The sequence below is a fragment of the Choloepus didactylus genome, chromosome 10 (genome assembly GCF_015220235.1).
Source record: "Choloepus didactylus isolate mChoDid1 chromosome 10, mChoDid1.pri, whole genome shotgun sequence".
Taxonomy (NCBI): Eukaryota; Metazoa; Chordata; class Mammalia; order Pilosa; family Megalonychidae; genus Choloepus; species Choloepus didactylus.
The window spans coordinates 76,191,668-76,423,340 of NC_051316.1; the positions used below are offsets into that span (position 1 = coordinate 76,191,668).

The window sequence follows — 231,673 nt, forward strand, 5'->3', positions numbered from 1 at the left end:
ACAGACAGCCTTACGTGGGCCAAATGTCCCTGTTGTGCCATCATGTGGGTATAATTTGAGATTAAGACAAACCATAAGTGAAATTAATTCGCTAAACGGTGCCGCCTCTTGTGGGTATCAGTCAATACCAAATACCGAAATCAAGCATTGTAGAGAGAGATATAGATGCACGGTAATACAGAATAAGTACTTATCCATCGTGATGTTTCTGAGTTAATAAGATTATGTTGATACCCATTTTCCTCTATGTTCTAAATACTTCTTGAAAATGCTTAGATTATTATCCTTTACTGATTTGATAATATGTAAGGTTAAGTCTCAATCACATGATATGATTTTCTCTGGAGCAGTTATTCAGCTTAATCTAGTATGCAGTAATAGTTCTAAATCCAAATTTAATTAGATTGAGTAGGACTTCCTCATTTAGTTTTTAATTCAAGTACTGTGAACTTTTCCTTGTTTTTTGTCTTCGTAAAGACTCAATTGGAAGAGTGCTGCACTGAAACAATGAGATGTTTCAGTGAAAATAACTCTCAATCTATTTAACAAATGAAAAAGAAGAAAAACCAAATAAAACATATAATTGTTATGAATAACTGCCACTGCTTTGCAAAGACATTTCTTTATAATTTTGGTCAATATAGCGAATAAGTTTACTTGGAAGCAAGAGTTGGAGTTTAAGGATAATTGAAAGATTGGATCAATTTAATGATCAGCTTAACTTCTACAGGAGTAAGAATTTTATGAGAGTATCCATTTTTGTTATTGTTGGGTGGGGGGATTGAAAGCCATCTGATTTGAATTCCTTGTCTTCTAAGACTGTTTCCCACTTGTTATAATTAATACAATATCCCTTACTAGAAAGTCTATAATAATGTAGCAGATATTTCATGCACGTGGGATAAATTTGAAAGTTAATGCAGTGATTCCTTGAGTGGCCTCTCTAGACATGGCTTAACAGGGGGTGCAACCTGGATGCCTTTTGGGGAGAGGTGAGAAATGTAAATGAGGAAAGCAGCCCAGTGTAAGAGGACAAGTGGCAACTGACAATCAGCCATGTAGCTGGGAGGCAAAAAGGAGTGGTGGGGACAGTCGTAAACTGGAAAGAACATTCCCCAACTAAATGGGCCAGCCACTTCTCAGCTAACTCTTGCCACATGAAAACAAGCCGGGTACTGCCAGAGCTTCTGATTTTGTAAAAGAAACCTAAATCCTGATTTTTAATGTGTCAAATTTCCCAATATTTTAAATGCTGATGGCTAGTTTTCTTTTTTTAAATAAGTCTTTCTAGGACAACACTGGGAGGGTCAAACAAAATATGCTGATAGACCAGATTCAGGCCACAGGCTGCCACTTTGCCACATCTTGGTATAGATTTCAGACAGTGGAACTAAGAAGTAAAGAAACACTTTATATTTCTGGGGTTTGGATTCCAGAAGTCTTACTTCCCGCTGACACATGTCTAGAAATCACCTCATCACAAACAGCTTTTGTCAGATACAGTATTTCATTATTGGTATCAGCAGCAGTGGCTGTTACTGGAATTGTAATTATATAATAACTGTAAATATATTATTAATATATTAACATACAGAATGTATATACTCGTTTTTTAAAAAATGTTAACATTTTTACCTTATTTTATTCTCCTAAAATAATTATAAGTTACATAGAAACAAACTTATAAAGCCAGCTTAGTTTAGAAATCAGAGGCCAAGAACAACTAAGTAAACTATCCAAGGTGCTTTTTCTGTGGTCTTGACTTATCTTTACATTTATATCATTAAATTTAATATTGGATCCTATTACTAGAAAAATATTTGTACATTTATCTGTTGAGAAGCTAAACGATATGCATGATACCCTCTTGAAATATTCTGCAATAGGATAAGAAACTTCTGTTAGAATGCAAATATGTGCATGTGTGCTTTCAAATGAATTTTGAATTATTTTAAGTAGAATTAATGGTTATCCTTTTATTTACCTGTTCTAGGACCACTGCAAGATGAACATATTTGTGAAAGAAATAAATTAAACACATAAAAAAAGACAGAAGAGATGATAGTTACATGTTGTTTATTTGTGACATTTGAATTCCTAAGCTCACAATAAAGCTGATTTCATAAATATCCTTTAATTTTTTCTTGCTTCCCTAATTGATTTAATTGTTAGTCTGTTTTTCTTTTAGTCAAACTCTTAATTTAATCACAAGATGGAACTAAAGATATAGTAAACATTTTTTTTCTGATACAATTAAAAAATACTGGAAAACTTTGAATTAAAAATACTAAAAGTTAGTCAAACAGCTTGTTTGATTAAAAAAGGACTCTTCCCTCTAAAAATTCTGAAAATCCTTATTTATTCCTAGAAAATCCTACCCAGAATGAAATCTGCCTAGAGGGAAATAGTCTGTTGTAAAGGTTTTTTGTTGATATATTTTTTTAAAGCAGGAGAAAAAAAATAACTGTTTCAAAAATACACTTTGTTTGGCTAATTATAGAAGAGAATCACCTATTTTATCACGGACCAAAAAGATCAAAGCAAGAATGACAACACTGTTATCCAAACGATGTCTCTGGCTGCCTTTAGAGATTGCAGCTTTGTACACATTTCTTGAAGACATAGCCATTCTTTTCCTGATTTCTTTTTTTCTCTCACAGTGTGATACCCATGGGGTGAGGAAGACATGAGCTAAAGACCATAGGAAGTGATGTGCTTCCATCAGTGACCAGGATGACAGATTGGCATAAATTACCAAAGATGAGAGGAACTCTATCCTTAATGTCTTGCCAAATTAAAGAGGCGATTTTACAAACAAAACAAAACAACAGTCTAATCTGATGAAGTATATTAGGAAGGAAGGAAACCCAGGAAGGTAAACTAAAATGGCTGAATATAATATAAAGACTTGTACTGGCAAATAAAATAGAAAATCTGTAAAGGTATAAAAAGCAAGTCAGGATTTAGCAAAGACACAATACACTTTGGAGGAAGCATGAAATAATTTCTTATTGTGTTCACTGTTGCTCATGAGCATAAAGGAGAGTGGCATGGAGAGCTCTGGGAAGGTTCCAAGTTGAGCTACAGAAATGATTAACAACAGGCAACAAGACTTCAAAGATATTGCTATAGTTGCAAGAACTCTGGAAGGAAGAAGGCTGAAGGACAATTGGTAAGTCTTCAAATATTTAACGGATACGCAAATTAAGTTTTTTATTATATTTTTACTTATGATATATAGTCTCAGAATCTTTCTTAACGTGAAACACTAAAAAATATATGCTGAAATTCAAAGATAATAGTTTGACTTGAGTTGAATGGGAAGACTTCAGATGTTGTCCAGTGTTCAGTGGCTTATACAAAAGGATGCTATGGAATATCTATGCCTGCAGATCTGTGACGGGAGAATAAGTGTTTTCACTTGGAATGCTCCTGACATGATTTGGGAAAGTAGGAGGGATGTATTAAGAAATCTCTCTAAGTTACTTCCACCCCTCTTGGCTCAAAGACTGCACCCTTAGAAATGAGAAAACATCTCAGGAAGAGAAAATCAATAGCATGCATAGGAAGCAGAAACTGACTCTAAATCAGTATTTCTCCCCCTATTTTTTTTTATTATCTAAGGAAGCTTTTTAGACATTTTATTTCTAATCATACCCCCATCCCCGTGAAATTTTAAAACCACTTCTATGCTTTCTATCTGTTTATGTCCTGAGCAAAAAAAAAACAATTACATACAGTTGAAAACTGACTACATTTTCCTCATTAGCCAAGATACTAATGTATCACCTGCACGGAGAATCTTCCTGCTTCCCTCTCCCTCTGTTAATGGAAAGGTATGAGTCCTTTGTTACTGCTACGTCATCTAATGGCAATGGTTTTAATCTTTTGGGGATCCTGGACCTCTTTGAGAATATTAAGAAAGGAATGGATATATGCATAGCCTTACACTCGATAAAACGTTGGGTGTACTGAGCTTCATGACTTCATAGCCAAGAGGGAACTTTATAATGAATGATCAGGCAGACAACATCTGAACCCGCTGGTCAATCTTAACATCACAGAAGAGACAACTAGACATTAGATGCGATGCAATAAGAACGAAACAATATCGCTTATGGAGTATTCTTGCCAAAAACTGTTTAATCTGAATCTAATCATGAGGAAACAATCAGGAAAAAATTCCAGATTGTGGAACATTCTACATATAAACTGGCCTTATGGCAGGGGAACGCTAATAGATTAAAGGAAAATGAAAGAGAGGGACAACTAAATGCAATATGTGATTCTTGATTGGATACTGGATCAAAAAAAAAAAAAACAGCAGCAGCAGCAGCTATAAAGAACATTTCAGGGACAACTGGAAAAATCTGAATACGGGTCTTAGATACACACAGGATAGATGCTTAATCTTTTGCATATGATAAGGATATTGCAGATTGGTAGGAAAATGCTCAGATTCTTAGGAAAAACGTGAAGTATTTTAAAGTTTCATGATGTCTGAGACTTATTTTCAAATGGTTCAGCAATAAGAATGAATATACTCTGAGAGAGAAAAGAAAATGTGGAAAATATTAGCAACTGATGGATTTCAGTTAAAGGGATATGGGTGTTCATTGTGACCTTTCAATTTAGAAGTTTCAACTTTGAAATCTCTAAAAATAAAAAAAGTGGTGAAAAAAGGAGAGGGGCTTGGGGCTGCACCACCGATTGGCCAGGTTAGGAGGAAGAGACAGAGGCATCAGTCTGGGACCCAGAGGCTGGAGATACCGAGGAGGGTTCTGGGAACTTAGTTCCTCAATTTGCAATTCGAGATGCCCATATGATGCATTCATTCCTAAGATATAAAAATGGCCTGTAATGATTTTCTTTGGAATTTGCCAAACAAAGTTTGCAGGAATATGAACATACTGTAATTAAAAATAAGAGCAGTTTGCCAGAATTTACCTTAAGAGAATTGATTAGTGCAACTAACAATATAACCAGAAGGAATTTGTTCCATGACATTAAAAAATAAACTGGATTTTTAAGTTGAGTGGAAATTTCATATGCACAGTTAACAGAACATAATATTAAAAAGAATTAATAACAAATTTCTTTAGATTCTAGCCTGCTACTTGATTAGACATTATTGAAATGCAGGAACACATTCAACTTTCTAATGCAAAAATCCTGTGGTTTTCCAGGGTACAGCGCAGCAGAGTTCCCCCGAGGGCTGGGTGCCCTGTCGTCATTTCTCTGTCCCCTGCGTTTCCATGCGGTACTGCTGTATTGCACAGGTCATGAATAATGGGCTCCTGTTTCTCTGTTCTCTGCATCCTTGGGACAAATATTCTTTCAGCCGAAAGTGATGCTGAGAAAAATCTTTGCCTATCATGTACTTTCAAAGTTACTTAGGAAGCAAAAGAGAAAACATGTTTGTTGTTGATGAGGGCACAACATGGAGAGAGGTAGCAGCACTTGGATTCCATGAGGCAACTTTTACAGGATATGAAGCAAGGGTCAGTCTGCTCAGTTAGGACAAAATTGAATGCCACTGCACAATCAGCCCTTTCTTAGTGTGATAACAATCTCGTGCTCTCTAGGACTCCCGTGGAGGCACAAATGGCTTTAACACATTATATGTCATAAAACAAATCAGAGTTGTTTAGTTATCCTTTAATTGTTATTACATTAAAATGCACTAATACATTCTTATCTTACTCCCCACCCCCCACCAACTGATAATTTGTTAAATTCAAATGATCACTTGATGTATTATTACCCCCTAACAGCAGGCTCTCAGGACCGCCACAGTTTTGTGAATGAACCAGAAAAGACAACATTTCATCAACTAAAACTCACTCAGGTTTCAAAAGGCAGGGTGTAGCACAGAATGCATTATTCTGCCTACTGGAATAGAAGAAGTGAAAAGGATAAAAGGAAGTTAGCTCCAGCTCCACTGTTACCTTGGCAACTGTGGCACAGTCATAAGGACAGAAATTATTTTTGTGCCATAAAAAATATGGCAGAGGTGAGGAGTGTGGAAGAGGATGAAAACATGGGGTTAGAAGCTGAGAGGGTCAGTCGAGAAGGTTACAAGTCAATGGGCTGGCTGTTTGATCCACATGCACCAAACAACCAATTGTACTTTTGTTTTTTCACTGAAATTTTAGTATTATGTGGAGACAGCCACGGCTCCCTTCCCTTTGAAAAAAAAAGACAAACATGGCATTGATTTAGCTCGGGGCTCCTGCTGATCATTCTTGGTCATTTATAACTTCCTTTTATTTCTCTCTTCTGGGAAACAGGAAAAAATAACTTGAATGGGAGAGACAAGGAACGAGGAGGGTTATAAAAGACACATTCTGGTCAGGGTGAACTGGTAACCTGTTAGCCTCTTGCTAGGGACCAGTTTTGCCTGCAGTTAAAATCCGAAGACCCTGTTTGGGGCAGACCTAAGCCTCCCCGGGAAGTGGTCCCTGATAAAACCGTCTTTTAGGGAAATTGTGCTCTTGCTGCCAGTTGAGGTCTCCAAACTCCCAGAGCTCCAGAGCCCCGCGCAATGCTAAATCACAGGATCGGGGTGGAAGCTTTAGGTGACTCGAAGGGAAGGCTTGTTAGAGAAAAACTTGCTGCGCCTCCCGAGTTTTCCAAAATTCACAGAAACAAATGACAGGAAAGTCTGCCAGCTGACAAGACAGAGTGGAAAAAAATACCAATAAGCCTGTCGGTCTCAAAACTTGAAGTGCAGTAAAGCTTCGGCGGCAGGTCCCGGGCGGAGCTGTGATGTGCGTGTGCTTGCAGGGCTTCTCCCTGGGCCGCTCCCCAGCCGGAAGGAAACAGGAGGTGGCCCTGGTCTTTCTCATGGTGGGCTGCCCCGCCCAGGGGTGTCAGCTAGCAGCACTCAGGGGGTTAAGAGCACACGGAGTGAGAGATGTCCCTCTGGCGTGGCCGCGGGTCTCCACCCCTCCTGCTGCGGGCAGAGGCCGTGGTTTCAACCAGCAAGGACCCCTCCTGCCTGCTAGGGCCTCCACCAGGAAACGGCGTTTCTTTTTCTTCTGAAGGGTGAGAGGGAGCATTAGTGACACATCCTGCTAGTCATCTCTTTCTGGAAAACAAAGGGAGAAGGATGGTTAAGAGAAACTGGAAGCACGGCAAACAACTGAAGGATTCTGAAGCTACCCTAGGGGTCTCCAGAGCTGTATGAGAGGCTGCCAGCCCACCTGTTGGTAAGGCTCAGTGTGTAGGTGTGTTCTGTTGGGCCTGCAAAATTTTTGTTTGCTTGTTTTTATTTTAATCAAGGAAACATTTAAAACCTTGGCTCTTCTCTTAGGTTGCCAGGGTTGCTGCATCAAAATACCACAGACCAGTTGGCTTAAATGAGAATTTATAGTCTCATGGTTTTGGTGGCTAGAAGTCCCAAAATCAGGGTGTTGGCGGGATCATCCTTTCTCTGAAGTCTGTAGGGGTCTTGTGTTGGCCTGCTGGCAATCCAAAACTCAGCCTCTCCCTCTGTCACATGGCCATCCGTCTACTCTGTCTCCTAGTCCTGTGTACTTATGAGACTCCAGTCACACTGGATTAAGGCTCATACTGGCCTCACCTTAACTCATAACATCTTCAAAGGTCCTATTTACAAACAGATTCATAGCCACAAGGACCAGGGCTTAGGACTTTAACATGTCTTTGTGAGGGACATGATTTAATCCATAAGAGTTATTTTGCCAGAAATTCATATTGCTGGCTTTTTCTGAAAAACTTCAAGATCTGGGGCCATTGGGCAGCTGGCGTTGAAGAATGGTTGGCCCCTTCATCTGGAGAATATGCTTTCCTATTTGTAGCAGTTCCCACCACTGCCTGTTATCATTGGATTGGGCTGCTATTTTCCTTAGCACAGAGGACAATTTCTCTTTACCTAAGTTTCAATCAAAAGTGGGAAAGTGAAGAATAACTTAAGTGAGTACAAGTCAAGAAAAGTGGGGGAGAGGCTAATTCTTAATGGCAATGAAGGAGATACCAATGTGTCTGACATGCAGTCACCTGGCCTTTTACCCATCTACATCACCTGCCTGGCTCTTGTGGGCATTTGCAAATCCCAAGTGCACCATCCTCCCTCTTACTTCTGGGCTTCTGCACTGGCTGAGACCCTGCCTGCGCCCTGCTCCTACCAATTCTACCACTTTTTACTTGACTAATTCTTATTCCTTTTCTCAACTCAGGCAAGATAACTTCCACCTGCCTGGGATACCTTTCTGACACCCCTTCCCCGTGGGGTTAGCCACTCTCCTTCCACTTGTGCACAGCTCTAGTCTTGCAGGTAATGCACTGGTGTGTACCTGTGTGTGTTCATGGGCTGTGGGTATGTCTGTTGGCCCAACTAGACTGTGAGCTACTAAGCGGCAGGAAAAAACACTCATTGAATCACTCCACGTGTCTTTCATCTTTGTATACCCCACCCTGAGCCTGGCCTGGGGAGGAGCAGACTTGTCATGAGCCTGGTGTCATTCAGCAACTTGGGGTGACAAGTTTAATAATATCATTTTAATTAGATGAATGAGCTGCTTCCAAGTTCCACCTGTTGCAGAGCTGGTGCCAGCTGCTATATCTCTTGCATGCTGACCTGGATTACTCAGTCTATAACACAGGAAACATCTGAGTAAAAAGAGCTTGAGAACCTGAGAGCCCAGGTGCTTGTAGAATCTTGCTATCAGAAAACCATTCAAGTTTGTTAAAGAATAAACAGAATATATGTGGGCAGAATCTAGGTACTTTTGCATCCATATAATATTAAATATAGGCAATTACATGTAAATATCTATATTAAAAATTAAATAAACATTATTATACTTATTACTAGTACTATGTAACTAGATATGAGGTTGCTATTCTTAAGGTACTTACAATTTACTAGGGAGAAAGAGATGGAGACCACGAGCTCAAATACAAGGACATAAATGCAAACCTTTACAGGAGGGGAAGCCATGAGGCAAAGTGGAAGCAGACTCACCCACATTTAGAGGCCACTTCTGTCTCTTACTACCTGTGTGACCACCCTGAACCTTCAGGTTTTAACTATAACCTCTGCGCCCTCCAAGATGAGGACATAACTCCCCTCTTCTACCCTTTCCTAGAAACCTCTTTGCAGTTGGAGTAGTCTCTTGCTTCATTCCTTCCCACTAGATTGATCCATGTTAACATCCTTCAGGATCCACAGGGAACGGGCTGTGCTGCTCCACTCACTGCTGTATTCCCAGTGCCCATGACTTGGTGTTCTATAAATGTTTGTTTAATCAAGCAGTCTCCTCAACTGTGAAAGGGAGACAGATACTTACCAAGAAGGTTATTGGGAAGGTTAGAAGTGTTAATGTATGAATGGACCAGCGACTCAATACACATTAATTCTTTTGTCTAATTCTTCTTAAAGAATGGTGTGCTTTAGAAGCACAAAGATGGAGGAGGCTTGGGAGGAAGCTCTGCTAATGTACCCTCTGAGATGGACTCCTAAATTAGAAAAAGGATTCTGAGAGGAGGGGCAGGGAGAGCTGGGGAGCTGGAGAATAGGGGTGACAGCTGAAGAGAAGAGTGACCAATGTGCAGCCTAGGCAGGGATCTGATGTTGCTGTGGCTGAAGCAGAGGGACCGTAGCAGGACAGGGGGGGGGTGAGGGGCGGAAGGGCTGCGTGAATAAGTGTATAAATAAGGACCTGTGGGAACTGAAATAAATTATGGCAAGCCTAAAATAAATTTGCTGCTCTTTCTTAAAGCTTCTTTTGTTTTGGGTTAACTTTTTATGATAGTGAAGGGAAAAATAAAGTAGAGATGCTACAAGTGTGTGTGTATGTGTGTAATGGTGGGGGGTGGGATTGAGAGGGAGAGAAAGAGAGGGAAGGAGGGAGAGAAACTCAGAAACTTCATGGGACGAACACAATTTTGGCTTTATAATAGAGTCTATGATTATTTGCAGTGGGTCAGTAATTATAGAAAAAAAAAAGAACTTGCATTTGTTAAGCACCTATCATGAGGAAACAGGCTCCAAAAATGATAGGGACTTATTGCAGTCACATAACTAGAAAGTGGCAGGGGTGGGATTTAAACTCAGGTCTATCTGACTGTAAAGGCCAGGCTCTTTCAGATGTACCACAGACTGTGGCTTAAAGCCTATGGCTTTAAGAATCTGAGATATTCTTATGAATGTGCATCAGGATGAGCTTGACATATATTAATTATAGATAGTTGCAACCATTCCTGAATTTTCAAAATGCCAAAGATAATTTTTTCTTCATCCAGATGGATGCCAATTTGAATATATTATGACAAGCACAAGGGGTAAGTACTAGAACAATTATGCCACCAGATTACTATGGATAGCAGAAATATAGAAGAGATTTTTTTGAAAGCAGAGGAAGTTTCAAAGAGGATATGGGACTTATCCAAGGCAGCTGGGTTAGCCTGTGAAGAGCCAGGACCAGTGCTTTCTCACCACATGACACTACCTCAAAATACAGGAGAAAAACTATTGACTGACATGTTTCTTAAAATTCTCTTAGGGAAAGAATGGTTGAAACAGCAGGTCAGAAACTTGAGGAAGGAAATTTCAATTGGAGTCTCCCTCTGCAGGCCTTCAAAGCTGTATTCTGGCACTTGCCCACTCGGTGGCACCAATGAGCCAGTTAAAGATAAAACCTGGTTCTGGGAAAATGGGAATATTGGGTTCCATAGCCTTCCTCCTAACCGGAGCCCTCCCACAAGCCCTTGGCATCTGGCAGGAACAAACACATTCCTTCCAATAAGGGAGAGCGGCCTAAACAACTTCTACCCAGGGCGCTCTTAAGGTTGAATTTGCCACTGGACACGTTATCTGAATGCCATATGCACAAAGGCAGGCCACTACGGAAGTCCAAGAGGTACTTAAACAGGCTTCTGCAAAGATAATGAGAATTTCCTGAGAAATGTTCAAAAAGACTGTACTTGGTTTATAAATGAAAATGCTTTCAAACACTAGCAGTTTTTTAAATGAATTCTTAAAATAGGGGGTAAAGCGGGGTTTTGGCTGTGGTTGCTCAGTATCATTTGCATTAATATAAGGCTGGAATCGAACCTGTAAAGCCACTGGTTCCTCACTGACTACAGAACAAATTCCACATTCCGCAGCCTGACAAACAGGGGTTGGCATCAGCTCACCTACTGCTGAAGCCCCACCTCTGGGGCTAGACGTCTTCCTGGTCTCCCATCGGCCAAGTTCTATCATGGTTTCTAGTAGTTCCTCATAAACTGTTTCTTTTGTCTAGTATGTGCTTTCCGCTTTTCTATACATGGCAAACTTTGACATTCTTCTCGATCAAACTTTCAGCTTCCAGAAAGTGTTAATAGCTCCCTTCTTGGGTTCCCCCTCACTTTGCACAGCACTTGCAGGACAACATATTCTACCAGCATTGGAATTCACCATTTCATTTTTTGCTGACTCTGAGAGGACCTTTAAAAGTTCGTTGCATAAATTAATGTAAGATGAGGTATATTTTGTTCAAGTTACATAATAGTATATGTGGTTTGATCCAATTATTTTGGAAAAAAATAAAAGTAAAAGATAGGCCCAGCATGGTGAGTTTATCTCTAGGTGCGTGAAATTATGTGTTTTCTATTTCTGATTTTTTTTGCCCCTTTGCATATTTTCTTCATTTGTTAATATTTTTAATAAGCATATAATTTTTTCTGATAAGAAAAAAACACAAGTAATTTTAAAAACAAAAGGGGATGTACAGGAAGACTTCAAATTGAAATTATATTTAACTTTAGAAGTAAACTTAAAATGACTTTTACCTCATTTTTGTGGGGGGTGGTTGGTGGTAGTGGATGAAATCAACATATCGTTTGCATAAGATACCTAACCTCTGCTATTCTGATCTAAACACTTTAAAATGAAAATATTTTCTATTTGCTAACCATTGCAAAAAGGTTTTTAATATGTATAAAACAAATGTCCATGAACTCTGAGTCAATTTCATCTTCTCTCTCAGTTTACAGACTTTAGAACTGGTAGAGAATGGAGGAGGGTGGGGGAGTAAGAGATCCAAAGAAGTAAAATGACATATTCAAGGTCACACAAATAATTTCTGGCTCATAGCTTACTACAGTGCATTGTCACACGTTTTAGTAATCAAATTTTTACATGGAATATATAAAGAAAAACTAATTTTGATGCCTACTGGGTGTCAGTCATTGTGCTATGAACTCAGATTTGGTTGACTCAAAAACGAAACAAGCAAGCGAACAAAGTTAATAAGTTAACTCTAGAAATTATAAATTATATAATTTAGAAATTATAAAACAAGTCCCAAGAGAACACCGTGACATAATTACAGAATCATAGACTACTGCTAACTCTGGGAGGAGCTCTGGATATTATCAAGCCCAACACTTCCATGCTTTCACTTTCATGAAAACTCAGACCCTGAGAGATGAAGGCTGCCAAACTTCACCAGGTGGCCAAACTAGGACTCCTGGCCTGTGGACTTTGAACTTCACGTTGATTAGAAAGAGGCATTTTGTGTAAACAAGGATTTCTTAGAGTTAGCCTGGTGCACTTCAGGTAAATTCCCTTCTGCATCACGGTCCTGCCTAAACTCCTTTAGTGGTTCCCATAGTTTCCGAGCCAAGTCCCAAGCCTGGCATGCGGTGTTCTTCATGATCCTTCTCTAACTCCTTCTCATGCCCTGTCCCTCCCCAACACTCCTGCTCTCCTGTGGAACCTGGAGCAATCCCCAGGCGTGCTGTGATTTTCTCCCTGTGCCCTGACCGCCCTCCCTCCAGCTCCCATGCTTGCAGGGAAGGCTCTGGATCAGGGCCGCGGCCTCCTGCCCTCCCCTCCTGTCCCGGGAGGCCTTAGGTGCTGCCTTTCTGGCTCCCCTGCACCCGCAGCACCATCCACATCGTTCTCTGGTGGCTTACTGCTTTCCTGGTTCCAGAATGAGACTGTTCTCGAGGCGATGAACTGTATGTTGTTTTATTTGGATGCCAGTGCACAAGATCTGGTGCATACTAGGTGCTTAAAAACATTTGTTAATTAGAATGAAATCCAATGAAGAAACAGTGATTAGGTCTGAGACCCAAGTAAAGTGAGACGTGGAGGGGAACGCACTGAGTGCCTGCTATGGCGAAGGCACTTAAGTTTATTTTGTGTACTTCTTTCTCATAATTCTGGGAAGTAGGCGTTACTTTTCCTAATTTACACGTGAGGAGCATACACTCAGAGCATTGAAGTAACTTGTCCAAGTTCACATAGCTAGTAAGTGAAAGAATAATTTAGGATATGAACTCAGGTTTGGTTGATTCAAAAATGAAACAAGCAAGCAAACAAAAACATGCTATTTCCACTATAGTACTGGGGGAGGAATTAAAAAAGAAGGAGTGAGGGCTTTTGTTTTTCTAACTTTTAAAATATATCAGAAATAGAAACGCTACAATAGCTTTGAAAAGCCCATCACTTCATTTAATTCCCAAAAGGGAGGAAAGAGGAAGAAGTATTGGAAGTACAGAAATGATTGAGGAAGAAATGGCACACAAAGAGATAAAAAGAAGGTGGGTGTAGAAAGCTCAGCAATATGGTAAGGAGAACGAGAACATTTTGTGCACAAAACTTTGTGAATATGACCTTTATGTAAATGGGCTCCTCCCCTCATAAACTACTATTAAGAATCCAATGGCTTAAGATGGATAGTGAGAAATACACAATATAATGTTAGGTTTGGCCCCAAGAAATAAACTGCCTCTGAGCTAACATAGTATAGGCACATACACACTCATTCACACACATGCACACACACACTTGACAAGGCAATGGAAATGAAACAGAAAGCAGGAGAAACTCATCTCACAGAGCATTTTCTCTAATAAGGGAACTCTGTCAACACATTTTAAAGTCAATATTTAAGATGACAGTTGCCAAAAGACATGCAAGAAAAACTTGAGTCCCTCAGAGAAGGCAAGTCAAAGGGTGTTTCTCTTTTATAAAGTGCTTCATTTCCCACCACTCAGCAGCATGGTTCGGCCCCTCAGTTACCTGCCCCCCACCCATGGGCACCCCCCCATGCTGAGGCTTGGCCTGGCCCCTCAGCCCCATCTTCAGTCAGCTAGAGACACTGGCAAAACAGGTTTGAACTGCAGCAGGAGGTACAGGGACACCTTTCAGGCTGGCGTGGGAGTAACTCCCAAACTCGGTAATTGGGAAGAATTTCATTTCTGATAGCCAGGTTAGGCTGCGGGGGCAGCAGGCCCGGTCATAGATGTGGCTTCATGCAGTGCCCTGCATCCCACAAATTCTTAGAGACTTAAAGACCTCCAGATTGTATCCATATTTTCCATTTGTTTCCTTTGTTATTGGCTATTTCTTTCTTCCCCCACAGTGTGTTGGATTGAAAGGGTTGATCATCTTGAAAATTCTGTTTCTCTCCTGGATCTCCCACACTTCCTTCCTCCACTCCAAACAGCTGTGCTGGTGAGGCCTGTGCCAAGATTTCACCAGAACTAACCCCCCACCTCGTCCCCCCACCCCTTCCATCCCCCTACTTACCCCATCTCCCCACCTCCCCCCATCCCTACCGCTTCCACCCCCCCACCTCCCAACACCCCTGCCAACACCCATTTCCCTCAGCCTCAAATGTTTCTACACTTAAGATCAAGCAGATTCTTTGCTATTTCATCATCTTGTGATCTAACTCACTGGTATCAAAAGCAAGTCCCTTTGGAACAGGCAGTTTTCCTGGAGGAGCTGTGAGGATAAGAACCAAACGACACGTGCACTGGCATCAGCAAAGGAGGCTGTGAAGCTCACCTAAACCATGTTGGTTTGAAATAATTACTGACTGGAGATAGGGACAAAGACCCAATGAGGTTTCTTCTTGTGCCATGACACTGTGAAAAGCATGGTGTGCTGGTTTGGATGTATCATGTGCCCCAAGACGCCATTATCTTTGATGCAGTCTTGTGTGGGCAGGAAACATATTGGTGTTGATCGGGTGGAGACTTTTGATTGGATGTTTCTGTGGAGATGTGATTACTCAATTGAGGGTGAGATCTTTCATTGGATAATTTCCATGGAGGTGTGGCCCCGCCCATTCAGCATGGGCCTTATTAGTTTACTGGCACACTATATAAGCTCAGACAGAAGGAGCGAGCTTGCTACAGCCAAGAGGGACACTCTGAAGAATGCCCAGGAGCTGAGAGAGGAGCTGCAGATGAGAGACAGTTTGAAGATGGCTGTTGAAAGCAAACTCTTGCTCCGGAGAAGCTAAGAGAGGACAAACACCCCAAGAGCAACTGAGAGTGACATTCTGAAGAGGAGCTACGGCCTAGAGAGGAACGTCCTGGGAGAAAGCCATTCTGAAACCAGAACTCTGGAGCAGATGCCAGCCACGTGCTTTCCCAGCTAGCAGAGGTTTTCTGGATGCCATTGGCCATCCTCCAGTGAAGATACCCAACTGTTGATGCTTTACCTTGGATATTTTATGGCCATAAGACTAACTGTGTAACCAAATAAACCCCCTTTATAAAAGCCAGTCCATTTCTCGTGTTTTGTATTCTGGCAGCATTAGCAAACTAGAACACATGGCAACATTGGGGTCCTCGGAAGAATTCCAGCTATGATTTTAGGGGCTGTACAATCAGAAGATGAAGAACAATTGTGCTAAAGCATTTGATTACAGGAATCAAAAGAAAATGTTCTGTCTGAAGCATGCAGTTTAAAGGACTCAGAATTTCTTCTGATACCACTGTGTCTTGTGGTGATAGCGGCCATAGCCACAGAATTCCAACCACTGCTCTAATCCCTTCTGAAGCTCCAGAGTGGCATAAGACACCTTCTCACCCACCTACATCTCCTACCACATAAAATCCTAGTGACTTAATGTGACCTGCAAGATTTTCAGTATATGCCTTTCTCCACTCTCCCAAGCCTTGCACACGCCATGTTTCTGTATGTTCCTGTATCATGATGCACCTGCTCTTCTGCATAGAAATCTCCCTTCCCTTTGTCTCCCGTTCATCTTTTCATGCCCTGCTTGGATGTCTGTGAAGCTTACAAGGTGGGAGACAGAGCAATTCAGGGGAAGAAAACAGGAGGATGCAGTGTGTGAGGAACGAGCGAAAATGGCATAGATAGAGAAAGGATCCTAGCAAGGCCCAGAGCTGGTTGCTAAGAATTTAGCCCGGCAGCTAGCTCTCCCTCAGACAGGGGTGCATGCAATTCTCCTTTAAACAGGGGTGTTGCACTTCAAGGGAGGGCTAGGAAAAACCTTAGAAAAATGGAAGAAATTGTAGGGAAATCCACAGAAAAAGGAAGAAGAAAAAAATAAAAAAAGGAAAGAAAAACAAAAACACACACAAAACATCCCAAACAACTCTTCAGCCAATTCCCTGTGGAAAAGCTGGAGCTGTTGAAGGAGAAACAACTGTGGGTGGCTCCGGCCTGGCCTCGGGTTGTGGGGAGGCTCTGTTTTCAAGGACCACAAGCTGTTCAAGTGAGGGGGCCCTCCCGTTCCTGTGGTGAGGTTTCTCCTCTCACTTTCTAGAATCCAAATAGCAGAATGTATTGGAGGAAATAACACTGGCCTTTTTCCAAAAGCCTTGACAATGCCAGGGGAAGAGCCCCTCCCACCCGACTACCCTGGGCAGGCCAGTAACACCTCGGGGGGCCTCCCAGCGCATGACTTCCAAAGGAGCTCTGAGTTTGGCCTGGTTCAGGGTCAAACAGAGCCGCCTCTGAGGGCAAGTTCGCCTTCATCCCTAACGTGGCTCCTTGGCATTTTCTCCTCCAGGAGCACTGAGCTCTCCCTCGGGGAACTGGCCTATTCTGAGCTGGTAGCCAGAAGGAATCCCAGGTAGGGAGTGCTGAGGGTCAGGAAACAGGGTGAGTCCTTCTGGAAGGGTCTTAATGCCTCATCATCCCCTTGGGCTCAGAGTAGTTCGTTCTCTCTCTCAGGGCCTGGGCGGATTTGGCTCCTCCATCATAATCAGGCAGGTGGGCTTCAGGGCAGGAAGCTTCTGTTCAGACAGGGGCCAGCTGACTAGGAAGTAAAAAGCAGGTTCCTTAGGTGAGGATCAGGCCTAGGAATGAACTGTGTGCCCCAGTGTGGACACGTTCTTCGTCCTCGTCCGTGTTCTGGGGGGTGTGGACCCAGTGTAAATAAACTCTCTTCAAGAGGTTACTTCAGTTAAGGGTTGGCCCAACTGAAACAGACTGAGCTTTAATCCGGATTACTGGAGTCCTTCATAAGCAGAGTGAGAGTCAGAGAGAGAAGCCAAGGGGAGCAGCTAGAAGCTGGAAGTCAAGGGAACTAGGAAGAGAAAGGAGAAGACACCGCCACGTGCATGGCCCCATGATGGAAAAGCCAAGGAACTCCAAGATTGCTGGCCAGCCAGAAGATACCAATCCCAGGAGGAAGCAAGACTTCCAGCCTCTGAAACTGTGAGCCAATAAATTCCTGTTGGCAAGCCAACCCATTGTATGGTATTTGTTTTAGCAGATGAGAAACTAAAGCAAGGCCTAAATATTTTTTTAACTTTAAAAAAAAAGTAGTTGTGTCTGTTTAACAGGAACTGGGAGAAAGAATGTCATTAGGAAACTGACACCCGCCACCTTAAATTATTTTGGGAACAAGGCTTTATATGTATAAATAACTTGAATGAATAAAAGAATGAATGAATGAATGAAGTAGCCAATCACGAAAGACAGAGTGAGTGAGATGGGGCAGTGGTAAGAGAGCCCTGATTAATCAACAAAAGTATACTAAGTTCCTATTACAGTAATATCTACTGCTTCCTGAGTATTTTCTGTGTGCTAGACACTGACAGCATTCAATGCTTTACATTAGCTATTTCATTCAGTCCTTAAAACTGTCTTATGAGATAAGTGGTATTGCCTTCATTTTATACATGAGGGAACTAAAGCTGGAAAGGCTAAGTACCTTGGCCAAGTTACCCAGCTTGTAAGTAAGATAGCCAAGGTCTACACTTGGAAACCTGCCCTCCTAACAGTGCAGTATCCCAAGGCATGTGCCGAATATATCTTCATTCATATCTGCATGTGATTTCAGATGAGTCTCTTTGCAGTAACTGTGCAAGGCCAGCACTGACCAGAGGAGATGGGAGGCCTGAGCAGGATCAGGGGCCTTGGACCATGGAACCGTTCACAGGACCTGCATGAGGCCCCAGCCTGGGCTGCTGTCTTTCCTGCTAGCATCTCAAAGTCAGAGTTCTTGGACGACAGGCAGGGCAGGCAGACTACAATTTAAAAAAAAAAATTCTCCTGACTGTAAGTACTCAGAATCCAACCAGCACAACGGCATTAAAAATGTTCTTTCTGTTTCCTTTTAGGAATGTGGGTGGCAAATAAGCCAAAAGAAATAAAAACAGAAACATGGCAGGCCAGACCTCCCGTACCCAGAAAGAACAATATTTATTTGATTAACTTTATTCCTAAGCAGCAGCACACATTACTGACACGAGGCATTCTGCAACAGAGGGGTGTGTGTGTGAGCACGTGCGCATATATGGATGCCCTCACGTACATTTATATGTATGTATGGATGGATAAACATACAGCCTGCCACCTACAAAGAATATTTATTCATACTGATACAGGAGTCAAGCTGCTTTTCTTTTTCCAGACCCTACAAGCATTAAAAACAAGTTGCTTTATGTCAATGTACTTCAACCTCCTGATTTACATTGGTTCACATTCTTGAAGTTCTCTCATTTAACCACAGGGGATGGGTTACGGACCCTTGGTGGGCTGCATCGCAATGCATCATGAGGAGCATGAATCAAGATTGCCACACCAGAGCCCCAAAGGCCTCCCTTTGTGCAACTCCATCTTTGTAGCATCCTGACTGGCTCCGCAGATCCACCCAACATGTCCTCCCACCCTCATCCGTTTACTGGTGCACTGTTATCACCTGGCCATGGCAGTGCAGTGGGTCTATCTGATTTCTGCTCACAGAGATGTTCCCTATTAACCAATGTGGCAGCGGTCTTTGGGGGTCAGCCACCCCTCTTTCCTGCTTCCTTTCTCTGTCCACCCACCTCCTTCATGGCCTGACTTAGATCTTGCACATCTGTAAGGGATCTAGCTCCCTCCCTCCCACACCCTGCATTTGTCAGCATAGCTGGATAGGCTTCTGACAGATGCTGCTCATGCCCCTTGTTTCAGGATTTACAAAGGCTTGACTGAATGTACCCTCCTCCCCAGCCCCCTTAAAGGGAAGAAACAGATTTAAACCTGGCCCAGTGCCCACTTGTCAGGTTGCCCATGGCCTTGAAGGCTGGAGGTGGGAGGGTGCTAAGGAATTCTCTCATTTGATTCTGTCATTTCGCCTTTTTATCAGATGTGGGAGGGAAAGACACTGGCCTGTGAAGCCAAGAAGTTCACTCTAGGTTAGGTTGCAGGCCCAGAGTTTTATTTATTCTGAGAGCAGCTTATTGGGTTCAACTTTAATGGCATTCAAGTAAGCCTGAAGAAATATAATTTGTCATTTTGGGTGTGCCCTGAATTTTCAGGGCACTGGTGCCTTAAGGAAGAATTTACCTCTCCTGGGCAAACAAAGAATTGCATAGAAGCCGTTCAGCCTAGCTGAGTTCCCACAGGACAGAGCTTGCCATCATCTAATAACACCTCTATTGTGTGTCCAATGAAAACATATGGAGATTTTTCTTCTTCAGTGAGTCTGGGATTTAGGAAGTTTGTAATTTCTCAGCAGTCTCATTCCTTTTGTCGGAATGGAGTAAATAGACAAGATACACGCTAAAATTCTCATTTTAATAAGATAAAATCTATTTCTAGAAGTTTGGCTGAAACCTATTCTCAAGCTCACCTACAGGGAAATTTAGCTTCCTCAGAGTCAGAACACTGGGAGGGACCAACATTTGCCGACAATCACTCTGAGCCCCACTTTGTCACCAACTCTAATCCTGTGGGATGGCTACTATGCTTCCCCTACAGAGAAACTGAAACTCGGAGAGGTTAGTGATTTGCCCAAGATCACGCACTTAGTACTTGGTAAAGTGGGAATTTGAACACAGATCTGTCATTCAGCCTTGGAATCTCAATTTTTCTCTACCCCAGGGACCAGCAAACTACAGCCTGCAGGCCAAATCGAGCCTGCCTCCTGTTTTATATGGCCCATAAGCTAACAACATTTTAAACACTTTTAATGGTTGGAAAAAATCAAAAGACGAATAACACTTCTTGAGACATGAACACTGCATGAAATTCAAAGTTCAGCGTCCATGAAGTTTTATTGGGCCACAGTCATGTCCACTCATTTCATAAGGCCTAGAGCTGCTTTCCCACTACAGAGGCAGACTTGTGTCCTTGAGACAGAGACCCTGTGGCCCACAGCCAGAAACATTTACCGTCTGGCCTTTTACAGAAAACGTCTGCGGCCCTCACTCTACACCAAGCCTAGTCCCGTGACCAGGGCGACTGAAGTTCTCAAGGCCATGTTGGTAGACGTGTGTCCCCAGGCTGCTTTCCAGAATTGACCTGGCAATAAAATAGTCCACTATATCTTGGGATATTGATGATGTTACAATAGTAGGAAAAACACGTCTGAATCCAGAATGGAGTGAACTCGAGGGTCCCACAATCCCCCTAGGACTAATCTTCTATGGCTTTTAGAGTGTGGGGCAAGGAAAGCCCTTTTCTTTCCCATATTCTCAGATTCCCAATTAATGAACCATGAGAACAATATGGATTTTACATAAAAGGAATATGTATATGTACTTTTGCCTTATAGGGCAAAAGTAATTTTTACCTGTTAGGGATTTTCCCTCACTTGCCCTTCTGAGATTTTATTAGGAGGCTGGGATATTAGACTTTTCAGTACTAGGGGTCATTATGTGCTATTGCTTTTATACTGTGTTTTGCTCTCAATATAAAAGAGAAATTGTCCAATGCACTGCAAGTTGGTAGGGGCACTGCTTCAGTTCAAGAGAAAAAAAAGGAGCTATCCTTTTCCCTCACATACTAACATTTCCCCCTTACAACTTCAGTTGCATAGTTCCAAAGCCTGGCCCATATAAGAAAAAAACAAAAACTATAGATATCCATTTTGGAAAAACAATTTCAAAAACTTCAAATAAGATTTTTATATACAATTCTATTAACAAAAATGAAAAAAAAAAATCCTCAGAAAGGGGGTTTTGAAAGATTTGAATCTTTATCAGGAATAAATGAGCAACAGCATGTGTGTATGTGTGGGTTTCATGAAAACATCCATGTCTAATGAAGCAATTCCCTCTGTTTGCTGTCTATAAATTGGAAATAAATGTTTACCAGAATTCCTCCATTAAGAATAATTCCTAATAATACAAAACACCAAGCATTCTTGCACCAGCAACAGAAACCAAAATAAAGACTAAGCTCGAGAACCTCTTATAACTCTCTAACATCTTGCGCCAGCAATATCAAAGGGAAAAACCATACCTGGTGAGTACAGATTGAGATTCCTGGCCAGTGTCACACACAAAGGCTGTTGCAACTGTCAGGAGAAGAGTGCACTCCAAATAAAGACAAAACCACAATAGAAATCTTAAATTAAAAATGGAATTTAGATACAAGCAGGAGTACCAACCCTAACGAAAAGTCTTTCTCTTCAATCAATAAGCCGTAAAACTAAAACCAGTACATGTTGGATGTGGCCAAAATCGTATTTGACTCCTGACCATTTGCCAGTGTTTTTCAAAGATTAATTAAGATAAAATCCTTTGAGCATGTGCTGTGAGGACTCTGATACTCTCCTTATTTCCCAGAGCAGAGGTGGTGTGTGGTGTGGGTTTCTGAAGGCTCTACTGTTTGGGGTGAGTGTATACAATAGCAACAGCTGCTTATGGCTCGAGCCTGGCAGTGACAGGGTCAGCAATCTAAAGGCCAACTGGTGATGACATCAGTTGTGTCAAGTGAAGCCAGTGACAGAGAACAGATGTGCTCTGTGTCTCTTGGGGCCTGTAGCGACTCAGACACTGCAGACCAGCAATGGTGATGAAATATGGAGCAGCATGGTGTGAAGTTGGCATCGATGCCATCAAATGGCCACTGAATGTCTGCCTCCTACAAACCCTGTACCACCCCCCTCCACACACATGCTTCACTTTCTGCTCCACACGTATGCTTGGACATTCTGGGCTTCCAAGTTAAGGGAAAACTTTAAAAATAACACTCTATATATGGACACTGTAGATATGCTACCAGGTTGTAAGGGGCCAGAACCTGTCCTGTCCACCACAGATTCTATACAAAGCAGGGATGCCAACTAATGGCTTCCAAGCAAATTGAACTCCTAGAAAGAGTTTATTAGGCCTGTAGATTTAAAAATAAGTCAAAATTTAAAAATAAATAAAAATCAAAATGGCTCTAATTAGTTGTCACCATTTAAAATTTTGGAGAGCGCATCTAAAATGTTAGAGCTCCAATTTTTCTTGATTTAGAAACCCTGGGCCTCAATTCCCACACTGGAACAGTTGGCCAGAGTTGGTTGGTGGATGCTCCCACAGCTTCCTCACGACCTGCTAGCTAACTCATCGTTACTGCCTGCCTGCACTCAGGTGGCTTTGGGTTTGGGGCTTCTGATCTGCAGACATTAACATTTTTGAGGGTTTTAGTCACCCCAGCACTTAGCACTAGCACTTTACACAATGTAACCTCACTGGAGTCATTCAACAACATGCATTGCAAGGGCTCAAGGAACTGAAGTGACTCAACCAGGGTCTCCCAGCCTACTGCTGCTGAGACAGGTCTAGAACCCGATCTGGCTGGGGATCTTAGAGCCAGAGGCCCTTGCATATTATCTGGTTGCTGCAGATCATCAGAACCCATTTGAGTTAGTGTGCCCCTGAGCAAAAATCCACCAAAAATGAATTTCCTCATCAGAGGCTGTATCTGGATTTTGGAGTCAGACTGTGTGTGTTCAACTCCTGGCTCCTTAAAGCTGTGTGACATTGGGCAAGCAATTTCACTTGCTCGTTTGATTTTCCTAAAATGGAGACAAAACAATATTTATCTCATAGAATCTCATAGAATTCCATGTAGATTAGATGAGGTCATGCATAAACACATCTCTCTGGCAGCACCTGGCTATAGTTGTACTCAAAATTTTCCTCTACTAGATCCTCAGAAGCTGAACATATACAATGAAAAATTGCAGTTATTACAGGACATTTATAGTTCTTCCATGCTAAAATATTTTAATAAGACCTAAACAGAAATCTCCACCATAAATCTCTATTTTTAAATAATTATACTATTAGAAATATATGAAATAAAAGGAAAGGCCATGATAATCTATGTCATTCTGGGATCCACAATGTGCCAGAACTGGAAGGAAAACTAAACTTTCCCTAGTCCTCTGAATATAAAACTTATTTCAGCAGCAGAATCCATTTATTCTAACATAATCTTACGCAGAAACCATTAATGGTAGAAACGTAGCAGCTTTGGTTGAAGAGCTCCCCAGGTGTTCTTCTGCAGGAAAATCTTTGATAAACACCACACTCAATCTCACCAGTTCTCACCTGTGACATCAACCAGAATCACTTGGAAAACTTTCATTTAAAATGTTGTGCAGGCCCCACTTGCAAAGGTTCTGATATAATAGATCTGGGATGGGACCTAAGAGTTGGTAAGAACTGGTACACTTTCTAAATCTCCCAAGGTGATGCACAACCAGGGCTGTAAACCATAAATAACTGGTTTGCAGATGGAAGGGGGAGCCTCACCTGGAAACAACTGCTTGCACACCTGGAACAGCTGGGCTGTGTGAGGGCTTGGAATACAGGCTGAGGGCTTCTCATTCTCCTCCGTCACTGGGCTGGGCAGAGGCTTGAGAGAGGATCAGTGTCTACTGAGCCCTCAAAATGGCTTAGGACCCTCTGAACACCTCCTTATGCAGCCTTTCCATTCAGCTGCCACCACCTCTGCCATATGTCTGCTTATAGTACTTCTAAAATATATGTATACCTAAAAGACTGATTGACACTGAGCAACATGCGAAATTTCCCTTGCAGTGGAGTCCTCGTGTCTTTCTCTGTGACACAAATTATTTTTGCTATTATAAGCAACAGAAAATGCAGATATTCTATTCGGCCCTTAAAAATAAGTTGCTACTTTCCTTTTCAGTTTGTCTAGTTAACCACCTAGGCAACAAAGAAGATAAATGTTTTCAGCAAACACCTGTCAAAATATTGTTCTTTGAATACTGAAGTTGTTTTCAAAATATGTTTTAAAAAATCAGCTTTATTGAGGTATATTTTGCCTTCCATAAAATGAATCTATTTAAAGGCATAGTTTTGATGAGTTTGGACAGATATATGCATCTATGTCACCACCACCACACTTAAGATATGGAACATTTCTATCCAGAAAGTCCCCTCTTGTTCATTTGCAGCCAATCCCCTACTTCCATTCCTGGACCTAGGCAACTACTGATCTGCTTTCTGACACTGGTTAATTTAACCTGTTTGAGAATTTCATTTAAACGGAATCAAACAGTATATATTTTTGAGTCTGCTTTCTTTCTGCGTAGCACAATGTTTTTAAGATTCATCCATAAGCATGTATTGTTAATGGATAATGTTATCCATTGTTTCTTATCTGTAGCAAATGTAAGTGCACAAAGACTGAAGAGAAAGAACAGGTTTCCAGAGTGATTGAAAGCAGATTACTGTGAATTGAAAGAGAAGTGAGGATGTGGAACAACTGATTAGACTTCTTTCAAGGATCTTGACTGGGAAGGGGAAGAAGAAGAGACCACACTGAGGTAGTGGGAGTTTTCACCAGGCAGGTGATTTCTGGAGCGTGAGCACTTTGGGGAGGCGGTAGGCCTGGGCTGTAGGAATGGGAAACGGGAGAGAAAGGGAAATGCTAGGTGTTGGGGATTGAATCATGTCCTCCATAAAAGGCATGTTCAGGCCCCAACCCCTGGCCCTGAGGATATGAACCCATTGTAAATAGGATCTTTGAAGATGTTAGTAGTTCAGGTGTGCTCACACTGCAGGAGCATGGGCCTTAATCCAATATGGCTGAAGTCCTTACAAGCAAAGGAAATTGGACACACACAGAGAAGCCACAGGGAGCAGCCAGAAGCTGCAAGTTAATGGAACCCGGGAGAGAAAGGAGAAGACATCACCATGTTAGTTGTCATGTAACGGAAAAGTCAAGGAACCTCAAAGACTGCTGGCCAGCCAGAAGATACTGGCCTGACCTCCCGAGGAGCGAGCTGGCTAGCCTCTAAAACCATGTGCCAGTGAATTCCTATTGTTAAACCAACCCCTTGCATGGTATTTGCTTTAGCAGCCAAGAAACAAAAACACCAGGGACCAAAGACAACTCTAACCGGCTTGGAAATTTTGGTCTGTGTGGTGGTTTTAAAAATATGTACAAAAATTATATTCCTCCCCTTGAGTGGGGGCTGGACTTAGCAACCCACTTCTAATCAACAAAAAATGGTGGAGGAATGGTTCACGTCTGACCTTGGTCCATAAAAGAGTTTGTGGTTTCCATCTTGGTTGCCCTCTCTGGGATTAGGGAGCTCTGGAACAGTCAGCAGGGACCTAATATGGTGTAGGGTGAAGAGAAGTCATCCCTGAGGATGGGAAAGTTAACTTGACATTTGTAGGATGAGCAGGACTTAGGAGGACATGGAGGCTGAAGAATTTGTATGTCCTAAGTTCTGGAGGTGAGAGGACCTGGTCCATTCAAGGAACTCTAGAAAATTCCCTTTGGAGTAGTCTGCATTTCTCTTTTTTTAATCCAGAACTATGTGTTCATTTACTTTTATCTATTGGTCCAGTAACAATCAAATTCACAATGTTATAGGAAGCTATTAGCATTAACATCGTGGAACTAACTGTGATTAGTATTACGCTCTCGTGCTGCATTGAGTTAACTGACTTCACAGGTGGCTCACATATCTGACCTTTATGTACAAAATTTTATGTATAAATTTTATGTATAAATAAAAATTGTATGTATAAAATTGTTTCCTAAGATCATACAGATGTCCAAACAACTCCCTAGGTTAGAGACCGCCTGTTTTCTTACTCTCATGCTTTTATTGAGGTGGGACAGGTGGGTGGTGAGAGAAGACAGTGTTATGATTAATAAGCTAAACCTTCCTGCATTCAAATCCCAAGTTAATACTCATTTTTCATCTTTTAGAGCCCCCAAAATCTACTCTTACCTAGCCGGGAAATTTGAAGTAGTCTAGACCACACATAGCAGCCAAAATTTGGCAGGTTAATCTATGGGCATCGAGCCATACTGACTATTCATATTTTCATACGAATGTTCATGAAGGAGAATTAATCCCTGTTGAGACTGACATTCTGCAGCAATTTCCAACACTGTAAAAAAAAAAAAGTACAATTACAATTTGGTGCCTTAGAAACAGAAAGCACTCCTGAGGTACTGAGCAGCTCCCTGAGGTAGAGTCCTGCACCTGGGGAGAAATATCATGTAGAGGGTTCTGAGCTTTATCTATTCTTCATTTGTGAAGTGGGAGAGAAGTGCCTAGCAAAGAGAAGCAGATGTACTAGGGGCTTACACCGCTAAATGGCAATGCCTCCCTGAGCAGCATGGGGACCATTTTGAATGCAACTGGCTGCCACTGGTGATGGGAGGGGGTATTAAATGTGTATTGTAGGAAGTAACTGTTCAGTATAGAGCCTCTAATTCAACACCAATATGATGATGGAAATGTTCTGTACCTGTCCGTCCAATACAATAGTCATTAGGTACATGTGGCTACTGAGCACTTGAAATGTAGGTAGTAAGACTAAGAAACTAATTTTTAGTTTCATTCAATTTCAATTTAAATAGTGGCCAGTGACTACTGTATTAGACAGTGCAGCTCTATGTAATAGGTTAAAGAGCATGATACTTCAAAGCCGTCAGCTTTTTAAAGAAAGTGTGTACCTGATTTGACACATAGTAGGTGTTCAGGAAACGTTTATTATTTGACACTCAGCAGTCAGAAGAGGACAGACTTTATAATACAGGCAGCAGATCACACAAGACTGTGAGATCAGTATTTCCCAAAGGGTCTTTGAAAGAGCCTTAGACCTACAAAATGCTCTGTAGAAAAAATATTTCTTGATCAGATAAATACTGCACATTCTATGCCTTGTTTGGAGAGTTCAGATGAATGTTAGTGTATTAAAGAAACCTGAATAGCTTTATTAACTCACTGTTTCCCACAGTTATTTGTCTGTTAATTCACGAAGGCTTCTCTAAGCAAAGAGAGGTCATCTAGAATGAAAGATGACAAGGCTAGTGTCACATCAACTCACAGATCAATCTCAGAAAGCCAAGCTGGGGGACTCTAGAGATGACTCAGTCCCACTTTCTCTTCCACAGATGGGAAACAGGCCTGAGACATTACAGAGCGTGCCCAGGGTCAGATACCTAACATGGTGACATAATAGGGGAAATGACAAACTGTTAGGCTCACAGGCTGAGGCTCTTCTCCACCGGCTGTCTCCATGTCTGAGCCATTTGGCTGAAAGTCAAGGAACCCGCCAGACAAGAAGCAGCCCGAAGGCCTTTGCACAGGTGATGTTTCAGAAGAAAAGGTCCTTTAGGAAGCCCCAATGGCTCTTCACTGCTGGCTATTTTGAGGAGGAGCTCTGGCTCTTGCAAGAAGTTCTGCTTCTCATCACAGTCCTGACCTGATCTTGCGATTATAGTCCAACCTTGGCTACTGCATCCACCCAAGCAGCTCCGGTAGAAGTGCAGAGCCTACACGGCCAGCTCTCAGGACAAGGCTGGCTCAGCATATGCCTAAGCCTAGATGGACTTATGCCTGGGCCATTATGAAAAAGGCTTTCCACATCTTTGGTTCTCAAACTGTTTATCTTCAATTCTGTCCTATGGTACTGCTTTTAGAGAGATGGTTTTGGTGCTGAAGTGTGACCCTCAATCATTTGCCAAAAGGCACTGCCTACAAATCAGAGGGTGTGTGTGTGTGTGGGGGGGGGGTTATTTGCTGTGACAAAATGTAGTGATGGATGAGAGGGGTGGAAAGGAACACGGTTTGGATGCTGAGAAATTGCCTTCCATTCTGGTTTGAAGTGGAGATACCGAGTGTGAGGAGTAGGCAAAATAATAAATGTGGAGAGCTTAATGGAATGAATATCTGGCACCCAAGAAATAGAACTATTGTTTACTTCTTGAAAATGAGTGTGTACTTTGCATATCATAAGAACTCCAAGTGGGATGTCACAGCCCTGTGTTTGTGGGAGGATTGAGGAATGATGAATTGGATTAGGTTTCTTTTCCCCCCCATGAAAACCTGCTATATGAAGAATTTCAATTCCCTCCCATCTCCCTCTCTTAATCTACTCTTCTCTTCACACTATGCAGCAGAGGGGAGTGTGAGTTGGGAAGGGGTGGCGGCAGGGAGGGAAAACTCAAAACCTAGAGACATATCACAAAGATGAGCAAGGTTGCTCTAAACATGTCCCAAAGATCATGATCTCTATAGGATGTAGCCAAATACAGTTCAATTGGATGATTGGGTGACTACACAAAATCAAACCAGTTTCTTCACTGGATGACTTCTTAAGGACTTTAGTCTGATACTGCCCATTGTAAGTCTCCTAGGGTAGAGGTGATGTAATATTTTGTAAACTCACTTGACCAGAAAAGAAAGGAAGTCTATTTTCACTGAGCATCACTCAGTCCCAGCATTTTGAAGAATACTCTTGGGAAGTACAGAGCCTCAGGTTATTCTCTTTTGTTTTACCTTCCCACCTCACTCAGTTAATCCCTGTTCAGGTATGCTAATGCTGCCAGGATGCAAAATACCAGAAATGGATTGGCTTTTATAAAGGGGGGGGGGTTATTTGGTTACACAGTTACAGTCTTAAGGCCATAAAGTGTCCAAGGTAATGCATCAACAATCAGATACCTTCACTGGAGGATGGCCAATGGTGTCTGGAAAACCTCTGTTAGCTGGGAAGGCACCTGGCTGGCATCTGGTACGGAGTTCTGGTTTCAAAATGGCTTTCTCCCAGGACGTTCCTCTCTAGGCTTCAGTGTCTTTCCAGTGTCACTCTCAATTGCTCTTGGGGCATTTGTCCTTTCTTAGCTTCTCTGGAGCAAAAGTCTGCTTTCAAAGGCCGTTTCCAAAATGTCTCTGTAAATTGCTGCTCCTCTCTCAGCTTCTGTGCATTCTTCAAAGTGTCCCTCTTGACTGTAGCAAGCTTGCTCCTTCTGTCTGAGCTTATATAGTGCTCCAGTAATCAAGGCCCATGCTGAATGGGTGGGGCCACACCTCCATGGAAACTATCCAATCAGAGTTATCACCAACAGTTGGGTGGGGCACATCTCCATGGAAACATGCAAAGAATTATCATCTAATCAACACTAATATGTCTGCCCACACAAGATTGCATCAAAGATAACAGCATTTTGGGGGCCATAATACATCCAAACTGGCACAACCTCCAATCTCAGAGAAGGAGAAAATAGTAATTCTCAAATTTGAGGGTGTCATCTAGGGTCTTGCCACGCAGAGTGTGGTCCTGAAACCAGCAACACCGATATCACCTGGTTGCGAAATACAGTTCAAGCCCCACCCCAGACCAACCGAATAAGAATTTGCATTTAAACAAGATCCCAGGTGATTCATATGCACATTAAAGTTTGAGGGGTGCAGACTGAGGGCACTTGGTACTAGGCACTACCTCAGTAATTCTAATTTAGTGTATTTGTGGTGAGGCCCAGGTATGCACATTTTAAAAAGCACTCCAGGAGATTTGGATGCAGGTGGTCTGTGGCCCCCTACTGAAGAACACTGATTTAATTAAAGAATTCCTAGGATCCAAGCTCCCTGCTATAAGGTAACAGAGGAGCCCTGGGTTAACGTTTGGTTTCAAGGCAGCGCCTCTGCAAGGCAGGAGATGGGTATAACTACCTTCATCACTAGAAATAACGAGATGGAGCCCTGGAGAGAAAGTGAGCCCCCTGGACCAAGGTCACCCAGAAGTCAGCAGGTGCATTAGGGTGAACAAGCACCTCCTGCCTTTCCACCCCATCTCGCAAATCTTTCTCCTTCATCTGCCCAGAAGGCTTTTTTTTTTTTTTTTTTTTTTTTTCTTTACCAGATATTGCATTGCTAACAGCCCTCTTCAAGTATGATTTTGTTTTCAGTGAAAGGCCAATAAAACCCTGCTGGCTATACATGTTCGCTAATGATCATTCTCATTAGCTTGATTCTGTCCGCTGACTCCCAGGCTGCCAAGAGCCAAGAGCAGCCTGTTTGTTCAATCAGGGGCTGGCCTGTTTTCTAATTATTGGGATCATGTGGGATAGTTCCCTCCAACTGTGAACTTGCTGGAGTTTGGGTCATCCTCAGCTGTTGCATTTACATGAGAAATGGATGACTTGTCACGTCTGCATCTAGCCAGTGCTCCAGACTCCCCCTCCCTGCTAGAGACCAAATAAAACGGCATGTTTTTCTGGGTTCCCAGGCTGCGGGGAGGCGGCAGCTGAGAAGCAGGCCCCAGGGGGAGCCACGTGGCAAGCCCTGTGGGTGGGTGGACATGTTGACCTTCTTCACTGGGCTGTCCAGAGGGACCTCTTCCCAGCTTTGGAATTACAAATCAGATTCCCATTTAGAGGCCTGATAAGGTGACCAACTGTCCCAGTTTGCCCGGGACTGAGGGTTTTCCCAGGACCCCGAACTTTTAGGGCCAAAACTGAGAGGGTTGGTCTCGAGTCACCCTATGCCTGACTTGCCAGGAAACACAGGCAGTGTGAGAACATTCAACATTCCCTGTGCGACCCATCTGCATTTTGAAACAGAAAACCGACAGGGAGTTGGGGTCCCATCTTTCTCTATGAGGCCTAAAGTTTATGATGTATCCCTTCACTGCTCTGGGCCTTATTTTTCTTTTAATTTCTATTGCTCATCAATAGGATGAAGCATTATTTCCAACAAGGGAATGGATAAATGGAGGTCTGCAGGCATGTTCTAAGAAGCAGGTGGTACCAAGGAAGAAAAGATGGTGTGGGATTCCTTCGAATGGTGGTGGGGTGGGGTGGGGTGGGGATGGGGTACCTCATCCTTAGAGTAATCTCAACTCAAAAATGTATTAAGCATTTATTATGCACCAGGCACATGGGCAACATGCATACCCCAAGGCCTCAAAGAGTTGTCAGTCCCATGGGAGAGATGGTTATAATACAATCAACTATATCTGCTACAAGACTACCCAGGACAACACTAAGATGGCCAAGAGCCATGGGAGCCAGGAAAGAGAGAGTTGGGGTAAGATAAAATTGTATGAAGAAAGCCATGGGGGCCCCTCAGAGCCAAACAAAAACAAAAAACCCCATACTCTCTTGAGTTTCCTCTTTATCTTCTGAAATTTGAAATCCCCATTAAGGCAGCTGACCCAGTTCATCAAGCCCCTAGTTCATTACCTTTGACCCAATACCAAATAAAGCCAACCTGCCCTAAACCCACCCTTATAAGACAGCCAAACCCTGGGCCAATCAATAGGAGTCAAGCTAATTTCCTTTTTATGCCTATAAAAGTCATTTGCCATCCCTCAAACCCCGAAGCTACTTCTCTTCTGGCTTCTTTTGCTGTAGCAAAACTTTGGTGTCACAAATAAAAGGCCACACTGCAAGCTTGACTCTGATTTGTCTTTCACAGGCATTTCCACTTACTATGTGCCACTTAGTTTACATTCGTTATCATTTAACCGTTCATAAGCACTTACCACGTAACTAACCCATTTAATTTTTACAGTTCAATTATACCCATTCTATGAATGAAGAAATGAGGCTTTAAGAAGCCAAGTACCTTGCCCAAGGCTATAAGTTAGTAATTGAAGCGTTCAGGATTTGACCCTAGAGATTCTGAGCCTTGTGGTAAGTGCCGAATCTCCCTCCTTTCTGGGATGCTGGACCCTACACAACCAATATGTCAGAGAGTCAACACCAGACAAAAGCAACAGGGTGGGCCCTGGGAACGAGGAGTGTGGCTGCAAATGGAAGAAGCACAGCAGTGAGGAAAAGGAGGTGGGGTCTCAGTTCTATACTGTGGAATCTCAAGGCCCCACACCAGGAATGTCGCACTGGAGGTGTGGGAACTTTGGGAATGCTGGGATTCTAAAGGAAACTGGCTGCACAAATGCTGCCCTCTGGATTCTAGCTCCATTAGACTGTAAAGAATGTATAACTAGAATGTGAAGCCAAATGCTTGACCTTCATCATCCTTCAAGGACTAAGGATGGGTGGCATTCATAGTTTATATTCTTTAGACTATGTTATAAATTTGGGAGCATGTCTTTCTTATGCATCTAGAATATCTATACAACTTGCTTTGCATATATAAAGTACTCAAGATATGCAAATAAAAAACATGCTAATTTGACACGCTATAACTGATTGTAATATGTGCACTGCAACAATACACTTAAGTCAAGTATCCAACATCATCAATTATTTGAAATGACAGCTCTCATTTCAGCAATAAAAATCCACAAAAATAGCATTCCTAGTGGGCACCAGAATATGCTAAGTATCTAGAGTCTGACATTATTTAATTATTGTCCTCAGAAACATCCTCAATACCTTTTGCTGTCCATTTATAGGTCTTGATTTGTAAAATAAATACGTAATTTTGGGTAATTAAGTATTTTTAAAAAATAAAACTTAACATGTTAAAGCATTAAAAGCATTCATTTCCTTGTAATTTTATTGAAGAAAACAAATGTAGGACGGATACCATTTCAAGCACGATTTAAAGAAGTATAAGCTTCTGGGAAAAAAGAAACTGACACCAAACTTGTTCACTTCCACTGTTAATAATTCCTGGTTAATCTAATTTTGGCTTTTCTCCCAGTCCCCCAAAGTAGTTTTTTTCTAGAATATTGGCTGGTTTTGGAGTGTTGTATGAGCTTCTGGCACTGCTATGTGTTAGCATCTCTAGAGCCTATTTTCAATTATAGTAATTAACTGAGAGTCTTGATGGCACAGAGAGATCTCTACTTGCTGACTTAGATTCAACTTTATCCTACAGTGGCTTTTATGCCTCTGTATGTAAAGGAGAGACTGACTTTCAGCTCTACCTATCTGCGGTTTCTGCTCCTTTAGCTCATCAAAACCACCAGTGTGAGCATTTAGGAGACCATCTTTCTTCTGGTGGGCCTTTGGGGAGAGTATTTTCACTCAACCTGAACATGTCCACAGGTGAGAATTAAAAGGCCAAAGAAACAGAAGGACAGAAGATTCACAGTGGTTTCTCCATCCTCTTCACTTACATGTCCTCTAGCCACAATGACCTTTGTCCTTGACATGTTATGAAATTAGCCTTATCAACTCTCTCCAATCTTTTAAACTACCTTGAGTTGTTTGCAAAGCCTTTTCCCCTAAAGATCTTGCAGTGGCTATCTACCCACAATAGTCTTTGTAAAGGATACAGCAGCAAAACCTAACCATCAATGCCTTTTAGCTTCTTTCTACCATAGTTGCCCAACTGAGTTCAAAGACGACTCAGGACCTGCCCCAAAGAGCTTTCTAGAAAACTCATGTATGGAAAATGAAGAAAATCAGCTCTTCTTTAGATAACAAGAGACATCTCAATTGTATCCTGAAAGTCTTGATTTGTCCCAGAATTTCTTAGTGATGCAAAGAATAATAGTTTTACCGTGAACTCTCACAGCATGCTAAAAATTTCAAGTTGAGAAGCTCTGAAGGTGATATACAAAATTCACTGACATCTTTTTTTTGCAAGATGCAGGTACTGTACATAAAGAGAAAGGCTGACAGGGTGGCAAAAGAGAACAACCTGGCCCCGGCATTCTGGCCATTTTTCAGATGGACTGGGACAGAATTTATTTGCTCTGTCAGCTATATTTAGTAAAATTGCCACTTATTTAAACTGTTTCAAGAAAAAAGCAAGATTTTACAATAAAACAATAGATTATACTGGAGAAGTACTTAATAGAGCCAACTGGAGATAGCTGTGACAAGGCCATCCACATTAAGATACCACATAGTACAAGGGGTGTCGGGGTTCTTAGGGGTCTTTGGCTTCTCAAGGATAGATTAAGTCCAACTGTAAAATAGCTTATGAATAAAATAACCGTGGTTGCCATTCAACTAAACAATAATACTTAAGTTTTATATCAAAGGTTCTGGATTCTAATATATTCTGTTAAAACTGCATTGCAGGACAAAGGAGAGGCTAAACCTGCTTATAATTGTGCCTAAGAGTCTCCCCCTGAGTGCCTCTCGGTTGCTCAAATGTGGCCCTCTCTCTCTAACTAAGCCACCTTGGTGGGTGATCTCACTGCCCTCCCCGCTACATGGGATCTGACTTCCAGGGGTATAAATCTCCCTGGCAATGCAGGATATGACTCCTGGGGATGAATCTGGACATGGTGTCGTGGGATTGAGAACATTTTCTTGACCAAAAGGGGGATGCAAAATGAAATGAAATAAAGCTTCAGTGGCTTAGAGATTTCAAATGGAGTCGAGAGGTCACTCTGGTGGACATTCTTATACACTATATAGATAATGCTTTTTAGGTTTTAATGTACTGGAACAGCTAGTAAATACCTGAAACTATCAAATTCCAACCCAGTAGCCTTGACTCTTGAAGACGATTGTATAACAATGTAGATTACAAGGGGTGACAGTGTGATTGTGAAGACCTTGTGGATCGTACTCCCTTTATCCAGTGTATGGATGGATGAGTAGAAAAATGGGGACAAAAACTAAATGAAATATAGGGTGGAATGGGGGGGATGATTTGGGTGTTCTTTTTTACTTTTATTTTTTATTCTTATTCTGTTTCTTTCTGGTGTAAGGAAAATGTTCAAAAATAGATTGGGGTGATGAATGCACAACTATATGATGGCACTGTGAACAGTTGATTGTATACCATGGACGATTGTATGGTATGTGAACATATCAAAATAAAACCGAATTTAAAAAAAAACTGAATTGCAGGATATTCTGTATGAAAAGTAAAGTCCCTATGACACTATCTCTGGAGTAAAAGCTACTCAAAGGCAGTTTTATTCGACCTTGTATGTCTAGCAGCTCACACACAGTAGGCACTAAATATTTATTCACTAACTGATGAAATGTTTCTGATTCTCTTCAATGGTAAATAGATGACTGATATTAGAGATGGGAGGAAAAGCCACTCTCTCTGATTCAAACCATTATATTCCTACTACTTTCCACCACTTCTAAGAGTGGAATCTTAAGACACTTATTTGGGTGTCAGTGAATATCTTGGCATCTCCCAGCCTTCAGCTGACCTCTAAACTTACTCTAATTCTGCAGTCTCCCACTAACTGCTAATCTTCATTGAGCATTTTCCATGGGTCTGGCAGTGTACTGAGGCAAATGGCTGAGTGTCTCAGGGACCACTGGTGCATGCTGACACTTACCAAGGGCTCTAGCTCCTTGCGGTCTATGAGGTTCATCTCCGTGACGAAGTAATAGAAGTGTTTGTAGCAGGTGTTGACATGGGCTTCTGCACCCATCACAATGACCCGGTCGAAGTGGTGGATGTAGACGTGGACAAAGACCCGGAAAAGGCGGCACAGGATCTTCTTGCAGATCTGAAGGAAGTTCTTTGGGAAGGGAACCCCTAAAGGAAAAAAAGAAGAAATGAAATGGGGATTCTGGGAAGATGGCAGCATAGAAAGAAGTGGAAGACTTAGTCTCCCCCAGAACAATTCATAAATGAACAAAAAACCAGTAAATAACCTGGAATAACAGCGGGGAGACAAACGTGACTGTACACTCAACATCCACCAACCCGAATTGGGAGGAATGCCCGAGATCACAGCATAAAATCTGTAAGTAAAATTGCGGACCCGCACTGAGAGCCGAGAGCCGAGAGCCAAGAGCCCCTCCCTCATGGAAGCCACGCCGTGCACTTTCTCAGCCCAGCTCCAAGTGAGGTTTTAATATTAACTGCTCAATACAGACAGCGAATCCTCAACAAGCAGACAGAGGCTTTTGGTGACAACTGACCTTGGGAGAGTCGGGGGACATATCTGTCTCAGGACGGGGAGCCCAGAGGATCGGGTGCTATCTCTGGCTGAGGGTGAACCTGGGAGTTTTTCTGTCCCTCGCTCTCTCTTTCTGGAGAAAACCTCAGCTGTTCTCAGCCCACAAGGCATTGCAGTAAAGACAGCCTCAGACATTCTGCATTCTGAAACAAGCTGAGAGCCCCGCAGCACGGCACGGCAGCCTGAGGCTTCCCTTGCGGAACGGCGCTCACTGGTGACGTAGCACGGCATTCCCTCGGCTGAGCTCCTGGAGGATCGCGGCTGGGAGGGGGGACCTGCTCGGGGAACCCGGGGAGGCTGTGCCAGGTCCAGTGGTTTGTGCGGTGGTGGGGGATAGGGTCTGGGGCTGAACTGAAGTGAGGGCTTGGACTCTTGCGGCAGCCTTGAATCTCCGGGAACCTGGGAGATTTGAACAGTAGAACTGCCCTTCCTCCCTGGCCACCCGTACACACACCCCACATTCAGGGCGGACGGCTCCAGCAACACACCCAAACTGAGTTCTCCAACTGAACCCACAAGAATCATTTCCCCACGCACCGCAAGAAAAGGTTGAGAACTGACTTGAGGGATATAGGTGACTCACAGACGCCATTTCTGGTTAGTTAGAGAAAGTGTACGTCACCAAACTGTGTCTCTGAAAAATTAGATCGATATCCTTTTTTTTGTTACAACTTAAAAGAACCCTATCAAGCAAAACAAATGCCAAGACGCCAAAAGCAACAGAAAATCTTAATGCATATGATAAAACCAGAAGATATGGAGAATCCATCTCCAAACACACAAATCAAGATTTCGGAAGAAACATTGTACCTCGCACAATTAATCAAAGAACTACAATCAAAGAACAAAAACATGGCAAAGGATTTAAAGGACATCAAGAAGACCATGGCTCAGGATATAAGTGACATAAAGAAGACCCTAGAAGAGCATAAAGAAGACATTGCAAGAGTAAATAAAAAAACAGAAGATCTTATGGAAATAAAAGAAACTTGGCCAAATTAAAAAGTCTCTGGATATTCACAATACAAGACTAGAGGAAGCTGAACAACATCTCAGTGTCCTAGAAGTCCACAGAACAGAAAATGAAAGAACAAAAGAAAGAATGGAGAAAAAAGTTGAAAAAAATCGCAATGGATCTCAGGGATACGATAGATAAAATAAAACGTCCAAACTTAAGACTCATTGGTGTTCCAGAAGGGGAAGAGAAAGGGTAAAGGTCTAGTAAGAGTATTCAAAGAAATTGTTGGGGAAAACTTCCCCAACCTTCTACACAATATAGACACACAAAGCATAAATGCCCAGCGAACTCCAAATAGAGTAAATCCAAATAAACCCACCCCAAGACATATTCTGATCAGACTGTCAAATACCGAAGAGAGGGAGCAAGTTCTGAAAGCAGCAAGAGGAAAGCAATTCACCACATACAAAGGAAACAACATAAGACTAAGTAGTGACTACTCAGCGGCCACCTATGGAGGCGAGAAGGCAGTGGCATGACATATTGAAAGTTCTGAGAGAGAAAGATTTCCAGCCAAGAATACTTCATCCAGCAAAACTCTCCTTCAAATTTGAGGGAGAGCTTAAATTTTTCACAGACAAACAAATGCTGAGAGACTTTGCCAATAAAAGACCTGCCCTACTTCAGATTCTAAAGGAAGCCCTACCAACAGAGAGACAAAGAAAGGAGAAAGAGATATAGAGAATTTTAACAGACATATATAGTACCTTACATCTCAAATCACCAGGACACTCATTTTTCTCTAGTGATCACAGATCTTTCTCCAGAAGGGACCATAAGCTGGGACATAAAACAAGCCTCAAGAAATTAAAAAAAAAAAAAAAAAAATTGAATATACCCAAAGCACATTCTCCAAGCACAGTGGAATACAAATAGAAGTCAATAATTTTTGAACTGTAACTCCACTATTTACTTCCTACGTGATAAAAAATACACAAACTCTAAGGACAAATCAGTGGTTTTGAACTCAATGTAAAATATGTAATTTTAGACAACTATATAAAGGTGGGGGAATGAAGGAGTATAGGAACATAGTTTATGTGCCCTATTGAAGTGAAGGTGGTATCAAAGAAAAACAAGATTGATAGGGATTTAGGAGGTTAATTTTAAGCCCCACAGTAAACACAAAGAAATTATCAGAGACTATAACCATAGAGATGAAAAGTAGAGTTTGGGTTAAGAGAAATGGGGGAAGGGGCAATGGGAAGTTAAGTAATGAGTGTAGGGTTGCTGTTTCAGGTGAAGGGAAATTTCTAGTAATGGATGGTGGGAAAGAGCATTACATCATTCTAAATGTGATTAATCCCACTAATGGAAGGCTAGGGAGGGGGTGGAATGGGAAGATTTAGGCTGTATATATGTTTCCACAACTGAAAAAAGAAAAAAAAAAAAGACAGTCTAACTAGACAACAATTGAATGCTAAGGATGAACTTGGATGGGATTGGAGGGTGGAGGACAGGTGACTCAAAGGGACACAGTTGAGACATAAGGAAAAGGAAATATAGAATGTAAACATTGTATCATTGTTGAATCTTATACTTCTTAGCTGCGCTTCATGGAATTACATACAAGAATGTTCTTGTTCATGGGAAGTATATACGTGAATTATAGTGTATGTACAAGGATGTGTGCAGCTAACTCTCATATGCTCAGAAGACAGAGCAATAGATGATGGATGATAGGGAGGGTGGGAAAGAAATAGCGATGTGACAGCATGTTAAAGTTGGTGGATTGAGCTATAGGGGGAGGGGTGTCAGGGTATGTTGGAATTCTTTGTATGGGGCTAGTATTCTTATTGCAACTATTCACGTAACTTTGAATTTATTTCAAAAGAAAAAATAAAAAAGAAAAGAAAAGAAAAGAAAAGAAATGAAACCACGATGGGAAAGCTTTGGCAGGCCCTGGAGCTTGTGAGTGACTCTGGAGAACAGTTCTGAGCCTGAATTTTCAAGCTGGCCGGCTAAAGCCCAGCTCTACTTGGGCAGCTGTATAAGAAGCTGTCAGAAACAATGGCTAAAGGAGGGTTAAATTCAAAACCGAGAATGATCAGAGAGACAAAAATGAGTGAAGAGGGCCAGGCTTCTTTCCTTGGTTGTATTTTTTTGGTGCAGATGTACTTTGCCTATTAAACATGCATCATATTTTTTTCTTTCTAAAAATAAATACATGACCTTCTTTCTTGCTTTTTTTACTTTTCCTACTTTTTAGGGCACAAGAAAGTTCATCTTCCTCCTACCTGTAATAGAAGAAAACTTGTGAGAGGAGGGTGATGCTACAGGGAGACTGGTACTCCCTGTCACAGGAGCAATAGAGAGTGGTGGAGACTGGAGCAAATTAGAAAGCACCTTCTCCTCAGAGGGAGCAGCCACCGCTCAATTCCAGCCAATAGTGGCCATGTGGGAATGGAGGCCCAGGCTGCTAGAATTCCTGATTTTTTCCAAGGGAATTCTGAAATCTGGAGTTTTACATGAACTTGCTACATTTAAAAGTTGTTAGCAATTAATTTAAAGTTTTAAAAAACACCATGAAGCAAAACTAAACATCTCTTCAAGTCTGATTTTGTATGCAGACTACAAATTTACAAAATCTGATCCAAAACCTTTTTCTGAGATATACTGTTTTTGAGCTGGGAAAATTCAAGAAACTTCATAGATAATTTTCATCACAGTCATTCCCATTTCATCTCTTTGAGGATGGTTAGATTTGAAAGGTTATTTTTTTCATTCATAACACAAAAAGGGTGAGTGGTCAGATAGAATCACCCAGATTTTCTGCCTGATGGCCACCGCTTCCAGCTCTGTCAAGGCAACAAACAGCAGGATCACAAGCCCACTTCCTTTCCCCCTCTCAAACACTGCTTAAACTCTTGTTATTTACACTGTTCTTAAGTGGCGACATGTTGTAATGGATCCCTAAGTTAAACAGACTTTGAATTCCTATTTGCTCCTTTTGCAGCTGCATGACCATGAGCAAGTTATTTAACATCTCTGAGCTTCAATTTTTCCATAAGTAAAATGCAAATAAAAATTCCAACGGTTGTGAGGATTAGAAGTGTTGTCTGTGCAACTTTGGTTTCTGATCTGTAAAATACAAGTCTTTGTTGCTTTACTAGATGGGTGTTAATATCAATAAAATCCTCCTATATGCCTAGAATATAGGAAGAGCTAACTAAATTGGAATTCCCCTTCCCCACCGCCCTTCACTCTGCAAGGCAAGATCTGGAGCTAGATATGCTGTCATAAGGAGAAGAGTTACCACCAGCCTTTCAGCAGAATGCAGAGCTGTGCTCAGGGCATGCCCCTGGTCCCCAGGACCTGGGGGTCTGTGGCCCTTGCCTTAGCAGGGACCCAGCAGCAGCTGTCTGGTAAGAGACACTGAAACGGGATCACCTGGGACCCCCAGGGCAAGATAAGAGAAACAATACATCTGGTAGTTGGCAGTGACAGAATCTGCCTCCCCAGGGCCCTGACACTGATACTGGCTCTTCTGCAAAATCAAAGTGGCAACATAGCAAATGAACCCAGGGAGAGAAGGGGACACAGCTTGGCAGCTGACTGCCTGGGCAACTGAGGCTGGGTTTGGGGTGTGGGATGAGGTAAAGCTGGGGAGAAGGTGGAGAGCAGCCACTTGCAGAGCTTATGGGCTGTTCCCTCTGCGGCAGTGGGAGCAGCAAAACCGCTGCTAGGTTGGGAGAGGGTCTGGGGTCTTTGAGGAAGCTGAGTCCCAGAGGTAATGGAATCCTCTAAGGTGCACACAGGCCCCTGGGAAGGGGGATAGTGTCACCCATCCAGTGCCAGGAGGCTGACATGTAGGATCTTCACAGTCAGTGAAGTAGGTTTTCTTATTCCTACTTTACATTTGGGAAAACCTGAGGCTCAGAGGCATGAATTAACTTGCTTCAGGCCACTCATCTAGACGTGGCAGGGCTGGGATTTGGACCAAGTCTGTCTGACTCTAAAACCCAAAGTATCTGGTTATGTTTGCAGCATGATCCCCTCTCTTGCCCACATAGAGGCACTACTCAGTTGCTAAGGACAAGAGGCATCTAAAGGGGACTCCTCAGTGACACAGAAACCTAATTAAATAGAAGAAAGGAGGTAGGGAGAGAAGGGTTAAATAACAACAGTAGCACAACATTGTGAATGTAATTAACAGCATCAAAATATGTATCTGAATATGACTAAAAGTTAGATCATATATATGGTAACAGAATAAAAACAATTTTAAAAAATCCACAGGACTACATACACAAACAGTAAACCCTAAGTAAAACCATGGACTTTAATTAACGGTACAATTATAAAAATGTACTATCATCAATTGTAACAAATGTTCTACAACAATGCATGGTGTTGGTGGTGGGTGGTATATGGGAGTCCTGTGTTTTATGAATGATTATTCTGTAAACTTACAACTTCTCTAATAAAGGAGAAAAAGGAAAAAAAAAAAAAAACACAACAACCCACAGAATAGAGAGCCACAGACGTGGAGGTGGTAGAGATCAGGTGATACACTCCACTGCCTTCAAGGAGAAACATGCTTTCCCTACCCAGGGCTTGAGGCCATGGACCCGGGACTGATAGTAAAAATATTTACTGTGTTCTACAGACTGTGCCAGGCACTTTGCATAGATTAGCTGATTGAGTCCTCAGAACCACTCTTGAAGGAAGGCACTATTATTATTTTTATTTCCCGGATGAGGAAACAAACTTGGGAAAATTAAGTCACTGTCCAAGGTCACTCAGCTGGCAATAGTACAGAAGGATTTGGAGCAAGTTGTCCAACTCCAAAGCCAGTGGGCACCTACTACCCCGAGATCCTGACATGTTGCTCTGGGGTTCTGCACACACCGTCAGCCCTGTGGCCCTTCCATTCCAGAGGGCCTGAACTCCCTCAGCTGCACTCACCTTTCCCTTCCCCTGTCTCCATGGTGGAGGTTTACCAGCTGCAAGGGGATTCAGGGAATTTTAACTGCACCAATTCACCTGCCTGGCCTTAAGTCAGCCCCATACCCAAGACTACACATAAGGCAAAGTCATGGGCACATGTTTGTGGTAGTTGCTGGGACCTTCTAGATGGTCCACAAACTGCTTTTTCTCCCTCCATCCCTGCCTCTGCTTGGCTCTGAATGCTGGACTCTGCCCTCCATTCTACACCTGGTTTCTGGCCTTGCCTCTGACCTGGAGCTTGATTTGCCACTTGCCTCTTGCTTTTGAGTTATGACTGGGAATTTTCTTTCTATTCGTTGAAGGATGTTGGTTTTGGAGTCTGGAGGATCTAGTTTAAAATCCTAGCCTTACCATTTCTAGGTATACAGGCAAGTTACATGGAGCACATGAAGAATGTGCTACATTTGTAACATGGTTTGTAAAAACCATTTACTATGTAGGGTTCTTGCTGTACGGTGCCCAGCACTTTTTAGAAACTTTGGGACTAAGTTCCACTTCTGTTATTTCCCACCTGGTCTCCTTAGGCAGGTAGGATCCCACCCTCAGAATTCTGTTCTCCTAGAATCTCTTAGTTTTTGTCTGCTAAATTGGGCCTGACTCTTCCACCATTCCCTTCTTTAATGTGATTCATTCTGCAAAAGTGAAAGTTGCAAATGGATCAGGTCAGGACATGCTCAGCATGCACCACACTTACCCAGCTGAAAAGAAGCTGGGAGGCAGTGGCAGGGGGCCTAGGAACGCCAGTGGGTTCTCTGCTAAGCCAGATATAAAATTCTAGCTCAGAGAGTGTGGGGTTAAGAATAAGAAGATTACATAGCACCTGGGAAATTCATTCAATTATTGATGGCTTGGGGCCAATTCTATAGTTTGTGTCCTGTCTTAGCCCCTTTCTTCCTTTCTCTTTTGCCTTTCAGGTGTTCAGATTTTTATGTGTCTGTGCATGTGTGTTTTAAATAAACTTTCTTCCAAAGGTGGGAAATGAAAGAGATCACCCCAACAAATGTAGGGAACCTGGATGTCAACCCTTTGGCAGACTCTGGAACGTTCCCACTCTGTGTAATTGGCCTCATGGCAGCAAGATGGGTTGAGACCCACTCTCTTCCCTGCTAGGTCCTGAGGGGACAGTTTTTGAAAATTGATTGATCCAATCCCCATTAAGTAGCCAAAGAAAAGGGCAACTTGAGTGAGGCCTCATATATGCATGTGTGATGTGTAATCTCAGTGACACCATGAGCAGCTGTATTGTTTTTTGTTTTTTTAAATAAAAGATAACTGAGGCTTAGCTCAGTTAAAGCCTCTGCCCCAGGCCACACAGCTAAAAGGAGGTAGAGTGGAGATTTGGCTCCAAAACTCAGGATCTTTCTTCCGCATCCTGTTACTACAGCTCCATGGAGTCAGGGCATGTGATGGGTTGAGACCACCATTTTATTGCCTGCACTTAGCTCAGAGAACCTGCATGTAGAAGGAACTTAGTAAATGTTTGTTTTAAAGGAATACAGACTAGCAAAAGGAATAATGAAAGGCTAATGAAACATATCAACTGAAGACTTGGCTAATTACAATGGCAACCTGCACACAAGATGGCTGGCTGGGCAGTGGCTGGTCTGGGCAAGAGCTAGTCTATGTGGTCCACATGGCACTACTGACTCAGCATCAGGACATAACCAACCTTTAGCTCCTCTCCTTTTCTATGGACTCTCTACTTTAGTATTTCCCAAAGTGTGTTTTAAAAATCATTAATCCTGGGAGATACTCTGCTACATAAAGATTATGAGGGCAAACATAGTTGCAAAAATGCTGCTTTCATAGAGATTTATAAAATACTTACTATAGTAAAGGATCTGAGATTCATGCAGCAAAAAATCCTATTTAATTTGGAACCCTCTTTCCCCAAAATATCTATTGTTTTAAAACACAGGCGCTGTAATTAGACTTCCAAGGTTTCATTGCTGGACCTACCACTTCGTAACAATGTAGCAATTGTTAATGGCATAGGACTGAGTCTTTCTAAGCCTCAATTTCCCCATTTCCGAAAGTGGATATTAATAGTATCCATAGTTTGTGAGGTTTTTTGAAGATTAAATACTTACACATATAAAAGGCTTCGCTTAACGTTTAGCAGAAAGTAAGCACTCTTTGGTAAAGTGTTAGTTCCAGTATCTCATTGGCAAAATGTTCTTTATAATACACCTTGGGAGTATATTCATCTCACATATTTATTTTCAGGAGGGCAGTCTTTGTATTAATACAGCAATTCTGAACTTATAAAGAATTTAGAGTGGCAGGTACTCAGTGAAGCACTGGGTTATAGTCTGCCTTGAATTATTTTCTACGTTTCTCATAATTAGGTCTTGTGTTGCTATAAGTTCCCTGAGCAAAAGGATTGTTTTATACTTCAATTCTACCTTTAAAAGCACCTGGCACAGGGCTAGGTAGAGAATACGTCAATCAAAACTGAATTGGAAAAGAGCAGTGGTCTTGTTTAGACAAGATGTAAATCCATCATCTTCTTTCTAGGGGAGGAAAAACCCGCAGCCGAAATTACAGCTCTTTTCTAGCACCTTGATATAGTTCCTGGCATGGAAGGATGCATGCTGCTTCTGGGAGAAGGGAGGAGAACTCTGAGTTGAAGAACATTTTGATCCAGCCTAAGGGAGCGGGAAGAAAGGAATCTGAAACTCATCTCATTTTATCATTAAAACCTCCCTTCTTCTTTCATTCTAGTTTTTTCAGGTAGTGATAGTTAATTTTCAGTCACTGTACTCAATTAGGTAGTTAATGGCAGACAATATTAACCAGCAGTCTTAACTGAAATAGATTGCATGTCTTAGAGGTTTGGAGTTAAACTTTGACTAGTCTTATAATAACCCAGACAAACCATCCAGCAATAATCCCAGGCAGTTAGATATGCACTGATGATATAGGAAACAAACCTTGATCAGAAGGTCTCTAAGTGATTTGCAGTCACCAATTTAGCCCCAGAGCATGCCTTTCCTCTGCCCCACCCTGAGACACAGCCCATGACTCAGGGTAGAGCTTATTAAAATATCTCCAAGAAGTTGGCCTGAAATGAGAAAAGGTGTTCAGATGAGTACTCCACAGGGAGGTGATGGACATCTAGGTGTCTAAAGATGACCTTGGACCTGGATGACCTTGGGCCATATGGTGTGGCTTGGTCTCTGCAAATTGTCACTACTGAAATGAGGTTAGTGAATCTAAAACAGGGCCCGGCTGAGCTTAGATTCCAGAGTGATCCAAGGTATGATGCCTGGGTGGAAGTCAGAATCCCACACCAATCTACTTGGTTCCATTAGCTTCAGAAGGCAAGTCTAGGGTTTGCTGGGTGATCAGGCCAAGGAGGAGGCAGCCCAGGCAGCTTAGGAGAAGGCAGAGGGTGAGGCCAGTCTGTGGGCCTGGAGACTCTTGAAGGCGTCGCGTGGCGGCCCCTGAGCTCTGTCTCCCCTGCTCACGAAAACCTGGTCCTCAGCAGTGAAGCAAGGTCTGAGAGCCCTGCTGAGTTTATGAATGTGTCTAACCACAACCTTCTGATCTCCATGCCATATTCAGTGTGAGAGCTAAATCGAGCATGGAATATAATAATTTCCCTGGGGCCCCAGCTGATTTGCTTTTCATCTCTGACTTAGTAAATCTCCCTTTCTCCAAACAATATTTAATAGAAATTCCAGTATTCCTGAGCTTCAATATGCTTTTTTCTTCCTTTTTCTCTCCTCTCCCATCCCTTCTACTAAGCCCTCAGATGTCCCATTTAATCCTTCCTTTTCTGGCACCTTTGAACGAAAATAAGTTATCTAAACAGCTTGTATTGCTTCTTTTATTCTGTCACAGAGTCCAGCATTGGAAAGAGCCCCTCAGAGAATGCAGAAATGCACTGGATGACTGTTCCATGGAATGGTGGCCAAGACCCCCAAATTAAACATGAGGCAGGGGGAGTTTCTGAGCTAGCTCCTGCTCATTCCTGTTTTCACCCTTTTCTCTTTTTGGAATGGGACTCTGGCTTGAGGTCAAGGCTGGGGTCTGGAGCCATGGAGGGTTAGGACTAAAAAGATTGTCTCCAGGAGCACCAGAGAACCGCTCGCAAAACATCCCAAGTTGCATACACAGCTTACAGATGTTCCACCCAGTCATTCACCTAGTTAAGGCCTCTTCAAGCTCAGCTCAAGCCTTCCCTTATCCTCAGACTTGGGTCCTTGGCATCTGCTACCCTGCTCCTGAAATTTTCCTGATTGCAGGTCACAGATGGTGATTGCACACTTATCTGAGTAAACCCTGACTCAGGTCTCTGAGTCACTCTATTCTGTACACTCCCTGAGGGCGGGAACCTGTCCATTTTCCCCTCAAATGTGTCCTTCGTGCCCAGCATGGGGTCTGAAGCAGGGCAGTGTGTAATAAATATTTGGTGACTGTTGGAATGGGAGTCAAGCTCCTCTGCCCTCTGCTTACCCCACAATCAAAGCCTCAAAAAGGCGAAGGAACAGGGTCAGGATTCACAGAGCTAGTTTGTGGTGAAAAGGGATCTGAATTCAAGTTTGATTCCAAAGCCTGGGCCCTTTTCTGCTCTGTCACGATACCTCGCAGGGTTCTTGCCTGTCCTTTCATTTCACTCCAATCCCAGTGGCAGAATTGGGGAAGCAAAACTTGTTAAGAGACGATTGTGGAAAAGGGTGGTTTGGCTCTTAGTTCCCAAACATCTGTGTCGTCAGCGGTTTCATACACTAAGTATCTGGCTCTGGCTTCAATCATACTTAGGTTCAGATTCCAGAGGTGGACTTCCTTCTGTTTGCCCTTGAGCAAGTTTGCTAACTTTGAAAAGGGGTCATTTCCTTATCTGAGGAACAGGGATAATAATACCTAGTTCTTCGTGAGATTGTGAGGATTAAACAGAGTGCTAGCAGTAGGCAGGCAGAAGACACTGAGCAATGACGGTTGCCGTTTCTAGTATTACATGATGGCTCTTCCTCATCAAAGCTGCCAGGGGCAGGACAAATGAAATGGGGCAGGTGACGCTGCCTTCTCTCCAAAGGACAAACTCTTTCCTGGAAAGTGGATTTGGAAGAAATGTGATGTACGGGAACATCGTGCGAGCCATCTCGAGGAGCTTCCACGTGACACATGATGAAACCTACTGCCCTGGCCAATCTTTGGGGACTTCTGATAACATGTCAGTAACAACCAGAAAGGCCCCCCATTTCTCCTTAAAATCACTATTTATGTCAGAACGTTTATGTGGCTCTTTGTAGTGGAATAGGAGTGCACATGAGAAAACCCCTCTACAAGTCATAAAAATCACTCATTCACAATAGCTCATGAATAAAAACAACATCCCACACACGTGGGAAAAGCAAACAGGCCTCCTCTGGCAGCGTGGCTGAGAACATACCATTTCCAAAATACTTTCAAAACAAAATGTAATTGGATCACAAGGAAAAAAAGTTAACAACAAAGATCTGCTTCTTAAAAATACACACACCCTCCTCTTACTTTACCCTCCTGCCCCTTCATGTCTATCCACATTCTCCTGCCTTCTGCAAAATATATATAACATGTTTATATATATAAAGTCTTGAGCTCTTGCTTATGAAAATTCAGCTGTGGAGGACTGATTCCTCTAAGCAGATGTTTTGTGTTATCTCAGTACATTCCTCAAGAAAGTGTCTGTTCATCATGCCAAGGAAAACAATCCCGTGTAGCAGGACTTTGTTCCTCTGCCTAAAAAAAAAAAAAAAAAAAAAAAATTCCCCAAACAAGCTGACAGCTGCAAATGGTTAGAAATAAATGGCTACTACTCTATTCTCCATCTCCCTCCCTCTGTCCGTCTTCAGCACTGCTTTGTGTTACCCTCCTGTGTGTTATCACAGTGGTTGAAGCAAAAGAAAGGAATATTGACTAATCTGTGATTATATGCCCTAAACCGATTGTTAATTCTTTCAGACGCGCCATTTGTGGGGCATGGGAAGCGCTGTCTGAGCCATCCAAAGGAGTGACTGTAAATCCTGTCTCCCGCTTGTCACCCTTCCTTCTCCTCTCCCAGTGCCCCTTCTTTGTCACGGAGGCTGCTCCTTATCCACATACCCACCACTGGAATGGCTGCTTCACCATCTGCTGTCATGGTAAGGAGGTAGAAAAAATTAAGAAAGACCCAAGACAACCTGAGAAAGCTATTCACTATGGATTGACAATAAATGCCATAAAAAACAAACTCCAGCTAGTTCAACCCTGCTCGGATTGCTGAAAATCAAATGGGCCGTATGAGATGGAGTGGAGAATGGGATGTTAATGAGCTTCATTAGTACAGGGAAGTTAGGCAGAAATGCAGGCAGTTTGATTATGAGCTCCAGTCAGAAATGGAAAATGATTCAGACTCCTCGTCATTAATGTGATATTGTATCCTCACAACAAAACTTTTCCTTCCTCCCTTCCTTCTTTCCTTCTTCCTTCCTTCCTCCCTCCTTTTTTTATCAGCAGAATCTTGCTTCCATTATGTGGAGTACATAAGCTTTCTAACTGATAAACTTCTCTCCAACACCCCTGCCACTTCACTTGCTCAAGCCACCATGACCTCCTGCCTGGTTTACTGTAGCTGCCCTTTCACTGAGCTCCCTTCCCCTACTCCTGCATTTCTCCAATTTCCACTGGTAGGTGGGGGATCCTCATAATATACAAATCTAACTAAGGTTTCCTCCTGCATAAAACTCTAAAGCAGCTTCTTATGCCTTCAAGATAAAACTCAGATCTACTCATTGTAGGCAAGACCTTTCATGATTCAATATGTGTGCATCTCTCCATTACTACCTCTGGATCCTCCCAACTTGCATATAACACTCCAGCCAACCTGAGCTAAGTTCCTCTTGCTCACTTCAGGGTGTTGCCACACACTGAGGGGCTGGCAGCTGGAAACTCTCTTCCTTAGTTTTCCTTTCTTGACTGGCTAACTCCCATTCATTATTCAAACCTCAACTAAGTTATCCCTTTCTCTATAATGCTCCCCTCCCCCATCTAGTTAGGCATACTTAATACATCTTGTAATTGTCCATTTGTGTGTGTGTGTGTATTTTTTATTTTGAAATAACTTCAAATTTAAAGGAAGGACAGTTGCAAAAATAATACAAGACCCATACAGAGAATTCCAACATACCCCCACCCAGATACCCAGAGCCACCAATTTTAACATTTTGCCACATTTGCCGTATCATTCTATCCATCAGTCTATCCATCATCCATCTATCCATCTATCTAATCTATCTACCTACCTATCATCTATTTCCTAAACATTTCCTAGTAGATTGCATACATTATGCCCCTTGCACACTTACTACTTCCATATATTATTCCAAGAACAAGGATACTCATTTATGTAGCCACCTTAAATACAGTTATCAAGTTCAGGAAATTTAACATTGATATGAAGCTTACAGTCTATATTCCATTTTTTTTCCTTTGTCCCAATAATGTTCTTTTGGGCATTTTCTCCTCCATTATTAGATCCAGTCCAGGATCATTTCTTGCCTTTAGTTGTTATTATCTCTTAAGTCTCTCTCTGTCTTTCTCTCTCTGTGTGTAATTGTTGAAATGTATATCTAACATGAACTTTCCCATCCCAACCACTCCCAAGCATACAATTCAGTGGGATCAATCACATTCACAATATGCTACTGTCCCCACCTTCCATTACCAGAACTTTTCCATCACCGTATACCCTATGCATTACCTCCCTATTCTCACCCCGCCCCCACCTCCAACCTGTAGTCTTGTCCATTTGTCTCACATTAGACAGAAAGTTTCATAATGTCAGGGAATACACCTTTGTTGTTCAGAGTTATATCCCTGGCTTCTAATGTAGTTCTAGCATAGTAGTTCTCATTAAGTATTTGTTGAGTGAATACATGAAAAGTTGGCTGTATAAACAAGAGTAATGTGGGGATAATAAAGAACTCTGTCTGCTTAGGTGCCCCCTGCTTCCCCCAGCTCCACACAGTCTGAAACACACTGCTCTGTGGAAAGATCCCCAGGGAACAGCATTATGCCCACAGTTAACCTTGTCATGTCTAAGGGTGAAGTGAAATTAACACACGTCCATCTCTTCACCCTTGACATATCAGGGAGATATGCATCTTTCTTTCAGGTTTTCATTGATACCCAGGAAATTAGTATCTCCCTCTCAAATTGTATTGTTTATTAATACTGAAGATTGTCTATTTTTATCTACAAAAAAGTTGTCAAATAGGTTGTTTTCCAGAGTAACCAAAACTGGAAAAATACCTGGATTGACCCGTAAACAAAGAATCCTGAGATATATTATGGGGAGAGATAGCAGTGTGGGAAAGATAGCAAAAGTGATTGATCCTCTTTAGAAAGGGTGAGGGTATCCGGAAAGGATGACAACTGGAACCTGGAACCCAATTTGATTGATGCTTTGTGGAGTCAAAAGAGAACAGTGACAGGAAGAAATTAATCTGAGGCAGGGGTGTAGTTGTTGGGAGGGAGGGTTAAGGGTGGGTAGGGATCTTTTCCAAAATGAAAGGGAAATTTTCCAAAGCAGTACAGAGCAGACTATGCATGCAAGACTTCCTCGTGCATGGGGTTGAGGGGAAAGTGAATGCAAACCTTACCACCTGAGATGGAGGAGTTAAGGCAGGAACTAAGAAAGGAATGACGAGCCATTGCATTTGCATGTAAGATCCAGGGAAAGTAAGTTGGTGGGATAGGAATGAAACCAGGAATATAGCTTTAAAGTCTGATCATTGGGTTAAAGTCAAGCTAAACTCATGGACTATGCTGTGTATCTGTAAATTACCTAGTAGAGTATGGTTTCAACCAGGAATAACATATTCACATGCCTTACGGGTCAGAAAGGAACATAAATGAGTAAAGAAGTTGGTGTAATACAAGACAGTGGTGTGGACTGAGTCTACCTGGAAAGTGTGTGTTGCTAGAAAGGAAAAGTGCCTATTAGCTGATTGTTGCTGAGCAGGATTATGGGCCCAGATGGCCGGACCTTCTAGTCTCTCAAGAGAATCCAGAAATCTAGATTTTAATGTGAAATCTCCTCATAATTAAATACTGGCAGTTGTGATGGTTAAGTTCATGTGTCACCTCAGCTAGGTTATGGTGTCCAGTAGTTTGGTTGAGCAAGCCCTGGCCTGATTGTTACTGTGAGGTATTACATGGTTTAAAATCATTAGTTAGTTGATTGCATCTAAGGCTGATGACGTCTACGATCAGTAGGAGAGATTGCCTTCAGCAGTGAGAGAAGTCTCATCCAATCAGTTGAAACCCTTAAAGGGAGAACTGATGATTTCAGCAGCGAAAAAGAAGAATTTCTGTCTCTACTTCATCCAGCCAGCCTCTCCTGGAGAATTCACTGAAACCTTCATCAGAGTTCCCAACTCTCGGCATATCCTATGGAATCTGGACTTGCCAATCCCCCCAGTAACATGAGTCAATTCCTATAATACATCTTATAATATTTACAAATTTATTTCTCTGGAGAACTCTGACTAATGCAGTAGTTATTCAAAAACATTTTTAAAAATTTTCAAACATTTATTTGTTTTTACATAGTTAACTCAGCCTGGAAAAGTTTACTCTCCCATGAGCTAATTGCTGAATAAAAAAAAAAAAAAAATTAAAACACTCTGCTTAGCAACAAGCTGCCAGTATCCAGCGCTTGGTTTCTAACACCATTCTTGAGTAAGAGAAAACCAGGGCTCTTTGGAGAAATAGCTGATTCCAGGACTGGGGCAAGGAATATACAACATGCCAGAAAGTAGGAGTGTTCGAACACACAAACAAGCAAAAACAAACAATAAAATCTAAAACAATGGGGTGTATCAAGGGCTACAGACACCAACCGGAAAGAGCTCCTCATGACCAAAGCTGGAACAACTTGAGCAACAAAATAAATGGTGTAATATTGGATTATAAACAAAAGTATAAAATAAATTTCCATGATTCCATACTGATATAAATGATTGAATACATAAATGGGGCAGAACTGACAAATCTTCCATGGAGCAGAAATAATTGATGTAGAAACTCCCCCTCAAGGAGTATTTCCCAAATACTACAGGCTCTATCCCTCAAAAATGAAGAGAGTTCCTTTAAAAAATAGTTTCTTAGTTAACCCCATCATCAAGAAAGTGCCTTTCAGTGGTTAGTGACTGTTTTTAATCCATAACTGAAATAAATTACTGTGAGGTTGTTAGCCAACTTTAAGGGCCCTCATGAAACATGGCTCTTTAGAAGAGCCTGAGAGCTTAAGAAATTTGGCTTTTGGAATTTTTTGGTGGGGGATGGGAAGAAGAGTGAGAAGGTACAGTGTGGACTAAAGCAACGCCACTCTAGAACCTGAAGTTCTAAAGTACAGGTGAGAGACTGACAGCTGCAGGCAAAGTCAGCCAGCAAGAGTGTTTTCTTTGGACTTTGTAGTATTTTTAAAATGCTGCCAACATTTAGAAACTGGGAGCTATAACACAAAGTTCAAGAATTCTGGCTTCTTTTAAAGACCTAGCATAAGTGAATTGAAATTCCCCCATGGCAACAGCTAAGTAATGTTTGCTCCCTTAATGGAGGGGGGGGTGGGGAGGGGGGTGGCGGTAGGGGGGAGGAGGGGGTGGTGAGGGGTAGATGCCATACCCACTTGTGCAGACCTAATCATTTCATTCATTTATTTTACTAGCCTGGGTCCTTAAAAGAAGAAAACACTGCCCGTGGTTGCAAATTCAGTTGCAGCACATGGTGGGCACTCAGGGCTGGGTGCCCCTCCTTGGGACAGGTCTTCTGTCCTCTAGGGAGGAAGGGCCTCATCCACTGTGGGGACACCTATGGCTCTAGATTGGACCATCAGTCTTGGATGTTGTGGAAGCAGGCAGTCAAAATATAACAAAACTTTTTCCTCTGTTGTGTTTTGTTTTGGTAAGGCTAGGTGGGACTTGGTTGCATATAAAATGCCTACTGGCCACATTGAAAAATCATACCGTAGTAACACTGTCTCTGTGGTCCTCAGTGGTTTGGGGATAGGAGGGAGAGTTTGGCTTTGACCCCACCCAGTTCCTTGCTCACTACCCCCAAGGATGTGGCCAGGATGGCTATAAACATCTTGGTTCCAGCTCCAAGGGACACAGCCAGGGCTTAGTCCCAGAACCATGGGAATAAACCAGGTTCAGCTTAGCTGAATGACGTTGGGGGTGGGGGCTGGGGGTTTGGTGTGTCTAAGTCTGTTCTGTCTCAATCTCTGGCTCGCCCTTTGGCTTTCTGGTCTACTTTCCCAGCCATGCCAGCTCTGATTCAATTTCTGACTCAGAATTGCAACTGGGGAACCATATGCATCTGTGGATATTACTTGATTGGGTAGGTGCAGAGCCTGGGCATGTGACTAAAATAAAGAAAACTGAGGCCTTACCACATAGGGAAACTGGGAGAAAGAAGATTGAGAGGGTGGGGTTTTAATATCTGAAAGACTGTCATTTGGAGGATGAAAGGGAAGAGAAAATAGGGAGCCACCTAGCCAGGGCCACAAAGCTAACAAGGACTGTCATGGAATTCAAGCCCAGTTCTTTCTGACTTCAAAGCCTATTCTCTTTCCACTATGTTCTGCCTTATCATGACTGGAGGCAGCCCCTTGTTTCTTTAGATCAATGTGAGAGCAAATTTTCTAATAGTCAGAGGTATCCAAAGTGGGATGCATTCATTGCCTTGGGTGATACTGAGCTCTCCACACCAGGAGCTATCCAAGCAGAGGCCTGGAAGTCCACCTGCTAGGGTGGTGGTAGGGGGGGTTCAGGTTAGAGAGCATAGTTTCTATCACTGGCTGCACTTCACAATGGCCTGCACTGCTTGTCAACAGGACAGATCCCCAGGCCCCTTTCCTTTCCTTGGATGGAGCTCTGGAACAGATGATTGTTAAAAGCACCCTCAAGATTCTACTGCAGCCTATAGGAACTGCTGGGGTTTCCCTCAACTCTGAGATCCCATGACTTTAGGAACTCTGGTGTAAGAGAGGGCTAGCTGTGAGGTGTCAGTGGCAGCAATAACAGTAACAATACTAGCTAACGATTGAGTACTTCTCCAGACCAGGACCCACTCAAGTGCTTCACGTGCATTGCCTCACTAAGTCTTCCCAGCCAGTGACAAAGCAGGTGCTACTATCATCTCCCTTTCACAGATGAGGAAGATGAAGTTCCCTGTCCCAAGTCATACCTCAAGGAAATGGAGATGCTGGGCTGTGAGCCCAAGCAGTCTGGCTCCGGATCTTTACTCTCAGCCAGAGAAGGAGGGGACACCAAACGTAACCTGACCCAAAGCCATTCTGTGCAGGTAGGTTCTGGATAAAACCCGCCAATGGTTAACCTTCCGAACAACAACTGCACTCTAGAGGAAGCATCAAAAGCAGGAAATCGACTCTTAGAGAGTCAATGACAATAAGAACTGAGAAAAGAGTTGCAAAGCTCATAAGGCATAAAATCTAGACCTTTCTTTGGTCTAAAGGCACTATATTTGGTTTTCAAAATTTATATTTTTCAATACAGTTCAAAGTTCACCCACTTCAAAGTTCACCCAGGTAATTCCTACTGCCATTCCTTCATTTTTAAAAACAATTGCTCATTGAAAGCGCTTTTATTCTGTGATGGAGTGTTTAAACAAAATGGCATGAGGTATATTGACACAATGGTTAAACATTAACCCCAGTGAAACTCCTGATGTGCTAATTCAACAGAACCCACCCACACCTTTCTGAGAATATCTGGGTCAAGTCCTGTACCTGGCAAGGTGTGTCTAAATCCTCACCCATTGCGTGGTCTAGAGGCAACACCAGGCTGCAGCTTCAGCACAAGTTTCCCTCAACCAAATATGTTCTTATTTCCTCTCTCTGGGCCAATCTCAAAGTTTTAGGAGGGCCAAATGGCAGAAAAAGAGATGGGGTTTCTATACTATGAGGACTGAAACAAGTGGAGATTGTCCAGGTTAAACAACCTTTTAAACTAACCTCCCATTAAAGTTGACTCTGGGCAAAATGGCAGAAGGAGTGGAAGTGGCCGTCTTCTGGCTTCTCCTCCTCCTTTTCTCTAGAGTTGCAAATCACGCTCAGGGCTTTCTTATGGTTCCTAACCCCTTGTGAGATGCCTTAAAGGGGATCACCTAGTCAAAGGAGATGTCTGAGATTTTTCACATTGGCTAAGGGAACTCAATTTACAATGGCAGTGGGTAGTGAGGCAGAGCTAAAAGTCACCTTTTGTTTCTCAGAAATCATCTGGAGAACATCAGTTCACTACATCTCACCAGGCTAATGATTGGGTGACCTTTAGAGGAGCTTGATTCACCTCTCTAGTTTTGGGGCTCCTCAGCTGAAAAAGAAGAGCCTTTACCTTATAAGGACTTTGAGAAATTCTACAGTAAAAATTCTTCTTACTTTTAATGCAGTGTTTCCTAAGCCTACTTAACCACAGAACCCTTTTCTGTACCATAGAAACTTTGGGAAATACTGAAATGACCTCATTAAACTTCATGATGGCTTTGCAAGGGAGGGATTATTATTTCTACTTTCCTAGTGAGAAACCTCATCCAGTAAGAGGTAGAGCCAAGATTTGAGGCCTACGTCTCTGCCTCCAAAAGCAGTAGCAGTCCTGTTTCTAAAACACATCACACTACAAAACCTACTATCCCAGGAATTATGTCTTTCACTTTTGTTTTTAAAATTTGCAGGTAAAACTAAATGTTAATGGAATTAAGTGTTTTGGTAAAAATCTTACAGCTAGTTGAGTGGTGGAACAGGGTCTAAGGCCTAAATTCACTAACTTTAAAAAATCTATAAACATAGAAAAAATCACCATCATTTGTCATGGGTGGTTTGCATGCACACCTGTAGAAGGTGAGGAATGGACTAGCAGCTGAACTCTGAAAGCTGTAGGGGTTAGTTCCAGATATGGAACTGGGGAGAACCTGTTATTTCAGAGCTCGATAGTTCAAACAATCTCAGTCCACTCATCTCGGCAACCAGCTGGCACACACCTCACTGGACTGATGAAAAAAATCTGGTCATTTGGCAGGTAAAATCACTGTTACCAAAATGACTGTTTTGCAGCGGCTCTTATCCAGCACTAGAAAAGAACAGCAGAGGTGCACGTGCTTTAGGATTGGAACACACCCACAGCAACGCTCTATCGACTCCCTCCAGCATTTCCCTGGCATGCCTGAGTGTCTGAAAAAAGTACCCTCGAGACTTGCCAAATGGCTTCCTAGTACAGCCCAGTCACTGTTCCTCCAGTACGTAGAACCTGAAACTGAGCAGTCCTTCTGGCCACGTGGTTCAAGCTTGTTCCAGGGCAGGTGAGCTTCAGTGAGGTCAAGAAGGTGGTCAGACCCTCTGCCCATGGTCCCCAACCTCCAGCCACTCTGCCAGGATCATGTTTCACACGATCCTTAGGTTGGCGAGGCAGTCCCTATCAAGAGGAAGCAGGATGAGCATTTGGGGACAAGTAAGGCATGGGGATTGGCACCTAGCCCCAGAAATTAACAAGTCAAAACTGTTAATTGCCACAACATCCGGGCAGGAAGCAGGAGAGAAAAGGGATGAGAAGAGGGAAAGAATGAGGATTTTTGGAATACGTTTCCCTGATGGTGTTTTCTAGCTGAGTTCCCCCGTGAGGTTTAACATATTCTCCTGGATTCTTATACTCACATAATGTTTTTAAAAGCAAACAGGGACATGCAAAAAACAGTACTCTTTTTTTATCCAATTCATTTCAACTCAATCAAAATTTATTGAGCACTTTTGTCCAGCCCTGTGCACACTGTAAGATGCAATGACAAGATAAAGAAGAAGGTAGGACAAGACTGATCAGTGGTTTTGAAACTGTATTCTCAAGGTTTTACAAAGGTGCCTCAGGGGCCCTTTGGTGAGGGGTGAGGGTGGCAAGAGGCTGAGAGCGTGGGGTTCTCTTCCCTCACCTTTCCTCTCTTCCAGGCACCTTCCTCCCACCAACTTGGGCAGCTCTGCTTTGATCAGTTCTCCACGCTTCCTTCCAGGAAGAGCTGTTGGGAGACTTACTTTATGGCTGTTTGAAAAGCCCTTGGAGATTTTTGAAGGTACTTTCTGCAGATTAGACCAGGAACAGGACTCTTATGAAGCATGCAAAGACAGATGTCAATACTGATTGCCTTAATGGGTTCTGGCAGAGGAAACACACTTACAGTGAACAGTTTGCTGAGAGCTTTTGAGCGAGCACAAGCACAGACCAGGCCTGGCACTGCCTCAAGCCCCTACTTGCCACCTCTGACAGCTGGCAGTAGCAGCTGCTGAGATAAGCCCTGCAGCACCTTGAGGTTTGGACCCATCTCGTGCCAACCATTTTAGAGATGGGTGCCTTTGGGGCTAGTGCACAGGGAATGCAGAAGGTTCTCAGATACTTTCCCCTCAGACATGTCTAGGGGGTTTTTCAGCCTCAAGAGTCTGGAGACCTGGATTGCTGCACAGACATGCATAAGGAGCACAGGAACACTCCACCCTGTGGCTGCATTTCTTTTAACTTGTTGTGTTCATAGCAGGAGGCAGTAGGTAGAAGGGATTGGGAGCCCGAGAATCAGGCATTCTAAGGTTCAAGTCCCACTTGTGACCTTGGGCAAGCAACTTCTCTCTTTAAACCTGTGTTTTCTTCTCAGTGAACCAAGGTACAGTGATTTACCTCTCTCATGGGCTGAGGAATTAATTTATCCATGAAAAGTGATAAGCACATGGTATGTGTCTGATATGTGCCAGTTGTTTTATTATTATTGTCATTATCATTCACACATCTGAGAGGAACAATTCAACAACGCCAAAGAAAATGTCCAGTAAAAGCAATAACCTATTTGATGATCTCTTGTTCTGGAAGCAGTGCTCATCAAAAGGAAAACTACAGCAGACAGAAGGAAGTTGTTTTGTTGATGGCAATTTTCTGTCTTTTCAAGAACAGCACGAAGAATTTTTTTGGATGCAATGTTGCATAAATGCAAAAAAACTTCTCTCCACAGAGAAATTCACCAGATAGAAGCTCTTTTTCAAAGGGATTTCAAAATCTATAAATGTACCACAAACAGGGTCAGGTGTAACCCTGTACCAGTTATTACCACATTCTTAATGGCCTTTAAGGCCCAGTAGACCTGAGGTCCACTGATTTCATTAGCTACAGAAATTGCATTTCAGAATACCTTTTGAAGGAAAACTTCATGAGCTTATCCTTCCAGGGGCCAAGGCAGCAATCAGGGTTTCAGCTCATGCTCATGTTATATCTGTCATCCAAGCCCATTTCCCTCTGCAATCTACTTGATCCTGGAGGAGTTCTCGTGAACAGTGTGGGCACCATTCCTACTAAATCATATAAACTCAGCACACCTGTAATTTCACAGCTGCCTGCTGTTGCCACAGAAATGGAAATGTTCCTAATGGCTTCTCCATGTAATCTGTAAATGGCAGCAAAATGGGCAGAGTTACAAATCCATGAAAATGAATCACTGTGATTTAATGAAATCTGTGGCCTAATGTGTATTTGCTAAGAAAATTTTAGATTACTAAGTTTTTAGATTACTTCTTTAAGCAGATTGAAAGGCCAGTGGATGGGATGAATCAATGAAGAATTATTTACTTAAAATATTCATTACAGTGGGAACCATGATCTCCAAAATACTTTCGACTTTGGGAATTTTCTCCTGAAGAGTCTTTGCAAATTTAGAAAGCATGATTAAGGATTAAAGGTGAAGAATCTTAACAGGTAGATCATTTTATTCCCATCTCCCTGCTCCTTATTCTCTCCCATAAGATGCCCCCTTCCCTTGGAAATGCAGTAAAGTTAAGAATATGAACTCAGGGGCAAAAATGCCCAGGTCAGGACCCAGCTCCATCACCTAACTAGGAGCATGATCTTGGGTAAGTGACGGAACCTTAGTTTCCTCATTTGTTAAATGGGGATGATACTAATAGTACAAAAATCATGGTACTGATATGAGGATTGAGTTACATTCATGAAGTATTTAGAACTATGTATGGCACATTTGTATGTAATGCTTTTTACTACGATTATTACCACCATCATCAGATTCTCCAAGTAAATTCTTCCTTCTCCATTCTGCCCTAAAATCCCCTGAATCAGCAACATTAATGGGAACATTCTAAGCCAGAGATGCAATCTCCAGGATATCCTTATATTATCTACTTAACTACTGTCCTGGATTAGCATTTCAGATTTGAGGAAAGTCCTCTTCAAAGACTGGGAATAAATTCTCTGAGAGGCTGGCGTGAAAGCAGAAACATTCAACGGGGAAGAGAGTTTGTCTGACAAGGAGTATGACAAAGGAGTTAACCTGTAAAGAGTGTCCTCTTAAGGTAGTAGCTCTCAACTGGGGGTGATTTTGCCCACCCAGGCGACAGCTGGCAACATCTAGAGTCATTTTCCCATTGTCACAATTGGGGGGTAGGCAGGTTGCTACTGGAATGTTGGGTGTAGAGGCTTGAGATGCTGTTAAACATCTTGCAATGCACACGAGAGCCTGCTACAGTAGAATTTTCTGGCCTAAATGTCAATAGCATCAAGGTTGAGAAACCCCGTCTTAGGTAAACCTCAGGTGTAAAGCACCCTGGCCCCAGAGGAGCTTCCACTGCAGGTTGAATGCAGTGTCAACCTCCAGCTACCAAAGAGCTGATCTAGTTTCCAAGGGGGCCTGACCTACTTCTAAAACCACTTACATGGGCTGTTATTCATGTAGCACAGTAACAATTTATTACAGAGCGTTCCCAGTTCCTGGAGAGAAAAGACAGAGGATCTGGCTCGGTCTCCACGTACCCGTTTAGTTTTCATTTTAGCACCACCAGGCTGCTATTGCCTCCAACATTTTTATTTCACTCATTGAAACATGTATACATGCTAGCTTCGCAGCCTTCAGAGACAAAAATAGATGGTTCTTTAAATTTAACAAGTCCATTTTAATCTTTTTCTCACCCCTTCAACATCCTCCACTTCCTCTCTTCCCCTTACCCACCCCATTTAATTCACAGGTAGATCCTTCTGCCAACACCTCCTTAATCCATTTTGACCTGGTCAAGGTCCTCTTCATCTCTTACCTTACCACTGTGAATGTCCTAAATGGCCTCCCTGCTTTTATTCAAGCCACTTTCTAACTAACACACAAGGGCCTGAGTAATCTTTAAAAAAATAATTAAAGGTCATCATTCTTGACATCCTTTGATGGCTTTCCACTAATGCTTCAAATAAAATGAAAACCCCCTTACTATGGCCTACAAACGCCTATATTTATAGGTTCTCAAAGAGAGGTCCGCTGACCAGCACCATCAGTATCACCCGGAATTTGTAAGAAATGCAAATTCTCAGGCCACATCCAGACCTACTGAATCAGAAACTGGAGATGGGGACCAGCAATCTGTGTTTTAGCAAACCCTTGTGGTAATGATGATGCGTACTGCAGATGGAGAACCACTGCTTTATGACATCTGGCTCCTGCCGACCTTTCTGACTTTATCTTGCTCTGTCTCCTCCTTGACCATTACACTCCAGCCAAATGGGCTGCTTCTTTTTTTCTTCCCTGAAAATTTTATTGAGATATATTCACATACTATATAATCCATCCAGAGTATACAACGACCATCTCACAGTGTCATCACCTAGTTGTGCAACAAATGGGCTTCTTTGTTGAACATGCCAAGGTCTTTTCTGCTTCCAGTCCTTCCATAGGCTGTTCTTGCTGCCTGGAACACATTTCCCACCATTCTTTTTAACACTTCAGGTCTCAGCTCAAGAGGCCTCCCCTGACCACTGTTTCTTATGTAGATTTCCCTCCCCACCTTTAATTCTCTGTGGCTACAAACTGATAGTTTTCATCACAGCACTTCTGTTCCAGTTTGCTAGAGCTGCTGTTATGCAAAAATACCAGAAATGGATTGGCTTTTATAGAAGGGATTTATTGGGTTACAAATTTGCAGTTCTAAGGCCATCAAAGTGTCCAACCTAAGGCATCAACAAGAGGATTCTTTCGCTGAAGAAAGGCCAATGGTGTCTGGTACACCTCCATCAGCTGGGAAGGCACGTGGCTGGCATCTGCTGGTCCTTTGCTCCCAGGATGTATTTCAAAACGGCCTTCTACAAAATGTCTCTAGCTTCTGTCTTAGCTCCTCTCTTTCAGCTCCTTTGCGTCGTTGCTTCTTTGTCCCAGGGTGTTTCTCTCTAAGCATCTGGGGGTACTCTCTTGAAAGCTTCTCCAGGGCAAACTCTGGGCTTCATCTCTTAGCTTAGCATCTCCAAACGTCCTTCTGACTGCATCTCCAAGTGTTAGCATCTGTGTTGGCTCTTGGGCTCTCTTAAGTACTCCAGTGAACCCACCCTGAATGGGCAGCATCCATACCTCTGTGGAAATAATTTAATCAAAGGTCTTACCCACAGTTGGGTGAGTCACATCTCCATGGAAACACTCAATCAAAAGGTTCCACCCTAACCAAAAGACTAATAAGTCTGCTCTGACAAGATTACATTAAAGAACATGGCTTTTGTGGGGGACATAATAGTTTCAAACCACCATAGCTTCCCATCACTTCCCATCTGGCTGTATTCTATCCTTATTTTCTGGCTTACTTCTCATTATCTGGCTCCTCCACTACAGGGTTTGGTACAGAGTAGGTGATCAATAAATTAAGGGCATAGATGAATTAATACCCATAAGGCACTTCCAGTCTAGTGGAGGAGAAGAAAATATGTGGTTTATATGTCCCACTTCCACCTCTTAACTGAAGCAGACAAAGCTACTTCATCTCCACAGTTTTCCCACTTACGCCCAGATATGGCCTCAGAATTTTTCACAACACTGCGCTCTAAGAATCTGCTTTAAAAAATAAAACAGAAAAACAACAAAGTTTTCACTTGCAACAGAAATAGAAGAGATGGATGCATCAATTTCTTAAATAATATTTACAAAAATTTAATTGCTGATATTATTCATGTATCAGACACTGTGCTAACATTTCAGAAGCATGTTGGGTGACATGAACGCTCTAGGGAAGACACAATTATTATTCCCACTTACAGATGAAAAATGGGGTCGTAAGATAATGTTTGCCCGAGTTCGCACAGATGGTAAGTGGCAAAGAGAGGCTCTGAAGCCAGGATGGGCTGACTGCAGATCCTGAACTCATCACTGAATCCTTTCACCACAGTAGAAAAGATATGATACGTGTTCAGCAGTGAGAAACTAACGAAGAAGAGCCTCTCCCAGCTTAAGGGGTCCGAGGGGAATCTTGGAGGGATTCTGGGCATGAGTTAAATCAGGCAAAGCAGTGGGGAAGCAAAGTCAGGAACCTTTCTGTCACATCTACTCCTTTCCTAAAGGAGATCTGAGTTGGGAAGAGGAGAACTTGGATAACAAAGCGTTAAAGTCACAGGATGACGTTTGGCTGAGCATATTTTCTTGCAGCCTACCTCTCATCTCAGCAAATTCTTCAGTGATAATCTTCCTTTTTTGACTATTTAGTAGCATATCTGATCTCTGTAATATTTATTCATATAAGGGCACGGTTGGGGTAAGGTGGGAACAGTGCTTAAAGGAGGGGTTAAGTCTTTTCAAGCTATACTTTTGTGCCCCAGATGATCTGATTCACTTCTCCTGGGTCAATAAACCCTCCACATAATAAAGTATGTTATTGTTGGAAGAAAGTGTGAAAAATGTGATGGCAGAAAATATTTGGAAACCATAGTATAAATTATTAAAGTATTTTCATTAAAGTAAGTGTGTTACATTTAAATATGCTCTCTGAGTATGATCTAAACAAATAGAAATAATTCTCAGTTGATTTGCACTAAAGGGAAATCTGCGTGGGGGAGGAATTTACACACAGCCTTCACTTCCATGACAACTGATTGTGATATCATATGGGCCCAGGATTCAGCCTGGAGGTATCATATGTTTGTTTAAGCCTAAATGTGATTTCAAATTTAGGGAATGGCTTTTTAAGATTAATTTTATCAACTTAAGATAAATTGATTTTGGAAAGAAGTTCTTAAAACGAGTCAGATGGTTCTGCTCCAACCAGAAATGCAAATGGATGCCTCATATAATTCACAAAATGGAGCTTGACATGATGCCATGTCTCTGTGGAAAGCATACAGAAGGCTCAATGCAGAGGGGGACCATTTCATATCAGCTCAAATGCATTCATTTGAGGGTTTCTGAGCATACTATCCCCAGATGAGCAGCTTGCTAAAAATTCAAATTCAGGAATGAGTTTCTCCAAATTCTTATTTGGAACCATTTTTTTATGGAATCTGAACAAAGAAACAAGGAAACATTTATTTATCATCTCTAGGAGCAGGTTAATTTCGGAACATCCCTATAGCTTGATGAGAAGTATAGGCCATAACCACATACTAGGGCCAATAATAATAGAGTGCAAGGGGGCATTTAAAACATCTCTATTTTGAGGGAACAAAATGATGTAACAGCAGCACTAGAATTCTGGGGTTCAAAACCTGGCAAAATTGGTGGGGGCATCAACATAAAGTTGTCTACTTTTATTTTGCCAACAAAGGCAATTAAAAAAGCCTCACCAACTGTCATTTTACAAAAGAAAGGGCATTTTTAACACCAAAATAAATAAATCAATAAAAACTCAGGAAAGGCATACTCAGAATAAATGACAGTCCTTCACATGGAATAAATTTAGGAGTAAATATGAGGCACTTGATGTGGTACCCTTATTTTTCTCATTCTCACTGTGCTGTAGGGAGCTCTGGTCTGGCACTGACACTGGGAAGCCCTCAGAAGATGGAGAGACCAGGGTATCATAAAGACAAAAATCAATTACAAGCTGTGCCCCCAGCTAGCTGTGTGATTTGGGCATCACTTAATAACCTTTTTCGGTCTTGGTTTTCTTTATAAATAAGGATAATTGTCATCATGCTGATAAATGACCTAATATGGATTGATCACCTGGCACAGAGAAGGGACTCAAAAAATGTCCTCCCTCCCTGGTTTCCTCTTCCAGTGGCTTCACAACCTACTTAGAATCTTGTTGGACTTGAGATAAAAAGACTTGAAATGAAGCCTTGCTTGAGATAAAAAGGAGTAAAAGGCTGCTTAATTGATTGTTTCTAACATTTTTTTTTAGCTTCTTTCATTTTAGATTCTGACGGAGTTTCACATTAGACAGGTCCTTGGGACCTGACTGTTACCTCAAATAGATCTTCTCTGCCTAGTTTGTCAAAAAAGCAGGAGATACAAGTAAATCCCCGGCACAAGTGTTTAAAATGCCCTCTAGTGCCTTTCTGCTTTTTCTTTTGTGCCTATTTATGAGTAAATTATTTCCCCAAAGTAAATATAGGCTAGGTGAAATGTGTATAGGATGGAGAGATGTGAGAGAGAAAGAGAGAGAGAGAGAGGGAGAGAAACTTGCTGCAGAGGGTGAGGAGAAGGCTATTGTATTGCACAACTCCAGGGGGCACCATTCCAACTGTATACCATGTGAACAATGCCTCAATATTAATAGTGCATGACAAAGTTGTGCAAAATGATAGACCTGGGTAAAAGAAGGCATATTTATAATATTATTCCACAAACATCCCACACACAGCCCTCTAAAGAATTTAATAGCAAGATTTCATAGCTAACATTTGTCAAGTACTTAGGTGTCAAGCATTGGGCTAAGCATTTTCCATACATTGACACATTTTATCCCTGACAACAACCCTACGATTATTATGCTCATTTTGTATACGAGCCACTTGTCCAAGATCACCCAGCTGGTCAATGGCAGAGAAGAATTTGAATCCAAGTCTATGGGAATCCAGAATCCAAACTTTGCTAATCACCCCATCAAAGTAGGAAAAATTAGAGAACAGAAATCTTGTTTAATACTCAAACTTTAAAGGATGGTTGTTTTTTGTCTCTCCTTTCCATTCTCTTAAAAGCAGCTGAGCAGATGTGGCCTTTCTCTCTAAGCCAACTCGGCAGGTAAACTCACTGCCCTCCCCCCATGTGGGACCTGACTCCCTGGGGTGTAAGTCTCCCTGGCAATGTGGGACATGACTTCCAGGGATGAACTTGGCCTTGGCATCATGGGATTGAGAATATCTTCTTGACCAAAAGGGGGAAAAAATGGAACAAAATTAAGTTTCAGTGCTAAGAGATTTCAAATAGAGTTAAGAGATCATTCTGGAGGTTATTCTTATGTGTTATACAGATATCCCTTTTTAGTTTTTAGGGTATTGGAATAGCTAGAAGAATAAACCTGAAACTGCTGAACTGCAACCCAGTAGCCTTGATTTTTTAGACGATTGTATAACTATGTAGTTTACATGGTGTAACTAGGCAATTGTGAAAGCCTTGTGGCTCACGCTCCCTTTATCCAGTGTATGGACAGGTAAGTAGAAAAATGGGAACAAAAATTAAATGAATAATAGAGGGAATGGGGGTGGTGGTGGGATGTTTTGGGTGTTCTTCTTGTATTTTTCTTCTTGTTTTTTTTTTTGGAGTAATGAAAATGTTCAAAAATCGATTTTGGCGATTAATGTACAACTATATGATGGTAGTGTGAACAAGTGACTGTACACTGTGGATGACTATAGTTTATGTGAATATATCTCCATAAAACTGAATTGAAAAAGAAAACAGCTGACCAGCTTTGGCTTACATTCTACCTCTGCAAAGGAAGAAAATAAAAACCTTTTGGAATAACCCATTCATCAATCCCTAGAGCAATGATGTCTCTGTTTATGGGGGGTTGGGGGGAAGGTTCAGGGACTCTCAGTATTTGAGTTTCTCTCAAAATAAGTTGGTCATTGTTTTTCCCAAAGAGATGACCTCCCTTTCTTCAAGAACTGATCACCCACACCCTGCCAAACTGGGCAAAAAGCGGTAGCCAAATATCCTGTCGTCAAGCCTCCTTAAAGATAACTGTGGTGAGTGGTTATTTTGGAAGTGGCTTTAATCTGTCATGCTATGCAGCTTTGCTAAGACTCACTTTATTAGCTACCACCAAGAGCTAATAAAACATGTCAGGAAATCTCTGTAAGCTGTAAAAACATTTCCAAAGGTCACTGACAACACTCCAAACTTCAATGAGTTTTTAAAGGAAAAGAAAATAAAAGCAGAGGCCTAGAGTTCCCAAACACAGAACTACCAAAAGAAGTGATCCCAAATGAGTTGTAAGAGCTGACAAATCCATATTACACAAGTCACTGGATAAGCTCCACTCAAAAGGCATCTTGAAGAAAAGAGTCCCAAGCCTCACAACTACAATGGGGATGGTGGCAATAAAGGAAAGGACATCCTGGGCTTGATATCATCTGACGATACTTTATTTCTCTTGGTTTTTTCAAATGTGCTGTGTGGGGCTGGAACAGTCACATTCTACCTATATGCCCAGTGCCTACAACAGGCTCCTTTATGAGCAATATTGTGGATGACAGAGAAGAAATAGATTTTAGGTTAACCATAGCATATGAAGCATTCTTCATAATAAATGACTTTTTAAAATCATAAAATTAAACACATTTTTTATTAAAGTAGTAAAAAAGGAGAAAGAGCTACATTAAAAGCTGGGAGTACAGTTTGATGCCCACTGTATATTTCATGTGCCGAGAGCCATACTTTGACACTGGGGATGTTTTGAGACAAGTGACAGTGAGCTGGTGATCCTACTAGATTGTAAATATTAATAATAATTTAGATTTCTCTTCACTGTTGATAGAGAGGTCCAGGCACAGTAGAGACAATAAGATTTTTATCCTAGCTTAAGATAAAAATTTTAGACTTGAAATCTATACTTTGTTTGGGAGCTGTGTAAATTTTAGACCTATTTAGGTCTACGGCAGAGTCAGTAAATTGGGATGCTGCCCTACAGAAGCTCAGTTTCAAAGCCTGTTGATAAGTTGGTATGCCACTGACAGAGGCAGGTTCTGTCCTGCTTTAGAGCAGTTGCTGCCCTGCTCTAATGGACTGATTGTACGTGGCTGTCCTTAATTGTTTATTGCAAGCTTCGATAGGGAGTGAACTTGATTCAATTCCCTAAACATTACAGTGCTCAGTAAACACAGAGATTTATAACCAGAGATATCATACAACTGAGGTGCCCCTTCCATTTGGTATTTCTCTGGTTTCTTTCCACTCTTCTATTTACTAAGAAAAGCAACATAGAGCAATAGCAAGAGCCTCAGCCTTGGAGCCAAACTTGACCTGGAGCTGAGTCCCTGCTCTGCCCTGCCTGCTTTCTAACTTGAGGCTGGTTCTTTCCTCCTCTCAGCCACACATACACAATGGACAATTAAATGAGACATGCTTTTATTTTTTTTATTTTTTTTTAAATCTTCATTTTATTGAGATATATTCACACACCACGCAGTCATACAAAACAAATCGTACATTCCATTGTCCACAGTACCATTACATAGTTGTACATTCATCACCTAAATCAATCCCTGACACCTTCATTAGCACACACACAAAAATAACAAGAGTAATAATTAAAGTGAAAAAGAGCAATTAAAGTAAAAAAGAACACTGGGTGCCTTTGTCTGTTTGTCTGTTTGTTTGTTTCCTTCCCCTATGTTTCTACTCATCCATCCATAAACTAGACAAAGGGGAGTGCGGTCCTAATGGCTTTCCCAATCCCATTGAGACATGCTTTTAAACCTCTCAGAAAGAAGCTTGGCGTCTAGCGGGAATTCAGTAAATGAGGAATTCACAATTATTGTGTCTCTGGACTGGGAGTTCTTTGAGGACAGGGGTCATGTTTCCTTTTTCATATCCTGAGCACAAGGTTCCTGGCTGGCAAGGGGGAAGGGCTCTAAAAAAGCTGACAAAGAAATGAAATTGGTTGGATTTATTTCACTTTGCTGGAACAGTCTCCCTATGTGTTTTTTTCCTTCTCCCAAATAGTAAACTACTTTTCCTCTTGCTTCAAACAGATGTATCATCGACTGCAGGTTGAGGGTACCTGATTCTCATCTTATTTTTTTACTCATTCTAAAAATATTTATATTTCATATATTATTTTGGATATTCAATACCTCTTTTCATAGCTTTTTTCCCTGGGGTAATTGCCCCTCTCTTAGTCATTGTAGCTCAACTAAGTTTGCCAATCTTAGCTATCCCTACCAACCCTGATCCACCCCAATTCATGTATACCCAGAATCATCTTTTGACTCTGAGGGTTACCCATTTTTTTATTAAAACCTCTTTTTCTACTCAGATTAGTCAGAGTCAGTTTCTGCTGGCTTGCAACCAAAGGGCCCTAATTGATATGTGTCTGTGTTTTCTTCCTTTCTAGGCATGTTTCTTTTCTACTTCCTTGGATGAGTTTCCCACATTTCTCCTTAACTATCTACTACCAAATTCAATCTGGTGATTAAATTCGAATAGGGCAGAATGTATTCTGTTCTGTGAGCAAGGATGGCATCACCTCTTGTATAATCAGTTCGATCCCCCTTTTACCTAGCAGTTGGGCGCCATGAAATTCAGTTACCCTCAAAGCAATCTGATTTCTTCAAGAGCAAAATGTTGTCACAATCTTGAAAAGGTAATGCTTAAGGAGAACTAGCCACCATTTTCTCTTCAATTTACAGTGAGAAAAAAGGAGAGGAGGCTTTAAGGCTTTGCTAAAGGCCAAAACACCAGATAAAGGACAGATTAAAATGCAGTCTCCCGATCCTTGGTAAAGTGTTCTCCTCAAGTCACCTTGCTGAGCAACTTACAAGGAAATAATATTGTGGACCCAAACCAAGCAAATTTTGTCAAGTAGAAAAGGCTTTTGTCATAGGACAGTGTATTAGCCAGGATTCTCTAGAGAAACAGAACCAACATGAGAGAGAAAGACAGCAATTAAGGAACTGGCTCATGCTACTGTGGGGTGGGCAAGTCAAAACTCTGCAGAGCAGGTGCAAGCAGAAAACTCCTGTAAAGGCGATGCTGAAGTCTTTAGTCAGAATTCCCCAGGGGAGCCTGCCTGGCTGGAAATTCCAACAAGAATCAGTGTTGAAGTTGAGTCTGAATTCCTCTTCTGACCTCTGAAACCTCAGCTCTGGCTTTTAAGACTGCCAACTGATTGGAGGCGGAGACTCCCTACTTTGCGGAGGGTAATTGCTTTCGTTCATAGTAGATGTAACATGTAACCAACTGATTATAGATGCAAATCCCTTCTTGAAATACCCTCACATTAACAAGCAGACCAGTGCTTGATCAAACAACTAGACAACATATCCTAGCCAAGGTGACATGAAATTAACCATCAGAGATAGTGACAGCTACAAGATAGTCTCATAATAAAGACATCAAGAATTATTAAAAATAAAATGAAGTTAGGGAAGGAAGTAACGAAGGAAGAAGGGAGAGAGGTGTTCAGGAAAAATGCCTGGGTTCATACTTCTCAGTGAGATGCAGGGATCCTCCATAACTAAATCATTCAAAGCAGTTAGCCAGTCAATGCACATTGAACTGTTAAGTGCAGCGAGTTGTTTTAAATCCAAGGGACACCCCCCCACCAAAAACAAAAATATAAGGATTAGATAACTGTCCCAGGTAAGGGAACCAATACAAGAATTCTTTCTTTTAAACTCATATATGAAAAATATTTAATCCTCCTTTATATTCAAGGAAAAAATATCATTGTCTCTTAAAACTCACATTGAGTGATTGAATGAAGGAAATGAGAAGACATAAATATAGATTTTAGAAATATTTTAAATAAACATGCATAGTTTTCCCAAGTTTTTTGTTAGATAACACTACAGAAATGCTGTAGTTCCCAAGTAGTATGAGCACCAAAGGTACATGTTAATGATACATATCTTTAAATTGCTCAGATACAAAAATCTGCTTTTCACACTTATTTTCTGGACAGAGGGGCTGGTTATCATAGCATTTAGCTTATTACATTAGCCTCAAGAATGAATGAAACTGGTTTTACATACTAGACTGACTCCAAGATGAAATACTCAGGTTAGGAAGTTACAATTGACAAAGCTGGGACAGATATGGATTTCTGATTTTTTTTTTTTTCCCCAGAATCCATCCTGGAGAACTTTTAAATTCAGGGCTTTGGGGGGGATAGTGTTTAACTGATAAATATATAAACCAGTATTGGCAAATATATGGTTTACATGTGTGTCACCACGCTCCCCCAAAGCATGCAGATATCACCAACTGACCACAGCACTCTTTTCCACTTAGGCCAGAGAGTCTCAGAATCTTCTCCATAACCACCAGGTACTCACAAAGAAACCCACTTACCATCCTTCTACTAAATTACCCTGGTACTCTTGTTTGCTTATTCAATACCTGGAATTTCCATAGTTCTGTTATTAATTAAGTTCACTAACTATGATCTTACAAAATTCGCAATGAAGAACCACATATATCAATTACAAATGATTTTTTGTTTTTTAATGTGCATAATTCCTGGGTCATTCATTTCCCCTCATTCTCAAGAATATATAACTGGGCCCTGAGAATCCCCATACACTTCAACTATCCACCCTCATAATTTTCATGACATCTCATCCCAACTCCATCTCTATGACTGAAGTAAAAATATCGCTAGGTAAAAGAGGGCAGGTTTATCTTTCACATATTGCATTTCAAAACTGTATTTCCTTTCTTCAGTTCAAGACATAGACTCTGACTTTTTAAATTTCATATCCTCCCCAAAGTGGAAATAAGGCCTATATAGCAGGCGCACCCCAATCAATATGGTGAAGTGAGAAACTTCAGGGCTCTATCCCTCTCTAAGAAGCTGGCAGAAGCATCTTTCTCAAAATTCCAGATAATAGTTAAGGGATTGTAGTAACAAGGCGAGCACCAACTCAAGAAAAAGGCAACTTAAAAGCAGTAAGATCTCATGGCGCCCTGGCTGGCCCCTCCCTCACCCCCTTACCGGCTCAGCGCAGATCCGGCTGTGCTTTCAGTGTAATCCTGGTCTGGGCTCTGGAGGGATCAGAGTAACCCTCGTGAACATTCTGGGAGCATGTTTGTCTGGCCCAATCTGTCTGGTGGTGGCTGAGGGCTGAATCAGGACACCTATAGCAGGCTTGCCATACCAGAACTTGCCCTGCATGTAGAAGGCAGCTCACGGAGCTCTCCCATAGAACGCTGAGGGAGAGCAGTCAAGGCATGGCTGCCTGAGGCAAGCAGTTGCTAGCTATGGGACATACAGTGCAGTGGTAAGAACCAAGAGGAAACTGTTTCCCAGGGCACTGTATCTGTATAAATGGGGGAATTCCTAGGGCCACATGTGCACCCCCAAGACAGGAGGCATGCACAGAAAGGATCAGGGAGGTCCCTATGCTTTGACTTTGAATTATTCTCTAAACTCATTGTATGGATACGCTCTGAAGGACAGCACTCACACAATCTGCAAAGACTGGGAAAGGGGTTTTCTTTACAGTCTTTTTTTTTTTTTTTGTTAGCTCACGGCATTCAAGGGAAGTGCTGTCATTCTGTCATGACACTAGCTATATACAAGCTTAAGGAATAGATGCTTCAGAATCTAAATTCTAATGTTAACACATTAAAATCTCAAAATTTTCAGGTATCGACAAAAGATTACAAAACACACAAATAAACAGGAAGTGATGGCCCAGACAAAGGAGTATATTAAAGCATTAGAACCATCAGTGAGGAGGATTGGACCTGGGACACATCAGGCAAAGACTTTTTAAAGTGGTCCTAAATGTGCTCAATGAGTGCAATGAAAACATGGACAAAGAACTAAAAGAAATATGGAAAATGACAGACAAACACAAAGAGAATATCGATATAGAGATGGAAATTATGAAAAGCAATCAAACAGAGCTAGAGACCACAGTAACAGAAATTAAAAATTCCCTAGAGGAATTCAATAGAAGATTGAAAGTGGCAGAAGAATGAATCAGTGAACTTGAAGATAAGACAATTAAAATCATCTAGTCTGAAAAGCAGAAAGAAGAAAGAATGAAGAAAAGTGAACAAGGTCTGAGGAACCTATGGGACACCATCAAGCATACCAATATTCTCATTGTGGAAGTCCCAGAAGGAGAAGAAAGAGAGAAAGTGGCAGAGAGAATATTCAAAGACATAATGGCTGAATACTTCCCAAATCTAATGAAAGACATGAATACACACATCCAAGACACTCAGCAAACTCCTAACAGGATAAACTCAAATAGACTTGCACTCTGCCACATTACAATCAAACTGTCAAATGCCAAAGATAGAGAGAATTCTGAAAGCTATGAGAGAAGTGATGTGTCATGTACAATGGAGACTCAGTAAGTTTAAATGCCAATTTCTTATTGGAAACTATAGAGGCAGGAAGGCAGTGCGATGACATATTTAAAATGCTGAAAACAAAAAATCTGCCAGCCAAGAATTCTATATCCAGCAAAACTGTCTTTCAAAAATGAGGGAGAGATCAAGACCTCTCCAGATAAACAAAAGCTGAGGGAGTTCATCACACCTAGATCAATCCTACAAGAGATGCTAAAGAGAGATCTGCAAGTTGAAAATAAAGGACAATAGACAATAGATTGAAGTCACATGAAGAAATAAAGATCTCCAGTAAGGGTAACGACATGGGTAAATATGCCAGTACTATTTTATTTTGGTTTGTAACTCCACATTTTATTTCCTATGGCATCTAAAAGGCAAAGGCATAACAGTTCAGGATAAATCAGTGGCTTTGGGCTCATAATGCAGAAACATGTAATTTGTGGCAAGAACCACATAAAGGTGGGGGGATGGAGGGATATAAGAACATTGTCTGTGTATACTATTGAAGTTAATTTGGTATCAAAGCAAACAAGATTGTTACAGATTTAGGATGCTTAACTTAGGACCCATGGTAATCATGAAGAAAATATTGAAGAATATGCAAACTCATAGATACAGAAAGTAGAGTACAGGTTTCCAGGGGTGAGGTGCAAGGGGGATGGGGAGTGAATGCATAATGGACATAGGATTTCTGTTTGAAGGGAAGGGAAAGTTCTAGTAATGAAAGGTGGTGAGGATACTGCAACATTGTGAATGTGATTAATCCCACTGTATGGTATACTTGGGAGTGGCTGAGATGGGAAACTTTAAGTTGTATATATGGTCTCACAATTAAAAAAAAAAAAAAAAAGAGACCAGTTAAAGAGACAATGACAATTAAATGCAATACATGATCCTGGATGGGATCAAATAAGGGAGGAGAAAAGGCACCAACGGATATTAATGGGATATTTGAAAAAACTGGAATATAAACTATAAGCTTTCTATCAATTTTAACTTTCTTGAACTTGATAACTACAAGTAAGGTCGTTATACAAATGAATATCCTTGGTCTTAGGAAATGAACATGGCAGTATTAAGTGTTGAAGGGGCATGATTTATACAACCTACACTCTAGTGTTCAGAAAATGATTGATAAATAGGTAGGTAGATATGTGCGGGGGGGGGGGGGGTGGAGAGAGAGAGAGAGGGAGGGAGGGAGGGAGGGAGAGAAATTGAGAGATTCTACAAAAGCACTTTAGAACAGTATTTCTTAACCTCAGCACCTTTGAAATTTTGGGCTTGATAATTGTTTGGTGGGGGTGGGGGTGGGTATCCTGTGCATTGTAAGATGTTCAGCAGTGTTTCTCACTAGATGGCAGGAGCACTAAATCAGTTGTGACAACAACAAAAATATCTCTAGACATTGTCAAATGTCCCTTGGGGGAGAAATCATTGAGAACATTTTAGAGATCACACAAAGATAAATTCCATGCCATACTGCCTTCCCATCTAAATGATCACTCTTCTGGGTTATCTGAAAAGAAATTAAAGGGATTTTACCTTTAATCATGCAGCATTCCTAGGAGTCTTCCATGTGTTATCTTCATTTCAGCAATGGAAGCAGAATCAGATGTCCCACAGGGAGCTAGGCATACAATCTGTTTCCTGAAGCCCAGCTCAGGGTTCTTTCCATCAAACTACAAAACTTTCTTAGAGCAAAAATATAACTCCCCACCACCAAGCATTGTTTTATCACTATCATCACTTCACCTTTTTGGGAAGATAAAGTTTCGTGCCAGAGGATTCCATAGCTCAGAGAGAGAATTAAGCAACAGTTACCATCTCCTAGGTAATTTGGGCACATTATTTAATCACTTAGAACCCCAATTTTCCTACTTATAAAAATGAAGGTATTTCCTACCTTTTAAGGTCATTGCTAGGAATTAAAGAAAATAATGTACATAAAGCATTTAGCACACAGTCTAGTACATAGTAGATGTGCACAATAAATGTTAGGTTCTTCATTCCCTCTTCATGAAGTCATGGTGGAGAGGAGAAGAGCTGTATGGAAAAGCATGCAGCACCTGTGCCACCCAACACAGATTTGGATGAATGGAGAATTCAATATATCAGGCAAAAATGATTTTGAAGCAGAAATACTGTCTTTGTAATACCACAAAGTCTTTCTACAAATAAATAAGTGACTTGCAATTAAATACTCTAATGACTTTTTAAAGTTATGTATGAGTTGAATTAACTAAAAGAGACATCTGGGACTGTCATAGCAAATTATTCAAAACATACATAACTTTTTTTCACTTTCACTCCACTGTCTCCATCTCTCACTGCTCATAGGTTAAACCACATGAAATTGCTGAAAAAATAGTCGACTATTTTTTGTCTGCAAAATGGTGATTTCATATGGCTCAATCTAATAGTTTTTGGGGTAAAAAGACCCTTTCAAATTTCTAAAATGTGAGTTCCCAAGTGGAGGTCAAATAAATTATCCTTATTTATGTGAGGAAAATTCTGAGGAATCCAAGCCCACATGAGACCTACTATTATTATGTGTGAAAATTCCATTCCTTCCCATTGTTCTTCCATAAATCCAAGATGCAAATTTATAGAGCGCTCAAAGACCCTCCAGCAAAAGAAGCAGCTGCTTGCTCTCAATTCCCAGCAGGGCTCTGAATTAATTACAGGGAGAAGGCATATCCCATCTAAAACTGCTAATAGGCTATTAAATAAAAGAAATTGCATATGCATGCTACCCAGGGCAGGATAAAGAACACCTGCAGCATAAAATGGCATGAGGGAAATGCAGTTCAGGCTGTTTGGATTTGGGGTGAGTGAGTATCCCGCCCCTCAGCTCACTCCCACCTATTTGTCCTGCAAACAAGCAGAAAGCAGAAAGCACCAGAGAGTAAGAGCTGTTATTCCAGGGACTCGGCTGACAGAAGCAAGTCACTGAACAGCTGTTTTAGAGTTTTTGGCATTCCAACTAAACCTTCCTGTGGCATAGGGAAACTCTCATTAATAAAAATCTTGCAAACTATCATGTACATCTCTTGGGGCCATTGCACTAATCCTGAGGACAGAGTGCTTAAAAACTCCCAGATTTGTATAGTCTATCTTGACTGTCATGAGATCACCTCTACCTCAATATCAAATTTAATATGTCCCCAAATGAAATCATATTCTCCTTGCCCATTCCCATTCCTATATCATCTAACTCAGTTTGACTCCATTTCCAAAGAGAAAAACCTGAGAATTTGGGGCTGGGCTCCTTTTCATTCACACCATACATCTAAATAATTCTGCCTCAGAAGTGTCTCTCCATCCCACAGCAATTGTATCGGACCAGACACGGGATTCTCACTTGGATGATTACAACTGCCCATGACCTGCCTTTCCTGCTCCTCATCTCCCCTCATGCCAGTCTCTTCTCCAAACCAACCCCAAAATTATCATCCCCTCAAAGTGGCTTAAAAACCTGTACATTGGTTGGACATTTTCCACAACATATTTGCTTGGCATTTAATGAAACGAGAATAATGCATATAGATGAGTTACTTTGTCTCTGTTTCAGAGTAATGAAAAGTAATTATAATAATAATTATGAATTGCATTGTTAATTGTATATTTGGTGCTTTCAAAACTGGCCCCAACATCTCTCTCTACCCCTAGTCCTGCTGCTCACCCCAAACTCCCACTTGTCCAACTGCACTGACTTTCTCCTGGTTCCATGAACTCAACAGGCTATTTTACAACTCCTTACCTTCATTCATCCTATTTCTGTACCTGGAGTGCCTGCCTCCCTCCCCCATTGCAAGACCACTGGGCAAACAGTTACTCACCTTTCAAGACAAAGCTCAAAAATCACCTCTAAGCTGAAACATTCTCCAATATCCTCAGGTGAAATTAGTTATTCTCTCAGAGAAATTTGTCTTTTAGATCTCTGCTGTAGCAGCTCCTCCATTTTAATAGTGATTTATTTACTTGTCTTTTCCACATTAGACCGTGAACACCTCAAGAACTGATGCTGACAGGCGGGGCAAGATGGCAGACTGGTGAGCTGTAGGTTTTAGTTACTCCTCCAGGAAAGTAGGTAGAAAGCCAGGAACTGCGTGGACTGGACACCACAGAGCAATCTGACTTTGGGCATACTTCATACAACACTCATGAAAACGTGGAACTGCTGAGATCAGCGAAATCTGTAAGTTTTTGCGGCCAGGGGACCCGCGCCCCTCCCTGCCAGGCTCAGTCCCGTGGGAGGAGGGGCTGTCAGCTCCGGGAAGGAGAAGGGAGAGCTGCAGTGGCAGCCCTTATCGGAAACTCATTCTACTGATTCAAACTCCAACCAAAGATAGACTGAGACCAGACACCAGAGAATCTGAGAGCAGCCAGCCCAGCAGAGAGGAGACAGGCATAGAAAAAAAACAAGACGAAAAACTCCAAAATAAAAGCGGAGGATTTTTGGAGTTCTGGTGAACACAGAAAGGGGAAGGGCCCGGAGGCGCATATGCAAATCCCGAAGAAAAGCTGATCTCTCTGCCCTGTGGACTTTTCCTTAATGGCCCTGGTTGCTTTGTCTTAGCATTTCAATAACCCATTAGATCTCTGAGGAGGGCCCGTTTTTTTTTTGTTTGTTTGTTTGTTTGTTTTTTTTAATCCTTTTTTCTTTTTCTAAAACAATTACTCTAAGAAGCCCAATACAGAAAGCTTCAAAGACTTGCTATTTAGGCAGGTCAAGTCAAGAGCAGAACTAGGAGAGCTCTGAAAAAAAAAGCAACAATCCAGTGGCTGAGAAAATTCACTAAACACCACAACCTCCCAAGAAAAGGGGGGAGTACGCTCACAGCCATCATCCTGGTGGACAGGAAACACTCCTGCCCATTGCCAGCCCCATAGCCCAGAACTGCCCCAGACAACCCAGTGTGACTGAAGTGCTTCAAATAACAGGCACACACCACAAAACTGGGCGTGGACATTAGCCTTCCCTGCAACCTCAGCTGATTGTCCCAGAGTTGGGAAGGTAGAGCAGTGTGACTTAACAAAGCCCCATTCAGCCATCATTTGAGCAGACTGGGAGCCTCCCTACACAGCCCAGCAGCCCAGAACTGCCCTGGGGGGATGGCACTCACCTGTGACATAGCACAGTCATCCCTCAACAGAGGACCCGGGGTGCACGGCCTGGAAGAGGGGCCCACTTGCAAGTCTCAGGAGCCATACGCCAATACCAAGGACTTGTGGGTCAGTGACAGAGACAAACTGTGGCAGGACTGAACTGAAGGATTAGACTATTGCAGCAGCTTTAAAACTCTAGGATCACCAGGGAGACTTGATTGTTAGAGCCACCCCCCCCTCCCTGACTGCCCAGAAACACGCCCCATATACAGGGCAGGCAACACCAACTACACACGCAAGCTTGGTACACCAATTGGACCCCACAAGACTCACTCCCCCACTCACCAAAAAGGCTAAGCAGGGGAGAACTGGCTTGTGGAGAACAGGTGGCTCGTGAATACCACCTGCTGGTTAATTAGAGAAAGTGTACTCCACGAAGCTGTAGATCTGATAAATTAGAGATAAGGACTTCAATTGGTCTACAAATCCTAAAAGAACCCTATCAAGTTCAGCAAATGCCATGAGGCCAAAAACAACAGAAAATTATAAAGCATATGAAAAAACCGGACGATATGGATAACCCAAGCCCAAGCACCCAAATCAAAAGACCAGAAGAGACACAGCACCTAGAGCAGCTACTCAAAGAACTAAAGATGAACAATGAGACCATAGTACGAGAGATAAAGGAAATCAAGAAGACCCTAGAAGAGCATAAAGAAGACATTGCAAGACTAAATAAAAAAATGGATGATCTTATGGAAATTAAAGAAACTGTGGACCAAATTAAAAAGATTCTGGACACTCATAGTACAAGACTAGAGGAAGTTGAACAACGAATCAGTGACCTCGAAGATGACAGAATGAAAAATGAAAGCATAAAAGAAAGAATGGGGAAAAAAATTGAAAAAATTGAAATGGACCTCAGGGATATGATAGATAATATGAAACGTCCAAATATAAGACTCATTGGTGTCCCAGAAGGGGAAGAAAAGGGTAAAGGTCTAGGAAGAGTATTCAAAGAAATTGTTGGGGAAAACTTCCCAAATCTTCTAAACAACATAAATACACAAATCATAAATTCTCAGCGAACTCCAAATAGAATAAATCCAAATAAACCCACTCCGAGACATATACTGATCACACTATCAAACACAGAAGAGAAGGAGCAAGTTCTGAAACCAGCAAGAGAAAAGCAATTCACCACCTACAAAGGAAACAGCATAAGACTAAGTAGTGACTACTCAGCAGCCACCATGGAGGCGAGAAGGCAGTGGCATGATATATTTAAAATTCTGAGTGAGAAAAATTTCCAGCCAAGAATACTTCATCCAGCAAAGCTCTCCTTCAAATTTGAGGGAGAGCTTAAATTTTTCACAGACAAACAAATGCTGAGAGAATTTGCTAACAAGAGACCTGCCCTACTGGAGATACTCAAGGGAGCCCTACAGACAGAGAAACAAACAAAGGACAGAGAGACTTGGAGAAAGGTTCAGTACTAAAGACATTTGGTATGGGTACAATAAAGGATATTAATAGACAGAGGGGAAAAATATGACAAACATAAACCAAAGGATAAGAGGGCTGATTCAAGAAATGCCTTCACGGTTATAACGTTGAATGTAAATGGATTAAACTCCCCAATTAAAAGATATAGATTCGCAGAATGGATCAAAAAAAATGAACCATCAATATGTTGCATACAAGAGACTCATCTTAGACACAGGGACACAAAGAAACTGAAAGTGAAAGGATGGAAAAAAATATTTCATGCAAGCTACAGCCAAAAGAAAGCAGGTGTAGCAATATTAATCTCAGATAAAATAGACTTCAAATGCAGGGATGTTTTGAGAGACAAAGAAGGCCACTACGTACTAATAAAAGGGGCAATTCAGCAAGAAGAAATAACAATCGTAAATGTCTATGCACCCAACCAAGGTGCCACAAAATACATGAGAGAAACACTGGCAAAACTAAAGGAAGCAATTGATGTTTCCACAATAATTGTGGGAGACTTCAACACATCACTCTCTCCTATAGATAGAACAACCAGACAGAAGACCAATAAGGAAATTGAAAACCTAAACAATCTGATAAATGAATTAGATTTAACAGACATATACAGGACATTACATCTCAAATCACCAGGATACACATACTTTTCTAGTGCTCACAGAACTTTCTCCAGAATAGATCATATGCTGGGACATAAAACAAGCCTCAGTAAATTTAAAAAGATTGAAATTATTCAAAGCACATTCTCTGACCACAATGGAATACAATTAGAAGTCAATAACCATCAGAGACTTAGAAAATTCACAAATACCTGGAGGTTAAACAACACACTCCTAAACAATCAGTGGGTTAAAGAAGAAATAGCAAGAGAAATTGCTAAATATATAGAGACGAATGAAAATGAGAACACAACACACCAAAACCTATGGGATGCAGCAAAAGCAGTGCTAAGGGGGAAATTTATAGCACTAAACGCATATATTAAAAAGGACGAAAGAGCCAAAATCAAAGAACTAATGGATCAACTGAAGAAGCTAGAAAATGAATAGCAAACCAATCCTAAACCAAGTACAAGAAAAGAAATAACAAGGATTAAAGCAGAAATAAATGACATAGAGAACAAAAAAAACAATAGAGAGGATAAATATCACCAAAAGTTGGTTCTTTGAGAAGATCAACAAGATTGACAAGCCCCTAGCTAGACTGACAAAATCAAAAAGAGAGAAGACCCATATAAACAAAATAATGAATGAAAAAGGTGACATAACTGCAGATCCTGAAGAAATTAAAAAAATTAGAAGAGGATACTATGAACAACTGTATGGCAACAAACTGGATAATATAGAGGAAATGGACAATTTCCTGGAAACATATGAACAACCTAGACTGACCAGAGAAGAAATAGAAGACCTCAACCAACCCATCACAAGCAAAGAGATCCAATCAGTCATCAAAAATCTTCCCACAAATAAATGCCCAGGGCCAGATGGCTTCACAGGGGAATTCTACCAAACTTTCCAGAAAGAACTGACACCAATCTTACTCAAACTCTTTCAAAACATTGAAGAAAATGGAACACTACCTAACTCATTTTATGAAGCTAACATCAATCTAATACCAAAACCAGGCAAAGATGTTACAAAAAAGGAAAACTACCGGCCAATCTCCCTAATGAATATAGATGCAAAAATCCTCAACAAAATACTTGCAAATCGAATCCAAAGACACATTAAAAAAATCATACACCATGACCAAGTGGGGTTTATTCCAGGCATGCAAGGATGGTTCAACATAAGAAAATCAATCAATGTATTACAACACATTAACAAGTCAAAAGGGAAAAATCAATTGATCATCTCAATAGATGCTGAAAAAGCATTTGACAAAATCCAACATCCCTTTTTGATAAAAACACTTCAAAAGGTAGGAATTGAAGGAAACTTCCTCAACATGATAAAGAGCATATATGAAAAACCCACAGCCAGCATAGTACTCAATGGAGAGAGACTGAAAGCCTTCCCTCTAAGATCAGGAACAAGACAAGGATGCCCGCTATCACCACTGTTATTCAACATCGTGCTGGAAGTGCTAGCCAGGGCAATCCGGCAAGACAAAGAAATAAAAGGCATCCAAATTGGAAAAGAAGAAGTAAAACTGTCATTGTTTGCAGATGATATGATCTTATATCTAGAAAACCCTGAGAAATCAACGATACACCTACTAGAGCTAATAAACAAATTTAGCAAAGTAGCGGGATACAAGGTTAATGCACATAAGTCAGTAATGTTTCTATATGCTAGAAATGAACAAACTGAAGAGACACTCAAGAAAAAGATACCATTTTCAATAGCAACTAAAAAAATCAAGTACCTAGGAATAAACTTAACCAAAGATGTAAAAGACCTATACCAAGAAAACTACATAACTCTACTAAAAGAAATAGAAGGGGACCTTAAAAGATGGAAAAATATTCCATGTTCATGGATAGGAAGGCTAAATGTCATTAAGATGTCAATTCTACCCAAACTCATCTACAGATTCAATGCAATCCCAATCAAAATTCCAACAACCTACTTTGCAGACTTGGAAAAGCTAGTTATCAAATTTATTTGGAAAGGGAAGATGCCTCGAATTGCTAAAGACACTCTAAAAAAGAAAAACGAAGTGGGAGGACTTATACTCCCTGACTTTGAAGCTTATTATAAAGCCACAGTTCCCAAAACAGCATGGTACTGGCACAAAGACAGACATATAGATCAATGGAATCGAATTGAGAATTCGGAGATAGACCCTCAGATCTATGGCCGACTGATCTTTGATAAGGCCCCCAAAGTCACTGAACTGAGTCATAATGGTCTTTTCAACAAATGGGGCTGGGAGAGTTGGATATCCATATCCAAAAGAATGAAAGAGGACCCCTACCTCACCCCCTACACAAAAATTAACTCAAAATGGACCAAAGATCTCAATATAAAAGAAAGTACCATAAAACTCCTAGAAGATAATGTAGGAAAACATCTTCAAGACCTTGTATTAGGCGGCCACTTCCTAGACTTTACACCCAAAGCACAAGCAACAAAAGAGAAAATAGATCAATGGGAACTCCTCAAGCTTAGAAGTTTCTGCACCTCAAAGGAATTTCTCAAAAAGGTAAAGAGGCAGCCAACTCAATGGGAAAAAATTTTTGGAAACCATGTATCTGACAAAAGACTGATATCTTGCATATATAAAGAAATCCTACAACTCAATGACAATAGTACAGTCGGCCCAATTATAAAATGGGCAAAAGATATGAAAAGACAGTTCTCTGAAGAGGAAATACAAATGGCCAAGAAACACATGAAAAAATGTTCAGCTTCACTAGCTATTAGAGAGATGCAAATTAAGACCACAATGAGATACCATCTAACACCGGTTAGAATGGCTGCCATTAAACAAACAGGAAACTACAAATGCTGGAGGGGATGTGGAGAAATTGGAACTCTTATTCACTGTTGGCGGGACTGTATAATGGTTCAGCCACTCTGGAAGTCAGTCTGGCAGCTCCTTAGAAAACTAGATACAGAGTTACCATTTGATCCAGCGATTGCACTTCTCGGTATATACCCGGAAGATCGGAAAGCAGTGACACGAACAGATATCTGCACGCCAATGTTCATAGCAGCATTATTCACAATTGCCAAGAGATGGAAACAACCCAAATGTCCTTCAACAGATGAGTGGATAAATAAAATGTGGTATATACACACGATGGAATACTACGCGTCAGTAAGAAGGAACGATCTCGTGAAACATATGACAACATGGATGAACCTTGAAGACATAATGCCGAGCGAAATAAGCCAGCCACAAAAAGAGAAATATTATATGCTACCACTAATGTGAACTTTGAAAAATATAAAACAAATGGCTTATAATGTAGAATGTAGGGGAACTAGCAATAGAGAGCAATTAAGGAAGGGGGAACAATAATCCAAGAAGAACAGATAAGCTATTTAATGTTCTGGGGATGCCCAGGAATGACTATGGTCTGTTAATTTCTGATGGATATAGTAGGAGCAAGTTCACAGAAATGTTGCTATATTAGGTAACTTTCTTGGGGTAAAGTAGGAACATGTTGGAAGTTAAGCAGTTATCTTAGGTTAGTTGTCTTTTTCTTACTCCCTTGTTATGGTCTCTTTAAAATGTTCTTTTATTGTATGTTTGTTTTCTTCTTAACTTTTTTTTCATACAGTTGATTTAAGAAAGAAGGGAAAGTTAAAAAAAAAAAAAAAAACAAGGGAAAAAAAAAAAAGATGCAGTGCCCCCTTGAGGAGCCTGTGGAGAATGCAGGGGTATTCGCCTACCCCACCTCCATGGTTGCTAACATGACCACAGACATAGGGGACTGGTGGTTTGATGGGTTGAGCCCTCTACCACAGGTTTTACCCTTGGGAAGACGGTTGCTACAAAGGAGAGGCTAGGCCTCCCTATGGTTGTGCCTAAGAGCCTCCTCCCGAATGCCTCTTTGTTGCTCAGATGTGGCCCTGTCTCTCTAGCTAAGCCAACTTGAAAGGTGAAATCACTGCCCTCCCCCCTACGTGGGATCAGACACCCAGGGGAGTGAATCTCCCTGGCAACGTGGAATACGACTCCCGGGGAAGAATGTAGACCCGGCATCGTGGGACGGAGAACATCTTCTTGACCAAAAGGGGGATGTGAAAGGAAATGAAATAAGCTTCAGTGGCAGAGAGAATCCAAAAGGAGCCGAGAGGTCACTCTGGTGGGCACTCTTATGCACACTTTAGACAACCCTTTTTAGGTTCTAAAGAATTGGGGTAGCTGGTGGTGGATACCTGAAACTATCAAACTACAACCCAGAACCCATGAATCTCGAAGACAGCTTATGTATGTAGCTTATGAGGGGTGACAAGGGGATTGGGAAAGCCATAAGGACCACACTCCACTTTGTCTAGTTTATGGATGGATGAGTAGAAAAATAGGGGAAGGAAACAAACAGACAAAGGTACCCAGTGTTCTTTTTTACTTCAATTGCTCTTTTTCACTGTAATTATTATTCTTGTTATTCTTGTGTGTGTGCTAGTGAAGGTGTCAGGGATTGATTTGGGTGATGAATGTACAACTATGTAATGGTACTGTGAACAATCGAAAGTACGATTTGTTTTGTATGACTGCGTGGTATATGAATATATCTCAATAAATGAAGATTAAAAAAAAAAAAAAAAAAAAAAGGACATAATGCTGAGCAAAATAAGCCAGGCACAAAAAGAGAGATATTGTATGTTACCACTAATGTGAATTCTGTGAAAAATGTACAATGTTTTATACTGTAGAATGTAGGGGACCTAGAGATACCAATTAGTGGAGGGGGAATGATAATCTAATAAGAACAGAGAAACTATGGAGGGTAATCTCAATGTTATGGGAATGCTCAGGAATGATTATGGTTTGTAAACTTTCTTGGATATAGGAAGATCATGTTGGAAGCAATAGAGTTATTTTAGGTTTTTTTTTTCTCTTATTCCTTTGTTTTCTTAGGGGTTGTTAATTTTCTTGGGGTATGGTAGGAACATGTTGGAAGCAATGTAGTTATTTTAGATTATTTGTTTTTCTTACTCCTCTGTTTGGACATGGTTTATTAATTTTCTTGGGGTATGGTAGGAACATATTGGAAGCAAAGTAGTTATTTTAGGTTATTTGTTTTCCTTAATCCATTGCTTTGTTTGAAATGTTGTGGGGTTTTTTTGGTTGTTGTTTGCCTGTTTGTTTTTAATTTTTTGATAAACAAAAGTTAAAAAATTGAAAAAAAATCAGTAGAAAAATGGGAGTAAAAACTAAATGACAAATAGGGTGGGATGGGGGGATGGTTTGGGTATTCTCTTTTCACTTTTATTTTTTATTCTTATTCTGATTCTTTCTGATGTAAGGAAAATGTTCAGAAATAGATTGTGGTGATGAACGCATAACTATATGATCATACTGTAAACAGTTGATTGTATACCATGGATGACTGTATGGTTTGTGAATATATATCAATAAAACTGAATTAAAAAAAAAAAAAAAAAAAAAAAGAACTGATGCTGTATTGTTCATCTGCATCTGTCCAGCATTTAGCACAGAGCCTGACTTAGAGGCGATCCTTTCAATGATGGCTGAAAGGGATGGCCAGTGGCCTGAGCTTAGTGGGTGTTCTTATAGTGTTACATTGTGTATAATTACCTCAAGTAGGTGAATTTTCTTATGTGCACTTTGTTACTTCTTTTAGAACAATATGAAACATCTAGAACAGCCTTCTGTGGTGAGGGCAGATGTATCTGAGACCTAAATGTAGGACATCGTGGGGTTCCTCTATTCCCTTTAGTTGCGATACAAATTACTTTACCTACATTGAGAGCTTATGTTATGATGTATCCATTAAGAGGAGCAGAAACCTACTTGAGCTATTTAAGTAAATGGGAGGTATAGTGTGATAAAACGTGAGACCCAAGAGCGGGAGATGAAGGACAGAAATGGAACTGGGCCAGGGAACTGAAGCAATCTTTTTCTGGGAGACCACATCTATTGTGGGAGCTAAACTTCATTTCAAAAAATTATTCTGCATGCCAAGTGGGCGTTATGCTCTACCAATATCCTCTGCTCCCCTCCAATGGCCCGACATACCATGTGGAGATATTTCTGTACCAGTAGAGAATAGAATGCAGAATCTGGAGTCAGACAAATTGAGTTCTGCCATAATACTTGTGTCCAAGAGAAATTCATTTACCCTCTCTGTGCTGGTTTTCTCATCTATAAAATGGAAACAATAAAATCTACTTTGCCAGGTTCTTTTCAAGGTTAGTTATGACAGTTATAAAGCACATGTGCCTGTGCCTGGCATAAAGGGAACATTCAATTAATACCATTAGGTTGAACTATATGAACCATATGACATTTTGGTAGATCACACTAATATTACATACACCCCTATTGGAGGACTTATCACCTTTTATTATTATTGTGTATTTATATGTTTCCATCTCTAAACTACAAGCTCCATGAGAGTGTAGACTCTGCCTGTCTTACTTACCACACAATGCCTGGCACAGCACTTGGCATATAGTGGGTGTTTTATTCATATATTTTGAATGAATGAATGTTGATTACAATGATGATGGCAATGTTGATGAAAGTATCCCTTTTAGACTGCCTATATCTGGGAACAGTTATAGACAATACATACAGCACAGACACAGTAAATATCTGTGAATGAATGAGTGAATAAACAAATGAATGAGTGAATTTCTCTATATAAAAAATCCAAATAGACCATCAAGTCACTAAAAGCTGCTAAGAAACTGTTTTTCAGTCATTGCCATCACAAAACACGGAGAGGCTTGCCTTCATTTTCATGTTTCAGCAGGCTCTTTGGTGCAGTGTGGACACTATCAGCACTTACTTGGCTCCACAAGACTTCCAGGAAAATGGGGGAAGCAAAGTTCAGAAACGCAGCTCCACACGCCAGCAAAGTCTAGAGTTTGGGGTTTAGTCCCCAGAAACCTGCTGGCTTTAGTCCACCAAGCAACAGCCAACAGCTCACAATTGTGCGAGGAGCCCTCTCCAGATGGAAGGACACCCTCCCGTGGCCCTGTGTGTGGTTCATATTACTTAATGCAATTTTGGCTCATGCAGCCTACTTAGTTGATTCTCTGCATCCCTCACCCAAACATCCAACCTTCCATAGAGGGAAACTGATTAGAAGGAAAAATAATCCTGAAGAAAAAACAAAAAAAAATCTGGTGTCTGGCCCTAGTCACCACCAGAAGAACAGAAGAGGCTCGGGGCTTGGAATTATCATGCATACAGAAAAACAAGCTACAGTAAAAAATGAAGACTTAACCCAGCCATACATATATCCTTCATATTTCAAGTAATGGCCAGTTAATGTCTGATTTTAAAATAGAGTCACATCTAGTGTAGGTGAATGTCCAATGGCTTTGACAACAAATAAAGGGAGAACAAAGTATGCAGGGTAGATTACAGTGACATTTAGAAGAAAATCAGTTACTTTCAATTATTTAAATTTCAGAAACAACAAATAGAAGGTGTAGGGAGGAGGGAAGAAGAATCACTGAAGTCTAGAAAGATGAATTGCCGTTATCTCCAAGAATCTCCAGCACTGCTTAATGCTTGGCTCTCCTTGCTGTGTTATCTGCAAGGTATGAGAAAGACTTATGCACACAGCATTTCACCATCTCCTTTTAGAAAAAAGTTTAGAGCAGAATGTCAGGGAACCATTCCCAGACAAGGCTGAGCATGCTGCCATTTCTCATGATTCTGGAGCTGGTCTTTTTAACTCAAGCTACTGTTTACAGGAGCGCTACCACAGGAATATAATTATAGGTTTTGTTTAGTTTTAAGGAAGGTCTGATTCTTCCAGCAAAGGAGGAGGAAGCAACTCAGAGGTGTAGAGCAAATCTTTTGGACTTGCAGCTGGATGGAATTCCAGTGCTCTTGGAACACCCACATGCTCGCTGATGCTCCAGAGCCTCGTGCTGCCTCTGATTGGGCTTTACACAGCAGGCTAAAGTCTCACAACAAACACCATGCATCTGAGAGAAGACGGTGAGTACAGTGCAGTATCTGTTAGCCTTCTACCTCCATGACAGCCTGCAGAGGTTAAGATAATATAGGTGACTCGGCTGCTGAAGTAATGCATGCACCACTTCTGAAACGAGCCGGCAGGCTTTGTCAAGTTGATGAGACACACAAACCACACTGGGGGTGAAAGTAAGAACTATCCTCCTGCTAAGAGAAATCTGCTTGACACTACCCAGCACCTACTCACTGGACACACAACAGACCAAACTAGGACTTAGTCTCCAGCCTCTCTGAATTCCTAAGAATACACATTTCTGCACCCAGATGGGGAGATGCATTTTCTCTCAACATCTGAGCTTTGCCCTCTTTCAGTCTGCTTCCTCCTGGTCCTGGAACATCAACATTCCATTAGCATTTGGCTACATGAAGCTACATTTTCCTAGTGCATTATTATGTATCTTGAAAGAATGTGGTAGCTGTAGCTACAAAACCCACCCTCTATCCCTGGTCAATAATCCTCGCTGAGTGTTGCTCATGCTGCACTCGATGTGTCTGTTCTTTCTGGTTTATAGCCTGGCGGGCTGGGCCAATTGAAAGCATGCCTCCTGGTTTTCCACCCTCTGTCTCTTCCCCCACAGCATCATTGCCAGGGAGCACATTTGCTCTGGGGAGCTCTGGGCTTAGTGGATTCTGCAGCACTTCCCCTTCCTTCCTGCTACAAAGGTCTGGCTTAGCATGAAAGCCGCCCACATCCCTGAATCTATGGCACTCTGCCTGCCTCGCTGAACTCACCACCATGCTGCAGACCAGGGGCTCAGCATTGCTTGTAGAGGAAGCCCCCTGCTCAATTAGAACAAGTACACCAATACATTCTACTCAATGCTCACTACATGCCAGGCAGCCTGCTATCACTCTATAGACCTGGTGGCATTTAATTCCCTGGCAGGAGGACACTATCTTTATTGTCATATTATGGTCGAGGAAATTGAGATGTCATTTATTAACTTAAGTCAGGTCACAAAGCTACTAAGTGATAGAACTGGAATTCATTTCCTCAACAGATATTTTTAAGCTCTTACAATGTGCCAGTCGCTGTTCCAAGGATCAGGGATATGTTAGTAAACAAAGTAGTGTAAAATTCTGGTCCTCACGGAGCTGACATTCTACCTGGGTCTAAACCCAAGGCTGCTTGACCCCAGACCTGGAGCTCTTAACCATTACACAACACTTCTTAGTTCAGAGATGGTCACAACCACACAGGGAGGTTTGCCTTAAAAAGTTCTATCATAGAGGCAAGCAGCTCAAGATCAAGAAGTCAGTAGTCAATGACTGAGGGCCTTCAGAGTTCAGAGCACATGCCTGTTTATTCTGTAGCCTGATTTCAAAGCGAACAAACATCTCCGCTCCAAGACACTTAGGGAAATAAACGCACCAGCTTTCCAGAAGACCTCAGCTCAGCCTTTTTGCAGTGGAGTCAGTATAATACAACTGTGATAAATACAGTTTGGTAAAGATGATGGAATGGGAATATTAGGAACTAGCAAATTTGAGTAACCCAGTTCAAAAGAGATTTTTAGATATGCCTGTAGGAAAACTGCACCTAGCTAGGAAATTGCTTAGAAAAGAGGATTTTTGTCTTGAGTTTCTAGAAAGCCTTTCTTTTTAAGTCCAGTTGCTGTTGTGATAAATGCATATTTTTCACCTGTCTGGAGTCAAGCATGAGCAAACTGACTACTCAACGTTAGCTTTCTAACCAGGGCTTTGCACCTCTGTTACTTCTAATGAGACTTGCTTATCTAAGAAAGGTTGCCCAGTTAATCTTCTGGCTGGGCACAGCTCCTACAAATAGTCACCACAAGGACTTGTACTGCTTTCTTTCAAAACAAAAAGTTATGAAGTTTTTCTGATTATAAAATTAATGCATGTTCATTGTAGAAAATTTGGAAAAAATATGAATATAAAAAGAAACTAAATCACTCATAATTACATCAGAAAGAAATAACCATTGTTAAATCCACTTGGTGATCTGATTCTCTCCTTTTATATATATAAAGAAAATTGGAATCATAGTATATATTAGCTTGTATCCCATTTTTTTTTTCCTTTAACATTACACTGGAAACATTTCTCTATATTTTAATATTCTTTGAAAACATGATTTTTAATGGCAGTCTCACATTGTGACATGTGGATATGTGAGTCAATATTAGGAATGAGAGTGTAGAAGCATGATAGAAACTTGGTCTGTGAGGAAATGATTCTTGTTCCATATGCTTAGTCTGCTTATTACATGGATATTATGTTTATAACGGGGTTTGACATAGGCATTGTCTAGGGCATGTATTAGGGCCAGGGCCCTGGATCTAGTCATGGGGTCTTTTCTAAAAGGTGACTTCTTTCCTGGTGTATGTACTTCTAGGGAAAAGGCATATTCCTCTCAGTATGAAAGCTGTACCCGGTGAAGAAAGTCCTGGAGTTGAGGGATGGAGTATTACTGCAGTGGAGGAATTCCACTCTTTCTTGGTCCCATACAGGGTTCAACACTTCCAGGAAGAAACATTTAGGTGGTGACTCAATGTCCTCTGTTTGAAGATAGGCCAAGAGTTTTTCCAGCAAGATTTGTAGCATCCTTTTGGGATTGCAGTGCAGCAATCAGAAGCTGGTGTGAGGCCTTGAATGGGCAGAAGAGCTGGGGGGAGCAAGGCAACCACCATCAGAGCACACATTGGGCCCCTTTTAAGACTTTGAAATTGTCTACGTGTACTTCCTTGTTGGTCTCCCTCAGGATTTGGCAAAGTCTTTTGGAAATTTGAAGCAGTACCAGCTGTACTAAAAGAACCAAAAGAAGGGGTCTTGCTCACATATTGAGGCATGACAATAAACAAACTAACTAATTAATTAATTAATAAGAAAAACAAGGAGGAGCAACATGCCCTGGTCCAGAGCCCTGATGGTCCAGTGTGGTTGTTACAGGGTAGCCCAAGGGGAGGGTGAAACTGGATCCTCTCCTTGATTGTAGATTCTGCCCAAGATCTACATCTTAAAAACTCCTAGTCAACTTCTAATAAGGGAGGGAAGTTTTCCATGCTAAAGCCCCCAACTTTCCAGATTCAAAAGTTTGTCACATGTGGAAACAGCACCAAGAGTAAATTTCCTCCTTGCTTTCTGTAATTACGAGGTTTTCATTTCTTTCTTTTCTTCTTCCTTTTTTCTCCCCTTTCTCATCTCCCTCCCACCCCTCTCCCTTTTTCTTTCTAAATTAAAGCACTGAGTTCCAGTTCCTCAAAGCAAATCATCCGGATTTACAGCCATAAATGAGTCAAACATTCTTATCTAGGAAAAGAATGATGACAGTCAGTGCTGAGGGTAGATGCAGCATTGTCTCTGGATAAGGACACATGTGTCTTATTGGCTCAATTGTCTCCTAAAAAGACACATTCAAGTCCTAACCCCGTTCCTGTAAATGTGACCTTATTTGGAAATAGGGTCTTTGCAGGTGTGAGTTGTTAAAATGAGGCCACACTGGGTTCGCGTGGGCCTAATTCAATATGACTCGTCCTTATAAGAAGGGGAAAAGAGACACAGACACAGAGAATAAGGCCATGTGACGAAGGAGGCAGAGACTGAATTAGTGCAAGACAAGGAATGCCAAGGATTGCTAGCAAACCACCAGAAGCCAGGAGAGAGGCATGGAACCGATTCTTCCCTACAGATTTCAGAGAAAGCATGGCCCCGCTCATAACTTGATCTGGCCTTCTAGCGTCCAACACTGTGATGCAACACATTTCTGTTGTTTTAAGTCATCTAGTTTATGGTACTTTTTGTGGCATCCTTGGAAATGAAGACATTACTACAACTGGTCCTGCTTTAAACAGAAACAGTGATCCTGGCAGGTAACTTAGCTTGTTACAGCCAGTCGCTAAGTCAATATCTTATAGCTTCTTAGTTAAATTCTGATGTGCTGCCCGCATCTTCTTGGAGTATAGACCCCATGGCAGCCCAAACTAAGGGCATCACCTTTACAGGGCCACAGTTGACTGGACTATGAGTGGACCAGGCTGGGCCATCCATTCAGATGGAGTCTCCCATGAAAGGGTTCCTCTAAAAAGTTAGCTTTAGTCACCTCTAGTGCCCAGACAGTACTTACCCAACCAAGTAAGAACTATCCTATCCCTTATCTCCTGCTCCCTCCCCCTACTATGATCCTGGAAGGGTCCAAAAAAGCAGCCCTTAGTAGAAGGAAGTCATGGAAGAGGAGCAGGATCCTGCCGCATCTCCATTGTTTCATTCCTCTAAGGCAAACAGCCCATTTACAAGTCTTAGCACAGAAGAGGGATGGGGTTCATAGAAGGAGATTTTCAAAATGTTTTCATCTTGGACTGAATGCATTCTCATTATGGAACTGGGACTTTTTTTTTAACTTAAAGTGACAGGTGACTGCCGTTACCTGAGAGTGACCAGAAAAGGGATGGCTTGACAGAATTTTACCTAGGAACAAGGAATGACCACCATACTGAATATATTTTTTAAATGGATAGTAGCAGACAAAGAATGCATTTGCATGTTGGTTGCAACACTAGTTATGCCCACTCACTGTGGCTATTTTGAAGAGATTGGATTGGAGAGGAACAAGATGAGGTAAGGGGACCTAGAGATTGGAGAGTGCTACAGCATTCTAGTTGAGAGGTGGCAATGAAGAGAAATGAAGAAATCCAAAATGCATTAGAAGGTATAAGCAACAGGGTTTGACGATAGACTAAAAGTGGGGTTGAGGGAGAGGGAGGTATAGTTTTAGGTTTCTAGCCTGATCGATGGAGTGGAAATATGAGCACAATTGTGAGCCAAAGACTCCTTTAAGAAAAGCAGCTTTGGCCCAGGAGAGAGAGGGTGTCCCTAATATATGCAAGCATTAGAAAGTTCCTGAGACTATTTTAAAAGTAGTCTTCCAAACAGTTCTGGTCTCTTTGAGGTGTCTCAATGAATAGATGGCAAATGCTGGAATCTGAGATGTATTTTAAAACCTGACATATATGTTGTGTGGAGTCAAGCTTTCATTTAGCTTGGGAGCAACAAACCATCCTGTGACATCTCCACACCATGCCTAGCTCTATAAATCTGAAATGCATTCTGATGGAGAAATACATATGATTTCCCTCATTGCTGCTTCCCAAGGGAGGCCTTGCTTTTCAAAGCAGAAAATGCTTGTCTATTCTTGTCCACAGATGCCAGCTCCTACAGTACCATTAAATGGCTTCCGAAAATGTCAGAGCAAGGCTGTGAAAAACCATCAACCCTGGCAACAGTCAGGGAAACTGCACACTCATTTCCCAGTATTCAAAGCAGAAACGTGTTTAAATCCTCAATGCCTGGGTGGACTCAAGTAGCTGGGAACCCGAGGGGCTCATTCATCTTAACACTAGATGGTTACGGATGTTTGCAGCTGCTCTGAGCCCTTCGGAAATTCATGGCCTCCATTCAACTGGGGCTGGACAGTGGGATGCCCTGAGGATTCCCCACGCGAGGCAAGACACACCTCTTGCCTCAGCAAGACTAAAATGGGAATTCGGTTTAAAATGTCAGAGTCTTGAATGAAAGACAGTTTTTCTTGGCTTCTGCTACTAAGGATATATTCCCCATGGCTCTGGATTTGGTGATAAAGAACCGGTTATAGTCGGTGTAATTTTCAAAGTTCGGCCTCACAACTTAAATCGGCAACATAAACACAAGAAGACTCAGCCACAAATTTTTTTCTTCCCCAATAAGTCAAATTCATGAGGCCTTCCAAGCAGCTGTTTGTAGGAATTGTTGCTCAGCTCTTCAAAGATTCTTATCCAAAATGAGGAAGAAACTGTGCAAGAGATCTTGGCTGAACTGTACCCTAACACTGGTTTTCAAGTCATTTGGAATGAAGGAATTTTTAGACCTGGCTTTATGTGTGTGCACAATCTGTAAAGACCACTTGCCAACTTTCTTTCAAACAAAGGCTAAAAGTGAAATTTACTTTCAGAAAAATTATTAAAATTTAGGACTTTTTGAGTTTGAAAATTGTACTCTGGTTATTTCATATGTTAACATTAGGAGAAGTAGGGTAAATGGTATATGGAGAATCTATGTACTATTTTTGCAACTTATGTGTTAAGCCTAAAATTACTTCAAAGTATAAAATGAAATTTTAAAAAGTAGGACTTGGTTCTATGGTCTCTGAGATTTCCTATCATTCCTTTCTCCAACTTGTTCATCTGATCAAATTTAGATTTAATGATTAAAAATAATGAGGCAAGCACTTAACATTTTACCTCCATCTAAACTTTGCAGTAATTGTCCCAACATGGTAGCAGAGCACTATCAGTGCACAGTGTGATAAAGAGCCTCATATTTTTCACTTCCAAATGGAAAAGGTCTGGCTGATTTAAATGGATTTGGCTTTAGATCTGAAAACAACTGTATCCTTTGCAGATGACCAAACAGATGTGTGTCTACTTTACTGGAAGTGCTGCCTTGCTCAGGAAAACACAATTCCATCACATCTGGTTCTAAACTGCAAAGCTAGTGGATTCCATCATTCATATGGATTTTAATATGGGTTTTTATGCACTGACATATTTAGCTAGTTCATGCAGATATAGGATTAGATTTATTTTCTGTGTGCTGAAATCTCTGGATTATCTGCAGATAATCCTAAAAGGAGAAACACTTGAACTTTGCCAATATCTGGACTTGCAACATTTTTTTTTTGTCTTATTACATGACAAACATGTATTTTGGGTTAATGCAATATGCTGATTGATAAAACTGTTATGTAGCATATGCAAGTATTATTGAATTCTGAATAATTAGAATGCAATAAACTATACTCACAGAAAATAACTATTTCTAGTAAGCATTAAGATAAGATTTCCCTTCATGATTTTGAAGGAACTCAAGACTTGATGGCAGGTGTTTTTAAGGATTAGTTTACAGGAGAAATCCAGTAAGTGGCATATCAGAGAAAAAAACCTTTCATTTGATTTAAATATAAGCAAATTTGGTGAAATTGCAATAGTAAAGGGACCTCAAAGAACATCTGGTTTAATTCCTATGTTTTTGGATTTTAGGAAGTTTAAAATGACTGGTGCTTACTTTGGGGCTTGGGTGGGGTGCTAGACCCTTTTGGCAATCTCATAAAAGCTATAGCTATTTTACCTATAAAATGCCTTCTTAAATGTTTTAGATATAATTTGTAAGGTTTTGTGGAACTCTTGCAGTCTATTTTTTAAAAAAAATAAAAGACAACCACAACCATAAATCTGTAGATGTGTTTATGACTGTTTGAATAAGCAAGGGAAAATTAAAGGAAGATACATGCTAACTTGTTAACTTTAGTTACATCTGGAATTTGGGATTGGAGTGGGGTTGGGGATGAAAGAAATTTAAGTTTATCGAGACTCTAGACATTTGACATTATTTAAATGATTACTACCAGGATGTATTACTTTTGAAACACAAATGCATGAATGGATAAAGGAGGGGGGGGGGCTCTGCTTTAAAGGAAATGATGAAGCTATGTAGGAGTGATCTGACTGCAGATCTGCTGCTCACAGCCTCCCTGATCCAGGCCTCCTGAATCAAGAGTTCCCCTCTCTGGGATTTTTCAAAACACTCTCCCAAGCCTCTAATCTCCTGCTCCAGAGTCCCCAGGGGAGAGGAAAGAAGCCCTTACTTTGGACTCCAACAGTAAGGGGATGGAGAAGGAGACCAATGTTTACTGAGCTCCTGCCACATACTTTACATGTGTGATCTCATGTGATCCTTACAAGATCACTCTGGGGTGTGAAAATAGGAAAATCAGTAACATGTCACTGATCCAGGGCGTGAGAGCAATAAGAATCACATCCGTACTGGGAGGTCTTTCTCAGAGGTGAGAGGTAACCCTCTTCCCAACTTTCCCCAGAAAGAAAAGAGGTGGTCTCACCCCACTTTACAGCTGAGGAGATGAGCCATGCAGCTGTAGAGCTAGTTAAGGGAGAGGAGCAGAAATGAAAGCAAATCTCTACTCACACTCAGTGTCCCTCTCCAACCTCGCTACTCTCCACACAGCAGCTGGTCTGGTTCTTTTAACATACAAGAGAGAGCGCTTGATGTTTCTGCTCAAAATCCTCAAAATCCTCCACTGGCTTTTCATCTCCCTCAATAAAACCCCCAAAGCTCACCCTGGCCTTACTGAATTTGACTTCCTTCAACTCTCCCCATTTCTCCACTGTGGCCACACTGGCCTCTTTGCTGTTCCTCAAGCTTTCCGAAGAGCGTCCCACCTCGGCGTTGCTCTTGTCTGCCAGGAAAGCACTCTCCTGGGATGTCCAGGCACTCGCTCCCTCACTTCATTCAGGTATTGCTCCAGTATCGCTTTCTCACAGTGGCTTTCCTGACCCTCCACTCTCCGGTTTCTTTTCTTCATGGTACCCACCACCACCTGACATATTATATTTTTGATTATAGTCTATACTGCCCGCTCAGATATAAGTTCAATGAGAGCGGGGACTTAGTCTTTATTGTTCTCTGCTTTGTTCACAGTACGTGTCAAAACAGTGCCTGGAACCTGGTAGGTACTCAACAGATATTTGCTGAGTGAAGCAGTAAGTAAACACACGAATAAGTGAATGAATGCCACATCTCAAGGCAGTAAAGTTACCATGAAAAATGGTAAGTGATCAAATATTCATTTCAGCTTGCAAATCTTCACCGATCCTGCTTTCCAATTAGGTGGCTAAGGATTTACACTTCAGTTTTCATTTCCCATTATTTCCTGAGTCCATTCATTTTATCTCCCCTATATTAAAATAAATCAAGCACTCGCTGTTTCATGCATACATTAAATGCATTCCAACCTTACTCCTTGCTTCCCAAGAAGACTTTTACAACAGAGGCATTTGATGAAAGTGAAATATGGTGAACACCTACCTTGTGTCATTTCTCCAGTTTTGCTGATGTAATCTGGCCTAGGTTTAATATTAGGCTCCCTGTAGGTGTTAAAGTTATTGATGGAATGTAACCATGGCATCATGTTTAATCAAGACAGCTGAAGACAGATTTTATCTTCCTATTTTCACACATGTATAATACATAGTTTTATATCTTGCCAACAATTTCAGGGGAACAATGCACTTCCTAAGGTTTTTGCATGACAATCTTTGTGAGAAGAGCCTCTGATGAATATTAATGGCTTGGAAAAGATTGGCTCTGAAAGAGATAATCCTCGGACTGGTTGAAGCATGTTCACCACTAATTCTACTTTGCCTGTAAATTCCAGTTACAGAAATAACTTGTCAGGAAACATCATGTTGTGATTTTTGCAAAATTGCTAAATGTACATATAAGATTTTCAAAGATACGCCTTGAAAGTTAGTTTTCTAGGCTCTGAATCAGTGGACAGAATAAAAGGTGGGGATATACAGCCACTGGGTCTCAATAAGGTCAGGAAGAAAGTGTTCAGTTGTTACCTGGAAAGAAGTAGAATATCAGATAAATCATTCTAATAATACTAAGCAAGTGCAAAATCTGAGAATACTACAGAATTGAGATTTTACTTGTGTTCTGCATGGAGAACCAGAAAGAACACTACACAAGGAGTCGGGATGCCCGAAGCTATTTAATCCAATAGACATTTCTCGTGCTGATTATGTTTCAGGCATTGGCTATGCCTGTGGTTTGGCATCAGTAATTTTACTACTTCGGGCTTCAGTTTCCTCATCTGTAAATCCTCCCTCTTGACTTCACATGATTATTATAATTGACGGTAAAGAATGAACTGCTAAGCATTACAAGTCCTCTAGTTATTACTAGTATTATTTTTGCAACTAAATACAATGATTTCACCTGTTCTGTAAAGATCTTTGGCTCCCACAAATAGGATAGGAAGGAAAATAACTTTTTTTTCCTAGCATACCCAAGATTTAAACTACTTCTTGTCCCAAGCAAGCAACTCTTGGAATGACCACTGTTCTAAAGCATCCTCACCACTACTGATCCTTGAGAATGCACGGAGTATTCCTAATCCTTGAGAATGCATGGAGTATTCATAGAGAAAAAACAATTAAGTTAGATTTATGATTATCTGATTTCTGATAATCTGTTTAGAAAGCATAAAGCTTGGGTTATAACACTCATCACATGTGTAATAACTTGTTTATTATCTATCTTCACCACCAGACTAGAAGATACATGAGTGGCTCACTGACTAGTGCATCAGTGGCAGCCACCCATGTTTGTGCCATAAGAATCAGAACTCTATAGAGGTTGCCCAAGACCTGCTGAGCCCTGCTTCCAGCCGCTTCCAGAGGCAGCTGCATTTTTGCCCTGTGGTTCTACAGATATACCTATAATCTTTGAAATAAATTTCTCCCCTCCCACCCCCAATTTATTATCTGTTTGCTTAAGTTGCCAGGTTAGTTTTTGTTACAGGGAAGTCCTTAGCCAATGTCACTGGGCAAAGATTCGGTCCTAGAATTCAGGATTTTTCAGAATTTAGAATGGTAACACAGTGCATGTACTATTTATTATATACTTCCAGTACGGGCTGGAACAGGACCATGGAATCAAACACATTAACATCTGTCTTTGCAATGAAGCATACCAATGTTCACAGTAAGTGAAAGAAATAGAGTATAAATAGCCTCATGCCAGATGAAAACATTTCTGGTTTTCAGTCCATTCCTGGATTTCAGAATGTCTGATAATACATTGTGGACCTGTAATTGTAACCTGAAGTCCAATAGAATGGGCTTCACAAACCTAGAAGGGGTCAGAGTGGGGTGGAACACAGGCTCAGTGTGTCCATCAGATGTTCTGTGGGTTCTTTCAGAGTCCTCTCCTCACTTCATTTCTCTTTTCCAACAGCCCCCTTCCCCAACGTATTTCCAAATATAAAGGATTTCAAGCATCCATGTACCATCTGTTTACCATTCAAACCACAGAGAGCCCTAAGTGTGAGAAAGGCATATAATAAGTAAGGACGAGTGATTGGAAACCGACTTGTCATTAGATAATACAGCACCATAGCAAAGCACTGTGCTAAGCCTTTACATATAAGGCCACATTTCATCCTTTCAGTAAATCTTAGGAGACAGGATCTGTAGGTACTATTACACTCCCCATTTTACCTATGAGGACGTGGACACGCAGTGAGGGTAAGTGACTTGCCAGCAATGGCAGGACTGGGATCCCAACCTAGTCTGTGCGGCACCACACCCCACAGTTAAATGGTTTGACTTGGTGTAAACAAAGCCACTGCATTCAATTGTGACTCAACCCCAACTTACTCAGTTACAAGCACCATTTAGGAAGGAAGAAAAGGCCATAGGATTTGTTGTTTTGGTTTTGGTTTTGCTTTTGCTTTTGGCAGGAGCAGGACCAGGGGTTGTGTTGGCAGGTGGGAGTTTGAGGAGGAATACTGTTTTTCAAGTCCTTATCAGCAGAAATACCACAAATATAGGCAGAGTTGTGCACACAGATGTCCAGGCAGGTGACCAGGCTGCTGTGAAGTGGATCTCCACTCCTGCAGGAATTCCTGAAACCGGTACGAGAAAATCAATGCCTGTTGCCTGTCACAAGCCCTATATCATGTCTAGGCAGCAGCTGCTGCTTCTTCAAATGAGGTCCCAGCTCAGCTGAGCTCTGATCTCCGAATAACACATGACACTCTCCGCCTTCCCCCTCAGCATCCAAGGGGAAATTGAGCTCCTCCAAGTCCCCAGGGCTTACTTCTCTGGCCTGCACTATTTCCTTCTCTGCAGCGTTACACTGCCAAGTGGGTGGGCTGGCTTCAATCAGATCAATCTCCCCTACCCATGAGGGCTCTGGAAGCCAGCTCTTGGAATTCATTAACGCAGAGAAAGGTGAAGGGGAATGGAATGAGCAAGGACACTGATTTTCCTTGCAGAATCCCATGCCCATATGGGCAAGATGGAATTTGCAAGCATACATTGCATTATCCGAGGTGTCAACTTCTGCAGAGGATGTCAAAGTTTGCCATCGGCAGAGGCATAGTAAGTGCTGTGTGCTCCCCAGAAACAGATCCCAGCATTCTGGGGCAAGCAGTGCAGGAAATTTCCAAAGCTTGACTTCTCTCTCATCTGCAGTATTCAGGGTGCCTTAGCAAAGTGCTAAAACAGTGCTGGTTCCATGCTTTTCTGACATCCTAGGTCCAAAGCTAAGCCTTCTTGGTCTAATCCGCAGAGTTAATATTCAACAAAAGGAGAAATTTCTGTAACTGATATGGCACCAATGTACAAGCATCCCAGAAGGCATCTGGTTATCACCAAGTAAAAAGGAAATGCCAGTAGGAGTGAACCGCTTCACCTGCCAGACAGTTCCCATGTGGCTGACATCAAACACTCCTCCATAGAGACCAGTTTGCAGAGAGATGTCTGTACAGACAAGCAAAACCTTTTCATAGCCAGCACTTCAATGTCCCAGTTACTCTAACGGTGCCTTAATGTCAGTCCAAGTCATCGTGTACTGGGGATAAGTAGGTGTGTAGAGGCAACTACTAAAATCTCACATTTCCTAACTTGAGAGATGGATTTAATCCATTATTTATTTTGGCTCCTTTCCCTCTTAAGTTCAAATGCATAAAAGGAATGCTCAGAACAATAACGATTCTGTTCATATTTTCTGCTTTGTCTTTGATCTAATTGGAATCTGTGTTTTAATATCAGGTGGGAAATGAATGCCATTGGAATTTCAGTCTACCTGTCCAAACTTATTTCCCACCATTCCTTTCAGGAGCCCTCACAGAGGCTGCCCTAGCCACTCCTCTGCTTCTCTGGGTCAGTCTCTGCTCTCTTCCTTCTGGGGTCAGGTTCTCCAGTAGGAACACAATTTCCCTCAAGCCAACCAAGCCCACATGGCCTCACTCTGCCTGTTAAGCTGGTTATTACATCTGTAATAACCATCATTTCTGGCTCCACTGAGTGCTACCCCAACCTACTCCCATCCTCAGCTTGATCCAGTCTAGCACCCCCCAGGATATGCTTTAGACACAATTCCTGCCCTTACAGCAGCCACTGCATACTGAATATCATTATTACAGGCCATTCATGCATACAGCAGCTATTTAAGGTGGGGTTGCCAGGGATTAGGCACTGCCAAAGGGGACAGGGTGGTGAAAAAGAGAGCGCCCTTGTGATTAAGGGTCTTATTATCTAATAAGTGGTCCTCACACTTTAACATGCATATGGCTCACCTGGGGATATCATTAAAATGCAAATTCTGATCTGGGGCAGAGCCTGAGATACTGCATTTTTAATAATTTAAAATGCAAACCATAGTCCAAATACTAGGTAGTAGGGAAGCTGATGGGCAGGTAGAGGGTGCTAAGGGCACCCAAACAGGTACATCTAACCTGGTCAGTGATATAGCAGCTGGGAAGATGAGCAGAAGTTGGCCAGAAAAAGATGGATTTGATATATGGGGGAACATGCGGGTAAGCAGAGGCTAAAGGTAAAATAAAGTAAAAATGCTGAGCTTTCATTCACTTCAGTCTCAAAGCTGAACAGAGAAGAGTTTCAAGATAATTTACTGATATGACTTATTGCCAGGTGAGAGGGCATCATCAGAGGTGATGGCGGCATGGCACATCTAAAACAGGTGGATGGCAGGCACCTAGATTCCTGTGGCCCAAGATCGGCACAACACAGCACGTTCAAGGGGACCATGTGGGCTGGGATAATGGGCATTTTGGTGGTAACCAGTGTAAATAAAGGACTGGCTGCACTCCCTTGATGTCTTGGCTGGTAAAAAATCCCAGAAGTTTTGCCAAACTCCAAGGAAGGATAGAAAGCCTCAGTAATGTCTGAGGCTGGATCTCCCATTATCTGGGGGAAGTGGGAGCTGTACTCAGATGTAAGTTGAATGAAAGAAAATAAAGAAACATGATACTATATTCACACTCAAGTTTGTGGTTTTGATTCATACCCACTTAAGAAGCATAAGGAACTGCATGGTTAAATGTGTATTTAGCATTTAGGAGACACTCTGGCTTCAGATTCAAGCTGTGGCAGCCATGGATAAACAGAAAGGCACAGAGTAAAACTTCCAGCGCTTTTCACCAACCCCACAAACACCCATGTTAGATTCACTCTAACTGACATGTCTTGGTTGGGTTTACAATTTCAGAATGATATTCTAAGATGAACCACTTGGAAAGACAACTAGATTCAGAAGTTAACAATCAAGCCAACTGCACGGCCCCACGCTGAAAAGTGTAATCTTTGGAAGTATCCTCAAGCAGGGAGATGGAATAATCAGAGAAAACGATATCTCACAGCAGACATCAGCTGGAAGCTTTTCACTCAATTCCTAGGAAAGGAAAAGAAGGGGTAACAAAACAAAACAAAAAAATTGTCCTAAATTTTTTTAAAATCACACTCAAAGCAATTCAGTATGAAAAACTGACAAGAGACAAATATATTCCCAAACCATTAAAATGCACAGAAGAAATATTCTTGGGAACTGGAACATGATTGATTTTCTTAGTTTGCTGTGGCAGTTTGCTAGTGGCAGAAAGAAAAAGCTGGGCTGGGAACTGGGGACATATGAATATGGGGAAAGAAACACTCAGATGTGTGCTGTGGCTGTCGCATGGATGGGAAGCTTGAGCTAGCCCACCAATGGTTCTGGTGGAAGGTCACCCAGTTTCAAGGTTCCCATACAAAGACCTGAGCTTGAGGTTTCATAACCATGAGTTCCAAGGCTATTCAAGGAACAAGCACAATTGGCAGATAAAAGCATGAACATCTCTAATGGTTTTCATGAAACCAGGTAGCAAGGAAGAGCAAAGGTATGTCGAGAGTTAGAGAGTATAAGGCAGTTCTGAGGCACCTGGAGCACAGGGATAAAAGCAACCAAGCTCTCTGTAGCCCCTCTGCCTCAAGGAGAGTACCTCATGGGCCCCTGAGGGCATCAATTGCCTTGTAGGAACTTCCCAGAGACATGAGTTAAACCATGCTGCCTGATCAACCTCTCTGGTTTTAAGGAGATATCACAACTCCCTGATCAGGTATCATCCATCAATCCTCACTATTCGCTGACTCTATTTGCGTATTCATCTAATTGCTAAAACTTATTTGTAACCCAAATCAATACTCGCTGTGTGTGCTTTTGCAGTCATGTGCAGACATGAGTAGAACAGCAAAAAGTTTGAGTCACTGAAGCATACTTTCCCAGTTGAAGTTAAACAAGGCCTTCTTGTTTCAGTTCTCATACTGTAAAGAAGTGGTATTTTCACTTTATGTTTAGTGCCAGGTTTTTTTCATTTTTGTGTCTGTGTGTGGTGATTTTGCTGTTTAAAGTGGCTCCAGGAATAGTGCTGAAGTGCTGTCTAGTGTTCCTAAGCAAGAAGGTTGTGACGTGCTTTATGGAGAAAATAGTATTAGGTAAGTTTTGTTCAGGGATGAGTTATAGTGTTTTTGGGTGTGAGTTCAGTGTTAACAAATCAATATTTATTAAATAAGTTGTCTTTAAACAGAAGCACACAGAAAACAAGGTTACACATTGATCAGTTGGCAAAAATGTGACTAGAGGCTCACAGGAACTTACCCCAGAACTTCCCCTAGGAGCAATGGTTAGGTATTCACTAATATAGTGTTTGCAGTGACCTTATAGAACATAACTACCATGAATAATTAGAATCGGCTATACTTTCACCATCCACATCTCCTGCCAGGGAGACCTTCTCAGAATAGATTGGGAATCTTGGAGAAGTTGCTCAGCCCATGAGGGGCTTGTACCCAAACCCCTAGCCTCTTGCTTCCCATGATGCAGGGATGGTGGTCTCAGGCAGCCTCTCTGTGACCCCTTCCTGACTCCCAGTAAAAAGAAAGCAAGCAAGCCCCAAGGGAAATGTTGAGTCACAAAGGCTTATGGAGCAGTTGTTTTCAAACTGTGTTTCTCGAAGCCCTAGGGAAGCTACCTCATGGTGAAGAGGTGGGAGGGAAATGGGTGAGACTCTGAGGCTTTCCCCAACTACTGCAGCCAAACAAGATCCACTTTTTTTTTTTTTTGATTGAAACTTTTATAGAGTCTCAGATAGGGATCTGGGTGTTCTTTAGGGTTTGGAGGGCTACCATACTGTGGCCATTTGGCATATCTAGCTATAGCTTGCATAGGACTAACCTCCAGGACAACCACTTGACTCTATTTGAAATCTCTTAGCCACTGAAGTCTTATTTCGTTGCCTTTCTTTTCCCCCTTTTCGTCAAAAAGGCATTCTCAACCTCTCGGTGCCAGGGTCAGGCTCATTCCTGAAATCTTTGTTGCCTGTCACCTGGGAGACTTATTCACCTGGGGGTCCTATCCCATATCGGGGGGAGGGTGATGAATTTATTTGCAAAGTTTGGTTTAAAGAGAGAAAGCCCACATTTGAGCAACATAAGAGGTTCTCTGGAGGTGACTCCTAGGCATAATTATAGGTGGGTTTAGCCTCCCCTTTACAACCATAAGTTTCACCAGAGCAAGCCTCAAGATTGAGGGCTTGACTTATAAAGTAGGGGGTTCCTAGGATCACATAGAATACGTTCTGTCCACAATAATCTATCCATATCTCACATTATCATCACTTAGTTGTACAATCCTCATCAATCTCCATTTTAAACAATTGTCATGACCCAAAACACCCCACAGCTCTTTTCAACCCTCAATTATTTGTCCCTATTGGTTGTGTGGTACTAGTAAGGTATTCCTATTAATTATCAGATCCACTTTCATGTATTTTATTTAGTGAGGTTCTAAATCTTTTATATTTGTTTGAAAAATCTAAAAAGGTTTGAAAACTACTAGAATGGTACATTTGTATCAATAAATCATGCCAAATTTTCTATAATTAGAACTGAAGAGTTGAAGCCAAGGTAAAAACAGTGTGTCCAGATGGAATTCAAAGGTGATGGAAAATTCCTAAAACAAATCATTGTGAAACACAAAAGCTCATGGGGCCAGTTATCTTGCCTATTAAGTGAGAGTTTTGTGGTTTTTGTTGTTTTTAAGTATTTTCTGTGAAAGTAGGCATTACCGCTCCAGGTTCTTATCTCCATAATGTTAACCTTCTGAACCCTCACTTTCAGAAGGTTAACCACGTGGAATTCTGTTCCACAGTTTGTTAAACTGTCATCCTACCTGCCAGAAAAAAATACTTTCCTGTCAAGGATCAGATTTCACTTGAGACACTTAAACCCCAAGAATTTGGTCACTGCTAATTTAGCCATTCCTTAAACAGGTTCCTCTACTTGTAAATGCATAGCTAGAAAGCTTGACTTGTGATTGGGGAGAAAAAAAATCAACCTTTTTTTTTTTTTTTTTAAAGAGAGAAGCATTCATTCTTCATTTTTCTGTGATTTTCCACCCTTGAAGGGCTATTCTTTATAATCCCAAGGGAGGAGGTGCTAGGTCCCCATACAATGAAAAAATAAACAACCCCCAAGAATCACATCCAAAGAAACAAAAGTTAAACAAACAACAGTATTTCCCTCACTTAAATAGAGATATATTGTGTGGGTTCATTTTGGTTGTTAAATCCGACCTCTAATCTCTTCCCAAATTGGCCTAGTGACTTAATTACCATATTAGAAAGGTGATCTAAGAAAGAAAATGGAGTCAGGCAAAGGGACAAGGGGACGATAGGTGAATGAATCTTCTTGGATGTTCCTTCCCCAATCTTCACAGGATTCAGAGGGAGTCCTACCCCATAAGAAGAAGAGCCTTAAGCACTTTCTAGAAAGACAAGACCTCCCTTGGGAATGAAAGTTTGACCTCAAGTGGCAACAGGATCTGACTACTCTGGAGAGACCATAAGGACCATCAGTGTAAGCCAGACAACACAGACGATGGACAAGTCACAGAACCCCTGCCTTTCTATTCCACACCCCCATCTTCTTCCAGGCCCCTTTCTATTTTGCTTTTGCAGTTGTGGGGTGAGGACGATTAAGAGGTGTGAAGCTGGGAATGTAGTGATTCTGAAATGCAGCCCCAGAGGAAGAAGAGAAAGAACATTCTTTTTTAAATGACACAAAGCAGTCTTAAGCAACATTATTTGTTCAGCAAGGTCAGTAAAGTCATGCTTTTCCCATCAAAAACTGTACAAAATTAGTCAGCATGAAGGATACACACAATCCCATGTACCAAGAGACCCAGAACAGGCTAAAAGTTCCCCCAAACTCTCTAGCGTACCGGGTTGATGTATCACATGTAGAATAGATGGGCATCACAGTGCGGTGCTGCTTAAAACTGAGCTAAGTTAACTTTTTAGGACTGGAATAAATGAATATTAGCCTGGAGAAAAAGGTAATGTTTAGAAACAGTCCAACATCCATTAGGCAGTATGCTTCACAAAAGCGAAAGACATCAGATAATTAACTATACATTTTCAGAAAAGTAAAGCAGGGACTTGTAGAACTTAGAGAAATTAAAGGGAAGAAGACAGCCCATTATGAAAATAGTAGAACAAAAGAGTAGTGAATTCAATGTTTCATGTCATTTCCACAAAACCTATTTTGATCACCCAACCAGACAGGATTATCTCTTTCTTTTGCAATTCCATAAGATTTATTTTTTCTGTGAAATGAATTTCTTCTTCTGTGTAGTAGAGACTGATACTGATCAAAAGTGGTGGGTTCTGTGCCTAATGCAATCAAATGACCAATTCCTGAGACACTGGGGTTTCAAAAAGAGAAAGAGTTTACTGTTAAGCACAAAGCAGGAGATCAAACAGCCTATTGGCCTAAAAATCTGTCTCCCTGAATCATAGTAACTCGGATAGTTTTATAGCATAAAAGATGTGCATGTTTTAGGATAATGAGCTCTAGGTGAGGTTAGAGATGATGTAATTATTGGACATGTGCAGATTGATTACATGCTTAGTCACAGAATGTATGTAAGAAAATGGTGGCCTTAATATTATTATAATGAGGCGCAAGTTAAAGTTTAAGCTACTGTGCATGTCAGACAGGCCTATTTTGGTTAGATCCAGTCCCATCTAACAAGATAGTTTTGGAATTAGGGTGGGTTCGTTCTGGGTTCACCCAAGGCCCTTCATAAATAAACATTAGGGGCTGTCTTTACTGATCATAAGACTCTAAAGTTGAAAAATAGGATGAGGGGGTACAATTGAGGGACAGTCACAAGGTTTTTACAATCACAAAATAAAGGCTATATGGTTATCAATCATTATCAGAGATCCAAGTAGCTGGATTACAGTTCAGAAATTTCAGGCATTCCCTCTGGCTGGTCTGACACACCAGAAGGTAAAAAGAAATATCTATATAATGATTCAGTAATCATAATCATGTTAAATCCTAACTTCATAGTAAGAACTCCTCTCTCTCATTTGATCATTCTCTCATTCTTGACGGGTATTTGGACAATGACTGTTCCAACTTCTTCATGCTGAAAAGGGGTGTCAACATTATGGGGTAGAGGAATGAAACTAGTTGTTCTTGGAGAACTAGTATCTCTGGCTTTCAGGGTTTATCTGCCACAGGAACAATTCAGAGGCTTTAAGTCTCCTAAAATAAACTTAATAAGTAAAACTTTTATAGAGTCTTAGAGAGAACCCAGGGTATTCTTTAGGCTTTTCATGAACACTGTTGGTTGGGGCTTGGCACACTGTGGCAGTTTTGCAATATCTGGCTGAAACTTGCATAAGAGAAACCTCCAGAATGATCTTTTGACACTTTTTGAAATCTCTTAGCCACTGAAACTTTATCTTGTTTAATTTCTTTTACCATTTTGGATAAGAAAGCATTGCCAATCCCATGATGCCAGGGCTGGACTCATCCCTGGGAGTCATTCCCCCATTAGCCAGGGAGACTTACACCCTTGGGAGTCAAGTCTCATGTATGGGGGAAGGGAGTGAGTTTATTTGCAGAGTTTGGCTTAGAGAGAGGGGCTACATCTAAGCAACAAAAGGGGTTCTCTGAGGGTGACTGTGACTCTTAGGTATTCATTATTAGTATATCTAGCTTCACCATTACAGAAATACGTTTCATAAGGGCAAGCCTCAAGATCAAGAGCTTAGCTTATTAAATTGGGAGCCCCTATTGCTTAAGAGAATAGCAGAAATTCCCCAGATGGGGAGCTTAATAGTTTCATGTTTTTTTCTCCAGTCCCTCAAGGGACTTTGCAAATTCTTTTTCATTTTCTGCCCAAAATACTCTGAATTGCATCAGGGTATTACATTAACCTGTACAGACTACCAAGATTTTATTTGAGAAATAGGCTCCATGTCAAATAAAGCTGAATTAGGTTGTTTAAATAAACTGATCAGATAGGTTAAGTTAGATGTGTGCTACAGAAAATTAAAATTTTGGACAAAATACACATCTCTTCCTTTGGCCTCATACAGAAGTTAAAGTTTTAAAATAAGGGCAATATCATCTTTTACCCTGTTTTCTGATTTACTTTAGTCCTAACCAGATAAGCTTCATTCACAGTTGCTATATGGAGTAATACTGACTTTCAGAGCTGGAGAATTCTAACTGTGAGTCTCAGGTGTCACACAGATACCCAAAGTTCCAGGGAACTACCAGGTTACATAAAAAGAGCAAAGCATCTCAGAATTTAGAAATAAGAGTTAAAGCTCAGGAATAAATGTGACTGTGTAAGAGCTTACAATCTGGGCACTAATTTTCCTATAAGCATTTTCTAAATGAAGCTCTTTTCAGAAATAAAAACATTTGACAGTTGACTTAAATAGGGGTCAACAACAAACCATAGCAGAAGTTTTGCCCTGTCTCACCTTTACACACTTACCAGGGTTATGTAAATTAACAGGTAGAACATAATTTACCTACTTGCCTTGCTTCTCTTTTAAAGTCCCTTTTTGTTGAAGATGAAGCTCTGACTTATAGCTGACTACATGTACTTCTAGAGACACATTAGAGCAAAGTAGTGTAACTGACAAGTAAATTTGGTTGTTTCCATGATCTGTAACCTTCTTCTAAGAATAACTAAAACCATGACTAACAACATCATACTGTTGCCTAACACCATGCAAATCAGCATCAGGATATAACATGGACAGTGAGAACATTATCAAGTCTTTAAGGAATTTTATATAATCTCTAAATACATGAATAACATTTCACCCATACAAATTTAGCTAACAGAAGGATAGAAAATCCCTTTTAATTATTGTAATACTTCTCAAACACTTCCTATGTAATATGTTCAATTATTTTAGCACCTCGCTTTTATAAGGTGAAAGAACAAATCCTTTGCAACAGTTTTCCTTGAAAAGTTAGAAGACTTGTCTTCTGAAAGAAAGGATGATAAGGTCAACATAAACATCAATGAGGATATTATTCTGATATGATATAAGACCTTTGTCTTCTAGACAGAGTACTCAGATGGTTAAGAAAAACTTTTCATAACCTTTTATTAAGAGCAGACCAACAATCCATATTATTTTAACAGAGAAAGAACTAAACTTCAGTTTTTTATGAGCTTTTGTTTGACACATAAGCTCTTAAAAAAATATTATGAACAGTCATATCAAATTTTTGGTCAGCATTGACTGTGACAGACAGAATTCACTTTCACAAACTTTCTACAACTTTCCATCCATTCAGGTCTTGTTTTACATATTAAAAGTAGCCATTTTACATTAGGACAAACCTTACTCCCTTAGACAAACTTATCAAATTTTAGTCACCATTGATTACAATAAGCAAAATTCAGTTTCATAACCTACAACTTTCCATAAACAAAAATCAACTTTCACAAATCTTCTACAACTTTCTATATCAGTTCAGGTCTTGTAGTCAGCAATGATTACAACAAACAAATTCACTTTCACAACCTTCTACAACTTTCCATATTCACGCAGGCTTTGTCCTACACATTCTCAAAGATAAAACTATACTTTCCTTTAACAAAGCACATCTTGTATATTTTACATACATGCCTCCTTTTAGTTACCAAAAAGGTCTTTGATACTGTCTTTAAACATCTTACAAACCATAATTATTTTTAAGATAAAGCTTGTCAAAATAATAATTTCATTAAACACAAACTTACTTTTTTTTACCATCTAGCTTATTTTATCAGTAAACTTGCATAAATTTAGAGAGAACATACCTAACTAGAATAAAATTATATTTGTTCTATTCAAAAAGTTGTCATAAAAACATAAATAGTACCATAGTTTGTCACTATAATTTTTTGAGGCTGTTATTTGCTTTTTCTATTCTTTCTATTGGAGGTCAAAAAAGAAATCTCTGTTTACGTACTATCCTAAAATTATGAACAGCCACAAAAGTTTATTGACTATCAAGCTCTGAAAATATACCATAGTTGTTTAATTTGTCCCAAGCATAAATCCAGGAAAACTTTTCCATGACTCTCAAGGACATTTTCTTTTACTTACTGAAATTTGGCAATTAGATCTTATTCAATTACTCCTATCCCAAGGCTATTTATATTTTAATAATGATTTGTTTTCTATGGTTACCATTGCAAAGGTATTATTGGAAAAAAAATAATTTTAATTGGGGAATTCTTTCAGAACAAACATGCCCTATTCCTCAGCATTTCTTCTAAACCAAGCCCATTCCTCCCCAATGTTTCTGCATCCAACCCTTCCCCCATTGCTGCCAGGTTTAAGAGGCCCTGAGGACAAGGATAGGTAAGACAGAAAGAATGAGGCCTGGTCTGTTGAACTTGGTTTTAAAAGTTTTAAATGAGGGTGGTTGGGTTTAAGACCCCTAAGGTGGACTTAGTGTTGATGAGAGTTCCTATGCACTTCTTTTAATTTATGCCCTTCTTAATCTATTTCACTTAAAGCTGCATCCCAGACTGTGCCAGTTTGAATGTATTATGTTCCCCAGAAAAAGCCATATTCTTTGATGCAGTCTTGTGGGGCAGACGTTTTGGTGCTGATTAGATTTGCATGGAGGTGCGCCCCACCCAACTATAGGTGATAACTCTGATGAGATATTTCCATGGAGGCATGGCCCCACCCATTCAGGGTGGGCCTTGATCACTGGAGCCATATAAATGAGCTGACCAGCAGAGGGAACTCAGTGCAGCTGTGAGTGATGTTTTGAAGAGGAGCTACAGCCAAGAGGAACACTTTGAAGAAAGCACAGGAGCTGCAGATGAGAGACAGTTTGAAAATGGCCGTTGAAAGCAGACTCTTGCTCCAGAGAAGCTAAGAGAGGACAAATACCCCAAGTGCAACTAAGAGTGACATTTTTGAGGAACTGCAGCCTAGAGAGGAATGTCCCGGGAGAAAGCCATTTTGAAACCAGAACTTTGGAGCAGACACCAGCCACGTGCCTTCCCAGCTAACAGAGGTTTTCTGGACAACATTGGCCATCCTCCAGTGAAGGTACCCGGTTGCTGATGTGTTACCTTGGACACTTTATGGCCTTAAGACTGTAACTGTGTAACCAAATAAACCCCCTTTTATAAAAGCCAATCCATCTCTGGTGTCTTGCATTCTGGCAGAATTAGCAAACTAGAACACAGACAATTGGAAAAATCCTTGCCATTTCCTGAGGCAGCCCTCTGCTGCCTTTGGAAAAATCCAGGTGGCTGTTTCTTTCCAATGTTCAGGTTTATTGACAGTAATTATTCATACTAATGCTTTGAACTTTGGTGCCCTAGAGGGTTTTTATTTTCTCTTCTCTGGCACTCCAAGACTACTAATATATATTTATTTTATTTGCTTACTTATTTTAAGCAATTTGAATACAGCTCTTAAAGAACTTTTTGTTAATTTTCTATTACCATCCAGACATGAAAATTTACATTGAACAAGCAGACAGGCACAAATAGAAAGTAACAGAAGAAACAGAAACACAGAAATATTTTTGAGAGGGACTTATAAAGGATTGAATATACATCATCTCATCCCATTTCTGCTCTCTTTTGCAGAACATCTCTAACTGTAATACAGTGTTGTTTTCTATAGAACCATTTTCAGGCCATTTCTTTTCTGATTCTAAATCATACTGAGGCCAGCCTGTGTTATAGAAAAACTACTTTTGTGTTGTTTTTCTCATAGGCTTGTAACTAAGACTGCTCCAGTTTTTCAAAATATTATGCAAAGGACTATATTCAGGAATGCGATTAGAATTAGAATTTCCCATTTTAAAGAATTTCTACAATCAGTAATCAATTAAGAACACATGAAAATACAAATGCAGTAACAAACCAACTAACAAATTTAAATAGACACTTAACACTTACTATATATTTAACTAATACACCAATTAATAACTAGACCAAACACATGGATTAACAGTTAAACAGACATCATACATTTACTTAATTTCATTAAATACCAATTAATTGCTGGATTATTTATTTTCTAGAAGTATATGAAACAGACAAACTCAGGTCAGGGCTCAAACCCATACAGAATGGTACTCAAAAACAGAAAGGTGTAGAGGTCAGAGCAAAGGAGATTGTTCTGGAAGTGGGACCCGGGCCTCAGACCCAGGTCCTGGGGCCTCAACCCTCTGTACTGACTTCCCAACCCACTTTTACCTTCACGACCCACTCACCCAGTCCGATGTCCAGACTTGGAACTGGAAACTGTTTCTCTCTTGGTAGCTTTTTAAGGTGGTGGGGGTCTGGAGTGCCAGCAGAGCAGACAAAACCCCAGTTTCTGAGTCTCTAGACTAAAAGACTCTAGCAGCTGCAAAAGGCTCCATTACTGTGTTTACTTGTCCTGCTGGGGCTCTAGAATTTTGGACAGTCAGACTCCTTGCTCCTTAGGAACCTCTGTCCCATCTGGATTGCCAAATTGATACTGATCAAAAGCAGTGGGTTCTCTGCCTGATGCACTCAAATGACCAATTCCTGAGACACATTTCTGAGGTTTCAAAGAGACAAACTGTTTATTGCCCAGTACAAAGCAGGAGATCAGATGGCCTATCAGCCTAAAAAATCTGTTTCCCTGAACTACAGCAACTCTGGCAGTTTTACAGTATCAAAAAATGGGCAGGTTTTAGGATAATGAGCACAATAATTTGATATGATGAGGTTAGAGATGATCTAATTATTGAACATGTGCAGACTGATTACATGCTTAGTCACAGAACCTATGTAAGAAAATGGTAGCCTTAATGGTATTATAATGAGACAAAAGTTAAAGTTTAAGCTACTGCACATGCCAGGCCGGCCAATTTCGGTTAGATCTAGCCCTATCTAGAAAGATAGTTTTGGAATTGGGGTGAGTTAGTTCTGGGTTGACCCAAGGCCCTTCATTAATAAACATTAGTTTATTACATATGATTATTAAAGATTAAGTGATCAGAAGACTCTAATGTTGAAAAACAAGTGAGGGTCAGTCTTGAGTTTTTACAATCACAAGATAAAAGCTATATAGTTGTACAATCATTATCAAAGATTGAGGCAACTGGATTACAGTTCAGCAAGTTCAGGTATTTCCCTCTGGCTATTCCAATATACTAGAAAGTAAAAAGAAATATCCAAATAATGATTTAGGAATCATATTCATTTGTTAAATCAACTTTTCAGTTACAAGACAGTGTTAACTACATCAGAGACTTATTACTGTATGCTGTATAGAATAATCCATAAACCAAAAAACTCTATTAGCACTATCATATTGGTAAAATTTTTATTTTTACTTGTCTTTTTTCACTTTGAGATTGTAAGTTCGAGGACAGGGGACAATTTTTGCTGTTCTTTTTTATGCCCTGCAATGCCCAACCCCAAGCCCAGCACATACTGACATTCATATAAGTCTCAATTGATCTGAATTGAATGGCAGCCTAGGATTGCACATCTCTGACCCTTGTCTTACCCACAGAACACATACCATCATTGGCAAAACTCTTGCATAATAAAATGTTAGCACTTGAGAAGACCCTGGAAGTCGTCTAGTCAGATTCCTTCCTAAGAAAAAGAAGTCAGAGAAAATGCAGAGTTCCTAACTTTTAAAATAAGGGTGGGATTCAATTAAAAGCTCTACCTTACAGTGTTAATAATGGGGGAGGGATCTTTATATTTTTCTGCATGATTTTTCTGTAAACCTACAACTTCTCTAATAAAAAAAAATTTTTTTTTAAGTTGTGCATTAACCAGTGTCCCTGGAGGAGATTCCTCCTCTGCTCTCTGGATCCACACTCTACTATGCAGGAAAAGGCTGTCTCAAAGTGAGGCCCCCAGGTTAAGTAAAGTAGGAAGAAGAGCAAGGAAGCTGTTTTCCAAATTTTGCTAAAAACACAAAAATATTCCCCAATTACATTGAATTCTTGATTCATGTGAGAGACAGGAAAACACTGCTAAAAAAATAGAAAGGAAACTACTCTTCTCTGAGAATATCCATCTTCCCTCTACAAAACCTGACATTTTCCTTTTAGAATGTTTTTTTCTAAATCACCTGTGCTAATTTTCAACTAAACATCCGCAGAGTTTTAAATGAGAAATTGCTCCAGTTCCTATTTCTCTTCTTTTCTAGCTCCAAACACATTTCCATGCCTTTCCCATGCCCTTTTTAAGCAACAAAATCGTTTTACACTGAGAGGTAACTGAGAGTTAAGCCACACAGAGGTGAAATCTCTGTCAGATGTTCAGTGGAAATGGTGCAAACCTCATTTACTGTCACAGAAATCAGTGATGTGAAAATTTTTATGAGATACACCAATCTCATGCCTTCTGCCTTGAACAGAGAGTTATTTCTCTCACTACTTCATAGACCCAAGGATACCAAAAATGAGCATGCAAAGCTCCATCTCCACCCTTCCAGTTAATCAAGTCAGAAAAAACTCCTAGAAGCAGAACAACTAAAGGAGGCTGCCCTGTGGATTGTCACGGCCTTCAGAATTCTTGTGATTTATAGATGAGAATGAAGCCTTTCTGTGCAGGTTGAAGGTGCATGAGATTCCTAATTTATGACTTAGGAGTTATAGGTATAGCAGTAAACCTGCTAAACTACTGAATCACTGCCAAGGGTGACCTCTGTGCAGTCTGCAGAAGTCAAGAAGCCTTTCTCAGCAAGTCAGAGTTCTTGGCTTACCCAAGGCACTTTTTGATTGAGAAATTAAAAGCCATTTGAGCCAGCATAAGTTAACAGGGAATTTGGTGAAAGGAAACAAGAGCAGGAAATGCAGCCCCACCTCATGAAGGACTGGAAATCGGAACTGAAAAGTCAGGGACCCAGACCATTCATTCATCCTATCTAAAGAGCACAGTCATTGCGTGTCTTCTCACTCTTCCTTCTCTCCTTCCTCCTTGGCAGGCTGACACTGTCAGCTATGGAACTGGCAACCACAGGAGCTGGTTGGGCTCTGTTAGACACTGACATAGACCATAATATCTTTGAAAGCACAACTATTCCCTGACAAGTGTTTTTTCCTCCTGTGACACCACATTCTCTTGGTTTTCCTCTTAACCGTTTGACTCCTCCTCACACTCCTTCCCCAGAGATCCCTCCTTCTCTAGCTGTTAAATGGGATGTTCCTCAGGGCTCTGCACTAGGCCTTCTCTCTTCATACTTTAAATTCCCTCTCTATGGGAGCTCAACCACACCCACGGCTTCAATTGCCATTATATGGTCCAGCCAAGACTACTTTTCTGAGTTGCCAACCTGTATATTCACCTGCCTGATTCATATTCCTATTTAGATGGCTCAGAGGCACCTCAAACTCAGCTCATCCAAACTTCCCACCCCCATAAACTCTTCTTCCATGATTCTCGATCTCAGTAAATGGCTCTACTCAGCAGTTCAAGCCAGGAACTTAGGAATTACCCATCTCTACTTCTGCTTTCTGCCCCACTCCCCCATCCATTCCATCACCAATTCCCCCTCTGAAACTTCAATAATCCACTTATTTCTCTCCACAGTTGAGTTTAGGCTCTCACATCTCTTATCTAGACCACTGTGAAGTTCTCTCTGCATCCATCACTGTCCCTCCCCAATCTGTAGTCAAAGCAATTCTCCTAACATTCAAATCATAACATGTCCCTCATCTGCTTTCAGAAGCTTCCTACAACCTTACAGTAAGATCCAGAGCTCTTACCAGGACTTCTGTGGTCTCTTGCATAGTCTCCAAGGCCCCACCACCTCTCTGAGCTCACCCCTTGCCACTCTCCTTTTACTCACTATGCAGCACTCACATTTGCCTTCTTTAGTCCCTCAGGGATGCCACTTTCCTCACTTTGGAGTCTCTGTACATGCTGATCTCTTCCTCTGTCTAGAGGACTCTTCCTACCCAATCTTTTCCACCTTGCTGAATCTCTCACCTTTCTGAGCTCATCTTAAATATCAGTCTGAGGTGTCCCTTGCTTGTGTTTGGGAGTATTTGTGTGTGCATTTGTATTTGTACCCTGTATGTACGATACCTTGTGCTTTCCTCTGCTAAATTTTTCACACTTTTAACTACTGACTTCACTTGTTCACTCATCAACTTACACAGAGAACCTGTGTGTACCAGGCACAATTAAAGGTACTGGAGGGAGGCGGGGCAAGATGGCAGACTGGTGAGCTGTATGTTTTAGTTACTCCTCCAGGAAAGTAGGTAAAAAGCCAGGAACTGCGTGGACTGGACACCACAGAGCAATCTGTCTTTGGGCATACTTCATACAACACTCATGAAAACGTGGAACTGCTGAGATCAGCGAAATCTGTAAGTTTTTGCGGCCAGGGGACCCGCGCCCCTCCCTGCCAGGCTCAGTCCCGGGGGAGGAGGGGCTGTCAGCTCCCGGAAGGAGAAGGGAGAATTGCAGTGGCTGCTCTTATCGGAAACTCATTCTACTGATTCAAACTCCAACCATAGATAGACTGAGACCAGACACCAGAGACTCTGAGAGCAGCCAACCCAGCAGAGAGGAGACAGGCATAGAAAAAAAAACAACACGAAAAACTCCAAAATAAAAGCAGAGGATTTTTGGAGTTCTGGTGAACACAGAAAGGGGAAGGGCGGAGATCAGGCCTTGAGGCGCATATGCAAATCCCGAAGCAAAGCTGATCTCTCTGCCCTGTGGACCTTGCCTTAATGGCCCTGGTTGCTTTGTCTATTAGCATTTCAATAACCCATTAGATCTCTGAGGAGGGCCGTTTTTTTTTTTTTTTTTTTTTAAATCCTTTTTGCTTTTTCTAAAACAATTACTCTAAGAAGCTCAATACAGAAAGCTTCAAAGAATTGAAATTTGGGCACCTCAAGTCAAGAGCAGAACTAAGAGAGCTCTGAGACAAAAGGCAATAATCCAGTGGCTGAGAAAATTCACTAAACAACAAAACTTCCCAAGAAAAGGGGGGTGTCCGCTCACAGCCACCAGCCTGGTGGACAGGAAACACTCCTGCCCATCGCCAGCCCCATAGCCCAGAGCTGCCTCAGACAGCCCAGTGTGACGGAAGTGCTTCAAATAACAGGCACACACCACAAAACTGGGCGTGGACATTAGCCTTCCCTGCAACCTCAGCTGAATGTCCCAGAGCTGGGAAGGGGGAGCAGTGTGAATTAACAGAGCCCCATTCAGCCATCATTTGAGCAGACTGGGAGCCTCCCAACACAGCCCAGCAGCCCAGAACTGCCCTGGGGGGACGGCACTCACCTGTGACATAGCACAGTCATCCCTCAACAGAGGACCCGGGGTGCACAGCCTGGAAGAGGGGCCCACTTGCAAGTCTCAGGAGCCATACGCCAATACCAAAGACTTGTGGGTCAGTGGCAGAGACAAACTGTGGCAGGACTGAACTGAAGGATTAGACTATTGCAGCAGCTTTAAAACTCTAGGATCATCAGGGAGATTTGATTGTTAGGGCCACCCCCCCTCCCCGACTGCCCAGAAACACGCCCCACATACAGGGCAGGCAACACCAACTACACACGCAAGCTTGGGACACCAATTGGGCCCCACAAGACTCACTCCCCCACTCACCAAAAAGGCTAAGCAGGGGAGATCTGGCTTGTGGAGAACAGGTGGCTCGTGGATGCCACCTGCTGGTTAGTTAGAGAAAGTGTACTCCACGAAGCTGTAGATCTGATAAATTAGAGATAAGGACTTCAACTGGTCTACAAACCCTAAAAGAACCCTATCAAGTTCAGCAAATGCCACGAGGCCAAAAACAACAGAAAATTATAAAGCATATGAAAAAACCAGACGATATGGATAACCCAAGCCCAAGCACCCAAATCAAAAGACCAGAAGAGACACAGCACCTAGAGCAGCTACTCAAAGAACTAAAGATGAACAATGAGACCATAGTACGGGATATGAAGGAAATCAAGAAGACCCTAGAAGAGCATAAAGAAGACATTGCAAGACTAAATAAAAAAATGGATGATCTTATGGAAATTAAAGAAACTGTTGACCAAATTAAAAAGATTCTGGACACTCATAGTACAAGACTAGAGGAAGTTGAACAACGAATCAGTGACCTGGAAGATGACAGAATGGAAAATGAAAGCATAAAAGAAAGAATGGGGAAAAAAATTGAAAAACTCGAAATGGACCTCAGGGATATGATAGATAATAGGAAACGTCCGAATATAAGACTCATTGGTGTCCCAGAAGGGGAAGAAAAGGGTAAAGGTCTAGGAAGAGTATTCAAAGAAATTGTTGGGGAAAACTTCCCAAATCTTCTAAACAACATAAATACACAAATCATAAATGCTCAGCGAACTCCAAATAGAATAAATCCAAAAAAACCCACTCCGAGACATATACTGATCACACTGTCAAACATAGAAGAGAAGGAGCAAGTTCTGAAAGCAGCAAGAGAAAAGCAATTCACCACATACAAAGGAAACAGCATAAGACTAAGTAGTGACTACTCAGCAGCCACCATGGAGGCCAGAAGGCAGTGGCACGATATATTTAAAATTCTGAGTGAGAGGAATTTCCAGCCAAGAATACTTTATCCAGCAAAGCTCTCCTTCAAATTTGAGGGAGAGCTTAAATTGTTCACAGACAAAGAAATGCTGAGAGAATTTGCTAACAAGAGACCTGCCCTACTGGAGATACTAAAGGGAGCCCTACAGACAGAGAAACAAAGACAGGACAGAGAGACCTGGAGAAAGGTTCAGTACTAAAGAGATTCGGTATGGGTACAATAAAGGATATTAATAGAGAGAGGGAAAAATATGGCAAACATAATCCAAAGGATAAGATGGCCGATTCAAGAAATGCCTTCACGGTTTTAACGTTGAATGTAAATGGATTAAACTCCCCAATTAAAAGATATAGATTCGCAGAATGGATCAAAAAAAATGAACCATCAATATGTTGCATACAAGAGACTCGTCTTAGACACAGGGACACAAAGAAACTGAAAGTGAAAGGATGGAAAAAAATATTTCATGCAAGCTACAGCCAAAAGAAAGCAGGTGTAGCAATATTAATCTCAGATAAAATAGACTTCAAATGCAGGGATGTTTTGAGAGACAAAGAAGGCCACTACATACTAATAAAAGGGGCAATTCAGCAAGAAGAAATAACAATCGTAAATGTCTATGCACCCAATCAAGGTGCCACAAAATACATGAGAGAAACATTGGCAAAACTAAAGGAAGCAATTGATGCTTCCACAATAATTGTGGGAGACTTCAACACATCACTCTCTCCTATAGATAGATCAACCAGACAGAAGACCAATAAGGAAATTGAAAACCTAAACAATCTGATAAATGAATTAGATTTAACAGACATCTACAGGACATTACATCCCAAATCACCAGGATACACATACTTTTCTAGTGCTCACGGAACTTTCTCCAGAATAGATCATATGCTGGGACATAAAACAAGCCTCAATAAATTTAAAAAGATTGAAATTATTCAAAGCACATTCTCTGACCACAATGGAATACAATTAGAAGTCAATAACCATCAGAGACTTAGAAAATTCACAAATACCTGGAGGTTAAACAACACACTCCTAAACAATCAGTGGGTTAAAGAAGAAATAGCAAGAGAAATTGCTAAATATATAGAGACGAATGAAAATGAGAACACAACATACCAAAACCTATGGGATGCAGCAAAAGCAGTGCTAAGGGGGAAATTTATAGCACTAAACGCATATATTAAAAAGGAAGAAAGAGCCAAAATCAAAGAACTAATGGATCAACTGAAGAAGCTAGAAAATGAACAGCAAACCAATCCTAAACCAAGTACAAGAAAAGAAATAACAAGGATTAAAGCAGAAATAAATGACATAGAGAACAAAAAAACAATAGAAAGGATAAATATCACCAAAAGTTGGTTCTTTGAGAAGATCAACAAGATTGACAAGCCCCTAGCTAGACTGACAAATCAAAAAGAGAGAAGACCCATATAAACAAAATAATGAATGAAAAAGGTGACATAACTGCAGATCCTGAAGAAATTAAAAAAATTATAAGAGGATATTATGAACAACTGTATGGCAACAAACTGGATAATGTAGAAGAAATGGACAATTTCCTGGAAACATATGAACAACCTAGACTGACCAGAGAAGAAATAGAAGACCTCAACCAACCCATCACAAGCAAAGAGATCCAATCAGTCATCAAAAATCTTCCCACAAATAAATGCCCAGGGCCAGATGGCTTCACAGGGGAATTCTACCAAACTTTCCAGAAAGAACTGACACCAATCTTACTCAAACTCTTTCAAAACATTGAAAAAAATGGAACACTACCTAACTCATTTTATGAAGCTAACATCAATCTAATACCAAAACCAGGCAAAGATGCTACAAAAAAGGAAAACTACCGGCCAATCTCCCTAATGAATATAGATGCAAAAATCCTCAACAAAATACTTGCAAATCGAATCCAAAGACACATTAAAAAAATCATACACCATGACCAAGTGGGGTTCATTCCAGGCATGCAAGGATGGTTCAACATAAGAAAAACAATCAATGTATTACAACACATTAAAAACTCGAAAGGGAAAAATCAATTGATCATCTCAATAGATGCTGAAAAAGCATTTGACAAAATCCAACATCCCTTTTTGATAAAAACACTTCAAAAGGTAGGAATTGAAGGAAACTTCCTCAACATGATAAAGAGCATATATGAAAAACCCACAGCCAGCATAGTACTCAATGGTGAGAGACTGAAAGCCTTCCCTCTAAGATCAGGAACAAGACAAGGATGCCCGCTGTCACCACTGTTATTCAACATTGTGCTGGAAGTGCTAGCCAGGGCAATCCGGCAAGACAAAGAAATAAAAGGCATCCAAATTGGAAAAGAAGAAGTAAAACTGTCATTGTTTGCAGATGATATGATCTTATATCTAGAAAACCCTGAGAAATCAACGATACACCTACTAGAGCTAATAAACAAATTTAGCAAAGTAGCGGGATACAAGATTAATGCACATAAGTCAGTAATGTTTCTATATGCTAGAAATGAACAAACTGAAGAGACACTCAAGAAAAAGATACCATTTTCAATAGCAAGTAAAAAAATCAAGTACCTAGGAATAAACTTAACCAAAGATGTAACAGACCTATACAAAGAAAACTACATAACTCTACTAAAAGAAATAGAAGGGGACCTTAAAAGATGGAAAAATATTCCATGTTCATGGATAGGAAGGCTAAATGTCATTAAGATGTCAATTCTACCCAAACTCATCTACAGATTCAATGCAATCCCAATCAAAATTCCAACAACCTACTTTGCAGACTTGGAAAAGCTAGTTATCAAATTTATTTGGAAAGGGAAGATGCCTCGAATTGCTAAAGACACTGTAAAAAAGAAAAACGAAGTGGGAGGACTTACACTCCCTGACTTTGAAGCTTATTATAAAGCCACAGTTGCCAAAACAGCAGGGTACTGGCACAAAGATAGACATATAGATCAATGGAATCGAATTGAGAATTCAGAGATAGACCCTCAGATCTATGGCCGACTGATCTTTGATAAGGCCCCCAAAGTCACCGAACTGAGCCATAATGGTCTTTTCAACAAATGGGGCTGGGAGAGTTGGATATCCATATCCAAAAGAATGAAAGAGGACCCCTACCTCACCCCCTACACAAAAATTAACTCAAAATGGACCAAAGATCTCAATATAAAAGAAAGTACCATAAAACTCCTAGAAGATAATGTAGGAAAACATCTTCAAGACCTTGTATTAGGAGGCCACTTCCTAGACTTTACACCCAAAGCACAAGCAACAAAAGAGAAAATAGATAAATGGGAACTCCTCAAGCTTAGAAGTTTCTGCACCTCAAAAGAATTTCTCAAAAAGGTAAAGAGGCAGCCAACTCAATGGGAAAAAATTTTTGGAAACCATGTATCTGACAAAAGACTGATATCTTGCATATACAAAGAAATCCTACAACTCAATGACAATAGTACAGACAGCCCAATTATAAAATGGGCAAAAGATATGAAAAGACAGTTCTCTGAAGAGGAAATACAAATGGCCAAGAAACACATGAAAAAATGTTCAGCTTCACTAGCTATTAGAGAGATGCAAATTAAGACCACAATGAGATACCATCTAACACCGGTTAGAATGGCTGCCATTAAACAAACAGGAAACTACAAATGCTGGAGGGGATGTGGAGAAATTGGAACTCTTATTCACTGTTGGTGGGACTGTATAATGGTTCAGCCACTCTGGAAGTCAGTCTGGCAGTTCCTTAGAAAACTAGATATAGAGCTACCATTCGATCCAGCGATTGCACTTCTCGGTATATACCCGGAAGATCGGAAAGCAGTGACACGAACAGATATCTGCACGCCAATGTTCATAGCAGCATTATTCACAATTGCCAAGAGATGGAAACAACCCAAATGTCCTTCAACAGATGAGTGGATAAATAAAATGTGGTATATACACACGATGGAATACTACGCGGCAGTAAGAAGGAACGATCTGGTGAAACATATGACAACATGGATGAACCTTGAAGACATAATGCTGAGCGAAATAAGCCAGGCACAAAAAGAGAAATATTATATGCTACCACTAATGTGAACTTTGAAAAATGTAAAACAAATGGTCTATAATGTAGAATGTAGGGGAACTAGCAGTAGAGAGCAATTAAGGAAGGGGGAACAATAATCCAAGAAGAACAGATAAGCTATTTAACGTTCTGGGGATGCCCAGAAATGACTATGGTCTGTTAATTTCTGATGGATGTAGTAGGAACAAGTTCACTGAAATGTTGCTATATTATGTAACTTTCTTGGGGTAAAGTAGGAACATGTTGGAAGTTAAGCAGTTATCTTAGGTTAGTTGTCTTTTTCTTACTCCCTTGTTATGGTCTCTTTGAAATGTTCTTTTATTGTATGTTTGTTTTCTTTTTAACTTTTTTTTTCATACAGTTGATTTAAAAAAGAAGGGATATTCGCCTACCCCACCTCCATGGTTGCTAACATGACCACAGACATAGGGGACTGGTGGTTTGATGGGTTGAGCCCTCTACCATAAGTTTTACCCTTGGGAAGACGGTTGCTGCGAAGGAGATGCTAGGCCTCCCTGTATTTGTGCCTAAGAGTCTCCTCCTGAATGCCTCTTTGTTGCTCAGATGTGGCCCTGTCTCTCTGGCTAAGCCAACTTGAAAGGTGAAATCACTGCCCTCCCCCCTACGTGGGATCAGACACCCAGGGAAGTGAATCTCCCTGGCAACGTGGAATATGACTCCCGGGGAGGAATGTAGACCCGGCATCGTGGGATGGAGAACATCTTCTTGACCAAAAGGGGGATGTGAAAGGAAATGAAATAAGCTTCAGTGGCAGAGAGATTCCAAAATGAGCCGAGAGATCACTCTGGTGGGCACTCTTACGCACACTTTAGACAACCTTTCTTAGATTCTAAAGAATTGGGGTAGCTGGTGGTGGATACCTGAAACTTTTAAACTACAACCCAGAACCCATGAATCTCGAAGACAGTTGTATAAAAATGTAGCTTATGAGGGGTGACAGTGGGATTGGGAATGCCATAAGGACCAAACTCCACTTTGTCTAGTTTATGGATGGATGTGTAGAAAAGTAGGGGAAGCAAACAAACAGATAAAGGTACCCAGTGTTCTTTTTTACTTCAATTGCTCTTTTTCACTCTAATTATTATTCTTGTTATTTTTGTGTGTGTGCTAATGAAGGTGTCAGGGATTGATTTAGGTGATGAATGTACAACTATGTAATGGTACTGTAAACAATCGAAAGTACAATTTGTTTTGTATGACTGCGTGGTTTGTGAATATATCTCAATAAAATGATGATTAAAAAAAAAAAAAAAAAAAAAAAGGTACTGGAGTTGCACCATTGAATGGTTTCCATCCTTTGTTAATGTCTGAGTCCACTGTTTGTTTCTAAGCCCGTGAGGAGAAGGCCATGCTTGTTTTGTTTACCACTCTATCCCAGTGCTTTGCATACTAGCAAAAGGTCGGGCATGTGTGAAATATTCAATTAATACTTGCTGACTGTTTGGCCTCCTGAAGTTACTACTGTACTGGGCACATAGTAAGTAAATGTATGTTGAATTAGATAATGGCTTCCAGGAAACTATGTCCATAGAAAAATGCAATATTTCAGATTTATATGATGCTTTTCATTTTATTATCTGATTCTTAGTAAGGAATTACTGGTTCTCTCATCTCTGTTGCATTAACACATGTGAATAAATGAATAACACAATTTCAGGGTGAGCAGGAATATTAAGAATTATACAGTATGATCTAATAGAGAGAAACTGTTAGAAGGGATGTCACATTATATTAGATGGTTAGAGAAGTCCTCCCCAAGGAGGGGAAATTTGAACTGAGAGCTGAATGGCAAAAAGGAGTCAACTATGCAAAAATCCAGGGCAGAGCATTCCAGACATGAGGAACAGAAAGCGCAAAGGCTCAGGGCTGGGGGGTGGGAGGAAAAACTAGACAGGGGCGTTTGAGAAGCATAAAGACTAGAAGGCTCACAAAGGGTCTGGGAGGCCAAAGGAAGGATCTTGGGTTCCATTCTATTCGCAGTGGGAAGCTATTGGGTAATTTTTTTTTAAAGCAGGCAATTAACATGATCTGATTTATGTGTGTTTTTGTTTAAAATGTCTATCTGTTACGTGAAGAATAAGCTAAAGAGCTGTGCCCCTTTTGGCATTAAGATGTCTTAGGATATCAAAGACTCCAATAGGAAAAAGTAATATCATTTTCATGTTCAAAAATCTAACTTCATTTGGGATTATTAGATAATTATAAAAGCATTCACTGACTTTTTGATAACACAGCTTCTGTTATCAAATTTGTTTATAAATAGATATATAATCTATTTACTAAACATTGATGATCCATTTGATGGACATTAAATACACTTACACACACATGCGCACACACACAGAGCAGGGTCATTTCTGATAAACATCTCCCTTCAACCGCTATGAAGTGCTTTATACTGTCATCACAGTCCCTCCAATTGAAAGTCACTGATGCACAGTACCTTTGTCAAGCTCATTATTTATGAGCAGTGAACTATATAGTAGACGTGAGAGCCATACTTAGGGACACATCTGCATGTCTTATATTTAAAAATGTTTACCCCCAAGAAGGAAGAGGGATTCAGTTTTTTAGAGTATAATTTTAAAAAAAGGTATTGGAGTGTTTTTCGTCCAGAGTCTTTTTTTAAAGCATGTGATAACTTTGCTAAATCCTATTGAAAACAGAAAGACATCTAGAAGCTACGGAATTACAGAAGCCATGCTGCTATTTTTCAAATTCAGGAAAGGCCTGCCATTCAAGATGAATAGTGAACTCTCAATAAGGCCACCAACTGCAATATGCCAGGATGCATTTTTCCTTCTCTTATTTAGTTGCAGCACGATTAAAACATTGTGATATAAACAAGTTTACCTTCTAGAAGCCAGGTTCACAGACAGCAGTAACAGTAACTGTATAAAGAGCCAAGGGTACTGAGAATTCTTTAAAGGAAGGTCAGCACCATACTTACTCTACCTTATACTATGTCTTTTGCTTGGACAAAGAAGCCGAGTATTAACCCTAGAAAAAGCCTGAGTGGTAAATTCAGGGCATTAGCAGCTCACAGGTAACTTGATTCAGAGCTGATCCTGCCGGGGTCTGGGAGCTCTCATTTGCTCCCTACTAAAAGCGTTTTGCCCAGATGGAGGTTGTGGCTGGCTTCAGAACTGCTTCTGAGTTGGTGGTGGGTGGTTCCCCTCAGTGGGAGGAGTTTCAGGATAAAACCATAAGGATTATGCAGGTGCTTGGGGTGATCTCCGTAGGAGGTGGTTGAGCAAGCCCTAACTGATGGGCAAAGAGCTGAGGCAAGAAGACAGGGGACTGGCAGAGGAACTAGGGAATGGCCAACGGTCAGCATGAAAGGGCTGGCCTCAGGTAGTGGGGACCCCGTCATGGGTCTGGATGCCCGCGGTATCTCCAATATGGGGGAAACTTGGCAACAAGGAAGGGCACCAGAGTTTAAACGACTGAAGCATCAGGTAGGGCCCTAGGTAGGAATCTAATACCTGCTCTTGGAATTTGGGACAGAGGATTGACCCAATAAATAATACTAGGGGTGTCCATCCTGTCGCTAAAACCTGGAAAGAAGGTTTCAGGCTCTGGTGGGTCTGAGCTTACGCACTGCATTAAATTCTCCCACTGTGGGAACAGAAGGCTCTCAGGGGTGTGGAGGAGGCCCCAGATGACTGGCACAAAGACCAGGCAGAACAGAATTGCATCTCACTGCCTAATACACTACTTGGAATACAGTAGATGCTTAATAAATCGTTGTTGGATTAATAAACCTGAACTTAGTTCTGAAACATAGCTGTTCTAAGAAACCTATCCCATATAGATCATTGGGTATTTTAAAAGTTCCCTATGACAGTTTCACTTTTTCCAATGTTCTGGAAAAGGCTGTAATACTTTATCTGAAAAACTCAGCCCCACTTTTGATAGTATTTCTTATGAACAGACAGAGTGCCAAACAGAGCTTTTTCAAAAGCCAGCTGCTGGATAGCACTGCAGGGAGGACAAGGAGCTGCAGGAAATGGAATGTACACCTGCGGCACCTGAAATAACACTGAGTCCAATCAGAACTGTGAGTCAGCATAGCCTGATAAGGGAAGCCAGATTTCATGGCTATTTTAAGAGTGAACACGTTTTAGGGCTAAAAAAAAAAACTTCATGGGCCCCAAAGTATCAACTATTCTGGAGGAGAGGGAGGAGCCACAGCTGTAAAGCCCACCTCATCGGGAATTCAAAAACCTGTCCCTGACCCTGCCTGCTGGAAGAGCCTTAGGGCCGCCAGGGTCCTTATTTCTGAGGACCTCAATGATTTATTGGCATGCACAGCTTAAATACGGGATAAAAACACTGCAAGTACTTTGCAAAAAGACGGTATTGGCAATATCATTGGTAATATTATTAGCTGATATTTATTGAGCATTTTTCTACATACTAAGCCTTCTGTATTATCCTTTTTTAAAACTTTACTGCAACCATATGGCCAATTCCCCTGGTGTCACAGAAAAGGAAACAGGTTTAACAGACCTAAGAGTAAAAAGGAAAGGCAGACAGACAGAGTAAGAAAGAGACTGGACTGAAAGTTAAAAGTTGCATACTCTGACTTCTATTGGTCTGCTCATTTGTTAAATGTGAAACCACAGGGAACTATCTAGTTGGCAAACCCTCATATTCTTTTTTTAAATTTTTAACTCTTCTTCCTAATCAGTGAGATTTTGTCTTTAAAAGATACACCCACAGAAATTATTGAACCATCTCTCTCACCTTATAAATGGTAGGTTTGTCTCACTGGCATCAGTCTTCCTAGTTTCCTATTCAGCAGACTATGAGTCTAGACCCAGTTATTCAAGGCACAATGGGAAAGTAACAAAGCCATGACTTGCAATATCTTATTTTGTCCAGGTAATGCTTCCTCTGCAAGGGCCTCATGCTTTAGTGTCATAGAGTAGCTAAAGTTTTTTGCTTCTTCAAATTGTCCTTTCTTTTTTCCCTCTCTCTCACCCAGTCTTTGACTATATATTCATGTTTCTGTATTTAGGCAAAGGCATGCATGCTTGTGCCTAGAATGCATTTATCACAGATGTCCTGGGGTGGTAAAAGAACACAACAGAGTCAGAAAGACATGCTACAGGCCTTTATAAACTGTGTCGCCTGTGTGACCTGTTAACCTTTCTGAGCCTCAGTTTCTGCATTTAGAAAATGGGCACAAAACACCTTTTTAAAATGGTTGTAGTGAAAAGTAAATGAGCTATGTAAAGCACCTACTCATATTGTAAACACTCTAAAAATGGTAAATGGTCCACATCATTATTACAGCAACTACACAAAATCAAAGCTAGATATGACATAACCTGTTTATAAAGGCAAATGTCAGATGTGCCTCTGACACCAGTAATGAGACATTTTTCATTTGGCATAAGATGTTTTATAAACCTCATTCAGGAACTAATCTTTCCACAGAGGGTGACTCAGGCCCACCCACTTGCAGGTTGAAGCAGTGTGGCCACATCTAACGCTGGCTGATGGTCGTCTCCATCACAGGGTGCCTTGTCATGGGGCTCAGTGAATGCTAAATTTAGTTATCTATACTGATCGAAAGAGCAGAGACACAAATAATCCAAAAGAGTAAAGACTTTCAAAATTACTCCATTTCCTTTCCATAATAGCTACTTTACAATGTTGCTTAGGTTTTGGCTGATATTTGGCATTCTATAAGGAGAAGTGTCAGTTGATAGTGACAAGAAACTCTGTTCTCGCTGATTCAGACAGAAAGCTAACATGAATTTGAATGCTCGTTGCATAAAATTCACATTGTGAATAACAGGTGGTGGTCTGCCACTATTATATAGCATGGTAATTATATCACAGCAATTCCATTCAAATTTTAACCCTTTCCTATGTTGTTCTGGTTTGCTAATGCTGCTGGACTGCAAAACACCAGAAATAGATTGGCTTTTAAAAGGGGGGTTATTTGGTTACACAGTAACAGTCTTAAGGCTAAAGTGTCCAAGGCAACAGGGTGCCTTCATTGAAGGATGGCCGATGGTGTCCATAAACCTCTGTTAGCTGGGAAGGCACGTGGCTGGCATCTGCTTGATCCCAGGCTGCGTTTCAAAATGGCGTTCTCCAAAATGTCTGCATCAGCTTCCAACAGCTGTCTTCAACATGTCTTTCTCAGCTCCAGCTAGCTATAAGCTCTTTCTGTCTGAGCTTATATAAAACTCCAGTAAACTAAACAAGGCCCATGCTGAATGGGTGGGGCCACACCTCCATGGAAATTATCCAATCAGAGTTATCACCTACAGTTGGGTGGGTCACATCTCCATGGACACTGAACCAATAGGTTCCAACCCAATCCACACTAATACATCTGCCCCTACAAGACTGCATTAAAGAATATGGCTTTTTCTGGGGGACATAAATATACAAACCAGCACATATGTACACATCAAGTACTGCCAATTAAGTATGTAGTCTGAACTAGCTGTGCAGGTTGGTGTGACCATAATGATAAGGAAATCAGAGGGTTGATTCTTTAAGACTCCTACTAGCGTCTTTCTTTCAGAGGTCTCACAAAATCTGGTAAGGGAGACTGTGTGACTATGAAGACTGAGGCGAAAAGCCATCAGTATTGCTGGGTAAATTCCACAGCATACATCCTACTCATCATTGGGACCCTAAGAAGGGCCCTTTCTATTTGGCTTAGAAAGTGCTATCACAAACGCACCTGAAACTACCGTAAAGTCACCATTTACCACAAGGAACACTGTGAAACCCTCAATGCAATCTTAATTTGTATTAACTCAACCAACATTTACCAAGTGCCTACTAGGTGCAAGGGATGGGGCCCCTTATTGCTTTAGCTACACCAGCATTTTTCTCACTGAGCCCTATATAAGAATGACATAATATTCTAAGAGCAGCCCACTACAGATATTCCACAGCCTCTGTAACACTGGCTCTTTACTAAGAACCCCTGCTTCTGCTTACCTCCCATCATCCAGGGGAAAAGAATAAGAAAGAAACATAAAACAGCCCAAATCAATTTTCTTCAGTTTACCTCTTCACATGTCAATTATAAATGAGGCTTAGTGATTGAGAGGGAAGTCAGTGAATTTTTCAAGATAATCATAAAGGTATCTTCACAAGTACAATTGTGCTTTAAATAGATACATATATGAAAAAGTGGGCCTAAAATTTACAACTTGAAAAAAAATGCTTTAACCCAACTTAATCTTTGACATTTCCAGAAAACAGGGGTTATAAACAGTATTTTCATCTTCTTAAGTTATGTTTTTGGAGAGAGGGAAAGTTTATAATTTCACTGAATGCAGCTGAATGAAAATATTATAAACTTTGTAGTTGGGCAAGTCTGGATTCTAAGCCTGGCTAAAACACTTACTAAAGAGTGGCTTTAGGAAAGAAACTTAACTCAGTTTCCTCATTTGAAAATAATAAGAGATGATAACGGTCGAACAGCACTGCTGTGAGAATTAGAAGAAAAATATATATAAAGGACCTTTATACATATTGCTTGGCCCAGAGTATGTAATCAATGTTAGTTAATATAATTATTACTACTATTTTAAACTTTGGAATTACTACCTTACATAAAACATGGAATCTGTTTCTTTCAGCTAGTATCAAAGTTCTGATTATTAAAGTCCTGATAGCCTAATGGTTGTGAAAAAATATTTTTCAGAGATAACTTCTGCAATTGTGACATGAACAATAGCTTTTCTCAATTTTTACTCCAGTTGGAAAAGAAATGTTCAGAGAATACCGCAGGCTTCGTTCTCCAATGTCATCAACAACTACAAACTACAATAAAGTAGAGATCTTCCCTTTTATGTCACCATGGAAAGGAAATAAAATGAAAATCTATTCAGCACTTAACTCTCTGGTGGGAACGCACTAAGAAATTTATGCACATTATCTCACTTAATTCTTATAACCCTACAAATGATTTTCAACCCCCTTTCCAGAGGAGGAAACAGGCTGAGAGACTCAGGGCTTGACAAGGTCACATAGCCCATAAAGAGAGGAAGATTTGAATCTGGACTGAAGATGAGCCCTTAACCTCTGTACTGTAACTGGAAAACAGATAAAATAAAATAAATAAAGCCAGCAGCCATCCCATGTGTATTGACAACTACTGCCCACTGATAGTTTCCTGGGGGCATTTTGACATATTTGCTTACATATGACCTCCAAAACTTGGAAAAACAGATACCCTCAGTGGCAGGTTGTTCTCTCCTGCTTTGGGATACTCAAATATGAATGATTTATCTGAAGCCATAACAGATAAATCCTCAGTATTCAACAATTTTCTTCTCTCTTTGCCCCTGATGGCCATGGCAGGATTCTCTAGTTGGGCTTATGTTGAAGGAAGTCATCCCCAAGTAATTCCGAGTGGTTTCCCAGATGTTGAATGAGGTTCCATCACGTTACCAGACTAGGCATTAGGGCTCCCTCGCTTCAGCTGAACCAAAAGCCAGGTAAGACCTGCCATCAACAGCAGATTGCTCAAGGATATGACACAGGGGATGGCCAAGAAAACAAACATCCTACTATTGGCTGGAGCTTCTCCTCTAAATCATCACTGCTTCCAACCTGGGTGACTGGGGCTGGAAGATGTAGAAATATCAAAATCTTACTGCTTCTTTTGAAGAATGATTTTTCCTTTTCCAGAGAGAGAGAGAGAGAGAGCTAGCATTCCAGTTTGTCTCAGTATGAAGACAAACATTTTAACTTCCAAAGACATGAACAAAGAATCAGTTAGACACATCACTAAGGAGGTATTCATATAATAAAAGGGTTCTTTGCCAAATTTTCTTTAAATATTGAAGCTCTGAAAAATGAAAATATTAGTGGAGTGACAAAAAATTCAATTGCCTTATAATTTTCAGGAATATATCTGTTATGCAGTATGACTATATGGCCTCACTTGATCAATTTACTCTGGCAAAGCAGCAATAAATTTACCAGGTCTACTCTGCGCGGGGTGTTAAGATGGGTGCTATAACAGAGAAATTAGGATTTAAGAAATGATTATGATGACTGAATAATTATATAGCTATTTCTTTTTACTTTCTAGTATGTTAGAATAGCCAGAGGGAATACCTGAAATTTCTGAACTGTAATCCAGCTGCCTTGATCTTTGATAATGATTGTAAAACTCTATAGCCTTTATCTTGTGATTGTAAAAATCTTGTGGCTGACCCTCACTTACACCCCCTTATCCTGTTTTTCAACTTTAGAGTCTTATGATCACTAAAGAATAACCCCTAAAGTTTATTAATAAAGGGCCTTGAGACAACTCAGAACTAACCCACCCCAATTCTAAAGCTATCTTGATAGAAGAGCTCGATCTAACCAAAATCCACCCGCCTGACATGTGCAGTAGCTTAAACTTTAAACTATAAGTGACTTATACCTCATAATAATAAAAACTGCACCCATCATATTAAAGTCATCATTTTCTTACATGCATTCTGTGACTAAGCATGTAATCAGTCTGCACATGCTCAATAATTAGGTCATCTTTAACCTTGTCTTCTAGAGTCATTGTGTTCATTATCTAAAACCTGCCCATCATTTGATACTACAAAACTATCAGAATTACTGCAGTTCAGGGAGACAGATTTTTAGGCTGATAGCCTGTTACATCTCCTGCTTTGTGTTTAGCAATAAACTCTGTCTCTCTTTGAAAACTTGGTATCTCAGGAATTGGTCATTTGTGCACATCAGGCATTGAACCCACCACTTTTGATCGGTATCTGTGCTGCATCCTAAAGTAGAAATCAGAAGGTGAAATTGGCTTTATGCAGGACACATATGCCATGCATGTAAAACATCTCCTGAAATTCAATTCAGGAGCTTCACTTCATGGACCACTTCATGATTCTGGCTGTCAAGGCTAAGCAAAATTAATCCCATCCCACAAACATTTACCTTTTCTTACACTGGTTCTACAAGATATGGCAAAAGTGAAGGGAACATGGATGATTTAATTCCACAGCCAAATGCTTAAAAAAATTACAGATTTTCATCCTAGGTCCTTTCCTTTCTCATCTCAATTCACCTGATAATTCTACTTTATGACACTGACTGTGTGATATTGAGAGAACTAATGTTTAAAGCACAGCTATTCCGTATCCCAACACTGTGCTAGGTGTTTTACATGTTGCACATTATTTAATTCTCCCAACAATTCCATGAAGTATATACTATTATACTCATTTTTAGATGAGGAACCAGACTCAGAGAGGTTGTAAATTTTGATAGTAAAACTTGACAACGGGGATTCAAACTCAGTTTGGACAGAGACTGATACTGCTGCTTCTTCCAATCTCCCCCTGCTTCCCAAGCTAGCTTGGCTTTCCAGAGCATCCATTTTACTCAAAGAAGACTTAAGGGAAAAACATGATGTGTGAAGGAAAACATGGATAGGTTATCAATTAGAACAGGACATCAGCATGATTTTTGAAGATAAAAACCAGAAAGTTCCTATCTGCAGAGGCTTTTACAAAATACACACATCCTCAGCCCTACAAAGTTATTTTGAGGGAAAAGCTTGGGAATTGCTCTCCACACTTGGAGGTTAAGGTATGCTAATCAAAATGACATTATTTAAATTCTATGCACGCTCTTTTAAGAGGGGAGGCAGAGCACTGGTGGGGCAGGACAGAGAGAGAAGGCCTCTAGTATCAGGGCCCTGCTAATATGTGCTGCTCAGCTAAACAAATACCTGTGCTCTCTTTGCAATCAGTGGGACCTCAGTAATAGTTCCAGTATGGCTCTTGGGACTTTCACCCTCACTGCAAGTGGTTTATACAACTGTTCCTTCAACCCCATACTCTGCTTACCTGGGGAGGCATTTGGGGTAAGTCATTTTCCTATGTCTAGATGCACTTCCAGGTACATTTTCATGTCCTTTAAAGCTCAGCACTGAACTAGACTGCCCCTCAATGCCACACTGACGTCCACCATGCAGCCTTTGTTAACCAAGGACACTAGGGCTACAACTGACCAACCAAGTAAAAGCAGCAGAGACCCTCCCTCCCCATCCCTGCACATGGCCCTTGTTTTTAATCTCCGGTTTCCACCGAATATCATATATCCCATTTCCCTTCCCAGCTGGTGCTGGCATATAGCAACCTGTCACCTGAGATACAGCCCATTAAAATTACATAGCACAGGTAATGGTGATCTTGGTGCAGGTCGGGACAGCAGGCAATTAGCCTTAATGTACAGGGCAGTCTCTTTGCCATCTGGGTTTCCTATCTCCAGCCCCCTTCCTCTCTACTTCTTAGCACATGGAGTTACCCCTCACCATTTTTTCAGAGGCTCCTCTTGGAATTTGCTGAGTGGAGTGGTTATTTAACACTGTCCCCATTAACTCAGCCACCAAGTCACTGCAGCATTGGGTTAATAAGGTCAGAGCAAGGGATGTGCCCATCCCTAATAGAGCAACACTTTTCCAGGGTCAGTGGAAGTGTGTGTGTGACGGTGGTGTTCAGCTGTCTCTGCACGTTTTCCATGAATAGACAACTGAACAACCTTGCAAAGCACCAGAATTTATAGGAGGCAAGTTCTTAAAAGGAGCAGAACCTTAGCATTCTACTGGTAAGAACCCAGCCTATCGCTACCAGATGCCACAGTCTGGCTCTTTTCAAGTCCCTCCCTATGCCTATTGGTTTTGTCTTAAGAATCTGCTACAGTGGAGGTAACATCTGATGCCACATATGGGGTAGACCAAGGGTGATGTTGATTCTGGGGTAAGAACTTCACAGGCAGGGAATTGGAATTAATGAGCGCATGGGCTTTGGAGTTAGGCACTTTGCGTTTGAATCTGGGCTCTGCCTGTGTGATTCTGGACAAGTTACTTAATCTTTTTCATGCTCACTTTTCTCATCTGTAAAATGGAAATTAAACTACCTGCCATATTGAGTTGTTTTGCAGATTAAATGACATAATGCATGTCAAGTGTTTAGGGTAATATGTGTTCAGAAAATAGTGGCTTTGTTATTATGCCCTCCAAACTAGTAAATTCTTAGGGATCCAAACAGATTACCAGATGCTAATGGTGAATTGTGTATCCAGAGCCTTAGAAAAACTGGCCAGTTCCCAGGACTACTTTGTGGGGCTCCATTCCTTGCACTGAGCAGCCTGAGAACCTTTTTCCCATCTTCTTGAGGAATCAAATCCAGTAATTCATCCAGCACTGATTTTAATGGGCGGCTTCTTCCTTTCTGTGATGAGCAAGTTATCTCCCCATTTCTCTGGCTAACCCATAACCACCCTCATCTGAGGTTAGCTGGTTTGGCACTGGACGTGGTCAGATTTAGTACCCAGTCTCCTGAAAACCAATTGAGAAGACCCTTCTTTGTGGCTGCCTCTCTGAAGGGATAGTTGCTCATTCCTGAAGCCAGGAATTGGTCCAGTTCCTAGGGAAACACCGAAAATTCCCAAAGCCTTCAAGAGACATTAACCTAAGGATTTATGCCGTAGAGTGACTCAGCAATGAAGACTGCTAATTTAAAAGAAAATCTTGTTGAGTCTTTTATTATTCTTAGAATACAGTTCAGAATTGTTTAGTGATGTCTCCATGATAGAAATGTGTGCAGAGAGAGGAGCAACTAACACACATTTGTTTCTCGGCACCTCCTCTGTGGCTCTGGGCTGGGTGTTTTCACTTATACTGCCTCATTTAATCTTCACAACATCCCTGTGAAATCAGAATTATAATCTTCAATTTACAGACAGAGAAATGGGAACTCAGTGATTACATGCGTACCAATACCACACAGTAACTTGTAAGTGGCAGAGCTAGTTAATTAAACCTGACTCTCCACCTGCAAGCCCAGTGCTAGTTCTAGCACACTGTAAATATATTTTGTTGATGCATATTCTTTCTTACAGTGCTATACAGATTTACATTAAAAAAAAAAAAAAAACATGAGGGAGAAAAAAAAAAGAAAAGAAAAAATTTAAATTTAAAGGCTAATTATATACTCAGCTCTCTCACATCCCATGTCTGAGATGCTTGTTCCTATGGAAATTTTTATATTCTCATGCTCCTGGCCATAATATTTTAAGAGAAGATGAAACTCAGCTACATACTCATGAGAAAAGATGTCAAAGGAATGCAGCTATTTCCATAATGTACTTGACCACTGAACACACTACTCATTTTAGAAAAATGTGCAGAGCAATTTAGAGTAACTAGACATTCTATAAAATGCACAAGGACAGGGACTCGGTCTGCTTTGCTCTCTCTTGGTGCCTAACATAGGGTTTGGTCCCAAGCAGGTGCTCAGCAAACACCTATTGAAAGAATGAATGACCCAATGGCAATAACAGTCCTAGACCAGAAAAGCGTTTTCATGAGGCTAAGTTATACCCTGCCCAAACTTAATATGAAATACGGGAACAGTTACAATGCCTGGATACTCTCCTCAGGCATTTCAGGGTGATTAAAAACAAAACAAAAGGAATAATTTCCTTTAAAGTTCTAGCAAATAACAGGTTTTCTGAAATTTTCTCCATTCGAGGCAGCCCCCTAAAACCATTGAGAAGTCTTTAACATGTTTAGAAAAATCTGTGAAATACTGATATGTGCTCTAAAGGGTAGTGTATGATAAGGACATAGATTTTGGGCCAGACAACCTAGAGCTCAAATCCTGACTCCTAAATTACTTCTTAACGTACAACATTGGGAAAGCCTCTTTGCTTATTTAAGCATTAGCTTCCTCATATATATAAAAAGAAATATTAACACCTATTTTATTGAGTTATTGTAAGAATTAATAAAGACTAACAGTAGCAGGTACACAGCGTGGCACAGAGTTGGCTCACTGAGTGTGAATTCCAATCTCTCACTTCCCTGTTCTTACCTTTCATGACCCATTTATTCAAACCATAGAGGCAGGTGAGACCATGTAACTGTTTTTAAATGTTCTTATTCTCCCCTTCCAAAGGCTTTTTAAAAGCATATGAGTTGGAGGAACTCTAAGTCTTCTACTCATTTCTTTCTGAGTGTCACACCTAAGATACGAAATCCTGTTATATAACAGAAAAATAGGGAAGCAGGGGGCTAGAACATAAAAATCATTGCAATAGAGTTAAAGGGGAAAAAATACCGTGGCTTTCTATTTTTCTTGTTTGTTATCTCTAAAGGGGGTTAAAGAGACAGCATTGGAGAGGAGGTGGCCCTTGCTTCTGAGGATACTGCTGTTTTAGGGGCTTTAGCAGGGATATCTGTTGAATTTTTAACAATAGGAATAGGACAGGGGTGGTCAAGGGAGAATGGAGGAGATTGTGGCTTATAAGGGAGCCACATCTGTTTGGTATTCTCCTATCTGAAAAAGCTCATCTTCAGAAATAGCACAGGTCTCCTAGTTAAACATGGATCTAGGAACAGATGAGAGCTTTTCTTTCCTCCATGTTTCAATGGTAGAGATCAATAGCTCTGTATGTCGTTTAATATCTAACTAAGGATGAAGGCCTCACATCTCTCAGTATTTTCCAGTTCTGTTTCTTTGGGTCACAGTAGGGAGGAGGTGATGTTTAAACTCATCCCAATTCTCAGGAAGGAGCACAGAAATAGGCCTAGGATTCAAAGCTGTAATTTTAAGCAGAACTCCCCATTTCTCATCCATCCAGGGTCTGTTTGCTGAGAATCCTTTTTAATTCATCCTGACAGACATCTTGATCTTTTCTATGATAATGACTCATGACAGCACAAAGATCAAAAAGAAGAAAAGTAGGCTGGAATCAGGGGGAGGAAGAAGAGGAGAAAATGAATTGTAACAGAGAAAGTGGCTCCTACAGATAGGTTCTTTCAAAACACAGCAAACAGAATGTCTGAGGGCCAACAGAGGTGAATAGGACACTGATGAAGACTCTCATAGTGATGGTGGATGATGGTGGTTTTTACTGACCTCTAACATTTCACATTGGAAAAGTCAAACTGAAAAAATTAAACTTGGAGTCAAGATGCAGGAAATACCCAGGAACGCTGACAAAGGGAATCAGAGATGTTTGTTTAACTTTGCTTCAATCACCAGTGCCATTCCCATGTTGGAGTTTTATAAAGATTATTTGTTTGTTTTTCTATCCATCCATCCACCCATCGAACTGGACTCAGTGCTGGGATATTAATGTGAATAAAGCATATTCCATAACTTCAAGGAGTTTACATTCTAATGGGTGAACGCCTTCACAGAGGACATGAGATCTGCACTGGACCCCAAAGGGTGCATGAGAATTCACTAGACAGAGAAGGTGGAGGAGAGGTGATTTCTAGAGGAGAGAATAACTTGGATAAAAGTAGAGAGATAAGAAACAGACTGATTCTGGGGGAAGGAAAAGCATTCTGTATTGTTATAATAAACAGGGGAGTGGTAGACAATAAGACTGAAGAAATACACAAAGACCAGTTTGTGATTCACTTATATCAATTTTCTCAAACTGGGGATGCTTGTTAAAAGTGTAGATTCTTAGGTCTCACATGAGAGATTCTGATTTAGTAATTATGGGGGAGGACTCAGGAATTTACATTTTGAAGAGAAGCCTCAAGTAATTCTAGTACAAACTAAAGTTTGAAAATCCTAACATTTGGTTAGCATTTCCCAAAAGATGCTAATGGCATTCCATTAAAAAAAGATTCCAGGGTCAAATAGGAAGCGCCACATATTAAAGATTACTTCTCTTGGAGATTCATAATGCACATGAGTATAATAAAGGTCCTGCAGTAAAGAAATCAATTTAACTTTATTTCACTCAGCATGTCCCAAACTTATTTGACCACGGGGGAAAGAATTCACGATACACATTAAAATCTCTTAGAAGACACATATACTACGGGACATAGATTGGGAAGAGCTAAAACAAAGGATCATGATCAGGTGAGCTTGTTCCTTAGGCATTCTGAATATCTAAGGAAATGTCTAGGAAAAGAAAGCAAAGTGAATTCCTCTGAGGGATATGGAGGCATTCACCGATTTCCTCTAAGCCAAGTCTAAAACCATCTATGATGTCTTGTTTTCCAATCAGACTGCCAGAAGCTTCCTTTCTCTCAAGCAACACTCCATGGCTCTGTGACGTTATTTCTGGTCAGCCCCTCTGTGTGCTAACCACAGCTGCCAGACAGAGCAGAAGAGCCCAGATTTCAAAGCACCCAGGAGTAGAAACAGAAGGGGAAGGATGAAGAGGAGGTAGTTTTGCCCACATTTATTTATCCTTATTGCTATCATATGCTCCGCACAGAGCACTGGCAGTTGCTTATAATGCTTCTTGAAAAAGAAAAATTCCTTCCAGCTCCAAAAGAAGCTTCTGACAGTCTATGAAAGTGCAAAAGCATACAAACCTAAGAAATTCCACCCCGCTGAGGTACCTAGTATTTCATTAGGGGAGTTTTTAAAAGCTGCCCTCTTCCTCCTATGCCAGTGAACCAAGGGAGCCTGCACTACCACAGACTACCCCCCTACCCCCACCCCGGCTCCTTCCTGTTAAAAAAGACAGTGAGAAAGAACATGAGTGACCTGGACGAGGCAAGGCAACACAAGGATTCCAAGCAAACTGGTTTGTGTGCTGAATATTTCAAGATGTACATACTGCCCCAATCAATTTATACACTTTTTTCCAGCATAAACTTAATTACTTCCATAAATCCCACACCTCAACTTTCCGTATACCACATGGGGACATACGCACCCCAACTAGAGGTAATTTCAACTGTGGTTTTCAAATCCTTTCTTTGTCCCCCAACCATCTCAGAGCTTTTAAATAATACTTTTCAATAGCACCAGCATTTATTCACTCATTCCACAAGTATTCCCTGACTGCCTACCAAGGTTCCAGGGCACTGTGCAAGGCACTGGAGCCTGGGGCCTAAACAAATGAATTCTAAAATCAGCCAGTCATTGCACGGGAAATCCAGTGATCAGCATCATAAAGCAATATAAAAGGTATGAAAGGTTTGGTCCTTCCCCTTGGAGAGTTTTATGGTTTATAGCACAAAGCAAACAAAAGCATTTGCATTTCATTTCCAGTGTCCCGGTGGGTCCAGCAGCTACATAAGGATCCAGGATTAACAATATAATCTGGAATTAATAACCTGGATTGGGAGATGGAAGGACAGAATGCCAGGATCTTTATTTCCCCAGAATGCCAATCCCCTGTATATTTGACCTCCAAATAAATCCATGGATCCTTGTACTGGGATTTCTTGATCCTTAGAGATGAATACCAATAATTGCACCAGAGTCAACTTAACTTTAACTTTCAAGTCATCAAAAAAAGTAAGAGCCTTACCAGGATAACTGGGTGGATTCAAGTCTAGTCCTAAGGAAGTCAACCAGATCAAATCTAACACTTCACCAAGTCAGAGTTCCCCAGCAAATGGCATGTGTACCACTGGAGTCCACAGTTTTAAGTGGTCCACAGATGATATTTTTAAAATTTCAATGAAGTATTTAGATATGGAGAAAGAAACAAGGTATGTGAGTGATAGGATTCAGGGAAACACTGACCTGAATGTTATCTAGCTTGCAACTCATGTCTTGGAAGAAGCCTCTGCAAGCTTTCTGAGCTTGGGAGGGGCATGAAAAAATAACCAAGAAGCTGGTAAAAGACTTACCCACACACGTTGGAAATATGTCCTCATTGTTGATCTGGACCTCGATCCAGTCCATAAGAAGGTTCATGTACTGGGGAGCTGGCAGGGCAGTCGGCTTCTTGTACTTAAGGTCATCCTGCCACCGATACTCATATTTGGGGCCCCCTGACATCACAGGGCAGGTCTGCTCGGTGCAGAATTCACAGATGGTACCGTAGATGAGGTTGATCCGATTGAAGAAGTCCACCACGTGCACAGCCACCCAGTCATTCTGGTCTTCCCCGCTGGGCAGCTGCACCGCTGCCTTCAGGTCCACACCTGAGTTGAGGGATGCCTGCGCCCGCTTGTGGAGCTCAAACCTTTGTGTGCCAGGTTCAAATTTCCTCTTGGGCCGGAAGGTCTTGTCCTTGTTGAACACCTGCTTCAGGGCTATGGACATGGTCTTCTGCTTATCTCCCTTGCTTTTGCAGGAAGCAAAAAGGCACCAGGACCGATTCAGTGTGAAATGCGGCCCAACAGGGTTTTCTTCTACCGGCCCTCAAGCCTGTCTTGTGTCCTGCGGCTCTTATCTCTTTTAAACAGCCCCTTCCATCTTCCTTTTGAATGATTTCCAGGGGAACCTCATGTTCCTTTCTAGAGGCAGAAGAGAAAAAGGGAACTCATGAGTGCCCAGTTTGCATATAAGAAATGACAAAGGCTTACAACTGATTTACATCTTGTATTTCTGGCTGTGCTCACTTCCAACTGCGCATATGGGCATGGAAGCTAAACCACTCCTCTGTGAATCTGTACTGGTGATGCAACCACGCAAATAACCAAAGAAGAAAAGACATCCCACTCTTTTACTTCCAGGCGTTTGTCAACTCTCTGCTGGCTGGTCCTTGTGTGATCTTAGGTTCAATGGACCTTCCATGGTGTTAAAGTCAAGTGGTCAATGACCCAGCCCTATCCCACATATGCTCATATGCTCCTTTTCTGAGCATCTGCCCCCACCCACCTCCAGCCCTACTGAGTAAGCATCTGCTCTCAATCTACCAGATTCAGCTGATTGGAGCAGGGGTGGTCATCACACCAAGCTGGCTAATAAAAATCTCTCTCCTGGCAATTAGAATCATAACCCAGATTTGTTGGGCATTATCCCTGAGAAATGAGGTAAACTGAGCCTGGTAGAAGACTTAAGAAAGCTGGTCTGGAAATAGAGAAAGGAGAATGAGGCCAAAATATAGAGAAATAGAGACAAGACCACAGGGAAAGGGAAGTATGAGAAAAAGAAAGAGAAAGTGATAAGATGGCTTCTTTAGTTCCTAATCATTTTCTAGGAACTAGTTCACCAGCAACTTCTTGAAACCTAACTGTGTTCCCTGCTATTGGGCTCTAGAAGTTATCCCCAATTAGTCAAATAAAGCCTTTATTTTACTTCTGCTAACTCGTGTGGGTTCTTTTTCTCTCCAAGGATCCATGACTATGACAGCATTTGTCAGCCCTGCAATGTACCATCCTTACATTCTTAATGTCATATCCTGGATAGTGCTTTGAGGCTGACTGTCCAACCAAACTTTCTGTGCAAATTCTCCCTATCCCCGTTGTCCAATATGATAACTATTAGCCACAGGTGGCTATCGAGTACTTGAAATATGGCTAGTGTGACTTGAAATCATTTTATTTAATTTTAATTAATTTAAAGTTAAATAGCCAGGTGCAGCTAGTGGCTACCAGAATAGTGCAGTTTTGAAGTTTTCAATGCTCTCTTCTCTATTATCTCATTTGACCCTCACAAAAATCTGGTGAGGTTTATAGTAGATAAAACAGGAATACTATCCCAGTATCTCTAAGAGATAAAATTCCTTGCCCAACAAAGTCCTGTAGCTAGTAACGCATAGCTGGGGTTGAAATCCCAGTTTCTTGAATTCAAGAAAATGCTCTTACCACAAGGCCTTATATTCTAAAAAAAATGATGCCTTTCAGCCTCTTATACCTGCTGGCTTATTCAGCTCCATTCCCCAGAGCTTCCCAAAGACCACTAGTGTATATTCGCTGGAGGTGAAAACTGTGTCCTGTGTCCTTGAAACAGAGAGGAAATAACTGGTTCAATCACGAATGAAGCACCAACAGCTGTGCCTGGATTCTGACCAGCCCATTATGGAATCTATTAAAACGGATTTTGCGCATGATCTCGCCAAACTGTTCAGAAAGGGTCTGCCATTCCGTACTCAAACACAGTTTGGGGACGCATTCAACCTTAAGTTATTAAGACAAAGAAATATACCTGAGATAATGCTGGTGCTCTCTCACAGTCCGCTCTTTTCTCGGAACTGCTGATCAGCTGAATGCCTCTTGCCTCCATTCCCTGCGGCATTTGGCTGCTCATTTCCTCTCTCTGACCCCTGCCCTCTCCTCCTAAGGGGTTTTCACATTAAGTTTTTTTTCTCCTCCCATGGCATTTAGCTTACATGCCCCCACCCCCATACACACAGACCACCAAAGACCATGTGGAAAAGCAGCTCCCGTGGCCTCTCTGCCTGAGGCTACCTATGAAATCACACTCATATTTTAGACTATCACCTGCAAGGATGTCAACACAGACAGTCCAACTCCCCTCTACAAACTCTAGGGAAAGAGAAGGATATTCTCGTCAAAAGAATACCTTCTCAAAGGCTTGGCCTGCCCGGGAAGAGGCTTAAGAAATCTGAGAGCTTTGAAAGGGCATTTCCAAAATAAAAGCATGATCTAGAGGTTGGAAAGATTAAAAAAAAGTATGTTGAGAACACTTTTAAAAAAAAATAGACAATAGTCCCTCTGTGTTGCAAAATGCTTAATTGCTAACAATAAAGCAGTAACAACCCAACAGCCACCCCCTCAGGTCTCAAGCAAACAGGACTTGCTGTTCTGTTATTCTGATAATGAGGTACCATCAACACACAAGGTCGTCAGAGCTCCCATGACCCTCTGTGTCACTAACTGCTGTTTTCCTGCAGCCTGGAATGTTCACTCGCATGGAAACCAATGTGGAAACATTCTTCCACACCAGTGGACACCACCAAGTCTCTCTGGCATCTCTGATGGGGTGTGTGAATGAAACAGAATAATCATAGCAAATCTTTCTCATTACAGAGCCCTGCAGTAGTCAGTAATCACTGATATTTAAGTGAATATTAAAAGGTTGCTTGAAATTTGAGGATTTTTTTTCCAGAGATACTTAGATAATTGACTTCAAGATACCAGTCTCTTGAGCTGCTGTTGCTCCAAAACTTTAACCAGCTTTAAAATCACCCTCTCTTCTTGCCCTACCCTAACAAGTTTACTTGAGGGAGATATTGTCTTTGGAGGGTTACTTCTTAACCAAGTCCCTTAATGTGTTTCTCTTAGCCACCATTCATTAAACTCTACTTCATACCATACCCTTTCTATGGATTATTAACACATCTAATCCTCACCACAACCTTGCATGGTGGATGTTCTTATGACCATTTTATATGAAAAGAAATTGAGGCTAAACTCATTAAATAATCTACGTAAATCACAGAGTTAGTAGATGGTGAGGCTAAATTTGAATCCAGATCTCTCTGACATGAAAACATAAGTGACTTTTTTTCTTACTAAAGCTGTTTTCAAATCTCATGACCATCCTTATGTTTTCAAAGCTCCTTCACATGTATATTTTAAAACTTCTCACAATGAGACTATAAAAGAACCTCGAACAGATGGCATTATTACCCCCATTTGACTGACAGGAAAATAGAAAATCTGATCTTCTGATGCTTGGTCCAAACTGGTTAATCATTCTGACATGCTCAGGTATGAGGATGTCTGTTCTGGTCAGATAGGAAGTTCTCTTGAGAGTGAGTGGGTTGGCCAGGTAGGCCCCCTTGTTTAAAGGCAATGGCGGTTGAGGATGGGTAACAACAGATTCGCCCTGCCACTGAATGACTGAACAAAGAAGGATCTGTCTGTGTCTTTGTGTGTCAGGTGCCACAATGGTGTAGGTACTTCCAAAAATTTTGAAATGAAAAAGGAAATGTTAAATCTACTTGGCCTTATTTTCCAAGCAGGGCCCCATGGGACACATGGTCATAATTAATACTTGTAGGTGTATTAATTTATTAGAGCAGTGTTTCTCAAATTTTAAAGCAAGGATCTTGTTTAGAAAAAAAAATACTGCAGGCTCTGATCCAGGTGGTCTGGGTGAGGCCTGAGAGTATGCACTTCTAACAGGCTCCCTTAGGTAGGTTAGACCTGGAGACTTGAAGTGCCGTCCATGGACCAGTAAATTCGGTGTCTAGATGTGCCTCAGGCCTTACCCCAGATCTACTGGATCTGAATCTGCATTTTAACCTAATCTCAGGAAATGTGTATGCTTTGAGAAGCATTGTTTGGAGGGCTGCAGGACTGGCTGGGAAAAGAGATGAATAAATAAATTTCCATTTGTTATTTTTTCACCAGTTTCTTTCATAAACACAGCCTTCAGTTGCATGTCTGTGCATTTCAGAAAAAAAGAATGAGGAGAGACTCACTGTTTTGGATACCATTGCCTTGACAGATGGTGACAATGACCGAGTCTCTGATTCTGGATTGATATGGCGAGCACAGCACCCAGCACATAGGAGGTGCCCGGTGAATGCCTACTCACAATGCCAGACAGACTGTGGACCACTGCTACTGCAGCCTCATGCAGGACAGCTTCTTTGGCTGAATAATATGCAGCATGAGCAACAACACAGTGCTTATTCTCTGTCTAGCTTCCAGAAAGAAAAGAACAAGTCATAAGTTTTGCCCACTGGATAGAAACTAAAAACAAATCCTGTGTTATGAATAGCTCCCACCACAATGCTGGATCTCAGTAAGTATCTGAAGCCCCGTTATCACTCAATCAATAAGCATTTACTAAAGCCTTATGTGTGAGAGACATGGTACTAGGCACTGGGGACACAGAGTTAATTAAAACTTGGTCCCTGCCTTTAAGAGTTAACAATTTGATGGCCTAGTTCTGAGGTTAGCTATTGGCTTTTGCTTTTTAAGCCACAAAGTTAAATGTACCAGCATGGATTCCTTCAGAGTATTAGATGAGGAATGAAAGGAACGATAAAGAGTGAGGTCTTATGGAAAGAGAAAAATGGAAATCCAAAGAAATATCATAAAATTGATATGTGTTGAGCTCCATGTGTTCTTCATAGTTTCTGTTTAACAGATCAATTAGAGCAATAAAACATATGCTCTATAAAAATATGCAGAGAGAATTCGGCTGGGCTGCAAGGGAATGTTGACAAAGTAACTAAGCAACGTTGGCGAGTAAAATTCTTATTTTTCTTTTCCTATTGATGTCTTCTGCCTCATTAGTTAAGAACTCAGCAAGTCCTTGCCAGGGGAGAGGAAGGAATAAAACCACTCTACGACTCACTCCTGAGAGATCCATCTCCTTTCGCTGAGACCCCCTCTAAAAGACTTTGATGGCACAGGAGGGGGTGGGAAACAGAAGGGGGAGGGACCACAGTGATACCAATCAATATCTCATCTGTACGAGGGGGTCTTTTTGCAGGGCAATTCACTACAGGAAGGCCATAGGAGAAAGGCCCAGAAGTGCTGCCCCTGAGGAAGGTACTGCATCGTCTTCACTCCTGGGACCCCAGGACTTAGAATGGTGCCTGGTACAGAAGTGACTTCACTAAACGTCTGCTGAATGAATGAATAAATAACAATGAATGAAGAACCCTTTGCATCAAAGTGTAGCTTAGTTGTTTGCAAGCTGTACCTTAACCTGAAGCTCACTGAAGTCGGGCATTTTGAGCTGTCCAGATGCTCTGAAGTTACACGCCCATCTCCTACAAGGCCAAGACAGCTAACTTATCTCTCAAACAGACTTCCCATTTCTCCTGAGTTACATATCATTCCAATCCTTCAGAGGTGAAGAAGGACTAGTCTGACTTCTCATCCTCTCCCTATATTTTACTCTCTAGGGTTTGCCAAGCCCTTCATGGAACCTCTTTCCACACCCTAAATATTGAATAAAAGTAGAAGGGAAAACTACACTCTGACATTTAGGGCCAATGAAATTCCATTAGGCCCTAATGGATTGCAATAATCTCTCTCTTTCTGGCTAAGTTTAGGGTATGAAAATTAGAACAAACGCCTTTCTAAAAAACTATTACATTCTGAAATGATTACGGAGGTGAGAGTGTATGTATGTATGTGAATAAGATGAACATCATCTGACCTTCACAGGCTCCAATAAAATATGCATCTGAAGGTGCAATTCCATTAACCCTTTTGCATGGTTTTACTCCTGCCTGTTCATTAAGTGCTATCTTCACTGACGAGGCTTCCCCACAATTGGAGAGATTTCTGCATTCCACCTGAGAAGCAGCTTGATATATACATATACATATACATGTACATATACATATACATATATATACACACACACACACGCACATATATACACACATGCATATACATACACATACACATGCACGCACACATACATATATATATATAGGTCCAACTAATCAACCACCTCACCTTTGAGCCACCATTTCAATGCATTTTGTTAGATTACTAGGGAGAAACATTGCTGTCTTGTTTTAATCTTCAAAGACATACATGAGTTCATGGCTTTAAAATGCTTATTGTGTTTCTGAACACAGATGAAGTCAGCATGAATGGGTATAGCCCTACAGAACTGCGTCATGTGAACCTCTCTCCCTCTGATTTTCCAGCTCCTCAATGGTCACTGTTTCATATGCTTATTTATTGTCATCAGTGTGGATATTCCAGCATTAAAAGTATGAGTAAATATTCCAAAACTGACAGTATCTCCTAGAACTTCACATACTGCTGCAGCAGCAACAGCAGCGGTGATCAATGCACAGGTGTTCAACAGCAGTGACCCATAATTATTCATCACTTCATAGACTTAGACATTTACATTCAGAGGGGACACTCCATAGTGAGAAAGAGTGGAAAGGGTGGAAGGAAAGAAACGAGTATCTTACTTAGTGTACTTTAAGATACCACATACTCAATCCACTGAAGAAACGAAAGACTTTAAAAAAAAATATTCTCTTAAATAAAGCAGGCCTTCCAGGGGCCAACAGAGACTGGCTGGGATTCCTAACAATGAGGAAAAAGGAGAATCCTTGGTCCGACCTTGGGATTATAGGGTTGATCTGCACTTAGCACAGTTTTAAACATAAGTAGTGAAAGCAAAATTATTATAATATAAAAGCCCAGTTGATCCATTTAATCTTTAAGATACTAATGATTGTACTGATTTTTTAAAGAAAAAAAGAAAAAGAAAATTAAGAAAACATCTCCACATCAGTAACTTCTTGCTATATTAAGAAGTGCCGGAAGCGGGGCAAGATGGCGGACTGGTGAGCTGTATGTTTTACTTACTCCTCCAGGAAAGTAGGTAGAAAGCCAGGAACTGCGTGGACTGGACACCACAGAGCAATCTGACTTTGGGCATACTTCATACAACACTCATGAAAACGTGAAACTGCTGAGATCAGCGAAATCTGTAAGTTTTTGTGGCCAGGGGCCCTGCACCCCTCCCTGCCAGGCTCAGTCCCCTGGGAGGAGGGGCTGTCAGCTCCGGGAAGGAGAAGGGAGAACTGCAGTGGCAGCCCTTATCAGAAACTCATTCTACTGATCCAACCTCCAACCATAGATAGACTGAGACCAGACACCAGAGAATCTGAGAACAGACAGCCCAGCACAGAGGAGACAGGCATAGAAAAAAACAGCACAAAAAACTCCAAAATAAAAGTGGGGAATTTTTGGAGTTCTGGTGAACATAGAAAGGGGAAGGGCAGAGCTCAGGCCCTGAGGCTCATATGCAAATCCCGAAGAAAAGCTGATCTCTCTGCCCTGTGGACCTTTCCTTAATGGCCCTAATTGCTTTGTCTCTTAGCATTTCAATAACCCATTAGATCTCTGAGGAGGGCCCTTTTTTTTTTTTTTTAATCCTTTTTTCTTTTTCTAAAACAATTACTCTAAGAAGCCCAATACAGAAAGCTTCAAAGACTTGCAATTTGCGCAGGTCAAGACAAGAGCAGAACTAAGAGAGCTCTGAGACAAAAGGCAATAATCCAGTGGCTGAGAAAATTCACTAAACACCACAACTTCCCAAGAAAAGGGGGGTGTCCGCTCACAGCCATCATCCTGGTGGACAGGAAACACTCCTGCCCATCGCCAGCCCCATAGCCCAGAGCTGCCCCAGACAACCCAGTGTGACGGAAGTGCTTCAAATAACACGCACACACCACAAAACTGGGCGTGGACATTAGCCTTCCCTGCAACCTCAGCTGATTGTCCCAGAGTTGGGAAGGTGGAGCAGTGTGAATTAACAAAGCCCCATTCAGCCATCATTTCAGCAGATTGGCAGCCTCCCTACACAGCCCAGCAGCCCAGAACCGCCCTGGGGGGACGGCACTCACCTGTGACATAGCACAGTCATCCCTCAACAGAGGACCAGGGGGTGCACGGCCTGGAAGAGGGGCCCACTTGCAAGTCTCAGGAGCCATATGCCAATACCAAGGTCAGTGGCAGAGACAAACTGTGGCAGGACTGAACTGAAGGATTAGACTATTGCAGCAGCTTTAAAACTCTAGGATCACCAGGGAGATTTGATTGTTAGAGCCACCACCCCCTCCCTGACTGCCCAGAAACACGCCCCATATACAGGGTGGGCAACACCAACTACACACGCAAGCTTGGTACACCAGTTGGACCCCACAAGGCTCACTCCCCCACTCACCACAAAGGCTAAGCAGGGGAGACCTGCCTTGTGGAGAACAGGTGACTCGTGGACGCCACCTGCTGGTTAGTTAGAGGAAGTGTACTCCACGAAGCTGTAGATCTGATAAATTAGAGATAAGGACTTCAATTGGTCTACAACCCTAAAAGAACCCTATCAAGTTCTGCAAATGCCAAGAGGCCAAAAACAACAGAAAATTCTAAAGCATATGAAAAAACCAGACGATATGGATAACCCAAGCCCAAGCACCCAAATCAAAAGATTAGAAGAGACACAGCACCTAGAGCAGCTACTCAAAGAACTAAAGATGAACAATGAGACCATAGTACGGGATACAAAGGATATCAAGAAGACCCTAGAAGAGCATAAAGAAGACATTGCAAGACTAAATAAAAAAATAGATGATCTTATGGAAATTAAAGAAACGACCAAATTAAAAAGATTCTGGACACTCATAGTACAAGACTAGAGGAAGTTGAACAACAAATCAGTGACCTGGAAGATGACAGAACGGAAAATGAAAGCATAAAAGAAAGAATGGGGAAAAAAATTGAAAAAATCGAAACGGACTTCAGGGATATGATGGATAAGATAAAACATCCGAATATAAGACTCATTGGTGTTCCAGAAGGGGAAGAAAAGGGAAAGGTCTAGGAAGAGTATTCAAAGAAATTGTTGGGGAAAACTTCCCAAATCTTCTAAACAACATAAATACACAAATCATAAATGATCAGCGAACTGCAAATAGAATAAATCCAAATAAACCCACTCCGAGACAAACTCTGATCACACTGTCAAACACGGAAGAGAAGGAGCAAGTTCTGAAAGCAGCAAGAGAAAAACAATTCACCACATACAAAGGAAACAGCATAAGACTAAGTAGTGACTACTCAGCAGCCACCACGGAGGCGAGAAGGCAGTGGCAGGATATATTTAAAATTCTGAGTGAGAAAAATTCCCAACCAAGAATACTTTATCCAGCAAAGCTCTCCTTCAAATTTGAGGGAGAGCTTAAATTTTTCACAGACGAACAAATGCTGAGAGAATTTGCTAACAAGAGACCTGCCCTACTTCAGATACTAAAAGGAGCCCTACAGACAAACAAAGAAAGGACAGAGAGGCTTGGAGAAAGGTTCAGTACTAAAGAGATTCGGTATGGGTACAATAAAGGATATTAATAGACAGAGGGGAAAAATATGACAAACATAAACCAAACGATAAGATGGCTGATTCACGAAATGCCTTCACGGTTATAACGTTGAATGTAAATGGATTAAACTCCCCAATTAAAAGATATAGATTCGCAGAATGGATCAAAAAAAATGAACCATCAATATGTTGCATACAAGAGACTCATCTTAGACACAGGGACACAAAGAAATTGAAAGTGAAAGGATGGAAAAAAATATTTCATGCAAGCTACAGCCAAAAGAAAGCAGGTGTAGCAATATTAATCTCAGATAAAATAGACTTCAAATGCAGGGATGTTTTGAGAGACAAAGAAGGCCACTACATACTAATAAAAGGGGCAATTCAACATGAAGAAATAACAATCGTAAATGTCTATGCACCCAATCAAGGTGCCACAAAATACATGAGAGAAACACTGGCAGAACTAAAGGAAGCAATTGATGTTTCCACAATAATTGTGGGAGACTTCAACACATCACTCTCCCCTATAGATAGATCAACTAGACAGAACACCAATAAGGAAATTGAAAACCTAAACAATCTGATAAATGAATTAGATTTAACAACTAGAGACGAATGAAAATGAGAACACAACACACCAAAACCTATGGGATGCCGCAAAAGCAGTGCTAAGGGGGAAATTTATAGCACTAAACGCATATATTAAAAAGGAAGAAAGAGCCAAAATCAAAGAACTAATGGATCAACTGAAGAAGCTAGAAAATGAACAGCAAACCAATCCTCAACCAAGTACAAGAAAAGAAATAACAAGGATTAAAGCAGAAATAAATGACATAGAGAACAAAAAAACAATAGAGAGGATAAATATCACCAAAAGTTGGTTCTTTGAGAAGATCAACAAGATTGACAAGCCCCTAGCTAGACTGACAAAATCAAAAAGAGAGAAGACCCATATAAACAAAATAATGAATGAAAAAGGTGACATAACTGCAGATCCTGAAGAAATTAAAAAAATTATAAGAGGATACTATGAACAACTGTATAGCAACAAATTGGATAATGTAGAGGAAATGGACAATTTCCTGGAAACATATGAAGAACCTAGACTGACCAAAGAAGAAATAGAAGACCTCAACCAACCCATCACAAGCAAAGAGATCCAATCAGTCATCAAAAAGCTTCCCACAAATAAATGCCCAGGGCCAGATGGCTTCACAGGGGAATTCTACCAAACTTTCCAGAAAGAACTGACACCAATCTTACTCAAACTCTTTCAAAACATTGAAGAAAATGGAACACTACCTAACTCATTTTATGAAGCTAACATCAATCCAATACCAAAACGAGGCAAAGATGTTACAAAAAAGGAAAACTACTGGCCAATCTCCCTAATGAATACAGATGCAAAAATCCTCAACAAAATACTTGCAAATCGAATCCAAAGACACATTAAAAAAATCATACACCATGACCAAGTGGGGTTCATTCCAGGCATGCAAGGATGGTTCAACATAAGAAAATCAATCAATGTATTACAACACATTAAAAATTCGAAAGGGAAAAATCTAATGATCATCTCAATAGATGCTGAAAAAGCATTTGACAAAATCCAACATCCCTTTTTGATAAAAACACTTCAAAAGGTAGGAATTGAAGGAAACTTCCTCAATATGATAAAGAGCATATATGAAAAACCCACAGCCAGCATAGTACTCAATGGTGAGAGACTGAAAGCCTTCCCTCTAAGATCAGGAACAAGACAAGGATGCCCGCTGTCACCACTGTTACTCAAAATTGTGCTGGAAGTGCTAGCCAGGGCAATCCGGCAAGACAAAGAAATAAAAGGCATCCAAATTGGAAAAGAAGAAGTAAAACTGTCATTGTTTGCAGATGATATGATCTTATATCTAGAAAACCCTGAGAAATCGACGATACAGCTACTAGAGCTAATAAACAAATTTAGCAAAGTAGTGAGATACAAGATTAATGCACATAAGTCAGTAATGTTTCTATATGCTAGAAATGAACAAACTGAAGAGACACTCAAGAGAAAGATACCATTTTCAATAGCAACTAAAAAAATCAAGTACCTAGGAATAAACTTAACCAAAGATGTAACAGACCTATACAAAGAAAACTACATAACTCTACTAAAAGAAATAGAAGGGAACCTTAAAAGATGGAAAAATATTCCATGTTCATGGATAGGAGGGCTAAATGTCATTAAGATGTCAATTCTACCCAAACTCATCTACAGATTCAATGCAATCCCAATCAAAATTCCAACAACCTACTTTGCAGACTTGGAAAAGCTAGTTATCAAATTTATTTGGAAAGGGAAGATGCCTCGAATTGCTAAAGACACTCTAAAAAAGAAAAACGAAGTGGGAGGACTTACACTGCCTGACTTTGAAGCTTATTATAAAGCCACAGTTGTCAAAACAGCATGGTACTGGCACAAAGATAGACATATAGATCAATGGAATTGAATTGAGAATTCAGAGATAGACCCTCAGATCTATGGCCGACAGATCTTTGATAAGGCCCCCAAAGTCACTGAACTGAGTCATAATGGTCTTTTCAACAAATGGGGCTGGGAGAGTTGGATATCCATATCCAAAAGAATGAAAGAGGACCCCTACCTCACACCCTACACAAAAATTAACTCAAAATGGATCAAAGATCTCAATATAAAAGAAAGTACCATAAAACTCCTAGAAGATAATGTAGGAAAACATCTTCAAAACCTTGTATTAGGCGGCCACTTCCTAGACTTTACACCCAAAGCACAAGCAACAAAAGAGAAAATAGATAAATGGGAACTCCTCAAGCTTAGAAGTTTCTGTACCTCAAAGGAATTTCTCAAAAAGGTAAAGAGGCAGCCAACTCAATGGGAAAAAATTTTTGGAAACCATGTATCTGACAAAAGACTGATATCTTGCATATATAAAGAAATCCTACAACTCAATGACAATAGTACAGACAGCCCAATTATAAAATGGGCAAAAGATATGAAAAGACAGTTCTCTGAAGAGGAAATACAAATGGCCAAGAAACACATGAAAAAATGTTCAGCTTCACTAGCTATTAGAGAGATGCAAATTAAGACCACGAGATACCATCTCACACCGATTAGAATGGCTGCCATTAAACAAACAGGAAACTACAAATGCTGGAGGGGATGTGGAGAAACTGGAACTCTCATTCATTGTTGGTGGGACTGTATAATGGTTCAGCCACTCTGGAAGTCAGTCTGGCAGTTCCTTAGAAAACTAGATTCGATCCAGCGATTGCACTTCTCGGTATATACCCGGAAGATCGGAAAGCAGTGACACGAACAGATATCTGCATGCCAATGTTCATAGCAGCATTATTCACAATTGCCAAGAGATGGAAACAACCCAAATGTCCTTCAACAGATGAGTGGATAAAGAAAACGTGGCATATACACACGATGGAATACTACACGGCAGTAAGAAGGAACGATCTCGTGAAACATATGACAACATGGATGAACCTTGAAGACATAATGCTGAGCAAAATAAGCCAGGCACAAAAAGAGAAATATTATATGCTACCACTAATGTGAACTTTGAAAAATGTAAAACAAATGGTTTATAATGTAGAATGTAGGGGAACTAGCGATAGAGAGCAATTAAGGAAGGGGGAACAATAATCCAAGAACAGATAAGCTATTTAATGTTCTGGGGTTGCCCAGGAATGACTATGGTCTGTTAATTTCTGATGGATATAGTAGGAACAAGTTCACAGAAATGTTGCTATATTAGGTAACTTTCTTGGGGTAAAGTAGGAACAGGTTGGAAGTTAAGCAGTTATCTTAGGTTAGTTGTCTTTTTCCTACTCCCTTGTTATGGTCTCTTTGAAATGTTCTTTTATTGTATGTTTGTTTTTTTTTATTTTTTTTTTTCATACAGTTGATTTAAAAAAGAAAGGAAAGTTAAAAAAAAAGAAAGAAAAACAAGGAAAAAAAGATGTAGTGCCCCCTTGAGGAGCCTGTGGAGAATGCAGGGGTATTGGCCTACCCCACCTCGATGGTTGCTAACATGACCGCAGACATAGGGGACTGGTGGTTTGATGGGTTGAGCCCTCTACCACAGGATTTGCCCTTGGGAAGACGGTTGCTGCAAAGGAGAGGCTAGGCCTCCCTATAATTGTGCCTAAGAGCCTCCTCCCGAATGCCTCTTTGTTGCTCAGATGTGGCCCTCTCTCTCTAGCTAAGCCAACTTGAAAGGTGAAATCACTGCCCTCCCCCTACATGGGATCAGACACCCAGGGGAGTGAATCTCCCTGGCAACATGGAATATGACTCCCGGGGAGGAATGTAGATCTGGCATCGTGGGACGGAGAACATCTTCTTGACCAAAAGGGTGATGTGAAAGGAAAGGAAATAAGCTTCAGTGGCAGAGAGATTCCAAAAGGAGCCGAGAGGTCACTCTGGTGGGCACTCTTACGCACACTTTAGACAACCCTTTTTAGGTTCTAAAGAATTGGGGTAGCTGGTGGTGGATACCTGAAACTATCAAACTACAACCCAGAACCCATGAATCTCAAAGACAATTGTATAAAAATGTAGCTTATGAGGGGTGACAATGGGATTGGGAAAGCCATAAGGACCACACTCCACTTTGTCTAGTTTACGGATGGATGAGTAGAAAAATAGGAGAAGGAAACAAACAGACAAAGGTACCCAGTGTTCTTTTTTACTTCAATTGGTCTTTTTCACTTTAATTATTATTCTTGTTACTTTTGTGTGTGTGCTAATGAAGGTGTCAGGGATTGATTTAGGTGATGAATGTACAACTATGTAATGGTACTGTGAACAATCGAATGTACGATTTGTTTTGTATGACTGCGTGGTATGTGAATATATCTCAATAAAATGAAGATAAAAAAAAAAAAAGAAGTGCCCTTTTGAGCACACAAATACATACGGTAGGTGATGGAAGGGAATGGGGGGGTGGGGAGGGAACTGCAGATGGAGTCAATATAACAGTTGGAATAAAAAATTGAGGCAAGTTATATTAGCTTTCTAGGGCTGATGTAACAAATTACCAAAAATTTAGTGGTTTAAAACAACAGAAGTTTATTATTTCACAGTTCTAGAAGTCGGAAGTCTGAAATCGTGGAGTCATTGGAGCTGCACTCCCCCTGAAGGCTCTACAAGAGAATCCTTCCTTGTCTCTTCCAGACTCTGATAACTCTTGGTATTCCTTGTGTAGCATAACTCCAATCTTTGCCTCCATCTTTGGATGGTCTTCTCTGTGTGTCTCTGTGTCGTTTTCTTTTCTGTCTCATCTAAGGACACTCTCATTAGATTCAGGGCCCTCCCTAATTCAGTCTGATCTCATCTCCAACCCTCCCTTTACATCTGCAAAGACTCTATTTCCAAATGAGGTCACGTTCTGAGGGCATGAATTCTGGGGGGACACTATACAATATTTTTACTTTTAAAGCACAGGCGTATACCAGTTGGTGTGCTGTCACTCAGAAGCTCCACTAGATACACTGGGATAAGGGTCATTGCTAATTCCCATTTCTTTCTATTCTGTTTGACACAGAGTATGCCAGTCCTTTCTGGGAAAAGTCTTGTTTAAAAAAAAAGTCCAAATTTAAGGAACTTGGTTCCTGTAACTGTCAACAGACTTATTTACTCTCAATCACTCTAAGTGAATATGAGTCTTGGAGTTTGGAAAATTCATATCCCTGGAACAATGGGAGCTTGCGTGTGACATCTGGAAACACTACAAGAGATCTTTAAGGTGGTAGAGAACACAAAATGGGCTAGAAGACTGGAAATTGGAAAATACAATTCTAATTTTCAAAAGGGTACAATTTTAAACTTGAAAGTGGTGAGTAAAATTGACACAGACTGCAGGTAAGGTTTAGAGGTGATATGGCCTAGGGCTAAGGGCACGGCCTCTGCAGGGTCGCTGTGAGAATTTAAGCAGGTGTGTGCAATGTACTTGGCACACAGTAAGTCCTGAAAAATATGGGAGCTTCTGTCATCATCATCATCATTTCACAGTATGATATAAATCCTAATGAAGAGTCCGATTCTTGAGGGACCAAACAGCCACCTGGAATCTTAGAATGCTTAGAATTCTATCCAACGTAAATATATAACAGCAACAACAACGAACATTTATTGTGGACTTATAATTTATTTTAATTTTCAGAACAATCCTATGAGATAAGTATTATTATTATTATCCCCATTTTACACTTAAGGAAACTGAGTCATAGAGATTAAAATCTTTTTACGGGTCAAAGAACAAGTAAATAGCCAAGCTAACTCCAAAACTACTTAAAACTGCCTCTCAGACAGTCGAGTGGTTTTATTCACAAAATAAGACTAGAGGAACTTCTAAGAATATGTAAAAAGTCAGGGAAGGAGACAGGAAAAACACAGACCCACCCCTATGTACATGGTCATGGGCCACTCCAGAAGATACGTTTCTTAAACCATCATGGTCTGGAGTCACAAGCCCTGGATTCAAGTCCTGGTAATGACATTAACTGGCAATGTGTCTTGGGATAAGAAACCCTTTACAGGCCTCAGTTATGGCTTCTGGAAAGATAATGGGGTTTACCTCTCAAGGGTATTGTGAGAATTAAAAGAGATATTGCCTGTGAACATGCTCGTTAAACAAAAACCCATTATATGGTAGTTGACAGTGACTGGCAACAAAGGGAGCTATAACTTTTGATGTGACATCAAAAAATGATATGAGTAATGGAAAATGATTCAGTTCCATGCAAAAAAAAATGTGTTTATCAGTAAGAGACAGTAGGGATGGGGTGGGGAGTGCAATGGGGAGCCCTGCAAAGGATGCAAGAAAGAAATCAAATGCTTCCTTCTTGCTTAATTTGGGTGGACTTCTAACTCAGGCAAAAGGAAACAGTGTGAATTCAAATGATTTGTCAATATTCCCCAACATCTATAACCCACTTAGCTTAATAGTGTAAGGAAGTTGTAGTAATTTTTGGTATACAATAAAATCTAGTGCAACATGGATTATTAGTTCATGGATTTGACATATTAGGGTAAATTATATCCCCCATGCCCCCTCCCACTAATCCGTCAAATATGTTTTAGAATGGAGTATAAACATTTTCTCACACCAAATTTTAAAATTCTCACGGTTAACACAACACCTAAGGTTATAACCCAGCTATGATCTCCATATTCTGATAACAGGGACAGTTTCCTAAACAGTAGGTTGATAAGAGAATGAATGGGCCACTTAAGGATTAAGGCTGAATCCCTAGGCAAATTTTTAGAGACAAAACAATAATCTACCTGGGAGCTTTTCAATTTGCCTTGGTAAAAACAAATGGACGAAACATAACCCTGAGATAAAAGAGACGAATAATTAATGAACATGCCCATAAGACTAAAAAAGAGTTTAGAAATAAAACTGAGTCAAACAAATAATTGCAAACCATGTGCCCACCTGGAGGAATGGAAGGGTCCTAACTTTAGAGTCTGAAAGCTGTGGCTTGAGTCCAGGCTATGCCCCTTATTTAGTTGCCCTCTTTGGTGAAACACTATCTCTTTGTGCTTCAGTTTCTTCTTTGGTCAAATGAGGATACATCACAGCTTGTTTTGGGGTAAGTAAGATAATGTAAGTAAAGATGGGCAAATGTCAAGTGCTATATTTATTAATCCAGATTTTTCAAATCATCAGATTTCAGAGGCTTCACAATCAATAGGGTTCCCAATCATAACCTGGTCTGTTCTTTGACTTCTTCCCCACAAGACATGAGCACCTGTCCCACAAAATGTATAAAATCATGGAAAATGTGGGGAGGGGTACCACTTCCCCATTCCTGATTTTTATAAGGGAGAATTTTCCCTAAGCCTTGCCTTTCTCTGTCCTTTTACTGATATTGCCCCAGGGGAAGGGGAGGGACTAATTCACTGAATCGGTAAATTTGAGAAATAGTTTTCTCATGCATGCTCAGTTGGCTCTTATCTTTGTTTTTGTTGTTTTAGCCAACTTCTCCAGAAGCCACGTGAAGAAGAGTATTATTATTCGTTTATTGGGGGCCCTGTTGGAGACCCCAACATTAGGTTGCACAGACTGGCTTGCCTCTGCAAAAGTTCCCTATTTTTTGAGTAGAGACTTACTGTGGCAGCGATTCAAGGACAGCTCAGGTTAAAGAGACAACTTACTTATCTATAGAAGGTCTATGTCTACACACCAGGCGTTCAGTCTTAAGAGTTTTTTTAGGCCAGAGAGAAAACCCAGTCACAGGGAGCCTCTGGCCCAGTTAACAGCCTAGCTGCAGGCACAGAGACTGAGGATGCTCAGACCAGTGTACCCCCCTCAACTGTGAGGTGTTTCTAAAGACACCACAAGAGCCAGTGAGCACTAGGCTTTGCAGCTCCATGGTCCTGAATGTGGCTGCTGTCCAGGAGGATGAGATCAGCAGTGTTCTCCACAGGGAATCTAAAAACTTTCCATTCACTTAGAGTAGGCTCCTCTTGTACAGCCTCAATTTTCTTAAACTTCTTTCTGGTCTAACTTCAACCCCTGGTAAAGTAAAGGAAAAGAGGTGGAGAAGGAAGGGATGGCTAAGCATCCCTGTCCTGTGACTTTGGTATCTTGTGTGCCCTGCTCCCATGCACTTGCTGTGACATCACACTATCTCATATTTCTGTGTTCACATGTCTGTCCCCTCCACCCATCTGTGAGGGCTGGGATTGTGCCCCAGACTTTGTGGCAGCACCAGTTCCTAACAGAAGACCCAGCACAAATAGGAATTCAATAAGTTTTGGGGGCTAAAATGTATATATAGATAATTACTAATCAACTATCACACAGATAAACAGTTCTTCCTCCAGCTAACAAGTTATCATGGTGACATATAAATGGACAAAAGAAACCTTTTCAGAAAACAGAGACACTTCACACAAACATCAACTGCAGCTACTGGACACGCTGTTACCCAGGCCAATCTAAACAGCTTTCATGTTTTCATTTTCCAGCATTCAATGGAAAGACAGCCCCTCTGGGTGCATGCCCAGCATTAAAAGAAGGTTTAAAAAGTCAAGGTGGGGAGGATCTAAGATGGTGGCATAGAGAGGAGTGGAAGCTAGTTAGTCCCTCTGGAACAACTTAAAAAAATCAGAAACAACTAGTAAATTATCCAGGATAACTGCGGGGGGACAAACGTGACCATCCACTCATCATATACCAACCTGAATTGGGAGGAATGCCCAAGATCACAGCATAAAATCTGTAAGTAAAAATTGCGGATCCAAGCCGGGAGACCCCTCCCACCACAGCCCAAGCTGTGCTAGAGAGAAGCTCTCTCCAAGCAAGTGAATATAGCTCAGCTGAGCTCCAACTGGGGTTTTAATTAGTGAGTGTGAACTGCTCACTACAAGCTATGAATCCCCAACAAGCAGATAGAGGCTTTGGGTGATGACTGACCTTGGAGAGATGAAGGGTTGCCGTGGACTAGCTCTGAAAGGGACTTTGTGTTCCTCTTTTGGCTCAGTGGAGAAAGCCTCAGCCATTTTCAGTTCCCCAGTGCTCTGGCCCAGACAAGGGTGGAGATAGCACAGGCAGAGAGAGACCATTGAAATGCTAATGACCTCCCCCTAGGGGGTCTGTCTTCTCTAAGAGGAAAGGGGTGGGGCCCTTTCCATTCAGAACCAGACCCCAGAGCCTGGGGGAAAACAGCCACAGGCCACACCTCCTTACACCAGTCTGGAATTACAGGCTGACAGGCGCCACCTGCTGGGGGGAAAAGCACAGTGACCTTAGGCATCACAGGGTGTACCAATTTCCTAAGACATACCCTCAGGTAAACCAGATACTGAATACTTCTTCCTTCTGGGACCTTAGCCCACTCTGGTCTGGGGAGGCCTGATTGGGGTAACCAAGGAAACCATGCCTAGACAACAGAAAACTACAACCTACACTAAGAAAAACGAAGTTATGGCCCAGTCAAAGGAACAAACTTACACTTCAACTGAGATACAGGAATTGAAACAACTAATAACCAGTCAATTCAAAAAGTTTAGAGAAGATATGGTGAAAGAGCTTAACCGTATAATGAAAATACTGGACGTACACAAGGTAGAAATTGAAAGTTCGAAAAACCAAGTGGCAGAATCTATGTTAATGAAAGGCACAACACAAGAGATGAAACACACAATGGAAACACAACAGCAGATCTCAAGAGGCAGAAGAAAACACTCAGGAACTGGAGAACAAGGCACCTGAAAGCCTACACACAAAAGAACAGATAGAGAAAAGAATGGAAAAATATGAGCAATGTCTCCGGAACTTAAGGACAAAATGAAAAGCAAAAATGTATGTGTCATTGGTGTCCCAGAAGAAGAGAAGGTAAAAGGGGCAGAAGCAATAATAGAGGAAATAATCAATGAAAAGTTCCCATCTCTTATTAAAGACATAAAATTACGTATCCAAGAAGTGCAGCATACTCCAAACAGAATAGATCTGAATAGGCCTACACCAAGACACTTAATAATCAGATTATCAAACATCAAAGATAAAGATGAAATCCTGAAAGCAGCAAGAGAAAAGCGATCCATCACATAAAAGGAAGCCTGATAAGACTATATGCAGATTTCTCAACAGAAACCATGGAGGCAAGAAGGAAGTGGGGTGACATATTTAAGATACTGAAAGAGAAAAATCACCAACCAAGAATCCTATATCTTTCAAAACTATCCTTCAGATATGAGGGAGAGCTTAAAATATTCTCTTACAAACAGACAATGACAGAGTTTGTGAACAAGATACCTGCTCTACAGCAAACACTAAAGGAAGCACCACAGACAGAAAGGAAAAGACAGGAGTGAGAGGTTTGGAAAACAATTTTGGAAGATAGTAGCACAGCAATGTAAGTACACTGAACAAAGATGACCGTGAGTATCGCTGAAAGAGGAAGTTTGGGACCATGTGAGACACCAGAACAAAAGACAAAGGATAAAGACTGGGACTGTGTAACTCAGGGAAACCTAGGGTGCTCAATGATTGTAATAAAAGGTACAAATATGTTTTTACACGAAATAGAACAAATGAATGTCAACATTGCAAAGTATTAAAAATAGGTGGAATTGGGGGAAAAATACAACCAATGCAAACTAGAGACTATAATTAACAGAAACATTGTATTATGCTTCCTTTAATATAACAAAGGCAATATACCAAGTTAAATGCATATGGGGGGGCGGGGAATAGGGGAAGGGTATGGGACTCCTGGCATTGGTGATGTTCTCTGACTGTTTATTCTCCTTTAGGTTAATGCTATCTTTCCTTTTGTCGCTTTCTAGCTATCAAGTTTTGTTTTGTTTGTTTGTTTGTTTGTTTTTCTTTCTCTTTTCTTTTTCTTTGGCCTCTCTGCCTTCTTTGACTCTGCCTCTGTCTTTGTGGAAGAAATGGAGATGTCCTTATATAGACAGTGGTGATGGTTCTCAATACATAAATATGTGACTATACAGGGAACCAATGATTGTTTACTTAGGACAAAATGTATAGTGTGTGAACAAAACCATCTTAGAAGAAATGGACTGATGAAGAAAACTTGAGGGCACTATATCAAGTGAAATAAGACAGACATATAAAGGCAAATATTGCAGGGTCTCACTGATACGAACGAATTATAAATTGTAAACTTATAGACATGAAATGTAAGTTACCAGGATATAGAAATGAGGTTAAAGAATGGAGAGCAGTTGCTTATTATGAGAAGAATGTTCAACTAGGGTGAACTTAAATGTTTGGAAATGGACAGGTGTGATAGCAGCATGTTGTGAGAATAACAAACAGTGCTGAAAGGTGTATGAAGGTGGTGGAAAGGGTAAGCTCAGAGTCACGCATGTCACCAGAAGGAAGGTTGGAGGTTAAAAGATGGGAATGTATAAAACAGTGAATCTTGTGGTGGACTATGTCCGTGATTAACTATACAAATATTAGAAATCTCTCTCACGAACTAGAACAAATGTATGACACTATAACTAGAAGTTAATAGAGAGGCACATAGGAAAAAATATATATACCTACTGCAAACCATATACTACAGTTAGTAGTATTTTAACATTCTTTCATCAACGGTAACAAATGTACTATACCAAAACTATGAATCAATAATGGACGGGGGTGTGGTTAGGGGATCTGAGTTTCCTTTTTTTTTTGTCTTTATTTCTTTTCTGGAGTAGTGAAAATGTTCTAAAAATTGAAAAAAAAAATTGTGTTGATGGATGCACAGCTGTATAGTGGTGCCGTGGGCAGTTGATTGTACACTTTGGATCTCTGGATAGTTGTATGGTATGTGAACAATCTCAATAAATATATATATATATATATATAAAGTCAAGGTGAATCTTCATAAAGATCTTTGCATGGTGCCACAAAGACCTCTACCTGTGTGTGTTGTTTAATGAACAAATTTTTAAAAACAAGAATAATGGGGAAGGGAGGAGGTAAATCAGCTTGGGAAGTTTTTTTTTCTAATTTAAGAAGAAAATGTATCATGTCACCTCCTTTAGTGCAAACTTGACTTCTGTGGCTTTGCTGCCAATCCCCATGCTTCAACCTCTGCTGCTTTCACCCTCATTCCCTTCGTGCCCTTCCACAGGGACACTGCCGCAGGCATCCCAGCCCCTAAACTGCCTCCCTCCACCTCCTGCACAATACCATGAAGTTAATCTTCCTCAAGCTACGAGCCTGCTACTCACCCTTAGACGTAGGTCAGGGTGAGAGCAAGATCGTCGCTGACCGGATTTTACAGCGGGAAGAGCTCTCTAAATAAAGTCGCTCAATTCAACTTTTCAATGTATCAAATTCAAAACAAAACCAAACAAACCTAAAGCCCAGAAGAGTGAGTGGAAACTTTTAAAACCCACCATTGGGATGGTCCTGGGGTTGAGAGCAAAGCCTGGCTCTCAGTGCCAATGCTCTTTCCACTCTGCAATGGATTCTTAAACAACTAAGCCCAATACTGAGGCCCTTCACCAACTGCCCCCAACTTTACCTTTCTCGCAATATCTCTTTCAATACTTTGACATAAATGCTGTTTTGTTTTTCCCTTGGTGATTTTTAAGTCTTTTTTTTTTTTTAGCAACAGGCCCTTTTTTTTTTCTTTCTTCAAATAAAGTCCTATGCAGGACTCTAATTACATAAATACATAAAATCCTTCTCTGCTGTGGTCGAAGCAGAGAGAGAGGCCCAGTGTTAGGCTGTGCCTTCCAAACAGCCACTTACACAACTCTGAGGAGCTTCAGGTTTGAAATCAATGGCCTTATCATCCAGACAACTCACCAGACCCTTAATGTCACCTGCACTCACTAATCACTAAATCTCCCTTCTGCTATTTCCTCGGCTTGCCCGCCAGACCAGCCTGTCGTGATCCGCCTCCTTCACTTTCTCCTCCAAGGGTTCTGACCACACCGTTAGGAAGCAACTCTTGTCTCTCCTTTGCTCCAAAACTCTGAATCTATAACCCTCCCTTTGAACCCAAACAGTCCAAATTATTCTTGTTCTCATGCCTCACCCCCAACTTCTGGCCCATCTGTAATCAGGACCCCTCCACCCATCTGTCAGCCCCTACGGGTCCATCAAAGAATTCTGCCTTCAAACACAAACTGCCAGGCAGGGACGGTTCAGCCCTCCCTTCACCTCCTGACACTTTCCTAATTCAGCTTAGTCTGTGCTCATTCTTATCTCACTCATTTTAAGCCCCTGCTTCTCAGCAAATATTTATGGGTTTGACTTGTTATTCTTGAGTTCTATACCCTAGCCCCAGCACCGCCCCCCATTTGTTCTTTCCCTCTTTCCCTTTTCTCTTCTTGAGCTCTGGGGGTTCTGGTAGAAGGGAGTCAACTACCTAAGAGGGAAAGTCAATCCCCCACTCACCCTGAACCAGCGGTCCACTGACCACTATCAAGTTCCCCTTGGCCTCCTGGGGAACTTCAGAAATGACAGGAAGACCAAGATCACCTGCGGTATTTGCTTAAAATGCACATGCTAGGCCCTGCTCCTCATCTTCAGATGTATTGACTCAGATGTACCCCAGTGTTTAAGAATTCCCTGAGCCAGTGAGTCTGAAAAGCCTGGACCGGCGTATCCAGAGGTCCATGGGCCAACATTCATCTACCAAGCAGAATGGTCAGGATGGAAATGTGGCTGTATGAAGAGCTGAATTTCTAGCAGTAAGAATGACAGAAAAGTCCTTGGGGAGGAGGAGACCTAAACTGAATCATATTGGGGATTGCGGTGTGGCCCTTTGCCAACTGGACACCACTACACCGATGGAGAGGCTGGTTCAGTTAACCACTCCCTGTGTTCTGTATCTGTTGGGCTTGGCACCGTATGGACTGGTGGTTAAGGTTAAGTGTATGGAGTCTGGAATCAGACTGCCTGGGTTTGACTCCCAGGTTTATCATTTACAGAACTGCAGGCTCTCAAACTTATTGTCTCCAAACATTAGTTTCCTCTCCTGTAAAATAGACTTAATACAACCATCTACCTAATAGTGTTATTGTGAGGGCTAAATAATATCCAAATAAATAATTTGCCATAGTAGACAGGCCCAAGGTAAATTTGTAATAAGCATTAGATTTCTATTCATATGATTAACAGAATGCTTTCCTTCTTTTTTACTTTTTTTTAACTTTTTAAAAAATACTTTCAAACTTATAGGACAAGTACAAAAATAATACAAACCCCATACAGAGAACTCCAATATACCCCTACTTGCCCCTGATACTCTGATCCAACAATTTAAACATTTTGCCACATTTGCCATATCATTCTATCCACCTATCTACTCATCTGTCTGCCTATTTGTCAACATACTGCTTTCTTGAACTTTCTTATTTATGTGTGTGCCCCCTCTATTAGACAGGGAACACTTGAAAGCAGATCCCACAGACTTCTTCCTTTTCCTCTCTTTCTTAGAGAAACAGTCTTGGTAGATCACACCTTACAGGATTATGGGAGTGATCAAATAAGATGGTAAGTGAAAAGAGCTTAGCAGCATGTCTGCTGCACTGTAGGCACTCCAGAATTGTCTATGATTATTGAAAAGGCTGACCCATCTTAACCACTTCCTCAGATAAAGACCAGTGCAAGCTTTCCCTGCACTGGCTTTCCCCTCCAGCCACTAAGCAGACGAGCCTTTCAGGAGGGAAGGAACATGGGTTGGGAGGTTTCTCCAGGGACCACACCAAAGGCCTGGCCCAAAGGCCTGTGTTGATTGAGCATTTGTGCATATTATTTCATGATGGGAACTTAAACTCTCTCAAGGCAGTGCCAGAAAAAAAAAACCATCCGGAGTCAGGGTTGCTTTTTTCATACCAAAATCTAAATTCTAAATTTTCTTATGTAACCACAATGTGTAGCCTTGCCAAAAAGTGTTAAAAATAGAAGACAACCAAAATCAAAGAGTAAATCTTGTCATAGTTTCTAAACCAACTTGCATGGAAACCATTACCCCACAAAAGTATGACGAGTGTAAATGTTTTCATTCATTTAAGGCAGTTGTTTTTGTTTTTCCTGTTTTATTCTTTAGGCAGTTCTATTTGTTTTTCCCACACTATCCTTTAATGACAAATGAGGGTTATACCACACTTCTTAAAAACAATAAAAGCTACAGGAAAAAAAAAAAAAGAAAGAAGAAAGAGAAGCCCTCAAAAGCTTTTTTGCTCAAAAGAAACTTTTGCCCGGAGAAGTGTGCCACTGAAGCAAAGTGATGGAAAACAACTGCCGCTCCGGGCGCTGGGCTGAGCCAAACCCCTGTGGTGAAGACTTGTTTTATTTTTGGTCCAAACAGAATCAGGAAGCCACATCCACTGACTTCTTTTTCATTTAAGACTCTACATTCATCATTATGTCTTGAGGAGAAAGCCTCCATCAGAGATTTCCTCTTTTTGTTCTGCGAAAGAAGAGGAAAAACAAATACCAGTCATCATTCCTAGAAAAATAGTACCCACCCAGCAAGAAGCCAAAACAGGTGTTCGGTAATAGCTCTTGCTCTGTTATCTTTAAACTGGATTTTATTTACCAATTTTAGTTAATTAAAAAAAATTAAAGGCTAAAGACTGAAAAATATAGTTTCACAATTAAAAGCAAGAACTGTCTAAGAAAATGAATCTAAAAGCCACTTTAGCATGTCTGAAAAATGCAGATCTTTACATAACTGATTGAGACATAAACTATTTGCAAAAGTTTGTATTTTAAATCCCAAGGTAGCTATTCCCAGGCTCCAGCAATTTTAAATGATTACACAATGAGCTGGTCCTCAACTGGTCTCCCCTAATTTTCCCTAAGCCTGCTTGGCTTCCAGGAAAAGACAAAACCAACAGACCAGGGCAGTACGGCCAAGGAGCCCTGATTTATTTCAACTTTGAAAGGCCATTGCACTTGGATTCTCATTCCTGCAGGGAATGCAATCCACACGCCTGAGCTTTCTGTCCTCAATAAAGTACACGTTTTTCTCATCTAGCAGAGTAATCTTGTGAAATGTGAGTATAACCTGCCCAGGCGACTGAGGGAGGGGAAAGCAGGGAAGGTGGGTCATGTTGGGACACGGAGTCACTCCACGTTGTATAAGGCTTGCTCACGTGGCACCAGGCTTACAGGAGGGTGCAGGATGAAGGAGGCAGGTCAGGGGTGTCCAGGAAGGAGAAGCTTTCCAAGTTGGCATCAGAAGCAGAGATGAAGCTGCTGCTCTGTGAGCTAGGTCCCTATACTGATCCAGATCAAAGAGGAGCAGAGGGTTGGGGAGAAGTGGGATTCCCAGCCCCTTTCCATCCACAGGGGCTCTAGCCACAAATAGGAAAAGTTGATGAGGATCCCATGAAGACGCTCCCTCACCAACATCAGAGATGATGCACTTTTCCCACCGCCACACCCACCCCTCCTTGCTTATAAGAGGAAGGGGGAAAAAGGCAAGTTGGCTTTCATTTGGGAAGCTGCCAAGTTATTCTAAGTTTTCTATTGGGGCACCTAACCTGATAGAAGCCGCAGACACTTGGAACATCAACTGTTCCCATTTATTTTTATCTGTCTAGGTTTAGGATGGGCTTAATTCTATAAAGTCACCTCAAAATGATGGGAAGGAGATAAAATAATTCTGGTAATAATATATAGTCCATGGATAATATGTCCTGGTAACCATAAGGGTCCTTTAAGTAAAGGTACTTTCTACCCATGATGCAGAAATAAATATACACGTTATTCTTTCCTGACCTAGTAGAAGTACCTGAGGACTAATGATTTCTTAGAAGAAATGATTCAAGTGGAGTTTTCCCAGCCCTCACCTGCCCAACCTATTTTCCTCCATCATCTATTAGTTTTTCACCCCTTTCACCAAGCCTAGCTGAATAAACCTTAACCGTGCCAGCAAACAAGTGAAGGCAATGGCACTTTTTAATGGCATAACTCAGGTCAGCTTAACTTAGACTGGTTATCATGATGACAAGGATGGCATGTTCCTGCTGGTTAGAACCTTCATACCATTTCCGTTATAAGACACATAGTTATTTCCTGTTCTGGGAAGTTTTGGAGGGGTAAGGAAAAGGACGACAGAAAGAAAAAGACACTCAGGACAAAATTGAGCAAAGGTTCTTTGAGGGTCTACTATCTCTTGCTCCCAGATAATAGCAAAAAGTCCCAACTATTTTTGAAGTTTATCTTAACTTTGAAATTCAGAGTGAAACTTTTGCAAAGAAATCTGGTGGTATATATAAAATTTTTAAATGTGCATACCCTTTTCTTCTGTAAACCCACCTCTAACAATATAAAGACAAGTGTAGAGGGGTATTACAGTAGGCAAACTTCTAAGACAGCCTCCAATGAAACTCCTCTCCACGTATCCATGAAGCAGTATTATCTCCTCCACTCAAGTGAGGCATGAACCTAAGGGCTTACTTCTAAACAAAAGGAATAGTATATCAGTTCTGAGATTAAGTTGTAAAGGGTTGTGGCTTCTGTCTTGCTCACGGACTCCCTTGCTCTATCTCACTTGCTCACTATCATGAAGCCAGCTGCCAGGCGGTGAGCTACCCCACGGAAAGGCCCTCCTGGCCAGGAACTGAGGGGGCTTCCAGCCAATAGCCAGTGAGGAGTAAAAACCCTCAAGCCAGCACCCCACTAGAAACTGAACCACAGAGTGAGCTTGGAAGCAGATCCTTCCTTCCCCAGTTGAGCCTTGGGGTAACTGCAGCCCCAGATACACCTTGACTGCAGCCTGTAAGAGACCCTGATCTGGCAATCCCAGCTAAACCATACTCTGATTCCTGACCTACAGACACTGTGAAAATAAAGGTTTTTAAGCCACTAAATTTTGGGCAATTTGTTATTCAGCAACAGAGAAATAGTTATTTAAGCATGAATATTTACAATCCAACACACAAAAAAGAGAAACAACCCCCAAATCCATTAATAGAGAAACAGTTCAATCAAGAGTGTCACATCCATACAAGAAATACTACACAGACCTCAAAATACAATGAGGTAGATATATCTATATTGAAATGGAAAGAAGTCCATGAACATGAATGAGCAAGTTCCAAACAATATGAGACTTGTAAAACACGGCAGCTATCTAGATTCCCATCTCTATAAACTTTAGATCTGCTCCTCACCCAGTGTTCCCATCTCAGAAAATGACAACTCTAATTATCTAGTTGCTCTAGGCAAACAAAACAAAATAAAAAACTAGAGAGGATTCTTGATTCTTCTCTTTCCCTCACATTGCTCATCCAATCCATCAGCAAATTATACTGTTTTATCTTCAAATTGCCACATATTTCAAACTTCTCATCACCTCTACAATGACCATACTTGTTCAAGCCACCATCCTCTCTTTCTTACACAATGGCCCCTTACTGGTTGCCCTGCTTCCACTTCTGTTCCTCTACAATCTATTTCCACACAGCACCAGAGGGGTACTTGAAAAATATAAGTGAAATCAAGTCATTCCCCTCTCAAAACTCTTCCCTAAAGACTTCGCATATCATTCAGAATAAAGACCAAGGTTGCCATCTTGACCCACAAATCCATGATCTACAGTTATAATCCCTGGATACCTCTCCTTACTCTATAACTCCTTGCTTATCTGTTCTATTGGCTTCCTTGATGTTTCTCCAACACACCAAGTCCACTCTCACTTCATAAGCTTTGCAATTGTGATCCCCTCTGCCTAGAAACCTTTTTACCCAGTGAGGCCACCACTAGGGTGTGTCTTGCAGAACTCCAATCACAAGAAATGTAATTGACCAAGGGTCTCAACCATTGTTCTGAAATCCATCTCTGTTGTGCCAAAGTCTTGTTTCCCAGAGGCCACTCCCAATCAGTGATTGAGCATGACAGGAACACCAAGGAAAGAATGCTCCTGGGAGGTGAAGAACTTTTACGACATTTGACTTTGGCCCGAGGACTCCCCAGTGACCTTGACAAACTCTTAGAACTGCATGACATTCTAGGATGCTTCCATTTGGCTTTCTTTCCTCCCCTCTCTCCTTCACCCAGGGTCATACTCACAATCTGATGGCGCTCCCAGTCTCCTGCCAGCTCCCTGCTCATTTTCCCTCAAGCAGGGCTAGTTCATGGCTTTGTGACCTGTGCAATTGCACAGGGTCTTACACTCAGAAGGTTCCAGCACTTGACTGAATGTGCTGCTGTAGCCTTCTTGAAATTCTTAATTTTTAACAAGAGGCCCCACATTTTCACTTTGCACTGGATGCTGGTCTTGCTCCTAGCTTGCCCTAATAAATCTCTTGCACAGCTATTATCTTGGTGTCTATTGTGGATTGGATCATGTCTCCCACAAAAGGCATGTTCAGGTCCCAACCCCTGGTCCTGTAGTTATGAGCCCACTTGTAAATAGGACCTCTGAAAATGTTACTAGCTTATGTGTGCCCAAACTGAATGGAGGGTGGGCCTTAATCTAACATGGCTAAAGTCCACATAAGCAAAGGAAATTAGACACACAGAGAAGCCATGGGGAACAGCCAGAAGCTAGCAGTCAATGGAACCCAGGAGAGAAAGGAGAAAATGCCACCATGTGCATTGGCATTTGATGGAAAAGCCAAGGTCCAAGGATCACCAGCAGCCAGCCCCAGAACACCACAGTCTTCGGGGAGAAAGCTTCACCTTGCTGATGCTTCAATTTTGAACTTCTAGCTTCAAAACCGTGAGTCAAAAAATTCCCATTGTTTATGTCGACCCATTGTGTGGTATTTGTTTTAGCAGCTGGGAAACCAAAACAGTATCTGCTTCTCCAAGGGCCCAAACTGACACCACACATTTCAACATGGCTCATCACTTCACTCAAGTCTCTGCTAAAAGGTGACCTCCTGGGAGAAGCTTCCTTTACCATCCCAAACAAAGCACACCAAACCCAACTCAGTCTGTCTCTATACCCTTACCCTGTTTTAATTTTCATTAGAGGGCCATGTGGTGTAACTGTATCTTTTTATTTGCTGTTTGTTTTATCTTCCCCTAGAGAATGTAAACTATATGGGGGTAAGGACTTCGATTTGCTTATGGTAATATCCCAGGACCTGTAATAACATCAGGCACCCCAAAGGTAGTCAATAAATAGTTGTTGAATGAATTAAGTTATAAAGAAAAAAAATGTCAGACTGTACGGAACACACTCAGATCCTCCTTCAATTCCAAACATATATAAATGCTGAATAAAATACAACCATTCTTTTTAATACAGGCCAGAAATGAAGAAAGAACTCAAAGCCAAAGAGTAGGCATGAGAGTTGACACTGCAGTCACCCAGAGGTGGGTTGGATCTGAATACAGCTACTTGGGGGACGAAGGCTGGGGTTTCAAAACCCAGGGGAAGGCTGGTGATGTGGCCCCTTGGCCCCTGAGAGATAGGAAACTGGAACTGAGATATCTGCGTACATCAGGATTCTGGAAAACCTCCCTCTACATGAAAACAAGACTAGAAAAACTACTACTGCTCTTTGGCAGCCTAGGGAAGAGGCAAGGAAGTCTGTATTTTGCCCCAGTCTTAGCATTAAAAAAAAAAAAATACATCTCATAAAAAAACAAAACCCTAAGCCTGTGCCATGCACAAGTGTGTGGCCCAAATTTACATTGTTTATATTGTTTAAGAATCCTGAGCTGATAACACCATTAAAATACTCATGGGACCAGAGAAACCTTTGAAGAAGCAAACTCAGAATGTTCTGTAGAAATATTTTCATAACTCAGGTCTCACAAGATTCCCTCCAAATAAACAATTCCTGCTGAACAAACTAGACAAAGAATCAAAATGGCCTGAGGCAGAGACCACATATCCAATAAACAAAAGAAAAAGGACCCTAAGAACTAGTAGTCATAGAATAATCTGATGGGATCTATGAACTAATTATGTTTAAAATTATTTTCAAAATAACAGAAGGAATAGAAACTATAATGAAAGAAGAGGCCTCCATGAAAAAAGAAATTGCAGATTTGTAAAAAGAACTATATGGAATTCTTAAAAATGAAAAATGCAATGTTAAGTTGTATATTAGATACAACTGATGAGTATTATCATGGATGATAGATCTTAAGAAATTCTCAGAATGTAGCACAGAGATAGAAAAATGTGATGAGTGAGGTTATAAGACATTGAGAGTAGTTTGAGAAAATAAAATAAAAATTTAATTGGAGTTCCAAGAGGAAGGAAGAGAAAATTATGAGAGGAGCAATATTAAAACGATAATGGTTGAGAATTAAAGAAATACATGTGTCCTTGAGTTGAAAAATTGCAAGTCTCAAGTAGAAATAAGAAACACACACACACTTAGACACACTGTGGTAAACTGTACAACACCAGAGCCAAGTAGAAAGTCATAAAAGCAACCAGAACGCAAAAGACAGGTTACCAACCCATTAATTAGCAGCAGACTTTTCATCAATGATAGAGAGGCCAGAAGATAAGGGAATAGTATATTCAAAGTGGTGAAAGAAAATAACTATAAAATTAAAATTCCATACCTAGCTAAATTACTGCTCAAAATGGGGGTGAGATTAAGACATATTCATACAAAAAAACAGGGGGGGAGGGGTACTATCCAATTCACAGGCCCTTAGTGAAAGAAATATTAAACAGTATACTTCAGTATTAAGTATATTAAACTGAGAGAAAGTAAGATAAAGAGGAGTAAGGAAGATAATACACCTGTTAGATCAGTAAACATCTGTATTATTTTAAATTTTTTTAAAATATTAATGGGGTAGGAGTTACAAACAAGGAGGAGCTAAAAAATTAGATGATGATACTATGGAAGGGACTTATGTAAAGTATTTTAAGATCTTTGTATTTTTTGATAGGAGAATAACGATTTTGAATAACTTAAAACTTTTTATAAGTTAAGCAAACATAATTTTAGGAGACTTGGGGGTAAAGTGGAGGAGAAGAAATGGAATGCATAACTTAAAAAGTAGGAGGGGGGAGGAAAAAGGAATAAAAACACTCAATTGAGACATGTTTAGACAAATAAAACCTGAATCAATTTGCCACCAGCAGACTCTCACTAAAGGAAAGCCTAAAGAATGTACTTCAAGCAAAAGGAAATTTATCACAGATGTAAGACATACAAGGGAAGATAAAAAAAAAAAAAAGGAATTCCAAGCACATAAGGAGATATAAAATATAAAATTCTGAGATATAAGTAGGAATTAAGAGGACAGAAAGTAGCAAATATTTAAGTAAATCAATACGATCATTGACTCAATAAAAGAATAAAAGAAACAGTGCCTTGTGGAATTTTAAAAATAAAGAACACATAAACTTAACATAAACAAAAAGAATAGCATAGAATTGGGGGGGGTCATAAATGAGAAGATGTTCAGAGGAAGATAAAAGTATTGATCACTATAAGAAATGGTAAGTTAATGATGTGCACTGTATTTCCTGGGTCAATCACAGAAAGAATAAAAGCAAACAATATCTCTTTCATAGTGGTAAAGAAGAAAATGTGGAGGGGGACAACATCAATCCAAAAGAAGACAAAGGAGAGAAGAAACAGAAACTGTGGGACAAATAGAAAGCACAAAAGAGAATGGCAGTTGTGAATTAAAGTATATCAGTAATTATAACAAATGTAAAACAACTAAATGCTCCTGCTAAATATCAGTCACAAATTCAAATGCCTACTGGGGCAGGGCAAGTCACATAAATGAATGAACAGCCATGTATAGAAAACAACAGTTCAAGTGAAATGGTCAGTGATGTCTCCTCAGGGTCAGAAAGAAAATAGAGTATGGTTGGGCCTGGGGTAAACTGGTGAGTGTAGATCTCTCTAAAAAAGACAGCTGGGCCTCAACTCTTACAGACTTGCCATGTGGGAATACAAGTCCAGAGTCAGTTGTCTAAACTTCTAAAAATAGCTGGAAATCCCTAATTTTATGGGAAATCTGATTTTTAAACATTGACCACCAATTTTTTAAGAAGTAAACCACGAGAAAAGAAAAATGGAAAAGAAAATGGTTATCAATCCAGTGGATACAAAGAAGAGAGATTAATGAAACAAACAAAAAGTATGATAAATAAAATGGAAAAACAAAAGCAGAAGAAAAAAAGAACAACCCTTGCAACGTGAATGAAAGTAATGGCTTCTACTAAAACATCAGTGGGATCCCCACCCTGTAATTTCCGCCCTGTTCAACCTTATCATTTGGCTAAAGAGACCTAACATTAAATGCTGGGAAAAGTACTGAATAGTCCAAACATATGGAGCACAAGTGGTCATTCAACATTCAAAATAATGTCTGGATGTTTGTTCCACCAGTTCTGCTTACACTTTGTTCCCTCTGGGGGCTTACTGTATACCTGGGCCTACCTAGCTGTTTTTAATAAAAATAAGTAATATTAAAGCTTCCTGGCACTTGTGCCTGAAGGGATGGCTAGGAGGAAGGAGAAGAGAAAGGAAAAGAAGAGACTGGCAATGTTCACATTAAGTTCCACTTTGCATCTGTTGTTTGAGCCAGTGCCAGAATGTCAGTCCTTCCCCAGGGCCTACGAGGTAAGGTCCAGAAGTTCAACGTGGCTTCCAAGGCCTTCCAGACCTGACCCAGCGGCCTCCCAGACCCCGCCTCAACACCTTTGTCCACGCTGGTGCATCTACCAGGATGCCCTTCTCTCCACAACTGCCCTTCAAACCAAATCCACTTCCAAATGAAGCATTCTCTAAAGGTTCCTTTAGGTTCCTGATTAAATCCCTGTTTGAGGAAACCATTGCATAGCTATTTCTAAACTTGGTCATATTCTGCAAAATGATGTTTAATGAGACATTGTGTTCATCATAATTCCAGAAGGCATGAGGGGTAAACTGGTTGGCCTGATGGGGTTGCTGGGGTGGGGACTGGACTCTTCCTAGGGTCTTGCCTTGGACAGGCCTCCTGCTGACTTGCTTTATCCATTGGAAAGCACAGAAATAGTGCCTAGGGCTTAGCACCTTTATGCGGCCTACACAAATATGTAAGAACTTTAAAGAGATTATTGTCTCCAGAATAACAAAAAGAAAAAAAATTAATATTAACAAATGCATAAGTAAATGTCTACAAAATATATGTTTACTTTTTTAATTGTTAATTTTAATATTCAAAACTATTTATTATATATGAAAACAATTGGTAGGTTACATTCTCTCAATTTTCAAGAACTTTTGACAGGATAACTCCCAAGAAATCATAGCCAACCATAAATTAAATGAGTTTCTTACAGTCAAATAATTTCAAAAGCCAAATCATAGGCTTTTTATTTTTTGCAGCAAAAATTGCATTAATGTGGAATGTGGGTGCACATTTGCTATGTTCAGTATGTGTGTGGGTGTAAGAGGACCCAGTGCCTCTGAAAGTCTAAAAAGACCTGGTCCTGTGTACAGCTGGAGGGCTCAGGGAGAGATGGCAGAACATGAAGCAATATAGGGAAAAGAGCAAAGGGTTGGTCCATGGCTGTGGTGGTCCCTCCTGTGCTCCCCACCCCTCATAAAACCTTCAAGAAAGCCACACACTCAGAAAAAAAACGCTGATTTCCCCTGGATTTCTTGTAGAAATGGAGAAGGGATAGGCTTTAAGTCCAGATCACATTCTGAGCAGAACTAAGGATGCTGTGCAATTAGGGAACAAATGCAGGGGAGCCAAAGCAGGGCTAGGGCAGGGGTGGGAAGGGGGTGGGGTGCATATTGAACTCCCCAGAGCCTGTCGCTGGGATTCAGGCCATCTTCTTCCTAAGACTTAGAGGGTCGGTGATGCCCAAGTGACCCGCATTTCATAATGTATGTTTTTCTAAAAATGCAGGACCTGCCAAGATTGCAAAGGATGCGTTGAACATAGAAGAGGTCAGGAGTCCTTCCTAAGAACTCCCATTCAGAGATTTGGCATTAATTATGAGAGAAGGCAGAAGGGCTAGTGAAGTGCTGTCACACAAGACCCTGATGCAACAAAGTACAGGGTTTCTGTGCCAGCCTCCTGTCTGCTAGGTGGGGGCTGAGAAGTTAGTCTCTGACCAACATTAAAAAATGACAACAACAAAAAAATCAAAATAAACTAACAAAAATGACTGGGTAAGAAGACCTAGGAAGGGAAGGAGTTCTGTGCAAAGCTGATGGAGGAGAAGCAGCAAGCAGAGGGCAGACAAAAGCTGGTTATTTTAAGGAGCTTATTTTTACTTTAAACAACAAGCACAAAGACCATGAAACATACTTGCTGTTCGTCTCCATGCTGTGCCTTGGAGCCACTCCAGTCTATCCACATTAGAGGGCCACCATATAGGCTCCGCAGGCGGCTCTCCCAGGATTTCTGTGTTGGCTCCAGACCTTGTCCCTGTTGCATTTCAGGTCTGTCCAGCACCCAAGCACTGCACATATTCTTCAGCCTTGATGCCTGCACAAATCAACCCCTCTGCTCCTGCCACACACAAACACATATTCTCTCTCTGAGAACTAAGAATCCAAGGCACCTTAAGGCTTTCTCTGCAGACACTCATAGCCAGACATTGAACTCACCAGGGTACCAGCTAGTAAACTACATCCACACAGCCAGGGCAATTACCCACCTTGGAAGGGCTAGCCTGTGACACTGGGATACATACTGCAACAGTGACCATTATGCCTCATTTACGGAAATTTGCCTCCTAGCCTTTAACCCTGAGAATACAAGGACCACCCTGGAAAATTGGCTTCACCACTATTTTTAAATACTCGTCCAAGATCTACACCAGCATTTTCCATTGCAAGGTGGACAGTTTCAGTTGGATGTCTCATAGGCATCCAGACCACATACAGATAAAATACTAACAAAAATAGGGATCATAGCAAATATTCTATCACTTACTCTATAGTATTAACTCATTCAATCCTCAAGACAACTCTCTGAGGTATGTACTGTTATTATTCCCATTTTACAGATGAGAAAACTGAGAAATATTAACTAACTTATCCAAGAGTACACAGCTAGTAAATGGCAGGGCTTGATACAAACCCAGGCAGTCTGGCTCCAGAGTTCACAGTCTTAGCTCCTATACTATGTAGAACAAAACCAAGCATCTCTCTACCACAAAATAAGTCTTCTATCTCTTCCTAGTATTAAAAACTTCTGTTTGAGTTTATTTAAATTTCCTATATTTGAGCTGCTTTCCATGTATCTTCTCTAAGCCACACGATAATCTAGAAAGGCAGAGACTGCCACACTCATTTTACAGAGAGAGGAAACAGGTTTGCCACGATTAGAGGACTTGCCTCCAGAAACAGAACCGAGACCCATGACTGCTGGCTTCGGCCTGCTTCTTCCAGAGGTCTCGAGGCCTCTCCAATACCATTAAGTTCTATTAAGAACTCCATCTTTCGCCCAGTCACACAACCCCAAACTTCAGCATTGCTTGGGCAATTCCTGCCCCTCATGTCCAAGGAATTACAGGTCCCCATTGATTCTGTCTCTGGAAGTTCTTCATTCTTAGCCCCTTTCTCTCCACTCAGGCTTTCATATCAGCTCTCGTCTGGACCTTCTCAAACTGATTCTACCTTATACATTCTCTTCCCTCTCCACTCTACTCTCCTGGCAGATTACTCTTTAAAATACCAGCTTAGTAGGCTGAGACCTCGATCTTGGGCCTTGCCCTTATGAAGCTTGTCACTGCAAAGGAGGGGTGAAGCCTACTTAAAATTGTGCCTAAGAGTCACCCCCAGAACCTCTTTTGTTGCTCAGATGTGGCCTCTCTCTCTAAGCCAACTCAGCAGGTAAAGTCTCTGCCCTCCCTTCTATGTGGGACCTGACTCCCAGGGTGTAAATCTCCCTGGCAACATGGGACATGACACCCAGGGATGAACCTGGACCCTGTGTCATGAGATTGAGAAAGACTTCTGGACCAAAATGGGGAAGAGAAATGAAACAAAATAAAGTTTCAGGGGCTGGCAATTTCAAATAGAGTTGAGATTTCATTCTGGAGGTAACTCTTATATAAATATCCCTTTTTAGTTTTTAGTTTATTAGAATTGTTAGAAGGAAATATCTAAAACTGTTGAGCTGCAATCCAGTATCCTTGATTCTTGAAGACAAGCGTATAACTATATAGTTTATATGGTGTAACCATGTGATTGTGTAAACCTCATGGCTCACACTCCCTTTACCCAGTGTATGGACAAATGAATAGAAAAATGGGGACAAAAAGTAAATGAAAAATAGGGGGGAGGAGGGTTATGGGAGGTTTGGGTGGTTCTTTTTACTTTTATTTGTATTCTTATTTTTATTTTTTGGAATAATGAAAATGTTCAAAAATTGATTGTGGTGATAAATGCACAATGATGATACTGTGAACAACTGTTTTACACTTTGGATGATTATATGCTATGTGAATATATTTCAATAAAAATTTTAAAAATTAAATAAATAAAAAGAATTTTTAAAAAAAGAAGACCTGGAATAAGAAATCAAAACAATAGTAATTATACAAAAGAAAATTCATCACTGCTGACTCTGGTTCAAATTCAGTGCACCATTAAGCATGGAACCAATGAATGAGAATAAATCCCTGTGTCTAGGGTAGTCACATACCAAATGAACAGAAACAAAATTAGATCAAGTATAATTGAGCTTAGTCCTATGGCATCCAAGTGTCAGGGTTTCATATTTGATTATAACTTTTATCTGGTATTCAAGGACAAATATTCTGACTATAGCCTAATTTTCCATCTTTTTGTTCTGCTCTTTTAGAGGTGAAGAGCAGAAACCCACCCAAGCTAGCATACATAAAGGGAGAGGTAGTGCTTTTAAGAATGGAACAGCAATAAGAAAAATGTGTGTTTCATGTGAATCTAAACATGAGACAAAATAGGACTTGGACTTGTATAAACTGGAATTAGAGTCAAGGTACCTTAAGACGCCTTAGTGTTTGGAGGCAATTCTCCATGATGTTTCTGAACATCTATGCCAAACTATCTTTTCAGGCATGTTTGCATAGCAAACAGCTTGGTAAACTAGAGAGAATATCCTCCTTCAGATCAGAGGGCACATTTGTTTCTTGATCAGCACAAAGGCAGTGAACATTCCGTCCCTAGGGAATTTGTTTACATTCCAAGGTAATAAAGATAATGTCATTTTCTGGAATGGTGGATGGGCAGATTCCCTTCTAAAATTGGGAGTTTCCCAAGCTCAGTGTTGCTCAGCTGTGAAACAGACCCTGGTATGCACAGTATCCATCTCATCCATGTCACCCCCATAGGATTTGGGGGGCAGGGGGGAACTGATGTGAAATGACTCATGCCGCCTGTGGTACTGTGAGTAATAAGTTGTCCAAATGCATTTGGACTAGTTTCCTTACCAGCCAATCTAGTAGCTTCCCACCCTAAGTTGCTGCTTAGGTACTGCTTAACTGCTTAATAATTAGGAACAGGAGTTTGGAGATATTTACTCTTGTGGTCTTGTTATTTAAATGACTCAATATATCCACAGATTCTGCTAGATCATGGTTTCTGCCTTCTCATAACTTTGGTTTGCTCCTGGCCTCTTATGTGCATCCATTTAGCTCTCTCTGCTGGCTGTCCAATAATCTTTACTTCCAAAATCAAATTTCTGAGACAAATAACCTAACTGAGCCAATTTGTCTCTGATTAGATGGAAGTTTTCAAGCCAGATCAGTCCATAGATCTTCCAATATGCAAACAGGCTCACTTTGAATCAGGTGACCATTTGTGTTGATTATTTATCTTCTGTCTCTCAGAGCCACACTTGCCCACTGCACTGCATTGCTCCAGCACCAAATATTTGCAAACATTTTCTCCAAGTCTTCCTTACCAATTGTTTTCCTATTAAACTGTATCAATAGAAGGTAGAGGAGGGATATTGGGAAGCAGAATAAAGAGAATTTTCATGCAATTAACTCTGACAGTGTGGCAGCTGTGGCAGTAGCAGCAAGAATGGGGTGATTCAGAACTCCAACCATACTGCCTAACGCAGCTCAACATTCAGCCTGTCATATATCATGGTACACACTGCAAACGTAATTTTTTTTTCTACAGAGATCCAATTTGGCATCACCTCTATAAAGGTTTCATGAGACAGTCACTGAGTAACACTGACTTAATTACACAACATACTCCTTTCCTTAACCAGCAAAACACCATAACATTGGGTCTGCACCTAAAGGGAAAGCATGCCTTATGTAATGTACATATTTCAAGGCTGGCTATACCTACTGATCTTGCACCAAAGCAGAGAGAAGGACAGCACAGGAGTACAGCCATCCCATGGCAGGGCATAGAATTGTTCCTACTTATTCTGAAAGGATCAGCAACTTGCACAGACTAAAAGGGATGAGACTTGATGGTTCAAATGACAATGTCTGGTGGTAATTTTAGGTTATTATGGTTCCCCACTGTGGTTTCTGAAAATTTGGATGTTTTTTGCCACCAAGTTTTCTTTCCAGCCATTTTGGGTTTGTTTTTCAGCTTTTCTCCCTCCATACTCACATATCTTTGTCCTAGCTCAGTCTCTTGTCAGTAGCATTCCCTTTTACTTTTCCTAGTCTTTTCTCCTCTTTCACTTGTGGTTTTCTTCCCTTGTCATTTGAGCTTTCTCAGCTCTGCACAGAAATCCAACAGACCCCTTTTGTGTTGGGGATTCCCTCACTCCTAGGCAGATCTGAAAGGAGCAGGTGCCTCAGCAAAGGCTTCTGTTGAACCTTAGAACTACACTCAGCAGCTGCTAATCCTGGGATCTCACTTTTAAAAGCAGCAGAATGGACTTAAGTAAAGAAACAAGTCGGTGGGGTGGGGGGGTTGGGGACTTGAACTCAAACCACTTAGTGTTTTGAAATTTTCCAAAACACTAAGCTCATTTCTCTCACTATGGTAAGAGAGAAAGGCTACGTTGCTGGTATGGAATATGGCTTACATTAGAGGTGGTGAGGCATGGATTTCTCTAATCAGGAGATAAAGACAAGCATGTGTTATGTGTGGGTGGGGGTTGGGGGTAAAGGGAGTTGCAGGGTGCTGGAGCCACATGTAGAAGCACGATTTTCCCTAGCTGGGAATAAGCCCCTGGAAAGGGAATAGCCACATCAGATAAGGAAAGAATTTCCTTCTTACCCAGCAGGGCACCAAAGCTCATTTCACAAATCTAGTAACGTTTACCTGTAAAAGAACACAAAAGCTAGATTCTCTACATCATCAGCACAGATGTATCTCTAAAATGCTCATGTGAGTTTAAAAAAAAAGTTAAACCTGACTTGATATTGTTTATGGATTAATTCATACAGAGAGAGAAAATACAAAAATGTAAGGGGCTGATATCTTATCAACTCAAGATAATTGTTAGTTCTGGAGAGGAAAGAAGTGAAAAAGAATGGGGGTATAGCTTAGGTATATCTGTAATGTTTTATTTCTTTAATTAAAAAAAGAGATCTAAAGCTTTCATTGCAAACTGTTTACTCTGCTAAATCTGGGTAGCTGTACACTGCTGTGCACCGCATTATTTTCTGTGTATTTCTGTTTGTTCGAAATATTTCATGATATAAATAATTAAAAACATGAGAAATGGGGATTGTATAGTGAGATGCCTCAAGTCACACTCCTCCTTTTATGCTCTGGGAGATGAGTGTAATAGTTATGAAATCACATTCATAAAAATACATTAGAAAAAAAGAAATAAACACACTGATTCAAAAATTATTTAGGAATGATTTCATCCATCCTCTACACGCAGCAGTCACGATGATATTTCTACAGCACAAATCTGACCAAGGCTCCTGTGCTCAGAGCCCTCCAGGGTTCTCCAGGGTCTTCATGGTGTGGTTAAAACCCCTTGCCATGGCCTTGGTGGACCCCTCCTGAGCTGGCTCCAGCTCACCTTTCCCCCAGAGCTCCATTCTTTAAATTCGGTGCCTTTGCACACGCTGTAACCTCTCTCTGCCTTGCACACCTTTCCCCTTTGGCTCTCCCTGGCCTCCCTCCACTCTTGGTTCCTGTTCTAGTTTGCTAATGCTGCTGGAATGCAAAACACCAGAGATGGATTGGCTTTTATAAAAGGGGGTTTATTTGGTTACACAGTTACAGTCTTAAGGCCATAAAGTGTCCAAGGTAACACATCAGCAATCAGGTACCTTCACTGGAGGATGGCTAATGGTGTCCGAAAAACCTCTGTTAGCTGGGAAGGCACGTGGCTGGCGTCTGTTCCAAAGTTCTGGGTTCAAAATGGCTTTCTCCCAGGACGTTCCTCTCTAGGCTGCAGTTCCTCAAAAATGTCACTCTTAGTTGCACTTGAGATATTTGTCCTCTCTCAGCTTCTCCGGAGCAAGAGTCTGCTTTCAACGGCCGTCTTCAAACTGTGTCTCATCTGCAGCTCCTGTGCTTTCTTCAAAGTGTCCCTCTTGGCAGTAGCAGCTTGCTCCTTCTGTCTGATCTTATATAGTGCTCCAGTAATTTAATTCAGACCCACCCGAATGGGCGGGCCAACACCTCCATGGAAATTATCCAATCAGAGTCATCACCCACAGTTGGGTGGGGCGCATCTCCATGGAAACACTCAAGGAATTACAATCTAATTAACACTGATAGGTCCGCCCACACAAGATTACATCAAATATAATGGCGTTTGGGGGACATAATACATTCAAACTGGCACAGTTCCCTCCTATTTATTCCTCAGGTCAGGCATTAGACTAATTTCTTCTTGGGCCCTCTATCCCTGCCTCCCCAGGTCTGAGTAGATAACCTCCCTCTGCACTTTCCCTCTCACAACTCCCATCACAATGGAGCCAATTGCCTAACTGTCTCTTTCCCCATCACAGACTGAGCTCCAGGTCAGCAGGAATTGTTCCTGTTCTCCTCTGTGTGCTCAGCTCATGTTGCAGCTCCTGGTACACAGAACCTCCAGTACATATCTGTTCAAGAGTGGGAGAATAGATGAGTGAGTCAGGGAATGAATGAATCCACAAGTGGGACTGAACAACTCTCCTAGTCACTTCTAGTCCAAAGTCAGAAAGCCTGATAACATATTTCTTTTTTGACAAACATGACAAATTTTGTGAAAATCTTCAACCAGGCTTTGCTTTTTTAAGACGGTCACTTTTCAATTAATCAATTCCAGCACATCAGATCAAAAACAGCACAGAAGGATAAGGATTATTCAAAACAGATAAGAGAATGGAGCAGAGAATAACAAAACATTTCACAAATCTATCATAGTAATAAACGCCTAGTGCTTACTCTGTTGATTTTTTTAAGGCAGTGTGACAAGAAATCAGGACCAACAACAAGCTAATGAAAGCTCAACAGAGGTAATTTGCCAACCATTGTAAAATGGCAATGCAGTCAACCTTCTCACGTTCCGGATACACTTCCCCTCTGCACTGCACAAAGCACCACCTAGCTGAGCTTCCGCAGACCTGGGTCCTCTTGTTCAAGGTCTCTGTGCAGACAAAGAATTCTGTGGGTTTGCTATGACACCATCTACCAATACCCTTACTGTGGATGAGGAAACTGAGCCCCATGCCTTCAGTGAACAAACAGGTTATAGAGAACCTACTACTTGTCAAGGAAAGTACTAGGCCCCAGGGCAGATAAAAAATTAATAAGACATAGTCCCTGCCCTGAAGGTGCTCATGGTTTGATGAGTAAAGTTTACACACACACACACACACACACACACACACACACAGTATCAAAATGAAATATTTCCTATAGCTGTTTGCAAAATTATGAGATTGCTCAAAAAGGAAGACACAACTACTAGTATTTAAGAGAGGGACTCAAGAAAAGCTTCCCAGAGGAAAGGTTAATCCTGGACATCCACTCTTGAAATATAAATTTTTTAAAAGTTCCCTTTACTGTGACATAAAAAAGAAAGATCCAGAACTCCCTTCTTCCCCTCTCAAGGGAAGTCTCCTGTCCTCAGGGAACAGTAACTACAGCTCCCTGCACATTTCACAATGTTTCTTGCAAAACAAGGATGCTGGCAAAATACTATTATAATTAGCTTAGATGCTCTTCTAAGGTGCATAACAGATTTATCTATCTTATTTCAGTTTAAAAGTTTTCTAAGTAATTAAAGATTACTAAAACAAAAACAAAAACAACCCTGATTGCTTTTATGAGAAAATATAGCAAATCTCCAACAAAGACTTTACGTCAGCATCAGCTTGTGGAGTCAAGCAAAGCAGTTTTTACATGGTTAATCCTATTTCTTGAACAACTGGAGTTTAAATTTGCCAAGTAAACCACTATAACAAAATCTGGTTTTATTGTTAGGAGTTGGAAACCCCATTAACTCAGAGTCTACTTATGAGGGACTGCTGAAAATTTAAGTTTCATTAGACAACACTAGGAAGCAGTTGTCCAAATTTGAGCTGTTCACATAACATGATTCTTTCAATCAGAGCCTCAAGTTCTGACTCAACTGGACAGTTCAGGCCTGTCTTTTCTAGGGCTCTTTCATTGCAAACTGGGATACTGTGCATTTGGATAGTACAATATCTACTTCTAAACCTTTACAGATACGTTTACAATTTTAGTTCTGCAGCCAAAATGTTCAAAGATTGGAGCGTGGTTTAACTGTGGTCCTACTTGATAGAATTATAGGACTCCATGAAATATGATTGTGATAGATTGAATTGCGCATCCCAGTTTGGACATGTTCTTGGTCTTGGTCTGTATTCTAGTAGGTGTGGACCTATTGCAAATAACATCTTTTCACAATGTTTACTTCACTTAAGGGGTGGCCCAATTGAATCAGGTTGGGCTTTCATCCAGATTACTGGAGTCCTTTATAAGCAGAGTAAAAGTTAGACAGAAAGAAGCCACGGGGAGCAGCCAGAAGCTGGAAATCAAAGGAACCCAGAGGAGAAAGGAGAAGATGCCGCCATGTGCATTGCCCCATGACAGAAAAGCCAAGAACTCCAAAGATTGCTGGCCAGCCAGAAGATGTCAACCATGGGAGGAAGCAAGCCTACTAGCCTCGAAACTGTGAGCTAATAAATTCCTATTGTTAAGCCAACCCAGAGAATGGTATTTGCTTTAGCAGCTGAGAAACTAAAACAATGACACATTACTAAATTTCTAATAAGGGAAATGATAATTAGGTGTATTTTCAATTTTAGCTTTAATTCAATCAAATCACCCCAGGTAGTCAGACATTTTATTTGTTATCAGTAAAGGAATCTATCCATTCTGAACTGAACCTTTCTCCTGGGGAGCCTAAGGCACTCTCTCTCCATAAGCTCTTAGAGAATATCAAAATCATTAATTAATGCTTTCTGCACCCCTGTGGCCTCATTACACTATTGTTACTAAGCATTTTATTTTCTTGATCCCAAGGATTCTCAAGCAAATGCATGTTCCCCAGCAAACATTTATCTTTCTTATAGAAGAGTTGGTTTTCCATTCATGATTTAAAACAAATGTCAATTCAGATGACAGTTAAGATGGCCCAAATTTTTCTAGACATTTTCATAGTTGGCAGCACTCTGCTTTCCTCTTCCTAAAAGCCAAGAAACTCCAGCAAGTAGTTAGTTTTCTTCATGGAATAAAAATATCTAGGCAGTAAGCCATCAAAGAATAATCAGAGCAGCTTCCCAGAAAGACATTCTCAGAAAAGATCCCTATCTGGGGCTCTCTCTAACAATACCATTGGAAAGTTCAATTACTACATCTTTCCGGAAGCCATCATACAGCCCAACTTGTACTCTTTGACTCACAAGTCACTTCTGAAATTTTTCCTAGGAAAAATCTTCGATGTGAGAGCTTATGAATCAACATCATTTGATTCAAATTTGGAAATACCTAACTTTGCAAAACCAAATCAATCATGGAGTATCCATACAATGGAATTCTACGCAGACATTAAAACAGCTTTAATAAAATATTTCAAGATCCAGAAAACATTTATAATTTAGCATTATACCTAAACAAGCAGATAATGATGTAGCTAGCATGTTTAGAATTATCTCAATTTCCTAGAAAAGTATACATAATTTGACTGCAAAGAACTAAACCCCAAAATTAACAATAATTATATCTAGATGGTAGTTTAGGGTGATTTAAAATTTCTAATTTGGACTTTTCTGAATTTTAGTATTTTCAAATTTTCTACCCTAAGTATTTAATTCTTTTTTTAATCAGAATGTAAAATGTTTTCCTCATTTTTTTCTCTTAACAGCATGAATATAGTCTTCATACTACAATCACCAGGTTAGTAGGAAATTAGTAGAAATAAATAAGGATGGGTTATCAGAATGTTAACTTACTATATTGATTTGGTTTTAACTTCCTGTATTTAAATAAATTCCTCCCAGTAGATTCTCTACCAGCTGGCTCCAATATTTACTAGCAGATTCTTTTTCCGAAACAGTTCAGTGATTCTTAGTCAACCAAAATGAAACTCCAAGACAGACAAGGAAATGCAATGTGCAAAGGAAGCTGGCCTTGGTGCTAGGCAAGGTGGAGACCATGAATATGAATGGACAGAGCTCTTGGACAACAGGATAATGGAAGAGGAAATGGTATTCAGTTGACAGCTGCCCAACTCCCTCTCCCCTGCCTGTCTCTCCTCTGCTGCCCACCCCCTGCTCCTGGCCTTGATTCCCAGCCCCCGGGAACAGTGCGGTCATGTAGCCTCCGTGGTGTTCTCACACTCCAAAAGCACAGAGGATAAAAGGTCAGTGTACTGAAAGCTTATGGCCCGCAGAGTAACAATAGTGCTAAAAGTGCTTTAAAAACTCGTTGCTACTTTTCATACCAACCACAGCGTTTGCTAAGCTACTCCCCAATCTGCTGGGAGTTACAAGAGTGAGCATTGTTTAATTGGATTTCCATGCTAGACCTTTAATTAGAGGACTTGGGATGAGTGTTTAAAGTGCACATTGGGAAGAAGAGGGCGGGTTACACCGCGGTCTTGGTAAACCGTTTGCAAACGCACCTCTGGACAAATTTAAAAGAAAGCAGAAGAAAGAAAAATTCACTTCTTACAAAAAGAAGTTTTTGTTCCTGTACCTAATCTCTTTGAATACAAATACCACATGATAATGCTTAAATTGTTTATTCTTAAGGCCAGAATTTGTTCATCCAGGCCAACGGAGAAAACAGTAATTTGTGGTGTCAGGGGTCTCTCATACTCAAATGCTCTGCACAATCAGGTGGCTAGAGAAACAAATGATGCTGGGTCCAAGCACTGTGAAAGGAGACAGTCAGCCCCAGCCGCAGCTTCCACGTGGGATGCAGACTCAGCTTTGCTGGATCTTCTGATTTTTCAAGAGTAAATGGAAATCCAGATTTTTATGTGGAAAAAAAAGTATATTTTTACAGGTCAGCGACCAAAAAAGAAACATCAATGCATTCTATGAACAAACAAAATATCTCTGAGGGTCAAAATAGGTCTGTGGACTGCCAGTTTGCAACCTCTGATTCAGAGAGAACAAGATCTGAACATAGAATTTTTAAAGAGCATGTTACTAAACTTGTCTATTTATGCATACATTACCATACCAGAAATAGACTAGAAAAGAATCTGAATTTAAATTCTAAACTGCCTGACCAATTTACCCTAATCAACCTCCTGAATTCATTTTAGGTCTGTTGTCCTCTTTGTATTAAAATAGGAATCATGTACTAGAGTTTTACAATTTAAATATTTTACCCAGGGACTTAAAAGGACATACGTAGTTATTTTTACACCTCAGAGTTATTGCTAATGATTTATTACTTTTTATGTATGAGAAGACTGAGGAACAAAGAAAAATCACATATAAGCCAGAGGATGAGGCTAGAACCCAAGAGCCCCATCTCCTTATGATTGAACAATCAAATAAAAACCTTCTCTACAGGATGACTGAGAAAGCAAGCCCATTAACACTTTAGGCTCACTAAGCAAGTCATCATGTAAACAAATTACTATTATAATAGTCCCAGAAAGATGAATTCAGGTTCTCATTTAAAACACATGGAAAGGAAATGGGTCAGATTAAGACATCTTTATCTGTCTTTAACAAGTACGATATTAATCACATCTAATCTAATGTATATTTTAAGATGAGTGACTCAAAGGTCCATCCAATATAACGAACATTCAGTTTTCCAGGATATACACTTGAATGTTTACTAATTTGCTTTCCACACATGCCATTTCTCCTCACAGTGGCAACTTCCAGATTGTGAGGGAAGTGACTCATTCTGTGTAACTATCCCACCTTCTAAAGGACAAGTTAAAGCAGGAAATGAATGGTGCTTTTTTTTGCTTTTCTTTCTGAGACAGTACAGGAAAACAGTGCATTCTAATAGCAAAGGTTCTCAAATTTGGGCATCCTTTTTCCTAGATTTTGTAACTTTCAGAACCTTCTTATGTATTAAGGTAAATTAAATAGAATTATAATCTCACCATTAAGTTTTATGTTGAAATGATATATAATATGACAGATATCACTAATGTTTATGAATTTTTGATCTAAAAATCAGCCTTTCAGTTAGTCTTATATAAACACAGTCTCAATTAGAATTCCATTTTTTACACCTAACTTAACTACATCTTGTTCTTACATACTGTGGCATACTTGGCCAAACCTCAGAACCGTCTATAACTTCCAAATAATGGTTGAAAATCAACACTAAAGCGAGCATAGCAGAAACCAGAAATCCAGAATTGGGGTGCCAAAATTCACTTTGAGTCTGGTTTACCGTCTTCGGTTTCTTTCTATGTCTCAAAGGTGTTTTGTGAGGAATGCAAATTCCTTTGCAAAGCTGCTTAATTAGTCTACCCAAATAACAGAAAGCACAAACAGGTGTCCTTAGCAGAGGAAGCAAGCCATCATTTAAAATGCCAACTGCAGCAATAGGACCTTTAAAAATGCCATTTATGAGACAAGGAACATTTATTGAGCACTTTCCATCAAAGGCAAGTGTCAGAAATTTGCTGCTGATTATTAGGGAAGCCTTGTTTGTTTACTTGACAAAAAGAGAAGGTGCTAGGCAAAAAAGAAAGCTTTAAAAATGAATTCAAGTTTAGCCCATACTCCTTGGTGCAATTTTGGGGAAAGCACAAACTTCACCAAAGTAGACAAAGAATTGGAATGTGATCCCTTCTGTCCTTCACTTTTCCACCACTAATTCATCTCATTTTCCTTCCACACACACACACACCAACCCTCTCCCCACCAATTAGGTAGATGTCCAGTTTCCAACCATAATTTTCTAAGCCTAGTGCTGCCAGTTCAACGTTCATACTTCACTGCCTGCTTGCTACCAGATCAAATGAGTTAATGAGGGAATTCTCCATTTTAAACCCACAACAACCTTTATGTCAGCAAGGGCAACCTGGGTCCCAGCCACAAAGCACCAAGAACTATCTTGGTGGATTCACTGATTTGTCTCCTACAAACAATATCTATGCACTCTAATTCCAACTGTAACATACCCATTTGAATCTTTATTTTATGATTTAATTTATCCCTCCCTTTTCCGCTTGAGTCCAGGGACTAGACAATCACCTCTTTAACATGTCATCCTACATTCAGCATTTATCCCTTGTGTAACTAAAAAATGACAGCATATCCTCTACTGGATCAAAGGTAGGCAATGGATATAGTTTTAAAAAACAGAAACATCAGCAAAAAAAAAAAAAAAAAAAAAAAAAAATCACCCTCAGCAAATTGAGGTCAGCTGCAGCTGTGTGGAAACTCTGGGCCAAAGATGGTCAAATACAAGGCAGGTGCCTCACTCCTCCCTAGGTTATGGCCAGGCAGCCATCCCAATCAGACAGAGGCTTTTTATGGCTTCAGAGACATTCTTAACATAGCCTCTCTAGGCAGCCACAACCGATGAATCAGATTTGGTTCTCCAGATGAAGAGCCTTTGTTATGTGGGTTCCAAACCCTTGGTCTATCAGGATGCTAAAACTAAATCCTTAGATAGTTTAGGATCTTCAGTCCAGACAGGAGCATCTTCAGTCTTTCTAAAGGAGAATATCACAAGGGAGTAGGCACAAATCTCTTTTTTTATCCATTATTTTGTTCTGGTATTAAGATCAGCAGTTCTAAAGCATGATGTCAGCCCTTTATGACAAGGTCTGCTATTATCCTGTTCATCTCTGCTGATTTCTTCAATTTCAGAGATCTGCTGATCCTCTTTTTAGGTGGGCAGAGGGGCAGAAAGGTCCTCTAAGTATAAGCTGATCAGTCACTTCAGAGAATGAGAGGTGCTGCCCCCACTGTTTCCCAATTCAGTGAAGTGGGAGCCAGACACCAGGCATCTAACTCTCCACAAATAAAGACTGAGGGGTGACTAAACTGGAAAAAGAATTTGGTGCATATGTGGGGTCTAAGAACCAAAAGGAAAAAGGAATGCAGGAGCAGGGAGTTGAAAAAATTCAATCTTTTCTTTCCAAGATACCTATATTTTACAAGAAGCAAAACTGACCCAAAGATCAAACCTGGTGACTGGATTTTTATTTCAAGTTTTTGTCATTTTTTCATGCACTCCAATTCAAAGCTCTAGAAAGAGAGTCTTAGAAATCTGCCCTAAAATGTAACAAGACCTTTGACTTCTCTCAAATGAATAAGTTACAATACATGAAAATGAAAACCGAGGCTGATCCTCTGTTCTGGGAATGGGGGGTCGCCACTCAGGGTCTAGGAGGTGGCCCTGCTTCTTCCTCCTGCAGTCCTGACCTTGGCTCAGCAACCACAGTCACCTCTCCTGTGCTCCTGTCTCTTCTTCCTACTTAATTTACCCCAGATCCTGATTTGAGTCTTGCTAGAAATATTAATCAGTCCCCTCTAAAGCTCAGCTGTCTGGTGGCAACAGAATCAGAGAATAGCTGGTGTAGTGGACGCTATACTATGCCACCCAGATCCCTTCAGGACTGAAACATTTACTTCCCCAGTTTGGGAGTACTGGAGACTGGTAGCTGGCAGCTGCATCTCTCTCTAGGAATTGTGCTTAGCTAGAGAGGAACATAAAGGCCCAGCCTCCTTACCTTAATGCAGGACAACTCTTCAGGCTATCTGAGCTCCAGAACCCCTTGGGCCTCTCCCCAATTCTACTGCTCTCATTTCCTCCAGACATTAACACAAGCAATCCCCAATAAACCTCCTGCATGCAGATCTCAAGGTCTCACAGTCGCTTTTCTGGAGAACTGACCTGTGACCATCAAAAACGAGATAAGTGCTCAACTATCCTTTGCTCAACTTTAAATCCATACATTGTTTACTGACACCCCTAACTCTTGTATAGGCCAAATTCAGATTTGGTATTCAGTGGAAACATGAGAGCATAGCCAGACTACCCACCAGTCCAGTTTTAACAACTCTACTGCAGGATGTGTGGCACAATTTTAATCACACAGTCCTCCTTTTGCATGGTTCTGACATACCCAAACTTCAGTGACCACAGTTTAGTTAAGTTAACACCAGCCCCTCAACAACACAGTTCAAATTACTGTTACCATGGTGTATTAGCTGTAATTGCATAAGGAGCAATTTTGACTGCAAGCTCTTTAGTGCACAAACTACGATATAAATAAAGATGCACATCATGGTCAGTGACCAATCACATCACTTCTTGCAAAGTCTGCTGTTAATCAGTCACCGCATATCTGAGCAGTACAAGCAAGAGCTAGAGTGATGCTTGGTCCCTGGGGGGTTGGGGAGGTGGTGGGAGCTCAGCCAGGAAGTAGGACCCACTTGGCCAAGGGGTTAATTGCAGGCTTCCTCCCTTGGATATTAGCGTTCTGAAGGGGAGCAGGGTCTTAGAAGGGCACTGGGAGTGTGTTTGAGTACAGGAAAAGTAGGGACAATACTGAATCCCATGTATTAATTTCCTATTGCTGCTGTAACAAATTGTCACACAGTGACTTAAGACAAATTTATTATCTTGCAGTTACAGAGGTCAGAAGTCTGAAATGGGTTGGCAGGGCTGTGTACCTTCTGGAGGCTCTATGGGAGAATCTGTTCGTTGCATTTTTCAGCTCTAGAGACTGCATGCATTCCTTGGCTCATGTCCCACATCACTCCAACCTCTGCTTCTGTCATCACATGTCCTCTGACTCCCACCCTCCTGCCTCCTTCTTATAAGAGCTGTCATTTCACTGGCCCCACCTGGATAATCCCAGATAACCTCCCATCTCAAGAGTTTTAACTTAATCACAGCTGCAAGAGCAAAGGAATAATTTGCCTGGTGTTCCTGGTCCTGAATCAGCCTTCCCTAAAAAGCCATTCAAGACTTTAGTCCCTGGATACAAGTCTACAATAAAAGTTTCATTTTCCCAATAAGTTCAAGAAGTGCTACATTCAATTCTTGGACACTCACAATTCATATGAACATATTCAAGATCCTGAGAATTGTTTAACCCTGAGATTTCTAAATTTACTTTTCACATAATATCTATGAACATCCCATGGAACACTGAAAATGTTACCCTAGAATATATTCCAACTCTCATCAGTGCTATGAAAACAGCTCTGCAGGAAGCCCACAGACCTCTCCAGCTCCTTGTTAAAGAGTCTAACACACGAAGCATCCCTGCCAGCGCCAAATTAACTCTCGGAGGCAGTGACTCTTTCTCTGGTATTGGCCCTCAGGTGCGTTTTGGCAAACCTGGAATCTCCTGTTGATTCACACACACAAAGTATGTGAAGTGACACCTCATTCAGGTGTCTCAGTTGTCTGGAGACTCATTTCCTGGATAGTCTTCTCTCTCTCTCAGTATCCCCACCCCCCTTCTCTCTCTCCTTCCCTCCCCCTCCCCACTCTCCTTAAATCTGGCTCTAAAAAATAAAGGGAAAAGTGACCAGGAAATAGTGTGTCACCAAATACACTCATAGGCTTTTCTTCCCTGTCTTACTGTCAAATCAAATTCTTGGGCAGATCGCCACACGAAAACTAAAACAAATGGATTGTTGTTGTCAAAACAGAAAGAAGCACACTCACTGCCCAATTGTTGGTGTGTTTTTGGAGCTGGCCCTGGATCTCTTCTGCAGTGGTGTGTTTCATTCACCACTGTTATTCCCTGGAATCACTGGAAGTCTGCAGGAACCATAGAATCTCAGAATCTGAGAAAAACTTAGAAATCACTCATTTAATTTTCTTCTGGAATCCTGGAATCTTCCTTCATAGCCTAATTAAGAGGCTCTTTACTCAGGTCTCACACATTTTACAACCATCATATACCTTTTCAACCACTACTCACCTAAACAAATCTTTTATTCAAGAAGACCTAGGTAACTCACTAAACCTGTGCCTCTTCCCTATGTCTGAAATGCCTTCCTTCACTTATCCACATTTTTTCAAAATAATAATAGCAAATACTCATTGCACACCTACAATATGGTGGGCACCTTGTTGGGTCTTTTAATTGTATCATCTCATTTAATCTTGACCACAGTCCTATAAGACAGTATTGCTCCTTTACAAACAAACTACTTATAAGTGTTTCACTGTATTTACTGATACTGTTAGCTTAAGTTTGCCTACCTCAGACACTGTACCAAGCACTTTATATTTTATCATGAAATCTACAAGGAAGATGTTATGGTTTCTCTTTGGCAGATAAAGAAAGTAAGAGACTTCTATATTGTAAGAAATCCACCCAGAGTCACACAGCCAGAAAGAGGCAGAGCTGAGATCCAAGCCTGTGGGGACTTTCCACTCAACCTACATTCCTTCTTTCTCCTTGGCTTTCCAGCCACTGTGGCCCTCTGTATATCTCTAAATTCACAAAGCATCTATCCATCATCCCACTCTTGTTACTTGTCATATACTACTCATTCTCCTCTCTGAGAATCTCTTATACTACTTTGCATCCCTTAGCAGGCTGCTCATTACTCATGCTCTATAAACATACATTGGTGTAGAACAAGTCTTCTTATAGCAGGACTGGATGGCTGTTTTTTTTTAATGAAGAGTTTCCAGATCTCAGTTGATTTCATGGTTGTTTCAGGAAGCCTCTAAACAGTAATACTCAACACAAGAAATTAAACTGAATGGTTTGTCCCTTGATGCTTGTTTTAGCAGCTACTATGGGAGAGGGTGGCTGTTAGGCTGAGTCCCCCCAAATCGACTGGTGCAGCCAAGGTTGAAAGAGTCTCTATGAGCCAGAGTTGTACGTCCAGCATCTAACAAAGTGCCTGGCACATAGTAATGCTCAACAAATGTCTGTTGAATAATGGCCAGTTATAAACAACATCATGTCTTACAGTCTCAGCATTCAGAAACAATATTTTCCTTTTGCCTCTTGATTATATGAAATCATTCATCTAGAAGAAGCTTTAGGTTCTTTGGATAGTCAGAGTTGATAGTAATGATCAATAATGACACTTTTTTTCTTTTTACATTTATTTGGCATGCTGAAGAGTTTTTTTGTTTTGTTTTGCTTTGCTTTGATTTTTAGGAATTCAGGGTTACTTGTTGTGCAGCTAAGAGGAGAATACTAGTAAAGTATTATTAAGTAGCTCCAACCAAGAGCCTTGCACCATTTTGGGGGAACAAAGGAATATACCTGGGAAATATAACTCTATCATACACACTTGGGACACACCAATCGTGTGAACAAGTTCTTAAAGAAACTCTTTCACATATATCATAATAAATACCTTTTGGCTAAAGCACACCATCTCTTGACTGAGCATCTTGAACTCTCCTCAGTACTAAATGTTGATGTTCTACAAACCACAGATCATAACGGATCTGAAGGGAAAAGGTTTTGGAAAGTATCACGTTAAAAAAATACAAAGCTCATTAGGAGTCTTTTCATCCAGGAAAAGAGCTTCTCGAGAGCTGAGGAACCCATGTGTAGGATTGTCCAAGAAGCCCTGGCAGGGAGATGGAAGGGGCGGACACCCTGGGAACATGGCCAAGGCATTTCTAGAAAAAAAACATGTAGAGGGGGTCTACATCACTAAGTGCAGGGGATCAAAACTTTTATTCTTTCTTCTGAAGAATTTTTTGAAGGCAATTTTTCTAAAAATAAATAAAATTATATGAAAATATTAAGCCACCCAGAAAACAGAGAGATAAAGACTCAAATACCCTAATAAATGCAAATAGTATATCAAATGGAGTCCCAAATGGGTAGGCTGGAAAAGAGCAGAGTTTACATTAAATTTGCCGCCAGGAGAGTGACTTGCATATAGAGGAATAACATTAAGGTAGATGCTTAAAACAATATAGTAAGCACCTAGTCTAAATATATAAAATAAATGGGTCCCACTAGGTTGAGTTTACCAAGGTCAAACATCTCATCAGAATAGAACCAATGTCTTCCACTACTCCAGGGATAGCAAATAGCTCCAGCTCCAGTTGCTCAGTAGTGGCTGCCTATTTGTTACATGGAAAAAACCAGGTCTGGACTTAGCAATAGTGAGTGCTGTGATCAGTTAATGATGTCTAGTGAAGAATGAGTGCTATGATCAATTAGTGATGTCTGCCCTGGGGATTATGGTAAGAGTGGTGGTTTATGTGCTACATAATGCGTCTCTCCAATAAACTGCACCACATATCCAAGTCTATGTAAAAGTCATCAAAACCACTGAGTGCCTAAACACCTCATTGTCTTTAAGTCTTTATATAGAGCTATTTTTGAGAGGCTAAAGTTGTGATGTTCTCAGGTGACAAATTTTCTTCACTATTTTTAAAAGAAAAAAAAAGAAAAACATGTACTAAAGACACCTATTTTACATTTAAAATAACAGAATAACAGAAAAATCAGGCAGACCTTCATTTTGTGTGACTGCTGCTAAATTATGAAAGGTTTTGCAACCTTGCTTCCTCAACTAGAAAATGGGGATAAAAATATCCATCTTGCAGGATTCTTTTGGTGATAGAGTGAAATAATATCTGCAAACTTAATAACATTATGCTCAACGCATGGTTAATGCCTAGTATAGCATTAGCTGCTGCTGTTATTTCACTAATAAAATAAGACTTCTTAAAAAGGGTGATACATGTTGTTCCCGTGGTAAATAGGCTCTATGGGCTCTTTTTTTAATGAAAGCAAATGACAGTGCCTTTCTACAAAAATAGTTTTCTTGTTAGAGGCATGCTTTTTTTTTTCTCTCAAGAAGGCCAATTATGGAAATTCTTTTATTTCAATAGTACTTCTTCTACGCTTTAGAGAGAAAAAAAAAATAATAATAACCCCACTAAAAAGCTGTCTATGGCTGACAACCCCAATTCTCTCTAATTTAATTGTTTCAAAAAATCTTTATTGGGCATCAATAATATGCCCAATCATGCCAACCCAATTGCCTGAGCCAACTCATATCAGTTCCAATACCTTTTGATTGCTAGAATGCTTTTCCAAATGGACCGAAGTATGGCAGAGATAGTTCATTAAACTATTACTCATCCTGGGCACATGCTGGACAATTTCCTGGCATCTTTTGCTCTTGGCTGTGTCTGACTAAATTCCAGCTGATGGGATGTGACTACAAATGATGTGACCCTTCCAAGTCTAGCCCCTAAAAGCCTCCCATTCATGTTCCTCTGTGCTCTTGCCCCTTTGCCCAGGCTTGATGCAGATAGGCCTGTTAACTTTGGGTGCCTCATGGACAATGGTAGAGCCACAAGACAGAAGCTGTCAGTGTCCCTGGTCATGGCTTGGAAGGGAGCCAACCACAGCTCAAGAACCCCTGTTCCAAATTTTACAGGAGTGAGAAATATTTTTATCATATTTGAGACATTCTGGCTTTTGGGATGTGTTTGTTACAGCATCTAGCATCTGGAACATCTGAAGTCCTGAGATTTTTGCAGAATATTATGAAATACTGATATATGACTTATAAAATAGTGAATCAGTCATTGTGTGCCAAATCAGACACCATTTCATAAAATTATTAAATAAGGCAAAACTAACTTATCATTGTAGACTGAATTCAAGTAAGCCGTCAGGGGTACCAAAAGTTTAAGAAAACTATGGCTGAAAACCTAAAAATTTAAAAAATTCACTTCACTTATTTAATACTTGACATGAGAAAAGACAGCCTTACTTGATTTTAGTGATAGGAACATCTTAATCCAGCCTATTAAACACCAGCATTTCAGAGGAGTATTGTTTGTGTCAGAACTTAGCACTGTTCAATGTTTCTGAAAATTAAACCTATAGCCCTCATGTCTATTTAGTAAATAATAGATTGGTATCATTTCCGAACTTCAGGACTCTATGGTTATATTCCATTGTGATTTGACTGTAGATAGTTACCATGGTTTAAATCTGTCATGAAACTCATTCAAGTAACTGTTAAAACATATGAAGGTGTGCATTTGTTCTGTGTACTCAGGAAATACATCAGGGGCTGTATTTCCTCAAACCAAACTTGGGAAATTCAAGTTTCAATGCCAAACTCAGATCAATTAAGTAAATGATTTATATTGTTGACTAAATTATAAAGGATGTAACCTAGTTTAAGGCTAGTTCAAGATCTAATGCCAAATGAGATTCTTTTCTGGTTATTAAAAAGCTATTGTGCTGTACCACACTGAAGCAAGCCATTAACAATGGACAGGGGGAACGGGTGGTATATGGAAACTCTGTATTTTCTGCCTCATTTTTTTGTAAACCTACAACTTCCCTACTAAAAACTAACAAACAAACAAACAAAAAACTACTGTCTTAATTTAGTAAAGACCTTATAACCAAATGGATTATCAGTGGCACCTCCGGTAAATTGCCTTCAGTGATCACAGACGTCAGCCTGGACCCAAATACATAAGTAACTTACTTCAAAAACATGTCGCAAATCCCTTACATTCTCCATTTCCTCTGCTCTTATCTTTGCCTAGGTCACCACCTCTCTCACCTGATCTAGTCAAACAGCCTACTATTGACCTGGGCTTTTTGCTTCTACTCTAGAACTTTCTCCAAACTGTTCTCCACAGGGGCCACAAAGTGATCTCTTTAAACTGCATGTCATATCACACCACTCTCCTGCTTAACACTCATTCATGTTTTTTAATAGTCTTGAAATAAAACTGGAACTCTATCACGGCCTACCACATACTACCCAACCTCAACCTCCCTGCTCTCTATACTCCAACCCAACTAGTCTCCTTCATGTTCCTTGAGCATCCAAGTTCTTTCCCATGAGGGCTTTTGAACCTGCTGTGCTCTCTGCTTGAAGTGCTCTCCCTCCAGCTCTTTACTTTGCTGCCTTTTTTTCATCCTTCATGTCTCAATTTGCCTATCATCTCCCCCAATCACCTTCTCACTCATTTATTTCCTTCATAGCACTTAACACACTTTGCAATTTTATTCTTTATTGTCTGAAAAGCTGAATACTCTGTGAAGGCAGGAAATTTTTTCGTGTGTTTTCTACTTTTCTTGGACATCATATCCCCAAAGTTGGATGGACAGATGGATAGATGGATGGATGGATGAAATGTATATGTATTAGATAACTTCAGCATTCTTTGTCTCAGCACCTGGGACCATCCATGAGAATCCGTATTATCACATTTGGCAATGCGTGTTCCTGCCCTATCCCACTGGGGATGAGTAAAGGCCCGTCTTTTTATAAGGCAATCCCAAATTCTCCTCTCTATACTGCATCTTTCCTGGGTATGGGAAGAATTTTTAGTTCTGGGGCCATTCACATGGCCCTTTTCAAAAAGTGAGTTTTACTCTTAAAGAAATACTACTCAAGTTTACAAAACTGATAACCCTAAAAGGATATATCTTAATACCAAATTATCATATTTGGGGACACAAGGTTATCCTGGCTTTGAACTGTAAGGCATTCAATATATGAAAAAGCCTTTCAGGGAGAAAAAAAAAAGCCTCCTCAACATAAGGTAAAAGCACAAGCCACTTATTTAGATTTCCATAGTACGATAAGAGCTCTTAGAGGAGTCAGTATACAGCAAATCAAACCTACAGCTATGTGGAAGTCCGCACACTTTGCTTTTGTTTATGGCACTGGATCGATCTAACAGAATAGCTTATTTCCCAGTTGTGATGAAATGGAAATGAGTGGTGCCTTCACGTTGTTTTCCCTACAGTTCTCTGTGCATATAATAGAAAATGCAGGATTGGATCTGGGCAGTGGCTCTGAAAATGTCAGGACAGGCTCTCCACCCTCAAAGCTGCTGAGAATGCCAGCACTGTGACCACACTTCTTCCCTCTTGATGCCACAATAAAGAAATGCTCCTCCAATTCAGCGGAACTGCTGAACTCCAGTATGCAGCTTAACACAAGAAAAACCAGCAAGCCCCTGCAGAACATCTGCCAAAGAGCTGCACATTGGCAGTGTGGCATTAACCAATGTGGAGGAAGTTTATGAGAATCAGCCCTGCAACACCTGTGGTAGTGATGGCAGCTGCTCCTGTAAGGAAGTTGCTGGGGTCTTTGCCCAGGACATCCCACAGTGCTCTCTTTTTGGAGGTCCACGGGAGGAATTTCTCCCAGGCTTCAGTACTGAGAAAAGCTTTGCTTCTACTAAAGAGTTAGCTTTGTTATTTTGTTTTTGTTTGTTTTGCTTTATTATTTTTAATACTGTGAATACCTTAACAGACCATTTTTCCCTCTTTGCTTCTAGAAAACCCAGAGACAGATTTGCAACCCTCTGCAATAAAGACACTGAACTTTATGACATGCATTCTTATATTGTAACTGAACCCCTGACTTCATCTTGTTTTCTATCAACGCTGATTTTTTAAACTACTTTTTATTCTCTTCTATTGGATATATTTCTACAAGCTGCCTCCAATCATTTGGGGAATGACATAAGCTATTAATGCCCAGATACATATAGGAAATTTTACACTAAATTCCCTTTAACCCTAAATCCTATAGAAAGAAAATGTGGTCTCAGACAGAACTAGGTTTGCATCCTGATTCCATGGAATTCTAGCTGTGTGACCTTGGGCCAACCACTTAATATTTCCAAGCTTTCATTTCCTTTTCTTCAAATTGAGGATAATAAGCTCTACATTGTAGTAGCTATCAGAATTAAAGATAATTTATGTAAAGTGTTGACACTTAATAAAGAAATAGTATCCTTTATTACTATTAATAACTATGTGAATTGTTACCAAAAAATACTTAAAAACAACGTCTGGCTGATCATGTTGACTGACTTACAAGTACTAATACAAATGCTCCCTATATTCCTGGAATTTAACATTGCATCTAACACTGTTGGCACTAGAGGATAATAATGAAAATGATAATGATATCTATCATTTATTGATCATTTATTATGTACCAGACACTGTTTTCAGCACTTTACATCTCCACAACCACCCTTTGAGGTTGGTACTGTTATTTGCCTATTTACAGTTGAGACATAGAAAGTTTAAGTAACTTGCTCGAGGTTACATAGTTCTACCAAGAGGTAGAGCTGTTGAACTGAGCTGAAATTCAATTTAAATTAAAATATATTCATAAAGTAAAATACTGAATAAATATTTATTAAGTGTCTGCTATATTTAAGCACTGGGGATACAATGGTGAACAAGGAAAATAAGTAGGTAAATTAACATATAAATAAATTAATTTCAGAGGTAGGGGAAAGTCGAGCATCTCTCAGGAAATCCACTGCAAGACACTTCTCTAGGGCAACCACTTTAGGCTTCAACTGACCTAGGAATCTGAGAAACCAAAGAATCTTTATTTGTAAAATTCTAAATAACTCTGTAGAAAAATTAGGGGTGATAGATGTAATTCGTTTTTTTTTGTTGTTGTTGTTTTTTGTTTTTTGTTTTTTTTTGCTAAAGTCTTTCCACAGAGCTGAGAATCACTTGTGAAATACGAGCAAGAGCTTGAGTATTGGCATCCCTGCCTGGCCTGGAAGCAGGGACAGCCTTGGGACTCCAGAATACCCCTCTCCTGGCTCCTGAAGGGTCCTCTTATGGGTAGGGGCAAGGGCAAAGGGTTCTCCATTTGCCACTCAAAGAGTTAAACTGATGGTGTTGAGATCAGGAGACCTGGATCATAGCTTGATTCTGCCCCCAAGTAAAGTGACCTTGGGCAAGTCACTTCACTCCTCTGGCCCCAATGGTCTATCTCTAAGGACCCTTCCAATCCTAAATTCTATGATTTAGTGTCTGTGCTACCTAGGGGGACAGGGGTGCAGGCAGGAATAAAGAGATCCTTCCCCCATTTCCCCTGGCCCTTAGAGATTATTCCCAGACACCACTCCCAACCCAGGCATTGCTCAGACACAAAGAAACCGTAAAATTTGGGGCATGGGAAGGCTCTGCCAGTCTAATAAAAACCCACTTAAATTTTTTCCATAATAATGCCATTCTTTGTTCTTTGTCTGGAAACCTTATGACCACATGCAAGCTGATAGTAACTAAAAGAAGACACTGCTCATCTCTGCAACTCCATCTCCTTTTAAAATATTTATCCAAGACAAAAGGACATTTCTTTCTACCATCCATTCCACTCATGTCATTTCTTCCCAGACTACAGGCACTCTTGGATATGGTCTGGGAAGACATTCACAACTACTCAGTGGGTAAAGAGATAGATTATTCTGGTAAGTGATATTTTTCATTGCCACCATCTGACACTCTTACTACCTACCCCAGAAGTGAAAGCCCCATTAGAATTTGAGAAGATCCAGAGAAACCAACAGTGGAAAAATGATATAGATGGAAAATGTTCCAGTAATACCAAAGCAGGGAGTAAATTTTACTGATGGTGCGTATTTATTTACTTAAATACTTAAACCAACATGTTAAATTTCTTTTTATCAGGGATCATTTTCTAAGAGCACAAATTATTCCTGTGTACCTGCATAGGAAGTTAGTATGTGCATAATCTGCAGCTGGGCTGTAAAAGAGAACGGAGTGTTAGTTTGCCCGAAGAGCCTCCCTAAGAGTGATACAATAAAATGACAGCTACTTGGAGCATCTAGTACAAAGAAGTAGCAATATGCTGGCGGGGGTGGGGAGTGGGGGTGTGTGGATTGTCCTAGAATCTCTCAGAAATTTTACCTGAATAGTTAATACCCAATCATACGCAAGAACCACAAGAAATCATATGGGGGTTATTTTACTCAACAAACATTTAGCCTCTTCATGTAAGAGGTGTCATGGATAAAAATGAATGAGACACATTTCTAGTCTGGAGGGGAAGACATATGAGTCAACAAACAGTGCAAAATTGTGTGCTATCACTAGCGTAGAGGTATAAAAGTGTCCATGAGCTAACCAGCCTTAGGAATCCCAAAGATAAAGCAACAGAATTAAATGGATGTCGGAGCTGCCGTCTACCTATGAACTCCTCCATTTTTCCCCACACCTGACTTTGTCCTCCCCGTATCCCTATTCCAAAAGAACTAAACCATGAGATAACTTCCATGTCAATGAGACACGGTCTCAATATCTTATTTCGGTCATCCAACAAATAACTTATTCAGCACCTACTATATACCAGGCACTGTGATGGACCTGGTCTGATGGGCCATTTATCCTTGGCCTCACAGTCAGAAAGGGTTATCACATAGATTCTTTATAGTATTTCTAAATTTTGTCATAAATCCAGTCATATAGGTACACATACAGGATTGAATTTCAAAGCATATCATAATTTTTATAATCCTGTTTTGGCAACTAAAAAAATATACAAGTATTCCCACCCCACCCACTCTGTGGGATCTACTAGGCATTTGAGAGAGTAGCAAAAAGCCAGTTGTTGCACCTGCCCTCACAGAACTTAGTGTTAGTGGGGGGACATATATCAAACAAGGGTACATATCAAACCTTGTTCCTGCAGGGGAGGAGAGTGGGATGAGGTGAGAATGAGTTGTCAAGCAAAACTTTCACTTTACCTGAAATGCTTGAATATTTACAGTATGGACATATCCATGAATTACTTGGGTAGTAATTTAAAATTTCTACAACAGGTTCATCATTAAAAGAAGAACAGCCAAGAAAGAACCAGAGGACCATGGAAGAGGTTGGATCCCGATGTAGGAGACAGTAAGAATGAGTGAAACACCAAGTTGATGGAGCCCACAGGGTTGGCCTAGGGCTAAGATAACTGCATACAACTTTGTGTGACTGTTTGTCCACACATCCTGTGGGAATTTTTTCTGGGCATGGACTAGAGCTTCCCATCCCTGGCCTCTCTACTGGGCTCAAAAATCAGTGCCGCCATCACCTTCTGATCCCACAAATGGAATGATTTACTTTCATGTACTGAGTAACATGGATGATCAACATGTTACTCTTACCCTGGTTTGAAACCTGCCTTCTCAGGGAGAGCAATAAATCTTACCAGCAGGTGCCAAATGCCCCTTAGCTGAATCACAGGTATTTCGTCTAGACTGAAATGTCTCATCTCCATTTTGTCAAACAAATTGTGTCTTGCCCATTACTGTTAACCTTTAATCTACATGAATATCACACAGTTCTATCAACAACAGGGAAGCCCCTGCTATACAGCTTTCTCTATGAGGAAAACTTGCTCACATATCAATCATCCCAAGACATGCTAGGAAAATGAATGGAAACATCATGGAAACATCATGGAAACAACATGTAAGTCATATCAATGCTTATTCCACTAACAAGATACTGGGAAGTTGTGACAGATGAATTTCAAGATAAACGTGTTTCCTAACATTGTCATTCTGTTCAAGTTTCTGACTAAACATTGAGATACATTCAGACATCATGGCTTAGTAGAACAGAAGCAAAACCAATGAGTGATCATTCAACAGTGCTTCTAATCAGAGCAATTAAGTGTGAATGTACACATATGAGTGTGTGTACTTTTTGTTTTAGAGCATACCCTTTTCAGACTGTGCACAAGCACAGCAAGCACAGAGAAATGAAATCGAATGCAACTGAATGCAACTGAAGGCTGTGAAAGGTGAAAAGGTAGTAGAGGGAAGGCTTCATGCAGAAAGCATCATATCTGAGCTCTGTTCTGAGAGGCCAGTGGGAGCTTGCATGGTGGAGACAGTTGCCAGATAAAATACAGGACTCCTAGTTAAATGCGGATTTCAGATAAACAATGAATACTTTTTTATATAAATATGTCCCAAACATTGCTTGGACATTCTATATTTTTATTTGCTAAATCTGGCAACCCTAATAGTGGAAGAGAGGCAAGAAAGCATGCCAACCTTTTTTCTTTCTACCTTTGTCATGAATATTGCCAACATCAGCATCAATTAACATTTACATCAAATGGAGAATGAGGTCAATGATATAGGAAAGCCCTAAGAAGTACTTCTGCTACCCAAACCACTCAGAACACGCCTGCTTCTTCCACCATGGACTCTTTGAAATCATGGACTATACCTTATTCCTCTTTCTTCAGGAACTATCCCAGTGATAGGCACAGGGTAAAACCTAAAAATACATTTTTGAATAAATGAGGTTATGACATTAGAATGACAGTAGAGAGAGGAAACTGGGGGAGGGAGGGTTAAAATGACAAAATTGTGCATGGCAGAAAATACAGGGAACTTCAAGGTGGCTGACAATAGCCAGTTCTGCAGCCCTGTCCACTGCCTATGAGCTGAATCTCTTAGCCTAATAATATATTGAAAAATCTCATAGCTTGGTTGGTGTAGAAAAGTGCCTCAAACAAGTACAAGGTATACCAGGCACCCCGGGCAGGTGGGGGAGAAGTGCACAAAATCGGAACTCAACACTTAAACAGTTATCTATAAAAGAAAGCCATAATTAAGGGAGAGAAAGCATTGTAAAAGCCCAAAAGAGGAGCCAGCATTTCTAACTGGGATGGTTCAAGAAGTTTTAGATAGAAGTTATTTATGTAAGAGGAAGGTATGGCCCTCAGATATGCTTTGCACTATAAAGTCTCTAGTATTGTATTTTCTCTCTCTCATACTCTCTCCACACACACATATATACACACAGTCATGCATATAGACGTGCATATATATATTTGAAAAAAATCAAACGGAAAAGTTGCAAGGATTGTACATTGAACTCCACATATTCTGCTATTCATATTAACTGAACTGAAACTGAGCCTTAGGGAAAATTCATATTTTGAAATACCCTAGAGTGGAAATATTTAAGTGGAAAAAAGTATTATAACCTTTCTTTTAAATTTTCTCTTCCTTTAAAAACAGTTTTGCCTTAAATAAATACATGCTAACTTCAGAAAACTTAGAAAATCTAGATAGGTAAAAAATATTAAGATAAAAATCACCCATTATTTTTCTAGTCAGAGATAACAATATTTTAGCATATATTCTAATAGAGTTTTCTGTACATATATGCATATATCTATATTTAATAAAATGATATCAGACTCTACATACTACTACGCAAACTTATTTTTAAGCTACTAATCCAAGTGACAAACTATGCTCCCACCACATTATTTTTAATGCTTGCACAGCAGCTTTCTACTAACGGCTTATTTTACCAAACCCCTGTTGTTGAACATTTAAATTGTCTCCAGTTTTTGGCTGTGATAAACTTATTGACAGCTAAGTCTTTAAGTACATCCATCATTATTTATTGGGGATAAATTTCTAGAGGGAGAATTCCTGAATCAAAAATTATGTACATTTTTAAGGCTTTCGCTGCATATGGCCAGAGCTCTCTATGAAAGTTGTGTCAATTTACAAGCCTATTAAAGTGTATGGAAAAGCCCATTTTCCTAATTATCTTTCAAAATTGGTCAGCCCAAGAAATCTGTCTGGGAAATCACATTTATATAGATAGAGCATAAAGAGTAATATATGTAATAAATTTTCTTTTCATAGGAAACCAGTCCAAAAAGCCAGAATTGTAAGAAATCTCTCTTGTCCACAATCAGCCTTTGGTGCAGCTAACTGATTTAGACAAGAACTTCTTATGCCAAATTTCTAATCAAAGTCTGCCATATTTGTGGGACCATGGTTACTTACCATTCTGAAAAGGCTTTATTGAAAATGAATGTATTTCTTTTTTTTTTTAAGATGGTAAAATAAGCTAGCCATGTTTAAATGCCATCTCATTTTACTTTCCTGGAGAAAAGAATCCATTTGTCTGGAACATAACCACAAGAAGGTTATTTGGCCAAAGTGAAAGCTATAAATGTTGGGTAGCTATCATTTACACAGTAACATTGTTTCAAATGTGAATTCATTTGGCTAAAAAGTGACTGCCTACTCATAAATGCCTTCAGTGAAAACAACAATAACCCAGGAATAAACAAAAATCTTTTCAGAGTCTAGAAACTCCAAGCAAGAAGGAAAGATAGCCAAGCAGAAGTTTTAAAATACTGTCTAAGCTGTACTGAAAAGAAAAGAAAATGTATAATACTATAATAAGGAAGCAAATAAAGCAGAAAAATATTCCCAAAATATACAACAACGGGAAGACATCTAAGAAAGGTATCAAAGGTATATGAGATGCTAGGTGGGGATGGGAAGCACTGATTCACTTTTAACTAAAGGAGAAAGGATTGTTGAAGAGTATCAACATTTTCTGACAGCATCAGAAAACAAAGCCACCCTAGTCTTCCATTTGATAAGTGCCATGCTAAATTGACCAAACTCTATGTTGTTTATCTTTTCTGAGACCCAGAAACAGCAAATAAAAAGAGAAAACATCCAAAGACAGAAATTTAATTTAACAACATTGGGAAAACCTAAACTATTCTATGCTCTGATGACTTTGCAATCAAATAATAACAATTGTTTGATCGATGCCTGTGATGAAGCTTAATGAGAGAGAATGTTTGACTATAGGGTCAGGTACAAAAAATACTTTCATGAAAGATCACTGTCTCTTAGGTAATAGAGTTGGGTGATGAGTATTAGAGTCACAACTCTTAGCTCTTTTGGAAATACTCTGCAATGGTCTTTGATATGCTGATTCTGTAGTGCTGGGATGGATCATCCAGGCATCTAAGGTAATGCAATGGCAATGCTTTGCTCATTTTTATAAAAAAAAAAAAAGAAAAGAAAAGAAAGATAACATTTCCAAAGTCAGTTATAGTCACTCAAAGTCTAGTAAAACCTCACAGACAAAGGAAAGGGGCTGTAACCTCGAGAACCATAAAATGACAAATAAGAAAACTCCTCCCACTGAAGATTTCAGGTGTATAAAAGGCACACGAAGGAATGCTTAAGACCTAAATATCATGGTTGACTTTGGGTCCCATAGATGTTTTAGCTTGGGAAAATTAATGAACATCGAGCCTAAAATGATTCGAATATGTTTGTGGCCTTCATGCCTTGTGGGTCTGTTCATCACCGACATCCTCTCTTTGGACTGTAACTTATTGAATGTTCACCTGAGTATAGTCACCTGGCAAAATCTGAGACTTCTAAGCAGTATGAGCAATTCATTTCCTGTAGAATGTCTAAGAGAAATAGAAGACTTTGAGTTGCCTCAAGAGATCCTATCATACACCCAGCCTGTGAAAAAGGACATCAAGGAGGTCTTCTATGAAATGTACATACAGGCATTCAACATCCTCAATCAATACACCTTCAAGTCCACTTGGGAAGAGAAATGCCTGAAACAAATCCTAATCAGACTTGACTGGCAAATACAGTACCTGGAACGATGTTTGGAGGAAGAAGAAAAAGAAAATGAAGACATGAAACAAATAAAAGAGAATGAGATTAATTACTCAGGAGCAAGTGTCCCCCAACTGAACAACCTAGAACTGAGGAGATATTTCAACAGGATAGAGAATTTCCTGAAAGATAAGAAATACAGTTACTGTGCCTGGGAGATTGTCCGAATAGAAATCAGAAGATGTTTCTACTACTTTCAGAAATTCACAGCATTACTCAAGAGGAAATAAGGTATATTTTAGAATTTAAATTCTGTTTCCCTCTAAAAGTTCCTTCTCCTCCTTTTCCTCCATCTTGTTTTTAAAGGATTACTGTGTTTATATAAATTTGCCTTCAGTTGGATTGGTGGTAGTTTATATAATGTTTGCTATCTCTAAAGCTTGACTTTGCAATAGTTTTCATGTTCATCTCTAAGGAAAGGTGAAACCAGCCATCCCCTGGGTGGGGTTGTTAGAAAGTCCTGAAAACAATTTCAAAAGAAGAGGATTCCTCCTCTATCTTCTCCTTCTATTCTCTCTTTCCCTTTCCTTGTGCCATTTTGTACTTGCTTTGCTCTACGACATGAACTTCACCAAGCCAACAATTAGAGGATATGGATCAAAGAATGTTGCAAATATAACACCTTAATGACATAACCCTCTTTCTGCCAAGGTTCTTGATTCTATCCAAGTTCAGCACATTAAAAGAGCTTTTACGACCTTTGTAGAGTAAAAACTCTCCTTTTCTCTCCCCAGAGGAAAAAGGTGGTTATTTCTGGGCCATTTGCTTCTCAGTTTGATTTGTTTAAAAAGGTGCAAATGGAGTAGGATGGTATTTTATTACTTGAGATGATGAAGAGCCACTGTGAGATTGGATGGTTGAATTAGCTGACCATTAAAGCTCCCCTCTAATCTTTGATAGTCTATGACTCTAATGCAGAACTGTGTTCATCCCTACTGTATATGATTTGATTTCTACATCTAAATGTACTGAAATTGCTACAAAGTGTATTTTGTGTCTTTCATTGTTTTTCATACACCTGAAACTAAACAGCAGAGTCATACTAGAGAACATTTTTACATTGGATTGTCCCAATTTTAAAACAACTTTGTGTCTGTTAAGAAAACTGGCCATTCTTAATAATATGACTCTTTAATATCTTACTTTTTTTAAGTTATTTTGTGCAGATTACCTAGATTATTGATTTAGCTTTTCTTGTGTGGTCCTTCATATGTATTAATTTATCATCTAGCTGAAATGAATTTTCTCTTCCTCTGTCTCCCATCCCACTTCAGAATCATCTACCTTCGAGCGAGAATTAACACAGAGATTGTGGCTACAAACCCCCATGAAAGAGGGTGAAATGTACCTGGTTCAACCCTCGAGAGACCTCTCCTGCTATTGCTATTAACAGCGTGCTGCTAAACTATTCAAATTCAAGACTGATGTAAGTGCAGGGCTCAGACGATAAAGCCAAAAAGACATTCTTATGAAAAAAAAACTAAGGCAACTTTCAATCTGAGTGTTAGAAGAAACATATAAAAGAACAACAACAAGTTATGGATCATGTTATACTGGTTATCAGTGGAAGCATCAGACAATAAAGTGAGGTAATGTGATCCATTCAACAGAGTTGTTCCAAATGTAAAATTTGCTACAAGCTGAAAAGGAGTTGGGACATGATAGCTACCAAGTAAAAAACAGAGACTTGGCATTTTCCATGAATATCTCTAATAATGCCTTTGCCCGGTGTTCCTAATAACTCTTCTGGAATCATGTCAGTCTTTTCAGTGATTTATAGTTGAAGTTTTGCCAAGTGTTTGCTATGTGGTAGAGAAGAGAACTGGCCAAGAGAGCTGAGCACTCCAGTCAACACAGATTGTTCAACTGTACAAGTAGGAGTGGAAGTCAGTACAGCAGGCTTTTACAAAGAGCACATCAAATCAAAAAGAAAAAGAAGACCCCCACTGAAAAATAGGGAAGTACAAAAACTAGCAACAGCACAAAAGAAGAAATACTAACACATAACATGAAGAGAAAAAGTTTAATCTGACTTGTAATTAAAGAAAGGCAAAGTAAGATGATAAGACATGCACCACCATCAGTTTGGTAGAGATCGAAAAGATAACAGTAAGAGAGAGTGGAGTGCGGGGAACAGACACTTTTGTGTATGTTGGAGTGAGTTTTTCACGGGACAATATGGAAAAATTGAACATCCTAAAAAGTGCATCAAACCCTTTGAACTAGCTATCTTACCTCTTGAAATTTATTCCAAGGAAATAATTGAATAAGATCATTCACTGTAGCCTTGTTAATAATATTCACTTTTTTTTTCATTTTTTACCTCTGTGTTTTCTATGTTTTCTACATTGATTTTTTTTTGGGGGGGGGATTTATTTTTAATTCTAAAATTAAAGAAACTGTACACGTGTATCTCCCACTATAATTACTGTTTTCCTTATGGGGTAGATTGGGACAAGGACTGTCGTTTCACTCAGCCAATGATGCCTTTGGGCACTTCTTGAGCAATCCATGTCCTTCTGGTCACTCCTCTCCTGCTGCTGACACTTCTAAATTTCAAAGGAATCTTCCTTGGGGGGTCATTTTCATAACTAAACGTTTGTAAAGTGCCTACCAATACTTCAAAGAATTTGCTTTTTTTCTTTTATTGGTCTCACTGGTAATATCCAGGAATTGCTAGAGAAAGTGTTCTGTGTGCCCACATTCCTGACTTAGCAGTTCTCGTTTGTTTTCTTTTATTAAATCGAAGCTCAGTTCTATTAAGTTGGGTAAAAGGGAAAACTTCCAGAACTATGCAGAACCAAGAACACAGCTTCCACTTAAAATGAGCTATATTTGAGTGGGTACATAGGTCACAAATGTTCAGGAGGACGTTTCCTCCCTACCTGGGTTGGGGGAGGGATCAAAAGTTGGAAGATAAAAAGAATTGTCTAGAGTAACTGGATCTCTTTGGAAGAGAGACTGATTGGGCAACCCACACAAAAAAGCAGGTAACACCAAGTCAACTGCAAGGTCTGGCGAAGTAGAGGCTCCAACAGATGCATTGACACGCCGACCCCTCACAGGCAAAGTGATTCTCCGAGCACCTCCTGGGGACCCTGCCTTTTCAGTTACTACTTTGCTTTTGTCCTGGTTCTGTAATAGGTAATCCCCACTCACCAAGAATGTGCACGACGTGTAAATATCTACCTTGTGAGGTAAAGGGGGGAAACAGGGCCACCTATAACTAACAGGCACACCCACACGGGAACTCAGGTCTAGCTCCAAGTCATCTGTTTTCAGGGACTTGAAAGAGTGAACCCTGCCCTACCGGAGTACGTGCTGCGTCCTGGCAGGTCTGCTGCCCTATGTTCCATGTCTTTCCGCGTCTGCGTATCCTACAATGCAGAGAGGAACCAGATTTAAACGTGGAGCTCTACGTGAAGTCAGAACTCCACATTCATTCCAGAGGGAGCCAACCAACCGTTATTGCCAGGCAAAGTCTGGAAGCTCCCTAGGTTATTCGCATCCACATCCTTTTTATGGCGACTCGCGTGTCCTCCTGACCCTGGAAACTTGCAGACCCTAGAACCTCGACTTTTTGCCTGCCAGGGATGCTGTTTCCCCCTCCCACTGCCTCGGCAGCACATCAGCCGCATGCCTTTAGCCGGAGATTGAAATATGCGGGAATCCACCAAAAGACACCCTGGATTGGGGCGGAACCTTGCTTCCACTGTCTGAAAAGCAGCACCGCTCTAGGATCTGCGCACTTTTCAGCGCGCCTGGGATAAGATCTGAGAAATGCGCCCTGGGCCACAGGCAGCACAGGAGGCGGGGAAGGAACAACTTTCCCTCCGCCGGCCCTCTAACCACAAGGCCCGGGTGGGGCGGCCTCTCTGGAGTCCCGCTCCTCTCTTTCCCCAGCCGGGATCTCCGGCCAGGGTTGGCCCTGCGGCTGGCGTGGGGCTGAGAGGGGGAGGGGGCGAGCAGAGGGGCTTTCCAGATGCTGGAAAGGCAAACAATAGGGGAAACGCGGAGAAACAAACGCCATTTGCCACGATCTCAGTCGGCTCGGTGGCGCGCTCCCTGAGGGGAGGTCACCGGAGAGGCGGACGGGGGGCGGGGGGGCGAGGAGGTTTAGGGTTTCAGATACTTGTCAGGCCCCGGGGGTCAGTCCCTTATCCTCCTGGGAGGGATCCAAAGGCGGGAAGGAGCAATCAAAGGAAAGTTGAAGGGTTTTTAACCTTCTTCCCCAGTGCAGGGAACGGGAGGGGCTGGGTTTCCAGATGTCTGACAGTTGTTGGCCCAAGGGTTCCGCAGGATTTGTACGTTCTTTACACACCCTGCCCCTACATGAAGCATCAGCAGCCCCGGAGGCGACCTGGCTGACGGTGCGGAGTTTCCCTTTGCGGACCCAAGCCGATACTCTTCCCTCAAAATCTAGGCGTCCAAACATTGCGCCCCTCGTCGGGGCGCACTTTCGTAAAAGTTTATCTTCCCGCCACCCACAGACCAGCACGCACCCTGCAGGCACCCGCCATTCGGGATGGGCTCTGAGGCAGACTTGCACCACAAAGGAAGAAAGATTTTATTTATCATTTAAAATCAAGGCCCCGGAGCCCGGGGGTGGGGACTGGACTCGCATTTCTGCTCCGGAACCGCGCACGAGGAGCCGGCCAGAAGCCAAGGTGCAAGCAAGGGTCTAAAGCGGGATGCAGCTCCGGAAGCCCGCGGGCGGCAGACGGAGGGGAGAGGGGTCTTCACTTCCCGGCCCCTGTTGCACTCGCGCCCAAGTGCGGTTCGCTATTCTGTCCCCCGACTCCTCCCCGACACCCGGGAGCGACCCCGGCGAGCAGCTGCGCCGCTGCCCCTCGCTCATAGCCGGTCCTCACTCACGGCGGGTTTTTACCTTAAGCCCCGGGGCCCTGTCGACTCCCTGAGCCGGGCCAGCTGAAGCCGGCGCGAGAGGAAGAGGGCAACCTCTGGGCAGGAGGGGCGACGCGGTGATCCAAGCGAGGGGCTCTCGGGTCAGCGCGCGCGGTCCCAGCGAACTGGCTGGAGGTCGGGCGAGCGCAGGGCTCCTGCTGCAGTTACTGCCGCTGGGAAGAAGCCCCCACATGCACCCTGCGTGCCGCGCCGCCGGCCGGGGCTCGGCTACTGCGGGGCCGCCGAGAGGGATCCCCCTGGCGGCCATCGGCTGAATGGCAGCTCCGCGGGGAGAGAAGGCAAGTAGCTTTTAGGATCATCTTCCCTCCGGAAAGAGAGAGAGGAAAGAGGGAATCTAAAGGGATTGCCAACCTTGCGGAAAATATACCGACCCACTGGCCAGTGCGGCGAGGAAGATATTGAATCAGAATGGATGCTTTCTGGGTCAGCGACGGCTCGTTTCAGGGCACCTACCAAGATGGAAATCGCTTGCCTTCTCCAAGATTTTCTGACTGTTGAAAAATGCCATGAAGTGCCAAAATATTTGGAGATTCTGGTAGATTTATTAGAACAAGCTGGGAGTAATGGAATGCGCTTGGACTTTGAAGCTCAACCCGCAGTTTACCACTTTCTACCTGTGTGTGATCTTGGCCTATGATCTCTGAGCCTTGTTTTCTGCTCTGGAAAATGGGGATAGCAATACCTATATCGCAAGGTTGTTGTAAGGAGTAAACTAAATACAGAAAGTACAGTCCCAAGTTCCTAGAACTCATCATTTATAAGCTTCCAGAGAAAAAGAATTGGGTCATCTTTCTATTCCCCATCTTAATGTTTATTGATTGAGGAGTGTGGAATGACTAAGCATTGCATTTTACATTTCTTACTACACACTTTTAAAAGGTATGAAAATATTTTAAATAGAAATTAGGATATATGGAGAAAACATCCCCCCCCCAAAGAGGATTCTGTGACTACTAAATGAGAACCTCTAAAACCATACATCTCTTTTGCAATATCAAGTCATCTCAGCAATTGCAGGAGATATGTATTAGTCATTGTCTAATGATATCAACCCCGGATTAAATGTTTCCACTTAATTTTGTGAGACTTGGGCAATGCGAAGATCTTAAAGATTGTAAACATAAAGCTCAAACCTGAGCAAAAACTGCCAGAAACAATCAACCCAGCTACTAAGCAAATGTTTTTTTCATCATTGAGTAATGCAACCTCATTCCAAAACTGCTCCAAAATTTATACACCCAAACCCAGTCACTGCATTTAAAACTCCTTTCAGACACATGGCAATGACTCAGTTCTTCATCACCAGAACAATTAGGAGGTATCTCTTTATTACTCAAGATTACCTTTAATAGCCCTTTTCTCTCACCCCAAAGGCTTTTGCCACTCCAGGATTTCTCATTAGATGATCTATGTTCTGTCAAGAAGAGAGAAAAAATAAGGTTTCTTTTCTCAGAATCTAAAGCAGAACATTGAGATCCAACTTCTGCCCTTGGAGACAGTGCTTGTCCTCCAGGGTGCAGACATGCTGGTTATGGGCAGGGCTAGGAGGACATTCAATTCTATTCATTAATGGAACTGTCTCTGCCTCTCTCCTCTGGTTTCAGCTTTGCCTGTAAGGAAGAGAGAACTTCATCATACTTCCATCCCCTTAGTAGCTGTTTCCCTGGGGGGAGTTGGTAAATCTGGTGATTGGGAGCCTTCAATATTTACAGAATAATTGAATAGGTGGGTGGGGTCAGAGTGGTGAATGGTGCCCCAGCTCTTACCCAGTTTCTCATCCAGCTTCTCTGCCTGTGACCAGGTGATAGAGAGGAAGATGGCTCAACCTTCAAAATCTGCCCCAAAGGACCAGCCATTCTAAATTCCAAGGACTGAAGACTTCCTTGGTCATCTTGGGCTCTATCTTGTTCTACAATCCAGCTTTTACCAGATCCCTGCCTAGGAGTCATATAACAAACTAGTTCATTCATGAATAGAGCAAGATACTTTTCCCTACTGGCTTTTCCTTATGTGAATGCTTTTTTTGGAAAAGCAATCTGAAAAGAAAGAATGGGGAAGGGAAGGCACTAAAATTTCACCCAAACTGAACTGATCCTCCCCTCAAACTTGCTCCCACTTCTGTCGTCCCCTTCAGTTAATAATCACTTCAACCTCCTAGTTGCTCAGCCCAAACTGTGAAATTATCTTTCATTTTTCTCCTTTTCTACCCACCTCTCACCTTTCAGAAAATCTTGTTGGATATACCTTCAAAAGATATCCAAAATCAGAGCTCTTTCCACTGCTTCCACAGTAACCAAACTGGTCCAAGCCACAAACAACTTTAGCTTGGATTACTGTAATCAGTCTTATAACTGGTCCTCCTGCTTCCACTCTTGACCATGTCTCCCCCCCACCCCCACCCCCCACATAAAAGCACAGCAGTCTCTTGTTAAAATACACATCACATCATATCATTCTACTACTCAAAATTCTCTTTGGCTTCCTGTTTTACTTAGACTAAAACCAAAGTCCTTACAATGGGCAAGAGGGCTCCATGCAAATCTGCACCCCTTTATATCTCTTCCCTCATCTACTATCCTCTCCATCACAAATTCCATTCCTCCCACACTGACCTCTTTGGTTCCCAGCAATGCCAGGCAGGCTCCCACCACAGGGCCTTTATACTTGCTGTGCCCTCTGCCAGGAACAATCTTCTCTCAGATACTTCATGGCTGACTCCTTCACCTCTTTCAGTTCTTTGCTCAAAAGTCACCAGAGTTCTCCCCTTTCAGCCCTGTTTAAAATTCCAACATTCCTACCTTCTGACATGCCCTATCCCCATTACCTGCTCCAGTCTCCATAGAATTCATCACCATCTGATATGCTGTATATTTTAATTATTTTGTTTACAGTCTGTATTAGTTTTCTATTGCTGTTGTGACAAATACTACAAATTTAGGGGCTTAAAACAACACAAATTTATTGTGCTACAGTTTTGAAGTTTAGATAGACATCCAAAACAAATCTCACTGGGCTAAAATCAAGGTGTTGACATGGCTGAGTTCCCTATGCAGGCCATAAGGGAGAATCTATTTCCTTTTTTTCCCAACTTCTAGAGGCTGCCCTAATTCCTTGGCTTGTGCTCCCTTCCCCCATCTTCAGAAGCAGCAATGGGGAGTTCAGTCCTTCTCACAGGGCATCGCTCTGACCACCTCTTCTGCCTTCCTCTTCCACTTTTAAAGACCTTCATGATTACACTGAGCACACCCAGATAATCCAGGATTATCTCTCTATCTTAAAGTCAGCTGATTAGTAACCAAGATTTCTCTTTGTCTGTAATGCAACATATTTACAAAGCACCAGAGATTAGGAGGTAGACTTCTTTGGGAATGGGGAGGGGCATTATTCTGCCTACCACACTGCCCACTGCCTTTCTCCTCTTACTAGAATGTAAGCCCCACAAGATAGGGACTTCTGTCTTTGTGTGGTTTAATTCATCACTCTATTCCTAGAGCTCAAAAAAGTGTGTAGGTACTTTAAAAATACTGATTAAATTAATCAATGAAAGACCTCATTTTAGGCATTGCAAATACTTAAAATTTATTAAGCACCTACAATTTACTTTCTAAGCATTTTACAATGGAATATCTCATCTAATTCTCATAAGATCCTATAAGGTAGATACGGTTGAGGAAACAGTAGTTAGAAAGTTGAAGGAACTTGCCCATGGTCACGGAGCTAATACATCCTGTAGCCAGGATTTAAACCTGGCAGTGTGACTTAAGTCCATGTCTGTAACCCTCACACTTCCCTGCCACTATTATGCAACACTGGGCAACCCTGGGTCTTACCCTCAGGATGCTGAGAATCTAATAAGGAAGAACAGAGAATCACAAATAATGCAAAGAAGATTATGGAGGGTAGTATAGGAAAGTCACAAAAAATTTCTGTAGTACATAGAGACAGGAATGACTGATTCTGGAGAGAGACAGTTGGGGGGATCCATACAGAGGAGATGGCATTTGAGCTGAATTGAAGATTTGGACATTGTTGAAATTAGATAGAAAGGCTTTTTCAGACAGAGCAAACCATGGGAGTAAAGATACAGGAAGGTGGAAAAATGCTAGATGTGTTCCGGAAACCAAGATTAATCTACTTGGTATGGGGACTAGTGTATGAAGGTATGTAGTTAGATGACCAGGGCTGGGATCCCAAATGCTAGGTTAAAGATGAAAGGAAATTTAATGACTTTTGTTTAACAGTTATTAATATGAAAAAATTACCTGAATGAGCTGCCAAAGTAATGCCTGAAGCTATAACTCAAAAGGCAACAAGTAGGAGAGAAAAATAAACTTGCTCCTGGGTAAAATAACTTCAGAGACTTGTAAATCTGTTTGCCACATTATAAACGGGAACTGTGATTCTGAGCCCAGAGCACAGCCTCATATGTTTTAAACCCATAAGGTTTCATAAGACAGCAATAATGGAAAAGGACAACAACTGACCCATTCCTGACCTTTGGACGAGTTTGGTTTTCACTTTTTCCATTTCACAGATAAAGTAATGAGGCTGGAAAGTTTGTGATTTGCCCAAGATTATACAGCTGGTAAGGATGGGGCATTGATTCCAGGTCTCATGACCATCAGGGATCTGTGTGTCCTCACACTTAAATGGGAAGGTCACAAAGGGACTTTTGTCAGAGGTGAAGTTATCAGCTTTTAGATTGCTTCAGGGAATCCTCTCCAGATCCCCAGGGAATTAATCTGTGGAATTCAGATGGGAACACTCATGAATCCCACCTCCAAGCTCTTCTAGCAAGAGGAGCCAGGATTACCCTAAAACCACATCACAGGGAGGCACTGTTCCTTAGAGATTAAAAGCATGAGCTTCAGGGTCAGATAGGTCTGTATCAGCTGTACCTCACTCCCTGTCTCTTGGTTACCTCACCAAAAAATCTGGCCACGTGTTGAATTCCACACTGAATCCAGAGGTTTCACTGTCCTTTGGGCTATCATCTTCCATTGTGAATAACATTCACATTCCTTGACCAAATCAATGCAAATTAATTTCCAGCATTTTTAGTTCATGCTTCGTCCATTTCCTACAACAGGAAAGCCATGATGGTCTTCAATGATATATGAAAAAAATGCCAGAAAGATTCTGTTGCCAAACCACCTCATGACAGCTTCTGCTGAGAGGGTACCACATGAGCAAAGGGATATGGGAGGGGTGTCACCATAGCAACATCAAAACAGTCAGATGGAAATAGAGTAAAAGTGGAGAAATCATGTTTGCATAATCATTGACAAGCAGAATGACTGTCATACTGCTCTGGACAAGGGCTACTCAAATTAGATTTGCTGAGATGGTTTTCCTATTCATTTTGGCTGAGTCTGATTTCCCAATGACATTGTGCTCATCTGTGTGCTAATTGCAATTGTTACAGGCAGTTTACTATCAAACAGCAGACATTCTGGGTTCTTCCTTCCATTCCAAGGAGTGAGAGTTCACAAATCTGTCTACCTAACAAATCTGCAATAATAATGCAAGCTTCCTGCTTCCCCACTTTGACTTGGTTTTCAAGACCCTGACTAGACACAGGGCTGAAAGATGGATCTCAATGCTCTCAAAGAGCATCAGCAATGCTAGAATTTAGGTTAATGAATTCCGGTTCCTGGAAATGAATGTGCATGGCTCTCCCTTAGTTGAAGTAGCATCATCAAACAAAAGCAAATATATAATTTTTAAGCAATTTCAAGCCATGACAGGAATCCATATGTTATCCTAAAGCACGATTTCTGCTAGAATAATTCTTAGTGTTATAATATTAGATATCTATGGTCATTTCCTCTGAAATCTGCATTACATGAATTCAATTTTGATGAAGTGGAACTGAGGCATAGAAAGATCACAGAGTTGGGGAGCCGGGAAGAACCAATGACACTTTTCCAAATTGCATCAGGTAAAGCTGAACAAGATGGTGCCATTGGGAATCATAAAAGACAACTATCTGCCTTCAGTTCTACAGAAATAGAGTAAATATTCTTTCCTGTTGTTTTAAAATTAAATTTAGTAAATGAGACTTTGCTGTTTCATCCTGCTCTTAGGATATGTTTTTATTGTTCATAGTGACACAATAGTCCTTCAAATGTCTCAATAATACTGTGTTTTTTTGTTTGTCTGTTTGTTTTGTTTTGTTTTTTATCCTTTAATTCTTTAACAAGTGACTCTCCTTCCCAAGAGATGAGCCTGATGTGTTTTGCTCTGGCCAGGCGTGGCACAGTTGTAGTTTGCCTCAGTTCTTTGAACAAAGGAGAGGAATTCTTTCCCTATGAGACAGGTTTGCTTAGAAGTGATCGAAGGATAGTTAAAATCCAGGAGAACTCAGACAGTTGCCCAGAGAGTCAGGGTCTAAGTAATCTCATCAAAAGGCATTATAGCCTGGATCCTAAAAATCAGTTTTAGGGTTAGACTTCAGCATCTTTCAGTAATGGGAAAATCAGATCACTGTGTGCTCAGTGGGTTTGGGAAGTTGTACTCTTAAAGTAATTAATACAAAAGGGCATAGAGCCTCACCCCATGCCCAAGATTCCAGAGTGTGCTTCCTGAAGGCCTGCCATACGGATTTAGGTCTTGCCTAATCAGCTCCCACAATCACATAGTCCAATTCCTTGCAATAAATCTCTTAATACACACACACACACACACACACACACACACACACACACACACACACACCACACACAAACACAAAAGGGCATAGGAAAGTAGAGAATAGGATAGTGTATCAACCTAAAATATCCCTCCCCCTCCAAATAGGAAAGTAATGAGGATTTCAAATAGACTTTCTTTTGAAGGGAGAAACACAGCCTTACAACTTTCATGATCAATTCCCACTACCAATGCCAAAATATCAATCATTAATCTCCCAAAGCCCTTGGATGGCAAACAAAGAAAAGTCTTTTGTACCTTCTCAGCTCTCTTTGAATGTCTGTGGGAAAATACTGAAGGAAGTAAACTTCTATACTGTCAGACTGAAGTCAGCTGCTGATGTATTGGGAGCCTCTCCAAACCACCCTCTGCCCTGCTGATATAAAATATAAACAAGCTTTTCTTCTTCCTATCATAATTAAGGTGAGAGACAAAAGTGAGGGCATCATTCATCCTGCCTGACCTGCTTTAGCCTCCAGTTGCTCTACCTAATCAAGACCCTATTTCCTCAAGGTTCCCATTAGGTTTCATCCAGTATTCAATATTAATGTCCTCCTAAGAAGCTACTTCACAATTTGGAAAGCTTCTTGGGTTGAATAATTATTGAATTTCTGAATGGTCTCTAGCCAGCCTCAATTGTAATGGTGTTTCATGTCCAGTAATGTGAAAGACACTTTCCCTGGGTGTTCAACAGCCCTAACGATGCTTTTCAGAGGAAAAACATCTCTCTGATAAGACTGGGAAAAGTTTCAGTTAAAATTTTCATGAAGTTTTATTGTCTAATGCTCAACAGAGTGTCTGCAGAGATGAATGGATAGCTTTCTTTCTTTCCTTCCTTCTTCCTTCATCCCTCCCATCTTCCCTTCCTTTCTTCCCCTTACTTTATTTGTTATTTTGTTCCAGAAAGGATTTATGATGATGAGGTCATAAAGCTTTCATCCAATGTCCCAGAAAAACAACTCTCTCTCTCTTTTTTATAAAATTGTTATATTTTTATTCCCTTTCTTCTCTTTTTGCTTTCCTGTGTTCTTTTGTGTTTCTTTCAGCAGATGTTAAACTAGGTTTTCATTTGGAGTTGCTTCTCAGACAGCATTTTCTTTTGATGGGTACTGAAGGAAATGCTTGGCTTGTTCATGTGGCAACACTCTGATTGCCTCCTCTCCCTTGAGTCCTTTTTTCATAGAAAAGATGGCTTGGCTACAGGATTCCAAGTGCTTTTCCCAGGGCACTGCTCCTGTTGTATTTAATGTCTCTATCTGCCAACCCCTAACATTCCAACATACGCCCAGAGTGAGGAGAGGAGGAGAAAAAGAGAGCAACAAAGAATGAAAAAGGAAAAAATAAAAGAAGGGAGGGAGAAGGGGGTAAAAGAGGGAAGGGGGAGAGAGGGGAAAGAAAGAAGGAATAAAGGAAGGAAGGAAGGAAGAAGGAAGGAGGAAGGAAGGAGGAAGGAAAGAAGAAGGAAGGAAGGAAAGTAGGATGGAAGGAAGGAAGGAATGTCAAAGATTAGCAGTGGCTTATACAGGAAAATGATCAGATATCCCTTTGTCAAAATTTTTTAATGCAATTGTATTGAGATACATTCACATACCAGATAATCATCCAAAGTGTACAATCACTGATTCACAGTACCATCATATAGTTGTGCATTCATCAGCACAATCTATTTTTTGAACATTTTCATTACTCCAAAAATAAAAAAAGTAAAAAGAACACCCAAAACATCCCATACCTCTTAGCCCCCTATTATTTATTTATTTATTTTTGTCTTTGTTTCCTTACTTATTTGTCCATATATTGAAGAAAGCGAGTGTCAGTCAAAGGTTTTTGCAATTACACAGTCACACCTTAAGAGCTATATAGTTACACAATCATCTTCAAGAGTCAAGGCTCCTGGGTTACAGTTCAACAGTTTCAGGTATTTCCTTACAGCTCTTCCAATACACTAAAAGCTAACAATGAGATATCTATATAATGCATAAGAATAACCTCCTGAATGACCTCTTGACTCTATTTGAAATCTCTCAGCCATGGAAACTCTATTTTGTTTCATTTCTCTTCCCCCTTTTAATCCAAGAAGGCTCTCTCAATCCCACAAGGCCAGGGCCAAGCTCATCCCAGGGAGTGATGTCCCACATTGCCAGGGAGACTTACAGCCCTGGAAGTTATGTTCCACATACAGGGGAGGGCAGTGAGTTTACCTGCAGAGTTGGCTTAGAGAGAGAGGCCACATCTGAGCAACAAAAGAGGTTCTGTGGGGGTGACTGTGAGGCATAATTATAAGTAGGCTTAGCTTGTCCTTTGCAATAACAAGCTTCATAAGGGTAAGCCCCAAGATCGAGGGCTTGGCCTATTAAATTGTTGTCCCCACTGCTTGTGAGAATATCAGGAATTTCCCAGGTGGGGAAGTTTAATATTTCTACGTTTTCCCCCAGTCCCTCAAGGGGACTGTGCAAATACTTTTTTTTAATTGTCTGCCCAAATTACTCTGGGATGTATCAGATCATCACACTAACCTCTACAAACCAACAAGATCTCACTTCCTATTTAAGGTTTCATGTAATTATGGTGTTCAAATAAACTGACCATATAAGTTAAATTAGTGTGCTAAAGAAAATATAAATTTTGCACCAAATAAACATCCCTTCCTTTCATTTCACACAGGAGTTGAAGTTTTAAAACACTGTCAATATTTTCCTTTACCTGTTAGTCTGATTTGCCTTAGTCCTAACCAAATCAGCTTCAGTCATATCTCTAATTAAAGTCTGATCTCTTTTTCAGCTTTCTTTTTTTAACAGTTGCTGTATGGGGTAATACTAACTTTCATGGCTGCAGAACTCTAGCTCTGAGTTTCAGATGTCACAGAGATACCTGAAGTTCCAGGGAACGACCAGGTTATACACCAAGAGCCCAGCATCTCAGAATTTAGAAATAACCCTAACAACTCAGGAATAGATGTGACTGCTATAAGAGCTTACTATCTAGAAACCTTTACCATAAGCCTTCACCTGATAATCTATTCTCTCAGATTCAATTCTCAGAGTTTGCACATTATATTTATTCCATGTTATTGAGGCCTTACAATATTTGTCCTTTTGTTTCTGGCTTATTTCACTCAACATAATGTCCTGAAAGTTTATTCATGTAGTTGCATGCGTCATGTCATTGCTTTTTGCAGTCACTCAATATTCCACTGTATGCATACACCACATTTCACCCTTCCCTTTATCAGTCAGTGTTCCCTTAGACCACCTCCATCCATTGCAAACATGAATACTGCTGCCATAAATCCTAGTAAGCAAATGTCCATTAGTGTCCCTGTTTTCAGTTCTTCCAGGTACATCCCTAATAAAGGGGCTGCAGTATCATATGGCAACACTATATTTGGCCTTCTGTGGACCCACCACATGGCCCTCTAGATGGGCTGCACCATTCTATTTTCCTATCAACAGTGAACAGGTACATCTGTCTCTCCATAGTTTCTCCAGCACTTGTATCTTTCTGTTTATTTTTTAAACAGTTTTATTCATACACCTTACCATCCATCCTGAGTAAACAATCAATGTTTCCTGGTATAATCACATAGTTATGCATTCACCACCACAATCTATATGAGGATATTTCCATTTAATTCTACGCTGTGGTCTCAGCCTTTTCACCCATTCCAGACTGGTGTATGATGTGTGTCTGGTCACAGATGTCCCCCAAACAGTTGTTTCAGAATATTTACAAGTTGTTTCTTACTGTTTATTAGCTGCTCCAAAGGACTAACTAAATTCCACACTTCCCAATGCCATCATCTTGTATGTCAAATTTTAACACATGAATTTTATTCATGTTTGTTGATAAAGGAACCAAGAGAGTTAAAAACCACCACCTTTTCCTTCTACTCCTGTCCCTCCCCTGGTTGTCTTTCACTGATTCTTCTTGGTTGATGACCTAGGAGTCTGGCATAATCTTTCTTTAAACATTCCTTCCATTTGTGAGGTTTGTTTGCCACCACCCCCTTTATCCTCACAGTTTACCCATTCCTTGATTTTTAAAATAATATACTTACTCACTCATTTCTTCTATCCTTTTCCTTTTACCTTTTTAATCTCCATACCTTGACTTGGATTTTTAGTAGGACAATATAGTTTACTTTTTCTTGTCTTTCTTAGATAAAACTTCTGTCCTATATGGTTCAGGTCTACGGACTTTTTTGTTAGTTTTTACTGATTACTTCAGAGAGTAGAATGTCTATCACCAGAGAAGGTGACATATTTTTATTGTGCACTATTAAGTGCTAGCCCATTTTACATACATTGTCATCACAACAACCCTATACACCTGTTCTGGAAGTCCAATATGGTAGCTGCTAGCCACATGTAGCTATTGAGTACTTGAAGTATGCCTAATGTGCATTATGATGTGTTGTAAGTGTAAAATACACACCGGATTTCAAAAATTTAGTACAAGAAAAAAAGAATGCAAAATATCTCATTAATCCTTTTTAAATGTTGAATACATGTTGAAATGATAACATTTTGTATTTATTTTTGCATAAAATATTAAAATGAATTTCACCTGTTTCTTTTTGCTTTCTAAAACATGACTACTAGAAAATTTTAAATTGCTTATGTTGTTCACATCATATTTCTATTGTAAAGCATTGCTATAGAGTATTTATATTTTCATTTTGCAGATGAGAAGACTGGAGCTTGAGAAATTGAGTACCTTGTTCAATATCATGAGGCCTGTAAGTGGCAAAGCTAAAATTTAAAGCTAGGTTTTCTGGCTACAGGTCTACCTTGGTCTCTTCTTTAACTTAGGAAATAACTCAAATGTGTTGTCAGATCTAGTAATTGATTCTACTCTGAAACAAGTTAAATGGGATAGCATGATAGACTGCTTGCAAAAATATCCTTAGCTCTTCACCCCATCCTTAACCACCGGGTGGTGGATTAAAGATGCCCAGTTCCCAGCCTGTCTTTGAGGAGGACTGGCAGCTTCTGCTTCCTTCCTCTTGGAATGTTGACTGCTGGAATGCTCTTAAGAGCCCCAAGCTGCCATGTATGTAGTCCAGCTATTCTGTTGGAGAGACCTCGTGGAAAGGTCATATAGAAAGGCAGATGCAATGAGTGTTAGCACAGGGCTTAAGAGTCTGCGTGAGAAGGGTAGTGAGGGAGAGATGCCCTAAGACCACCTGGAGGAGAGAGGCACTGCTGTTTCAGCATCCTCGTCAAGCCTCCAGGTGACTCCAGGCCGAGCTTCCATGTGATGGGGGCATCCGAGAGACCACAAGCAGGACCAACAGGAGCCCCACCCACTGAGCCCAGTCAACCCATAGAACAATGAGAGGTAATAAAATGGTTTCTGTTTTAAGCCACTAAGTTTTGAGGTGATTTGTTACACAGCAAAGGATAGTCAAACACAACCCTTGTCAAGGTGACTTTGCAGCTTCTCTGATCAACGAGTGGAATCTATTTCCCCCTGGATCCCGGCTTATGTTTTTCTTTGGCCAATAGGATAAAGTGGAATTGATGACTGCGCCAGTCCTGATCCTAGGCCTCCAGAGGCTTTGTGCACTTCTGCTCTCTCTGAACCCTGCCATCATCCTGATGGAGGCTAGCCTTTTGGAGGATGAAAGAACACATAGGATACAACTGAACTTTCTCAAAGTCATTATACAGATAAATGATGCAGGTGAGGATATAGTGGCTAAAAGAGTACCCGGCCCATTAGTAGGCACCCCATAAATGTTTGCTGGACTGGAATGAATTGGCAGAGAAATTAAATTAATGTCCATCAATGGGGGCTTAATTAAATACAAATACATTATGGTATATCCTATATCCTAACAATGGAATGTTATGCAGCTATTAAAAACAATGACTGTGGAGGATTGTATGTTATGTGAATATATCTCAATAAAATAGCATTAAAAGCAGAGGAGTGAAAATTCAATGCGAGGCTGTTACCCCTCCTTCTCTATTGGCGCCTCAGGCCGGCCTCTGACCCCGACCCCTCAGTGCCCCTCACGTGGATCCGGAGGCTTGCTCCTTATCCAGAATCTCCCCGAGGTTTGGAGCAGGCCTGCAGTGCATCCTTACGGGGCGGCTTGCTCACCTGACCCCGCGTCTCCTCCCCGCCGCTGGGTTGAAGCCAATGCCTCTGGAATGCCGCGACCCGGGTCCCCGCAGCGCTGGGTGCGCCCTTGGGGGTTGCAGTCTGATGGCGCTAGGGCTGCTGGTGCCGGAGCCTCGCGGCTCCTCTGAGATCACCTTCAAAGCTGCCCGACATCGCCAAGCAGTGCTTCTACGAGGACGTCACACCAGGCACCAGGTGCACCCCTGGGTTCCAGGTGATTCCTGGAGGTCACTGTGATGTAGACTGTCGATCAGAAGATCTTGATGACAATGTGTTACACAAAGAGATGAAGAAACAGTTTGATAGTTCCACCTTCACTGCTTCCAAAAATGAGACAAATTTTCCTTCAGTAATGAATTTTCTATTTTCACACATAAAACCATGTATTTTCACCCACCTTTGTTTCCTAGTGAGGACCAGTCAGTGCTCTTATCCAGATGGAATCCAATTCGCTAATCTCTGGAGTCTGTCATCTACTATCAGACTCATTTCTGTCTGAGAGAAGCTTAAGGAGAAAGTCGAACAGTGGATCTAAACACAAGAGAGTCCTACTGGTCAGTAGGCGAAGCCCTCATTCTGCTGGTGGTTAGCATAGGGCAGGTATTTCTTCTAGAAAGTATTTTCTCAGATAAAAGAACCACCACAACTTGTGTTGGATCATTTTGAGAATTGATGCACCATTGCCACTGTAATACTGCTGTCCTCTGATTTTAGGCACCAAAGAACTTAATATTGCCAACATTTTAAGAAGCTTACTCATATACTTATTGGGGGAGACATACAGTGCATATCCCCAAACTGTGGAAAGGATGGCTTTTTTTTATTTGTAAAAGGTGGAAAAGTTGGGAACTTACTTGGGGTATTCATGCTAAATACTCAGCATCAATGATCTACTCTTTTCTTCGATAACATCTACTATCTGCTCACTAAACTTTGGTATTTTGATTCCTTTTAACCATTTAAAAGTACTTTTCTTATAGGTAGTTGATATTTTAAAACCTTAGATTTAAAGTCTACATATGTTGTGGAGGAAGTAAATTGTCCTTTAATTGTTTATAGTGAAGAAAGTTTTTTTTTTTTTTAAGAAAATCAATGTGATTAACTGTAGCCCCAGCCCTATTTTGCACTGTTTAATTCTACAGGGAAAAAAATCTACCATATAAATGTTAGTTAGTGTTGATTAATTTAAAATTGATACATCATGGGATAATTTATTTCTCACCAGCTTGGAAAATGTCAGATGTTTGTTTTTTGTTTGTTTATTCTATGATTTATACCCAGATGTTATTTTTTCATAAAGCCATCCTTACCACACAGAATAACAGTATGTTTCAATAACATAATAGAGCATATAGAGGCCTTAAAAATCAGACAGTTCTAATAGGTAAAATAATTATAGAATAATTTAAGACATAAACTTGGGGACAAATGAAATAGAAGAATTTATAGTAAGTTATATGCACACATTAAATTTCAGTGCTTTTACAAAGAAAAAAAAGGTGCTGTGTTTCATTTTAACATTTTAATCAGCTGGTTGTTGTCCTTATGTGACTTTAATGGCTTCAAGTCATTCCCAGTTTGAATTGACAGTTGTAATATTAGTATATATAAGTGCCGTACATTTGATCCAAATGGCTGTGATGCATTGAGAAGTTTGTTTTTTTTTCTTTTGTTTCTGTTTTTGCCTTGCACATGAAATTTCTACAATCTCTGGTTAGTAACCCTAAAGTGATTTAAAATTTTATAATGCTTGTATGTGTGTGTTTCTTATTTAATAGTTTTCATTGATTGTATTACACTTGAATATTAAATAGTGCATATTCTGTATGCTATAATTTAGATTGTTTGTATCTTAAAACCTGTAGAGATTGAGCCAAAATAAGATTTTGTTCCAAGTATTCTAGGATAGAGTACAAGATGATGCAGAATTGTATCAATATTTAAAGCTTTTTCTGTTGTTTAAATTGCAACTGCTTTTCTATCATACCCCTCTTCCCCACCCAAAGTGATGAATATTGACTAAAACTGTCATATCGTAGAAATTCTGGATAGCAGTTCTGGTCACTTACCATTACTGATCAAAAGTTAACTCTTAATTCACAACTATTTAAAAATGCATATATACATTTATGCATGTAGAAGCAAAATCAATTCAGGTCATCATGCTTGCTAATTTCAAATGCCACAGTGTAATAAAGGATAAACCTATTTTCAACCCTATAATTCTAAGATGTTTGAAGACAAAATAACTGCTCCATAAACAACATCTATCAATGCATTGTGAATTAAAGTTTAAGATTTTGCAGATGTTTCTATTTGGGTTCTTGTATTGGAGTTATACTGCAGCTATATAAATGTCTGTATGTAGTTTTGAGTTTTAAGCATAAATATCAATGTAATTGATAAGCATGGGCACACGGAAAATGTCCTTTTCTGGTTGCCTGTACTGTTGTGTTCAGATACTGATGTTATACTATATTAAGCAGTCACGTGTCAGTGTGTTGAATATGGCATAGATAGTATAGTCATTTAATTTGTTCCTCTCAAAACTTTATATTAACCTAGTACCAGAAATAATTTTTGGTGAAACTACTTAGCTATATTAAAATGTTTGAAATCACCACTGTAACCTGCTATAAAAAATTATGTAGACTTAGTCTAGTCTGTATAGAACTGGTTAAATTTTGATGACTGTCTACTCAACTGGGTACCTATATATAAATTAGAAAATACATGTCTTTTCAGACACAAATGTGAAGTGGTAAGAGTTTTCTTTCTTCCTCCTACTATAATTTGTAGCTTGTGCAAGTTTGGATATATTATGTCCTCCAGAAAAAGCCATGTTCTTTGATGCAATCTTGTGAGGGCCAATGCATTAGTGTTGATTAGGTTGGAATCCTTGGATTAGGTTGTTTCCATGGAAATGTGATCCACTCAACTGTAGGTGATAACGCTGATTAGATATTTTCCATGTAGGTATGGCCCTGCCCATTCAGTGTGAGCCTTAATTAAATTACTGGAGTACTTTAAAAGAGCCACACAGGCCCAGATGCGAGCTGCAGCAGAGAGATACATTTTGAAGACAGCCACTGAAAGCTGACATTTTGGAGAATGCCATTTTGAAATGCAACCTGGGAGCAAGCAGATGCCAGCCACGTGCCTTCTCAGCTAACAGAGTTTTTCTGGACACCAATGGCCTTTCTCCAGTGAAGGCACCCTACTGTTGATGCCTTACCTTGGACGCTTTATGGCCTTCAGACTATAACTTTGTAACCAAATAAACCCCCTTTATAAAAGCCAATCCGTTTCTGGTATTTTGCATAACGGCAGCATTAGCAAATCAGAACATAGCTCATCATTTTTCTTTAATCTTTTATAACTTGTTTCAGCAGTTTGACTTTCCCAAATATCTGTGTTTGGGCATAAGTTTCAGAATACATATTTAAACATCATAGTTGTATATATTTTTAAAGTAGAAAAAATGGAAAGGGATTTGATATAAAAGTTTACATTAAAATTTCAACTGTGTGAAGATACATCTAAGATATTACTTTGCTAGTAATCTAAACATTCTTTTTTCTATTAAAAAAACAAATGGTTTGTAGTTCAAAACTTTCATCCAGGCTTGATGATAATAAACTTTGAAAATACAATGAACTGAAAAGCAATTTTATTCTTTGAAAGATTCCATTTTGATCTCCACACTGTTCATTTTTGTTTCAGTTTGTAAGTGTATAACATTTAGAGTTAAATAGAACAAAGCAGACCCTATGACAACTGTTTTGAAAAATTAAATAAATTACTGTTACTATTCAAAGGGGTTTTTCAATTACTTTGGAAAAGACAAAGATATAAGATATTTCTCTAAATTAAAGAGAGATTGGTTTCGCAGGATTGCACCAATTTCTTGTGAAATAAAAATCTTTCAACAACTGAAAAAAAAAAATTCAATGCACCGAATGCCTAAGATCAGGGCTCTTTACTGCATGCACATTATACTTAAGTGAAAAGCTTAAAAAATAAAAGAAAACTGGAAAAAGATATATTCCTCTTAGTTAATAACATTGAAAGATGGTTATAAAAGTAAGTTACAAAATAGCATGTATAATATGATACCATTTTTAATGTTAATAAAATCTACATTACATATATTCATAGTTTTAAAAAGATCCAGAAATAAATATACCAAGATGTTGATGCTAATTATCTCTGGGTGGAGGCATAACAGGTAATTTTAATTTTATTCTCTATGTATCTTTATATTATCTGAAAGCTTTCCATTTTGTTTTTATAATAACAAAAAAATAAGGCCATAAGAAATATTTTTATTGAGTCCAAGACACCTGATGTGAGCTACCCTGATATGACATTTACACTTTCTTTTTCTTAAGCATTGACGGTTTCACTGAGGACCTTGGAGGGCACACAGGGAGAGGGTAACTTTGTTTGACACCAAATGAATGTGCTGAAGCTTTCATTGTTCCAAAACGACTCTGTGGACCTTGCTGAAGCTCATCATGGGGCCAAATTCAGCCTCTGGGTGGAAATATATGATCCCACTGGCATCAGCAGAAGCTGTAAATGGAACTACCCTGAAGATGGTGTGATTATGGGGCCTATCAAAGTGACTCTTCTGGCAACCAGAGGCAGCAGCAACAGCATGCCTGCCATGACCTCTTCTGTTTATTTTCTGTATTGCTGCCTTGCTCTCCCTTCTCTCGTTGTCTTAGAGTGTCTCTGCCACTTAGAACTGCCAGGACAGCAGCCCTTCCCCATGCCCTCCTTCTTCTGGTGCCAGCACTGTGTCCCAACCCATGTGGTTTGGGCAGGCTCCGGTCACTTTAAAGGCTCCACCTTAAAGAGGGCCCCACCAGCCTGCAGGATAGGTACATGATCGAAGGAGCACCAACCTGAGCTCTTCCTGAGAATTTATACATGGACCCCAAGGTCATGAAGCACGGACAATGAGGTCAGGTAGCCAGGACAACATAAGCCAGAGTTCTCTGAAGCCATATCCATACCATGAATCTCATACCTCTCCCAGATATGGATAAATGTGTCTGTAAGATGAGAAAAAGCAGCAGCTGAGAGATACATGGCAAAAGAGTTGATGCCACTGTTTAAATTCTTTAAAACAGTAGTGCCTGAGGCCAGTACTAACTCTAGAGTTTGTAGTTACAAGAGTCAATAGATTCCCTTTTTCTAAAGTTAGTCTGAGTTGGGCTCCTGTCACTTGTCACAGAAAGAATACTAATACAATTGACAGCCTGGACAAAGATCCTTGAATCCATTTGCCTCAGCACTAGTGCAATTCCAGAGTATTTAACATTTGTTGAATGCCTACTATGTGCTAGGAACTGTGCTGGGTACTTTCACATTTATTAGCTCATCAAATCCTAACATTGGGTGGTAGGTAGAAATTCTAGAAATTGGAACACTTGCTCAAGCTTCTTTGATGCTCTTAATCACTACTTGGTGTCTCCTTCCATATTCATCAGCCCCCTAAGAACAGAGATTATTTTGTTTAGGGGTTGGGGCTTGGCATAGCAGACATCCTGAGCGCCCCATGTCACATCCTCTTAGCGCATCTCCGATTTCACTGCATTTATGGTGGCCAGGATCCTGGTTCTCAAGCAAACACCAAGCATCTTTCTGCCTCAGGACTTTTCTCACAGCTGCAGTAGCTTGCTCAGGGGAACACAGAGAAAAGGGGAAGTGGCAGTGCAATGAGTGACAAGAGCCAGTAAATAAATGCTCCATCCTCTTTCCCTGATGGACAATTCTGGGAGGTTTTATGTTTGTTTGAGATCCAAGAATTGAGCCCCCGTTGCCTCAAGTGGCAAGTTACCGAATGCTTATAATGACTTTTCTTCCTTCTTGTACCAGTCTGCCTGCTCTCTCATTCCTGCTTCCTGAGATCAACTCCCAAATAAATTACACTCAAGTGCTTGTCTCAGGATCTGATTTTGGGGAAACCCAAACCAAGATACTTGTAGTGGGTTGAATAGTGTCCCTGCTAAATTCACATCTACCTGGAACTTCAGAATGAGTATTTGGAAAGAGGGTTTTTGCAGATGTAATTAGTTAAGTATCTCAAGATGAAATCATCCTGGATTTAGGGTGGACCATAAATCCAGTAACTGAGGTTCTTATAAGAAGAGAAGACTCAGACACACACACACACACACACACACACACACACACACACACACACACACACACACACACGAAGGCCATGTGAAAGCAGAAATTGGAGTTAGGCTGTCATAAATCAAGGAACACCTGAGGCCACCATTAGCTAGAAGGGGTAAGGAAGGAGTCCTTCCTAGAGTTTTGGAGGGAGGATTGCCCTGCTGACATCTTGCATTTGGACTTCTAGCATCCAGAACTGTGCGAGAATAAATTTCTGTTGCTTTAAGTCACCTAGTTTGTAGTGCCTTGTTATGGAAGCCTTAGGAAACTGAAAAACGTGAGTTCCTGGTAGACTGGAAATGAAGACCATCTTATGTACTGCTAATAGAGGAAAACGTTGTTGTCGGGCCTATAAAAAAAATAAGCTCAGATTAAACCAGAAAGAGACACTTTCCAAGCTAGGAACTCTATTAAGAAATTTTCCTTAACTCCTCTTAAGGATATACCTAAAGTATGCATCAGAAATGTCTGGAAGAAAATAGATCAAAATATTAACTATTTTTCTTTTCTTAGTAAAATTTCAATGGTAGTACCCTGATCCTCTTCACTTCTGTTTTTATCCATCAGTCCTGATCTGCCCCTTGGAGAACCCCAATTCCTCTCACTGCAGAAAACGTTTTTTTTTTTTTCTTCCAGTCCTCAAACCAGGTAGAAGCCATCATTGTCTACACTGTAGGCAGCACAGCATGTTAGTTAAGAATATGGTGAGGGCAATGGAGGCAGGTCAGTTTCTAGTCAGCTGGATGACTTGGTGAAGCAGTCAGCAT

General features: G+C 40.8%; 2 protein-coding genes and 1 pseudogene across 2 annotated transcripts; 2 read left to right on the forward strand and 1 right to left on the reverse strand.

Annotated features, from left to right (window-relative positions):
* Positions 1-2,059: 2,059 nt before the first annotated feature.
* Positions 2,060-212,185, reverse strand: MOB3B (MOB kinase activator 3B). The gene is made up of 4 exons (XM_037797189.1): positions 211,858-212,185; positions 140,095-140,706; positions 35,443-35,645; positions 2,060-7,090 (listed from the first exon to the last, which is right to left on the reverse strand). Exons 2-4 carry the CDS (start codon positions 140,510-140,512, stop codon positions 7,061-7,063), a joined length of 651 nt encoding a protein of 216 aa, XP_037653117.1. The 5' UTR covers positions 140,513-140,706; positions 211,858-212,185; the 3' UTR covers positions 2,060-7,060.
* IFNK (interferon kappa) lies at positions 206,573-207,199 on the forward strand. Its single transcript, XM_037797190.1, has one exon. It carries the CDS (start codon positions 206,573-206,575, stop codon positions 207,197-207,199), a length of 627 nt encoding a protein of 208 aa, XP_037653118.1.
* Positions 212,186-224,743: 12,558 nt separating the features above from the next.
* On the forward strand, positions 224,744-225,380 carry LOC119545234 (annotated as a pseudogene).
* Positions 225,381-231,673: the final 6,293 nt, after the last annotated feature.

Bases quoted from the DNA above. Each gene is read 5' to 3' on its own strand.
- IFNK (XM_037797190.1), top strand. From the start codon at position 206,573: ATGAACATCGAGCCTAAAATGATTCGAATATGTTTGTGGCCTTCATGC.
- MOB3B (XM_037797189.1), bottom strand. From the start codon at position 140,512: ATGTCCATAGCCCTGAAGCAGGTGTTCAACAAGGACAAGACCTTCCGG. The intron at 35,646-140,094 runs GTAAGTCTTTTA...TTTTTCCTTTAG, and splicing joins CATATTTCCAACGTGTGTGG to GGGTTCCCTTCCCAAAGAAC. The intron at 7,091-35,442 runs GTAAGTGTCAGC...TTTGTTTTCCAG, and splicing joins GCAAGGAGCTAGAGCCCTTG to AAAGAGATGACTAGCAGGAT.